General features: G+C 40.3%; 1 protein-coding gene, 1 long non-coding RNA gene and 1 pseudogene across 6 annotated transcripts; 1 reads left to right on the top strand and 2 right to left on the bottom strand.

Moving 5' to 3' along the window:
* Positions 1 to 55,298: 55,298 nt before the first annotated feature.
* Positions 55,299 to 81,105, bottom strand: LOC105726369 (uncharacterized). The gene is made up of 4 exons (XR_001109516.2): positions 80,996 to 81,105; positions 64,181 to 64,273; positions 62,723 to 62,829; positions 55,299 to 55,367 (listed from the first exon to the last, which is right to left on the bottom strand). It is a non-coding gene; the product is annotated as an uncharacterized LOC105726369 (long non-coding RNA).
* Positions 81,106 to 125,586: 44,481 nt separating this feature from the next.
* TSC22D1 (TSC22 domain family member 1) lies at positions 125,587 to 264,175 on the top strand. Of its 5 annotated transcripts, none has more exons than XR_001109522.3 (3): positions 125,587 to 128,981; positions 156,834 to 157,003; positions 157,880 to 159,670. XR_001109522.3 is itself a non-coding variant. In XM_012465807.2 (3 exons), the coding sequence occupies exons 1-3, from the start codon at positions 126,085 to 126,087 to the stop codon at positions 263,061 to 263,063; spliced, it is 3,207 nt and encodes a 1,068-aa protein (XP_012321230.1). In that variant the 5' UTR covers positions 125,587 to 126,084; the 3' UTR covers positions 263,064 to 264,175. The 5 variants fall into 5 exon arrangements, 4 of the variants coding, with proteins under 4 accessions (XP_012321230.1, XP_012321231.1, XP_012321233.1 ...); XM_012465807.2 differs by lacking the exons at positions 156,834 to 157,003; positions 157,880 to 159,670 and adding exons at positions 261,583 to 261,634; positions 262,806 to 264,175; XM_012465810.2 differs by lacking the exons at positions 125,587 to 128,981; positions 156,834 to 157,003; positions 157,880 to 159,670 and adding exons at positions 260,432 to 260,500; positions 261,583 to 261,634; positions 262,806 to 264,175.
* LOC135273863 (5S ribosomal RNA) lies at positions 250,957 to 251,078 on the bottom strand (annotated as a pseudogene).
* Positions 264,176 to 288,358: the final 24,183 nt, after the last annotated feature.

Raw genomic sequence — 288,358 nt, 5'->3', positions numbered from 1 at the left:
GAATGGTATAGGCCAAAGAATGAATTTTACTCTATGCAAATTAAAAAAAAAATCAACAGATTGTCAGAGGCCTAAGATGGAATGCAGACTGTGGCAAATGAATCCAGTGATATCACAGATGAATGACGGACCATGCTGAAGGAGTTGGGAAGAAAGGAGCCAACCTGAGGAACTTTGGAAAACAGAGTTTTGTTGTTGTTGTTTGTTTTGTTTTTTGAGACAGAGCCTCACTCTGTCACCCAAGCTGGAGTGCAGTGATGCAATCTTGGCTCACTGCAACCACTGCATCCCAGACTCAAGCGATTCTCTTGCCTCAGCCTCCCGAATAGCTAGGCTTACAGGTGCTTGCCACCATGCCTGGCTACTTCTTTGTATTTTTAGTAGAGACAGGGTTTCACCATGTTGGCCAGGCTAGTCTTGAACTCCTGGCCTCAGGTGATCTGCCTGCCTTGGCCTTCCAAAGTGCTGGGATTACAGGTGTAAGCCACCGTGACTGGCCTGAAAACAGTGTTTTGAGTGGATACCGTAAGCCTAAAGACAAAAAAGAACTAGACACAAACACTCTATTCTAGTAAGTACATTTGTCTCTCACAGAGTATGAAGTAGCAATTTTGAAACCATCTGTATAGTAGGGTTGAACAAATAAGGAACTATATTGTAGATATTGATGGCCAGGTTTATGACTATTGGAGAAAGAAGTTACAAAAAAGCAAAGGAAGAACACTAGAATAAACCACCCTGTTGTGCTGGGTTGGGTACAAGGTATCAGTACGAACTCATATGTGTTTTATGTGTTTTTAATAAATATAGAGATAGGTCAGGGCTTTTCAACTTTAGCACTCTGGACCTTTAGGCTGGATTATTCTTTGTTGGTGGGGCCTCTCCTGTGCACTGTAGGACGTTTAGCAGCATCCCTGGCCTCTATACATTAGATGCTAGTAGTATCTTCCCTTTGAGTTGTGATGCCCCAAAATGTCTCTGGAGATTGCCAGATATCCCCTGGGGGTGGGTAAAATTGCCCCAGGTTAAGAACTACCGAGGTAGAGATATATAGAAACTAAATACAGATGTGCATGTATGCCTGGGTTAGTATACATACAATATTTCCTAGCTCTGTTCCCTGAGAGGACCTAGATATGGTGACACTCCAGTACCAATGAGCCACCTCCCAGCCAGATCTTGGTTTCTAAATACCATTCTCCAATAAAAGGAAGTAGGGTTCCTTAAAGAAATGGTTGATGCCAGGACAGGAAAAACACAAAATAAGCCTGAAGCATCTTGCGGTACAATAAAAATAAGGAAGTGCTCAAAAAAACAGGATGAAGGCTTGTTGAAATTTAAAAGAACTTGGACTAACCAAAGCTAGAACAATTTGAGCAGCAATATCCATGAGTCTATAGTGATGTAAATGAATAAATAGACGAGAAGGACAGTTGTTCCTTCCAGAAAAATTCAAATTACTCAATGTAGAAGGAACAAAGGAAATCGTTAAAACTATTAGAATGCCATGGTAATCATTGCAACAGACAAGAACCACTTATGGATGCTAAACAGGTGATTGAGAGTTTAAGAAACAGGATATTAGAGAAACCTGACAGATATCACCTTAATCAAATAATCACTGTTAGCATTTCTGGTAATAGTCCTACTGTTATTACGTATTTCCAAATACTATCCCCTACGAAGGGCACCCCACCTGTGGTATTCTTCCCCTAAATCTATAGCCTCAAACTAACCAGGAGACTATATCAAACAAACCCAAATTGAGGGACATTCTCCAACATCTCTGATTTGTTGTCTTCAAAACTGTCATGGTCACCAAATACAAGGAAAGACCAAGAAACTGTAACAGACTGGAAGAGACTAAGGACCCACATCAGCTAATTGTAATGTGGGGTGCTGGAATAGAAAAAGGGTATTAGCAAAAAAAAATAGGGAAAACCCAATGAGAATCCATAGTTTAGTTAACAGTATTGAATCAATGTTAATTTCTTAATTTTGCTAATTCCATCACGGTTATGCAGGATGTTAACATCTGGGGAAACTGGGTGAAGACTATATGGGAACTCTCTGGACTATTTTTGCAATCTTTTTGTAAGTCTAAAATTATACAAAAGTAAATAGTTTTAAAATAGATAAGAAACATGGAAGTGTTCCTCTGTATAACAGCCTCAGTCCAATCACAACACAAAAGGTACATTCCAAATGCTAGACACTAACCCAAAAAATTAGTAAATTTTCTAGAAATTGCCACCAAAGGTGCATGGTGGTAATTAAGTAACACAAAGAATTTCTGTCCACTGTATATTCTTTAGTGTAAATAACTTTTTTTTTTCCTTTTTTTTTAAAAAAAAGATGGGGTTTCACCATATTGGTCAGGCTGGTCTTGAACTCCTGACCTCAGGTGATCCACCCGCCTCAGCCTCCCAAAGTGCTGGGATTACAGGTGTGAGCCACCTCGCCTGGCCCTTTTTTTTTTTTTTTTTGAGACGGAGTCTCGCTCTGTCACCCAGGCTGGAGTGCAATGGCACAATCCTTGCTCACTGCAACCTCTACCCCCTGGGTTCAAGCGATTCTCCTGCCTCAGCCTCCCAAGTAACTGGGATCACAGCCACCACACCGGACCAATTTTTATATTCTTATTAGAGACATAGTTTCACTCTGTTGGTCAGCCTGATCTCGAACTCCTGACCTCTAGTGATCCACCTGCCTCAGCCTCCCAGAGTGCTGAGATTTCAGGTGTGAGCCACCGCATCTGGTCTACTATCAATAACGTTTTAGGAATTGAATGATCAATTCTATTTTTTATAGATCTATGAAACACGTCATTTTTTCCCTAAATATTGAAGGTTTGATATAATCTTAAAAAGAGGATGTGGCTCCAAAGCGGTTGTTAGAATCATTTTAAATAAAAATAAAAAGAGATACACAACTTGACTTTTTTCCTCATAAAATCACTTCTCTTTCTCTTCTAATAATTTTCAAGTTGTCACAAAGTGGTCAACCTGAAGTGTGCAGCATTGCAAAAGGGCTAGTTGGAGAGGGAGCCTGGGACCACCAGGAGAACATGGCAGAGAGCCAGATCCTATATCAGAGACAGAGATAGTGCAGACATTTGAAAGAATGGCTCACTGGCCACTTCTCCTGCATGCTGTCTGCACACCAGCCACAGTGCAGATAGCCCTGTGCCAATTGTCACTCTCCACTCAGTCTTCACAACATCCCCGTGAGGTTCTGTTAATCTTGTCCCGGTTTGGTAGATGAGAAGACTGAAGCTGAGGGCAACCAAGTGACTTGCCCAAGGCCACACAGCTACAAGTAGCAGAGCCAGGTCTTGAACCAGGCATTTTAATGCAACAGCCAACGCCGTCGCCACTGTCCTCAAGGCCTCAAAGTGGTTGCTGAGGTTAAGCAGCCTAAGGCTGAGAAACCAGGAAGTCATTCCAGGGGCTGGGTGTCAGGCCACTCGTGGTCAGAAGTAAGACAGGGTATGAAAGTCAGTCCAAATGGGAAGGGTCAAGACAGGAAGAGGTCCCAGAGCTCAGAAGTCAGGAGAATGCTTCAGTGGCAAGGCGCACAAATTGCCCTTCTCTTAAGGCAGAGAATGTTTGTTTCATGGACTTATTTGTGTTTCCTGCTGGGACCATGATGGTGGATGTGAGCTATGCCAACCCGCAGTTGTGTGAAGGAGACAGTGAAGCTGAGTGGTCAGGAGCATAGGAAGGGAGTCATGCTGATGGGACTTCAGCCCAGGCTCTGGGACTCACCTGCTGTGTGGCTTTGGGCAACTTACTACTTCTGTGAGCCTTCGGCTCCCCATCTATGAATCAGGGATCCTAATTGTGAACCAGGTCATGTCACTCTACTCAAAACCCTCCAGCGGTGTCCGATCACACCTAGAACAAAATCCAAAAACCTACAAGGCCCCATGTGATCTGGCCCGGGATCCTAATTCGCCTCTCATTCCACTTCTTGCTCACATTGCTCCAGTCACCCTCCTGGCTTTTTCTCCTACACTTGCTCATGCTCCCCTCAGCAGACAATCAGGTAGTCTAGCCTCTGCCTGGAATGCTTTTGACTCCAGATTTGTGTGGTTCATTCCTTCGCTTGATTCAGGTCTCTGTTCAGAAGGCCTTCCCCCAACCACACTCCCCTTTCCGCTTCATCCTTCTCTATCCTCTTAGTCCCCTTCCTAGGCTTTTATTTCCCCAACCTAGTCCTTACCACCACCTGACATTATGTTACACAGCTATGCATTTATACATTACTGTCTTGAATATCAGCTCAGCTTCACAATAACAGTGACTTTGTCATTTTTAAATTTTTTATTATTTTATTTACTTATTTATTTTTTGAGAGGGAGTCTCATTCTGTCGCCAGGCTGGAGTGCAGTGGTGCCATCTCTGCTCACTGCAACCTCCGCCTCCCGGGTCCAAGCGATTCTCCTCCCTCAGCCTCCCGAGTAGCTAGGACTACAGGTGTGCCACCACACCGGCTAATTTTTGTATTTTTAGTAGAGACGGAGTTTCTCCATGTTGGTCAGGCTGGTCTCCAACTCTTGACCTCAGGTGATCTGCCCACCTCAGCCTTTCAGAGTGCTGGGATATACAGGCATGAGCCACCACGCCCAGCCTATTTTTTACTTTTTATTTATTTTATTGTTATTATTTCAGATGGAGTTTTGCTGTTGTTGCCCAGGTTGGAGTGCAATGGCGTGATCGCAGTTCACTGCAACCTCTGCCTCCTGGGTTCAAGCAATTCTCCTGCCTCAGCCTCCCAAGTAGCTGGGATTACAGGTGCCTGCCACCATGCTCGGCTAATTTTCTGTATTTTCAGTAGAGATGGGGTTTCACCATGTTGGCCAGGCCAGTCTTGAACTCCTGACCTCAGGTGATCCGCCAGCCATGGCCTCCCAAAGTGCTGGGATTACAGGAGTGAGCTATCCCACCTGGCCTGTCATTTCTTAAATCATTGCATCTCCAGTGCCTAGAACAGCACTTGCCTGTTAGTAGAATGCAAATATTTGATGACTGAATGAATGAATGGTGCCTTCCTTGTAACACTGTTGTGGTGATTAAAATCAGACAATGCATATAAAATGCTTGTTAGCACTCAATATTGAAGAGTAAGAGGACTGAGACTGCAGATATAGTTTGCTTCTGGCTGAATTTGGGATAAGACAAGAAATTATAGGGAGAGTCTTACCTATTGGCATGTAACTGTAAAAAATATGTAACAATTTCAAAGATCATTATTATGAAATTCTAGAAAAGCCACTACAGCACATAAAGAGGAATGGTGATACTGCAGAGATTAGGCATTTAACAATATGAAAACAGACCAAAAACGTCTTCTTTTCCCAGTTCACACACCTTCTATAAGCAGACACTCTCCAAATTATGCCATGTTTTCATTTCATTGGTGGCAGCGCCAGACATTCCTTATGTTTTCTGTGTTTGGAAGGTGCTGCACAAGACCAGTTTTGTTTTTAAGAGGTGAGGACTAAACTCTGATTTTTTTTCTTGCCCAAATTCCTATCTAAGGGGTCTGGGAAGTCATGCCCTACAAATCATAAATTCTCATCAGATGGGTTTTATTTAACTCATCCTGACTCTGGTATAACATTACAAGACAAGGAAGAAAATCAAAATATTTTACCCCAAAACATGTTTCTTTGCCATATTTTGAAATGGCACTGCAAATCTGTTCTTTGTGAGGGAAATTTGCATCTGTAAAGAATCTCTATTAACATAGCTAGATCTTTTTCTTCCAGGCCCTCCCAATTCTAAAGAGATTAACTCAGATCTGAATAGGAAATATTTGTCATCTATTGTCTCTAAGGGCAGCCACTATAAGACTTCAAAAGAACTTTGGTCTCCACAGTCTTCTGTCTTAACCTGAACATTCCCCTTCTATCAATCCCAGGTCTTTAGATAAACTCAACCAATTGTCAACTAGAAAATGCTTAAATTTACCTGTAGCCTGGAAGCTCCCCAACCACCTCCCTTTTGAGTTGTCTCATCTTTTTGGAGCAAACCAATGTATTCTTTTTTTTTTTTTTTTTTTTTTTTTTTGAGACAGAGTCTTGCTCTGTTGCCCAGGCTGGAGTGTAATGGCATGATCTCGGCTCACTGCAACCTCCACCTCCCGGGTTCAAGCAATTCTCCTGCCTCAGCCAACCAAGTAGCTGGGATTACAGGTGCTTGCCACTATGCCCAGCTAATTTTTGTATTTGTAGTAGAGACAGAGTTCCACCATGTTGGTAAGGCTGGTCTCGAACTCCTGACCTCAGGTGATCTGCCCGCCTTGGCCTCCCAAAGTGTTGGGATTACAGGCGTGAGCCACAGCGTCTGGCCAATGTATTTTTTAAATGTATTTGATTAATTACTTGATTGAGGTCTCATGCCTGTCTAAAATGTATGAAACTATGCTGCGCCCCAGTCAACTTGGGCACATGTTCTCAGGACCTCCTGAGGGCTGTGTCACTGGCCTCTGACTCTTTTTGTCAACAGAGAGTATTTAAAATACAATCCCAACATGAACAGACGTATCTGCTTCTCAGAGCACATCATTGCTACCCTATCCCCAGTCTTTTGATTTAAAAAATCTTCAATCTTTTGTGTTCCTTAATCCATGTTAGAGGCTGGGCTCAGTGGCTCACGTCTGTAATCCCAACACTTTGGGAGGCCGAGGCAGGTGGATCGCTTGAACTCAGGAGTTCAAAATCAGCCTAGGCAACATGGTGAAACCCCCTTCTCTACAAAAAACACAAAAATTAGCCAGGCACGCTGGCGAGCACCTGTAATAATCGCTTGAGCCTGGGAGGCAGAGGTTGTAGTGAGCTGAGATCGTGCCACTGCACTCCAGCCCAGGCAAAACAGCAAAACTCTGTCTCAATAATAATAATAATAATAATAATAATAATAATAATCCGTCTTAGATTATCTTCCCAAACCTGCAACAGAGCAGATTCCTAAACCTTCAGGGAACACCACTGCCTATCAAAGTGTCACAGAAACTCCTTGGACTTCCATTCCCGGCCACAATCTAGCTCCAAGTGTCTTTCCAATCTCAAACAAGGTCTCTCTGGTTTCTAGATATAGGGCATCGTTCACTCTCTAAACAGTTAACCATGTTCGGCCACTGTGTACTTATTTTTTAACCTGAAACTCCTCTCTCCACCACTCACATCACCAAGATTCTGCTCAAGGCTTGGTTCAAACACATATTCCTGTGACTTCCTTTTTCAACATAGCGTTGAAAAAACCCTGCTCTTGGCTGTTTCTTCCATTGCACACGATTCATCTTGCCATATTTTAGGTGGTGTTTTGTGTTTGTCTCTTCTCCTACACCCTAGGTTCTTGATTCCTTTTGGGAAATCTTCCAGACTTTGCACAAAGTAGGTGACTCATGGAGGTCTGATGGACGCATGTTCTCTTTGCAGCTCAGCTCAGCCTCTGTGGTTGAATATTCATGGAGAGTCCACTGTGAGGCAGACTCTGGACAGAGCTCAGCATCTTCTCTGCCACTCATGTCTTCACCAAGATGTGTAACCAGGCAAATCCTGTGGACTTGGTTTTTATTTCTTATCATCAAATCTTAATTTTTAAATGAAAATATAAGTCTGGGTATGGTGGTTTACACCTGTAATCCTATCACTTTGGGAGGCCAAGGCTGGAGGATTGCTTGAACCCAGGAGTTTGAGACCAGCCTGGGTAACACAGTGAAACCCTGTCTCCACCAAAAATACAGAAAAAAAAAATATTATTCAAGTACAGTGGTATGTTCCTTTAGTCTTAGCTACTCGGGAGGCTGAGGTGGGAGGATAATCTGACCCTGGGGAGGCCGAGGCTGCAGTAAGCCATGATTGTGCCACTGCATTCTAGCCTAGCCTGGATGACAGAGTGAAGACTTCATCGAATAAAAGAAGGAAAGAAAAGAAAGAGAGAAAGAGAAAAAGAGAGAGAGAGAAAGAGAAAGAGAGAGGAAGGAAGGGAGGAAGTAAGGAAGGAAAGAAGGAAGGGAGGGAGGGAGGGAGGGAGGGAGGAAGGAAGGAAGGAAGGAAGGAGGGAGGGAAATATAGGTAAAGTGTAGCAGCTAGGCTGGGAAAGAAAATAGACCAAAACATCAGGCAAACCCGAAGGTAACAAATGGTGGCAGTAAACCTTTAATATCTTCTGATTTTGTGACATTTTAAACCTCTTATTCATCCCCTCATTTGGTACAGCAGTTACTTAACTAGTATACACTTGAGTGTTATGTTCATAACAGGATTGAGACGTGGTGGCTCATTTATATAACTGAGCTTAAAGCAGGGCTTGGGGAGAATGTTAAGAAAGTTACCTAATGGTAATTAAGGTTATTTATAAAAATAAAGAAAACAACCTGAATGTTCATCAGTTGGGCAGTCATTAAATAAATTGGAGCATACCCATACCTATAACACATTGTACCATCATGGGAAAATAAGCATAATATGTAGTTTATTTGGTGAGAAAAGCAAGTAGTGAAACAATGCATTTGGTATGATAAAATTTGCATTGGAAAAAACTTTCTATATAAGTGCATATATATGTAAATTATAACTATAAATTGTGTATATATACATATATAGTATATATGTGTAAAAATATATACTCTATAAATATTTATACAAAAATACACTACGTATTTTATTCCAGAAGAATTTATATATTATAGTTACCCCCAAAGAAAGGAATTGGAGGGGAAGCACAAAGTGTGGGAAAAGGAGAAATAATGTTCGGTTTTTATTTATATTTCTGTGATATTTGAATTTGTTATAATAATTGCATATTATTTTTGCAATTAAAAACAACAATAACAGCAAAATCACTAAAGGAAAGAGGAAGTTCCCTGGGCAGAAGTCTGTCAGGATTGCAGGAAACACAGAGAGGAGCTGTCAGTGGACCACAGAGAGTTGGAGCCGCTGTCCTCTTTGGGGACCTGTCCCCTACTGATGGGAGTATGAGTTTGTCAGAATGGATTCCCATTCACAGAGCCTCAGGAAGGACCAGCCACCTGCCTGGTCATCATTACTCTTTGACAGGGGACAAATGGTTTTCTCTCCTGTTAGAAACATCTTCAGGGAAGGATTCAAGAGTTCAGCTGAGCGTGTGGTGGTAGTAAACCTTTAATATCTTTTGATTTTGTGACATTTTAAACCTCCTACTCATCCCCTTATTTGGTACAGCAGGTTTCCCTCCTGTTACAGACATCTTCAGGGACTGGGCATGGTGGCTCATGCCTGTAATCCCAGCACTTTGGGAGGCTGAGGTGGGCGGATCACCTGAGGTCAGGAGTTCGAGACCAGCCTGGCCAATGTAAAACCCTGTCTCTAATAAAAAAACAAAAATTAGCTGGGCATGGTGGCTCACACCTATAGTCCCAGCTACTCGGGAGGCTGAGGAAGGAGAATCACATGAACCCGGGAGGTGGAGGTTGCAGTGAGCAGAGATCACGCCACTGCACTCCAGCCCAAGTGACAGGATCGAAACTCTATCTCAAAAAAAAAAAAAAAAAGAAAAAAGAAAAAAGAAAACATCTTTAGGGAAGAATTTAGGAGTCCACCTGGTAGGATGGAATTGGAGGCCACCTATAATCCAGGCCTCTCTGGCTGTGCATGTGTCCTACTTGCATTTGAATCTCCATAAGGACCTAGTCAGGACTTTTTTTTTTTTTTTTTAAAGCCATCTTTTTTTTTTTTTTTTTTTTTAAAGAGAGAGAGAGAATAGGAAGGAGGAAAAAGGAAGAGAAAGAGAGAGAGAGAATGGGGAGGAGGGAGAAGGAAAAGAAAGAGGGAGAGAGAATGGGAGTATTGCTTTCTTGCCCAGGCTAGAATGCAATTTAGTAATGGGTATTGAAAACCTCTTTTATACTGATAATTATACTTAATGATGTAGTCAGGAAGGAATAAGGGAGGAAGATAACAAACAAACAAACAGCCAACCAATATTTAATTTAAACCTATGAAATGCTATGCGATTACTGAGGAGTGATTTACTTCCAATTATATAGTCACCTTTGGAATAGGTGTGAGGTGGTAATGTATGTTTTGTGTATTTGAAGTGGAGAGTTCTATAAATGTTTATTAAGTTTACTTGTTCAGGGTCTGAGTTCAAGTTCTGAATATCCTTGTTAATTTTCTATCTCGTTGATCTATAGAATCGTTAGCTCTTCTTGTTGCATTGATCCTTTTGCCATTATGTAATGTCATTCCTCGCCTCTTTTGCTCTTTGTTGCTTTAAAGTCTACTTTATCAGAGGCGAGAATTGCATCTCCTGCTTTTTGTTTATTAGTTTATTTTTACTCTCTGTTTGATTGGTAAATCTTCCTCCTTCTCTCTGAGTCTTTGTGTATTGTTGCATGTAAGATGGGCCCGGATGCAGCATACCGATGGGTTTTGGCTTTTTATCCAATTAAAATATATATAAGTTTAATACCGGCGTTTGATGCTAGCTGGCTGTTTTGCCCATTAGTTGATGTAAATTTTTTATTGTGTTAAAGTTCTTTGCTTTTTGATATATTTTTGGAAAAGCTAATGTTGGTTGTTCCTTTATATGTATAGTGCTTCTTTCAGAAGCTCTTGTAAAGCAGGCCTGGTGGTGGTGAACTCTCTAAGTACTTGTTTGTTCGCAAAAGATTTAATTTTTCCTTCGCTCATAAAGCTTAGTTTGGCTGGATAGGAAATTCTGGGTTGAAAGTTCTTTTCTTTAAGGATGTTAAATATTGGTCCCCACTCTTTTCTGGCTTGTAGGGTTTCTGCTGAGAGATCTGCTGTAAGTCTGATAGGTTTCCCTTTATGGGTAACCTGACCTTTCTCTCTGGCTGCCCTTAGTATTTTCTCCTTCATTTCAACCCTAATAAATCTGGCGATTATGTGCCTTGGGGTTGGTCTTCTTGAAGAATATCTTTGTGGTGTTCTCTGTATTACCTGGAGTTGAATATTACCCTGCCTTGCCAGGTTGGGAAAATTTTCCTGAATGATATCCTGAAGAGTATTTTCCAACCTGGATTCATTCTCTTCATCACATTCAGGTATACCTATCAAACGTAAATTAGGTCTTTTCACATAGTCCCATATTTCCTGGAGACTTTGCTCATTCCTTTTCATCCTTTTTTCTGCATTCTTGTCTTCTCGTTTCATTTCACTGAGCTGGTCCTCGACTTCTGATATCCTTCCTTCTGCTTGATCAATTCGACTGTTTAAACTTGTGCATGCTTCGCGAAGTTCTCGTGTTGTGTTTTTCAGCTCCATCAATTCACTTATATTCTTCTCTAAATTGTCCATTCTCGTTAACATTTCGTCAAACCTTTTTTCAAGGTTCTTAGTTTCTTTGCATTGGGTTAGAACAAGTTCTTTTAATTCACAGAAGTTTCTTATCACCCACGTTTTGAAACCTGCTTCTGTTATTGGAACACACGTGTAATCTATTAAGCCTTGTTCCGTTACTGATGAGGAATTGCAATCCCCTGTAGAGGGAGAGGCATTCTGATTTTGAGTATTCTCTACCTTTTTACGCTGGTTTCTTCCCTTCATTATATATTTGTCCATCTGTCGTCTTTATAATTACCGACTTTCTAACTGGGTCTCTGACGTCCAACTTGTTGATTCCCTGCGCCGAAATCTGAGCAATCCACTGAGCCGGCCAAAACAGCGGTGTTAAGATTGATGGTGCTTTTCTGCCCGGAATCTCCGGACTCTGCACCAAGAACTGGCGTGCTAAGGCACCAGCAAAACCGCCACGCCGGCCACAAGAGTCGCCCTGGCGACCCGTGGAGCTCCTCCACTGGGAATTTCCTGGTCCGTGAGCAACTAATATTCGTCTGAAAGTGTGGCGTCCTCTCGTTCTTTGCGCTTTCACTGGGAGGTACGTGCCCGAGCTGCTAATCATCAGCCATCTTGGATCTCTCTCAGGACTTTTTTCTAAATAAGCATTTAGGAAAAGTTTGGCAGGATACCCTTAAGTTGTTCTTTGACATTCTGTCTTTTAGGTGGAGTCATCTCAGTTCATCTTTCCTCCCAGTTCATCTGTATTTACTCTCAAGTCATTTCTGCTCAAAGCAAGTTTTCCTTGGTTGTTTTTTATGCAAGGTTGGTATAGGAGACAGAGCTGGTTTTGCCCTGAACCTTCTGTTTCCTTCTCTGTACTTCAGTGTCCTCATCTGTAAAACCAAAGGGTTGCACCCAGTGAAATCCAGAGTCTTTATACACACTTAACATTCGTATTCCTGTCCATGAACCTTTGAATGGATACAGGCTCTCTACCAAGACCTGTGTGGGGCGTCGTGAGGCCCCCAAATCTATGGTTTAAGTGATTATGAAACCCTTTCTCTTTTGATTGCTCCTTTGTCCTTTTTCCAAGGCAAAAAACTAAACTCTGTTTGTGTTATAACCTAATATAGAATCTGACCAAGGGGCAAGCACCAAAAACAGCAGAAACTACATTAAGGGTGCTGGTTCTGCCACGTTCAAAGACGGAGTCCCATTGGCAGGCACTGCATCCGACACTAAGAAGGTGCTCAATGTAAGTTCTTTCAACAGGTAAATAATTGAATAAACAATGCCACCAGCTGAGAAAAAGGCTAACTTGTTCAGAGAAAAGCTTGAGTTGCCTGAAATGGACCTTGAGGGCCAGTTTGAATGTTCTCGAAGGTCCATGGCAACTTCTGATGGCCATGAATTGCCTTCTCTTCTATGAGATCTCCTTGATGGCTAAGAGTTTCTCAAGGTGCAGTGAATGAGGAGAACAATATGACTCCCTGAGAATGGCCATCCCCACTCACAGAAAGTTCTTGAACAGAAGTGGTTTTAATCTGTCAACAAATAGACCCCCTTACTTTTCAACTAAGTTGGAAGGTAAACTAACCACTAGTGAAAAGATGCAAATAAAGATTTTTTCTGGGTCTGTTTTGGCAAATAGATGCTATCGATTTAAAGGAAGCATTAAAAAAAAAGCCTGAACAATGCTTGAAAGTTATTTTGTTGTCTTAAGTAGGTTAAACTAATTTGTCTATATTTTTGTTTATTTTATTTTATTTTTGAGACAGTCTCACTCTGTTGCCCAGGCTGGAGTGCAGTGGTACCATCTTAGCTCACTGCAACCTCCATCTCCTGGGTTCAAGTGATTCTCCTGCTTCAGCCTCCTGCTTAGCTGGGATTACAGGTGTGCACCACCACCACCTGCTAATTTTTGTATTTTTAGTAGATACGGAGTTTCACCATGTTGGCCAGGCTGGTCTCAAACTTCTGACTTCAGGAGATCCACCTGCCTCAGCCTCCCAAAGTGCTGAGATTAGAGGCATGAGCCACTGCACCCAGCCTTATTTATTCTTTAATGGTTTAACAAGTTCTTTCTTCAAAGATAATACAAAGAGAAACTTCAACCAACTTTAATTATTCACAGATGTCCAAATTTAATTATTCATATTAATTTATAATAGGAAAATTTTACATTAAAGTACACGTTAGACACTTCCAGGGGCTTCTGCCTACTAATTGTGGTGCCAGACTTCTTTGTCAACTTATTTTTGCTGTATCTTTCCGACTTCTATTAATAATTCTTTTATTTTTCTGCTGATCCTTTGTTCTGTTAGATTTTCTATTTTTAACCTCTCATGACATCATACAACCAAATGGCACCAAGCTGCACTGTTTCCAGTATCTTTAAAATGTTGTGTTTCCTTTGTGAGGCCGAGGCGGGCAGATCACCTGAGGTCGGGAGTTCCAAGCCCTACCAATATGCATGATGAAACCCCGTCTCTACTAAAAATACAAAAATTAGCTGAATGTGGTAGCATGTGCCTGTAATCCCAGCTACTCAGGAGGCTGAGGCAGGAGAATTGCTTGAACCTGGGAGGTAGAGGTTGCAGTGAGCCAAGATCGTGCCACTGCACTCCAGCCTGGGCAACAGAGGAAGACCCTGTCTAAAAAAAAAAAAAAAAAAAAAAAGTTGCATTTAAAGTGCTTAAAATATTGTGTATGCTATCAGCAAATCAACATACTTGAAGATCCAAATGTGGTATGGTCCCTTTTCAGTGTCTCTTTTCTTCCCCTCACCAAAGTAGTATGCAATTGGTCATTGTTAAAGTAAGAAAGAGGCAGGCAATGCAACAGTATGGCCTAGGATGGGAAAAGGCTTAACAATAGTCAGCAGACCAGATCCATTTGCCCTTCTGGGCCCCAGTTTCCCATTGGCAAAAAGAAGCCATCAAAGCAACTGAGCTCTGTGTTTCCAGTGCTGACTTTCCACTGTATTGTGAGAGGCAGCATTTGGGAGTAGTTGGTATGATTTCCAACCCATTTTAGATCAATAGAAAGGAATAATGTAGCTCTTGAGAAATACGACTATCAGGGCGCCCATGAGAAACAGGTAGTTACCTCTCTTCCTGGTGACATTAGGAAATTGTGGTTTAAAAACAAAAAGCCCTAAGTTGCAGTCCTTCACTCATTGATTAGGAAAAAAAAAGCTATATCCGTATTTTTCTTAAAAAAAAAAAAACCCAAACCAAACTATAAACAGCAGGTTTTGAGGTAAAAGGAAAGTAAATGAGAATAAAAAAGTTTATTAAATATTTTAAATTGTAAGCCACCCAATTGTTCCAGAACACAAAAGCCTTCCCTGTTTTTGTTACTCAGTGGCCCTGTGATTTAAAGCTGCTGACAACACCAGCCGCTCACAATGACACTGTCCCCCTTTTCTTCCGCGTGCAGTCCTAGCAGACGCTCATTTGTATGTATGGTTTCAGCCTGTCTGCCGTGTCTGGCCAAAGGGACAGATACTAATGGCATATGTTAATTACTATCCAACAACTTCCTTTCATTAGAGTGTTTATTAACATTCTTACTCCTGCCCATTGAACCAGCTGGCACGAGGGTCTGCTGGCAGCCCTGAGTTCACGTGCTGTTTTCACTCTGGGCTCACAAGATATAATAGATTTTTCCTTTTGAATAATGAAACTCTTTCTGTTTCTAGCTCAGCCGAGAGCTCTCTGAGATGTCCAAAAGATGACACCAAAATAGTAACTTGGAAACAAATGTTTGGCCATTGTGGCCATCATCAGAGTTGGTCTAGATATATTTTGCTACTATAACAGGATAGGCATGCATCTATCTGTTTAGACATCTCCTCTTTATCACTAGCTGGTAACAGATAACCCTTATTCTAACTGTACATACTCAGAAGTTGTGAGATAATATATGTATTAGTGAGAATACAAAACAATTTTAGAAGGAATATCAGCCTTCTCTAAATACATCTCCAGGCCAGGTGCAGTGGCTCACACCTGTAATCCCAGCACTTTGGTAGGCTGAGGCAGGCAGATTACTTAAAGTCAGGAGTTCAAGACCAGCGGACCAACATGGTGAAACCCCATCTCTACTAAAAATACAAAATTAGCTAGGCATGGTGTTGGGTGCCTGTAATCTCAGCTACTTAGGAGACTGAGGCAGGAGAATCACTTGAACCTGGGAGGCGGAGGTTTCAGTGAGTCGAGATCGGGCCACTGCACTCCAGCATGGGTGACAGAGGGAGACTCCATCTAAAATAAAAAACCAAACCATTTCTAGACTAGATTTCTCAATAGCATGACAAAATACAGTTTACTAAAATTTAAGAGGGTGGGGGTTGGGAAGCAGGGGGACAGTAAAGTATTGAGGGAAAGGTCTAAAAAGCCAAAACTGTGGACAGCATGATGAACTATGAACTGACATCCACAGCGTTCATATTTCACAATAACAGCACCATTAACCATAAAAGACTCTTTAGAGCTATTTCATTGACTGCACATGTGCCTTTAAAGTGCCGTGAGGAAGGTGATGGGCAAACCACCACCAGAATGACAAAGCAGGAATGACATGGTAAAACAAGTGTTCTTCAGTGACCTCCCCCAATGATGATGTCCCTCAGCCATGACTTGTGGCAGAATATCAAATGCAGGAGAGAGTTAGTGCAGAATGCTAAAGAGGCAGTTCTTAGACAGTCGCTTTGTTGGGGAATCATAGTAGATGCCACTTTAAAAGGCACCAGAAGTTTTGTTCTCATCTGATCAAGCTCCTTTGCCACAAATAGTAGATGAAAGGGCTTTTTTTTTTTCTTTCAAATTAGAACACAACAAAGAACAGTAATTTTGGCCAGGCACGGTGGCTCATGCCTGTAATCCCAGCACTTTGGGAAGCTGAGGTGGGTGGATCATGAGGTCAGGGTTAGAGACCAGCCTGACTGACATGGTGAAACCCCATCTCTACTAAAAATACAAAAATTAGCCGGGCATGGTGGGATGTGCCTGTAATCCCAGCTACTTGGGAGGCTGAGGCAGGAGAATCACTTGAACCCAGGAGGCAGAGGTTGCAGTGAGTTGAGATCTGGCTGCTACACTCCAGCTTAGGCGACGGTGAGACTTCATCTCAAAAAAAAAACAAAACAAACAACCAGTAATTTTGCCAAAGGAGTTCCATAGCTGCAAAAGACATGGGGCTTTAGTAGCTTCTTTTTAAATTAAATTGAAAGCAGTTCTGTGTATTATATTCTTAACCCTGTGAGGAGACCACACTTTTCTTTTTTCTTCTCTTCTCTTTTCTTTTCTTTCTTTTCTTTTCTTTTCTTTTGTTGGGGATGGAGTTTCACTCTTCTTGCCCAGTTTGGAGTGGAGTGGCACGATCTTGGCTCACTGCAGCCTCCATTTCCCGGGTTCAAGCGATTCTCCTGCCTCAGCCTCCCGAGTAGCGAGATTATAGGCATCTACCATCACGCCCGGCTAATTTTTTGTATTTCTAGTAGAGATGGGGTTTCACCATGTTAGCCAAGCTGATCTCAAATTCCTGACCTCGGGTGATTCACCCGCCACGGCCTCCCAAAGTGCTTGGATTACAGGCGTGAGCCACCCCTTCCCCCCGCCAGCCCACACTCCTTTTCTTCTCCATCCTCGGGTCCCAGCCACCAGAACCACCAGCTCCCCAGGATGTGTAATGTGAACCTAAGATCGTACTTAGTCACATTCTTTCATGGGTCCAGGAGCCCTGGGCAGGACAGTCTTTGGCATTTTGTGGGAAGGCAGATGGAGGAGTGCCACCAGCCATAAGAAGGATGCTTTAGTTGGGGGTGCTCACTGAATCAACAAATATGTTGTCTACAAACAGCTGATATTCAGCTGTTACACACCCAGTATGGCTGTATCTACTAATTTTTAAAATATCAAAATACGTCTGTACTGATTGGCAAAATATCACCACCTTGAAGCTTCCCAGTGTCTTCCTCTGCTTCAGACATAGCAACCTCTTCCCCAGGAACCCCTGAATTCCCTAAGACCAGCATTAGCACCTGGCTCTATGGGGGCCTCCAGGGCTCTGCACCAGTGCTAGGGCTGGCATTGTACAGAAACAGCTGTGCTGCTGACATAGATGTATGTATTTAGACTATCATCCTTGCCTATGGTTTCTTGGCATTAGGGTGGGTATTGGTGATACACAGAAGAATCAAACACTGACCAATGTCTTCCAGGAGCTCCCAATTTGGTGGATCATGAAAAACACTCTGTGCTAAGCCCCAGGAATTTTGAAATGGTGCCACTTTGGTGAAACTAATCCACAGGCTTGGAAACTGGACTGTATCAGCTTGCTAGAGTGGGTCAGTTTCTCAGGGACAGAGTCACATCACTCAAGCTCTCAGGAGACTGCTATCTAAACCAAAATGACAATTTATTAATTCGCAACAAGAAATAAGAACTTCTGGCTGGGCGTGGTGGCTCACGCCTGTAATCCAAGCACATTGGCGGCCAAGGCGGGTGGATCACCTGAGGTCGGGAGTTCAAGACCAGCCTGACCAACATGGCGAAACTCCCTTTAAAAAAGAAAAAAAAGAAGAACTTCTAAGCTGAGTGGACATTTGTGTCACATTGACTAACATGTTCTTTCCTAGTAGGAAACTAAAAAGAAGACAAATGGTAATGAGAATGCCGCTTGAGCACAGGCTGAGCGGGGGATATTAGAAGGATGGTTTAATGTCAAAGGGTTTCAGGTTTTTTTTTTAGAAGGAGTCTTGCTCTGGCACCCAGGCTGGAGCTGGAGTGCAATGGGGTGATCTCGGCTCACTGCAGCCTCCACCTCTCAGATTCATTCAATTCTCCTGCCTCAGCCTCCTGAGTAGCTGGGATTACAGGCATGCACCACCACGCCTGACTAATTTATTTTTAGTAGAAATGGGGTTCTTCATGCTGGTCAGGCTGGTCTTGAACTCCTGACCTCAAAAATGATCCACCTGCCTCAGTCTCCCAAAATGCTGGGATTATAGGCATGAGCCACTGCGCGAGTAGCTGGGATTACAGGCATGCACCACCACGCCTGACTAATTTATTTTTAGTAGAAATGGGGTTTCATCATGCTGGTCAGGCTGGTCTTGAACTCCTGACCTCAAAAATGATCCACCCGCCTCAGTCTCCCAAAATGCTGGGATTATAGGCATGAGCCACTGCGCCCAGCCAGGTGTCACGTTTTCTTTTATTTATTTATTAATTATTTTTTTTAAAGACGGGCTTTCACCATGTTGGCCAGGCTGGTCTCAAACTGCGGACCTCAGGTGATCCGCCTGCCTTGGCCTCCCAAAGTGCTGGGATTACAAGTGTAAGCCACCACACCCGGCCTTTCTTTTTTTTTTATTTATTTTTTATTTTTTATTTATTTTATTTTATTTTATTTTTATTTATTTATTTATTTATTTTTGTCACATTTTCCTGAGCTTGTGCCTTCATCTCTTCTTTGGGGACAGAACTGCCAAACTGACAGGACTGGATGTTCCTGTGAGGTCGCCCGTGCACTTTCACCTTGGCTAGACCTTCTTCTCTGACTCCCACTTTCCCTGTTCCATGCAGACATCCCACTTTGGTTGACATGTTCTATCTTTAGATTTGTTAATACAACCACCCAGTCTCCTGCCAAACTCTGTCGATTTCTTATTCCTCGCTTGGAAGATAGGTCCCCTTCCCCGACCTCCTCAATCCCCACACGCAGAGATCTTACTGTTTGAATTAGACTGTTATCATTTAACTCATTGGTTCCCGATTTGACTGAACTTTTGAAGTATCTGAGAAATTTTTTAAATTTTTTAAAGTATTGATGCCTGGTTCCCATTTCCAGAAATTCTGATTTAATTGATATGGGGTACAGTCTGAACAGTGGGCTTTTTGAAAGCCCCTCAAAATACGCAACCAGAATGTTGGGCTCCTAAAGAGTTAATATTCAAAGGAAAGAGTTTTGAATTTGAGCAAAGTTTAGGAATCACTGATTTAGCTCTCAGAGTTGGCAGATGCTTCCACCTGCACCAGCTCTTAACAAATGCCAGTATTCCAGCCTGAGACGCTGAATTATTTGGTCTGGGGTGGGAGCCAGGCATTAGGCATTTTTACAGAGTTCCCTAGATGATTCCAATGTGCAGCCAAGGTTGAAGTGCACTGGTCTAAACATCAGCTTGACTGACTCTTCTGTGTCAGTTCCTTCTTGGACATGCATCGCACAGAGCGGAACACAGGAGAGCCACTGGGAGTGAGGTCTGTAGAGGTGAGCAGCAGGGGCCTGCATGTGTGACCGCATGGCAAACACAGGAAGAGCATGTGGGCAGAATGTGGCAGAGGAGCTCAAAGCATGTTTGATTCCCTACTTCCATGCCGAATTTATATTTCCCTGGCATGGACATGGGCTGGGCTACAGAATCTTGGGGCCATTTTCTACCATAGCTTTGGGCAACTTTTTTTTTGTTTTTTTGAGATGGAGTCTCACTCTGTTGCTCAGGCTAGAGTGCAGTGGCACCATCTCAGCTCACTGCAACCTCTGTCTCCTGGTTTAAGTGATTCTCCCACCTCAGTCTCCCAAACAGCTGGGATTACAGGCACCTGCCATCATGCCCAGCTAATTTTTGTATTTTAGTAGAGATGGGGTTTCACCGTGTTGGCCAGGCTGGTCTTGAACTCCTGACCTCAGGCGATCCGCCTGCCTCAGCTTCCCAACGTGCTAGGATTATAGGTGTGAGCCATCGAGCAGCTTTGGGTAACTTTAATAGAACTCGATGAGTCTGGGTGTGCTTGAGAAAGTGTGCTCTGCTGCATGCTTTTCCACAAGGAATCTAACTTCCTTGACTTCTGTGGGTGCTCTTTGGCTGCTCCCTTGCCTTGCCACCAGGGACCCTGGCTTTCTGGAGGCCACCATCTTGAAAGAGGCTGTCATGCATTTCTGTGCATATTCTCTTTAGCAGTAGCTATGCTTGGCAGAGACGCGAGAGACTGGAGAATTCCAGTCTGTCATCTTCCTAAATCGCCTAAGGATTTTCCATTTTCCTCACAATCCCCTAATTTCCTGTTGCCACTTTGAACCTTTCCAAAGTGTATGAGAATTCATTTGTGCTTTCCCAGTGTGTGCGGTCTTGTCTGACAGCAAGGCATCTGGGAAAGCCATCAGCTCTGCTCTGTAAGCAACTTTTTAAAAAGAAAATGCATTCCTAGGAGAGGAAAAGGCAGTGGGCAGGACAGAAGACTGTTCCAGCACCTCCACCCTTCCTTTTCCTGGGACTGCCAGTCATGGGGCGCAGAACTAAATTTTGAGAGTAGGGACAAGGGGGACAGAGGAGGGCCACCATGTATGGTTGGGCAGGTGACACACAGCACAATTCTAGGGACATCGTTGACACAGCATTCTAAGGTCACAGAGCCCTACGGCCACCACCCCCACTGCCATATCCCGCAGTCCTGGCAGAAGCACTGTTTTTTTGAATTCCAGCTCTTCATTGGCCTCAGATTCTGGTTACATTGTGCTTCTGAGAAAGGCAGCACCTGAGAAATCGCTTGTTTGCTCTGGGATTCACTTTGTTCATCTAGAAATTAATGGATGCATAATTCTAAAAGTCACTTTCCATAGGCCTGCAGGAGCCTAGCTGTTGGCATGACTGAAACCATTTGTATATAATCTCTGATAAAATAAAAAGAACATTAATTTGAATCTGCTAGTAGACATCTTAGAGATCATTTGTCTGACACCTGCACCAAATTTCTCCACGAGGAAAGCAGAGGTGTAAAGTCATATAACAAGTTTGTAGCAGATAACACCCAGGTCCCTTTGATTATGTCATCCCTGAGCATCCCAACTCCTGGCCCTGCCATTACCAGAGTAATAACCAAATTTCACTAGCACGTGCCCACACCAGCTCAGCCAGGACCTCTTCAAGTCCTCTGCGACGTGTCTTCCCATGTTATTTCTACAAGTGTCTGTATACTCATGGACAAATTAACTCCTGCCAGGCACTTACCATTCCACTGATCATCAATGATCAACACTGTGCTCACCAGGCCTCTTTCTTCCACCAGATACCTGCTGGTGCTGCTGTCTTCTACCACAGCAGTGGAAAGTAGTAGGGCCCTCAGGATACTAAAGTTACCCTCTCTCCACCTCCCTCCTTGTTTATACTTTACAGTGTATAAACCCTAAAGTGAGCTGCATTTTCCAAGCTCTGACTTTCTCTTTGAAAGACTCAAAAGAGCTTATGATGGGGCAAGCTGTTCATGTGAGGCTCCTGCTTCCATTAGGGTGAGTTCTTTCCCAGAAGGCTTCACTGTTCTTCATGCAAATAATGTCTCATAGGCCAACCCCAGCAGTTTATGATTTATGCCCAGAGTGAAATCCCAGCTTGAATGCAAGGTGGGGGTCCCTTTATGCTCAACATTTCCTTCTTCTATGTCCATAGTGATAATTGGATATTGAAGGATTTAGTTGGCTTGAGGGGAGGGGGTATGATTTGACGTTTGTTATGAATGTGGTCTAAAATAAGACTAACTTTCTGTCTCTCAATTTTTTCATCTACAGAAGCCCCCATTCCATCCCCATCAGTTCTGTACATTCAACTACTGCAAACACTAGCAGAGTAGGACAGTGGCTAAGAATCAATTGTCGCCTGCCCACTGTGAAGTAGACAGGTGCAGATCCAGGCTTTGCAAGGCCTGAGGCTTGTATAATTTTTGGCACCATCTTATTTGTTTATTTATTTTACTTTATTTTATTTGAAATTAACAGTCTCTCTCTATCACCCGGGCTGGACCACAGTGGCATGATCTTGGCTCACTGCAACCTCCACCTCCTGGGTTTGAGCGAATCTCCTGCCTCAGCCTCCTGAGTAGCTGGGGCTGCAGGTGTGTGTCACCACACTCAGCTAACTTTTGTATTTTTAGTAGAGATGGGGTTTCACCACATTGGCCAGGGGGTCTCTAACTCCTGACCTCAAGTGATTTGCTCTCCTTGGCCTCCCAAAGTGCTGGGATTATAGGCGTGAGCCACTGTGCCAGACTTTTGGCACCATCTTAAACAAAAAAGAATACATGAAGAAGAAGAAAAAAAAGAATACAGAATGCCTAATACAAAGTCAAGTACAAAAGTGATTTCTTTAGAATGAGAAATCACAACAAATTAAAATTTTTTTAAACCTGATCAATAACAGAAATACTACAAAACCTAGAAAAATATTATCATAATTTTTATTGCTAAACTGCCAGGCACATCTTTCTAAATGCCTTTTTCATTATATTTTTAGAGGCTGCACACTTATTTATATTGCCATGATTTGTACTATCAACATCTATAGCCATCATAAATAATTCAGTCTTCCTTCTAGCATGGTTGATGGGAAATTGTCTTTTATTATTATTGGTAATTAGAAAAGTTTTCTTGGCTTCACAACATGTTATTGGTCATATCACACAAATTTCAGGATAGACAGAACCTCTATCAAATTTCTTTCATATATAAATCATAAGATTCCAGGGCATTCAAGTGTGTTTGCACAGTAACTAATCTTCATTGCTTTTTGGATTGGTGATACTCATTAGCTGAGGTCGTGGGAAGGATTCTAAAATTTAAGCTTCATTGACCTCCTGGAACTTCCAATGAAACCCAGGGGTCTGTGCAGCACGTTTGAAAACCACTCAATTGGCCGGGTTTGACTGCCTCCTTGACTCCCCACCCGTCTTCTCTGGAAAATGAGTAGGAAATGTCCAACGAATCTCTTTCTCGCCCCCCGCTGCTCCCTGCCAGTGTGCTGAGGTGGCTACAACCATTGCTATTGCTCAGATCGAGCTAAGAATGAACGTGTGCATAGATGAGAGCTGCAGCTGAGATACTGACACTAGAATCAGGGTCCCAAGCTGACTTCCTTCTGGTGCTTAAAACACTTCCACTTAGTAAGTGGATACATGTAAGTTGAATCAAGTAACTAAGAAAATGTTGGACATGAATTATTGTGCTTGTGTATTACACTCACTGTGTCTTCATTCTTTGATTGAGTGGTTCCTTTCTTTTCTTTTCTTTTTGAGACGGAATGTTGCTCTGTTGTCCAGGCTGGAGTGCAGTGGCGTCATCTCGGCTCATTGCAACCTCCACCTCCCGGGTTCCAGTGATTCTCCTGCCTCAGCCTCCCAAGTAGCTGGGACTACAGATGCCTGCCACCATGTGCAGCTTATTTTTGTATTTTTAGTAGAGACGGGGTTTCACTATGCTGGCCAGGCTGGTCTCGAACTCCTGACCTAGTGATCTGCCCACCTCAGCCTCCCAAAGTGCTGGGATTACCAGCATAAGCCCCTGCGCCTGGCTGATTGAGTGGTTTTCAAATGTGCTGCACAGACTCCTGGGTTTCCTTGGAGGTTCCTCAGGGACCACCTAGATAAGTATGGGGGAAGGTGGTGCCTTGATCAGGGGAGGGGGAGCACAGTTGCTGGGGCTCTTGGTCCGCTGTCAATCATACTTCATCAGATTCAACAGAATTAAATGAAAGTGTTTTGCTTGGAAATGTTTGAAAATTTTTCCAATCAGTTCATTTTGATCAGGAACAAGCATTATGCTCCCTAGATCTGTACTCTCTGCCATTTAGAAATCTTATCAATTTATTTGCCAACAATGAAGAATCAAAGTACTTGCATAAATGCAATTAAATGATTATCCCCCTTCTGTATTTTGCTACTGCACATTCATAGAATATGTATGTCAGTTTGTTTCAGGATTACATTATTTTTGCTTTGCTTTGTTTTCAGTCTTCTGTTCAAAATGCAGTTGTTTGAATAAAAAACATTTTGTTTCAGTTACTTAACACAGATGCCCTGGGAACACCAACATTTCTTGGTACAGCAGGGACACATTTACCGGTTGACATTTAATACGTTTTTTTTTTTTTTAAAAAAAAAGCTTTCCTTTTTAGCTCTCAGAGTTATTCCTGTATTCACTTGAGGTTTGCCCTAGTATTTCTTCTCTGGCTTTCTTTACCAAGCTCTACATTTTGCCAACTCTTCCATTTAGGTGTTTGCTTTTGTAAGATAATTTGCGAATGAGACATGATTAGCATTTTTTCAGATGTTGTTTGTTAGTTTTATGTTCTAGCTAATTCTCTCGCTCTCTTTTAAAGTTCATGGTACATGTATTACCTTTCTATCTTACTTTTTTCTTATCTTCAGGAGCTAGTCAGGAATTACATACCTTAGAAAACTACTAAGTCAACTTATGCTGGATAAGTAGATACTTGAATGACTTGGTACTTCTGATTCCAAGTTTTCCGTCTTGGTTTTTTTCCTCTTCTGTGGGCTCTTTAGGAGATGACTTTGGCTCCATCTCTGATTCCACGTCCTACCTGAGAACTCCTACCTACCACCATTGCTCCAGTATCACGGGTGCAACAACGACACACATTTGTCTCTGAAGCTGTATCTACTTTGCTGAGTTTCCACTTTTTTTTTTTTCTGAGTTGGCGTCTCGCTCTGTCGCCCAGGCTAGAGCGCTGTGGTACGATCTCAGTTCACTGCAACCTCCGCTTCTCGGATTCTCCTGCCTCAGCTTCCTGAGTAGCTAGGATTACAGGTGTGTGCCACCACGCCTGACTAATTTTTTTGTATTGTTAGTAGAGATGAAGTTTCACCATGTTGGCCACGATGGTCTCGAACTCCTGACCTCATGATCTGCCTGCCTTGGCCTCCCAAAGTGTTGGGATTACAGATGTGAGCCACCGCACCTGGCCCAGACCCACATTTTTTTTTTTAATATTTAAAAAAAATAAAATAAAGATGGGGCTTCACCATGTTGGTCAGGCTGGTCTTGAACTCCCGACCTCAGGTGATCTGCCCGCCTTGGCCTCCAAAGTGCTTGGATTACAGGCGTGAGCCACCACGCCCGGCCCCAGACCCACATTTTTAATGACAAACAAGCTATCACTAGGAAGTCCCCCAGTGCCTCAAACACAAAGTGTCCAATATTAAATTATATCTTACAATAAGGGATTAGTTTGCCTCATATCGTGTGATAAACCACTGTGTTTGCTCTCTAACATTATTTGCTTTTGAGAGAAGTATAATGTGAATCCAATAAATCCCTTTCCAGGATTGGCCATATTCAAAATGGAAAGAACAAGTTTAAAAGAAAATCGCTATTTTTAGAAGTAATCTGTTACATTTTTATGTGAGGTAGTCAAAACAAGCCATTGCTCACTGTGATAAAGGTTCACCAGCCTTCTGGGACTCTCACATTCGGTCATCTGGTGGGGGAGGGGCATGCCCAAGCTGGTTCATGACCCATAGCTATAAGACTATAAAATATGGAACCTTTTCCATTACAAATCTTCATTTTGAAAACTTTTAAAAACCTGTGAAAACATGCCTTTTTTGACTGAAATTTGAAACAAAATATGTTTTCCCAGGAGAGGTACTTGCAAGTATCTAAAAGTCTAAATCATGTCATCCTTTTACAGCCATCCCACCAAATATTTGCTAAGTGCTTTCTTGTACGAGGCAGAGTTCTAGATGCTGAGGGACCGTAGAGACAAGGCGGACAGTGCAGTTCACCTTCAGGAATCCAGTAAACAAGGAAACAAACACAAAACACATGAACAGCATGACTTGAAAGAGTGGTAAGTAAGGTGGGGAGAGGAAGTAGATGAAGGGAAGAAGCATGACAGGTGAATGGGGGTGCTGCTTTGGCCAAGTGGCGAGGAAAGGCACCCTTTGGACAGAAGCTTGAGCAAGATAAGAGTGAGCTACGCAGAGATCTAGAGGAAGAGCATTCCAAGTGAGGGAATAGCAAGTATAAAGGTCCAGAGGTGAAAATGAGCTTGGTGTGTTAAGCAGAGGTTCTTAACTTGGTGTCCACAGATAGAATCAGGGGATCCCCAAACTTGAAGGAGGCAGAAAATTACCTCTCTATTCTCACTAACTTCTAACTGAAGTTTAGCTTTTCCTTCAGTAAATTACTGCAGGCAAACATACTGCCATAATATTAGCAGCATCTGTGACTCTGACACCAATAAAAATCACGGATACTCTCCTATCACATTACAGTTGTTGCAGGTATCTGGAAGTTACCTTTCATGCTTACCACAACTTCCAAATTATGATAGTTATTAGAGCTGCTGCTAGATCCTATTGTTTCACACGTTGATTAAGAAGCACATTCCGGCCGGGCGTGGTGGCTCATGCCTGTAATCGAAGCACTTTGGAGGTCAAGGCAGGTGGATCACCTGAGGTCGGAAGTTCAAGACCAGCCTGACCAACATGGTGAAACCCTGTCTTAAAAATAATAATAAAAAAAATTAATAAAAAAATAAATAAATAAAGCAGCACATTCCATGGCCGGGCGTGGTGGCTCATGCCTGTAATCCCGGCACTTTGGGGGGCTGAGACAGGTGGATCACCTGAGGTCAGGAGTTCAAAACCAGCCTGACCAACATGGAGAAACCCCATTGCTACTAAAAATACAAAATTAGCCGGGCGTGGTGGTGCATGCCTGTAAACCTGGCTACTCGGGAGGCTGAGGCAGGAGAATCCCTTGAACCCGGGAGGTGGAGGTTGCAGTGAGCTGAGATGGAGCCATTGCACTCCAGTGTGGGCAACAAGAGCAAAACTCCGTCTCAAAAAAAAAAAAAAAAAGAAAAGAAGCACATTAATTACTGTAACACAAATGCGTTTTTAATATTCTGGCAACCATATTTCATTGTAACTAGATCCTTTGTCATCTTATGTATTTTATTTTATTTTATTTTATGCATTTAAAAAACCTTCTGATGGCAGGTGTAGTGGCTTACGTCTGTAATCCCAGAACTTTGAGAGGCCAAGGCGAATGGATCACTTGGGCCAGGAGTTCGAGACCAACCTGGCCAACATGGTGAAACCTCAGCTCTACTAAAAAGACAAAAATTAGCTGGGTGTGATGGTGCGCACCTGGAATCCAGCTACTCAGGAGGCTAAGGCAGGAGAATCCCTTGAGCCCAGGAGGCAGAGGCTGTAGTGAGCCAAGATGCCCAACATGGGCAACAGAGGGAGATTCCATCTCAAAAAACAAACAAATAAACACACCTTCTGAGAGGGACCTGGGCATGGTGGCTCACGCTTGTAATCCCAGCACTTTGGCCGAGGTAGGTGGATCTCTTGAGGTCAGGAGTTTGAGATCAGACTGGCCAACATGGCAAAACCCCTTTTCTGCTAAAAATGCAAAAATGAGCCGGGTGTGGTGGTGCCTGACTGTGCTGGGAGGCTGAGGCAGGAGAATGGCTTGAACTTAGGAGGCAGAGGTTGCAGTGAGCCAAGATCATGTCCTGCACTCCAGCTTGGGTGACTCCAGAGTGAGAATCTGGCTCAAAAAATAATAAAATAAAAAATAAAAAACTTTCTGAGAGGAGATCTGTAGGCTTTACCAGACTGCCGAAGGGGTTCATGGCACAGAAGAGGCTAAGAACCCCCAGAGGAGAGAAAAGCAAGAAGGCAAGTGTGCCTGGAGGGAAGTGAGCTACAGGCTAGGGGAAAGGGGGATCGCTAGGGCTGGAGACTCCATAATAGAGAGTTGAGGTTTTATGCTGAGGGCCATGGGAAGTTATTAAAGCCTTCTGAGTAGGAAAGTAACATGATCCAAGTATTTGGCCACTCTGGCTACGGTATGGGGGAATGATTGCTAAAGTCATGAGTGCTATCCTGGAGACCATAAAAAGGTCAGCCCAGCTGGAAGATGACAGAAACTTGGGCTAGGGTGGTAGAGGTGGAGGCGGTGAAAGAGGTCACGATTATGAATGTATTTTGAAGGTAGAACTGACAGAATTTCATGACAGACTGAATGTGGGTGTGTGAGGAGAAAGAACACTCAGGCAAGACTTTTAGGTTTGTAGCAAGTGGGTGAGTAGTGGTGCCACTTATCAAGAGGGAGAAGGTTGGGGAGGAGGTTTGGGAGTGGGGAATGAAGCAGCTATGGAACCAAGAGTTTTTTTTTGAACATGTTGACTTTGAAGTGCCTATGGGCCATGCACATGGAGCTCCTGAGTAGACAGTTGGGTGTAAGTCTGGAGTTTGGAAAGGAAACAAGGACTGGAGAGCTAAATTTGGGGACCCTGGATATACAGTGGCCATAGCTATGGTTTGGATGCTTGTCCACTCTGAACCTCATGTTGTAATTTGATCACCAAGGCTGGAGGTGGGGTCTACTGAGAGGTGTTTGACTTGTGGGGGCAGATCCCTCATGAATAGATTAATACCCTCTCCCAGAGGTGAGTGACTTTTCACTCTGTTAGTTCCCACAGGAGTTGTTAAAAAGAGCCTAGCACCACCCTCCTCTTTTTCCTCCTCTCTCGCCAAGTGATCGCTGCACACACCAGCTCCCCTTCACTTTCCTCCATGAGTAGACAAAGCCTGAGATTCTCACCAGATGCAGATGCCAATTCTTGAACTCTCCAACCACCAGAATCAGGGGCCAAATGAACCTTTTTTTATATACAAATTGCCCAGCCTTAGGTATTCCTTCCTAACAACACCTAACGGACCAAGAGAATTTATAAAGTCATGAGACAGGATGAGGTCACCTAGGGAGAGAATACAGCTAGTGCTCTGAATGGCCAACACTTAGAGGCTTGGAAGAGAAGGAGGAGTTGGCAAAGCTGACTGAAAGCGGCAGCCAGTGAGACAGGAATAGAGGATGGACTTTTAACCCATTTCCCTTTAGAAAAACAAAGTGTAGCTTGCTGCCAGGATAGTATTCTCAGGGCAAATGGGAAATGGGTTAAAGAAAGAAGGAAATAATTTGAATTATAAGACGTGCCTTAGCTCAGATGCTACAAAATACTTTAAAAACCAAATTTTGTAGCACAAAAAATAACAGTGGAACAGAGTATGTAACAACTTTTGATCCCACTGGAAACCATGGCTGAGTCACAGACAGGATCCCGGACGGAAGGACTTGCTGTTTGTGACTCCTGGACCATGATGGGCCTTTAAGCATTTTCTGCTCGTGGGCAAGTTGTTTTGCCACTTTGATCTTTTTTTCCCTTTTTTTTCTGTCTATAAATTAAGATCTATACAGCTAACCTATTTTGTAGGAAGATAGTGAACAATTTCACATATCCACAAGAGAAGATGGATCACAATTTGTGTTACAGTATCAAGGAGTTAAACATCCAGGAGAATTCTGTATCTAGCATGGCTCTTATTTGGACCCTGAGATCACCAGTCTGAGTCTCCATTATATGACTCTAATAGGGCCTGTACTAGACCAACATGTGGGAGGAAGGTTAGTCATTGGCTGCTCCATGTCTTATTCAGGCACTTCTAGCCTTACTTTGTCAGGCCTCAAATGGAGCTCCTGAGTCCGGCTTCTTCAGGGGTCTTCCATGCTGACAATCTTTCCCAGGTCTCAGCATGCAGCATGGCTTCCATCTCCCACTCCCTTGGGGCTGCACCTTAGGGATGCATGCTGCTGACTCCCTTCCCTACCTTCCTCAGCACTAGACGCAGAGCCTGCTGGAGGTGTGGGAACAAGGTCATCGGTAGGTGAAAGTGGGGATCTAAATTTGTTTCCCATTCTTCCCATTGTCTGCAAACTCAGCGTCTCCCTCCCGTGCCTGCTCTTTTCCTGTTGTATGGTTAACACCAGAACACAGTCTCTTCAGTGGCACTAAACTTTTTTTTTTTTTTTTTTTTTTTTGAAACTAGTTAGACCCAGCAAGATGTATTGATGGAAGTTTGGTGAGTTAGGTTACAGCCATTTGTTTAGGATAAGGGGTGGATTCTTTTTTTTTTTTTTTAATTTTTATTTATTTATTTATTTTTTCCTTAAAGAAAGAAAGAAAGAAAAAGAATAAAGAAGAGGAGGAAAAAGGAAGAGAAAGAGAGAGAGAGAATGGGAGTACTGCTTTCTTGCCCAGGCTAGAATGCATTTTAGTAATGGGTATTGAAAACCTCTTTTATACCAATAATTATACTTGATGTAAACAGGAAGGAATAAGGGAAGAAAATAACATACGAGCAGCCAACCAATATTTCATTTAAACCTATGAAATGCTATGCGATTACTGAGGAGTGATTTACTTCCAATTATGTAGTCACTTATGGAATAGGTGTGAGGTGGTAATGTATGTTTTATGTATTTGAAGTGGAGAGTTCTATAAATGTTTATTAAGTTTACTTGTTTCAGGTCTGAGTTCAAGTCCTGGATGTTCTTGTTAATTTTCTGTCTGGTTGATCTATAGAATCATTAGCTCTTCTTGTTACATTGTTCCTTTTGCCATTATGTAATGTCCTTCTTTGCCTCTTTTGCTCTTTGTTGCTTTAAAGTCTACTTTATCAGAGGCGAGAATTGCATCTCTCGCTTTTTATTTATTTGTTTATTTTTACTCTCTGATTGGTTGATAAATCTTCCTCCTTCTCTTTGTTTTGAGTCTTTGTGTATCATTGCATGTGAGATGGGTCTGGATGCAGCATACCAATGGATTTTGGCTTTTTATCTGATTAGAATATATATAACTTTAATACTGGCATTTGATGCTAGCTGGCTGTTTTGCCCATTAGTTAGTGTAAATTTTTCGTTGTGTTAATGTTCTTTTCTTTTTGATATATTTTTGGAAAGGCTGATATTGGTCGTTCCTTTATATGTATAGTGCTTCTTTCAGAAGCTCTTGTAAAGCAGGCCTGGTGGTGGTGAACTCTCTAAGTACTTGTTTGTTCGCAAAGGATTTAATTTTTCCTTTGATTATAAAGCTTAGTTTGGCTGGATAGGAAATTCTGGGTTGAAAGTTCTTTTCTTTAAGGATGTTAAATATTGGTCCCCACTCTTTTCTGGCTTGTAGAGTTTCTGCTGAGAGATCTGCTGTAAGTCTGATAGGTTTCCCTTTATGGGTAACCTGACCTTTCTCTCTGGCTGCCCTTAGTATTTTCTCCTTCATTTCAACCCTAATAAATCTGGCAATTATGTGCCTGGGGTTGGTCTTCTTGAAGAATATCTTTGTGGTGTTCTCTGTATTACCTGGAGTTGAATATTACCCTGCCTTGCCAGGTTGGGAAAGTTTTCCTGAATGATATCCTGAAGAGTATTTTCCAACTTGGATTCATTCTCTTCATCACATTCAGGTACACCTATCAAACGTAAATTAGGTCTTTTCACATAGTCCCATTTCCTGGAGACTTTGCTCATTCCTTTTCATCCTTTTTTCTCCAATCTTGTCTTCTTGTTTCATTTCACTGAGCTGGTTCTCGACTTCTGATATCCTTTCTTCTGCTTGATCAATTCGACTGTTTAAACTGGTGCATGCTTCGCGAAGTTCTCATGTTGTGTTTTTCAGCTCCATCAATTCACTTATATTCCTCTCTAAATTGTCCATTCTCGTTAACATTTCGTCAAACCTTTTTTCAAGGTTCTTAGTTTCTTTGCATTGGGTTAGAACAAGTTCTTTTAATTCACAGAAGTTTCTTATCACCCACATTTTGAAACCTGCTTCTGTTATTGGAACACACTCGTAATCTATTAAGCCTTGTTCCATTACTGATGAGGAATTGCAATCCCCTGTAGAGGGAGAGGCATTCTCTGGCTTTTTACGCTGATTTCTTCCCTTCATTATATATTTATCCGTCTGTTGTCTTTGTAATTACCGACTTTCCAACTAGGTCTCTGAGCAGACGTCCAACTTGTTGATTCCCAGCTCCGAAATCTGAGCAGTCCACTGCGCCGGCCAGAATAGCGGTGTTAAGATTGATGGTGCTTTTCTGCCCGGGAATCTCCGGACTCTGCACCAAAAACTGGCGCGCTAAAGCTCCAGCAAAACCGCCGTGCCAGCCACAAGAGTCGCCCTGGCGACACGTGGGGCTCCTCTGCTGGGAATCTCCTGGTCCGTGAGCAACAAATATTCGTCTGAAAGTGTGGCGTCCTCTCGTTCTCTGCGCTTTCACTGGGAACTACAAGCCTGAGCTGCTAGTGATCAGCCATCTTGGATCTCTCTCAACTTTTTCAAGTCATGAGATGGAAGCACTTTGGAAGAGGAGTAAAGGACCTGGACTCTGATTCCATGCCACGGCAAACTCGGGCAGGCACTTCAAAGCAGAGAGTCTCATTTTCCACTTTTGAAAAGCACATGGTCTGGATAAGTTCTAAGTCCTTTACACTCAATAATTTCACACTGTTTTTTATTAGTAGTACTATTTTCAGTTGAAAAATCATAATTGTATATTTATGGGGTATAATATGATGTTTTGATATATGTATACAATATGGAATGATTAAATCAAGATAATTAACATATCCATCATCTCACTTGCCTATTACTTAAAAAAAATTTGCCCATCAATTTTTATGGCCAGACGTTTGAAATTTACTCTTAGTTATTTTGAAAGATACATATATTATTATTGACTGTCGTCACCTTGCTAGGCAATTGATCTCAAAATCTATTTATCCTGTCTACAAAGAAACTCTGTATTCTTAATAACTCTTCATACACTCCCTCCCCATACACCATCCCCAGCCTCTGGTAACCACCTTTCTACTCTCCCTTTCTATGAGTTCAACCTTGTTAGATTCTGCGTACAAGTGAGATTATGTGGCATTTATCTTTCTGCATTTGCCTTATTTCACTTAGCATAATGTCCTCCAGATTCCTCCATGTTGTTCTAAATGACAGGATTTCCCCCACTTGAGGGGCTGAATAATATTCCATTGTGTTTATATACCACAATTTCTTTAACCATTCATCCACTGATAGACATTTAGGTTGAATCCATATTTTGACTAACAATGCCACAATCTTTTTTTTTCTGAGATGGAGTCTCGCTCTGTCACCCAGGCTGGAGTGCAATGGAGTCATCTCAATTCACTCCAACCTCTGCCTCCCGGGTTCAAGCAATTCTCCTGCCTCACCCTCCTGAGTAGCTGGGATTACAGGGACCTGTCACCACGCCCAGCTAATTTTTGTATTTTTAGTAGAGACAGGGTTTCACCATGTTGGCCAGGCTAGTTTCAAATGCTTGACCTTAACTGACCCACCCACCTTGGCCTCCCAAAGTGCTGGGATTACAGGCATGAGCCACCGCACCCAGCCACCACAATCTTACATAAGGGACTAAAATAATATGAAAGTCATCGCCAGATAGCAAAACAGCCTTCCTGGAGGGCAGGAAGAATTCTCAGCGTGCTGCTAAATTCAGAGGGACAGACTAGCTTTTCAGATTCAGCCTGCCTCAGTGTTGTGATGGTAAAGGGTGGAAACATTAAAAGCAAGGACTTGCAAATGCCACCGTTATCTTTCTTTCTGCATCTGCAAAATGATCCTAGTTCCACCAGGGGACACAGATTGACTTTTTTTTTTGAGAAGGAGTCTCGCTCTGTCACCAGACTGGAGTGCAGTGGCGCAATCTTGGCTCACTGCAACCTCCAACTCCCTGGTTCAACTCCCTGCCTCAGCCTCCCAAGTAGCTGGGATTGCAGGCACATGCCTCCATGTCCAGCTAATTTTTGTATTTTAAATAGAGACAGGTGTTCACCATGTTGGCCAGGATAATTTCGATCTCCTGACCTCCTGATCCTCCCTCCTTGGCCTCCCAAGGTACTGGGATTACAGGCGTGAGCCACCACACCCAGCCAGGATTGACCTTTTTAAGGCTAGAGTTTAGTTTCATTCCCAAATGTGCCAAGATCTAGAAGAAGCCACGTAAGAGAGAAAGGGCAGGAAAATACTACCCAATCCTCATTTCTCAAGGCCTGTAAAAGGCGTAGTAAATGGAATTGTAGAACACTGAGTAGTCTCCTTGGGGAGAAAAAAGACATCCACTATCTGGCTGGCTTTGGACTTCGTTGGGAAGAGTCCAAAATCAGACAAAGCGTGCCTGAGAAATAAGATAGAGCCCTTAAGTATTGAGTTTTCCGAAATGTCTGCAATTTAATTAAACAACAGGGTTGATCTACCTTTGAGGAGCTATTTTTAATTAAACTTTACATTTGCATATCTCCTCCCTGCTCTGTGGGGCATTCCAGGGAAGCAGAAGGAGCAGTCATCTGGGTACACAGGATAGTCTGGGAAAGTCCCACTGCTGAGTTGACAGAATTCTTATATGTGACTCCCATTGACTCTTCATTTTCACCAATATTCTCAGTAGTGTTAGTAAATTGTGTGTTATGTTATTTATTCTTTTGTGGCCTGTCTGCAAAATATCTCTTCTATATAGAAGAATATTGACTAAATTCCTGGTCAAGTTTCAGTTCTTCCATATATCAAATAGTGCCACAATCCTCACTCTTAATATAGAATTGTTTTTAGACTTTGGGTTAGGACCAAAATGCTCATGACAATATGTGTGGCCTGACATCTCAGGCATGGTAGTAAAATCTGTGAAAAGTCAAGATACCAGTCGCCCTATGTATTAGTCTGTTTTCATGCTGCTGATAAAGACATACCTGACAGTGGAGTGTGGGAAGGGTGGGGAGGGATAACATGGGGAGAAATGCCAGATATAGTATGCACCTATGCAACAACCCTGCATGACCTTCACATGTACCCCAGAACCTAAAGTTTAAAAAATAAAAATAAAAGACATACCTGAGACTGGGCAATTTATAAAAGGAAGATGGCTGGGGAGGCCTCACAGTCATGACTAAAGGCAAGGAGGAGCAAGTCACATCTTACATGGATGACAGCAGGCAAAGAGTGAGCTTGTGCAGAGAAACTCCCATTTTTGAAACCATCAGCTCTCATGAGACCCATTCACTATCATGAGAACAGCATGGGGAAGACCCACTCCCATGATTCAATCATCTCCCACAGGGTCTCTCCCACAACACGTGGGAATTATGGGAGCTACAAGATGAGATTTGGGTGGGGACACAGAGCCGAACCACATTACCCTGCAATGAAGGGAAGAAACTGCTACCAGGGATATTGCTTGAGTGTGACGTCTTTTTAATCCTTAGTGTGAAGAGAACCCCATCTAGGATAATGAGGACATCAAACTACTATGTAGACATTATTCTCACAAACTATTCATGTTCTAACTAAAAGAGACTTCTACACAAAGAAAAAACTAATGGGCAAACTGATTGACCAGGAAGGTCAAGGTGGATAAGGATAGATGGGTATAAATTAATGAAGTGGTAATTGTCTTTCTATAACACTGGCTGTAATGATTTGAAACTGTGTGGCCATTTTCTGTTTTGAAGAAACATACAGCACAAAAACCATGTTCCTGCTGAATCCTCTACACAGAATACACAATCCAAATGCTCCATGTAAACTCTTGGAAAAGGTGAGTCAGAACAGCATAACTTTAGATTGGGAACAAAATATGCCAAAGCAATTCAGTTTTTTCGAGACAGGGTTATATATTTTTTGTTTTCCTTTTTGTAACTTCAGTAGTACTAATGTGACTTCAATAATACTAATACCCATTCACCTAAGAATATTTTTTCAAGACGATATTAACATTTTGAAGACTTGTTTTCTAGTTCAATAAAATTTCACTTCATATATAAGCAAAACAGTAAGAAATCCATGAATGTCAAATTTTAGAAGTAGTTTAGTAAAACAGTCTCGTATTCTTGAAGATAAAGTTAACATCATGATGAAATTGAAATATGCATTATGTGAATAGAAAACCTAATCACTGCTTCAATAAGACACAGAAAAATGCTTCACTGTAGATTTACCGCTGTGCTTGCTGCTAATGAATTTTTGCAAGTCGGTACAGATAACGTCGGGCTCTGCTTACAGGAGGAACATGCACCGACTGCAGTGGAGCAGATTCTTTTGAATGTAAAACTTTGACCATGGGATTAGTGAATGAACTCTCTCAGCACTTTCCTCTTTTCAAACTCCTGCAAAATGTTTGCCTGTATAGCATTCTCTTTGGAAATACAAGTGTTGTGTGAATTTACTCAGAGTTCCATGTGATTCTAATAATATTAATTCTTTTTTAAGATATCACTGGAATTAAAATGTAATATTACCTACCCCTTGCAAAAAAAAAAGAAGACTCCAAGCCACTAAGAAAACATGCAGCATACAGCTTGAGAAATACCACCTTATAGAATGCTGCTCTATCAGGCCACCTCTCAAGGTTTGCTGGAGGGACTTGGTTGGGAAAGAGAGGCCATCTCCAAGTCCCAAGTACAGGCTTCTTTCCATTCTTTTTTTCCTCACCACTTGTCACCACACGTCCTCATCAGTGGATGGACCAAGCCATTGCCAAAAAGCTCCTGCCTGGCTGCAAAGGGGTCATCGTTCACCTTTACCAGATGGTGGTGATGAAGACAAGGCTAAGGAACTCTGAGCATTGTGTCTCTCACTTTCCTTTGCACACAATTCCCTGCAGCTGGTGCTCAAATGCACATTCTGACATAGGGCCCAAGATTCTGTTTTCTTTTTAACAAGCTCCCAGGTGATCTATCCAATGCCACTGACTCAGCGCTCACATTTCAAGAACCAAGAATCTAAGGCCTGCTGGGTTTCCTTCTAGAAATAGCCTTAGAGGCCAATTTTCCATCTTTTGCCCCAGGTTATTAGAAAATTGCCTTAATGTTGTGTTTTACTTGGGACTAAGGCATTTTAGCTTCTATAAAATAGAGCAGGGATTTATTAAGTAGATTAAACAGATTACAAGATTATTTCAACCTGAGAGAACGCAAAGTTTCACTAGACCCAGATATCACAGGAATTTTTCATACCACTAGTTGGCATAAAGTTACAATAAGAGTAACAGCCAAAGAATCAATATATCAAACTCTGAAACCCTAAATTAATTATAAATATACTTAGGAGAAAATCAATAAATCAAACAATTTAATGAAATGAAACGATTTTGTTTTCCTTTTGTGGCTGGATTTCAGTGACTGCCAAAAGCTTTAAGGTGCCATTATATCAGCCTATTTCTATACTGATATTAATGGCTAGGAAATATTTTGATTTTTAATTAAATGCTATATATTGTTGGCAGAAACTAATGACAAAGCTATTTCCTCATGTGAAATCTATGAAAATTTTGTATCATTGTAAATGGAAATCCAAGTCACCATGGTTTTAGCAGATGGTGGGCTATTTTCTTCATATAGCAAAATGTCTGGAGATAGGCAACCTAGAGCCAGCAGCTTGGTGATGTCCTGGTCACTCTTGGCAATTCTCCTGATTTTCTTCTCATCATCACACAATGGCTGCCTCTGTTTTAGATGTCAAGTTTGCATTTAAAGCAGGAAGAAGGGGGTTGAGGACTGCATCAGCCTCATCTATCCATTTAACCAGAAGACCCTGACATTTCCCAGAAGTCCCCAGCAGATCCCCGCTGGTATGTCACTGACCAAAACCATCAAAGGACCACCCTGCAACCTTCCATTAAGGAAGGCAAGGGAGAAGTTTAGAAATAGATAATGGATTAACCCTCCAATTATTTTTATGTCTCAGACTTCTGTTTAACTGAAAAACAGAATATTATTTATTCCTTTCTTTCTTCCTTTTTTTTTCTGAGACTGAGTCTCCCTCTATGCCCAAGCTGGAGCGCAGTGGTGCGATCTCGGCTCACCGCAAACTCTGCCTCCCAGGTTCAAGTGATTCTCGTACCTTAGCCTCTCAAGTAGCTGGGATTACAGGCGCCCGCTATCATGCCTTGCTAATTTTTGTATTTTTAGTAGAAACGGAGTTTCACCATGTTGGCTAGGCTGGTCTTGAACTCCTGACCTCAGGTGATCGGCCCACCTCAGCCTCCCAAAATGCTGGGATTACAGATGTGAGTCACTGCACCCGGCATTTATTTCTTTTTTACACTACCTTTTCTTGACAGAAACTGTGGTAGTTTTAAAAAGTATGGGATACTGGGTGCAGTGGCTCATGCCTGGAATCCCATCAATTTGGGAGGCTGAGGTGGGAGGATTGCTTGAGCCCAGGAGTTTGAGACCAGCCTGGGTGATATAGTGAGACCCCATCTCTATTAATTAAAAAAAAAAAAAAAAAGGAGGGGAGATACATGACAGTCTTGAAAGGAACCTCAGGGGTGTCTAGAAATTTCTGGTTAAGGAAAGTGAAAAATATTATCCAAAACTGTCTCCTAAGAACATGTGAAGTTGTCCTAAAGTAAAAAGATCATATGATCATCAGCAAAGGTCATCAAGGCATTCTTGATGGTTTCATCTCCCTAAATCCTCCACTGAGACTCCAGAATTTAGCAGGGAAGCTTATCGTTCTCTTATTCAGAGCCAATTCAGAGCTTTTACAAGGAGAGCTTCCAAAAATACAGTGTTATGCAATACCACAGAGTTCCCTCTCCTGGTCCTCCCCTGGTCTGATCTCAGCAGGCCATTGTTCCCAGTGGGCTCACATGCTGTGGGGACCTCACCTTTCTGCAAGCACCAGATAAGACCGTCTCATTAAGGAACTCAGAGAGAATATTGCAAATATTCCAGCACTTGTTCAGTCTTTGATTCTCGACTTCCTCCTTATTTTGATGCTCTGATGTTATACAGTAGTCCTCAGCATTAAACTTTATGTATTTGATATATTTTGAACTTGACATGGATTCTCAGCTTTAATTGCCTTAATTTTAATTCTCTTAATAAACATTAATATTCTTAGTGACTATTTCTAAAGAAGGATTCATTTGGCCAGGTGTGGTGGCTCATGCCTGTAATCCCAGCACTGTAGGATCATGAGGTCAGCAGTTTGAGACCAGCCTGACCAACATGGTGAAACCCCATCTCTACTAAAAACACAAAAATTAGCTGGGAGTGGTGGCATGCACTTATAATCCCAGTTACTCAGGAGGCTGAGGTAGGAGTATCGCTTGAACCCGGGAGGCGGAGGTTGCAGTGAGCTGAGATTGCCACTACATCCCAGCCTGGGTGACAGAGCAAGACTCTATCTCAAAAAAAAAAAGATTCATTTGACTCCTGCGTAATTGTCTGTGTGAAGAGTATATTCTGTTTTTGGCCGGGTATGGTGGCTCACGCCTGTAATCCCAGCACTTTGGGAAGCCAAGGTGGCGGATCATGAGGTCAGCAGTTCAAGACCAGCCTGACCAACATGGTGAAATCCCGTTTCTACTAAAAATAAAAAAATTAGCCAGATGTGGTGGTGGGGGCCTGTAGTCCCAGCTTCTTGGGAGGCTGAAGCAGGAGAATCGCTTGAACCCAGGAGGCAGAGGTTGCAGTAAGCTGAGATCGTGACACTACACACCAGTCTGGGCGAAAGAGCAAGACTCTATCTCAAGAAAAAAAAAAAAAGAGTATTGTGTTTTCTAGATTTACTAGGAGTTCTGCATTTCTTATCTTCTTACAGAACTGTGAAGTGGGATGTCTGCTTTTATGATGTTAGGCTAACCTATGAATATATTTCTTGGTGTACTTGATCTTTAGGCAGAGCTTGAAGGGATGCTGGAGTTCTAGGTTACAATTCATGCCTGCCCCTGCCACTCCCAGATATCAGCCTCAAACGTGATAGAAAATATTTTAATGTATGTCAAGCCCTCTTTTCACTGTGTCTAGGACTTGCCTCACAGAGGAAGTACTGGACTATAATCACACAAAATTGTAATTTCAATAGGAGAAAGTCTTCTAATACATATTTAAATACATAACAGCATCTCTTTTTTTTTTTTTTTTTTGAGACAGGGTCTTGCTCTGTCACCTTGGTGGCAGTGCAGTGGCACAACTCCAGCTCACTGCTGCCTTGACCTGGACTCAAGGGATCCTTCCACCTCAGCCTCCTGAGTAGCTGGGGCTGCAGGAGTGTGCCACCATACCTAGCTAAATTTTTTTAATTTATATTTTTGTAGAGATGGGGTCTCACTCTATTGCCCAGGCTGGTCTCGAACTTCTGTGCGTAGCTGGTCCTCCCACCTTGCTGGGATAACAGACGTGAACCACTGCACATGACCTATAACAGCATCTTTTGGAGACCTATTTTAATGAGTTATTCTTCCACAAGTATGTATATATTAAAGAAGATGGGAAAAGAGTTTAGAGATATAACTCTGAATGGAAAGAGTTCAGATCTTGGGATACCTGGATGAAAAAAATATTTTTAAGCAAGGAGTCCTGTCTGGGCCCTTGCAATCATGCTGTGTTGATAGGGTCAAGTCTGCCTACTTTATCAATCTTTGTAAGAATTGGGCCCATCCACACAGTATGATCAAAAAGATGTCAACCTGGGGGAAGCTACCCCAGAATGGCTTGAGGTCCAGTGAGTGTCTGGGGTAGGGACAGTGGTTGAATTGCAAGGAAACAGCATGGAAGAAGGAAGGGAGACGCTCTGAAGAGAAACTGAATCTCCTCCTTAGTTCTCCTTGGAGGAGCCCCCATGAATCCTTCTATTAAAGACTTAGAGAATGGAGAACTGTAATTTTTGTGGAAAGGAATTGTGAATGAAAAATTGGATTTCAGAGCCAGGCATCATGACTCACACCTATAATCCCAGCAGTTTGTGAGGCTGAGGTGGGAGGATCACTTGAGCCTAGGAGTTCAAGACCAGCCTGGGCAATATAGGGAGACCCCATCTCTACAAAAAATATAAAAATTCACTAAGCATGATGCATACGCCTATAGTCTCAGCTACTTGGATGGATGAAGCAGAAGGCTCACCTAAGCCCAAGAGGTGGAGGTTGCAGTGATCTGTGATCGCACCACTACACCCCAGCCTACGCGACAGAGTGAGACCCTGCCTCAAAAAAAAAGGTTTCATCTTAACTGTCTCATACAGTGAAGAAAAAAAGAGCAGTTTGGGGAGGGGGCTCAACTTTCCTGATTTACTTTGACAAAACAAAATGTTTCCATTTCATACATGCTTATGATGGTGAAAATCCAAGTCCTTCTTTCTAAACAAAAAGCATTCATTAGCAAAGAATATGAATTGCAAAGAATATGACCCACATATTTAAAGATGAAAAATCTTAGAAAGGGGAGTATCAAGACATTTGGAGCTGGGCACGGTGGCTCACGCCTGTAATCCCAGCACTTTGGGAGGTTGAGGTGGGCGCATCACTGGAGGCCAGGAGTTTGAGACCAGCCTGATCAATATGGCAAAAACCCCAGTCTCTACTAAAAATACAAAAATTAGCTGGGCTTGGTGGCACACGCCTGTAGTCCCACCTACTTGGGAGGCTGACGCAGGAGAATCACTTGAATCAGGGAGGCAGAGGTTGTAGTGAGCCTAGATCGCGCCACTGCACTCTAGCCTGGGTGACAGGGAGAGACTCCATCTCGAAAACAAAACAAAACAAACAAAATGATATTTGGACAGAGAGAGACTCTGTTTCAAAAATAAAACAAAACAAACAAAATGATATTTGGAAACGACAAAAATTAGATAACTACCTAAATACATACAGTGACAAAAATATACCCTTGCTGTTTGGAGCAACAAAGATGTGTCAGCCTACGGAACAGGAAATGATGGGTCTCTAAACATACTCCTTTGATGAGCTACAGCTGGTGGCTCTGTTCTGATTGTGGCATTTCAGTGTTTTTATGTGTGCTCTTCTGCTAACATGCCAAGAGTTGTATGTACACCAACTCCTGGGGCTTGGGTGGATTTTTTTCCCCCAAACCAACTGTGGCCCTCCAATCTCCTAGAAGTCATGAAATCACAGTCTTTGCACTGAAAAGGACTTGAAAAGTTCTCTAGTGAGATGGTTTCTAACCTTTTTGATCATGAAGGTCCGTTTTAACCTTAAAAGAACAAAGGCTTCAAGTCCTCCATAAGATAGTAGTTGCATTTTTAATATCTGTGCTTTGAGAAAATGCAAAATGGAAAAAGACTGTTATAAATTCAGTGATATCTATAATTAATTTGTACTTTATTAATCATAATAGCATTTACATAATTTGAAAAGGAACAGTATATACACTTGCCAGGCATATTTTTCATTCTCTCTAAAGCAACACTGCTTGTGCACACAAATTCACAAACCCCTTCTAATACCTCTACTGCTCACCACCCCATCCCTGGAGGTTTTTTTTTTGTTTGTTTGTTTGTTTGTTTTCATACGGAGTCCAGCTCTATTGCCCAGGCTGGAGTGCAATGGTGTGATCTCAGCTCACTGCAACCCCCACCTCCAGGGTTCAAGCAATTCTCATGCCTCAGCCTCCTGTGTAGCTGGGACTATAGTTGTGCACCATCACACCTGTCTAATTTTTTGTATTTTTTAGCAGAGATGAGGTTTCACCATGTTGGCCAGGATGGTCTAAATCTTCTGACCTCATGATCCACCCACCTCAGCCTTCCAAAATGCTGGGATGACAGGTGTGAGCCACTGCGTGCATCTAATCTTTTATTCACAAATTGGAAGAACCTGCCCCAGACAAATTACCCTTTTGATCTGCTACAACGATCCTGCCAAGCTGTTGTCTAGCTTGTACTTGAAATCCTTCAGTGACAGGGAACTCACTAATCAAAAAGGTATCTCATTTGTGAATCATTTTACTCATATGAAATTATTGAGTTCAATATTTGAACTCAAGCTTGAACTCAAGTTACTATTGTTTTCCTATTTCCTAGACCTTTTTCAAATCTATGGACAGCACTGATGCCCTCCTGGAGCCGGCTCTTATGCAAGCAAAACCTTCCAGTTTCCATGGAGCATTTCTGAGTTAGTGCTCTCTTCAAATTTTTAACTTCTAATATTTAAAGATCTTGTGATGATACTGCTTCTGAATCCAATCCTCCTCCCTTTTTTCACTGTCTTCTTTTATCCTTTTAATTTCACCCAATTGTAAAAGAACACTTGTTCCCTAGACTGTTGGGCACTACACCAGAAAGGGAACAATTCAAGTATTACCACATAAGGGTAGAAAATAGGTAAGATTTTGGCTGGATGTGGTGGCCCACACCTGTAATCCCAGCACTCTGGGAGGGTAAGGCGGGTAGATCACTTGAGGACAGGAGTTCAAGACCAGCCTGGCCAACATGGTGAAATCCCGTCTCTACTAAAAATACAAAAATTAGCTGGGTGTGGTGGCGGGCCCCTGTAATCCCAGCTACTCAGTAGGCTGAGGCAGAGAATCATTTGAACCCGGGAGACAGAAGTTTCAGTGAGCCGAGATCATGCCGCTGCACTTCAACCTGGGTGACAGATTGTGACCCTGTCTCAAAGAAAAGAAAAGAAAAGAAAATAGGTAAGATTTTTTTTTTTTTTTTGCCATGCGCGGTGGCTCACGCCTATAATCCCAGCACTTTGGGAGGCCGAGGCGGGTGGATCACGAGGTCAAGAGATCCAGACCATCCTGGTCAACATGGTGAAACCCCGTCTCTACTAAACATATAAAAAATTAGCCGAGCATGGTGGTGCATGCCTGTAGTCCCAGCTACTCGGGAGGCTGGGGCAGGAGAATTGCTTGAACCCAGGAGGCGGAGGTTGCGGTGAGCTGAGATCGCGCCATTGCACTCCAGCCTGGGTAACAGGAACGAAACTCCGTCTCAAAAAAAAAAAAAAAAAGATTTTTTTTTTTCTGTGACTCAGAACAAGAATTTAAAGGGAGAAGGTTTTTGTTTTTCACCTTATCACTTTCATTTCCAGTCTCATTTACTCAGTGCTGCGCTGCACTGTATAGAGGTGTGCTGCAGGAGCAGCAGAGCTGGGGCTGGAGGATGTGAGTTCAAGTCCAGATGCTGCCTCGGTGACCTTGAGAAATGCCCGTAACTGCTCTGAATCTGTCTTATCATCCTTAACATTGAAAGACTAATTCTGATGCGACTGATTTGCATAACACTTTAGTATTTACAACATATTTCCCCACACGTTATCTCTCTTATACATGGCCTACCTCCCTGCATTCCTCCTAAGTCATTGTGATACTGGAATTAATCTACCTGATCCCCTTTGACCCAGTGGCTGCGTTCCTACCTAGCTGGGTACTCAATGTCGTTTTCTTTTTTTTTAAGACAGAGTCTCACTCTGTCGCCCATGCTGGAGTGCAGTGGCACGATCTCAGCTCACTGCAACCTCCACCTTCTAGGTTCAAGCAATTCTCGTGCCTCAGCCTCCTGCGTAGCTGGGACTACAGGTGCGCACCACCATGTCCGGCTAATTTTTGTAATTTTTTTTATTAAAGATAGGGTTTCACCATGTTGGCCAGGCTGGTCTCGAACTCCTGACCTTGTGATCTGCCCACCTTGGCCTCCCAAAGTTCTGGGATTACTGGAGTGAGCCACTGCACTCGGCTGTGATGTGGTGTTTTCTTGCCACCCAATTTGTTTTTTCACTCCCTGATGCTCTGGTTTGCATTTTTAATTATTTTCTCCCCACCTACCCTACATAAATAATATAGCCTCCTTCCATTAAAAAAAAAAAAAAAAAAAGGAGGCTCTTTGGTCTGAACTTTTTCAACTTCTTTCCCCACGTTTGTCAAAATTAATGCTCTCTTTACCCATCAGGACCCCCTCTCTGTCTCAGAGGAAGCTTCACCCTTCATTCTTTCCAGAGTTAATGCCCCTACCTGGGGTCTTGATCCTAAATTTATGACTCTTCTCTTTCCTCTCTCTTCTCACTGGCTTGTCTCTGATTTATATACATGTTTAATGGTATGATTTGACTGTGTTCTCACCCAAATCTCATCTTGAATTGTAATTCACATAGTTCCCACATGTCATGGGAGGGACCTGGTGGGAGGTAATTGAATCATGGGGGCAGGCCTTTCCCATGCTGTTCTTGTGACAGTGATTAAGTCTCACAAAACCTGATGGTTTTATAAAGAGGCGTTTCTGTACACATGCTGTCTTGCCTGCTGCCATGTAAGATGTGACTTTGCTCCTCCTTTGCCTTCCCCCATGATTGTAAGGTCTCCCTAGCCAGGTGGAACTGTGAGTCTATTAAGCCTCTTTCCTTTATAAATTACCCAGTTTGGGGTATGCCTTTATTAATAGCACCAGAACAGACTAATACACTTCATTCCTATATTCCGTAAATAAAACACACCACCTTTTCATTGCCACACCCAACTCACTCCCCTACCTGTCACTGCTCTTGGTCAGACCTGGAGCCCCAAGTTTCTGGGACAGCTGCTGCCCTTGCCTCACCATCTCTCAATTTGTCAAAGTCCTGGAGGCTGGGCTTTGCTCCTTGGTTCTGACCAGTCCCCTTCCTCACGCCACAATCTCCCTCAGAACGCCAGCCCTTCCTTGCTCCTGGGCTGGTGGCTGGGAGCTCAGGAGCCTTGGGGTCTTGTTTGTCTCAGGCTTGACTTTGTCCCTAGAGCTGGTGGACCTGCTACCTGAGGACAGACATCTCCGACCCAAGGCAGAATGTTACGGAGGAAAGAATCAGGGCTTTGAGGTTCCACAAATGTGGCTTCAAATTCTGCCCTGTCACTCAGCTAGATTAGGGCAGTTCCTTGGCTCCTCAGCCTCATTTTCCTCATTTTAAAATTATACCTTGCAAAGTTGTTCTGAAGCTCAAACAAGATAATGAAGGTGAAGTCATTAAAAAAAAAAGCCCTTAAGAAATGGCAGGTCTTGTTAGATCTAAGTTCTCTGGACTACAGAAAACTGACTGCAACACTCCGCACCAGCCTAACCTCTACCCCACCTCTCCACCAGTCAACTGCTTCCAGAGCCAAAGCTGTACCGTGGGTGCGCATCTCCCCCAGGCAATACGGCTGGTGTGTGTGAACGTGTTTAAGTCAGCAACCTCTTCGCCTTGCATCTCTCCGTTTCACACAACTCAACTCAGTCAACTGGGTCTATTTGCACAGTTTCTATTTTGTCTAAGTAAGTGGACAGCCCCACCCTCAGCTTCATGACACATAATATCTCAAACCTTGGCCATAGATCATGACTTGTTCCTTAGAACTTAACTTGCTCTCTCAGAGTCAGAGTTCATTCTCCGAATTGCTCAGCCTGGTTCGTACCTCTCTGTATCACGTTATTCTGCAGACTGGCTTTTAAAATCTCTCCTCTTGTCATGACTGATTTCACTCGAACTCTCTTCTTGCTCTGCCTATCCTCATGCCCACTCCCTCTGTCTTTTTATACTTTCTTGCTTGAGCAATTTCATGCACTTCATCAAAAAACTCCAGTCAGGTCTATATGCTGGTAACTTCCAAATCACTGGTCTAGGCCCTTCCTAACTCCATGCTTATGTTTCTAGCTGCCTGTCACACGTGTCCAGAGGGCCTTCAAACCACACTTCCAACAGCATCTCATTCCTTCCTTCCTGAGTTCTCTAACTCACCCACCCACCCATCCATGCCCAAAGCAGAAACTTCATTTACCACTGACTTGTGCTTTACCTATTGCCCCAATCCCATTCCATCTGTCTCTATTTTTACTTTTTTCCCATCATTTCACGATGCTTAGTTCAAACTTTCACCCTGTTTTATCCGGCCAAACTGGTCCCCCTCCTGGCTGCCCTCACACTGGAGCCAGAGATATCCTTTTAAAATGGAGAACTCACATTTTCACCTTGCCTAAATGTCTCTGGCAATTGTTCTTTGCCAAAATCATCAGTGAGGCATTCCATACCCCTCTCAATTGGGCTCCAATTTGTCCTTTCATGCTCACCCCTTGCTGAAAGTCCCTTGGTCCCAGACAGAGTAGTATGTGGCCTCTGTTGAGTTTGCAATTTCAGTTCATTAACTGATCATTTTCATTCACAGGCTCTCTCCTCTGCCAAATAACCCAGTTCTGCTTGAAGTGTTTAGCATATGTAGGTGATTCAATCACAGAACATTTCTTCTCATGGATATTTTTAGTCATCAAATGACATAAACACTCCAAACAATAATCATAGAGTTTGGAAAAATCTTGGAGGAAACCTATAACCATCTGATGGCATCTCAGAAATATTTGAAAGAATCATGGCATAATGACATTAGCAGAGTGATTTTCAAAACTTTTTCCAATTAGCATTGAACTTTTATTTATCCAAGCTAAGGGAAGGAAATGGCATAGAAAACTCACAGCATTAAAGGCAGAAACAAACATATTTTCTTGTATAGTGCATTATATACCTTTTTCCATCTTGCAGAGTGACTTCTCTAATGAAGCTTCCATTAGGCTGATAAAAATTAATTTCTAATCCCAGACATCAGCAGTTAATGCCAAATTGGGGAGTGACCCAAAAGCATGGGCATTTTAGGCTTCAGGCTGCCTAGGAGACCACATTTGCTACAGATAATATGAATTTACAATTATAATTTGGACTGAGAGTATGTTTTTCTATCTTCACTTGGCTGTTGACTTGCTTATATTTTATGCAACCATGTCTTCTGTCTTAGCTAAAAAATATCATTAATGCTACAACATGCGGCCTGATAGACACGCTGTACTGCTAGGCATACAGAAAGCTGATTATTTTTAGTTTCTTCATCATTATGTATGGGTCAGATGTAAAGCAAATTCATACACCAGAGTCTACAAAATACAGTCATTGTGAAAATGAGAGGTCATTCTATTTTTACTCACTTTCACTTTAATTGCAAATTGTTAGTGCAGGAATTTCCACAAAAGAGTTATGCAAGCATGCCCAAATTGCTTGAAATATTTTCCACTTCTCTGACTTCCCATGGGAAAAGCCACTAGGTTGCATTTGTGGCATCTCAGTTGGTTCGAGCAGCCTAATTGGGATTTAGAAGCTTTAAACTGCTCGGGTTTACAGATGGACATCCATGGACATCCAGGAACTCTTGTCTTTGTTCCCTCAGAATCTGGAAATGTGTGAATTCCTCATGTTAAATACATCCTGGATGATGGCAGCTAACATCCAACTTTTATTTATTTGTTCAATATCCCATTTTTATATTTATTTGTTAAAATATTTTTTTAAAAAGGATTTGAACTGTTAGCCAGGAATTTCATCCAGAGGCAAGGTATACTGTGTTCTCTAAAAAAGAAGAAAAGAGGAGCTCTCATCTGTGATAAATATACTCTTGGGCACAGGTAACTATCCTGCCTCTTGGGCAGAAGCACCACATCACCCTGCCCCATCTGTGAGAGCCATCTAATTGCAAACACCAGCCCTTCACAATGCAGTGTACTAATGAAAAACAATTACTTAAAGCTCAGAGGAAAAGAGATGGTTCAGGTATATACTTGACTCAAGAAGTAAAACTCTTGCTGTGATCTTGCTTTAATTCTCTCTAGTGGTCTTTCTTACACATCCCCCTCTGTGCACCCACGCAAATTTCATTTGTCCTAGTTTTCCACTACCGCTGTCTAACTTTGAAAGTAATTTAAACCAGATGGGGAAAAAAGCCAGCACAGGCAATTCTTTGTCTGTCTCTCAAACTTTAGAGTGCATCTAAGTCACTGGAGGATCTTGTTGGAGTGCAGATTCTCATTCAGTGGATCTGCGACAGAGATTGGGAAGCTGCATTTCTATTGAGTTCCCAAGTACTCTGATGTTCCTGGTCTTGAGCCACAATTTGAGTAGCAAGGATCTAAACTATAGATGCATTCCCTGATGTGAATTTGGACTTCATTTTTTCAGGATCCTTATGTAGAAGTGTCACCGTCTTACTTGCTTGGTGACTGATATAATTGGCATTCTACAGATATATCTTGCCTGCTTCGTCTCTTCTCAAGCCCATTTTTCTTCTTGGCCTTGCTATTCCCTCTGGAATCCTTAAGAAAATGTATTAGTGTCTAGGACTTTGATCTATCACATAGGACTATGTTCAAGGCTGAGCACGATGGCTCATGCCTGTAATCCCAGAACTTTGGGAGGCTGGGACAGGAGAATCACTTGAGGCCAGGGGTTCACGACCAGCCTGGGCAACATAGCAAGACCTTGTCTTTACAAAAATATAAAAGTTAGCCAGGCATGGTGGCACACCTGCAGTCCCAGATACTAGATAGACTAAGGCAGGAGGATTACTACAACCCAGAAGTTGAAAGTTGCAGTGAGGTATGATTGCATCACTGCACTGCAGCCTGGGTGAGACCCTTTTTTTTTTTCAGAGATAGGGTCCAGCTCTGTCTCCCAAGCTGGAGTGCAGTGATGCAATCTTTGCTTACTGCAGCCTTAACCTCCCAGGCTCAAGTGATCTGCCCACCTCGGCCTCCCAAAGTGCTGGTATTGCAGGCATGAGCCACCCCAACTTGCCAATAAGTTCTTTTTTATTTTTCATTTTCTCTTTTTTTTTTTTTTTTGAGGCGGAGTCTCGATACATCACCCAGGCTGGAGTGCAGTGGCACTATCCCAGCTCACTGCTACCTCCACCTCCCAGGTTCAAGCAATTCCCATGCATCAGCCTCCCAAGTAGCTGCGATTACAAGCACGTGCCATCATGCCAGGCAAATTTTTTGTATTTTAGTAGAGACGGGGTTTCACCATGTTTCCCAAGCTTGTCTCAAACTCCTGAGCTCAGTCAATTCACCCACCTCAGCCCCCAAAGTGCTAGGATTACAGGCATGAGCCACCACACCCAGCAAATTTTTTTTTAAAGGCTCATGTTTGAGACATAGACCCTTCTGCCCTTCTGGCAATTTTTAAAACAAAATGACACATCTATTCTTTCCATTTTAATGAACTATTATGTGACAGGGCAGTGTTCGGAAAAATGTACTGGTCAGGGAGGAACTCATGGGTCTGAAGCTGATGTGCCTCAGTTTCCTTCTCAGTAAAAAATGACAAGGCAGGAGTTATTTAAGTGTGCATATGAATCCTTCGGTGACTTATATGCACACTAAAGTTTGAGAGGCAAAGAAAGAATTGCTCACTTTGGTAAGGCAGTATTTGGTTATTTCTAAAGCCCCTTCTGGCAGGGTGCAGCGGTTCACGCCTGTAATCCTGACACTTTGGGAGGCAGAGGCAGGAGGATTGCTTGGGCCCTGGAGTTCAAGACCAGCCTGGACAACACAGTGAGACCCTGTCTCAAAAAATAAAAAAATTTTAAGTAATCTTTTGAAATTCTGAGTTGGTCACTTAATCATCTGGATGGATTCCTTGGACTTGAGCCAATATATGCTCCTTTAGGAAGGTAGTTCTATTCACGTTGAGCCCTGCTGAACTCATCAGGTTCCACTCCCACCACTACGCTCCCAAAAGCAGATTGATTAGCTCATAAAAATGGTGAGATAACATGACATCGTCATTAGTTCAAACCCGTCTGTCTTACAGCTGGACTCTGAATGTCTGGACCTGGGCCGTTTGTGGAGAAGACGGCAGCCAGTAAGGCTTGTCTGGTTGCCAAGACTATAGGGCGTGGCTGGACTAGGCAAGACGTTACCTAAAGCACCAACCCAAGACAGGAAGTAGAAAATGAATCTAAGAAACGAAGCCAGAGATGAGAGCTGAAGGACTGAACTATCGAGGGAGTGAGGTGGACCATAGTCAAGAAAACAAGATGTGTGGGCCGGGTGCAGTGGCTCACACCTGTAATCCCAGCACTTTGGGAGGTCGAGCCAGGCAGATAATTTGAAGTCAGGAGTTCATAACCAGCCTGGCCAATATGGTGAAACCACATGTCTACTAAAAATATAAAAATTAGCTGGGCATGGTGGAGGGCACTTGTAATCCCAGCTACTCAGGAGGCTGAAGTAGGAGAATCGCTTGAACCCAGGAGGCAGACGCTGCAGTGAGCTGAGATTGCACCATTGCACTCCAGCCTGGGCAACAGACCAAGACTCCATCTGAAAAAAAAAAGAAAGAAAAAAAAAGAAGGAAAGAAAGAAAACAAGATATGAACAGAAACCATGTTCTTGGGAGCACCCACTTTTGTATATGATGTCAAGAAGCTCAGGAATCCCATAAGCCCCATGCAGACCCCTAAAGTTGATGGAAGTCAAGCCTGGAACTTCTGCTGGAGAAGAATGTAGGCTTTCTGCAGCTAAAAGACCCTCCACTCTATCCCCTCTGACACCCCTGCCCCCATCCCTGACACCTAACATTGTGGCACAGAGGATCAGTCCATCAATACCCATTTTGAGACAGAAAACAGAAAACACCCAGGAGGCAAGGCACAGTATGCTGTGTGTCTTTGTCAACAATGGTCTTTACCATGGGGTTATGGAAAACAAGAAAGGACTGGCTGATGTGACCACTCTTGAAGCCTGGAAAAATAGGCAGGTGCTTTAGAAATTGCCAGCTGATGAAAGAGCACACAGAATTACCTTCCACCCAGCCCCACTGGCCCCTGGGGGCCTTTAATGATCCTTGAAGGAGATGTTGACAGCAAGGGCTGATTTGAGCTTGAGAAGCCTTTTTTTCTTTCTTTCTTTAAAGATTCCTTTCTCATTCTTTCAGCTTCAAAATAGTATGTAGATCTGATATCTAAGCAAAGGCTAGTGGGAGTGAGGAATTAGGTTCTCAAGAATGAAAATAAACATTCACCTGTCAAATGTTGATTCTAGTTTAATTTCCTGACAGCTTCATCCCATAAATAAGGGCTTCCAAGTTTCAATATTCTTTCAATATTTCAATATCCTTTGCAATTTTTAAAAAAGAAATTTCTCTGATGCAAGTTGTAGCAGGACGGAAGAGAACGGGAAAATCTGGTGAGATCTCCCACTCCATTCACCCTTTAACACGCTTTTTCTTTACACTGCTTTCACTGGGCAATCTCTCTTCTTAAAGTGACAGATTCACAAGGATCCATCCAGCATTTGAAACAGGATCCGCAACCTCTTTGTAGGGTGGAAGTCACCTTTCCTGGGCTCCACCTGTTCAGAGCATAATTGACTTCTCAATATGTTGAGAGACAGAACGTTTGATAAGTAGCATGTTGATTCATAAAAAACATGATAATTGATTACCAACTATATAGAAAAATTGTGGTGTAGTAGACATTGATTTTGACTTATCACCAGAATACGTATAATTATGCGGCAGGAATGGCATGTTCATATTTCATCTGATTAACTCGTGAAAAAAAATTATTTTGCAGCATGCTTCACCTTCAGTTAGTCCAAAATGAGAGAAAAACAAGTTGAGAACAGAATACAGGTTATTAGTAAATGTACGTAGGTGAAGACCCTGCAATCAAGAGGAATCTGGATTTTAAATTAATCCAAGCATTATCTCATAACAGTTGCACAGAGAGTGTCAGTGCATACAAAGCAGTGGAGTTCTATAAGCCTATTCCTATAAATTTTGTTTAATAATTATTGCTTTTATTTGTAATCTCTTATACAAATAAGTTACATGATTCATACCATTCTTAAGCAAATAAATTTAATTTTGTACAAAAAAGGAGGGTAGTTTGCTTTAAGATATGACTTATCTCGGTTACCCGTGAATGAAGAAGAAACCACAAAAATCCAACATCTCAAACTTAAGTTCCAACATCTCAACTCCCACAGCAGTAAGCAAACATCACACACCAAACGCCATCAAATTAATGTCACCACACTAAGTGTTCTCTTTAGCAATAAAAGATAAGACACCATATAGATAGTAATTGAAGTGAATCTATTTGGAGGGTTTTTTTGACAAGGTTATTGCTACTTAACTGTGTGGGCTTAGACAAGCAATTTGCATGTCTAGGTCCTATTTCCTCATTTGTAAAATAAGAGGATTATATTTACAAGACTTAGCATTTATTGCACATTTTAATGATGTCAAGCACTTTGCCTGGCATTTTAATGTATTATCTTTAATCCTTAAAATGACTTTCCGAAGTAGATATTATTATCTCCACATTACAGAAGAGAAAGTTGAGGCCCAAAGAAGGGAATTAACTTGCCAGAAGAGACATAAGAAACCAATGATGCATCTGCAACTGGAATCCTACTCTTTGGGGATCCAAGATACAGTCCTTGCCCTTAAGGTGCGTGTATGCATTGGGGAGGACTGCTGTAATAAGGCCCCTCAAACTGAGTGGCTTTTACAACAGCAATTGATTGTCTCCCAGTCCTGGAAGCTAAGATCAAGGTGTTGGCAGGGTTGGTCCTTCTGGGGGCCATGAGGGAGAATCTGTTGAATGCTTCTCTCCTATCTTCTGGTGGTTTCCTAATAATCTTCGATGTTCCTTGGCTTGCGGCAGCATAACTCCAGTCTTCATATGGCATTCTTCCTATGTGCATGTCTGTGTCCAGATTCTCATTTTTATGATACTAGTCATATTGGATTAGGGACCTACCCCCTGCTCCAGTATGATGTCATTTTAACTAATTTCATCTGCAACAATGTTATTTCCAAATAAGGTCACACTCTGAAGTACTGAGCATCAAGAATTCAACATATGAAGGTTTTGGGGGAGGGGTGAATGAGGGGTACACAATTCACTCCATAATAATGCTTATAAACTTGTTAAGGCTTTGAGATCAAAGTGCACAAAGAGTAAACTAATAATCAGACTAAGCAATAGTTCCAGATGACACCGTATGTCAGAGTGCATGAATGTTTGCTTCAGGGGGTAATTAGCACTAATTCTTTAGAAGCCTGAGATAATACATTTGGCTGAGATGATCAGAGAACGCCTCACACTGTGCTGGGGTTTGAACCAACTATGAAAGAATAGCCTCGTTCAGGGATCATACAGAGGCAAAGAAGGGTGCTCTGCATGTGCAAGACAGCTGTTTGTTAGAAGTTGTGAGACATGTAAAGAAGTGGGGATGTTGTCCCTGCCATCAAGGAGCTCACAGTCTAGCTCAAGAGACAGAAATCAAACTTGAGAAAAGCAAACTATCAAGGCAAAGGCTTGAAACACGACCTTTCTTAAGCCACACGCATGTGGGCGACCATGCAGTAAGGCGAACCCCAGCGGCCACGTGAGTGACAGAAGCCAAGGTGAGCCCCAGTGCTTTGCGGGATGATCGAGGTGAATGGTGACGTGGCCTGAACTTTTTAAAAGAGTGGGCTTTGGATAGGAGAATAGCAGGGAGAGGGGTTTCCAGGGAAAGAAGGTGCTGTACACAAAGGAAGTAAAACTCCAGGTCTAACTGAAAGCCACCGGATGTGGTCATCGGGCGGAAGCACCAGGTCCTCGTAGGGAAATGCTCCAGGATTATGAGTAGAAAAGCTGCCTGGCTGCCTCCATCTTTCCAGAATTCTGTTCCTAAGCCACTGCCCTAGGAAAGCATTCACCAAAGTATGTGGTCAAAACTTGGGTTCTGTGGGACATTGTTAGGTGTTCTTCAATTAAAAAGAAAAAGGTTCCCAGCTTAATACATGCAGGAAATAATAGATTAATCAATGATACAACTTCATTCAGGTCCTGGTGGGACTCAGATGGCATAGTCAAAGTGAGTAATTTTAGGACAGTTTAGTAAATGACTGTGCAGGGTTTGAAGAAACCACAAAGGAGAGTAGGTGGCACTGGACTGGCACCAGCTGGGAGCTTTAACCAGTCAAATGGCTGAGAGGCGACGGAGAGAAAGATTACCGCAGAGAGATGCCCAGCAGGACCTGTATGCTTGACTTGAGCGGCACAGGCAGCCCACAATGACTGGACAGGGCAAGGCCAGAATATAATGTGCCCACCTCCCTCCCCTCTCCTCCCTTCCTCTGACCTCCTGTTGCCACTCATGGCCAAATGCCCCTGCCTTTGGGACACTCGAGGCCTAAAGGCAGGAGGACCCATTGATAGAGAGCATCATGGCAGCCTCCCAGGGCCCAGAACAGGGTGGGGACGATGCACAGTGGGTGTGGAGGGATGAACAGAAGGCTCAGCACAGTTAAAGTTCTCTCACGGGAGGACTTTTTTTTTTGAGATGGAGTTTCACTCTTGTCACCCAGGCTGGAGTGCAATGGCACCACCTCAGCTCACTGCAACGTCCACCTTCTGGGTTCAAGCAATTCTCCAGCCTCAGCCTCCCAACTAGCTGCGATTACAGCAGCCTGCCACCATTCCTGGCTGATTTTCATATTTTTAGTAGAGATGGGGTTTCACCATGTTGGCCAGGCTGGTCTCGAACTCCTAACCTCAGGTGATCGTCCATCTCGGCCTCCCAAAGTGCTGGCATTACAGGCGTGAGCCACTGCACCCAGCCACAGGAGGACTTCTTAGCACAAACTACCCAAAAAGGAGGTGATGGAAGACAGTATTTCTAAACCAGTTTTAGCACGAAACTCCTTTTCTGAAGAGGACCAGCGATCAAAGGAAACCACTTTGGGAAGCTTTGATCTGTGGGATGAAATCCAACCTCTCGTATCAGCAAGCTTCTTTCAGATGAAAGTGTCAGAAACCAATCTCAAACTAGCTGAAACAGAAAGCGAATGTGCTGCTTTATACATAACTGACAAGCCCAGGAGAGGGGCATTGATTCCGGCATGAGTGAAAGCGGGAGCTCCAGCGACGATCAGAACTATCTGTCCCTCCTGTGTTGCACACTGTCTGCCTCAGCAACATGTTGGCCTGCATGCTGGCTCTCACCACAAGCTGGGCAGGAACCCCAGTGAGGAAGGCACCTCCCTCTCCCATGTCCACACACACACATCTCATGACGATTCTGAGTGCTCCTGCTTGGGTGAAGGCTTCATGTCGGAACAGTAACTGCCAATAGTTATGCTCAACCCTCTGGAGGGAGGGTGACTGACCTGGTTTTCACAGACCCACCAGGACCATGTGAGATAAGAAAGGACTACTCCAAAGAAACAGAAAAAAAGGGTCATGAGAAAGCACACAGACTTTAGTGGAAACTAAAACTACAGCTGCCATGATCTACCATATTTCTTTGCAGGACATTCATGACTTCTCCCCGCACCCCCCACCACCACCAGTTTGGTCACAAACTGTACGTTCCAGTAAATGCTACTCTCCTGTAAGACCTCCCTGTTCCAGATGGGTTGATCCGCTTAGTGTTCCTTGAATACACCATAAATTTCCATACCTGTTCCTTTGGCCCTCTTTTGATTTGAATTCTGCCTCATCCAAATCAACTCTCAAGACTGCAACAGGCTAGGCACTGTGGCTCATGCCTGTAATCCCAGCACTTTGGGAGGCTGAGGCAGGAGGATCACTAGAGGCCGGGAGTTCAAGATTAGCCTGGGCAACATAGTGAGACTATGTCTCTACAAAAAATTTTTAAAATTAGCCAGACATGGTGGTATGTATCTGTAGTCCCAGCTATTTGGGAGGCTGAGGTGGGAAGACCACTTCAGCACAGGAGTTTGAAGTTACAATGACTGTGCCATGGCACTCCAGCCTAAGTGACAGATTGAGACTGTCTCTAAAAAATAAAATAAGACTGCAACAGAATCTGTCCACTGAGTGTACATTCCTTTACTCCAAACTGCAGCTGTTGTTTTCCCTCTTGTAACTCCTACTGCATAAAAACTTCTGCACCATCCATTTGGTATTTATTACCATCACCTTTTTTGTTACTGTATATGTGTGTGTGTGACCTATATCTCTACAGACATAATGAGATAGTAGCTTCCTTGAGCTCCACAATATCATCTTTATACTCTTTGTATCTTTCTTGCTTGGCACATTGTACATGCTAATCTAATGTGCTTGGTTGTATTTCAAAATTTCAAGGCTAGCCTCCCACCGTTTCCTGCTTGCCTGCATATTTGTCAATTCTTTATGTCCTCTGCTGACTGGTAGAGTGGCTTTGAAAAATGTTCTTACCTTAGTTGGGTCCCAGTTTCCCATCAAGTGGGTGAGCAATGCTGATATTGTGGAAAAGAATGGCCCATTCATTCATTGATTCATTCATTTACTCACACATTCAGCACCTACTGAGCACCTTCTATGAATAACAACACACTGTGTTAGTGCTGTGAAGCAAAAAGGGACAAATGAAAAACAGATTGTGTCCTAAAGATATTCAAAACCCTGGATGAAATATAAAATAAGAATAAAACTTTTAGAAGACAAGGTAGAATATTTTATATATATATATATGTCGAGACACTTTACCAACCTCTAATAGAATGGAATTTGGAAACATCTAACAAACCTACATACAAGTTGACCTCTTGACCCAGCACTGCCACTTCTAAGAATTTACCATGAAAATAGGCCTCCAAATATATGAAACAACATAGTACAAGATTTTATTGTGGTAATTTTGTAATAGAAAAATGAGGAAATAACCTAAATGTTTATCCTTAGAAGACCGGTAGAATAAATCATGGAAGAAGATTCATTATTAGGTCTAATTATAAATTCTTTTAAATGATTTTTAATTAATAATATAATTATATTAATAATAAATCATTATAATTTATTCCACATGGTGGAATACTATGCAGCCCTAAAAAATACAGAGGAAAATTGTTATGGGTTAAGTGGATTAATTTCCAATGTATATAGTTGAGAGAAAAAAGAAGCAATGTACAAAAGTGTATACGATGTGCTACCTAGGAAGTATTTGTGTTAAAAGTGTGAATCTAATCCTGAGTAAATGATCAGATGAATCAGGCTATGGTACATTCTACAAGACAACTGTTGTGCATTCAAAAAAATAAAATAAAAGAGACACAAATAAAAATAAAATGTCATTTAAAAATTAAAATTAAGGGTATATTCTAAATCAAAGAGACAGAAGAACTAAATCCAATGCATGAAACTTGATTAGCTCCTATGTAAAAGAAATAATAAAATTAAAAGGCAGATTGAAGACAAGAAAAATTAAATATGGAACACTATTAGATATCATTAAATTGATCTTAATTTTCTTGTGTAATAATATTGTTGAGGTTGTGTTATAGCAAAATGAAATATATTCAATGATAGGCAGAGATACAAATAGGTAGGTAAGTAGATAATGTTAGTGTGTCAAATTATCAATAATTGGTGAATTTAGGTGAGGAGTACACAGGTGTTCATTTTACCTTTCTTTCTCTCTTTCCTTGTTTCTTTCTTTCTTGTGACAAGATCTCACTCTGTCACTCAGGCTGGAGTATAGTAGTGTGGTCATAGCTCACTGCAGCCTCGACCTCCCAGGCTCAAGCAATCCTCCCACCTCAGCCTTCCAGGTAGCTGGGACTACAGGAATGTTCCACCACACCCAGCTAATTTTTATATCTTTAGTAGAGATAGTGTTTTGTCATATTGTCCAGGCTGCTTACTTTGGGGGGAGTTCGAAAGCATAAAAAACAAATGATTGTGGAAGAAAAACATACCAAAATTGTATTTGTTAGTCAGAACACTTTCAATTCCAAGTAGAAACCAAACTCAAATAGGCTTAAGCAAAAAAGAGAATTTATTAGGTGCTCAGATGATGTCATATTTCTCTGTCAGGTGGCTTTCTTCTAACTTAGGCTCATTGCTGCATGGTGTCAAGATAATAAGCAGCTTACATCCTACCAGTTAGAAATCTCCATAGAGAAAGGACTTCCTGTCCGATCATTCTGGCAAATGTCCCAGGCTGTCCCTTTTTGACAAACTTCAGGCTTGTTCTTAAAGAAATTCTGGGGCCAGGAAGATACTGAGTTCTGATTGGCTAGGACTAAATCTCTTGCCATTGTCAATCTCATAGCCACCCACAAGCATGTACCTCCATCCCTAAGGTGAGGGAGGGATGGCTCTACAAAAGAAAATCCAGATGCTATTGCCAAAAGAAAGGCAAATGGAGCTGGGCGCGGTGGCTCACATCTGTAATCGCTGCACTTTGGGAGGCTGAGGAGGGCAGATCACAAGGTCAGGAGTTCCAGACCAGCCTGGCCAACATGGTGAAACCCTGTCTCTACTAAAAATACAAAAATTAGCCAGGCTTGGTGGTGGGCACCTGTAATTCCAGCTACTCGGGAGGCTGAGGCAGGAGAATTGCTTAAAACCAGAAGGTGAAGGTTGCAGTGAGCAGTGAACAGAGATTGTGCCACTGCATTACAGCCTGATAAAAGAGCGAAACTACGTCAAAAAAAAGAAAGAAAAGAAAAGAAAGGCAAATGGGTGCATGCTAGACAGAAGGAAGGATTCTCCACTGCAAAGAACATTGAAAAATTGAATATAAACATTAAAGCAAATCAAGCACTTATAAGCATTCAATCATATTAACCCATAAGAGAAAACATTATTCATTCAAAAAACCCTGGTCATTTATTTCATGACTTTAGTATGGCAGAAGAAAATTGTCACTCTTCCTTTACGTCTCTTAAACTGCACTATGAGGCAAGCTGAAAAGGAAATAACTGGCTTGGACCTGACCTTATTTCTCTCAAATAGTACTTTGGAGAAGCTGTTCACTGTATCTGTACCTGAAGCCAAAAAGACCTCTTTTGATACAGACTTTGACAATGAATGGCATACAAATCTCGATCTGATTGCCACTTACGGGATTTGTACGATGGTCAGGGACCACTGAGGACAGCCTCAGTTCAACTGAAATATTTTGTTACTGGTTGGGTGGATTGTTCTTTAAATAGTATATTGTTGTTTTCAAATAACTTCTTAGTGGTTCTGTTTTTCCTTCTCAATGTTGAGAAATAGCCATTTTTAATTCTATCCATGTGCAAATCATTACTTTCATGCTTAGTGTTTTATCATATTGAATATTTATTGAGTCTACCATGAATCATGGAGCTTATAAATACTGTCACAAGAAAATAAATTCATAAACTAGCGTTACCATAAAGATTCCTGGAGCCTTGTGCTGTGTCAAGAACCTATCTCATTAGTCACTTAGGAATGTTATATATGAGATTTACAGTCCTTGCAAGTGGAGCTTTAGAGGTTTTCATATGTGATTGAAGTGCCCATCCATTATTACTGTTACCCATTACGTGCACAGATGGTGCTGTGAGTTGAGCAGCAAAGTGGGTGGGAACTCAAAGGCAGTCCCCTGGTGCTTACAGAGGCCAGGGTGTGGGCTTGCAACAGAGTAGAAGGTGATGCAACCAAATTCCATGTCTGACACCCTCAGTCAGCAAGTACTCCTGTTCGAGGGACAAGTCAGGCAACGCAGTTTCTACAAGGTTTCCAAATGGCCTGTGTCCCGAAGAGCACTGTGACCACAACCCCCACAATTGATCACACCCATTGGGTGAAGTGCTCTAAGGTCGGCTATAGCCAAGGCGAGGCATCTACACAGGGCCCTTCTATTAATAGATCTTCCCCCACCGGGCCTTGGGCTTCACATCTCCCTGAGAAATGTAGGCTTGAAGCTTACTTTTGCGCCTGGATCCTGGATAAGAAAATCCCAGCCTCTACTTCTTGTGCATGTCACCCTTCATAACCGATAGCTCTCTGAGACAAGCTGTGCATTCCTTTTACTTTCAGATTGCTATGAACGTTCAGTATGTCAATCTAATCTTTAAAGTGCATCTTATTTAAAGACTCTAGAGATGTTTTCTATTTAAAGAAAGCAAGTGGCAAATCTTAGAAAAGTGTGAGTTATTACTCCATATTGATTTATTCTATAAACTTGCGTCTTATTTCATTGAACTTTAAATTTGGAGGCTTGGGCGAGGTGGTTCATACTGTAATCCCAGTGCTGAGGTAGGAGGACTGCTTGAGCCCAGGAGTTCAATACAAGCCTGGGCAACATAGGGAGACTCTGTGTCTACAAAAAATAAAATAAATAAATAGCCTGGTGTGGTGGCACACACCTGTAGTCCTAGCTACTTGAGAGACTGAGGTGGGAGGATAGATTAAGCCTGGGAGGTCAAGGCTGCAGTGAGCTGTGGTCGTGCCACTGGACTCCAGTCTGTGTAATTGAGTGAGATCCTGTCTCAAAAAAAAAAAAAAAAAAAAACGGTGGTTAGCTTACTCTTTCCGAGGGGCCAAGTTGGTGATCGTACCATAGTCACTCTGGCCAGAGAGCTGAGCTTTCTCTTTGCTGCCATCTGTTGCCAGGGTATCTTCTCCTATAGGCGTGGGGCAACCATCCTCAGCTTCTTTATCTTTTCCCCGTTACTGTACAACGCAGTGACTGAGCAACCCCCAAGGGCACATTTGGGAGGAGTTGAGGGAGCTCACATGGGGCACTGTATTTGTGATTCGTTTCCATTAGCCTTACAGAGATGATGGATGGCACTGAATAGCACATCCAGCGTTTGAGGCTTGGTATTAGCTAGCAATACAGCCAGGCCCCTTTGGCTCTCAATGAAGGGAAACAAGCTATTAACTAAGATTAAATGACTCATTTTGAGGTCAAACAGTAAGTCAGAGATAGAAGGAGAATTGAAATCACAGCTCCAAAGAGTTGCAAACACAAAGACTTGAAGATGGGAAAAAAAGGATACAATTTAGAAAGATTAGTTACCCTTTCTCCTGCTTCAGTGACAGCCAACCCTGGCTATGGACTATTCTCAGAGATTAATAATTCATTTTGAACCTCAATAATGAATTAGAGTGTTTATGTACACAGCATCTTTGTGTGACAGTTCTGTGCTCTGCTCTTGAAGAAAAATGAAGTAGGTTTAAATGGTTTATGGATCTCTGACCACTCCAATGTCTACAACGTTGATGCAGTTCAACTTAATTCAGCAAGAATTTATTTAGCATACATTGTGTGCCAAGCATTGAGCTAATCCTCTAAAATAAATATTGGGGCTGAGTGCAGTGACTCATGCCTGTAATCCCAGCACTTTGGGAGGCCGAGGTAGGGGGATTACCTAAGGTCAGGAGTTGGAAACCAGCCTGGCCAACATGGCGAAACCCCAACTCTACTGAAAAAATGAACGAACATTAGCCGGACATGATGGTGGGTGCCTGTAATCCTAGCTACTTGGGATGCTGAAGCAGGAGAATTGTTTGAACCTGGGAGGCAGAGGTTGCAGTGAGCTAAGATAGTGCCATTGCATTCCAGCCTGGGCGACTGAGTGAGACTCTGTCTCAAAAATATTAATAAAACTAAATAATTTTTAAAATTAAATGAATACTAGAAATTTAAATAAGACCCAACCCCTGCCCACAATGAACTTGGAGTATAGTCTTCTATTCATTCATTACCTTAAATTTTCTTATTTGTACCATTTTCTTTTTGACTGGTATAATTACAAGAACACACAATTAGATTTTGACTTAATAGTATCAAGAACACACAGTGTTCTTGAAGACACGATGGTTATTTGTCATTTGGCCAGATGAACTGGCAAATGCCAACATGCACACATTAGCATCGGCTGCTGCCCTTCAGTTGTAGACTTGGAAAGCATATTCTAAATACCCCAGTGAAATGTTTTGGCAGGCATTTTCATCCAGATATTATTAACAGCCAAACTACAACACTCCACACATCAATTCCGACTCTCAGGGAGGTCCTGGATGGAATTGTTAGGGACGAGAGCTTCAAGTGCTTTTGTCCAACCAAATCACATTTCCCAATCAGTCATAATCTTTTAAGCAGCTTTTCTGTTTGGGGTAAATAAGGTAGCACAGGCATTTCCTTGTCCAGCCACTCTTTGCGTTTTTCATTACTGTCACATTTTTGGAGGTTATGACTGATTCAAGACTTAACTACATAAGAATTCTCTCAACAGTAAAAAGACCGCTGGGGAAAAGCATCACACAAGTATACAACCAATTGGAGAGCATGATCTGTGCAGTCCATTCATTCAACAATTACTTATCGAGCACTCTGCTAGACCTTGTACATCTTAGGCCAATGACTCAATTTTGAGCCTCAGCTTTCCTCATCTGTGAAATGGGAATAATGATACCTACCTCACAGGTTGGTGGTGGACATTAACTCAGCAGCCATGTGAAAGTTCTCATCCGAGGGCTCACACACCACAGCAGAGGTGTTCAGTTAACATGAGTTTCCTTCGCTGCTAGAGGAGGAGGGTCACACATATCAATGAAATGTTTTGTTTTGTTTCTTCCCTCACTTTCTTTGAATTGCCTTCCCCACTTTAGCCCTCTTCAGCTTTACAGATGCCCTCTTGGAAACACCTTCAGATTTCTGTCCTCTGACCTCTCAGTCTATCCCCATTCTTACCTACTGGGTCTCAGAATATCAGCCATCCTTCCTGCTGACCAGATCCATCCCTCCTGTGCTTGGGATCCCACCTTCCTGATTCCTAAGGACCCCCTGCCATCCAAACACATCATTATCTTCCTGTCTTCAGGTACCATATTACTTTCTGCCTATAAAGAAGCTTGGCTTTCCTCCCAGACTCTTGAGCCCCCATCTGATCACAACCCTCTCGCTCTGTTTTACTCCCAAGCCTGGCTCTGGAAGGCATGGAGACTGTCTACTCCCTCCCTACGAAAGCCACTGTCCTCTGGCTTCCAGCTTCCCCATGCCACTGAGGCAGACCTGGCTGAGGTCGTCATCATCTCCAGGCCTACTCGATGTTATTTCACCTTCTTCTTCTCAGTTCTTCATGACTTTGGAAACTGTTTTCTTTTTGAAACTTCTACTTCCTTGGCTCTGTGCTGCTGCTATTTGAGTCCTCCCCTTCCTGGCTACTCTGGAGCTCCTCATCTGTTCATCTGTTCCACCTGATGATAATGACAAACCTGCACTCCAACATCAATGTTTGCAGGGAGTTTTCTAAGCACTTGACATATATTAGGTCATTTAAATCTACACAATAAACCTTTTTTTTTTTTTTTTTTTTTTTTTTTAGTGGCAGGGTCTTGCTCTGTCACCCAGGCTGGCATGATCATACCTCACTATAACCTCAAACTCCTGGGCTAAAGCAATCCTCCTGCCTCAGCCTCCTAAATAGCTAGGACTACAGGTATGCACCACCATACCTGACTACATTTTTATTTTTTGTAGAGGTGGGGGTCTCCCTATGCTGCTCAGGCTGGTCTCAAACTCCCGGTCCCAAGCCATCCTCCCACCTTGGCCTCCCAAATTGCCGAGATTATAAGCATGAGCCACCATGCCCAGCCAAATCTTTAATGAGTACTATTATTTCCCCCTTTTCTCTAGAAAGAAAGCAAGGCTGGGAAAGGCTAAACAATCTGCTGAGAGTGACACAACTCAGAAGAGGGGGGACCTGCCTCAAACCCATGTGGTCTAACCCCAGAAAACCCTTATCACTAGCTACATGTGAGTTCTTCTCCTCAACCCTTTTTATTAATTTTAGCATTTCGATCTTTTTTTGTTTTCATTCTGTATGTTCTTTCAGGGATGTCCAATTTGCTCCCATTCTTTTAATTATTAGCTACCTGCATATCGACGACTTCTGTGTCAGTTCAGTCTCTCCAAGAAGCAGACGCCAAAAGGGAATGAGGTGTACCAGGAATTATTGGGCGAAATGCCTGCAAGGGATAAAGAAGAGAGGGAGCAAAGAAGGCAGGGCCAGCCCTCAGACCACGGTGCCAATCAGACATTTGTGGAAGGATAAGGGGCAGGAAGGAGGATTGGGCAGAAAGGAAGATCCCCAGATTGGAGTAAAGGAGAAGAAAGTCCACCAGCTACACTCCCACTAGCAGGTTCTCCCATCAGTATATCCCAGCAGCCTACCTTCATGCTCACCAGAAAGCCCAAATCTACATTGCCAGTCCTCACCTCTGTTTCAGCTCCAGTCTTATACCCAACTGCTTCCCATATGCATCCAAGTTCCACAGAACCTCAATGTCAGCATGCCCAGCAATGACTCATTATCTTCTCCCGGCCTCACTGCCTGAAGCTCCACATTCTCTATATTTCCTAGCTCCATATGGGGCACCACTTAAGCTCTTCCCTTCCTATCCCTCAGGTCTGCTCATACAATCAGTAGCTAAGGTCTGTGGAATTTATGTCTAAAATTTCTGTTGAATTGGTTGGTCATCTCCTCTCCAAGCATTCTACTGCTGTCATTCATTTGTACCCTGTCATTTTACTCTGGTTTTTTTTTTTGTTTGGTTGGTTTTTTTTGGCGGGGGAGACAGTCTCGCTCTGTCACACAGGCTAGAGTGCAATGGCATGCTCTCGGCTCACTGCAAACTTCACCTCCTAGTTTCAAGCAGTTCTCATGTCTCAGCCTCCCAAGTAGCTGGGATTACAGGTGTGCACCACCATGCCCGGCTAATTTTTGTATTTTTAAGTAGAGACAGGGTTTCACCATGTTGGTCAGGCTGGTCTCGAACCCCTGACCTCGTGATCCACCTGCCTCAGCCTCCCAAAGTGCTGGGATTACAGGCCTGAGCCACCGCACCTGGCTCATTTTACTCTGTTATAAGAACTTTATCTCTCTGCTCTTTGTTTCTGCTCTCTTCCCACTGTACTGCCAATGGTGATTCCCCTCCCCCCTCCCCCCTCCCCCCTCCTTCCATAATGACCCCATGAACAGAAAATCTCAATATAGTGAATGAAGGCTTACAGGCAAGCCGGAGTGCTACAAGCCTTCAGACAGGGGACCCTCAGCCCCTGACAGAAGTGCAAGAAAGGCTTCCTAGAGGAAGGCACCCAGAAAAAGCACAAAGCAGATGACCAGCCCTGTGTAAACAAATAATTATTCACTCAGCCATAGTTTTTCATGGTCAAGAAAGATTTGGTCATAAGAAAATTTCATGCTGCTATTAAAACAGTCAATTGCTAAAGGAGAATAGGAAGGTGCTCCAGTTTTCCATAACTTTGAAGACATTTAGTGGGGCTTCTCTTTCAACCACAGTCAACACGATGCTTATTTGTAGGATGGGTTTCAAGTTCAGCCACTGACTGCCATAGTGCTCCCTGACCTCACCTCACACTTCCCACCTCCTTTTAACTTGAGAGGCAAACTCATTCTCACCGCTCTGCAGGGAGGTATTGTTTATTGTCTCTCTGAAGAGAAACTTGAGAAGGCAAACTGTGTGGGCCTCTCCTGCAGATACAATGAATTCTTGATGGGTCTGAGAAACAACTGCTGATCAGAGTCTATTTCAGTTTACAAAAGGATATCAAAGATCTGTAGAAAATCACCCACATTTTCAGTGTTTTGAGTTTAATTTCAGAACATGTCCATAGAGTTATGACTGTAAGATATTCTGGAGGATACAGGATATTTTGCACAGTGAACTGACTTGTGGAAGTTTAATCAGCTCACTTACCCTCCCCTATCTCCACCCATCCAAGATACAGAAATGAACACTTCCCTTCTTCCAGAAGTAATTTATCCCACCTTCTCTACAAGACAGTGGTGGGTGGAAACTATAATAGATCACATAAACTGATATACGTGACGATGTTATGAACTATAAATGTTACCAAAAGTAAGTCTTATAATTACAGTACCTAAACATGATTTCCTTAGAGAATTTCATTTTAGTAACACATAATTTATACACTTGCTTTATATTCATGTTTCTTTTCTAAAGAAAATGATTGCATTATGTTTCTTTTGACTGTAGGGGGAGAGACAGCAAGGGAAACACTGAAGGGAAAGGTCATGGCTATCGATTCGATTGTTCTGCGGATGATTAACTGCCTCTGCAGAGGCAGCCCCGAGGGCCGGCCGTGAGAGCCATTGATCAATTTAAGACTTTCCAAGTATCCGTCTTTATTATCAAAATCTGATCTTTGTTTCTTAGGCATACATCAGTAGCTTGAAAACTTCATTGTGTTGACTGTAGTTTTTTCTCCATGCTCAAGATTAGCAAAGTAGGCACCAGCTCTGTGCAGAATGGAGCCTCTCCATGCTGGTGTTTGTCTTTGCATGCCGAGGTGCAAAGCAACCAGAGCTAAGAGAAGACGCCCTGAGAGGTCAGGCCTGGCATCTAGGAGAGGAAGCAGTGACTGCCACCCTTTGTGGCCATTCATTCTCTTTGGAATCAGATGGACCACAGTACAAAGGGGCACTTCCCTGGGGGACCAAAACACTGGTTTTCTATAGTCCAGGTAGATGCTGCACACATCTTGCTAATAACAAAGATGTAGAGTGTTTAGTAGTAGCTACCATTATTATTATTGATCACAAATGTGAGATCAGTGACGCGTGTGTGTGTGCGCGCGACAGAGTTTCACTCTTGTTACACAGGCTGGAGTGCAATGGCACCATCTCGGCTCACCACAACCTCTGCCTCATGGGTTCAAGCAATTCTCCTGCCTCAGCCTCCCGAGTAGCTGGGACTACAGGCATCACCACGCCCGGCTAATTTTGTATTTTTAGCAGAGACAAGGTTTCTCCATGTTAGTCAGGTTGGTCTCGACCTCCCGACCTCAGGTGAGCCACCTGCCTCAGCCTCCCAAAGTGCTGGGATTACAGGCGAGAGCCACTGTGCCTGGCCATAATGGCTCTAAAACAACATCTCTTTCCACCAGGTGCAGTGGCTCACACCTGTAATCCCAGCACTTTGGGAGGCCGAGGTGAGTGGATCCAGAGGTCAGGAGTTGGAGACCAGCCTGGCCAACATGGTGAAACCCCATCTCTACTAAAAATACAAAAATTAGCTGAGCCTGGTGGTGCGCATCTATAGTCCCAGCTACTCAGGAGGCTGAGGTGGGAGGATTGTTGAGCAGGGGAAGCAGAGGTTGCAGTGAGCAGAGATCACACTACTGCACTCTAGCCTATATGACACAGAAAGACCCTGTCTCCAAAAAAAGGGGGAAATAGAATCAATAACCCAGCTGTTCAGGACACTGTGCGTTTAGTGTGTCAGGACAATCAGCTGTGTTTTCTCTATTTCAAACAATAAGTATTGAAACCCCATCTCTGCTATTGAATGGCTGTGTGATCTTGGAAAAGTTTCCTAACCTCTCAAGAACTCAGTTTCTTCATCTGGAAAATGGGAGTACAATAAGGTTATTGTGGGGGTTAAGTGAGATAATATTGTTGGGAAAAATAGCTTTCCCTCTTCTAGTTTGGGTTCAGTGGCTAGGGGCCTACACATTTAACTGACTATAACAGATTAACAGAGAGAAGATGAAATGTATTTATGTGGATAGGAGCCTTTAGATCAAATAGTTCCTCAAGGCTGGGCACAGTGGCTCACGCCTGTAATCCCAAGCACTTGGGGAAGCTAAGGCAGGAGGATCATTTGAGCTTGAGCAACATAGCAAGACCACATCTCCACAAAAAAATAAAAATAAAAATTAGCTGGGTGTGGTGGTGCACACGTGTGGTCCTACCTACTTGGGAGGCTGAGGTGGGAGGATGGCTAGAGTCCAGGAGTTTGAGGCTGCAGAGAGCTATGATGGTGACATTCCAGCCTAGGTGACCGTGAGAACCTATATCTAAAAAAAAAGAAACAGAAAAAGAAATGGCTCCTCAAGCCCCTAGAGACAGGAGTTTATACCAACTACATAGAGAAAAGGGAGGCAGGAGAAAGGACTTCCACGGAAGAAAAAATGCAAGGTATGACAGTTTCAGATAATTTGTTAAAGCAGTTGCTCATCCTAGTACTAATGGTAGTCTCCTTTCTGGCTGTAAACTCCCTGGAGAGGGAATTTATGGCAGCTGTGATTTTTGGAAGATCCTGCTTAAGTCAGCAAAATGAAGGTTAGAAAAGATTTCCTTTTTCATGGCTGCAACTTCTTCAAATGCTTTTAGCTTTATATACATACATACTTTTTTTTTTAAGACAGAGTTTCACTTTGTCGCCAGGCTGGAGTGCAATGGTTAACTGCAAACTCTTCCTCCCGGGTTCAAGCAATTCTCATGCCTCAGCCTCCTGAATAACTGGGATTACAGGCGTGTGCCACTACGCCCAGCTAATTTTTGTATTTTTAGTAGAGACAGGGTTTCACCATGTTGGCCAGGGTGGTCTCCAACTCCCAACCTCAAGCAATCCACCTGCCTCGGCCTCCCAAAGTGCTGGGATTACAGGCATGAGCCACCACGCCCAGCCACTTGAAATAATTTTTATGCCACTGAGGTGCATTTCAAATCCCTTCATTTTAAAATACATAGTGCTATCTGTGTGTTATTGTTTTGTTACTGTATTGCTGTTGTCAGTATTGTTGTTGTGACAAGACAGGTAAATTTTTCACAGAGACATTACCAAAATGTAGCACCTTATCCCTAGGACCAATGGCTCCCTTTCGGGCACTGAAGAGTGTGGTGTTTCATAGAAGTTATGGCGGCAAAGGCAGCCACAAGGAGACATACTCTGCATGTCCCAAGAGGGGAAAAGAAATTTCAATTCCCCCTTCTTTTATCGTAAGCACAAATGAAGAGTTTCTGTAACAAAAGGCCTCTTCTTTGACCCCCAGCACAGAAAAAAATAGGGTTGAATAAAAATCGTTTTATTTATGAAGTGTTTACTCCAGGTGTCTGTAGAGAAACTCAGAAGGAGGTAAGATGCATGGCAGAGGGATTCTAGCATTGAAGAAGAATGAATCACCTAACAAGGACTAGATGAAAATTCACACTAAGGTTGTTTATTTTTAAATCCTGGGTCACAAAAAGACTTGCTTAAAGGGAATAGTTTTATGTAAAGGAGTTTTCTAGTTTCAAGATAGTTTAAACGCTTATTAGAAAAATCTTTAAAATAAGAGATAAATCTCGGTTTTGCTCATTAAAGAAAATAATGGCAGAATGATCCATATTGCATAGATTTTCATGTTTTAATTCGTTTTTCAGGAAATCACACTCATTCCATTTGTGGTACAGAGTGTGTAGTTTGGGGTGAGGTCACATTAGAAAAAAAGTCCTTCTATTATGTAATAATGTCTAACAGAGTTATACTACAACATACTCCCAGTGGAAAATTTACTTTAATTTTATCATTTATCATTTTAACAATTTATTAATTGCATGCAGTGTAAAGGGCATTGCTCCAAATCTGTTAATGTTTTCCTATACTTGTACAAATGATTTTAAAAATGGATAAATCCGAAATTTATTTATTTATTTATTTTATTTTTTCAAGACAGAGTCTCGGTCTGTTGCCCAGGTTGGAGTGCAGTGGCACGATCTCGGCTCACTGCAACTTCTGCCTCCCAGGTTCAAGCAATTCTCGTGCCTCAGCCTCCTGAGTAGCTGGGATTACAAGCACCTGTGAACACACCCAGCTAATTTTTGTATTTTTAGTAGAGATGGGGTTTCACTATGTTGGCCAGGCTGGTCTCGAACTCCTGCCCTCAGGTGATTCAACCGCCTGGGCCTCCCAAAGTGCTAGGATTACAGGCATGAGCCACCGCACCTGGCCAACCTGAAATTCAATAGGACAAGAAAGATTTTTTAACAAATATTTTCTTCAGGAAGGTGGATTCACCACCTTTTCCTGGCCAAATGGTAATTAAATAAGAAGAGAGGAGAATAAGCTACATTAGTGATTGGAAAATGAATTTACTTGCTTGTTTTAATATAACCACACTGCCCGACATTTTCTGGAGTAACCTAGTAATGCCCATGATATCTGTTGAGTTGCAGAGTTGTGCATGTTAACCACATGGAGTATGTATTAACAAATAGACATTTTTTGAATCATTTAAGAAGTGGCAGGCCGGGCGTGGTGGCTCACGCCTGTAATCCTAGCACTTTGGGAGGCCGAGGTGGGTGGATCACCTGAGGTCAGGAGTTCAAGACCAGCCTGGCCATCAGGGTAAAACCCCATCTTAATTTTTTAAAAAAAGTGGCATTTTTCTTACTCCAAGAGGTCCCCCACATTTCCCCACTTTTCCTTCTCTACAGGCACTTGCTTATGACAAGTAAATAACAGAACTGCTTAATTGATCATTTCGCATTAAAAAAAACTTATTCTCTGCATTATGCCACCATTTTTATCTGCATAATTAATTCTTTTGGATTATAAATCCTTCAAGCAGTAGCCTTCAGCTCTGCTGTCATGAGCTATTGGTATGTCATTATCTGTACAAGAGAAAGGAAAGGAGCCATAATTTGTGGGGTGGGATGTGGGTGGGATAGAGCATACCCCATGGCCTAGGCCCATAAAGCATTTTCAAAGCCCTGGGAGCTGGTGCGTCTCTACAGAACAGAGTTGAGACCCTGAGCCTGTATGGTTTGGTGTCATGTTGATCCTGATGATTCTGCCCAGCATGGAATACAGTGTCACTGCAAGTGGGCATCTCTTTTTTTTTTGAAAAGGAGGAAGAAAAAAGAGAAAGAGAGAGAGAGAATGGGGAGGTGAAAAAAGGAAGAGAAAGAGAGAGAGAGAATGGGGAGGAGGAAAAAGGAAAAGAAAGAGGGAGAGAGAATGGGAGTATTGCTTTCTTGCCCAGGCTAGAACGCAATTTAGTAATGGTTATTAAAAACCTCTTTTATACTGAAATTATACTTGATGATGTAATCAGGAAGGAATAAGGGAAGAAGATAACAAACAAATGAGATGCAAGTGGGCATCTCAAAAAGGCTGCCTGCTGGTGATGGTGGCAATCACGATGACAATGAAGGTGGTAGTGGTCATGATAACATACCTTTGCTCTCAAGCAGTTCTTAATTTCCTCTATTTCACCATCTCTTAGCCTAGACCTAGAAAAATTGGACAGTGGGTACTTAAAGCCAAAGACTCCTTCCTCAGAGGAAGGCCAATGAAAGAAAGACACGAGGTAAGTTGTGCCAACCCTTCTCCTCTGCTTGTCACACTTGCAGTCATGGATAAAGATCAGAGCTGCTTTCCCATGTCTGGGGCTCTTCCAGAGCCCCATCAGTATGAAGTCCAAGTTCAGCTCCACTAGAAAAGAATAACAGGTCTTGCTTTTCATAGCAGATGCTGTTCATTGCATACTCAACAGCCGGTCTCAGCCTACCCATTCTGGCATTCACTCTGCAGCCATGAGCTCAAGGAAGGCATTCATTGTCAAAGGCAATCACAGCAGTGTCCTTCTCTTTGCCAGTGACTGGCATAGGCTTTGGCACCGTGACCCAATCCTTAATTGAGGGTAAGATACTGGAGCTACTTCTGAGGAAGCTTTTCCTCATCAGTTAAAAACAAAAAGATGAGGCCAGCTGTGGTGGCTCATGCCTGTAATCCCAGCACTTTGGGAAGCTGAGGCAGGTGGATTGCTTGAGATTAGGAGTTCAAGACCAACCTGAACAACATACTGAAACCCCATCTCTACTAAAAAAAAATACAAAAATTAGCCTGGCATGGTGGCAGGCGCCTGTAATCCCAGCTACTTGGGAGGCTAAGGCAGGAGAATCACTTAAAGCCAGGAACCAGAGGTTGCAGTGAGCCGAGATCGTGCCACTGCACTCCAGTCTGGGCAACAGAGCAAGACTCTGTGTCAAAAACAAAACAGGAAGGTGCCGGGAGAGGTGGCTCACACCTGTGATCCCAACACTTTGGGAGGCTGAGGCAGGTGGATCACCTGAGGTCAGGAGTTTGAGAACAGCCTGGACAACATGGTGAAACCCTGTCTCTACTAAAAATACAAAAATTAGCCGGGGATGATGGCACACGCCTCAGGAGGCTAAGGCAAGAGAATCACTTGAGCCCAGGAGGCGGAGGTTGCAGTGAGCCAAGATTGTGCCACTGTACTCCAGCCTGGGTAACAGCGTGAGACTCCATCTCAATCAATCAATCAATACAAAAAGATGCACAGGAGAACATACTTCTCTCCTTTGCTGGAGGTCTTCATACCCGCATATGATGCCTGGAACTGCTGCAGCCCCTGGAGGCCATGAAGGGAGACATGGGCAACACACTGGGTATGTTGAGCTGCTGAACCATAAAGAAGGAAGCACCTGGGTCATTGACAGCATCAGGGTGCTGTGGTAGTAAGCAAACCCAGAACTATCCTCCTCCTGGACTTCCAGTTATGTGACATAAGAAGCCCGTTACAGATGAGAACAGTGGCTCACATGTGTAATCCCAGCACTTTTCAAGGTCAAGGAGGGTGAATTACTTGAAGCCAAGAGTTGGAGACTAGCCTGGTCAACATGTTGAAACTTCATCTCTACTAAAAATACAAAAATTAGCTGGGCGTTGTGGTGTGTGTCTGTGATCCCAGCTACTCAGGAGGCTGAGGCAGGAGAATCACTTGAACCTGGGAGGTGACCACACCACTGCACTCCAGCCTTGGTGACAGAGCAAGACCCTGTCTCAAAAAACAAGAAGAAGAAGAAAAAGAAGAAAGAAAGAAGATGAAGAAGAAGAAGGAGGAGGAGGAGGAGGAGGAGGAGGAGGAGGAGGAGGAAGAAGAAGAAGAAGAAGAAGAAGAAGAAGAAGAAGAAGAAGAAGAAGAAGAAGAAGAAGAAGAAGAAGAAGAAGAAATAGAAAGAAGAAGCCTATTACCAGGCTAGGCATGGTGGCTTACATCTGCAATCCCATCACCTTGGGAGGCTGAGGCAGGTGGATCACCTGAGCCCAGAAGGTCCAGGCTGCAGTAAGCCCTGATTGTACTACTGCACTTCAGCCTGGGCCACAATGAGGCCCTGTCTCCAAACACACACACACAAAGAAGCCTATTATGTTTAAAACACTTCAAGATTGGCAGATCTTCTGTGGCTCACAGGTAAAAGCTTTCCAACAGACACATCTTTTATAGTATCCCAGGCTTGTGATCAGACAATTAGGGACAAGAGCCCTGAAGGTGGTGAAGGAACCATAGACCCAGGCAAATACATTGTCCCAGCCACCTGGATTCAGTTGCTCATTTAAAAAAATCACTAAAAACTATAGTTCCTTAGTCCTCTACATCCATTCATTCAATCATTCAGTGAATATTCAGTGAGCTCTTCCTATGGTTTTGCTGTAAAGGACACCAAGAAACAGAGTATCTAGCAGTGACGTAGTACATTAAAATCTCCCAAGAACTTCGCATACACCTCATTTGATGCCCTGAAGAACCCAGTGAAACCAATATTATTATTATTCTCATCTTATCTATGAGAAATGTGAGGCTCAAAAAGATTGTCCAAATTTCCATAACCTGACTCTAAGTCCAGGGTTTTTCCCACCAAACCCAAATTGTACGTCACCCTCAGAAGCTTAAGGTATAAAAGTAGGGATCTAGGAAATGCATATATTTAAAATTAAATAACAAGCAAGATTCAGACAGCAATACAAATAGTTATTCAGGAAATTTTTCAGGGTAGTAAGTAGTTAAGGACTAAACAGGGAAGGGAGAGAATAAGCATTGTTCAAAAGGAATTTAGTACTATTGATGGAGAAGCAGATTTTATTACGTTCATTGCAAATGGAAAATAATATTTCCCATATAAGCACTAACAGCTCATGTTTGGAACCTGACATAATCATATAAAAACTATTGTTAACTTGAAACAAGTAAAAAAATGCATAGACTCATATTTCTTATCAGATATTGGTCACCTACTTTTGTCACCTATTCTATTTAGTCAATTCTATTTATAGAAAAGAATAGTTAAGGCTTGAAAGAATTTCATCAAATAACTTCATTTCAAAAGCATTAATATGTAAATGTTAAGAATACTGGAAAAAAGGATTTAAGGTAATCTTGATTTGCCCCAATAATAACTTAAATGAATGAAACAGATTAACATTCGATTCTTATTTTTACTAACTTTATGGAATTAGTAATACTCAAGCACTCTACAACAGTGTTGCCTGATTCATTAGCCAGTAGCCACTAGGTACATGTGGCTATATAAATTTTAATAAGGGCTGGGGACTGTGGCACAATACTATAATCTCAGTATTTTGGGAGCCCGAGGCAGGCGGATTGCTTGAGCTCAGGAGTTCGAGACCAGTCTGGACAACATGGTGAAACCCCATCTCTACTAAAAATAAATAAATAAATAAATAAAATTAGCCAGGCATGGTGGTGTTCACCTATAGTCCCAGCTACTTGAGAGGCTGAGGTGAGAGGATCATTTGAATTATTTGAGTCTGGTGGCAGAGGTTGCAGTAAATCAAGATCATACCATTGCACTCCAACTGGGATGAGGAAAGTGAAGCCCTATCTCAAATAAATAAATAAATAAAAATAAGTAAAGGGAAGCGAGGCAGTAGGATAACTTGAGGCCAAGAGTTCAAGACCAACCTGGGTAGTGCAGCAAGACTCCATCTCTACAAAAAATAAAATAAAATTTGCCACGTGTGTGGTGCATGCCTGTAGTCCCAGCTACTCAGAAGTCTGAGATGGGAGGATTGCTTAAGCCCAGGACATAGAGGATACCTGAGCTGTGATTGAGCCACTGCACTCCAGCCTGAGTGACAGAGTGACATCCTGTCTAAAGGAAAAAAAAAAGTAAAATTTAAAATTCCAGTTCTCAGTTGCACTAGTCACATTTCATGTGCTCAGTAGCCACATGTGGTTAGTGGCTACCATATTGGACCATGCAAATACAGAACATTATCACATTTGCAGAAGTTCTACTAGGCAATGCTGCTCTAGATCCTGGCAAATGAGAAGCTATCATGGGGAATAGAAAATGATTTTTTAAAAGAAAATGGGGAATATATGGAGTCCTCATTAGAACACTTTTCATTGCTTTGTATAATTATTGCATCAGAGCTGCCTTGTTCATTCATTATTTTTAAAATGTGCACTTCACTAGGCACTGTATTATATTAAAAGCTATGTAAATGTATTATTTCAGGCCGGGCATGGTGGCTCACACCTGCAATCTCAGCACTTTAGGAGGCCAAGGTGGGTGGATCATCAGGTCAGGAGATCAAGACCACCCTGGCCAACATGGTGAAACCTCATCTTTAAAAAAAAAGAAAAGTACTATTTCAGTTCTGCTAGGAATTGGCAGTTGTTTCTCCCAGAATCTAGCACCTAACACTGTTCAGGAAAATAGTTCTATTGAATAATTATTGATTGTCTGAATGGCTCTGAGGAACACTGTAGACCTTAAGACTTCTGCTATTGGGCAGGCCAGGAGTGAAACTAGAAGCTCCATTGCAGAGGAGAAAACAAACTCTTTTCTTTCTTTTTTTTTATTATTTTTTTAAAGATGGAGTCTTACTCTGTTGCCCAGGCTGGAGCATAGTGGTGTGATCTTGGCTCACTGCAACCTCTGCCTCTTGGGTTCAAGTGATTCACCTGCCTCAGCCTCCCAAGTAGCTGAGAGTACAGGTGCACACCACCACACCTGGCTAATTTTTTGTGTTTTTGTAGAGACGGGTTTTACAATGTTGGCCAGGCTGGTTTTGAACTCCTGACATCTGGTGACCTGACCGCTTCAGCCTCCCAGAATGCTGGGATTACAGGCATGAGCCACTGCCCCCAGAGGCAAATTCTTTGTCACCTATTCAATATCTCTTCCCTTCTTCCTCTTTACTGTTAGACTCCCAATTACCAACCTAAATAACAAATAGAGAGGGGCTTTCTAGAAGAAAATTGTATTTATGTAGGAATAGGGCATTGCAATAGAAATACACATAGCATAGTAAACTATGTGCATATTCAGGGAAGTCAGGACAAAGGATTTTAAAGGAAAATGAGGATTAAATAATTGTTTTGAGATAACTATCCTCGGCTACAAGGATCAATAAAGACCATGATGCCAGTCCCAGGTGGTACAGGCAGTTGCTGAACAGATGTCCTCAAAAAAAAAATGTTTATTTTTATAGAAATGTTTTTTGGTTGGCTAGGTGAAGTGACTCACATCTGTAATCCTAGCCCTTTGAGAGGCTGAGGCAGGAGGATCACTTGAGCCCAGGAGTTCGAGACCAGTCTGGGCAGCAAAGCAAGACCCCATTTCTACAAAAAAATTTAAAAAATTTAGTCAGGCATGGTGGCTCATGCTGGTAGTCCCAGCTATTCAGTAGACTGAGGTGGAAGAATCCCTTGAGTCCAGGAGTTCAAGACAGCAATGAGCTGTGACTGTGTCAATGCACTCTAGCCTGGACCACAGAGTGAGATCCTGTCTCAAATTAAAAAAGGAAAAAAGAAAAGAAAAGAAAATTTTTATGAGGCAACACTTCATTACTTCATTCTATAAAATAGAAGTCACAGAAGTATTCTTTGTGTAAGATTGCAATGGCCTTTGTGCAAGGTTGTGGTTTTTGTAGTCTTTTGTAATAGTTTTTTTATCAGGCATTTATGCATGAGAACCCTCTCTTCTTGACCTTCCTTGTCAGGTTTTTTTTTGTTTCATTTTGTTTTTTGCTTTTTGTTTTATTATTTTTTTGAGATGGATTCCCACTCTTGTCACCCAAGCTGGAGTGCAATGGAGTGATCTCAGCTCACTGCAACCTCCGCCTCTCAGGTTCAAGTGATTCTCCTGCCTTAGCCTCCTGCTAGCTGGGATTACAGGTGCATGCCACCACACCCAGCTAAATTTTGCACTTTTAGTAGAGACAGGGTTTCACCATGTTGGCCAGTCTGGTCTCAAACTTCTGACCTCAGGTGATCCGCCTGCCCCGGTCTCCCAAACTGCTGGGATTACAGGTATGAGCCGCCATTCCTTCCTGCTTTCAGTGTGGATATGACATTTAGAGATGCCACAGACATCATGCAACTACAAAGAAGCAAGTATAAGGGGAAAATCTTATCATGGTTGAGCTGCAGAATCAAGGCCCTCAACTGTTTATCACTAAACTTCTGTGGAAAAAAGGTGTGCCCGTTCATCCGAGCCACTTTTGACTAAATGTTCTATTACTTGTAGCTAAAAGCAATCCTAATTGATACAGAGCATCGTGGTATATAATGTATGCAGAGAGGCCATTTATATCTTCTCCATGAGGCAATTTCTTATCTGCTAAGATTCCGTATTTGAAATGGTCATTATAATACACTGCTCAGATCTCCTGCTTCAGGGAGCACAACTGACTGATGGCCCCAGCTGCTGCCGCCAGTGGGGAGCCAGCCCTGAGTTCATGCCAAGGCCATCCATCTCAGGGGATGCTCTGAGTCTGTGACTGAGCATGGCAGGGAGACTAATGCAGACCCATTCCTGCAAGATGAAGGACTCCTTTAATGGGCAACTTTGGCTCAAGGACTCCCTATCAACCTTGCTGAAACTTTAAAAACTTATCGTGCATGTGAGACTCCTCTTCAATTCTCCTTCCTTGCCCCTCTTCTTCACAAGCATCAGATTTGCCTATGGTCTGAAAGCTCTCCTTGCCTTCTCTTTTTTCCTCCTCTTAATCCTTCACAGGCATTTCTCCTGATGAACTTCTTGTATGCCTAATCCTTTCATGGAGTCTACTTCTTGAAGAACCCAATCGAGCACAGTACTCTTGGCTAAATTAATTAGGAACATAATCTAATGTAGGAAACCAGAAGCGACTCAGCCTGATGGAAGCACGGAGTTAAAGAGGGCTTGTCTTAGTCCATTTTGAGTTTCTAAAAGGAATACCTGAGACTGAGTAGTTTATTTTAAAAAGGTTTATTTGGCTTATGGTTCTGCAAGCTGTACAAGAGGCACGGCCCCAGTGTCTGCTTAGCTGTTGGTGAGGGCTTTTGTGCTGCATCGAAACATGGTAGAGGAGGTCAAAGGGAAAGTGGGCACATGAAAAGAGAGACCAAACCCGAGGGACATCCTGGCTTTATAACAACTTGCTCTCTTAGGAACTTATCCATTGCCCCAGGCTTGTAGGAAGGAGAACTCACCAGTAAGCCATTCATGAGCGACCCACCCACCATGACCCAAACACCTCCCACTAAGCCTCACCTCCCAACACTGCTACCTTGGGGATTAGATTCCAACAGGAGATTTGGTGGGAACAAACACACCATATCACCACATCCAAACCACAGTAGGGTTGGAGAAGTAAGAAGACTCGGAAGCAACATTCAAGTCACTGATTTACCAGCCTCTCTCAGCTTTCCTACGTTTAAAATTCTTGCCACTAAAAAAAAAATTTCTTTAAATTTCAATAGCTTTTATAAATGTACAAGTGATTCTGGGTTGTACATGGATGAATTGTACAGTGGTGATGTCTGGGCTTTCAGTGTACCTGTTACCCGAATAGTGCACATTGTATACAATCTTGCCATTTTTTAGAGTCTAGACTCCTCATTCCCTCTGGATCAATCCCAAAAATCCATCCACTCCTACCTTTCTGGATAATTCCTATCAGCACCAGTTTGGTTGCTTGTTTCAAGATGACCACAGTCAATTCTTTTTCTTCATGTGTTCTCATAGTATTTTTTATATTGAGAAAGAGATCAATCTGTTCCTATCCTCCTCCTGAATCTGGAAAGGTCTTGGTGACTTACTGGACATGTGGCAGAAGTAACACCGTGAATTGTAAGATAGTCATAAGAGGCCTTGCAGTTTCTCCTTATACCCATGGGCATGCTGTCTGTTGGGATTCTCCTGCACTCTGGGGGAAACCAGCTACCATGTAAGAACTGTGGCCACCATGAGACCACCTTTGTAGATAGAGAGAAAGAGAGCGAGGCTGGCCAGCTCTCAGTCATTCCAGCCGTCCCAGCCCAGGTACTATACCTGAGTTAACGGGACAACTTAGACTTCTTAGGCTCATTAGATGTCCCAAAAAGAAGAAAGGAGGCTTCAGACATATGGCCCTAGTAAAGGTATCTCAGCCATCTCCACCGTTCATGCCACTCTAGTGGAGGACCCAGATATCATAAAGGAGAGATAAGCCAGCCCTTTCTGCTGCCCCACCCAATTTCCTGACTCCCCAGTTCATGAGTGCAATAAAATGTTATTTTATGCCACTAGATTTCAGGATGGTTTGTTATGCAGCAAAAGATAACTGGTATATCCCTGGGAGTCTCTCACATCCATATGACTAAGGCATTTAAAACACTGACTTCTCAGAACTTCATTTAGCTCTCTGAACTTCATCATCATATTGAGCCAATTCTTCACAGTCTCTCACATTCCTGACAGACTTTTTGTCTTCCTCACTGGATCCAGTACCGTCTTGTGCACTTGTAGATGTCATGCACTGCACAAAGGTATCAGGCCAATCAGTTGAGTGGTGGCTGGTGGGGGTGTTTTTTGTTTTGTTTTGTTTTTTTGAGAGTCTCACTCTGTTGCCCAGGCTGTAGTGCAGTGGCGAAATCTTGGCTCACTGCAACTTCCACCTCCCAGGTTCAAGGGGTCCTCCTGCCTCAGCCTCCCAAGTAGCTGAGATTACAGGTGTGCCACCATGATCAGCTAATTTGTTAGTTTGTTTGTTTATTTTTGAGACAGAGTCTCGCTCAGTTACCAGGCTAGAGTACAAAGGCACAATCTTGGCTCACTGCAACCTCTGCTTCCCTGGTTCAAGTGATTCTCCTGCCTCAGCCTCCCGAGTAGCTGGGACTACAGGCGTGTGCCACCACACCCAGCTAATTTTTGTACTTTTAGTAGAGACAGGGTTTTACCATGTTGGTTAGACTGATCTCAGTCTCTTGACCTCGTGATCTGCCCACCTTGGCCTCCCAAAGTGCTGGGATTACAGGCTTGAGCCACCTTGCTCAGCCATTTTTTTTTTTTTTGTATTTTTAGTAGAGATGGCATTTCACCATGTTGGCCAGGCTGGTCTTGAACTCCTGACCTCAGGCAATCTGCCCACCTCAGCCTCTCAAATTGCTGGGATTACAGGCATGAGCCACTGTGCCTGGCAAGGGGTGTCTTTTTTTTAGTTCACATAAATGTGTTAGGCTGGGCACAGTGGCTCAAGCCTGTAATCTCAGCACTGTGGGAGGCTGAGGTGGGTAGATCACTTGAGGTCAGGAGTTCGAAACCAGCCTGGCCAACATGGTGAAACCCCGTCTCTACTAAAACTACAAAAATCAGCTGGGCATGGTGATGCATGCCTGTAGTCCTAGCTACTCAGGCGGCAGAAGCAGGAGAATTGCTTGAACCTGGAAAGCGGAGGTTGCAGTGAACTGAGATTGTGGCACTGCACTCCAGCCTGGGCAACAGAGTTGTGACTCCATCTCAAAAACGACAACAACAACAAAAATGTTACACAACTTAGTGGCTCCCATGACTGGGACAGTCAGATTCCCAGATTTTTCAGTCCATCAGTTTCTATTGCTAATATCTCATTGCCTGTGCAGTATAATCCAATCCACCTTTGCCTCTATTTTCATTTTCTTGAATCCTTGATTGAAGTGCTTATTGTGCCTATCCTCAGTCTTGGATCTCTTTTTTTCCCTCTTTCTTTATTCATAAACTTTCCTCTCTCTCAGTGAAAATAGCTTATTTTCCTAATTATGTGTATTTTCATATTTTAAAAATTTAAACAATTCATAAATTTGTAAAGAAGAAAGTAAAAACTCACCTGAAATCCCATCCCTGATGCAACTGTAATGTAACTGTCATTAACATTTTGGTGACATTTTTCGTGTGTTTGTATATACATGGGAGTTTTTGGATCAATCTCACTGTCTGTTTTCTTCAGTCCTTTTCCTAGAAATAAATGAAGAACCATCTAATTAGAGCCTACCACATATTTAGTTGTCAGACTTTGCCTGAATACTTACACTGCTCAGCAATATTTAAAAATCTGTCTCAGGCCGGGCACAGTGGCTCACGCCTGTAATCCCAGCACTTTGGGAGGCCGAGGCGGGTGGATCACAAGGTCAAGAGGTCGAGACCATCCTGGTCAACATGGTGAAACCCCGTCTCTACTAAAAGTACAAAAAATTAGCTGGGCATGGTGGCACGTGCCCGTAATCCCAGCTACTCAGGAGGCTGAGGCAGGAGAATTGCCTGAACCCAGGAGGCGGAGGTTGCGGTGAGCGGAGATCGCGCCATTGCACTCCAGCCTGGGTAACAAGAGCGAAATTCCGTCTCAAAAAAAAAAAAAAATCTGTCTCATTTCATGTGGTAGGAATGCAGTTCCTATCACATTCAGTTAGTTGATGTCTTCCAATTTCTTCTCAATAGCTACACATCTGGCTGAAAACAGTGAGTCTCTCCTCAACTCCCCTTCACCTCAGTAGATTTCTGTCATGGCCCATGCATCAAAAAAACAAAACAAAATAAAGCAAAACACACTAGGAAGAACAAAGACAAGGGAGGCAAGTCAGGGACACTTCGGAGTGGGTAGCTGACAAAGAAGACAGAAGTTGGGAAGGTGAAGTATGTCAGGCCAGGATGGCATGTTCTCTGGAGCAAGGCCAAGTCTATTCTAGATGCAAAGGTCAAAAGCCAAAATGAGATTGTAATGGAAGCAAAAAAAAAAAAAAAAAAAGATCTTATAGAAATTCTGCTAGTGTCAGTCTGTTTTGTGTTGCTATAACAGAATATCACAGACTGGGTAGTTTATAAAGAAAAAGAATTTATTTCTTACATTTCTGGAGGATGAGAAGTCTGAAGTCAAGTGGGCTTCAAGCTATGTCATCCTTTGCTGGAGTGTGTATGGGCAAGAGAGGAAGAGAGGACGAGAGGGGACCAAACATGCTTTTATCAGGAACCCACTTGTGGCTGGGCGCCGTGGCTCACGCCTGTAATCCCAGCACTTTGGGAAGCCGAGGCTGCCGGATCACCTGAGGTTGGGAGCTCAAGGCCAGCCTGATCAATATGCAGAAACCCTGTCTCTACTAAAAATTCAAAATTAGCCAGGCATGGTGGTGCATGCCTGTAATCCCAGCTACTCAGGAGGCTGAGGCAGGAGAATGACTTGAACCCAGGAGGCGGAGGTTGCAGTGAGCCGAGATTGCACAATTGCACTCCAGCCTGGGCAAAATTCTGTCTCAAAAAAAAAAAAAAACCACAAAAGTAGCCACATAGCTCCTTCAATGCTTTAATTAGAAATTTCTTCCACCACGTATCTTAGTTTATCACTCTTAAATTCCACCTTCCATAAAGGCTTAGGGCATATATAAAATTCAGCCAAGTTCCTTACCAATTTATAACAAGGACGGTCTTTACTCTATTTTCCAATACTTGTTCCTCAGTTTCAGCCTTTACTATCCATATTTCTGCCAACATTCTGATCTTGACAACTTATCTCTAAAAAATTTCCAGACCTTTCCTACATTTCTTGTCTTCTTCTGAGCTTTCACCAGAATTGCTTTAAATGCTCTGTTCAAGACAAAGGCTTTTTCTAGCCTTTTCCTCTAAATTCTTCCAGTCTCTATCCATTACCAATTCAAACTGCTTCCACATTTTCAGGTATTTGTTATAGCAACAGCCCCCATTTCTCCATAACAATTTTCTATCTTACCCATTTTGTGTTACTGTAACAGAATACCACAGACTAGATAATTTATAAACAATAGAAATATATTTAGCTCATGGCTCTGGAGGTTGGTACATCCAAGAACATGAGGCTGGCATATTATACTGGCCCTCTTGCTGTGTCATCTCACAGGGAAAGGTGGAAGGATAACAGAGCACAAGAGAGCAAGAAAGGGGAAGAAGGGAATAAACTCACTTTAACCAGGAACCCATTCCCATGATAACAACATTAGTGTGTTCCTAAAGGTGGAGCCCCTCATGACCTAATCACCTTTTAAGAGTCCCACCTCTTCATGCTGTCACAGTAGCAATTAAATTTCAACATGAGGCCCAGCAAGGTGTCTCATGCCTTAATGCCAGCACTTTGGGAGGCCGAGGTGAGAGGATGACGAGGTCAGGAGTTCGAGACAAGCCCGGCCAACATGGTGAAACCGCGTCTCTACTGAAAATACAAAAATTAGCCGGGTGTGGGGGCATGTGCCTGTAATCCCAACTACTCAGGAGGCTGAGGCAGGAGAATTGCTTGAACCCAGGAGGGGGAGGTTGCAGTGAGCCGAGATCATGCCACTGCACTCCAGCCTGAGTTAAAAAGAGCAAGACTCTGTCTCAAAAAAATAAAAATAAAAAATACACTTTCTTTTAAAAAAAATTCCCATACCTGTAGAATAAAACCCAAACTCCTGGCAGTCTAAGAGCTCAGCTTATAGGATCAGAGTACAAGCTCTATTAGGTTGGTCAAGTTATCTAAGTTTTCCAAATTCTGTAAAAAGAGAAGAATAATAGTTCTCATGGTTAACGGTGCATACTAACTGATTAGCAGCCCTGGCTGCGAAGAATGAATTAAAAAACCCATGGGGAGTCGAAGTATCATACCTGACACATACTTAGTGTTGTGTAAACTTTCACTAGTTTTGCTATTATCAAGTTGACATTCAAGGCTCTTTGCAATCTCTCTCCAATCTGCTTTTTCAACCTCATGTCTTATTACTCTCCTAGAGAAACTCCAATCTTGGGACAGGCAGTTCTTATCCTTTCTGAAATATATCATGTTTTTTCAAACTCCCTCCCCATTATTTCTTGTACAATTGTTTGTTTTCCTATTCACCAACCTATTTGGTTGAAATAACAATAGAAATGAAATGTGTTACACACCCGGTAAATAACTGGACAGTATTTGCATTCATAGGATCAAAATCCAAGATGTAAATATTTCCTCCAAGGGCTAAAAGCTGAAAGGAGGAGTTCCATTTTTGTTCAAGATGTGTTAATCTTATCATTGCTCAGGTTGCTATGGTTCCTGTTTGAAATATTTTCTTGGTGTTTCTAGGACTTAAGCATATGCCACTACATCTGAGCAAGTGGCAATAACCCCATTCTATTGAGACAAGGATATGGAGTGGGGTGAGGGTAGGATTTTTGTGAGACAGGTCAGTGCTAGAACCAGAAATAATAAGCCAGGATTTTCCATGGCTCTGTTAAAACTAATCCTTGCTACTGCTGACACTGCATATTTCCATTTTCATTTTTTCCTGGTGATCAGGGAGCAATTTATTTTGTAAACCAGGGAGATACTCTTCTCCCTTTCCTTCCTGTGGCATAATTTAATAAATGGGAAAAACATAGTAACAATTTCCTTGTAGTTTTTTAAAAAATAAAGGCTTTGATTTTATAAGTAAATTCTTAGTCAATTATTTTATTAGAGAGATAATTCACTAGAATATAAAAATGAGTAAATTTTTTTTTTTTTTTTGAGACGGAGTTTCGCTCTTGTTACCCAGGCTGGAGTGCAATGGCGCGATCTCGGCTCACTGCAACCTCTGCCTCCTGGGTTCAGGCAATTCTCCTGCCTCAGCCTCCTGAGTAGCTGGGATTACGGGCACGTGCCACCATGCCCAGCTAATTTTTGTATTTTTAGTAGAGACGGGGTTTCACCATGTTGACCAGGATGGTCTCGACCTCTTGACCTTGTGATCCACCCGCCTCGGCCTCCCAAAGTGCTGGGATTACAGGTGTGAGCCACCGCGCCCGGCCCTAAAAATGAGTAAATTTTAGCCTTAAAAAAAGATTCAACCAATGAAAAGTAAGTAAATTAACTTTGATAAATCATAATCATCGGTCAACTTTACAATCATTTTTAATTTCACAATCATAGATAGAAGAGTTCCTTGAGCAGAAATGGAAATTGTGTTTTTATGAAGCTTGCTAATCTAGCTCTGATGACATTTATGCCTCATGGGACGTCCTTGCTTCTTTTCTAACCTCTTAGAGACTCATGGTCTCTCGTGTATACAGGAAGTAAATAGTAATATGAGAATAGTGTTAATTGTCTTTGATTGCTTAAAATGATCATAGCATTTCATAATTTTATGAATTTCATAAATCATTTTATAAGATTTTCTTTTGCAGATTTAAAGAGGAGGGATAATATTATTTTCTTCCATTCTAAGTGGAATTCAGATAGACTATCCAGGATCTTACACGAATTCACCAGCATTTCATTATTTATTATCTTTGCCATCAATATTTTGTTGACATTTGCTGACACTTTTTAAGTGTCCTTAAGGCATATGCTAACAGATCAGTTGTTATAAGGTGTGCATTTGTATGTACTAGAAAGATTCTCTTTCCTCATAGGGTAAATAAAAATTTGTGAAGGGCTGTTTCATGTGAGTTGTATTCATTTCTTAAGATATGAACAATAAAGTGAGATACATTTTAATGCAAAATAGAAAAACAGAAAACCCTCAAGTTAAGTTTTCAGAACCTTTTTCCCTTGGCTTTAAGGAAGGATAAAGTAGAAGCCATTTAGGTGAGTAAAAGGCTTCTAAAACTTAACACTTTAATTTCAATTGCTCAGTCCTATTCCTGTCTTCTCCCTTCCAAGCCAAATACTATTGCATAGGATATTTCAGGAACAATTAGAGCACAGCTTAGTCTCTATTTGAAACAAATTCTTATAACCTAAATATCAATCCATGACTGCCCTTTATTTCTAATTACTTTTATTTCTTGTTTTTTGATATCTCTGTTAATTTAAACGTACTGTACCTGCTTAAATTTCATGATACTAAAGTCCTGAATAGTAGACAAGGACATGTTGCCAATGAAAAGTTGCCAACTACGGGTTGAGAATGTTCTTAAAATAAGGGCAGGGCACAGTGGCTCATGCCTATAATCCTAGCACTTTGGGAGGCTGAAGCAGAAGGATTGTTTGAGTTCAGGAGTTTGAGACCAGCCCAGACAACATAGCAAGATCCTGTCTCTATAAGAAAAAAAAAAAAAAAAGAAAGAGTCTTCTTAAAATAAGAAAGTCATACCCAAAAAAGGACCCATAAACCAAGAAACCAAGTTCCCAAGACCCTCTAGTATACTCTGGATACCAGTAATTTTATTTTATTTTATTATTTTACTTTATTTTATTTTTGAGATGGAGTCTCGCTCTGTCTCCCAGGTTGGAGTGCAGTGGCGTGATCTTGGCTCACTGCAACCTCTACCTCCCGGGTTTAAGTAATTCTCCTGCCTCAGCCTCCTGAGTAGCTGGGATTACAGGTGCCTACCACCATGCCCAGTTAATTTTTGTACTTTTTTAAAGAAACCGGGTTTCACTGTGTTGTTCAGGCTGGTCTCGAACTCCTGACCTCATGATCTGCCTGCCTCGGCCTTCCAAAGTGCTGGTATTACAAGCATGAGCCACCACACCTGGATGATATCAGTGATTAAATATGAAACTAATACTGACTATCAACCTCTATGGTTCAAAAATTTCATCCAATAACATGTTTCATGGGTTCAGTACTACAATGACTTCAAGAGCAATGGCTGCCAACTCATCAATTAACAGATTGTTTGATGAATTTATTGAAAAATTGGCAGTTCTCAAGTGGTAATCCCACTAATGGATATTATGCTTGATAAATTAATTCCAAGGCTTACAATCTATAAAATGTGGAAAACAATTAGAAAACCAAAAAGAAAACAAAAATAAAAACACAAGAGCACTAGATAACACATTTCAAAGAAATGGCCTGTAGCCTCTTGTATAGAAGAGGACAAGGAGAAATAGACATTCCTGAAAACACGGCACATGATACAAGACAACGACCTTATTGGCTTGCCTCAAGAGGCTGAGTGGCATGGAACGCTGCCTTGAACTGAAGCGTGCACATAATGTGAGTGCAGAAGCTGTTTGTTTATGATGATTTTTAGTGCTGTCTATGTAGAATTCACTCAATTATATGTGATGACCACAGATTTTTTTTCCAAAGCAGCATCTATAGGACATTCCAGAACAACAGTCTAAAGGCCAACTGGACCTCACATTTCTTCGCACCAAGTGGTGCCCACGGAATCCTCTTCCTGATGGTCATTGATAACTGACTTGGGTTTCATATTTTCCTGATTTATTTAATTTTTTGACTTTTTCTTCTCTTTCAACTACTGGTGATATGCAGATTGGGGTAAAACACTTCACAAATTATTTCTGGCTTAACATTCCTCATTTTCAAATGTGCTTTTCAGACTTTAATTAAACCTGGTCTCCCTGAGTGCCAACAAAGAAGCACTGTTTTCCTACTTTCCAGAAGGGGAGAATGAAAATGGAACAATGGATACAGCCAGTAAAAATGGGAAGGGACAATAAAAAAGAAGCTCTCCTGACTTAATCAGAGTTTAGAAGCTTTTCTGCCTTTCTTTAGACCTAAATTCACACTATCAAGCATTTTGGAAAAATTTCCTTGAGGGAATTAAAAGGCATTACGTTCTATTTCAAACTATGAGAAAAAAAATTTATTAACAAATTCCTTTTAGATGTAACGTTATATATAAATTAAAATACAAAATATAAGAAAAAATTTTACACTTTTAGCTGATTTGATTAGATAAAAATATTTTTATTATTTACCATTAAACATTATTTAAGCATTTACTATTAAATAATAAACATTATTTATCATATTTAGATAAAATTCACTTGGAATAAAATGATTATAATTTGACCAGTTAATCTGCAAGTCACTTTTTCTTTTTACTTGAGATAGAATCTCACTCCGTCACCCAGGCTGGAGTGCAGTGGCGCAATCTTGGCACACTGCAACCTCCACCTTCCAGGTTCAAGCGATTCTCCTGCCTCAGCCTCCCTAATAGCTGGGATTCAGGCACATAGCCACCATGCCTGGCTAATTTTTGTATTTTTAGTAGAGATAGGGTTTCACTATGTTGGCCAGGCTGGTCTTTAACTCCTGACCTCAAGTGATCCGCCCGCCTCAACCTCCCAAAGTGCTGGGAGTTCAAGTGTGAGCCACTGCACCTGGACTAAGTCACATAATTTGATAGTTTTATAGAATTATAATTTTTTTAAGAAAATTGTAAACATATCTACTTTGTCTTTAAAACTGTAATAGTTTAACAGACTCCATCTTAGATGTAAGCCTGACAAACGCCATCTTAGCCTCTACCTCCCCGCCATTTCATGCTGTACCCAGTACCTTGTAACTGTTGTAACTACATCCTGCTTGGCGAGTCTACCTGCTATTGTGAATAACCTACTCCCCTTGGTGATTGATTGTACAGAAAGTCCTCCCTGCTATCCCCCTTGGTAACCAACAATCCTAGGAACCTCCTGCCTCCTGGTTACCAACTTCCTTATCTAACTTGCTTGTTCTGCTTCTGTAAAATTCTTCTTTGCCAACCCCCTATCTTAAGCAATGTATAAAAAAGGAATCAAGCCCCTTCCTCGGGGCCGAGAGACTTTTGAGCGTGAGCTAACTCTCGGTCGCCGGCAATAAAGGACTCCTGATTCAATCTCAGAGTGTGGCGCTTTTCCTTACAACTCGCTTGGTTACAGCAAAAACCCCCACAGGCTGGGCAATCCAGCAAAATCCCATCTCTACTAAAAAAAAATTTTTTTAAATATCCACACATACTGGACATAAAAGAGTTAAAGTATAAAACCTCAGTGAAGCAGCCACTGGACAGCTGTAACCAGATTTACTGAGGCCAAAGAGTACATTTGCTAGTGGTATACACAAAATAACCATAGAAAACATTTTTGAGGGGTAATGAAGTCCTTGAGGTAGCACTTACACTTTCTTCCGAATTCCACAGCAGGGCAAAGAAAATCTTTTTTTTTGAAGGCTTGTTTTTGCACAGAAGGCATTAAAACAGAGTTTCCCTGCTATGAGGTCTGGTGCTGCACAATTTTTTTCTTTTGAGATGGAATCTCACTGTGTCACCCAGGCTGGAGTGCAGTGGTGCAGTCTTGGCTCGCTGCAACCTCTGCCTCCTGGGTTTAAGCAATTCTCCTGCCTCAGCCTCCCAAGTAGCTGGGATTACAAGCACCTGCCACTGTGCCCAGCTAAATTTTATAGTTTTTTGTAGAGACAGAGTTTCACCATCTTGGCCAGGCTGGTCTTGAACTCCTGACCTCATGATCCACCTGCCTCAGCCTCCCAAAGTGCTGGGATTACAGGTGTGAGCCACTGCACCCAGCCCACAAATCTTTTAAACAGCTAATAGAAACAAAAGCAACAATGTACAGAATTTAAGCTGATAAAGACACTCTTATCTGAAATTTATATTTTCAATAATTGCAGATAGAGAATGAAAGAACAAGAATGTGCTACAGATATTACATTAAAAAGAAAACACTCTGGCTAGGTGCAGTGGCTCATGCCTGTAATCCTAGCACTTTGGGAGACCAAGGCCGGCAGATCACCTAAGGTCAAGAGTTCCAGTCCAGCCTGGCCAACATGGTGAAACCCATCTCTACTAAAAATACAAAAATTATCTAGGCATGGTGGTGCGCACCTGTAGTCCCAGCTACTCAGGAGGCTGAGGCACAAGAATAGCTTGCACCTGGGAAGTGGAGGTTCCAGTGAGCTGAGATGGTGTCACTGCACTCCAGCCTGGGCGACAGAGGGAGACTCAGTCTCAAAAAAAAAAAAAAAAAAAATGAAGTAAACTCTCTAGCATGGGCTGCTTTGGAATGAAGGGAGGAACGTGAGTAACTCAGAATCCAAGAGCAAAGGAAGCAGAGGACATGGGCAAGACCAGGTAAGAAACAATTGCCTCTACAGCAGTTCCTTGGAGCTGAATAATGTTCATTATGGTTGACTCCTCACTATCCATTCCACTTACCAGGTAATTGGTACAGGTCAACTGTGATAATCCCATTTGTCTTGCCAGTGATTGGGTTAGGAATGGGAATGTGACTTAATGAGAAAGTCTGCTGGGGGCATTTAGAAAAGATTTCCTCACTACCATGAAAGGGACAGAGGAAGAAATGAAATGTCTTCCTCCTTCGGGAACTAAATCTATATTCAGAAGTTGGCAGAGTGGAAAGAATTTCAGTATTTGATAACATTTTAAATTACTAAATCAACCAATCTTGAATTCTTCCATAACTCTGGACTTCTATTTGTGTAAAATAGTGTTTCCCAATGCTTATGCCAGTTGAAATCAAGGTTTTCTATTAACTATTAACCAGGAGTATTCTAATTGTTGTAATTAACAGGAAAGATTAGCTATTTTATCAAAATTCTTTCATGGTTATTTTTAAAATATGGTTTTCATAATATATATTTACACTTAAGCAATTTGGACCTACTTTATTCCACAATTTGGGTTCTCTTCTGACTTCTGAAGTCTAAATTCTCTTTCTTAAATCCTAACTCAGAAACGCATAATAGCCAGGCATGGTGGTGCATGCCTATAATCCCAGTACTCGGGAGGCTGAGGCAGGAGAATCACCCGAGCCTGGAGACGGAGGTTGCAGTGAGCTGAGATTGCCCCACAGCACTGCAGCCTGGTGGCAGAGTGAGACTCTGTCAAACACAAGACAGACAGACAGAAAGAAAGAAAGAAAGAAAGAAAGAAAGAAAGAAAGAAAGAAAGAAAGAAAGAAAGAAAGGGAAAGGGAAGGAAGGAAGGAAGGATCACTTTAGGCAGGTGCAGTGATTCCAGCCTGGGTGATTGAGTGAGAATTTTCTCTCAAAAAAACAAAAAAAAAAAACAAAAAAGAATTTATACAGAATATATTATTTCCCTCACCTTTCCACCATCTGATGATTATCTTATTTATGACTTAATATGTTCTCCATTCTTGTTTTTTTTGAGACAGGATATCACTCTGTCCTCCAGGCTGGAGTGCAGTGGCACAATCATGGCTCACTATAGCCTCAACTCCTGGGTTCAAAGTTATCCTCCCACCTCAGCCTCCTGAGTAACTGAGACCACAGGCATGCACTAGCACACCCAGCTAATTTCCTTTTTTAAAATCTTTTTTTGGGCCACTGGCTCACGCCTGTAATCCAAGCACTTTGGGAGGCGAGGTGGGCAGATCACTTGAGGTCAGGAGTTCAAGACCAGCCTGACCAACATGGTGAAACCCTGTCTTTAAAAATAAATAAATAATCTTTTTTGTAGAGACAGGGTCTCACTATGTTGTCCAGGCTGGGCTTGAACTCTTGGGTTCAAGTGATCTTCCCACCTCGCCTCCCAAAGTGCTTGGATTACAGGTGTGAACCACTGTGCTTGGCCATATGTTCACCATTCTATGCTGGCAATTGAGAGCTAAGCATTCACTATGGATATCCATGTTCACATTGCTGGGATGAGAAATAATGTGTATTAAAGAAGAATCCTGGCCAGGCATGATGGCTCACACCTATAATCCCAGCACTTTGAGAGGCCGAGGCAGGCGGATCAAGAGGTCAGGAGTTTGAGACCAGCCTGGTCAACATGGTGAAACCCTGTCTCTACTAAAAGTACAGAAATTAGCCAGGTGTGGTGGCACACGCCTGTAATCCCGGCTACTTGGGAGGCTGAGGCAGGAGAATTGCTTGAACCCAGGATGCGGAGGTTGCGGTGAGCCAAGATCTTGCCATTGCCCTCGAGCCTGGGCAACAAAGCAATACTCTGCCTCGGGGGGAAAAAAAGAGAGAGAGAAAAAAAATAATACCATTATTTCAGAAATCTGTAAACTAACATTTCTAAAACTGAAAAATTACAGTTCTTTCAGAAAGAAAATGATCACTTTAAATTTTGACCTTTTAGGGCCGGGCACTGTGGCTCACGCCTGTAATCCTAACACTTTGGGAGGCCAAGGTGGGTGGATCACCTGAGGTCAGGACTTCAAGACCAGCCTGGCCATCATGGTGAAACCCCATCTTTAAAAAAAAAAAAAATTGACATTTTAGAATAGCATGGTAAGAGTACCACTACAATGAGCATAGCCTGTGGCAGGTTTGCATAGTAAAGTGAAGTGGGATGGCGTCTAGCCTAGGGTATCTTACATCCCATAGGGCCCCTTTGAATGAGTTTTAGGAGTCAGTCATCTGTCCTTTTGCCAGGACTCTTTGTTCCTAGTTTGATCCTAATAACAGAATACACATATAAGATAACAAAAGGAGAAATATGATAGAAGAGACATTAATTCTTACACCTAGTATTCTTAGCAATACATCCCTTCCCCTTATATTTATATATTTATATTAATAGTCTTTCTATAGTGCTTTAGTGTATCTAAGTGCACCTTATAGTACATCTAAGTTATCTCAACCTCTTGCCTCTATTACTCCCCGCTTCAAATAAATCTCATCTGTCTAATTGTCTTTCTTGCCTATAGTTCTGATTTATTATCCTCATGACAGCCACAGTGATTCCTTCGAAATATTTTAATGGCATAACATTTTGCATCATCTCATTCTCAACCTTTCTGTATCCTTATATTTAGGATATGCTTCTTGTAAGCAACATATAACTGGGTTTTGTTTTCTTATGCAGTTTGACGATTTTTATATTTTAATTAGAACATTTAGTCCACTTACATTTAATATATTGATATATTTCATTTTATATCTACTATAATAATGTTTGCTTTCTGTTTGTTCTTGTTTCATGTTCTATTATCTCCTATTTCCTGTCAACTTCTGAATTTATTTTGTTATTATTAATATTCCAGTTTTTTCTGGGCATAGTGACACATACCTGTAGCCACAACTACTAGGGAGAATGAGGGGGGAGGATTGCTTGAACTCAAGTATTTGAGGCCAGACTGAGAGACACAGACAGAACTTGTCTCTGAAAGAAAAAAATTGTTAATGCCAGTTTTCCCATTCTATTAGTTTAGAAGTTATGCAATTTTATTTTTATCTTACTGCAGAGATTTTATTAATTTATCAAAGTCTCAGACTGAACGCAGTGGTGTACACCTGTAATCTCAGCACTTTGGAAGGCCAAGGCAGGCAAACTGCTTAAGCTCAGGAGTTCAAGATCAGCCTGGGCAACATGGCAAAACCCCATCTCTACAAAAAATACAAAAATTAGCCAGGCATGGTGGCCCCTGCCTGTAGTCCCAGCTACTTGAGGGGCTGAAGCAGGAGGATTGCTTGAGCCTGGGAGGTTGAGGCTGCAGTGAGCTGTGTTTGTACCACTGCCCTCTAGTCTGGGCAACAAGCAATATCCTGTCTCAAAAAAAAAAAAAAAAAAAAAAATCAAAGTCTATATATATCGTTTTTAAGAGACAGGGTCTCAGTCTGTCACCCAGGCTGGAGTGCAGTGGCACAATTATAAATCACTGCAGCCTCAAACTCACGAGGTCAGGAGATCAAGACCATCTGGGCCAATATGGTGAAACCTCGTCTTTACTAAAAATACAAAAAAATTATCTGGGCGTGGCAGCGCATGCCTGTAGTCCCAGCTACTCAGGAGGCTGAGGCAGGAGAATTGCTTGAATCCAAGAGGTGGAGATTGCAGTGAGCCGAGATCACGCCACTGCACTACAGCCTGGGTGACAGTGCCAGACTCTGTCTCAAAAAAAAAAAAAAAAACCTCTCTTCCCAGAATTGTCATCGTTTGTGCTAGATGGGGCTGTTGAGATGTGCATGCTTTGGAGACTCACGTGAGCTGTCAGGCCTGTCTTCTCGATCCTTTGATGTTCTCCCAATTTGCCCAATAAATTCCCTTATTACTTAAATTAACCAGCAGCAACTACCATTGCTGGCAATCAAAGAACTCTGATACAGCCAAGTAAGAAGAAAACAAGTAGAAATAAATCCTGAAATCAAGGCCTGGAATGAGACCCACTGAAAACATATTTTCACTTCCTAAAATAGTAGCTGTTGGAGACAAACAATTCTAGTTTAAACCTGAATCAAAATACAAATTAGTGTTAAGTCATCTTAGTACATCTCTAGGAGCAAATGTAATCACACCATAAGGTAGCAAAGAGCTTTCAAAAGATGCAAATACAACGAGCTAAAAGCAGAACTACCATTCAAACCAGCCATCGAATTACTAGGTATATACCCAGAGGAATATAAACCACTCTACCATAAAGACACAGGAACGTAAATGTTCATTGCAGCACTATTCACAATAGCAAAGACAGGGAATCAACCTAAATGCCCATCGATGATAGACTGGATAAAGAAAATGTGGTACATATATACCACGGAACACTATACAGCCATGAAAAAGAATGAGATCACATCTTTTGCAGGAACCTGGATGGAGCTGGAGGCCATCATCCTTAGTAAACTAACACAGGAACAGAAAACCAACTACCACATGTTCTCACAAGTGGGAGCTAAAGGATAAGAACTTAGGAACACAAAGAAGGAAACACTGGGGTCTATTTGAAGGGAGGGTAAGAGGAAGGAAAGGAGCAGAAAAGATAACTATTGGGAACTGAGCTTAATACTTGGCTGATGAAATAATACGTACAACATATTATTGACACATGTTTACCCATGTAACAAACATTCACATGTAACCCCAAACCTAAAACAAAAGTTAAAAAAAAAAAGATGAGAGCAATATTCTTTTCCAAGGTTAACCTGCTATAGGATTGATGTAATATTTTTTAGTATTGAAAAGAGAATGCAAGGCAGAGGTTTGCCTCTGTTTTTACAATTTAAAATCTTTGTTTCTTTGATAATTTCACATCTTTGGCATGACTAAAGAATTTTCGATTCAAATTAAACTCCTTCAACTTGGCTAGTCCCTCCTCTCCTCCCCACTGACTTACCCCTGTAGGATTCTTTCTTTTCACTGCCATGGATTAAATTATCTGTGAAAGCCTTAAAAGCAATAAGCATCTGTACTGGAAATGAGATACAAAACTATCTAGAAAGAAAGAAGCAACCTCAAAGCTTATGTGAGAAAATGATAGAATGCTTATGAATATTGAGAAAAAGTCTGGTTTCAAACCGAGTTTTTTTTTGTCATAAAAAGAATTATACTTGCCGGGCACGGTGGCTCACGCCTGTAATCCCAGCACTTTGGGAGGCCGAGGCGGGTGGATCACGAGGTCAAGAGATCGAGACCATCCTGGTCAACATGGTGAAACCCCGTCTCTACTAAAAATACAAAAAATTAGTTGGGCATAGTGGCGTGTGCCTGTAATCCCAGCTACTCAGGAGGCTGAGGCAGGAGAATTGCCTGAACCCAGGAGGCAGAGGTTGCGGTGAGCCGAGATCGCGCCATTGCACTCCAGCCTGGGTAACAAGAGCGTAACTCCGTCTCAAAAAAAAAAAAAAAAAAAAAAATAGAATTATACTTGATGTTAAACAGAAACTTTATTTATTGAGACAGAATCTTGCTTTATTGCCAAGCCTGGAATGCAGTGCTGTGATCATGGCTCACTGCAGCCTCAACTTTTCAGGCTCACATGATCCTCCTACCTCAGCCTCCCAAATAGCTGGGACTACAGCCATTGGCCATCATGCCTGATTATCTTTTTCTATTTTTTTTAGAGATCGAGTCTCCCTATGTTGCCCAGGCTAGTCTCAAACTCCTGGTCTCAAACAATACTCCTGCCTCAGCCTCTCAAAATGTTGGCATGAGCCACCACTGCACTCAGCTCGTTATTATTCTCCTTTGCCAAAGATGCAAAGTTTTGTATGTTTTAAATACATTTCCACAGAAAATGGCTTGCTGCCAATATCTAGTATGTCCAGGAATGCAAACTGATCTTGTACCTAAAGCACATCATCATATAACAGATTCTTCAAATATTGGTAATAAACATGATTTAACCAAATGTCTATTTTTTTTCGCCTTTTTATATGGGAGCTAATGTCTAAATATTTTTAAAAAGGCAAACCAGCCGGGCGCAGTGGTTCACGCCTGTAGTCCCAGCACTTTGGGAGGCCTAGGCAGGCTGATCACAAGGTCAGGAGATCGAAACTATCCTAGCCAACACGGTGAAACCCTGTCTCTACTAAAAATACAAAAATTACCTGGGCATGGTGGTGCCACCTGTAGTCCCAGCTACTTGGGAGGCTGAGACAGGAGAATCACTTGAACCTGGGAGGTGGAGGTTGCAGTGAGCTGAGATTGCACCACTGCACTCCAGCCTAATGACATAATGAGACTCCGTCTCAAAAAAATTAATAAATAAAATAAAAAGGCAAACTACTTGTGATTTAACTAAGTTACAGTGTGGTAATGGAGTGATTCTTTGTCTTTACATGGGCTAAGAGCAGGAGAGCAAGCTTTAGACAGAATGATCATTCTCCACGTGTGAAGCTAGTTGCAAGCATGCCAGCCCTTCAGAACAGCCCAGTTACACCAGTTATGTGTTGGTGGTTGAGTGATTCAAGGTAGAATGCTGAATTAGAATTCAATCCTAATCCTGCTGCAAGTGCTGATTTTATAGGGTCATATCTTGGTAGTCAGAAGATGACCCCACAGCCCCACAGTTGTACAGAATCAATACCCCCTCCTCAAGTCACACACATGAAAAGCATCATGTCACTAATGATGTCCAAACATCAAATGTGATGAGTACAGATAAAAAGAACTCACAGTATGTAGTGCAGTTCTTCACTATTGTTCTTTTAGCAGTCCTTAATCTCTCCACCCTCATATATGAAATATCTTACAACAATTTTACATACTGACAATGGGTGGGTGGAGTCATAAGTTGTACCGAACTAAATTGATTTAGATATGATGATAAGGAGGATCACAGAAGAGTGATATATTATCAGAACTGTACCATCTCAACTGTAGTTAGCTGTTCAGTCTATTAATCCAAAAACTGTGAGGAGCCTGAGACGGGATTTAGGGAAATGTGATTCAATGAACAAGAACTGAGTTCTAAATATTAGCTCTTATAAAATAGCCCCTTGAAAATGTCTTTTCCTTATGCATATCTGCATGGGAAATGACATCAGTTTTGTTCTGTATGGGAAAACTTAGATCAAGGTAAAATCAATCACTTAGGTTATTGTGTCAGGTCTCCCAAAAGGTCAGATGACCCTTCAATAAAGAAACCCAAGAGTCCTCTGCTCTGTTTACACTGCTCAAGCTTCAAGCCTATTGAAAAGTGACTGGAAAGGTCATTCTATGAAATGACTCTAATATTTGATGAACGATTCTCACTTCTGGGCCTAAATGGTTACATCAGTCATCAACTAAGACTGCATATGTTCACATGGGATGGTCATTAGAACTTTCAAGATGACAGGAGTTCATTCTTCTGTCTCATTTCCCAAGAAGAAAAATAAGGCATAAAGTCTTCAGAGTTAAAAGGAAAAGAAAAAGTGTGTGCACAGACACACACCCATATACAGACACACACGTGTATACACAGGCACATACACATATGTGTACATGAGTCTTTCTAACCTAGAGATGCCACATAATTTAGTGGCAAAGAGCCATATTCCAAGAGGCAAAGTGAACAGGAGACACTTTTTTTTTTTTTTTTTGAGCCACAGTCTCTCTCTCTCTCACCCAGGCTGGAGTGCAGTTGTGTAATCTCTGTTCACTGCAACCTCCACCACCCAAGTTCAAGTGATTCTTGTGTCTCAGCCTCCCAAGTAGCTGGGATTACAGGTGTGTACCACCATGCCCAGCTAATTTTTGTATCTTTGGTAGAGACAGGGTTTCACCGTGTTAGCCAGGCTGGTCTTGAACTCCTGACCTCAGGTGATCCACCCATCTCAGCCTTCCAAATGCTGGGATTGCAGGCAAAAGCCACCGTGCCCGGCCAGGAGACACTTATTCCTAAATCTTCATGACACTGTAATGAGATAGAGAATATTATTATTAGGTCCTTAATGATTTGGAAAATTGAGGCAAAGGGATACAAATATATATATAGAATATTACACTATTAATCTGAATTGAAAGACTAGAACTTGTTCAAATATGCTAGTTCAGGGAACTGAAGCTCAGGCTGGTGAGTGAAATGGAGAACAGAGGTACTGGGTGTTCAGTTTTTATTTCTAGTCTACCTAGAATGAGTTAGCACTGTTCTTAACCATAGACTTAGTAAAATGTGGTCTCTTCCGGGACATCAGATGGTCAGACCTGTCCCTTGGATTTCTCCTCCCCTGTACACATTCCCATGTCCCAGCCCCTCCACACTTACTTACCAGCTGCCCATAATGACCTATAGCCTCAGAACAGGGCTGTCTGGAGAAGGTTTCCTATGGAAAGATAGCACTTGTTACCAGCAGGAGCTTTCCAGCAAAATTGTCCCTTTGGCCTCTTATCTGGCTTTTGGTTCTGACCCAAGTCTGGCAAAAGATAATAAATACCTGTTGGAGAAAACATAAAAAAGGGACAGAGGCCGGCCAGGCGCGGTGGCCCACGCCTGTAATCCTAGAACTTTGGGAGGCCGAGGCGGGCAGATCACAAGGTCAGGAGATCTAGATCATCTTGGCCAACATGGTGAAACCCCATCTCTACTAAAAATACAAAAATTCGCTGGGCATGGTGGCAAGCACCTGTAATCTCAGCAACTCAGGAGGCTGAGGCAAGAGAATTGCTTAAATCCAGGAACGGAGGTTGCAGTGAGCCGAGATCACGCCACTGTACTCCAGCCTACTGACAGAATGAGACTCCGTCTCAAAAAACAAAACAAAACAAAACTGTTCCCAGGACCAGTTCATTGGATTTTGAGACATCTTAATGCTTTGGGATACCAATGACCTCGTTTCTCAGAGTTACTCATAAAGTACATTATGATTCTTGGGTGCTAGGGGTTTGGAGTGTTCTTGAAAATAACAAAAAAAAAAGCATAGAAATATATATTTTTAATTACTCATAATCTCAAAACAGAATGATGGCTGTCAATATTTTGGTATTGTAAAAAAAATTTTTATCTAAATAAAACATGTAAATGTGCATTTAGTTGGGTTCATGCTGTATATGCAATTTTGAATCCTGCTTTAAGGCCTTTTTAAAATTTAACTTTGACTGGCAGCAGTGGCTCTCGCCTATAATCCCAGCACTTTGGGAGCCCCTGGCAGGTGGTAATCCGTCCTCAAGTAATCTTGATGTCAGGAGTTTGAGACCAGCCTGGCCAAGATGGTGAAACCCTGACTCTACTGAAAATACAAAAACTAGCTGGGTGCAGTGGTGCTTGCTTGTAATCCCAGCTACTTGGGAGGCTGAGGCAGGAGAATCGCTTGAACCCAGTAGACAGAGGTTGTAGTGAGCCGAGATCCCGCCACTGCACTCCAGCCTGGGCAACAGAGCAAGACTCCATCTTAAAATATAATAACATTTGGCTGGGCGTGGTGGCTCATGCCTGTAATCTCAGCACTTTGAGAGGCTGAGATGGGCAGATCATCTGATGTCAGGAGTTCGAGACCAGTCTGACCAACATGGTGAAACCCCTGTCTCTACTGAAAATACAAAATTAGCCAGGCATGGTGGTGCATGCCTGTAATCCTAGCTACTTGGGAGGTTGAAGCAGGAGAATCGCTTGAACCTGGGAGGTAGAGGTTGCAGTGAGCTGAGATGGCACCATTGTACTCCAGCCCGGGCAACAAAAAGAGCAAAACTCGATCTCAAAACAACAACAACTTTAAAAAAAAAAAAAAAAAAAAAAGATGCTGGCCGGGCACAGTGGCTCACACCTGTAATCCCAGCACTTTGGAAGGCCAAGGCAGGCAGATCACCTGAGGTCAGGCGTTCAAGACCAACCAGCCTGACCAACGGGGTGAAACCCTGTCTCTACTAAAAATACAAAAAGTAGCCAGGCATAGTAACAGGCGCCTATAATCCCAGCTACTCGGGAGGCAGAGGCAGGAGAATCTCTTGAACTCGGGAGGTGGAGTTTGCAGTGAACTGAGATTGCGCCATTGCACTACAACCTGGGCGACAGAGTGAAACTCTGTCTCAAAAAAAAGAAAAAGAAAAAGTATATATGCCTAGAGAAAATTTGCACGAAGCAGTTGATACTCATACTGTAATTAAGTATAATATTCTTGTTTTTTTTTTTTAAATAGAGATGGGGTCTCCCTTTGTTGTCCAGGCTGTTCTCGAACTCCTGGGCTCAAGTGATCCTCTTGCCTTGGTCTCCCATAATGCTGGATTACAAGTATGAACGACTGCATATGGCCACTAAGTATAATCTTCTGAATATGACATTGCAGTTTCTGACATTAGATTCTTTTTGCTAATAGCTTTACTGAAGACTTAGAAAAAGAGGTAAGCAGCATCATGATGGCAATTCTGTCCATTGCTCAGACAATCCTTCTGTTCTCCACTAAAACAAAAAACATCGAGACCAGCCTAGCAAACATGGGAAACCCATCTCTACTGAAAAAAAAAAAAGCAACAAAATTAGCTGGGCTTGGTGCTGGGCACCTGTAATCCCAGCTAGTTGGTAGGCTGAGGCAGGAGAATTGCTTGAAACCAGAAGGCAGAGAGGTTGCAGTGAGCCGAGATCACGCCACCGCACTCCAGCCTGGGCGACAGAGGGAGATACCATCTCAAAAAAACAAAAACAGACAAACAAACAAAAAACAAAACAAAAAATACACAAAGTCTTCTCAAGGACAAGAAAAAAGAATGAGGTTTAACCTCTAGCAAAGTATTTTGTTAGGCTACTGATTCTGATAGCACTAACCTCTTCCTTTGCTTCAGAGCTGCCTCCCATTTCCCAATTACAGCCAGAGGGGAGGGCTAGACTTGGGCTAGAGCTAAGAAGAAAGAGCTAAAGTAAGGGCCCTAAGAGAAGACTGTGGCTGGTTGCAAAGATGATTATGGGCTGTGATTAGCTGCATTCCAACCCAAGGGTTATTCCTTCTGTGTCACCTGGGTAAGTAACCTGCCCTGTCTGGGGTTCCCTTTCCCCATTTATACAGCAGGGACAATAAAACCTACTTTTCATAGTAGTAGATGTTTCCTGAAAGTGTGACTATTGTCATTTATAATTCATTTATATTAGTTCGTGTATTTCTGCTTGCCCCTTAAGTTTTTGACTACAGAATTGCAGCTCATTTAAACAGTGGTTCTTGTTGCTTGCCTTTGTTGATTTCATCCTTATCGTTAATCTACCGGACTAGTGGTATGACAATCCAGACAGATTCCTTCTAGCCCAGGACTTGTCATTTGACGTTTAACAAAACTCTTAGGTGGCAGTGATATTGTTCTTCAAACATTCATTAAACAAAAATTCTCTCAGTGATTTTTTTTTATTGAGAGCCTATGTGCTAAGCACTATATACTAAAGACTAGGCCAAATGATATATCTAGAAATCTAGAAATCCTGGCTGGAGAAAACTGTCTGCATACACTTGGGAAAAGGCTTAGGCAAATATTTTTAAAATGTGTAACAGATAGGGCTAAGAAAAGGTGGAATTCTAGATGTGTCATGAGTTAAAGACAATTTTGATTTAATTGCAAGAAGCTTTCTGATAGGGAAAGAACATGAATCAAGAAATTGGAAAGTCAGAGTGGAATAGTAATTAGGAGACTTAATCTTCCGGCCATGAATTTGCTATAAAATTTTGAGCAAGATATTTAATTTTTCTGGACTTTAGTTACTTTATCTGTCAAACAGAATTTCAGGGTAATAAACTGAAAAAATACTCTCCTAAAAAACTCATGGGTTCAAGAGAACATCAAAATGGAAATGATGAACTACTTTTATATGTACAACAAATCAAAACTTGTGGGCAAGTAGAAAGATAATGGGAATTAGTGTCAATTAGATTGAAATGCATAAATAGAAATGAATTTATTTAAAATATAAGACATTGAGAATAATTGAACTACATGTACAATTCAAAAGCTGGTATGAAACAAAGTAGAAGAAAATAATAAAATTAGCAATGAAAATTAAGGAAATAGAAAAAAATAATAAAAATGTAAATATAACCAACAAAAACAAAAGTTATTTTTGGGAAATTATCCAGACAAGGCAATTTATGGAAAGAAAATTATAGGCCAATTTCACTTATGAATATAGATGCAAAATGTCTAATTTACTAACAAATTATATTCAATAATGTATTAAAAATACATTGCAAGGACTGGGAGCAGTGGCTTACGGCCTGTAATCCCAGCATTTTGGAAGTGTGAGGTGGGAGGATCCCTGGAGCCTAGAAGTTCCAGGCCAGCCTGGCAACATGGTGAAACCCCATCTCTACAAAAATACACAAATTAGCCAGCCATGGTGGCATATGCTTGTACTCCCAGCTACCCTAGAGTCTGAGGCAGCAGGATCACCTGAGCCCAGGGAGGTTGAAGCTGCAGTGAGCCATGATTGCACCATTGCATTCCAGCCTGGGTGACAGAGTGAGACCCTGTCTCAAAAAACAACAACAACACGCCGGGCGCGGTGGCTCACGCCTGTAATCCCAGCACTTTGGGAGGCTGAGGCGGGTGGATCACGATGTCAAGAGATTGAGACCATCCTGGTCAACACGGTGAAACCCCGTCTCTACTAAAAATACAAAAAATTAGCTGGGCATGGTGGCGTGTGCCTGTAATCCCAGCTACTCAGGAGGCTGAGGCAGGAGAATTGCTTGAATCTGGGAGGCGGAGGTTGCGGTGAGCCGAGATCGCGCCATTGCACTCCAGCCTGGGTAACAAGAGCGAAACTCTGTCTCAAAAAAAAACAAAAACAAAAACAGAAACAAAAAAACAACAGCATTGTAATCAAATAAGATTTATCCCCATATCTGTCAGCCCAAGCTGGCGTGATAATAGCTCACTGCAGCCTAGAACTCCTGAGCTCAAGAAATCCTCTTGCTTCAGCCTCTCGAATAGCTGAGACTACAGGTGCACGCCAGCATGCCAGGCTAATTTTATAATGATTATTTTTTAAAGCAGGGCATAAACATTTATATATAATATACCAATCATGTAAAAATTAAAATGCATACATAATTATGTTTAAAAAAAGGATTGGGTGCATCCTCAGGTTAAGCACTGAGAAAATAAGACAGAACATATCTAGCATTCCTGTCTGCAGCCTCTTCCTCAAAAAAAGTTTAACCTGAATCTAATTATAAAAAACAAACAAGGTAGGGCGTGGAGGCTCATGCCTGTAATCTCAGCACTTTGGGAGGCTGAGGTGAGCAGATCACAAGGTTAGGAGTTTGAGACCAGCCTGGCCAACATGGTGAAACCCCGTCTCTACTTAAAATACAAAAATTAGCTGGGTGTGGTGGCTGGCCTGTAGTCCCAGCTATTCAGGAGGCTGAGACAGGAGAATCACTTGAACTTGGGAGGCAGAGGTTGCAGTGAGGCGAGATTGTGCCACTGCACTCCAGCCTGAGTGACAGAGACTCTGTCTCAAAAAAACAAACAAAAACAAAACAAAAACAAATCTAGCTTGTGGGACATATTAAAAACAATTGGTCTGCAATCTTTAAAATTGTTAGTGTCAGGAAAGAACTACAGAGACTAGGGATTGTTCCAGATTAAAGAAGGGTAAAGGGACATGTAAGCAAAATGCAATGGATTTTCTTCCATTGACTCTAGGTTTTTTTTTTTTTTTTTTTTTTTTTTTGAGAGAGAGTCTTGCTCTGTCACCCAGGCTGGAGTGCAGTAGCGCCATCTTGGCTCACTGTAACCTCCACTTCCCAGGTTCAAGCAATTCTCCTGCCTCAGCTTCCTCAGCTGGAATTACAAGTGTGAGCCACCATGCCCAGCTAATTTTTGTGTTTTTAGTAGAGACAGGATTTCACCATGTTGGTCAGGCTTGTCTCGAACTCTTCCCACATGATCTGCCCGCCTCGGCCTCCCAAAGTACTGGGATTACAGGCATGAGCCACTGCACCCAGCCTTTTTTTTTTTTTTTAAATTTAAGTTATAAAAGACATAACTAGAACAGAATTGGAGCCCAGGTGCGGTGGCTCGCACCTGTATTTCCCAGTTTTGGGAAAATCTTCCCCAGGTGGAACGATCTCTTGGAGCCAGGAGTTCAAGACAGCCTGGGCAACATAACAAGACCCCATTTCTACAAAAAAAATTAAATTAAAAAAATTAGCTGGGCATGGTGGCTCATGCCTGTAATCCTAGCACTTTGAGAGGCTGAGGCAGGTGGATTGCCTGAGCTCAGGAGTTTGAGACCAGCCTGAGGGACATGGTGAAACCCCATCTTTACTAAAATACAAAAAATTAGCCAGGCATGGTGGCACACACCTGTAATCCCAGCTGCTCGGGAGGTTGAGACAGGAGAATCGTTTGAACCCGGGAGGCAGACATTGCAGTGAGCTGAGATTGTGCCATTGCACTCTGGCCTGGACAACAAGAGTGAAACTGTCTCCATTTAAAACAAAAATTAAAGAAAAGAAAAGGTTTTTTTAAAAAGAGAATAATTGGGAAAATTTGAATGTGGACTTTATACTAGATAATAGGATTGTATCAATGTTAAATTTCTCTAGTGTGATCAGAGTATTGTAATTTTTTTTTTTTTTTTTTTTTTGAGACGGGGTTTCGCTCTTGTTACCCAGGTTGGAGTGCAATGGCTCGATCTCGGCTCACCGCAACCTCCGCCTCCTGGGTTCAAGCAATTCTCCTGCCTCAGCCTCCTGAGTAGCTGGGACCACAGGCGTGTGCCACCATGCCCAGCTAATTTTTGTATTTTTTAGTAGAGACGGGGTTTCACCTTGTTGATCAGGATGGTCTCGATCTCTTGACCTCGTGATCCACCCGCCTCGGCCTCCCAAAGTGCTGGGATTATAGGCATGAGCCACTGCGCCCGGCCCCCAGAGTATTGGAATTATAACAAAGAATGCTATCATTCTTAGGAAATACACATTAAAAGCTTTAGGAATAAAGTGTCATGAGACCAACTCTCAAGAATATGTGTGTGTGTGTGTGTGTGTGTGTGTGTGTGTGTGTTGGACAGAGAGAAGAGAGGGCTATGCAGATAAAAAGTAAATGTGGTAATATATTAATAATTGGTGAATCTAGGTGAAGAGTATTAGCTGTTCATCCTGCTATTCCAACTTTTCCAGTGATTTGAAAGTAGAGAAAATAATCTTTTAACAGTAAATGCAAGATTAGAAGGAATTGAGGTATTAAATATAGCTTTATTTTATTGTAAAATTAAGATACAATTTTTTTTTTTTTTTTTTTTTTTGAGACAGAGTTTCACTCTTGTTGCCCAGGCTGGAGTGTAATGGGGCTATCTGGGCTCACCACAACCTCCGCCTCTCCGGTTCAAGCAATTCTCCTGCCTCAACCTCCCGAGTAGCTGAGATTACAGGTATATGCCACCACACCTGGCTAATTGTCCTATTTTTAATAGAGATGGAGTTTCTCCATGTTGGTTAGACTGGTCTCAAGCTCCCAACCTCTGGCGATCTGCCACCTTGGCTTCTCAAAGTGCTGGGATTACAGGTGTGAGCCACCTTGCCCAACCAAGATACAATTTTACACTTTTTGGCCAGATGGAATGGCTCACACCTGTAATCACTTTGGGAGGCTGAGGTGGCTGGATCACTGAGGTCGGGAGTTTGAGACCAACCTGGCCAACATGGTGAAACCCTGTCTCAACCAAAAAAATAGAAAGATCAGCTGGATGTGGCGGCCCATGCCTGCAGTCCCAGCTGCTTGGGAGGCCGAGGCAGGATAATTGCTTTAACTACACTTTTCTGTAGCTCTGTACTTTCAGTATTTTAACCCGCTGAGCCTGTTATTTTTATTATTGGCAAATAATTAAAGATAGAAAAAAGGCCAGGCTCAGTGGCTCACACCTGTAATCCTAGCACTCTGGGAGATCAAGGCAGGTGGATCACCTGAGATCAGGAATTCGAGACCAGCCTGGCCAACATGACAAAACTCTGTCTCTACTAAATACTCAGAAATTAGCCAGGCATGGTGGTGGGCACCTATTATCCCAGCTACTTGGGAGGCTGAGGCAGGAGGATGGCTTGAACCTTGGGGGCAGAGGTTGCATCGAGCTGTGATGGTGCCATTATACTCCAGCCTGGGAGAAAGAGCGAAACTCCATCTCAAAAAAAAAAAAGCTAGAATAAAGGACAAGATAGATTCTTCTTTGTGAGGAACATCCATTTTAGTTTTGTGTACCTGATTCTATATATTCTTTAAATGGTTTTATTTAACTTTGTACTTGGCAGAAATTTTGTCTTGAAAGTGAAATGAGATGATTAGGAGATACCATTCAGAACCACCATATATGTATGCTGGTTTTAAAAGACATGAGTTAACACCATGGATGATCCTTTAAAGCATTATGCTTATTATATTAAATGTCCAAGAAAGGCAAATATATAAAGACAGAAAGTTTAGTGGTGCTTAGGGTTGGCAATGGGGATAACTATAAATGGACTTTCTTTTTAGGGATTACCCTAAATGTCCTAAAATTAGATTGAGATTATGATATACAACTCTGTAAACATAGTAAAATTCATTTAATTGTATACTTAAAATTTAGATAGAGACAGGTGGCAGGGAAATTCTGGGCAGAAGAGGGTGGGTCCCTGGCAATGTCCCCACCCTCAAGCCAAAAAGCCTAATACCATCGCCCAAAGTCAGAACTTACATACCTGTTTTCCTGTTCAAATGCTGCCTTTTCCAAAATCACCCATGGCCCACCCTGTCCCCCCATCCTGTACCTATAAAAACCCCAGAACTCAGCCAGCAGAAAACAGAAAAGCAGCTGGACATCAGAGACTGCAGTTGGATGTTGGAAATAAGCACCCTGACTTCAGAGGGAGAGTTTGATAGCATAGCTTCAGAGAGGAGTCAGGCCAAGGATGGCCAGACTCCAGGGGAAGATCACCTTCCTGCTCTGTCCCCTTTTCAGCTCCCCTTCCAACTGAGAGCCACTTTCACGGGCAATAAAATTCCCCGCATTTACCATCTCCAATTCGTTTGTGTGACCTCATTCATCCTGGTGCCATGAGTGCGGGTGCAAAAGGCTATCACACTTACCTTCCACTGAGCTGTTAACACTTAAGCTGTCCACAGACAGCAAAGCTAAAACGGCACTGTAACACTTCCTCTGAAGCTTCAGGGATCATAGGCACCTCACTAGATGCTGCCATGGGGCCCACACAGAGTTTTGCTCCTGCTGGCACCCAAAGGCACCTGCCCCAGCTCTTGCACCTGCTCACCTGCACTCCCCCTCCTAAGGGGTAATGCAGTGGTACCGTATGAGTAGAGTCCACCTCTGCCAGCACTGAAACAGCCAGCTACTTCTAGCATCCGTGCATTCCAGTTCCCGCCAGTGAAAGGATCAGGAAAATATCCTGTTTCAGAATGGGTGCATTTTATAGTATATAAATATCTCAGATGTTAAAAGAAAGTATAAGATTAAAAGACTTTAGCCAGATAAAACATACAATCTCAATTTGAAGGGACTTAAAGGTATAAGAAGCCTATTGTAACTACTTGTGAAATATTCAATAGAATCTTATTGTTCTATCCTTAGATTTTCCCTATTTTTACCAAAAGAAGCAACATAAATTCAAACTGCCTGGAGGCATCTAGATGTAGAGGAACAATTGATTTATAGAATGATTCTCTAAAAATACTTTAATAAATTTAAAGTATGCACAATGACTAGAATCAAGCTAGCAAAGGATCAGAGAAGACCCATTCCTTAATTATTAAGTTGCTCTGTAACTAAAATTTAAAATTTTAATTCCTTCAGGAAATGATTATTGAATGTTTATTATGGCCAGTTTTGTGTGTGTGTTTTTAAAGATGGGGTCTCACTATTTTGCCCAGGCTGGTCTCCCACTCTTGGGCTCAAGCAGTCCTCCCAAACTCAGCCTCCTAAGTAATTGGGATTATCAGCTACTGCAGCCATCTCATATTATGATCAGTTTTAGAGATAACTGCTAAGATAAAATTGTATATAGCTGATGATAGACGTAAATATTTTAGAATGCTCTTTGGAGCCAGGTTTTACGTGCTTAATCTCTGAATTTTTTTTTTTTTTTTTTTTTTGAGATGGAGTTTTGCTCATGTTGCCCAGGCTGGAGTGCAATGGCACCATCTTGGCTTACTGTAACCTCCACCTCCCAGGTTCAAGCAATTCTCCTGCCTCAGCCTCTGGAGTAGCTGGGATTACAGGCATGTGCCACCACACCCAGCTAATTTTTGTTTTTTTAATAGAGATGGGATTTCTCTATGTTGGCCAGGCTAGTCTCGAACTCCTGACCTGTGATCTGCCAGCCTCAGATCATAGTGAAGAAGTTTGAAGAAGGCGTGCCTGCCCCAAGAAATAAATAATTAGAAAGCACAGGACAGGCACGGAGGCTCACACCTGTAATCCCAGAACTTTGGGAGGCCAAGGTGGGTGGATCACCTGATGTCAGGAGTTTGAGACCAGCCTGACCAACATGGAGAAACCCTGTCCCTACTAAAAATACAAAATTAGCTGGCGTGGTGGCACATGCCTGTAATCCCAGTTACTCAGGAGGCTGAGGCAGGAGAATGGCTTGAACCTGGAAGGCAGAGGTTGTGGTGAGCCGAGATTGCACCATTGCACTCCAGCCTGGGCAACAAAAGCAAAATTCCATCTCAAAAAATAGTAATAATAATAATAATAATAATAAATAAAATAAATAAATAAAAAAGCAGGGAACCAAGGTAGGCTTCTTATGCTTACAGAGACCTCTCCCAGCTGACCTCCAACCAACTGGAGAGTTCTGTGTTAACGTTAAACAGTATCCCCAATGCAGCCTTTGAAGAATTCTGGATATTACTACAGTTTCTTTAATGAAGTCCTTGCTCCATGATTAACCCCTTGCCCTGCCTTTAATGTTTATTCTTCAATGACCCAATTATTCTAGATTTCTGCTGGTTGTCTAAGTGTAATACAGTTTACTGAAATGTATTGTTAGAATCATTCTAGAATGACCTGTTATGAGATATGCAGGCACAAACTGAGTTTTCTGTTCCACATTAAAAATGAGCTACAATTTAGGTGAGTTCTTAGTAAATGTGCATGTGCAGAGAGGTCTCATTGAAATAGCAATCAATTCTTCATTAACTTTGCTATTAGAAGCAAGCAATAATGGAGTTCTTCCAAAATAGTGGATAAACCATAATATACTTTGAATTAAAGTTAATAGATTTCTTTCCACTCAATGGATTTGACTGCCTAAAATCTTTCTTTTGGTCTAAATTTTAAATGATTTCACATCCCTTGTGCACATATTGTGGTGTGGCCGTGAGAGACCTGACTGGTGTTGGGTGAGAGGTTCAAGGTAGTCTGGGAATGGAAATTGCCCATGGGAAATTCACATGCAGATAATGAAGTGGTGCTTGTACCTGAAATATCGATCAAAATGCAACTCGATCTGTGTAGTAGACTTCGGTCTCTGCTTTTCTGGGGCCTTTCCTGCATAGGACAAGCAAGTTAAGGCTTTTAAAATGATCCCCATGTTCCTTTTTGAGAATGGAATTTAAATTTACACTTAAAATCTTTGGTTCTGTGCTTTAAAGGTAAAGCTGATAATTTATTATGATTATTTAAAAAAATAAAAGCCACTTTCTAGTCCATCTCTTTATGGAATATTCCATCACTATATAGACAATGGCTTGCCATGGAATAAAACTGGTGAATGCTAAATATATGAGACAGAAAGAATTTTATTCTACTATGCATGCTCATTTGTTATCATCACATTTTTCAGGGAACAAGTAGCCTCAAATAGTCCTTTAGTGTGTTGTTATTGTCCCTGCTTTCTGTTAGGTTTTGTGTATTTTCCTGGTCTTACTAGTAATATAATTAGATTTAGTTATATTGCAAACACAATCTTCCTTTTGGTAGGCTTTGCTCCTCCTAAATGTCTGCCATGAAAAACCAACCAGCCAACCAACCAGCCAACCAACCAGCCAACCAACCAGCCAACCAACCAACCAGCCAACCAACCAGCAAAAGCTCAATTATTAAAAAAAAAAGTAAGACAACCTGGAAAACTCAAACGTTTACTCAGAATCAATCATCTTACTAAGAACCTGTAATTGCAGTTTTTACATATGTACCAGGCACTAACCATATGCTCAGTCCCCAGCAGATGTGTGCATCAATGAGGCCTTGCCATCATGGTTCCTAAACTATATTGCTGCTATTATTTCACATTAAAATCATTCTTATCTAATTTCCAAAGATCCATATTGTACCTATATGTAATGGTGGATTAATAGGTATTTACAATGTTGTAGGACTTCTCAGTTCAGCTAAAAGCCAGGTTCTTGTCACATGGCCATGAGAGATTAGGCTCACAGATACTTTAAAAGGTGAGAAAAGGCCAGGTGTGGTGGCTCACGCCTGTAATCCCAGCACTCTGGGAGGCTGAGGTGGGTGCATCACCTAAGGTCAGGAGTTCGAGACCAGCTGACCAACATGGAGAAACACTGTCCCTACTAAAAATACAAAATTAACCGGGTTGGTGGCGCATGCCTGTAATCCCAGCTACTCGGGAGGCTGAGGCAGGTGAATCCCTTGAACCTGGGAGGCAGTGGTTGTGGTGAGCCGAGATCACACCATTGCACTCCAGCCTGGGCAACAATAAAAAAGGGAAATGGGGGCTCTTGCTTGCTAGCTGGTTTCCTGCCTTACAGACTGAATCCCAGGTTGCACCCCAGAACAGGAGAGACCAGGCTCGAATCCAAATCCCAGACCTGCCCCCACGCAAAGGGTGAGAACTTCCATGGCTCATCCCATTCTCCCAGTGTGCAGGCCAGTTGGAATTTCTCCTGGGACCCCTTTATACTTGGCTGTCTCACAATGATTTGGAAGTCTCTGACTTTAACCTGAAGGAAATCTATTTTTGGTGAAACATGAACCAAATTGTTCTCCTACTTCCCATTTGTCCTTTGTTTAAGGTTATGTAAATACACCTTTGAGCTGGGGCTGAGGTTTAGGGAAGTTGCCTCAGTTTGTGCCCTCATTGATAAGTAAAAATACCACTGCGTGGCAGTTTTGTCTCCTAAAGAACAGGCAGTAGATATTTAATTAATGACACCAAAGTCAGACCAAACTTACCTGTTTGTAGTTTTTCTTTTCATTTATTATACACATAAATAGAAATACACACACATATATATACATATATATTTAAAATTAATAGTGTAGGCCAGGTGCAGTGGCTCACACCCGTAATCTCAGCACTTTGGAAGGCCAAGATGCATCACTTGAAGCCAGAAGTTCGAGACCAGCCTGGCCAAAATAGCAAAACCTCCTCTCTACAAAAAATACAAAAATTCACCGGGCATGGTGGCACAGGCCTGTAATCCCAGCTACTTGAGAGGCTGAGGCACAAGAATCACTTGAACTCAGGAGCGGAGGCTGCAGTGAGCCAAGATTGCACCACTGCACTCCAGCATGGGCAGCAGAGAAAGGAAAAAATGAAAGAAAAAAATTAATAGTGTAAACCAAAATAAAATTTTAAGGACCCCAAGCATCTGAATGGACCCCACCTCTCAGTCAAGGACATGCCAGAGTCACCTGAAAATCTAGTTTAGGCCATGAAGGAAGAAGGGATTGGACATGCTTCATTATACCTCTCTAGAATTAACATCAACACAGACCTTTACATAGTAGTCTATTCTCTCCAAAGCCTGTTAGTTGGAGGCTTCATCTGCATGATGAAACCTTCCTCTACATGCAGAAACCTAGCTCTCTGCAACCCTTATCTGCAACCCCTTATCATAACCCAGACATTCCTTTCTACTATAATAACTCTTTCAGTCAATTGCCAATCAGAAAATGTTTAAATCTACCTATGAGCCGGGCATGGTGGCTCACGCCTATAGTCCTAGCACTTTGGGAGGCTGAGGTGGGTGGATCACCTGAGGTCAGGAGTTCAAGACCAGCCTGGCTGTCATGGTGAAACTCCATCTTTAAATAAATAAATAAATAAATAAATAAACAAACAAATAAATAAATAAATCTACCTATGACCTAGAAGACCCATACCCTTCCTCCAACCATTGAGTTGTCCTGCCCTTCCAGATCAAACCAATGTAAACCTTACATGTATTGACTGATGTATTAGGACTTCTTAAAATGTATAAAAGCAAGCTGCACCCCAAAAACCATGTCATCAGCACCTCCTGAGGCTGTGTCACAGGTGCATCCCTAACCTTGGCCAAATAACCTTTCTAAATTGACTGAGATCTGTCTCAGATATTTTGGTTTCACAATAGTGATAGGGTCTCACTAAGTTGCCTAGGCTTGTCATGAACTCCTGGCCTCAAGCCTTCTTCCCCTCTCTGCCCCACAAAATGCTTGGTTTACAGGTGTGAGCCACTGCACCTGGTCCCTGTTCCTTGTTTTTCTAAGGAGAACAAAATCCCATACTTCCCAACTTCTAGCCCTTACCAATGTAGCAGCCCACAAATTATCATATACTTTTTTTCCTTTTTTCCTGAGACAGTTTCACTCTGTTGCCCAGGCTGGAGTGCATTGGCTTAATCTCGGTTTACTGCAACCTCTGCCTCCCAAGTTGAAGCAATTCTCTTGCCTCAGCCTCCCAAGTAGCTGGGAATTACATGCGCGCACCACCATGCCCAGCTAAATTTTGTATTTTTAGTAGAGATGTGGTTTCACCATGTTGGCCAGGCTGGTCTCCAACTCCTGATCCCAGGTGATCCACCAACCTCGGCCTCCCAAAGTGCAGGGATTACAGGCGTTAGCCATTGTACTTGGCCCCCTTTACTTATTTTTATCCCGTTTCTGTAGCAGTACTATTCACGAAATACATTCATTGTTTACTTAGCATAAGCAGAATGGTGAATGGTGTTATTAGTTGACTGCTACTGCACAATTATCACAAAGAAGAAAATAAAATATTACTATTTGGGGGTTTCATCAATGTGAAGATGGCTGTAATTTCAATTTCTGAGGTATGGTAAGGAAAATGGGAGTGGAGGGAAGAGTAGGGTGGGGTAATGAATGGGAAGGGAAGGGAAGAAAGGTTGGTGACTGATGTCCAGTATACAACGTATTTGTCAAAAGACTTGACTTGTATATCAAAGCCATTTTGAATATCTGTTAACAACTGAGTCTTAAATGAGTGACTCATCTGGCACAACTAGTAATAAGATGAATGCTAAACTAATGTCTTATTAGAACAGAATTATTCAAAACAGTGCCAAAGGCTATTCTCTTTGAACATTTTAATAATATAGAGCTGGCTGGGCCCAGTGGCTCACATCTGCAATCCCAGCATTTTGGGAGGCTGAGGTGGGCAGATCATGAGGTCAAGAGTTCAAGACCAGCCTGGCCAACATAGTGAAAACCTGTCTCTACTAAAATTACAAAAATTAGCCAGGAGTGGTGGCACATGCCTGTAGTTCCAGCTACTCAGGAGGCTGAGGCAGAAGAATCAGTAGAACCTGGGAGGCAGAGGTTGCAGTGAGCCGAGATTGGGGCACTCCAGCCTGGGTGACAGTAAGAGACTCTGTCTCAATAATGATAATAATAATGTAGAGCTGGGTGGAAATGATTTGCCTCCTCTGAAGATTCTGCAGCTCTCAGAGGCTCTAGGGCCAAAATCTCCCTGTTCTTCCAAAGAAAGGGGTAGCATAAAGAGGTCCTGCTTTCAGTCAATTAATATGTATTCATTGGAAATATTTTTCAGCTACAGAATAATTATCATAAAAAATAATTTGTGAAACATTTATATACTGTACTAAATATTATGTACTGGATTTTAAAAACATATCCATCATAATCAGCAAGGTGGCTTATTCTAACCTTAGTTATATAATAAAATGTGATTTTGCTGGGCATGGTGGCTCACGCCTGTAATCCCAGCACTTTGGGAGGCCGAGGCGGGTGGATCACGAGGTCAAGAGATCGAGACCATCCTGGTCAACATGGTGAAACCCCGTCTCTACTAAAAATACAAAAAATTAGCTGGGCATGGTGGCGCGTGCCTGTAATTCCAGCTACTCAGGAGGCTGAGGCAGGAGAATTGCCTGAACCCAGGAGGCGGAGGTTGCAGTGAGCCGAGATCGCGCCATTGCACCCCAGCCTGGGTAACAGGAGAGAAACTCCATCTGCAAAATAAAATAAAATAAAAAATAAAATGTGATTTTTATTGTACTGACAATCCTAAATGAAAGAAAAAATGTTTCATGTGGGGAGAAATGCAAAATAATAGCAGAATCTTTATTTGCTACTAATACTTCAAAATGAAATCCTTTTATATTTTTTAATTTCTTTAGAGACGGGTCTTTCTCTGTCCTTTAGGCTGCAATGCAGTAGTGCGATCACAGCTCACTATAACCTGAACTCCTGGGCTCAAGCAATCTTCCTGCCTCAGCCTCCTAGGACTACAGTTGCATGCCACCACGACTAGCTAATTTTTAAATTGTTTGTAGAGAGGTGATTTTGCTATGTTGCCCACACTGGTCTCTAACTTCTGGTCTCAAACAATCCTCCTGCCTTGGCCTCACAAAAGTACTGGAATTACAAGCATCAGCCACCATGATTTGCCTAAAATGGAAGTTTTGACTCATAAACACCTAGCAAATGTTTTAGACACATTGACTAAGTCAAAATTTTAAAAATGGATCATTGCATCTGAAATTATTATAGGTTTTGTATGATTTCTGTGACTTGTCATGCCAAAGATCACCAACTAAGTTTCTTAGACAATAGTTCTGGAGCTCATTTGACTAGAATATGCTCATGAATCTCCCCTATTTTTAGGCCAGGATGTAAGTAATACATTTCCAGAATAATACACAAAAGGTAAGGATTACAGTTATAATCAGTGCTTGACGCACTGTCCCTAAACAAATGCAAAGCTATCAGAAAAGGAAATACAGATTCAACTCATATCCTCTTACCATTTTCATCGAACTTTGCTTCTTACAAATGAAAAAAAAGGCTTTGGACATGATGTTTAATGAAAAAGAGTAGTCAGCAAGCTGTTATTTGCTTAGATTAGGCAAGGAGAATTTTACAGAGATCAAGTAAAAGAACAGAGAAGGAAATTTAATACCATTGGATGCCCTTGACCAAAATTTTAATAATGAGCTTGTTTTTTAATGCATAAGTTCTGAACTTTATGTTCCTCAGAAACACCTTGTGAAAAGTTCAGTAGTAAAGTTCATGTGATCAATTACAGACAATGTTATTACATACTATAGGATTCAGGAAATTTTTTATAAGAACTTTTAAGTTTCTGCTATATACTTGACAGAACAAAGAAAACTTAGCACCTTGGCCAGGTGTGGTGGCTCATGCCTGTAATCCCAGCACTTTGGGAGGCTGAGGCAGGTGGATCACCTGAGGTCAGGAGTTCAATATCAGCCTGGACAACATGGTGAAACCCCGTCTCTACTAAAAATAAAAAAATTAGCTGGGCATGGTGGCCAGCACCTGTAATCCCAGCTACTTGGGAGGCTGAGGCAGGAGAATCACTTGAACCTGGGAAGCAGAGGTTGCAGGGAGCTGAGATCATGCCATTGCACTCCAGCCTGGGTGACAAGAGCACTCTGCCTCAAAAAAAAAAAAAATAATAATAAAAAAAATAAAAATTAGCAACTTTCTCCAGATGTGTTTAATTGGAAATATTTCTTTCAAAGCTCTTGTTTTTATTATCAAATAATTTGGGATCAACACTGGGGTAAAATAGAGTATTAGTCCCATTTTACTCAAAATATACCTTGAGTTATAATACAGTTGTACATTTACCAACCATTTTGTATGTGTTGTGTATGTCTCTTGAATAAAGAAATTCTTTTGAAACACTGAAGTTAAACCGCTAAGTTGGCATTATCATGTGGTCTCATTCCTGTCTATAAATAATTATGGCAAGAAAGTACCTGGACATTTCCAGTTTTTGATGGAAAACTTTGTTGGTATCTTTGCAATTAATTTTATGTTTAACTCAGTGAAAGGGATGAGTCAGTCATATTTTTTATTTTCTTGAGTATGATAAGTATGCATATATTGCATATAAAACAAATCAGGGGCCGGGTGCGGTGGCTCACGCCTGTAATCCCAGCACTTTGGGAGGCCGAGCCGGGTGGATCACGAGGTCAAGAGGTCGAGACCATCCTGGTCAACATGGTGAAACCCCGTCTCTACTAAAAATACAAAAAATTAGCTGGGCATGGTGGCGCGTGCCTGTAATCCCAGCTACTCAGGAGGCTGAGGCAGGAGAATTGCCTGAACCCAGGAGCAGAGGTTGCGGTGAGCCGAGATCGCACCATTGCACTCCAGCCTGGGTAACAAGAGTGAAACTCCGTCTCAAAAACAAAACAAAACAAAACAAAACAAAAACATTTTGCTGGGCTTTTTCTTCCAAATCCCATCTTACAATTTTGTCTAAAAACTCTACCATTTCTTCTTCAATCATTCTAATTTATCATTCATATAGAAAGGTTTTGTGCACATCTTCCCTATGTAAATGGTACCGTTGCATTTAAATTTTTTTTTTTTCTTTTTTGAGACGGAGTTTCGCTCTTGTTACCCAGGCTGGAGTGCAATGGCACGATCTCGGCTCACCGCAACCTCCGTCTCCTGGGTTCAAGCAATTCTCCTGCCTCAGCCTCCCGAGTAGCTGGGACTACAGGCGCACGCCACCATGCCCAGCTAATTTTTGTATTTTTAGTAGAGACGGGGTTTCACCATGTTGACCAGGATGGTCTCGACCTCTTGACCTCGTGATCCACCCGTCTTGGCCTCCCAAAGTGCTGGGATTATAGGCGTGAGCCACTGCGCCCAGCCGCATTTAAATTTTTATGGCCATAATATTTTGGGGATTTTATTTTGTGCCTCTGACTTCAATTTAGAGTGCATACATTTAGGATTTTCTTTTCTTCTTTTATTAATGGCATTAAAATCAGAAAAAAATGTTGGGCTTTTCTTTCTTTCTTTTCTTTATTTTATTTTTTTAAAGATGGGGTTTCACCATGATGGCCAGGCTGGTCTTGAACTCCTGACCTCAAGTGATCCACCCACCTTGGCCTCTCAGAGTGCTAGGATTACAGGCATGAGCCACTGCACCCGACTCCTTTTCTTTTCTTTTTTTTTAAGAGACAGGGTTTCTCCATGTTGGTCAGGCTTGTCTCGAACTCCCGATCTCAGGTGATCCTCCCGCCTTGGCCTCCCAAAGTGCTGGGATTACAGGCGTGAGCCACCCTGGCCAGCCTTTTTTTTTTAGTATAGTCTCACTCTGTCACCCAGGCTGGAGTGCAATGGTGCAATCTCGGCTCACTGCAACCTCCTCCTCCCGGGTTCAATCTATTCTCCTGCCTCAGCCTCCCAAGTAGCTGGGACTACAGGCACCGGCCACCACACCCAGCTAATTTTTGTATTTTTAGTAGAGACAAGGTTTCACCATGTTGGTCAGGCTGGTCTCCAACTCCTGACCTCAGGTGATTCACCTACCTTGGCCTCCCAAAATGGTAGGACTACAGGCATAAGCCACCACACCTGGTCAATGTTGAGATCTTTAAGACTACTGATTTCCTGTTTCCTACAATAAAAATCACTGGAAACATCAATTTGAATATGTTACTAAAAACTACTTTATCAATTTTCTTCTTCTTTTTTTTTTTCCAGATAGTTTCACTCTTGTCACCCAGGCTGGAGTGCAATGGTGCGATCTTGGCTCAGCCTCCCAAAGTAGCTGGGATTACAGGCACCTGCCATCATGCACAGCTAATTTTTTTGTATTTTTTTAGTTGAGACAGTGTTTCACCATGTTGGGTAGGCTGGTCTTGAACTCCTGACCTCAGGTGATCCACCTGTCTCAGTCTCCCAAAGTGCTAGGATTATAGGTGTGAGCCACCTTGTGCCTTTTATCAATTTTCTTATCTTAAAAGATAAGTTAGAGCACAGGAAGAAAACAAATGATCAAAGGAAATTTCCAGACTAAGGAATGACCCCAGTAGCCATTCTTTTTTCTTTGAGCTTGAAGACTTGAGATACACAAATGTTTGTGAATGTAATCTTTAAATACAAAAGAATATTGGTTGCTTCCATTTTAAAATTTCATTTAATTTCTTCTGAGGCAGGGTATTTCTCTGTTGCATAGGCAGGAGTGCAGAGGCATGACCACCACTTACTGGGCTCACTGAAGTCTTGACCTCCAGGGCTCAACCAATCTTCCCACCTCAGCCTCCCAAGTAGCTGGGACTACAGGCACACACCACTACACCCAGCTAATTTTTGTATTTTTTGTAGAGATGGGGTCTTCCCATGTTGCCCAGGCTGGTCTTGAACTCCTGGGCTCAAGCGATCATGTCTGCCTCAGACTCCCAAAGTGCTGGGATTACAGTTGTGAGCCAGCGCACCTGGCCGCTTTTGTTTGTACAACTTGACCTTATTTTTGTTGACAGTGGATGTACAGAGGTCTTATTAGAATCATGATATAAAGAAATGTGACAAATGTGTTTATTTTTATAATTTAAGTATTCAAAAAATATATAAATACTAATGGGTCCTTAGAACATGTTGAAAAGACTAGGTTATTACTCTCTTATTACTCTCTGTATTCTACAGGCTCTCATGTTCAATAAAGACTAATTGCTAAAATAGGAAAACATTTATCTTGTCCTGTGTAGATAGCATTTCTCACTTATGTGTGATTGATGCTTTTTTTCAAGCATTTGGTATTCAAGCATTCGATCAATGAAGAATCTTCCCATTTAAATCATTGTTCTGTTCCTTTTTGTCTAATAGTTTCTAAAATGTACATTCTTAGAATGTCTCTGCATAGGAGAAGATGGTGCCCATAGATTCTTTGGAGATGTCTAATTAGAAAAATTAAAACATGAGTATTTTGTAGAAACTTAACTTGGGTGCATGAGTTGGCAGTAGCCTGAATTAACAATATGCCTTGGAGGCAGCTGTGAAGGGATGGTTAGACTCCCAGGATTTTCATTTTAGCCCTATCACTCTAAGACTGAAACCTCCCGGCACCTCACTTTCCTCAATTGTAACATGGGTCAATTTCAGCTCCTTTTTTGTGTAACTGTGAGGGATAAAACACCTAAAGCATTGAAAACAATGCACAGCATACAGAAGGCATTAAATAAAATTAGCTAACATCGGAGAGATTTGGAGGGCTATTTGATTATAGCCTTTAAAAATGTAAATTAATAAATTCTTTTTTCAATGTCACTTCACAGTACTGTAGCAGACATTAGAGATGTTTTAGGTTGTGAGAAAATTCTCCAAATTAACACATTTATAAATCAGAAAAGACTGTAGAAGAATCTATAACATTTACATTGGTTCAAACAGGGAAAAAGTCTTTTATTCTCTTCATATAGAAGAAATGTTGTTTCAAATTAATGCGTCTATGGCATATCTTCTTTGGCACTCAAAAGCACCGAAAGAACATTTATTAATTTCAAGAGATTTTTGAAAAATACTTGTCTCTAATGCTCAGACTTTTTCAGAAAAACCCTTAAATACAGAGGCATAAAATCTGATTTAAGAGGACATGAGTATCCAGATTTAGGCATAAACGTTGGAAAAGTTTTTAACTTCCCTGTGATTACTCATTTCTAAAATGAGAATGATAATGCCTTCTCCCTCAAAGGGTAGAATTAAATGAGCAAATGTGTATCAGTGTGCCTTCTGAACCATACATTCAAATAGCTATACTTTTCTGTTTTATAAGCATTATCTCCTTTGAGAATATAAAATTGTTTTAGCTGAACTGAAATATACTATTGAAAAACTTAACAAATGCTGCTGAAATTAATCAGTTATAAGCTAAACTGACTCACTAAAATTGGCATTAAAGTTTTGAAGTAAGCATTTTGTGATACCAATAGTGGTGGCACACTCCTGGTCTCTAAAAATTATTCAGAGAGCAAATTGATTAATAAACATACTGCAATATCCTCTTGCATTAGAGTCTTCATATGTAAAAATCTGTGATTTTTTGAGTTTATAAGTCATATTTAAACATTTGACTTTTTATTCCCCCAGATGACATCTAAAAGCTGTAAGTAAATATTAGTAACATTACATGACGGAAGCACTGGTTAGCCAGAATAATTACTGGAGTGGAACAGTGGCATATTTTCTGTATACATTTCTCTTTAACGGTATCTATTGTTGAAGCTCAGCCATTTGGAGTGTAGGTATTCCCTTCCTGCTCTTCAGGGGCATTGCTTTTGGAGAATTACTTGATTTTAATTGACCCGTTTTGCAGTACTCACAAATAGATAAATTGTGTTATAACGTTCAGCAAATTTTCTTTCTTTCTTTTTCTTTGAGATAGAGTCTCTTCATGCCTGTAATTCAAGCACTTTGGAGGCCAAGGCAGGCGGATCACCTGAGGTTGGGAGTTCAAGACCAGCCTGACCAATATGGTGAAATCCCTTCTTAAAAAAAAAAAAAGAGAGAGAGAGATGGAGTCTCACTCTGTCACCCAGGCTGGAGTACAATGGCGAGATCTGAGCTCATTGCAACCTCTACTTTCCAGGTTAAGCAATTTACCTGCCTCAACCTCCCAAATAGCTGGGTTTACAGGTGCACACCACAGCACCAGATAATTTTTGTATTTTTGGTGGAGAGGGCATTTCACCATGTTGGCCAGGCTGGTCTCAAACTCCTGACCTCAGGTGATTCGCCAACCTCAGCCTCCCAAAGGGCTGATATTACAGGCATGAGCCACCTCCCTCAGCCCAAATTTGTAATTTTTACAGTACAGTAAATACTAAACATGGTGAAATATATATAAGCCTGGTTTGTAATGTTGCAACTGGATTTAAGTAAGCACTGCAATATAGGCTAATCTTTGAGTCAGTAGAAATTTTTTTTTTTTTTTTGAGACGGAGTTTCACTCTTGTTACCCAGGCTGGAGTGCAATGGCGCGATCTCAGCTCACTGCAACCTCCGCCTCCTGGGTTCAAGCAATTCTCCTCCCTCAGCCTCCCGAGTAGCTGGGACTACGGGGCGTGCCACCATGCCCAGCTAATTTTTGTATTTTTTTTTTAGTAGAGACGGGGTTTCACCATGTTGACCAGGATGGTCTCGATCTCTTGACCTTGGGATCCACCCGACTCAGCCTCCCAAACTGCTGGGATTATAGGTGTGAGCCACCGCGCCCGGCTTGAGTCAGTAGAAAATTAATTCAGAGGCTGGGCGCGGTGGCTCATGCCTGTAATCCCAGCTACTCAGGAGACTGAGGCAGGAGAATCGCTTGAACCCAGGAGGCAGAGATTGCAGTGAGCTGAGATTTTGCCATTGCACTCCAGCCTGGGTGACAGGGCAAGACTGTTTCAAGAAAAAATAAAAAAAGAAAGGGGCCGGGCACGGTGGCTCACGCCTATAATCCCAGCACTTTGGGAGGCCGCACGAGGTCAAGAGATTGAGACCATCCTGGTCAACAAGGTGAAACCCCGTCTCTACTAAAAATACAAAAATTAGCTGGGCATGGTGGCGTGCGCCTGTAGTCCCAGCTACTCGGGAGGCTGAGGAAGGAGAATTGCTTGAACCCAGGAGGCGGAGGTTGCGGTGAGCCGAGATCGTGCCATTGCGCTCTAGCCTGGGTGACAAGAGTGAAACTCTGTCTAAAAAAAAAAGGTAATTCAGAGGTACACCTTCAGAATGAAAACAGCTAAAATTCGGTCTTTTGAAAGGCAAAGGATAGCTCTAAGTACTTGGTTAAAAGGATGTAATGACTTTATTACACACAGCAGTAGGCATTTAGTGTTTAATACAAATTCAGACCTTTTTAATTAAAAGATGATAGCAGAACAAAATCTGGCTGTCCAGGTGCCTTCTCCTTGTTTTAATGAATTCGTGTTTGTATATTGCTGGTCATAAGTATTTTGGATGGGAAAAGAGAGATACAGATTTTTGAAACTTGGATTTCCCTATTGTAGAGTTGCTCTTTATATCTTAGTGGGACTTGATGCAGCCTAAGCAGGAGTTTGAAAGTGATATGGCAGGCAAAAATTAATACACTTCAAAATATCTTATTTTCTCATGACTTAATTCTGGAATCTTTTTTTAAAACCTTTCTTTTAAAAGGAATAACACCCCAACCCTTCCTCCCCCATCAAAACAGCTCAAACAGTACCCTTTGCTACTTGTCATTAGAACAAGTATCTGCTTCCATAGGGTCATCTCAACAGCTCTTTTATTCTATCAGCTTTGGATAAGACTTTATATATATGTGTTTATATATATGTTTTATACTTTATATATATGTTTTATACTTTATGTTTATATATATATATGTTTATTAAGCATCAAACCATATCAGTACAATCATAGTGAGTATTTAGGTGGCCCAAGGGGTGTAGAGCTGCTGTTTGGGGGTAATTTAAAACTTTGACTTAAACAAAACAAAACAAAAAACCCCTTTGACTTAAGGCTACAGTTTGAGAAATCAGGAGCATTTTCTTTCCTACTGCAGTCCAAAGAAAGGACATTCCACCCATCTACATTCCATTGCAGTTTCAATCGATTAGGGTAGTTTCTATTTTCCATTCAAAAACTATTGAAAAAGAATGTCAGATTTGCATTTCAACAATGGATGGCAGCGATTAACCAGGCATATCACTTGCAACAAAAGCTGTTGAAGAATTAAAAAAGAAATATTTTAATGAAAACACAAATAGCCATAGTTCTACAAAACCACAACCATTCACATAAATTAATATCATAAAAGAAGAAGTACAATCTTCTTAAACATATTTGAATTTTATTACTGTATCACTTTGAATATTTTTGAGAGCCTATTTACTTCTAACAGAGCTTTACATTAGCAATTTAAAGTAAAAAAAATGAAGTCCTGGTTTTTCTTTTCAGTGAGGGAGACCCCAGATAAAGCAACAATGTATCATAGCTTTGATACCTGATAGACCGGATGTTGAGGGTGCACTTCTATTCAATAACATGCAAATAGTGAAATACATTCACTTTTTGAAGACTTGCCCTTAAAGCAAATGGAAGAGTTCAGAAAACCTAAAGGTAAAAAGTTGAATTGACAACTAGAGGTGTATCAAAACTGCAAATGACAGTCGTTTTTGCTTTAACAATATCCTGAAATAGGAATGTAAATTGGTGAGATTTCCTGAATCAGAGGTCTAATCATAAGCGTTGATTCCCCCAACAACCCAAATTTAGTAAAATGAAAATTTCTCCATACAGTTTTTCGGGTTGCTTATCATTTTTGAATTCCTGGGAGAGACGTACATTTTCGATTGGTGAGAAATGCTTAGAACTAGGTCTTGACATCAAATACCAAGAAAGTAACTGCCAGTAAATTGCCCCCAATCAAACCTAACATTGCTTCTGTAGAACTACACTGAGACCCATGGAATGTAATCTGTTTGCGTTTTTTTTTTTTTTTTTCTTGAGACGGGGAGTTTCACTCTTGTTACTCAAGCTGGAGTGCAATGGCGCGATCTGGGCTCACTGCAACCTCCGCCTCCTGGGTTCAAGCAATTCTCCTTCCTCAGCCTCCCGAGTAGCTGGGACTACAGGCGCGCGCCACCATGCCCAGCTAATTTTTGTATTTTTTTTTTAGTAGAGACGGGATTTCACCATGTTGACCAGGGATGGTCTCGATCTCTTGACCTCGTGATCCACCCGCCTCGGCCTCACAAAGTGCTGGGATTATAGGCGTGAGCCACCGCGCCCGGCCCGTGGTTCTGTTTTAAAACTGGAATTTTAGATGGCTTTTTCTTTTCTAGCCCTAAAAGGCATTCTTCATTTATCATTTGTGTTGCCCACATGTCCGGGCCATCTTGCCTCTTGAGTCAAACCAATGGGGGACATAACCAGGACAATGAACGATAAAGGCGTCGCTGCTTGGAGACACCTGTTGAGGTCAATGGTTTACTGGGCTGGCCCTACTTCTGTCCTGCAGGTAAGGATGGATTGCAACTACTCCTCGTTAGATTAGAGCTTACCCCAGAGGAGCTCAGTTAACTGGAAACAGCTGAAACATCTGCCCGGCCGCCTCGCCCCTGCCCGTGGAAGGGCGAGGGGACCGCATGGCAGCACTGCACAAAAGACAACACCTATCACCGGGAGCCACCGGCCTTCCGTGGACCCCGCAGCTCGCGGCGCTAGGGCATCCCCCGAAGAGGCGAGGGCCGGGGGCGAGCCCAGGTGCGGCAAGGGGGCGGAGGTTTCCGCCGCGCGCCAGGGAAGAAAGCCTGACTCATGTCGTGGCAGCGGCGGGCTCCTGGGAACTGAAACTCGTGATGCTGTTGCTGCGGAGAAAAGCCTCATTACCCATTCCGCAGGCCGGGGACACCACCCAGGGCGCGCACACCGAGCGACGGCGCTCCCGCCGCCTCCGCCGGCCCTTCCGCGCCGCGCCCCCTCCTCTCCCGCGTGCCCGCGCGCGCCGGCCACCAGTGTGAAAAGAGCGGACACACCTAACCTGTGCGCGCGCGCCTGTCCACCCCCACCGGGCCGAATCACGCAGTCCGACCCGGATTCGCTCCTTCGGCCGAAATTCCCCACCCCACCAACCCCTCCGGCTCCACGACTCCCGGCTTCGGCACCTCCGCCAGCCTTCGGCAATTTCCGTCAAGAGACCCAGCGCTCGCCTAGGCCCGAAGACCCGCCGCCTCCTGCCCAGCCAGACCCGGCTTTATGTCTGCGGCGCCTAGGCGCATGCGCAGACGCCATCTTCCCTCCTCCTTCTCCGCCTGCCCCCTACGCCCGCCGCCACCGCCGCCTCCTCTAGCCGGCGGTCGCCCCTCCTCCTCCTGCGCTCGGCGCTTGTCCCTCCCCTCCTGAAGCCGCGAGAGACTAGGGGATACGGTGAAGCTCAGGGAGCCGGAGAAGAGCACTAGTAACAACCACCACAGCCCCCTCCCCGCTCGACACCCTCCCTCGGCACCCACCCACTCCCCCGCCCCGTTTGCCGACACCGACCAACCCCACCTCTCGTTCCTTTGAACGGCGTCGGCTGCAGTCGCTGCACCAGCCCGTCTGGCCACCAACGCCGCCGAGAAAGGAGCCGCCGCCGCCTGCGGCCCCCTCGCGCCCGGCCGTAGGAGCAGCGGGGTGAGGACGAGCCGGCTGCGGAGGAAGAGGACAAGAGAGGGTCGCACCCTCCGCCCTAGCGCACGTCCCGCCGCCCTCCGGGGAGGCTCGGGCGCCGGCCCCTTCCTCCCCGAGGACGTGTGCCGAGCCGAGGCGCCTGCCCTGAGGGAGGAAAATGCTCGGGCTCCATGGCTGCCAGTGATGGAGCGGTCCCTGGGCTCCCGCTGCCACCGCCGCCGCCGCGCCCCGGCCGTGCTCCGCGAGGACCCGGCGTCTCTGCGCGCCCGCCCGCGCCTCGTTGTTGGGCTCACCGTACCGGGCGCCCCGCCGCCGCCCCGCTAGCAGCCGCGCCGCCCCGGCCCCAGCCGCCGCCAGCGTTTCCTCACCGAGCAGCCGCTGCGAGCCCAGGGGGTTTGAAAGGGTCTGCGGGGCGCGGGGGGAGGGCCGAGCGGGGCCGGGAGGGGAGGTTTGAGCAACACTGAGCTCGGGGCTCGCTGGCGGCTGCGGCCCCGGGGGTGGCGAGGAGAGGGCGACTCTCGCTTCGCGCTGCCTCGGTGCAGAGCGGCCGAGAGGGCTTTGCAGCGGCTGCCGCCACCGCGGCAGGAGGAGGGGGTTGAGGCGGCTTCGGAGTTGGCCGGAGAAGGTGGGCATTTCTCTCTTTTCCTCCCCCTCCTGCGCTCTCCCCCTCCCTCCTGCCCCACACCCCACGTGAAGCGGAATATAAAGGGGGGTGTGAGGCTAGAGGGGAAAGTGAATGGCGAAGGACTGAAGGGGTCCCCCCTTCGGGTCCTCGGCCGCCCTGTTCACCCTCGTTCATCCTCCTTTCCGAAGCTCGCCCTCGAAGGCAGGAGCGGCCGGCACCTTCGGCTGAGGAGGAGAGAAGGAGGAATCGCGACAGGCGGAGCGTCAGGTCCCGTTTTTCTCTCCGGCGTCTTGAATACAAAGATTACGGTGCAGAAGGAAATTGCATTCGCCTCCTCCGCCCTCCCCCCGCGGTACCCAACACAATGCACCAGCCGCCTGAGTCCACCGCCGCGGCCGCCGCCGCTGCAGACATTAGCGCTAGGAAGATGGCGCACCCGGCAATGTTCCCTCGAAGGGGCAGCGGTAGTGGCAGCGCCTCTGCTCTCAATGCAGCAGGTACCGGCGTCGGTAGTAATGCCACATCTTCCGAGGATTTTCCGCCTCCGTCGCTGCTTCAGCCGCCGCCCCCTGCAGCAGCATCTTCTACGTCGGGACCACAGCCTCCGCCTCCACAAAGCCTGAACCTCCTTTCGCAGGCTCAGCTGCAGGCACAGCCTCTTGCGCCAGGCGGAACTCAAATGAAAAAGAAAAGTGGCTTCCAGATAACTAGCGTTACTCCGGCTCAGATCTCCGCTAGTATCAGCTCTAACAACAGTATAGCGGAGGACACTGAGAGCTATGACGATCTGGATGAATCTCACACGGAAGATCTCTCTTCTTCGGAGATCCTTGATGTGTCACTTTCCAGGGCTACTGACTTAGGGGAGCCCGAACGCAGCTCCTCAGAAGAGACCCTAAATAACTTCCAGGAAGCCGAGACACCTGGGGCAGTCTCGCCCAACCAGCCCCATCTTCCTCAGCCTCATTTGCCTCACCTTCCACAACAGAGTGTTGTGATAAATGGGAATGCTCATCCACACCACCTCCATCACCACCATCACATTCATCATGGGCACCACCTCCAACATGGGCACCATCCATCTCATGCTGCTGTGGCCACTGCATCCATTCCTGGTGGGCCACCCTCAAGCCCAGTATCTAGAAAACTTTCTACAACTGGAAGCTCTGACAGTATCACACCAGTTGCACCAACTTCTGCTGTATCATCCAGTGGTTCACCTGCATCTATGATGACTAATATGCGTACTCCAAGTACTACAGGCGGAATAGGTATAAATTCTGTTACTGGCACTAATACAGTGAATAATGTTAACATTACTGCTGTGGGTAGTTTTAGTCCTAATGTGACAAGCAGCATGCCTGGTAATGCTAATGTAAGTGCAAGCAATATTTCTAGTGCTGCTAGTGTGAGTGTTGGGCCTGGTGTTACCAGTGGTGTTAATGTGAATATCTTGAGTGGCATGGACAATGGTACTATTTCTTCCTCCACTGCTGTTAACAGTGTCCCTAATGCAGCTGCAGGGATGACTGGGGGATTGGTTTCAAGTCAGCAGCAACCAACAGTTAATACTTCGAGGTTCAGAGTTGTGAAGTTAGATTCTAGTTCTGAGCCTTTTAAAAAAGGTAGATGGACTTGCACTGAGTTCTATGAAAAAGAAAATGCTGTACCTGCTACAGAAGGTGTGCTGATAAATAAAGTGGTGGAGACTGTAAAGCAAAATCCGATAGAAGTGACTTCTGAAAGGGAGAGCACTAGTGGGAGTTCAGTGAGCAGTAGTGTCAGCACACTGAGTCACTATACAGAGAGTGTGGGAAGTGGAGAGATGGGAGCCCCTACTGTGGTGGTGCAGCAGCAGCAACAACAACAGCAACAACCAACTCTCCAAGGTGTGACCCTCCAACAGATGGATTTTGGTAGCACTGGTCCACAGAGTATTACAGCAGTTAGTATACCACAGAGTATTTCTCAGTCACAGATCTCACAAGTACAATTACAGTCTCAAGAACTGAGCTATCAGCAAAAGCAAGGTCTTCAGCCAGTACCTCTGCAAGCCACTATGAGTGCTGCAACTGGTATCCAGCCATCGCCTGTAAATGTGGTTGGTGTAACTTCAGCTTTAGGTCAGCAGCCTTCCATTTCCAGTTTGGCTCAACCCCAACTACCATATTCTCAGGTGGCTCCTCCAGTGCAAACTCCCCTTCCAGGGGCACCACCTCCCCAACAGTTACAGTATGGACAACAGCAACAAATGGTTTCTACACAGATGGCCCCAGGCCATGTCAAATCAGTGACTCAAAATCCTGCTTCAGAGTATGTACAACAGCAGCCAATTCTTCAAACAGCAGTGTCCTCCACACAGCCCAGTTCTGCAGGAGTGGGAGTAGGAACAACGGTGATTCCTGTGGCTCAGCCACAAAGTATCCAGTTGCCAGTACAGCCCACAGCAGTCCCAGCACAACCTGCAGGGGCATCTGTCCAGCCTGTTGGCCAGGCTCAGACAGCAGTGTCTGCTGTACCTACTGGCAGTCAGATTGCAAATATTGGTCAGCAAGCAAACATACCTACTGCAGTGCAGCAGTCCTCTACCCAAGTTCCACCTTCAGTTATTCAGCAAGGTGCTCCTCCATCTTCGCAAGTGGTTACACCTGCTCAAACTGGGATTATTCATCAGGGAGTTCAAACTAGCGCTCCAAGCCTTCCTCAACAATTGGTTATTGCACCCCAAAGTAACTTGTTAACTATGCCTCCCCAGCCACAAGGAGTAGAACCAGTAGCTCAAGGAGTTGTTTCACAGCAGTTGTCTGCAGTTAGTCCTTTGCCCTCTGCTAGTAGTATTTCTGTTACAAGTCAGGTTAGTTCAACTGGTCCTTCTGGAATGCCTTCTGCCCCAACAAACTTGGTTCCACCACAGAATATAGCACAAACCCCTGCCACCCAAAATGGTAATCTGGTTCAAAGTGTTAGTCAACCTCCCTTGATAGCAACTAATATAAATTTGCCTTTGGCACAACAGATACCACTAAGTTCTACCCAGTTCTCTGCACAATCATTAGCTCAGGCAATTGGAAGCCAAATTGAAGATGCCAGGCGCCCAGCGGAGCCATCCTTAGTTGGCTTACCTCAGACTATCAGTGGTGACAGTGGGGGAATGTCAGCAGTTTCAGATGGGAGTAGCAGCAGCCTAGCAGCCTCTGCTTCTCTTTTCCCGTTGAAGGTGCTACCGCTGACGACACCTCTGGTGGATGGCGAGGATGAGAGGTAAGATCATGTCATATTTCTGGAGACATTCAACAGATTTGAAGTTAATCTAGTTGGTAGCTATATGTATGCACAAAATTAGTCTAAAGCATTGTATATTGTTTTAATTTTTGTATGTGAAAAATGCATTTTTTTGGGAAGTTTTATAGAACAAGAGTTACGGAATGGTTTCACAGTGGGTAGGAAATAATAGTAATATGTAAACAATATTTTCAGAATAGTCCTTGAACGTATGTTCACATTAAAAATAGGTTTGGGGCATCAAGTAGTTTTATTATCTATAAAATGCTTTTTAGAAATATTATGAAAAGCTTAATTTTTGCTAACACACATAATTGTTAATCTATTCTTTTGAGCTACAAAATCTCTTACGGGGTTGTGGTTCCCACATTTGTTCTCCTTTACTAGACATCCTTTTTTCCTTTCTACTGTGTTTGATCTTGGTCTGTGAAAGATATTATATGGTAGGAAAGATGACCTATTCTGGGTTACATAGGTTGCCCTCCTACTGCAACTGACCAACTTTTGGGTACGTATTTAATGGTCATTTTATTTAAACAGTAAAGGAATGGGAATCTTAAAGTATTTTGTGGGAAAGGAGGGCATAAACTGTCAAAATAACCAGATTTATCTTTGATAGTATGCTGCATATTTTTTCTTTTGCATGGTAGATCAGGGTGGTAGCCATTTTAAAAAGTAGAGAAAGTAAGTCTTGGAGGATTGAATTTATAGAGGGATGAAAATAAGACCTTGGTCTCGGCTAATCTACTCCACCTGTTCCTTTCTTCCTTTACCAAAAAGATACAGAAAGCCTAAAATACATTATTAAACCAAGCGTTTTCTCAATTAGATTGGAAATAACGTGCCAACAACGCTTGTTGAATCAAATTGCATCTTTGAAGTTGACTGGCTAGAAAGTTGTGAAATCTTCATGTTTCTATATTGTTTTAAATCCTAGTTGATTTTTAAAGTAATGTTCTTTTCACAAACTTGCCAGTCTGTTACTAACCTTGATTAAAATGCTATTATAGGAGTTATGAAAAGACATCATTTTTACTGTGGAATTTGGAGTAAGCTTGCCAGATATTTAATTATTTTAGTATTAGTTGGAGGGTTTTGTGATTGAACTTTCATCAAACCAATTTAAGCATTTATATTCTATATATATATTTGTGGATTTTGTTTTGGAAAAATGAGCATATTGCAAATAATTGTAATTTTAGAAAAAGCAAAGCTCAAATGTTTCAGTGAGGTTTTTGTTATTTAGTTGTTTAAAAGATAAGGTAATGACATGGTTAATTGATAAATTAAAATCTTTCAAGATTTTTTATTATTTTTCTAATAGTCATGTAATTAAAATCTTGTTATCTAACCAAATGTATTCTGTATTGTTTGTACAGAACTGTACTTTAAAAGATAAACTTCTAGGAGGTAGTTTTCTTAATTGTTCCATTGTTGTTGTTAAACCTTTAATTTTATCATGCTAATACTCACCTGTAATTTTAAAAGAATTATTTACTGCACATATTAATTTTTTTTTACGTCAAAAGGTTATGATCTGAGTGAAGCCTCTAGAAAAACATATATATTATGTGGATGCTAAGTTTAGAGAAATAAAAGGCAGGGGTAAAATACACAAATGAAAACACATTTTGAATTTAAACCTACCATGATTTTGTAGTTACCATTTGTGGTCTCCTGGCTTGACTTTCACCTCTTTTTCCTCCTATTGGTAGGACATTATAGGACTTTCCACAGCTTGCTGTTCCAGACAATTAAAGTCAGATGATACTACTTTCAACTAGAATTTTAAATATAGGAATAGGGTCCCAGTTTAAGATATTAATACAAAATAAATTTTTCCAGATAATTGAGGAAAGGATTAATAAGGAGCAAGTTGTGGAAATTAATGGAATTCTAGAAAGGGACAAAAAGACATACTGAAAAATATGGAAATATTGATCTAATGTAACAGGTTGTCTTCAGACACTGTACCATTCAATTACAATTATCTTTACCAGTGTCTCCCACAAGACCAGGAGTTCCTCAATAGCAGGGACGGTTTTGAATTTACTACCTATTTGGGCCTTGGTTAGCTAACATTAAAGTTTTGTGATTAAAAACCAGAAATTTTTTGTTCTAGAGGTATCTTAAATTTTGTGAAATCAGAATGTAGCCCTAAAACACCTTGTAAGGTCAGAAAAGATACATATTATATTCTTTATTGTGTTTTACTACAGATTATTTCTTTTATCACTACAGTTCTGAAAAAGAAATTAATTTTATTTAAATTTGGCCTTGGAAGATAATTTAAGAATAACGACAAGAGAATACAGTGATATGATTGAAAAACGTTTAAAACCTTTCTTCCCATGTTAGCTTCTGTGTCACTTGCATCTTCTGGGCTTGGTAACCATTAGTCTCATGAGAGAGGGTGTACATGTATAATTTCAATATTATGAATCAGGAAATGTGTCAACAATATAACTTTTGGGTAGTAGGAAAAATGAGGGTGGTTATCTTTTAATCATCTTTTGAATAATACTCTTAACACTTTAGATTATAAAATATTTAGACATGTGGAAAGTGCTTTCAGTTGATCCCTGGGAGAGACTATAAAGATAAACATGGATCAAGGCTGATTATGTATTTTGTTTAAAAAAAAAAAATCATTCTTCTTAAAAAGGTCTTAATGTCAGTCCGTGTGTGGTGGCTCACACCTGTAATCCCAACACTTTGGGAGGCTGAGGTGGGCGGATTGCTTGAGCCCAAAAAATTGAGACCAGCCTGGGCAACATGTCAAAACCCTGTCTTTACAAAAAAATACAAAATTTAGCCAGACATGGTGGTGCATGCCTATAGTTTCAGCCACCTGGAAGCCTGAGGATGTAGGATCACCTGAGCCCTGGAAGTGCAGTGATCTGGGATCATGCCACTGCACTCCAGCCTGGGTGGCAGAGCAGGACCCTGTCTGAAAAAAATAAGAAAGCCTTATGTTTTAGCCTATAACTTGAACCATGAATTCTCCTATACAAGAATGGGAAATACAGGTATTTCATACATCTTATGTTTTGTGATTGTTATTAGCACGGCCTCTTAATGTGAAATGGGTCAAACTTCTATTTATCCTTCAAGACTCTGCTCAGATGTTCTCTTTAAAGCATTCTTTTCACTCAGAGGACATTGTTTCCTTAGCACATTTTAATGTTCCTCTATTTAAGCACCGTGCACATTGAATTATTATGTTTACCAATCTTTCCCCCAAGACTAGCAGTTCCTCAAGGACAGGGATGAAGTATTTTTTTTTAATTAATGAGCAGACATTTCTCTGATTTTTTTTTTTTGTCCTGATTCAAAGTTTATGTTGTCCCTCATCTTAAGCACAAGTGTGAGAGGTGCATATAACTTATGCAACAAATGGAAAAGAAATGAATAAAAAGACTTGCATTTTTGTACCTCTCTTCAACATTCTTTGAGGTGAACTGATGTCTGTCTTCTAAGTACAGCGCCTGTTTTATAGGAGGTCCTCAAATATTTAAAGAGGCATGAATGTTATCTATAAAATAGGAGTAATACTCATTCTCCCTACTTCTGAGGATGGCAGTAGTATCAATTAAAATACTTGGTTAACTGTAAAATACCAAATTATAATTTTAAAAGTTTTTTTCAAGATGTGCATGCACAGTTTAAAGATAGTTTAAATGATTTTCCAAGAAATAAAGAGCTTCTTGCCCCCTTACTTTCCAGTTTTCGTTTCCTAGAAGCAGTCATTTTCACCTCTTTTAGATGATGATTGTGGTATTTACCTCCTAGTCTCTAAATAATGTGCTTGTCTTACGACTAGATATGTAACATAGCCTGCTGGTTAGGAGCATGGACTATGGAGTTAGATTGCCTAGATTTCATTTTTCTTGTCATTTACTAGTTTTGTGTAAAATTTGGGCTACTTATCCTCTTTATGCCTCAATTGTCTCATTAAAAGAAAAAATGATGACAATAGTATCTACCTCATGGGGTTGATACAAGAGTTAAATCAATTTGGAAATCCCCTAGAACTTTCTCTAACTCACGTGCCCTATGTAAGTATTTGTTAAATAAAATATACCTTTCATTTGTTTTTGTCTGTATTAACTTAGTGTATTGAAAATGAAGATTTAATTTTGTTACCATCTACCTACCTGGTCTCCTTTCTTCCCAGTACCCTTACTCCCAGTACTTACCACTATTGGTTATTCAGTATTCTTGTCAAATATTACTTTTCCTATCCGGTGCAGTGTTTTGTGGCTGCTTCCTTGCTCCATCCCTACCTGTCTGTTATAGAAATGGGTTTTCCTCCCCTCCCAAGTTTTCATCTGTCAGCATTGTCTGTTTTCTCCAAGTTGCCCCTCCTTTCCCCACTCCCCTTCCATTTTTGTATGTTTTGGGCTCTACCTTTCCTGTGTAACCTTTCCTTAGATGTCTGATAAGTCTTGATAGTCTGTTTGTAAATAAGTGTTAAAGGACTAAAGAACTGATTAGAAATTTGCAGTGTGGCTCATGCCTATAATCCCAGCACTTTGGGAGACCAAGGTGAGAGGATTGCTTGAGGCTAGGAGTTTGAGATTAGTTTGGGTAATATAGCAGGATCCTGTCTCTACTATATATAGATATAGATATAAAATTATTTTTAAAGATTCTTTTTCCATGTGGCTTGTTGACTATTAAATTTACCACAGGGTGATCTGTCTTGAGTTCATTGTCTTTTTTTTTATTTTATTTTTTTACCTCTTTGCCTAGTTTTCTCTGTATTTATCACTAATTCCACTTCTCATCCGATGCCTCTTAAGATGTTCCAATATCAGATATTGTTAACAATTTTTATCTTTCTCAGAAAATCTCATATCCCCTTGACCTCCATTCTTGACTGGTTGCCTTCTTGGCATGGTACGCAACTATTATCCTGGGATTCCTTTCACTTTCTCTGTATTGGATATCCATTTTCCAGAGACTAGTGTCTTCATTCTTAGTTTACTTGTTTTAAAATGCCTTTAGTTTACTTTGACACTTTGTTATGTAAAGAATACCAGGTAGGGAAGTTATGTTCTCTTATGTTTTGTGGCATTGCTTTCTAACATCCATACTGCTTTTGAGAAATCTGAAGCCATTCTGATTTCTTATGTATTGTATGTGACCTGTGTATTTTGTTTTTCCTTCCATTTTCCCTCTCCTTCTTTTTCCTCCCCTCATTTTTAAAGCCTCTGAAAGCTTTATAAGACTTTATGTTTCCAGTGTTCTGAAGTTTTGCCGTGATGGATCTTTGTGTAGGTCTGTTTTCATCCATTGTGCTGAGTGGTGATGTCTTTTCGTTTTGGGAGTTTTTCTTGAGTCAAGATTGTTGATTATGTCTTTTCATTTTCTCTCTTTCTCAAACTCCTCTTACTTGGATAATGGACCTTCTCTTACTTGGATAATGGACCTTCTTGACAGGTCTTCTAATTTTCTTGTGTTTTCTCAACTATTTTTCCATTTGTTTTTCTTTTGGCTCTATTGAGTTTCCTTTTGCTTTTTTTTTTTTTTTTTTTTTTACTCCTTTCTAATAGTATACTATTTTAATAATGATAGTTTTTTTTTTTTTTAAGCTATCTTAATATATAAAATATTAGCTTTTTTTAAGGTTTTTTTTTTTTTTTCTTTCTGTGTGGTCTGTTTCCTCCAGATTTTATTTTCTTACTTTTTGTTTGCTTTGGTCTATTTTTCATCTGAGGTGTAAGAGTAAGGAATTAAAATGCTAATTAGAAATTCTGAGCTTGGCTTGTTAATTGTTAGCTTTTCTATATGGTAACCTGGCTGGGCTGTTTGGTAGGAGGACTTCTGGTGTCAGTTTCTTGTATATGCTCCTAGCTGGTTAGAGCTCTGTAAGAAGGCTCTTCTGATTTCTTGCTTGAAATTGAAGGCCTTTCTACAAGCATTCTGTGGGGTGGTTGGTGAGGAGGATGTGGAATGAAAGGTTTTGGGGTATCCTCAGATAACGTTTCTTCACTCAACCCTGTTTTCAGTATGTTCTGCATTTTGCTGTGCCTGATTTACTTAGTCCTGTGATCTTTTGTTTTACCTTCTTCAGACAATATACTTTTTTATCTTGGGATTGGGGAGGGATAGTTGGGATCTGTGGGACTGGTTGCTCCTTAAACTGCCTTCTAAACAATCTTTTTAATTTTAGCACCCTCTCCCCCCACATCCTACTTATATAGATGTGGTCTTGCCAACTCCTGAGTCTTTTGGGGATTTCACAGTTTAAATTGGGTTTGTTCTTGGCATTCTCCATTGTTTGCTAAAGATTTGATTTTCTAGTGTTTGCTAAGTCATTTGTCACTCAATTGTCTGCTTTCCAGCTTTCAAATTTTTGTTGCTATTGTCTTTTCATCTTCCTCAGTTTTTGTGGGCTTATTGTGTCTTAACAAATTGCGTTTCTGTCATTTCAGTGGGGTTTTACGGAAGGAGTGAAAATAAATAGATGTGTGTGTTTAGTATCATTATACATCTATTTCAGTGGTAGAATACTGTACTATTAAATGTAAAGAATGATGCTAATTTTAATAAAGTCATTGCTCCAAGTTCTCTAATGAGTACATAAATTTTAAGAGTGGAATTATGTTATATTCATCAGAAATAAGAATAGTATGTAATTCAGAATATCAGTTCATAGAAGTGATGAAAAATGTTGTTAGTATTAGATTTGGTTAATATCTACCATGTTTAACCACTCAACAATGTTGTGACTTAAGTTTTTTTCTATTTTATTGGTGAATAAACTGAAACTTGCTGAGTGTTTAGAAACGGTAAGTGAGTTGTCTAAGGTTACATACATAGCAGTAAAGCAGAGCTAGGATTTAAGGCTGTTTTTTTCAATTCAAAATCTAGTGCTGTTTTTACTTCTTATAAAGCTAATAAGAGGTAAGCCTGATGCCCATAAGTAATTTTTAAGAGTGTTTGGAAACCTGAAAAAAAAAAAAAGCGGGCTTCATTGCTTTGTGTATTAGTGTAGCTAATGGAATTGCCATAGAATATAACATTTCCCTGCCAGTTCTTGGTGAGAAAAAAGTGGGTAAAATCATCACAGTGGTGTACCTAGAATGCATTAGACATTCAAATGTTAAATGTTAATGTGGACATGTTTTTTTTTCTTTTGAAACTTACGTGGAAATTTTCTTTTTAGGAAAACTATTTGAATTTTTAAAATAATTTAGATTCAGCCTTTGCGACATAGGCTTCAGAATTACTAACATAGTTTTTTTTTTTTTAGAAAATTTAATTTCATGCCTGTAATTCCAGCACTTTGGGAGGCCAAGATAGGAGCATCACTTGAGCTTAGGAGTTCGAGACCAACCTAGGCAATGTAGTCCCCATCTCAATTTAAAAAATTAGAAAAAAGAGAAAGTTTAATTTAAAAATGTGAAGCTGTTAAGCATGACCTGTTCTGGTGCTGCAGAATTAGAACTTTGGTTGTTGGCCTTTGCCTTGTTACTGTTTTTAAGGTTAAATATATCATGGTAAGAATATGGTTTACTGGCTCATTAAATAACTACATGAGGTTGAAAAAATTTAAAGTATCTTTATACTGATTTTTAAAAAATTATAATAACTTTTTAGATTCTAGATTAACTTGTTTCCTAGTCTCACGTATATTCAAAAGCTGCTCTCCACCACTCCATTTCTTATTTACCAGTCAATTTGACCAGAAAATCTTGACCTTTAAGCACTATTAGGCCTAGTTAACCTTTGTTTGCCCTCCGTGAAACACTCTATTTTGCTTTTTGTGATAATCTTCCATTTTCTTCCTACTTTTCTGGCCACTCATTTTTACTCTCTTTTTCAGTTTTCTCTGTTCTGTCAGACTCTGTTTCCTTGGTTTTCTGAGTCTTCTTTATACTTATTACCTTTTCCCTAGTTAATCATCCATGACTGTAAAGACAGTTCGTATACTATCGGCTCCTGAATGCCTGTTACTAGTCCAGACTTCTCTTCCTAGCCTTAGACTGGTAAAGTCATCTGCCTTCATAACATCTCTGCTTGCATTCTCATAGGCTTGTCAGTCTCAACAGGGTCATAAACGTAACTTCTTGATTACCTAACCTCTTAAATTTGCTTACTTGCCTTTATTTTGATAAATGTCATTTCTTAATGCAGTTCTTCACTTTAGAAACCTGAGAGTCATTCCTGATAGCTTCTTTTCCTCACTCTCTACGTTCTGATCATTTCTTTAAAATGTCTTCATCTTTATTTTTTTTCCATCCTTATTACAATTACTCTAGTTTAAGATAACATCAGAGGCTGGGCGTGGTGGCTCACACCTGTAATCCCAGCACTTTGGGAGGCTGAGATGGGTGGATCACAAGGTCAGGAGTTCCAGACAAGGCTTGTCTGGCCAATGTGGTGAAACCTTGTCTCTAAAAAAAAAAAAAAAAAAAAAATCAGCTCTCACTTAATGCACTGCATGTAGTAGCTTCCTCACAGAGCCTCCTGCATATGTCTTGCCTTTCTCTAATATTATATCTTACAGTCAGAATCATATTCTTTAAATAGAAATCTATTCAGGTAACTAATTTGCCCAGAACCCTTTTAAGCCTTTAGATTTATTTTAAGGTAATTTCTTTCTGTCTTTGCTTACTGCTGGCTTCATCATGCTACTTTCTCCCCACTTTCTGCATTCCAGTTGTTCTTGACCTTTCAGAAAGTTTTTCACATTTCATCCATTCATTTTCTAGGCCTTTGCACATGCTGTTATTTTAGCCTGAATATCTCCTATGCCATCTCACTTTCATTCCTCCTTTAAGCTAAACTCACTTTTTGAGAGGCTGCCTCTGACATACCAATCTAAACTTAGGTTCTTTGTTAATAACTGTTTAATAGCACCTTGTTATTTTCTTTTATAATGCTTATTACAGTTTGTCATTCGATTTTGTTTTGGTGATTATCTGATGATTTGAAGCTTCAGTAGGAATGGGGATGTTTGATGTGCTACATATATTCAAAGCCTGTTTCAGTGCCTATTAGTAGATAGTAAAAATCTGCTTAATCAAGAAAATATACTGTTAATATTGGCATAAGAAAAACCAAGGAAAACTTAGATTTTTAAAAACAGAAAGATAAAATTCTTTATGGTTGTTCATCGGATAACACTATTTTCTCCTGTAAGAGAGAGTTAACTGATTTACTTTTTCCTGTGTTTTTGAGCCAAAAAAAACCCAATGCTTATGTATAATCAAATATGGTTCTTGTCCTCAAGGAGTATAATAGTATAATAAGTTAAGTATGCATGTGGCAGTTATTTGACAATGTAAGGGCTAAGTAATAGTTTTAAGCAACATGAAATATTAAAGAATCAGAAACTTAAGAGTTGGAAATCTTGATCTCATTCAACCCATGAAGGAACAAGTTTTGGTTAGGTGAATTCACTGAGACAGTTCCACAGATTTTTTCTTAGACTGTACCTGGAAGTTGGGTTTTCAAAATGACATAAGCAAAGTACACAGATGGTATAGATTTGACCTTTGGTAGGTCAGAAAAGCGGTGTTATTTGAAGTGACTTTTCACAAGTTTTAGGGTGAAGGGAAATGTTTCAGGTGGGAGAATATTAATAAAAATAGGGGGAAGTAAAAAATGGGGGTATAAGAAACTGCTGCCTTACTTACCCGGGCAGTAGTAAGGCAACTGTTGGATTTACTAGAGTTAAGTTTCTTGTCACTATCCAAGAAGGGATAGGAAATGACTGAAGGTTGAATTGGGGAATGATTGGCCCTCAATACTTGTTTACTAAATGGTGTTCAGGGAAGATTAGCGTAAAAGGAATCTGTAGTTTGGATTGAAGTAGGAAGCAGGAAGAACCATGTTGGACATTACGCATATCTATAATTTGTTAATGAAGGAAGGGAATAAATGTGCGGGACAGTGATTTTCATTTGAAATTATTCAGTACAGGGTTTCTTTGCTTAGCGGATTCCACTAACAAAACACTATTCACTTTCCTGTCTGCACTCTCAAAGCAATATGTTACTCTTTTCATTTTGAAAAAAGAAAAAAAACAACCCCCGATTTCCCAAAAAATTGATTGCCCCGCCTCAATTTTAAAGGTTTGAAGGATAAGTAGTTATACCTTAAGGTAGAATTTTTGGCAATTTAATTTTTTTGTTTGTTTGAGATGGCGTTTCGCTCCTGTTGCCCAGGCTGGAGTGCAATGGGGCAATCTTGGCTCACTGCAACCTCTGCCTCCTGGATTAAAGCGATTTTCCTGCCTCAGCCTCCCAAGTAGCTGGGGTTACAGAAATGCGCCACCATGCCCAGCTAATTTTTTGTATTTAATAGAGTCGGGGTTTTACCATGTTAGTCAGGCAGGTCTCGAACTCCAGATCTCAGGTGATCCACCTGCCTTGGTCTTCCACGGTGCTGGGATTACAGGCATGAGCCACCACGCCTGGCCCAGTTTAATGTTTTTATAGAGTTTATCCATATCTGTAATGCAAAGCAGATGTGTCCCAAATATATTTAGTCGTGAAAAGAAATCCAGGTAAATGTGAACTGATGTGAATATTTTAGGATTGGTTCCTTGTAATAGTGATTGTAGAGACCTTTGCCAGCTTCCTTTTCGTACTAAACAGATTTCCATTGTCAGTCTCTTCCAGGTAGTAGAAAGAGAAGGAATTATTTTTTTTCCTGTCTACTGGGGACTCCTAGGTCTCTACCAAAAAGGAAGTGGTGTACATCTTAAATTATTTAAAATGTGAAAAGCATTAATGCTACTGTTGATACTAAATGTGAGCATTTTGATTATTTTGCTGATATTTAAAGAGCCACAATACTAATGTTTATTCTGTTCTTTGTTGATACCCTTTTTCACTTTGCTATTTTCAAAGTATAAGGATATGTATGTGTATATAGATACACATATAAAGGAATATAATTTTTTTGGGCTGGGCTTGGTGGCTCATGCCTGTAATCCTAGCACTTTGGGGGCTGAGGCAGGAGGATTGCTGGAGTCCAGGAGTTTGAGACCAGCCTGGGCAACATGGTAAAACTCCATCTCTACAGAAAAATACATAAATTAGCAGGGTGTGGTGGTGTGCACGCCTGTTGTCCCAGCTACCTGGGAGGTTGAGGTGGGAGTATCAGTTGAACCTGGGAGGTGGAGGTTGCAGTGAACTGAGATCGTGCCACCGCACTCCATCCTGAGTGACAGAGTGAGACCCTGTCTCAAAAAAAATACATATGATTTTTTAAAGGACATTTTGAAATTGTCCTTAGATTATAAAATCTCTTAGGTATCTGAAAGAATGTAATTTATTTAATAAATATATGCACAGCTCTGTCTCAAACCTTAAGGAGAGCCAGCAGTTGAATTCAAGAGTAAATGTGTGTGTATTTGAGAAAAAGACAAAAGGTTCCTTCTGTCACTCTAACAGTTTTTGGTCCTTCAACTTTTTTTTCACCTATTTTAAGTTTATTTTATCTCAAAACATTTATCTTTGTAAGATGCTTTAAATATTTTAAGAAATGGCTTGGGATGGAAATCTAATCACATTTGGGAGAAGTATGACAAGGAAGAAAATGATACTTAGGAGAGGTTCTGATAAAGTAGTATTGGGAGTTAGAGAAGGTGAGATCACATGCTTGAGGAGGAGTTTGATAGCTACTGGGCTTAGTAAGTCACTTTGATAGAGAAAACATTAAGCAAAGAGGTTCAAAGTACACAGATGTTTATAGAAAAGAATATAAGACATAGTCCAAGTTGATAGCAGGTGGGCTTTGTATACATAAGGCTAACTTTGAAAATCCTTAAATGTAAGATTGAGAAGTCTGGACTTAATTGGACATGGAATGGAAAGCTCTTTTTAGTTTTTGTACCATGCAGTGGCCTGATCAGTACTGTGTTTTAGAAGGGTGCTGGCTTTACTTGGGATGTCTAGTTGCTTCCTTCGTTAATTGAGTATGAGAAACTCAATAATTCCTTTTCCTCAGTGGTGGAAATGGAGGCATATTCTCTGTCATTGTGATCTGAGATGATGGTTTGAATCAGTCACTTTGGCCTCGTTAAGTAAGGAGGTTAGGACGCAGTCCACATATGGTAACACTCCACTTATCCAGAGGTTAAACCAGCTCTGGAATGTAAGGAGCCTCAAAGATTGCTTGAAATTGCTGTCAAATTAAGTCACGTCCCCTCCTCTCCATGGCCCCCCCTCCCCCTGGGGGGCATTTTTGCATAGCATTTCTGATCCTTTTTTGGACTATTAAAAAGTCTTATGTTTGCTAGCTTTATTATCTTAAAGCAGGTGAGAATAGGGAGGGAAAAGAAATGGGATTCTGAGGCATGTAAGTTGACATCAGGAAAGTTAGCAATTTATAGCCTGACATAAAGGTAGGAGTTAGAAATTTTAAGAAAACTAGGCTGGGCGTGGTTGCACTTTGGGAGACCAAGGTGGGCGGATCACTAGGTCAAGAGATCGAGAGCATCCTGGCTAGCATGATGAAACCCTGTCTCTACTAAAATATAAAAAATTAGCTGGGCTTGATGGTGTGCACCTGTAATCCCAGCTACTCTGGAGGCTGAGGCAGAGGACTCGCTTGAACCCAGGAGGCGGAGATTGCAGTGAGCTGGAATCACGCCACTGTACTCCAACCTGGGCAACAGAGTGAGACTGTCTCAAAAAAATAAAGAATAAATTTTTGGGCTGGGCGCGGTGGCTCACACCAGTAATTCCAGCACTTAGGGAGGCTGGACAATCGCTTGAGCCAGGAGTTTGAGGCTGCAGTGAGTTGTGGTGGCACCACTGTACTCCAGACTGGGTGACCAAGCGAAGCCCTGTCTCAAGAAAAAAAAGTTAATTTTTTTTTCTTGGTTGTGTCTTCTAAACAAATTTGTTGTGGTACTTTTGTTGTGGCACTTTTGACATTGACAAGTATATCTTCCTGTTGAGGAAATAACACCTCCCATGTTTTGTTTTGCAATATGAATATAACTGGAAAATGCATCTTTGAATTTCTGTCTTTTTTTTTTTTTTTTTTTGAGATGGAGTCTCGCTCTGTCGCCCAGGCTGGAGTGCAGTGGTTCAATCTTGGCTCACTGCAACCTCGGCCTCCTAGGTTCAAGCCATTCTTCTGCCTCAGCTTCCTGAGTAGCTGGGATTATAGGTGCGCGCCACCACGCCCAGCTAATTTTTGTATGTTTAGTAGAGATGGGGTTTCACAATGTTGGTCAGGCTGGTCTTGAACTCTTGACCTTGTGACTCACCCACTTCGGCCTCCCAAAGTGCTGGATGAGCCACTGAACCTGACCTTACACTCCCATGTTTTAAAAATTACTTTTTAAAACATATGGTATTTAGTGAAATTTGTCATAGTGAATCTAATCTAGAAATAAATAGTGGTTTATAAGTTAAGTTTTTTGCTTGATTTTTGTTTCTTAAGGTTGTTCTTTTGGGTACAAGGTGGTGTGAGATGTATGAATTGAGAAAATCCCTGATTTGGGCTCTAGTGCTGTCCACTGCTTAGGTGCTCAAATATCTGAGTCTTTACTTTTCTTCCGCTTTTAAAAGGATTTTATTGATGTAGTTCACCTAAACTTCTCTTTGAGAGTCAAACATGGAGCCATGTCTGTTCTTTGGTTGATGATCTATTTTACTGTAGAATTTTGGAATAAGAGTTTTAAACTGTTCTTCATTTTCAATGTGTTACTTTCCTCTATGGGGATCCACCAAACATTTATCAGTTATTCTCTGAAATGTTGGCTAGCAGGATTTATACATTTGTACAATTGGCTTTATTTTTTTATTAGGAATTTTACCTATTTTGAGGTTCCAGGCAGGAAGGGTGAATACAGAAAGAGAAGATGGAAATGAGAATTTTACCCTAGATACCTTAGTGGTTTCCTGCCTCCATCTCTGAATCTCATCATATCATGATACCACACCGTAATTGTTTTAGGAACAAATATATTTAATGCTTATTGAAGGTACATAATATTTATTTTTTGAGATGGAGTCTTGCTCTGTTGTCTGGGCTGGAGTGCAGTGGCACAATCTCAGCTCACTGCAACCTCTGCCTCTTGCATTCAGTCAATTCTTCTGCCTCAGCCTCCTGATTAGCTGGGATTACAGGTGTACACCACCATGCCAGCTAATATTTGTATTTTAGTGGAGACGGGGTTTCACCATGTTGGCCAAGCTGGTCTGAACTCAGGCTATCTGCTCACTTCGGCCTCCTAAAGCGCTGGGATTACAGGCATGAGCCACCGTGCCCAGCCTGAAGTTACATAACATTTAAATTGGCAACCTGTTTAGCTCCTCTTTTGTAAGCTTGTATAAGAGTGATAATAAATTCATAGGGACCTGAGGATTATATGACAGGGAAATGATTCTAAAATGTTTTTTACTGTATTATTGACTGATATGTTACTACAGATAAAATATTGTGAAGTTAAGGACTTTGGTCTCATAACTACTAAGTGATAGAGTTAGTCAGTATTCCGTTAGGTGATTTCATTCCAAAACTTGCACTCCACGGCATTCTGGAGGTTTCTTATGTCCATTGAGAAGCAACAAAGGTGACAGCTGACAACTATAAAAAGTAGTCTTTAGCCTATTGACCATGGAGGCATCTGGCACTATAGACTTCACTGGTTCTTTTGGTCACTGTTTTATGGAGTTGTACAGTAATTAGTGTTCCTAATAATTCCTTCAGTCTTAATTATTATTTTCTCTTAGTACATTTAAAAAATATAATTTCTATTCTGGTGGTGTTAAATCCTTCAAATTTGTCACTAAAGAGTAAACTTTAAATTTGGAAAATTTGCTTAAGTAGATTGCAATTTCAGAAGAATAGGTGAATATGGAGACACTCAGTTTCATGACATACATATTTCAATAAATTAGGTTACTAGCCTTCTAGTGGTCTCAGTGAGATTCTATAAGCAGTTGATACTTAGGATGTTTTTTATAAACTTAATGCAGTCAAATTAAAATTTGATTAAATAACTTTTAAAGTAGAAACCTCATTTTAATTAGTTGAGTAATAGCACATTTTTTATTCAGATTTTTAATTTTGAGTGGTTCCAGCTTATCTTCACATCACATTTATTATTAGAACGAGAAAGTGATAATTTTCCTGTGAACTCACTTGGGGAAGTTTAAAAAAAAGTGATAATTTATATGAATGCTTTAATATTCATTTGGAAAATAGGTTTTGCCTTGTCCTTTCGCTTAGCCTGGAAGGCAGAATTAACTTTTTTATCTCAGACATTTGCATTAGGTCTTCAAAGGTTTTTTTTGCCCCATGTAACAAATTTTTTTTGTTTGTTTTTTTTGAGATGGAGTCTTGCTCTGTTGCCTAGGCTGGAATGCAGTGGCATGATCTCGCCTTACTGCAGCCTCCACCTCCCGGGTTCAAGCGATTCTCCTGCCTCAGCCTCCTGAGTAGCTGGAATTACAGGCATGAGCCACCACGCCCAGCTAATTTTTGTATTTTTAGTAGGGATGGGGGTTTTGCCATGTTGGCTAGGCTGGCCTTGAACTCCTGATCCCAAGTGAGGCTAAGGCAAGCTTGGCCTCCCAAAATGATGGGGTTACAGGCATGAGCCACAGTGCCTGGCCACAGAAATTTTTAAAAGTATTCAGAGTTTTTTTTTTTTTTTTTTTTAAATTTTCATTATTTGCTGATTCACTTACAAATGTTGGAGCTGTTGAAAGAAGCAATTGGAATTTTTTTTTGAATTGTAGTTAACAATAGTAAAGATCTATCTTAAAAGATACAGTAGCTTGATTTATCATTTAATAATAATGTAATATAAGCCTTACTTGCATGTTCCCTAATTTTTACTTTCTGCTAGTATGAAATATCCAAAAGTAACTGAAAGCCAGTAATTTTCACATCCTGAACAAGTCGATTGCATTTCTAGATATTTTACTTTTTTGGTATGCTCTTATCAGCCTTAAATTGCCATTCTTCCCAGTCTGTGTAGGGATTCATGGGTAAAAGAGAATTTTTTTTTCATTTTGTTAGATATTATTTTAATACCATATCAGAACACCTTGACTAATGAAGAAAGCTTTTCTCCCAAGCTTTGAATATTTTGGAAGGCATTTTATCCATTTTTTTGCAGGGGGGAGTATTTTAATATATAAGTACAGAAACCTATCTTGCCTGGGCTGATGCTACATGTAAACATCAGTGGCTAAAATGTTCTCCAAGTGCCAGAAGACAAGGATGGCTGTACGTATTTCTTTTTCTTTTTCTTTTTTTTTTTTTGAGACACAGTCTTCTGCTGTTGCCTAAGCTGGAGTGCAGTGGTACAATCTTACTGGAACCTATCTATGCCTTTCAGGTTCAAGTGATTCTTCTGCCTCAGCCTCCTGAGTAGCTGGGATTACAGGCGCATGCCACCAAGCCTGGCTAATTTTTAGTAGAGACGGAGTTTCACTGTTGGCCAGGCTGGTCTCAAACTCCTGAGCTTAGGTGATCTGCCCTCCTCGGCCTGCTAGGATTACAGGCATGAACCACCATGCCTGGCCTACGTATTTCTTAGTCTTTTTTTTTGTTGTTGTTGTTTGCTTAAGTTTTCTGGCGAAAAATTTTTACAAGGGCCTAAGAATAACATTCAAGCATTCTTGTAAGACACTTGTGATTGTTGAATCCTCTTAAGAGAGAATGTTTTAAAATTGGGTTACCTTTTATACAATGGACAGGCTAAGATCAACTTTGGATTTTTTTTCTTTTTTTTTTTTTTATTTAGAGATTTAGTTATCTTTCCAGTTATACTCAGATTCTTAGCCCTTAAGGATCTGCAACTAGCTTATTAGGAAGTTGATCCAATATGTAGAAACAAAACCTTTTAAAAGGTGAACTCATTGGCTTAACAAAAACAAGTTATACTATGTTGGAGTTTATGAATGTTTGACCTAAGTGCCATTAGTACTATTCATTCAGTAATCTGAATTAGGCTCAACACCTGAGAAGGGGAGAGGAGACTGGAGAAATAGGAAGTTGAAGACCATTAGGAATGGAAGAGAAAGAGGGGATTTGGTGATAATTGATAATTCGGTAAGCATTTGGTGCAGTTTGCAATCGGGGGCACTGTGTCCTCATTGTCTATATCATTGAATTTATCTATATAAAAAATTATTTTAGAAAGGTTACCTAACCTAGTTTAAGCAATTGTCTTTTAACCTAGAAGGTTTTTAACAGTACCACTTCTTTTTCCTGGTATTGGGATGACTTATTTACTTCAGAAATACCCATTTGATATTTTTTGAATGCTTGTTATGTACCTAGCACTCAGCAAAGATAATAAGGGTATGAAGAAAAAAAGACATGGTTTTGGTCTTCAGTAGTTTCATCTAGTACACTGAAGAAGCCTTAAGATCTTGATTTATCTTCTGAATTACCCAAATTTATATTGTGCTCAGTTGTTACTCTGTGTAAGGTATACATGACAGTTCTTCTATTCAAATGAATTGCTGCATCTGGACTATTGATGAATGAGCATAATAAGGTAGAGTTTAATGAGCATTAGTTTTGGCATCAACCCTGGTATCTAATCTTGTTTCTGCTACCTCTTCATTGTATGACCTTTGTAAATGAGTTAACTTTTCTAAGTCCGATTTCCTTACCTGTTATGTCCAGGTAATATCTACCCATGCTGTTGTTGGGAGAATAAAAGGAGATAAGCATATAATGCACCTGGCTCAGTTCTTGGTAGTTCCATAAAATTGGTGGCTGTTCTTATTACTGTGCCAAGTTAGAGTGATTCCTTTCTTAAGCACTGTAAGTTAAAATGGAAAGCTTGTTTATGTGTTCAGAGACTTAAATTTTCTAAAGCAGCAGTTCTGTACCTTTGTGACATTTTTGATGCAGCCTTTCTCACCTGGGGTCCATAAGACAATCCCTACAGGAAAAAAGAGTGCCTACTTTCTCAGTTCTAAGAATGGCATATATCTAGCACCACCATTCTAAATACATAAGAGAATAGTGAATTCATTACATAAAGTGGAGGCATCAGGGCTTAATTCTTCTGCTGAAATCTCACGCTGCTAGGACAGTACTATATGTGATTATTGAGAAGTGCTTTGAAATTCCTAAATTCACAAAAACGTAAGTTGTTGTCAAGCACCCTTTCCTTTTTTTTAAAAATGGGGGTGGGGAATACTTAGAAGGAATATAGTATCATGTAGCAGTTCATTAATACTCTAAAATAGAACCATTACCCTAATTAAGTGATTCTTAAACTTTTTCATTCTGAAAGATGATTTTAGATGGGCATTATGCCCTGAAGACCATCTGTTCCATGCTCAGTCCCATATGGGCCTGAAAACTATCTCCTTAGAATGAATGGGATTAATCTGTTTGTTTTGAGTAAGACTATAAGTCAATGTCTGGTTTTTTAAGTTTTAAACATTCATTGAACTGGATTTTGAAATCTAGTATAAAGTTTCAAGACTAGTTTTTTTGTAATACTGATTCTAAAAGTGAAAAAAAATAGTATTAGAGCACAGGAATTTGGGGGAATGCTTTTTGTTATATGTATTTTGGAAATTAACATTGCATTTTAGTTTATTGAAGACCGATAAATTTTGAAGAAAAAAGACAATTTAATTTTATTGAAATCCAACTCTTTTCATGATGTAATACCTGCTACTGACCTGGAGAACCAGTGTTCCTTGAAACACAGATTGGGAAATGTTAGTTTGCTTCATTTTATATATGAGAAATGTTGTTGGTCATGTATAGTCAAGTGATGGCAGACCTCAACTGAAGCCTGTCTCTGCATTTATTATCCTGCTGTAACAGTTCCCTTTCTGTTTACTACCATATTTTCTATTAGTATTAGATTCATATTAGAAATAAAAGTATAATTGTTGTCATGTGAGAGTGTACCAAGTAGACATCTGGCAGACGTTAAAGAACACATTTTGAGAAGTATAGCGCTGACATATTTGCAGGCTCTTTTAATTGGCCCTGTCTTTGTAAATGGTTTGTAGACCTTAGCAGGGGAATAGACTTTGTATGTGGTAGTATATTCCTGATAGAAATCTTGTACATAAGTTAGAACTAGTTAACTTCATAAATGTAGGGAAACTATCAGTTTGTTACATGCTTCAGTTGCCATCAGTATGGGATATTTTACTAGCTTTATGTTCTCTGTTCCTCGTGTTGGAGAGTTAAACCTTGATAGTGTTAACCAAGTAAAGGAGCCGGTTAAACATTCTTGTCTGTTATTTATCCATTTCCTAGGTTATACTTATATGAAAAATGAAATATGAAAGTACAAAAAGGGATGTCAAAAAATGAGAAACATTGAAGTCTTTTTGGGACTAAGATTTGCTAAAAGATTTGGGACTAAAAGTTGGTTATTGGGAAACATTTCTGTAAATTAGGGAATGAATTCATGGCCCTTCTGGGAATGCCTTTAAGATGGCCAGCATAAACTTCATATGGGGGTAACAGCTACCCTTGTAAAAGGAGAAAGGTGTATATGCACCTAGTAAAGTTTTTGGTCGTTCTGTAAATGGTGTCTGCTCTTACTACTGTGCCAAATAAGAGTGATCGAAAGTGTTGGTCTTTTTATTATTATTATTATTTAATTTTTAGATAGGGTCTTGCTCTGTTGCCCAGGCTAGAGTGCAGTGGCACAGTCATAGCTCACTGCAGCCTTAAACACCTGACCTCAAGTAACCCTCCCGACTCAGCCTCCCAAAGTGCTGGGATTACAGGCGTGAGCCACCCCACCCGGCCATATTTATATTTTTTATTAAACTCAAATTGAGATAAGGCAGTGACCTTTTGATCTTATTATATATGGAGGAACTTGAATAGATACATTGTAAGTTATCATAAGTAATATTTAAAATATATTAAAATTCACGTCAGCTACAGCATTCATACAGATTATCACTTCTGTAATAAAGACTGTTCTCTGGGTCTTTAGTTGAGCAGACTCAAGCTCTGAATCCAATTTGTTATTGTCAGATTATTTTAATCATGCTTATAACAGAAATGGCGATTTAAACTGTTGCTATAATGTTTATGTTAAGATAATAAAACTCACTAAATTATGAAATTCTCATACATTTGAAAGACTATCCTATATATTTGTTAATGCATATCAATTTCTGACAGTTTGCTGACATGGGGCTCTAAGGTTGAGGATGCCTTCTGAGATTGGTGGATGCTACTGATACTACAGGATGTTTATCTGATAAATGTCAGGTAAACTAGAAATTCTAGGTACAAAAATCCTTTCTGTCTTGGTTTTTTCACATACTTAAAAGGTGAAAGGAATTTCTGATTACTGTTTTTACATATTTAGATACAGCCTTTTCAGTTTCAATAGAAACATCTTTTCCTTGCTGATATTAAGTTGTTAAACTTTGCTACACTTCATTTCCAAGTTTTGCTGTCTTGTCAAACTTTCATAGGTCAGTAGAAATGGCAAAACAAGTTAACTTGATTAACTTAAGCTTAGTTGCTTAACTGTCAATTGGTGTATGTTTAAATGAATTTGAATTTGTTTCAGAATTCTACTTAGTTCAGTATGTTTATTCTAGCTTTTATCATATACTATTTATTTTTTTATTTGAAACAGAGTCTCACTCTGTCACCTAGGCTGGAGTGCAGTGGTGCAATCTTGAGTACTGCAACCTCCACCTCCTGGGTTCAAGCAATTCTCCTGCCTCACCCTCCTGAGTAGTTGGAACTACAGGCTTGTGCCACCATGCCCGACTAATTCATACTGTACTTGGTTGTCATATCTCCTTAATCTCCTTCAATCTAGGCCTGCTCTCATGCTTTCTTTGTGTTTTATGAGTTTTTTTTTTTTGAGATGGAGTCTTGCACTGAAAAATTCTAGGTAGTTTCATTGGCCCTCAATCTGTGATAGATGTTTTCTAATGATGAGGTGGAGATTATGCATTTTTGGCAAGGACACAACAGAAGTGATGGTATGTTCTTACCAGTAGATAAGGAGGTACACGATTATGATCCATCTCATTACTGGTGATGTCATCTTGATCATTTGGTTAAGAAGGTGCCTACTGGGTTTCTAAACTATCAAGTTACTATTTTTCACTTTCTAATTAACAAATGTCTTGGAGGGGATATTTTGAGACTATGTAAATAATCCTGTTTCTCATCATACTTCCATTAATTTTAGCATCCATTGATGATTCTTGCTTGATCAGAATCCTTTACATTTAATTCTTTTTTTTTTTTGAGACAGAGTCTCATTCTGTTGCCAGGCGCCATGCTGGAATGCAGTGGCACAATCTCGGCTCACTGCAACCTCCGCCTCCTGGGTTCAAGCAATTCTCCTGCCTCAGCCTCCCGAATAGCTGGGACTACAGGTGCGCGCCACCACGCCCAGCTAGTTTTTGTATTTTTAGTAGAGACGGGGTTTCACCATGTTGACCAGGATGGTCTTGATCTCTTGACCTCGTTATCCGCCCTCCTCGGCCTCCCAAAGTGCTGGGATTACAGGCTTGAGCCACTGTGCCCGGCTACATTTAATTCTTTAACATCTTTTTTTGTTTCATTGTTGACTGATACATCATTTTCCTTGCCACAAATGGATAAAAACCTGAAAGAAATTAATGTAAAGGCAGCCTAATTCATAAAACATAAGTGTTTTTGTTGCTATGGTCTTTCTTTTTCTTTTTAATTTTTTTAGACAGGGTTTCACTCTGTCACCCAGGCTAGAGTGCAGTGGCTCCATCTTGGCTCACTGCAGCCTTTGCCTCCTGGGTTCAAGTGATTCTTGTGCTTCAGCCTCCTAAGTAGCTGGGATTACAGACACGCACCATCAGACCCAGCTAATTTTTGTTGTTTTTTTTTTTTGTTTGTTTTTGAGAGGGAGTTTCACTCTTGTTGCCGAGGCCGGAGTGCAGTGCTGCGATCTTGGCTTACCACAACCACTGCCTCCTGGGTTCAAGCAGTTCTTCTACCTCAGCCTCCGAGTAGCTGGGATCCATACCTGGCTAATTTTGTATTTTTAGTAGAGTTGGGGTTTCTCCATGTTGATCAGGCTGGTTTTGAACTCCCGACCTCATGAGATTCGCCCACCTTGGCCTCCCAAAGTGCTGGGATTAAAGGCGTGAGCCACCATGCCTGGCCTGGTCTTTCATGTTTATCTTTTTCTGAGTGCACTCATATGAATGTAACACAACCCAAGATCCTAGAATGAAAAAACATAGTAGGAAGATTATCCCTTTTTTCAATACCTTATAGGTACTTCAAAATATGCTGCTGGCCATTATAATAATAAAGTTAAGTATTTCATGCTAGCAGGATGAAGAAGACACGAGAGAGGTAAATGTAATGGATAAGTTAATTATGAAAAAAGTATTTGTTAGAGTAATTTAGAGATCTTTCTTAAAATTACTTTTACTAAGGTTTATTATTTTATGACATATACTAGCCTTTTTCATTTAAAGGAGTCAGTGGCAAATTTAAGCTTTATTTATTTATTTTGAGACGGAATCTCGCTTGTTGCCCAGGCTGGAGTGCAGTGGTGTGATCTCGGCTCATTGCAACCTCTGTCACCTGGGTTTAAGTGATTCTCCAGCCTCAGCCTCCCAAGTAGCTGGGACTACAGGTGTGTGCCACCACATCCAGCTAATTTTTGTATTTTTTATAAGAGATGGGGTTTCACCATTTTGGCCAGGCCAGTCTTGAACTTCTGACATCAGGTGATCGTCCTGTCTTGGCCTCCCAAAGTCCTAGGATTTCAGGCATGAGCCACTGTGCCTGTCCACATTTAACCATTTTTGCATTTAGTTTTCTTGACCCTTAGGTTGCCTTATCCTTTTTTATAGTCAATATAATTTCTGCAGCTATGTTTCTGTGATTGCCTTTTACCTTTTATTCTGTAGTGGATTCACTGCTCTAAAATATATATATTGTAGATCGTTTCTTTTTCATCTGTTTTACTTCATCTTCTACCTTAGTGGAGCACGAACACGTTTGGGTTATCTGTTGCTTGTCTTTTAGCAAATACTTGACATTTATATCTAGTGGAATAACTTGAATACCAGTAACATTTTTGGATGGTATATTTTCCAAAAGGATGAAGAGAAGATATACTGATAGTGGAATTTGGTTAGATGTTGAGCTCTAAAAATGCTTTAATAGTTAAGTTTTTCTGTTTTCATTACAGCTTTCTTCTCTTTTAGGAAATTACTGTCCATAATTAAGCACATATCCTCATAATGGTATTCAGCCCCTTAAGTTCAGACTTTATTCCCTTTTTTTTTAATTAAAATTTTTTTAACATGCAACTTTGCTCAGAGTCTTTCCTATTTTTTTAAAAAAATATATATTCATTTGATCATACACACAAGATTTATGGTTTAGAAATAATCTTTACCTTAGAGTCAATACAATACCTTGGTTAACTGATTCTAAAGAACTTGGGTTTTTTTTTTTTTTTTTTGCCTTTTTGTTTTGTTTTGAGATAAGAGCTCTCCCTTTTTGAAATTGGATATTCTGGCAGTATCTGGTTTGTTTTCTTACTACTTTTAAAAATCTCCAAAAAAGAATATTAGAAATCTGTAATCGTTACGATTCGGCTAACATTTGTATCATCTCAGGATAATATCTTTGAAATTTCTGCTAACTATACTAAAAACTTAATCCTTAGAAGTTGATGACCCCAAAAAGATGGATCCATGAAAGTTACACTTTTTTTTTTTCCTTTGAGACGGCAGAGTCTTGCTCTGTCGCCCAGGCTGGAGTGTAGCAGCTCAATCTCAGCTCACTGCAACCTTCACCTCATAGGCTCAAGTGATTCTCCTGCTTCAGCCTCCTGAGTAGCTGGGAGTACAGGCGAGCGTCACCATGTCCAGCTAATTTTTTGTATTTTTAGTGGAGACAGGGTTTCACCATGTTGACCAGGCTGGTCTTGAACTCCTGACCTTAGGTGATCGGCCCACCTCAGCCTCACAAAGTGCTGGGATTATGGGCATGAGCCACGGTGCCCAGCCAAAAGTTAACTTTTGATAATTTTTTTGTTTTCTTTAGGATTAGAAAGTTGAACTTTTTAGTGTCTACTTTAGATACCAGCCACTTGACAAAATTCTCCTTTGTTTCTTTATCAATGGACTTCATTTATTTGTAAAGTGTTTACTGAGTTACCTATTCAGTGTGCCAAGCACACTTTTTTCTAGGGGTTGGAGATAAAAGACACACTACTTCTGCTAAGGATGTTCTTTCCTTTTCTTCTTATTGCCAGCTGGGACTGTTCCGGACACTTAGAGGAATTTGTGAAAATTTTGTTTTCTTTATAGAAGTGCCTTAGAACCAGTATGAATGAGTGATAATAGGTAAAGAATAAAAAGATGCTTCCAGCGCATGTAGAATGTTCAGGTTAATGAATAACTGATAAATTTATAATCCATTAAGTTCAACTTTAGATCAGTCAGTTGTAGCACATGTGAGTAGAAATCAGTCTTTGTAGAAACGTAGTACCTTCTATTTCATAGTTTAAATAGGTGTAGCCTTCCCTTATGCTTAGATACTAGAAATGCTTAAAACTAATAAGTTGTATATGCTCATTTAATAATTTAATATTGAGAACAAATATTGCAAATAGCGAATTTGATATACTTCTCATAAAATTTTTGCAGTGGTATTTGTGTATAAAGTACTGTTTCTGATTTGAATATACATGGATTTTCAGTAAGAATCTTTAAAAATTTTATTATCTACAGAAAATGTTAAAATGATTTCATTGACGTGCTGGTAGGTTAATAGACATATTACAGCCATTTGCTGTAGCAGTGCAGCATTGCTGATTTTGTTAGCTTTGGTTTGAAATCTTTTCTCTAGTGGTTGAAATGTAAGTCTAGCAGTGGAATAAATATTTCCTTATCTTAAAATATCACATAGAAGAATGTTGTCCATTAAAATAAATTTAGGTAAGGGCTTCCTGTATCATTTGTAGGAGGTTCCATCAATAATATTCTCAGAAAGGCTGCTCTTTCTTGTTAACATAATGACCTCATTTTGAAAGCATCTTTACTTTTTTTTATATAAATGATACATTATCAAATTCATTGTCTTCATAAATTATTAACTCTTAAAGCAGGAAAGATACTAGCTCTCCACAGTGATTTCAAAATAATTTCTACTTAGAGAAATCTGTATATTCTTTCTGAGTATGACTGTTGAATTAGAATGTTTTGGTACTTCAGGCAAAACAAAGAAGTTACATTCTGAAAGTGTTCTGACTTGGGGAGGTTGGTAAAGATGCATTTTCTCCAGCCAACGCTCATATTTAACTTGCTATGTAACGTAACCTAAGGACATTTGGTTTTTTTAATCTAAGTTTGTTGTTCTTTTAATCTATATTATACGGTGGTGTGTGTTAAAGATTTGGATGCATTTAATGTAAAGTTCCTGCTGAAGGAGAAATTACCTTGATCAATATTTAATCTGAGCAAGAGCTGATTTCTTGGGAGTTGTTTTTCATTTTCAAAGTGAAGTAGGCCGTAAACTTAAAAATGAAAATTATCAGGTGTATTTCCTATTTCAAAATATACCTCTTTCTTTTTGCCTGTATTTTCTCTCAGCTATATGTTATTACTGATTAGGATTCAAGAACTGAAGGAAAATTCCTGGAAAGTTAACTGTTGGAAACTACTGGAAAGGAAACTGTAGGAAATTTGGAAAATCATATCTTACTTATAATTTCTGAATAGGTTTTTAACTACTTTAAAGTAGTTTACTTAGATTTCATTAATTTAGAAATCTTAGATAATTTTCATGGTTGATATTGAGCTATTACTATATATAAAAAAGAATAATTTGTCAAGGAAATTGATTTTAGAAAAGACTAGAGGATGATTGTTTAATAAATTTTAAAGCACTTTTGTAGCACCTGTTTGCGTCATATAGGTACAGTGAAAATGTATGTAGATAGCGCCAATGTACTGATTTTAAGCCTTTTTCATCTGTTAAAGAGCCACCCCTTAACAACTCCACCTGTGGAATGCTTTGTTTAATCTACTTGGGTTTTTTTAGACTCTTGAAACTACTTAATTAGATTACATTTATTGAGATATTCGGTATTCAGATCCTTTTTCTAATTTGTGCTCCTTCTTACCATCCCTCATATACCTCCTTGTTGTTATTATACTGTAAAATACTTTTTAAAGTCTACTGATCTAAAAATACAGTCTTTTAAACACTTAACAGGCTTTAGGACTTAAAACCTATTGGAAACTTGAAAAAATAGCTGCCACTTAGGTGCGTGCATAAAGTTATTTATTTGATACCTCTTGTTAGATGGGAGTTTCACCTTCTTTCCAATTTCTTTTTTCTTTTCTTTCATTTAATATTTGGAAATTGCAGATTTGTTGGTTAAATTTGTAGGTTTTCTTTACTTAGGCCAAACTGTCTTCATTTCTCATTTGTACAGAATTGGATATGTCCCTGTGCAGAAGGGTTAGCTCATTCTTTTCATCTTTAAGCTTTTAAAAATATTTAGTCTAAATGTTGGTAGGTAATGGAATAACCATTCCTTTTCAGCTTTTGGTACATTTCCAAACTGGCTGGCAAAGCCAGAAGGAAGTGAAGGCATTAAAAACACTAACTTTGGTTGGTTGCTACCTTCTTAGTGCTGAGACTATAACCTTTGTTGGTTGATTGATAGAGAACAAGACAACACAACCCTCGTTCCACTAACAGGTAAGGAACCCTTGTGATAACCAGTTGGTATGAGAGGGAGATTACTTGGTAGCATTTTATAAAAACTTTATCCCAAAATATAACGTATCCCAGAAATAGGATACTGTGACTGTACTGTATTCCATAGAACAAGGATACACAGCACCTTTATATTTAGAATAAGATCTGAAATTTAATAGGGATGTATTACTCTGTACCACAAAGCATAATTGATCTGTTTTCCAAAGGCAACACTGTTAAAATTTATCCTGCAGTCCCTGTAACTTTAAATATGTATCTGCCTATCTTCTCTTTTCAGCTTTTCCTTGATCAGATGCTATGTGCTTTGAACTTCCTTCTCTTATTTACCTTACTCCTATAATTAAGCTAACTATTTTCTAGTATCTTTGTCATCATCTATAATTTGGGTATATCTTACTGCTTTAAATAGCCATTAATGATTATTCCTGGTCCTTCTTGACCTAAAAGAAAATGATTATGCATTTTAAAAGCGATTTTGAGTCTGTATTACCTATATCCACTATTCTGCCTTCCCAGTTTTAAAGCTGAGTGCTTGAAGAATAAATCTTTTCAGCGATAGTAGTCATAAGCTATGATAAAATATAGGCTTAGCTTTGTATTGCTATAATATGGGCCTGTAGTGTGATTATTTAAGTTAATGAAGACTTGAACACAGAGAAGAAATTCAGCTTCTTAGACTTTCCCAAAGTTTAGAAGTATTCCTGATAATATGCTTAATTTTTTTTTTTTCTGTTTCTACTTTTCAGTCCATCCTCTTTTCTTTGACAGAAGAATTAACTGGGACTCCTCCTTTGATATATCTGAGGTTGAATGCCTTTTTCCTGTCCCTTAAAGGCAACTATGATCTTGTTTCCAGTCATAATTTATCATTTTTGATTTGGTCTTCCACTCAAAAGTTAAGCAGTTTATCACAGAGTGTGTTATGGCTTAGACCAGTACAGGTCCCTTCTTAATAGTTACTGAGGAATTAATCATTTGTGGTGACAGACTTCTAAAATTCAAATTAAGAAGGCACTAAAGAAAGTATGCCCAAAGGTAGCTCCTTTTTATCCTGAGGATAAGCCATTACAAACTCAAATGACCAGAGAATGTAATTTCTTAATAAGAATTTTTTCTTAAATCTATATTCAGCTCTCTATTTCAGTGCTTCTCTCCTACCAGAGGTGAAAGGAGTGATCCTAGAACCACAGATACAGCCAAGACCACGGAGAGCTTTTGACGTCAGGGGTCCACTTTCTCCACTGAACCCTTGGAGACAGAATATCCAGCTTCTGGAGAGAGTGGGAAAGGATAATAAACAAGTGGGTGCTTTCCATTATTTACTTGGGTTAATTTATAGATTGGAGTGTCCTTCCATTGCCCATTTAATTCTATGGTAAACTCCTTGGGTTCATATAAGAACCAGGTGGGACTGCAATCTCTTTGTTTTTCTAAGAATGCCAACTACTGCTCATTCAAAAATGAGACCCAAAATTTAATTTTCTCTCCAGATAATTAAAGCAGTGGATGATTTGGGGCACATGATTTGATGAATGCCTATGTAGTCCACAAGAATTAAAAAAAGGAATATCTACCCATTTTGGCCTTTATGGTATTAGTGGACTTCTAAGTGCTCTTTTATATTCCAGTAATTTAAAAGGTTCTGTTTGTCGTCTTTGGGCAAACTGGACATTTGAAATCTGATTTATACAGTCAGATGTCTAGTTATTATCCTACCCTGTTAGTGAGAACTTTTTGGTCTTTTTCCTACCTCAAATGTTAGGACTTCATATTAGATCTTTTAAAAGATGCTTTGATAGTACTATTATGGTTTTACTGTCAAATCTAGGCTTCATTCTTGAATAAAAGATAAATATGAATGGATGTAAGTTTCAGGATACAACATCCCTGAAAGCTATGTTTAATATACTCAAAAGTAGTTTTCTAGCCCCTAGGAATAAATATTTGTGGTAAAAGAGCCCTTTCCTAGATTTCCCCCATGGCATTAAGATGGTTTTCTCTTAGTTTCTTTGATGCCAAGGGTAGGATTTGATTCCAGAAAGTTCTTATCACCTGGAATGGGTAGAATGTGAACTTGTTACCTTTGACAAGTTTTCATTTTTCCTTGGTGGATTCCTTCTGTGACTCCAGGTATCTTGATAATGGGAGACTGGTTTATTTGTTCTTTAATTGCCCAGATTTCTTTCAACTGGTAAAACATCATACTTCTTCAGCAAAAGGAATTCTTCTAGCAGAGCCTTCATGGATGATATCTGTCACACATGCCGGCACCTGCAGTTTGGAAGGCAGTGGTGAATGGATCCATCAATATGTCTAGAAGACACAAGGATGAGCCAGCCACCTGATCTTGTCATTTATAAACTTTTAAGAATTACTCTGGTTTACTTTTGATCTGAAAATGGAAAGGCTCACATAATGAAATAATCTTTTCAGATTGGAATTTTACATGGCCATGAAAATATTTCTTTCTATTCAGAAGACTGAAATAGAGGAAGCTTGAGAGACTCCTTTCTTTTAAAAGCAGCTCTCTGTATCTGTTTCATTTAAAAGATTTGTGGGATTGAAAATCACCTTAATGAAGTAGGCAAACATTTTTTTAAGTAGTAGAGGAATTCCAAAAAACGTAATGAAATGATTTTTTTGTTGCCTGACATTGCAAGTAACTAGTAAATAAAGGGTGAACTTCTTAATTATTCAAAAACTACTTTTAATATTAGGATATACTCTTTTAGCTCATCTTTGTGGGTCTTGAGCCTTATTGTAATTGTTGAATCAAAAAAGTTTCTAGTAGAGAAGTAGAAGAGACATCTTTTGGAATGGAAGTAGCTTGATCTGTCCTCTAAAGTCGTAATAATACATACCTGTTAAACTTGAGGTATTTTTCCACACTGAAGGCATACTAAAGTTTGAATGATACTGTCACAAAACAGTAGTTTACAGAGCAGAGGCACTTAGAATAAGCCTGTATGTGTGAATGAGTAAGTGTTAAAAAACAGTTATTTATCCAAGCTATCAACTAATTGGTTGAAATAGTTAGCAGAATGTTTCTGTTTCTCTCTCTCTTTGGTATCTATCTATTAACTGGTCAGTCAAAAGCTGTTAAAGAAAATTTTTAAAGTCACCTAATGCTGCCAGTTTGTTAAATTTGGCACACATTTTAAGAATAGAAAATTTAGAGTTATTAATATGGAAGCAACTGAAATGTTTTAGGAAATCTCAAAAGCTTCAGAAGCCACATTTGCTAAAGTATAACCTGCACTTTAGTCTTTCTTGGCTATCCGTATTTTTTTTCTCATTAATTATAAATAAGTTTTTGTTAGTATAGTACTTAAAAGTAAGTTTAAAAAATCAATTTGAATTGAAATTTCCCCAGAGAGCTTTGAATTCCCATAAATGATCACAGCTTTTTACTCCTGATTTGTTTTTAGTAAACATTAATAAGACAGTTGGTTTATAAACACATATAAATTCAAAAAACAACTGTCTATCATTTTAGGAAGAACTGAAGGAACTAAAAATGAAATTTGCTTGGGAATTAAGTTAGTTGAATTCTTTGAACCACAGTACAAACCACTTTGTGGCCTGTGAGATTATAAGCTTTTTGTTTCAGCTTTGAAGGTGAAAAGTGATTTAATCTCATGCTTTGATTGAATTTTAGCTTTGTTCCTTAAAGTATGCAAAAAGAAATGTAAGTGCATTTCTAGTCACCTCATGCCACTACAAGCTATTTATTTAAAAGTGAAATTTTTTGTATATTACTGTGAACTTTGTTTATTTAAACTTTTATTTTGGTGAATTTACCTTTGAGTTTTTTAATATTTCGTGTCACAAAATGAAGTCCTATATTTTTCAGTGTTTATTTTATGAATATTAATATAAGCTATTTTTTTTCTAGAATGACTGTGTAATATCTGTATTATGTGATCATTTGAAAACTAATAAATATTTTCTCCATGAAAAAAAATGCACTTACTGCTAATGGCTTATTTCTGTTTCAGGAGTAGAAAGTGAAAACTGCAACTGTATTTTTAAGTGTATTTTTATTTTATGTGTCTTTAAGTATTTCTGAATATATATCCTACCTTTATGTATGTTGTTACAGTTTATTTATTTTTTTTTTTTCAGAAAAATTTTTTTGAACTGTTAAATTAAAATGATTCTTCATGGGGGTTACCAGTGAATGTATAGAATAGGTGATCTGTTTTGTATTTTTTTGCATTTTCCTGATTAACATCATCTTACCTTTGTTTCCAGAATTGGATTTTTTTAGATGCAATTTTTGTACATCAATTTTGCAAACTATTAAAATTCTCTTGAGTTGATGCTGTAAATATCAAGAGTAATTTGGTCAAATCTTTTCATACTAGAGTGATCAAAATATAACCACTTATAGAATAGCATCCAAAAACAGTTCCTTTACCCAGAAGAACATAATTTGAAAATAATGGATGTTTAGAGAACTATGCAATTCATAAGAACTGTTGAAAAATGTTTTGTATTTTAGTGTTTTACTATCATAACTTGCAGAAATAGCTGTAGGAGAAATCTTGACCTCATAGTCTCTTATTTTTAAATCTTATCAAGATAGCATGGAAAAGGGTAATATTTAGTTTTAATGACTCTTGTTTTAATGATTCTTGTTTTTATAGCTATATAATTTTACTTAATTGAAGCCACAACAATTTAACTTTTTTATGCAGGATATGCTTTGAAGCAAGAGGATTTCCTTTCGAATTTGAAGAAAAGTTATTAAAGAAGTGGACCCCAGAATTAAAAATAACATTAAGATGGGGTCCTAGGCAAGAAATAAAAATTGAATTAGTGACAGTTGATGGATTAAAATGTAATAATTTGGCTCCCCAAGGAAATTGTACTCTGGAAAAAATCAAATTTCTAAAAGGCAGTTATGATTTAGAATAGCTACTGTATTAGGGGTAGGGAAAAGGAAATTAACATTCTTGGCTTTATTAACCTGGTAAGTTTGGAAACAAAGATTCTGTGGACAAAATTTTATTTTTAGAATTAAAGCTATTAAAAGGTTTACTGACATAGTATATTTTAATGAAAGGCTGTATTTTATTTGAATATAAAAAAAATCTATAAGCTTTCCTGTATGTGTAGAAAAGGTAGGGTGGGCATGGGAGTTAAAATACATCCTGCATTGGAAACCTGAAAAATATTGCAAAGATGATGATGACGTGATGTTTTAAAAATTAAAACATAGACTCTTCTCTACATCATCAGTAACCTTCAAAATAAAAATATTACAGAATGTTGAATTTGGCTTACCATTGCATTTTTGAGTTACAAGAACATAGGATTATGGTTTAGCCATCACTGACTAGATTAACTATAGGATAAAAATCTGTTTGGATTGTTCCTTAGTAAGGAAACAAAGATGGGTTTTTGTTTGTTTGTTTGTTTGTTTTCTTCTTGGTAGCTTCTGTTTTAAAAAAAACTAAACATGACAAGCAATGTACTGCAAAGTACTGACTTCATAGCTTATTGTAAATTTGTATACAGATCTTTTTTTCTTTTTCTTATTTTCTTGGCCATATTGAACTAGTTGGATAAATGTCAGTGCTTAGGATATCTAAGCAATTTTTAATTTTTATCCAGATATTTTTTAAAGGGAAACTTTAAAAAGATTTCATAGTAATTTAGTCCTAAAATGTGAAAGATTTGTTTCAAAATTAAGCACTTAGGTACTCTGGAGTGTTTGTTCCACTAATATTTACATCTAAGGTAATTAGAGTACTGCAGTAAAAATGTTAGTGAACTTTGAAGTATTCATCGGAGTTTTCGGGAATTATGATCAAAGGGATCTCTGCTCAAGAGGTAAGGTATGGCATAGGTAGAAAAATATTCAAAATGTGTTTAATGTTTGAATGATGATGTAAACTATAATAGGTATCCTTGGATTTTCAGACAGATGTAGAATTAGGAAAATTTTCTTAAAACTCTCAGAGAAGAGAAATTGTTTATCCACGAATTTGTTTTTGTGTGGCTTTGGAGTGTATTCAGAAACATGTCCACAGACATTGTATATATAGCCTCCAATATTCCAAGGCATCTTCTACCCCTGCTCTCTCAGTATTTATGATTCATATTCAATTTCTCAAGCCTAAGCACTATAAAAATATTGTACTTTGAATGGTAAGTTGAGTACATATTTCATGAGATTATTGCCTGGAATATTTTTGGCAAAATTTTTGCAGTTTTTGGCAAAGCAAAAGGAAAGTACAATGTCCTTTTGCCTGCTTTTATTAAGTAATATCTAGAACTTAGAAAACAGTTGCTTGACTTAGTAATTTTTATTTTGGTTTGAGAAATTATTAGGAATTCTGTAAACATTTACTTAACACTGTAACTCAGGGGAGTCTTATACTAAGGATCAAGAAACAATATTGTTGCCTGGTATGTAAAGTAATTGATAAGAGAAAGTGATATACTACGATTCTGTAAGGAATATTAAGTAGGTTCAAAGAATTAAGTGTTAATACAATAATCATATATCTAGAAACAGGAAAATGTAATATTGAATATGGACAAGATAGGAAAATAGATTAGGACTTTTCCCCTTTGAATTGTTAGTGTGATATACTCAATAGAGGGTAATATTGAAAAACACAGTAATTCTTCATCATGTTTTTGAGTTCTTTTTATAAGAACTACTAGGAGACATTTTCAGCTTTTTTTTTTTTTTTTTTTTTTAAAGAGACAAGGTCTCTCAGTATCACCTAGGCTGGAGTGCAGTAGCGCCATTGTAGTTCACTGCAGCCTGGAACTCTTAGCCTCAAGTGATCCTCTCACCTCAGCCTTCTCTGCTACAGGTGTGCACTGCCACATCTGCCTGATTTTTTTTTTTTTTCCCTTGAGACAGGGTCTCACTCTGTCACCCAGGGTAGAGTGCAGTGGCTTGATCATGGCTCACTGCAGCCTCGACCTCCCCGGGTTCAGGTGATCCTCCTACCTCAGCCTCTCAAGCAGCTGGGACTATAGGTATGCACCCCCATTCCCAGCTAATTTTTATATGTTTTTGCAGAGATCAAGTTTTACCATGTTGTCTAGGCTGAGGAGTGATCCTCCCTCCTCAGTCTCCTAAAATGTTGAGATTACAGGCATGAGCTGCTGAGCCTGGTCTGGCTTTCCTTAAAGTAATTTGCTATTTATTCAACCTTACCTTTTGATGTAGAAAAAGTGATAATGTTGATGTGAATCAACATGCCATCATTATCTTTGCTAAGTTTTTTTGTGATAGAACTTAGTATTTCATAGCTGATTCCAAGTACATTCAGGATACTCTTAATGTTAAGAAGTTGATTCAGAATTTGCTCCCATGCCTTAAAAAAACTTTTTTTTTTAAATTTGAGATAGAGTCTCACTCTCACCTAAGCTGGAGTGCAGTGATACAATCTTGGCTCACTGCAACCTCTGCCTCCTGGATTCAAGTGATTCTCCTGTCACGGCCTCCTGAGTTAGCTGGGATTACAGGCGTGGACCACCACACCTGGCTACTTTTTGTATTTTTAATAGAGATAAGGGTTTCACCATGTTGGCCAGGCTGGTCTTGAACTTCTGACCTCAAGTGATCCACTCACCTCAGCCATCCAAAGTACTGGGATTACAGGTGTGAACCACCATGCTTGGCCTGCTCCCATGCCATTTTTGCTTGAAAATTACTTTAGAAATTATTTAGCTTAGCACCCTTAGTTTACATACAAAATAATTGGTATCCAGAAATTCCACATACATTTCTAATTCTACACTATTTTTAAACAAATTGTAGTACTCAGGCCTCTTCACTACTAGATATACCACTTCTTGCTTCTGCTTGTTAATCCTAGTTTGGGACAACAGAGCAAGTCTGATCCCTTTCAAATTTGACAGTCTTCAAAATAGCTATTAATTTCCCAGCAATTCCAAGCCCAAGTTTTCTACATATTAAGTATCCCCATATTCTTACCTCTTATTCATGTACCATGCTTTTGAGATCCTTAATTTTGTAGATCTTCTCCGAACATACTTCAGCTTCTGTTAGTGTGTGATATCAAACCAGCACATTACAGATGTACTCTGCCTGGGCTATTATAACACATGACCTTAGGTTATATTTGGCCTGGAATACTCATACCACTTTGTCCTTAAATATTTACCCAGTAAAGTACTTGATTATATGCACGTTGAGATTCTCCTAGGCAAATAAATTATAGTGACATGAAAAAGTATTTTGTTTCTAAAAATTAGGCTAGTAGTCTGTATATGTATGTGTATTTTGCATAGCTTATAAAAGAAATTGACTTAATGTTATAGCCACAAACTTGGGAAATCATAGATACAAAAGTACAATCTCCTTTTAAGTTATTTTCGGTTTGCTTTCTTAATTCTGACTTAACTATAAATTCTATTTTAAATTACTTGTGTAAATATAAAATGTTAGTTTTCAGGTTGTACTTACTAATATAAGGGTAACAAAGCTTGTTGGAGACACTTGTCATGTGACTGGCATTGAGAAGAAAATAAACTTGTGTTTAGTAACATAATTAAAATTAGTGGGAAAGTGTGGGAAATATACCAAATGGCAGAAGATGGTGAAGAAGTAGTCTTGGAAGTTTGAGAATATGGCCTAAGTTCTATTTCAGGCACAGTCTTGTGTTGCACATTGAAATACAGTGCAAGCATTCTGTTACAGCAACATTATTTTAGTATAACAATGCTTTTAATTACCATTTAAAATACTTATCTTTCCTCCCCCAAATCTTGAACTCCTGGAAGACATGAGGTGTTTTGTTTATTTAATGGCTGCATGTACATCTAAGGGTGTAGGTACCCCTATTTGAGAAAAACTGGTTGAGTTAGGATATATTTTGTCTTACCCGAGTTAGAATTTGGGAGAAAATAAGAAAAGAACAAACATTTACATACCTACTCAGTGTACCTTTGCTAGGTGCTTTACATATATTTACCTAATTTAGTTGTGAGTAAGGTGATAATTTTTTTCATTTTACATATAAAAATGTTGAAATTTAGAGGTTTTAAGAACTGGCCAAGGACATAAAATCAGTAAGGAATGAAGATGGCATTCAAAGGCAGATGTGTTGATCTGTTACACCATTGATCATGCATTTGCATATTCTCAGGAGAATTTTATGTAGAATCTACCTCAGTGTCTGAATAAGGGTTATTAGTATTTTAAAAGACTTTTTAAAAAGAGCAGTTTGATATTTATGGAATAATTGACCAGTAAGTGTAGAGAGTTCCCATTTGCCACCTACTCCCTCCCATGGTTTCCTGTTACAATCTTGTGTTAGTGTGTTACATTTGTTACAATTGATGAACCAGTATTGATAAATTATTAAAATCCATAGTTTACATAGGGGTTCATGCTTTGTGGCATGAAGTTCTATGGGTTCTGTCAAATACATGTTATATATTCACTATTAGCATCATACAGAATAACTGACCTAGAAATGTCCTTTGCTCCCTTATTTGTGTGACTGCTGGTAAGTCTCTGCTTAGCTTTGCAATACAGAGACTGCCAAACTGTCTTCCTAAGTGGCTTTACCATTTTGCATTACCATCAGCAATGAATGTGATTTCTGTTGCTCCACATTCTCACCAGCATTTGATGTCATTTGACTATAGCCACTTTAATAGGTGTGTAGTGGTGTCTCATTGTTATAATTTGCAATTCCCTAATGATATATGATGTTGAACATCTTCTCACACACTTAACTTTCCACTCAATTTACTGAGTGTCCGCTTGAATCATTGCTCATTTTAAAAATCAGTTTTTCTTTTTTCATCATTGAGTTTTAAGAGTTCTTGGTATATTTTGGATACCATCCCTTTAACGGGTGGTTGGTAAATTGTTTTCTCCCAATCTGTGGCTTGTCTTTTCATTCTCTTAATATTATCTTTTGCAGAGTAAAAATTTTAATGAAGTCTGCCTTTACTGGGTGTATCTAAAAATTTAAGGCCGCCTAGACTTTCCCATGTTTTACATTCTACAGAGTTTTTTGTTTTTTTTTTTTAAGTTTGTGGTTTACTTTTAGATCTATGACCTGTTCTGAGTTAGTGTTTGTGAAAGGGGTGAGATTTGTGTTTACATTGATTTTTAGGGGGATGAGGGGACATGTGATGTCCAGTCGTTCGAGCACCATTCGTTGAAGAAAAGGTCAGTTGACTGTATGTATTCTGTATCTGGGCTCTTTATTCCATTTCACTGGTCTTGTCTTCTGTCAGTATCATACTGTGTTGAATACTGAAGCTTTTTAGTAAGTCTTGAAGTCGAGAGTATGAATCCTCTGACTTGGTTCTTTGGTATTGTGTTGGCCATTCTGGACCTTTTGCTTTTCCCTATACCCATGAAGCCAGGATTTTGACTGGGATTGCACTGAATCTAAAGATCAAGTTGGGAAGAATTGCCATCTTAGCATTATTGAGTATTCCTATCTATAAACATTGAATATCTCCATTTTTTTCAGATGTTTGATTTTTGATTAGCATTTTTTAGCTTTTCCTTATATAGACCTTATATGAGATCCTATTTTGTCAGATTTATACCAAAGTGTTTACTTTCTTGGTGTTAATGTAAATGGTGTTGTGTTTTAAATTTCAAATTCCAGTTGTTTATTGCTGGTGTATGGGAAAGCAACTGACTTGTATATTAACCTTACATCCTTCAACCTTGCTATAGTTGTTAGTTGCAGGATTTTTTTCCTTGATTCCTAGGGATTTTCAGCATACACAATCATGTCATCTGCAAACAAATTTTCTTTGTTCCTTTTCAATCTGCGTAACTTTCATTCTCTTTGCTTATTGCACTAGCTAGGACTTCCCAGTATAATGTTGGATTGGGGTCGTGAGAGGAGACAGCCTTGTCTTGTTTCCAATATTAGGAGAAGCATCCTTTTTCACCAACAAGACATTTCTCAACAGTAAGTGAGATGTCCACTGTAGGTTTTTTGATACTCTGTCAGGTTGAGGGAGTTTCCCTCTCTTCCTAGTTTGCTCAGAGTTTTTGTGAATGGTTGTTGGATTTTTGTCAAATGCTTTTTCTGTATTTATTGATATGATCATATGATTTTTCTTTAGCCTATTTATGTAGTGGATTATATAAACTGACTTTTGAATGTCAAACCAGCCTTGTATACATGGGAAAATCCCACTTGGTCATGATGTAGAATTCTTTTTACACATTGTTGAATTTGATTTGTGCTTATTTTGTCAAGGATTTTTGCATCAATGTTAATGAGAGATTGGACTGTAATTTTCCTTTCTACTACTGTCTTTGTCTAGTTTTGTTACAGAGGTAATGCTGACCTCAGAGAATGACCTAGAAATTTTTTTTTTTTTTTTGAGATGGAGTTTCACTCTGTTACCAGGCTGGAGTGCAGTGGCTCGATCTTGACTCACTACAACCTCTGCCTTCTGGGTTCAAGCAGTTCTCCTGCCTCAGCCTCTCGAGTAGCTGGGACTACAGGCATGTGCTACCATGCCTGGCTAATTTTTGTAGAGATGGGGTTTCACCATGTTGGCTAGGAAGGTCTTGATCTCCTGCCTCGGCCTCCCAAAGTTCTGGGATTACAGGCGTGAGCCACCGCACCTAGCCCTGTTTCTGCTTTTTCAAGAGATTAGAGAGAATTGGTATCATATCAGGAGACACCTGGTAGAACTCTACATATGAAGGCTATTAATGATTGATTGAATTTCTTTAATAGATATGGGCCTATTCAGTTCATCTCTTTCTTCCCATGTGAGTTTTGGCAGTTTGCATTATGCAAGGAATTTACCCATTTGATCTAACTTAACAAATTTATGGAGACAGAACTGCTCATAACACTTTTTATTCTTTCAAATGCCCTTTGAATCAGTAGTCATGACCCCTCTTTGATTTGTGGTGTTATTTTTTGGTGTCTTTTATTGGCTAACCTGGCCCTAAGTTTGTCAGTTTTATTGATCAAATAAGTAGATTTTGGTTTTGTTGATTTTTCTGTATTACCATGTTTTCAGTTTCATTGATTTCTAATCTAATTTTTTTCCTTCTGTTTGCTTTAGATTTATATTGCTCTTATGTCTCAGTTTTCCTAGATTATTGTTTTTCAGTCTTCTTTTATGTGCATTCAGTGTTACAAATTTCCCTCTAGCACTGTTTCTGCTGCATTCCAAAAATTTTTATAAATTTTTTATTTTCGTTTAGTTTGAAACAAAACAATTTTTTGAGGCTGCTTTTTTGACCCATGTTATATTTCGAAGTGTGTTTTTATAAGTATTTTTTGGGTTTACAACTATCCATAAATATTTGGTATGTGTTACTGATTTTTAGTTTAATACTATTGTGGTCTGAAAGCTGGTTTGTATTCTTTTACATTTGTTATTCTATGTTTTTATTGCCCAGAATGTGGTCTGTTTTGGTGAACATTTATGTGAGCTTGAGAAGAATTGTGTATTTTGTTTGTTGTTGGATGAAGTAGTCTATAGATGTCAAATAGATCCTGTTGACTGATGGTGCTGTTTAGTTCAATTATGCCCTTACCGATTTTCTACCTGCTGGATATGTCAATTCCTGATTGAGGGATGTTTAAGTCTTTAAACGTGATAGTGGATTTGACTAGTCCTCCTTAACATTTTTATCAGTTTTTGCCTTATATTTTGATGCTCTATTGCTAGGCACATGCATATTAAGAATGGTTATGTCTTCTTGGAGAATTGGCCCCTTTATCATGATTAAATGCCCCCTCTTTATCTTTGACAATTTTCCTTGTTCTGAGGTCTGCTTTGAGATTAATGCGGCTATTCCCATTTTATTTTGATTAGTGTAGCATAGCGTATCTGTCCCTATCCTTTTAACCTTTATTTTTATATTTAAAGTGGGTTTGTTGTAGACAACATAGAGTGTATGTTGGGTCTTGTTTTATTAAATCCACTTTGAAAGTCTGTCTTTTAATTGGTATATTTAAACTTCACATTTAATATGATTATTAATTATAGTTGGATTGGAAAATTTGCAACTTTCCTTGACTTCATTGCTCTTGTTCTTTTAAAAAAAAATTTTATTGCTGGCCGCGGTGGCTCACGCCTGTAATCCCAGCACTTTGGGAGGCCGAGGCGGGTGGATCACGAGGTCAAGAGATCGAGACCATCCTGGTCAACATGGTGAAACCCCGTCTCTACTAAAAATACAAAAAATTAGCTGGGCATAGTGGCGTGTGCCTGTAATCCCAGCTACTCAGGAGGCTGAGGCAGGAGAATTGCCTGAACCCAGGAGGCAGAGGTTGCGGTGAGCCGAGATTGCGCCATTGCACTCCAGCCTGGGTAACAAAAGCGAAACTCCATCTCAAAAAAAAAAAAAAAAAAAAAAAATTATTTTGCCTTCCTCTCTTTTTCTGCCTTCTCTATTATTAATTGAACATTTTATATAATTCCATTTTCTGTCTGCTCTTAGCATATCAATTATACTTTAAACAATTTTGTTTTAGTTGTTGCCCTAGAGTTGGCAGTGTACATTTATGACTAATCCACCTTCAATTAACACTAATAGTGTTTTATGGGTAGTGCTGGTACCTTATAGTATTCCCAATTACTTTCTCCCATTTCTAATAACACTGCTGTTTTTTTATTTTGCTTTTCCATAAACTATCATTGTCCAATATATTGTTGCTGTCATTATTTTGAACAAACGTGTTAGATCAGTTAAGAATTTTTTAAATAAATGTATCTTTTTTTCTTCTCTAATGCTTTTCCTTTCTTTGTCTAGATCTGTAACCTGTATTTTCCTTCTTTCAGAAGAACTTTTAACATTTTTTTCCAAGAGAGGTCTAGTAGTGACATTCTCTTATTTTTATCTGAGAAAGTCTTTTTTCTCATACTTTTTAAGAATTTTGCTGCATGCAGAATTGTAGGTTGATTGCTTTTTCTTTAAACACTAAATATTTCACTTCAGTCTTCTTGCTTGCATGGTTTCTCAAAAATGTCTGATGTAATTCTCATCCTTGTTCCTCAGTAAGTAAAGTTCCTTTTACCTGTTGAGATTGACATACCTAAGTGTAGATTTTTGGTATTTATCTTCATTTTCTCTGAAATTTTTGCATCTGTGATTTGGTGTCTGTCACAAATGTTGGAAAATTTTCAGCCATTATTTCTTTGATTATGATTTTAATGATTTTTCAACTTTGTGATGGTACAAAAGCAATATGCATTCAGTAGAAACCATACTTCTCTTTCTATCCTGGGCAGCAGCAAGCCTCAGCTTCCAGTCAGCTATACCTTTTTGAATGACAGTATTTTCACTTATGACGGGCTTATGGGGACTTAAGTGGAGGAGCATCTGTATTCTGTTTTCTTCTCTCTTTTCTGTCTTGGATTCCTATTATGCATACATTTTACCTTTTTACACTGTCCTACAGTCTTAGGATATTCTGTTCCTTTTTTTTTTTTCTTTGCTTTTCAGTTTCGAAAGTTTTTATTGACATATCTTTGAGCTCACTGATTCTTAGGCTATGTGCAGATGATCTGGTAATGTGCATTCTTTTTGTCTGTTGCTGTATTTTTTATTTATAGCATTTCCTTTAGATTCTCAGAATTTTAATCTCTCTGCTTGTTTTACCTATCAGTTCTTAGATGTTGTCTACTTTTTCCACTAGCGCCCTTAGCATGTTAGTAGTTATTTGCAATTGTTGGCCTAATAATTGTGAAAAATCTGCCATATCTGAATCTGATTCTGATACTTGCTTTGGATCCTCAGACTGTGATTTTTTCTTTTCTAACCTTTTAGCATGTGTAATGGTGTTTTTTGTTTTTGTTTGTTTGTTTTTGAGACAGAGTCTCACTCTATTATCCCGGCTGGAGTGCAGTGGTGCAATCTTGGCTAACTGCAACCTTTGCTTCCTGGTCTCAAGTGATTCTCAAGCCTCAGCCTCCTGAGGAGCTGGGACTGCAAGTGTGAGCCACCAACACCTAGCTAATTTTTGTATTTTTGTAGAGATGGGTTTTTGTCATGTTGTCCAGAGTGGTCTTGAACTCCTGAGATCAAGGTGGTTCGCCCACCTTAGCTACTCAGAATGCTGGGATTATAGGTATGAGCCACCGTGCCTGGCCATGCTTTGTTTTCTTTTTCGTTAAAAGCTAGATATGATGTATTGGGTAAAAGGAACTAAGATCAATAGGCCTTGAGTATGAGGTTTTATGTTGATCTGGCTAGGGTTAATCTGTGTTTATTGTTTGCTCTTGATGTCAAAGGCTAAAATTTCCTATAGTGTCCTTGATTTTTTTCTACTCTGTGGTATTTGAATTTCCCTAGACTCTTCTTTATTTTTACTTTTTGAGAGACAGGGTCTCACTATGTTACCCAGGCTGGAGTGCAGTGGCATGATCGTGGCTTACTGCAACCTCCCACTTCTGGGCTCAAGGGATTCTCCTGCCTCAGGCTTTTGGGAAGATGGAACTACAGGCATGTGCCTCCAGGCTTGGCTAATTTTAATTTTTGTAGAGATGGGGTCTCACTATGTTGTCAGGCTGGTCTTGAATTCCTGGGCTCAACTGATCCTCCCACCTCAGTCTCCCAAAGTGCCGTGATTACAGGCATGAGACTCCTTTTTAAATAAAGCCTGAGCCTTACCATTCTTCCAGTTGTGATTTCCTATTTTGCTGGAGCTCTGTTGATTGTAGTAAGATGTGTGTTGTGGGGTGTGGAGAGTATTCTGTAGTCCTGTGATTAGGTTAGGTTTTTTTGTGGAACGGTGTCCCTGGGCTTTCACCTTCACAAATCCTTCTCACCTTTTTTACCCATCTTATGTGGAACAAGAAAGCTAGAGAAAGAATCCTTGTTGGGTATTTTCCTATTTGGTCAGGCTTTGGTACACCCCCTGTTGGTTAGCCTCTGGTAAAATAATTTTCCTTAAGACAAGTCCTTTTTTAAGGACAACAGAATGTTCTGGGGATATTTGAATATGGTTACTTTTTCATTCCTCTTTCCAGAAGCACAGGGATTTTTTTTTCTCTTTTCTTTACCCTGACAACCTGATGAGGCTTTTGGAGTTAAAAATCATAGAAGTAAGCCGGGCGCAGTGGCTCACGCCTGTAATCCCAGCACTTTGGGAGGCCGAGGCGGGTGGATCACGAGGTCAAGAGATCGAGACCATCCTGGTCAACATGGTGAAACCCCGTCTCTACTAAAAATACAAAAAATTAGCTGGGCATGGTGGTGTGTGCCTGTAATCCCAGCTACTCAGGGAGCTGAGGCAGGAGAATTGCCTGAACCCAGGAGCAGAGGTTGCGGTGAGCCGAGATCGTGCCATTGCACTCCAGCCTGGGTAACAAGAGCAAAACTCCGTCTCCAAAAAAAAAAAAAAAAATCATAGAAGTAGCCAGGCATGGTGGCTCATGCCTATAATCCGAACACTTTGGGAGGCCTAGGCAGGTGAATCACCTGAGGTCAGGGGTTCGAGACCAGCCTAGCCAACATGGTGAAACCTCGTCTCTACTTTAAAAATACAAAAATTAGCTGGACGTCATGGCGGGTGCCTATAATCTTGGGTACTCGGGAGGCTGAAGCAGAATTGCTTGAACTCAGGAGGCAGAGGTTGCAGTGAGCCAAGATTGTGCCATTGCACTCCAGCCTGGGTGAGAAGAGAGAAACTCCATCTCAAAAAATAATAATCATGAAAATGTGGGGAATCCCTTAAGGCTGGTTTGCCAGGAGTTTTTATTTGTCAAACTAGTCCATATTCAGACTCTTCTTAATTAACTAAGTTTTTCTACCAGTTGTTGGCTCCTGCAATAGTGGCTGCTTCTGGTAAGCTGTGATTTTCTGCATTTGCCTGTTTCTCTAGTTTTGGAGGAGGCAGCAGATTGTCTTGTGATCTCAGTTCTCTGGTGGATCTAAGAGAGACTGTTGAGTTCTAGTTCAGCTTTTTTTTTTTTCTATTGTGTAGACAGGAGTGACAACTTCACAGTTGAACTGGAAACTGGAAGTAGTATTAATTTTTTAGTGTCTGAATTTGCCTTCAGTTTAGTTTGAGTCCCAACACTTAGAAGTATGCTGTTCTACTAGGAGCTTCTTAAACCAATATAGTATTTAACTTGATTCATTTAATCTTTATTGAGCATCTACTAAGTTTCATGCATCTTTTATATTTTATGTACTGGAATATTAAGATGCTTTTACCCCCATACTGCTTTTCAAAGGCATTTTCTCATTGTTCTCTAGAGCATGGGTCCATCTCTTTATTTTGTTAAAGATTTGTTGCCTTTAGTATTTTCTCTTTCCTTCATTAGCAAATCTTTTTCTCTATTAGCTCATTCTCATGAGTATCTAATTATGCTTTCATACATCACCTTAAGAAAAGGAAACCACCTTGAGCCTTTCCACACTCTCTTCTGCAGTCTCTGTTTACTTTCATTACTAACAGTTGTCTCCTTAATACTGTTACAATTTCTCAAATTTTACTTACTTTTCAATCTATTCATTCTGGCTGTTGCTTCTGATACCACTATGAATGCTGTTATCAAGGTCCTCCCTGTTGCCAAATCCTTCTACTCTATATGCCCCATACTCTTACCTCCCCACCCCAGGCTCTGGCAGCCACAGATCTTGCTCTAGTTTTGCCTTTCCTGGAATGTCACAGTGTTGGAGTCATGTGGTGTGTATCCTTTTTAGACTGGCTTCTTTCACTTAGCAATATAAAAGTTTTTTCCCTTTCTTTTCGTGACTTGGGAGCTCATTTCTTATTACTCTGTATATCTACCACAGTTTGTTTACCCATCACCCAAAGAAGGACAGTTTTGTTGCTTGCAGTTTTTGGCAGTTCTGAATAAAACTGCTGCAAACATTCCTATACAGGTTTTTGTGTGGACTTAAGTTTTCATCTCATTTGGGAAAATACCTACGTGTGCAAATGTTGCGTCATGTGGTAAGCCTGTGCTTAGCTCTGTAAGAGACTGAGCTCTGCAAGAGACTGCAAACTGTCTCTCAACATGGTTGTACTGTTTTGCATTCCCACCAGCAATGAATGTGAATTCGTTTGCTTCACATTCTTAGGAACATTTGGTGTTTTCAATGATTGTAGCCTAATGGGGTATGGTAGTATCCATTGTTTTAATTAGCATTTCTCTAGTGATACAGGATGTTGAGCTCCTTTTCATGCTTTTTTTTTTTTTCCATCTCTATTTATCTTTGGTGATATGTCTGCTCTGATGTTTTGCCGGTTTTCAAATGCTATTGTTTTTTATTATGTATTAAGAGTTCTTGGTTTATTTTAGATACCAGTCCTTTATCAGATAATGTGTTTGTCAAATATTTTCTCCTAGTCTGTGGCTTCTCTTTTCATTTTTTTTTTTAACAGCGTTTTACAGAGAAGAACAATTTTCAATTTTAATGAAATCTACCTTATCAATTTTTTCTTTATGGGTCCTGATTTAGGTGCTGTGTTTACAAATTGATTGCCAAACAGGATTTTCTTCCACATTATCTACATGTTTTACAGTTTTGAATTGTACGTGTAGGTCTGTGATACATTTTGAGTTAACTTTTGTACAAGACACAAGGTCAGTGTTGGATAGATTCTCTTTCCTTTTGCATATGGATGTCCAGCACCATTTGTTGAGAAGACTGTTCCTTCTCCACTGAATTGTCTTTGCACTTTTGCCAAAGATCAGATTTACCTCTTAAATCTCTGTCAAACTTGTCCACTTCTCACCATCTCCATTATCAGTCTCTTCAAATCACCATCTTCTGTTGCCTAACTATTGCAATAGTTCTTACTGGTCTTGCTTTATCTCTTGATCTCTGTTTTATTCACAGAATATCATTTGTTGTGATTTTAAGGCGTCAATAAAATGCCTTTTCTGCTTAAATGTTGAATTGCTTTCCTTTATGCAAACAATAAAATTTAAATTCTTTATCATAGCCTGTGACAAATGATCTGGCCCTACCTTTTCCTCCAACTTTATCCTCACTCTTGCTTTCCAGCCACCTTTGGCTATTTAGTTTCTGAATTTGTTGTTTTCTCCTACTTTAGGATTTCCTAATGACTGGAATGCCTCTTTTAAGTCTCAGCTTAAATGTTTCCTCTTCAGGGACGCCTTCTCTAGTCATTAAATCTAAGCATTCAGTTCTATTCCTTGACTTTTATTCTCGATGATATAGATTCTTTTTTACTGTTTTGCCCAATTTAAAAGCATATATTGTTGGTCTAGTATCTGACTTCCTGAGACCAGGGACCATGTCTGTCTTGTTTGCTATTGTTTTTTAGCAGCAGCTAGACAGCAGGCACAAAACAAATATTTTAATGAAGAAGTAATAGGGAGCCTTTGAGATGCCCAAATTTAGTGAGGAAGATCTGTACATAAGTAGGTAAATTATAGTGCCATTTTAGTGCTGTTAGAAAGTTGTAGTTTTGGAAAACAAGTAGTGAAATGTTAAGAAAGAAAAGTCTTTTGGATTCTTCCTTAAGTGTGTGAACTTTATAGCTGTCAATTTATAAAGTCTTATTGCCTAGGTTTCTTAGCTAAAAGTAAGTTTGCATTTTTTATTATTTGATAATGTGGGGTTAGCGGTCTAGCAGTCCCAGCCTTAGGTTCTCAATTGTACTAAGAAACCATCAATCTGTATTGACAATATGGGTGCTCTAGGGGCAGTCTTAAGCCCAATAAGAGGACTTTTAGCACACTGAGCTTTTGCTCTCTAGGGTCAATGTTTGGATTTGAATATTCAGCATTGCCACTCACCTTAGGCAAGTCATTTAAACTGTGTGTCTCAGTTTCGTCGTCTGTGAAGGGACTAATAAACATATGTCCCGGGGTGGTTTTGAGGAGTAAATTGGCTAATATATTTAAAGCATTTGCTATGTGCCAGATACTGCAATAAACATGAAAGTAGTCTTACTGTGGCCTTCTCATTTAACCAAAATTTGATTACATTCTAGTACACTTATATTGAGTAATATGCAACTTTCTCAATGGATACCTTATTTCAACCCTACAGAGAAATGAGAAACCATCAGATGGAACATCCCTCATTCTGAAACCAAACATAAATCTGACATGTTCACACCCATTCCTTCAGCTTCATCTATGCTCTGTGTCTCACCACTTCTGTTCTATAGCTTATCAACCCTGCTGAGATCCTAAGATTTTTTAAAAATTACTTTTTTCATATTTAACTTTTTCATTTCAACTAGATCCTTCTCATATGCATAGAAGCATGTTAAAGTTTCTCTAAAACTTTCATTGATTTATATCTAACTCTAGCTACTTCCCTACCCTTCCTCTGTGTACCCAAACTTAGGAACTCTATTATCTCTCCATTCCTCCCCTACTCAGCCCACTTGAATCTTGCTTCCACCTCTGTCCACCTCACTGAAATAATACTATTGAGGTTATTAGTAACTTTATCACTAAATCAAGTGGACAGTTTTATATCTAGTCATATGTGTACCCTCAGCAGCATTTGAAAAAACAGTCTACATTCTCTTTCCACCCTTTGGGTGCTATTAATCTTTACTACTCTGATTTCTCCTTCTGTCTTGCTTGTTTTTAGTCTGATTCAGACTCATTCTCACTCTACCTGGACTTTATATATGGGAGTTTCCTAGGCAGGGTCCTTGGTCATTATGTGTCAATTCTTTGGGCATTTCTACCAATACCAGAGATTGAATACCTTCACACAGATGACTCACGTTTATAACACTGATCAACTTCATAGATCTACCTACTCGATATCTCTTTTTGGGTGTCCCAAAAACACTTCAAACATCCTTTATGAATTTATGATCTTCATCCTCAAATCTGGGTTTCTTTTGGGATTCCTCATCTTAGTGACTGTCACCCTCATGTGTTCGGTTATTCATGCTGGAAACCTGGGTGCCATATTTTGGTATCTTTGTAGTCCTTAAACCGTAATCCATCATCCTGTCCTGTTGATTTTTTTAGGGGTTAGAGGCTGAAATATCTCAGCCATAGATCTTCTTGTCATTACCTTGGCTCAATCCATGATTTCCCAACACAAGAGTTCTAACTGGTCTCCTTGTGTATAGACCCTTGTGCTAATCAAATTCATTCTCCATAGTTTGGCTGGAGTGATGTTATTCCTTTAATTAAAACATTCTTAGGTAGAGACAAAAATTCTTACTATAATTTGTGAAAACCTCAGAGTCCCTATTTACCTTGCCAATCTCACCTTGGACCACTTTTTGGCTATGTCTTGCTCATTTACTTACTTCAGGGACATCTCCTGTGATGTTCTTGAATAGGCGAGACACCATTGTGTTTGCTGTCATTGTGCCATGTATCATTTCATATACTCCTGGTTTTACATTTTTTTGTGCCATTTCTCCCTCTAGCTAAAATCCTGTGAGACACCAGGATCTTCTTTACTTTTGCTTACCCTTTGCCATTACTTATTAGCACAGTTAATTGGCTTATACCCTTCATTCTTTGAATGTTAAGATGTCACCCTTATTTTTCTTTTACTATGAAAAAAAGAAACCTAATGTGAGAAATGTAAAATGTGTTGTTTTGAATCAATAAAAGATAAGATCACTGTGATATTGGTGAAATAATATTCTGTAAAAGCTGAACTAACTTGAACTATAACGTCCTCTCCCAGCCCCTTGCTTTTCTATAATGGTAAAATAAATGCTATTGAAGAAAAAACATTCAGACTGATTCTAAATTCTAACACCTTAAGAAAATAACTGGCACTTAATAGTTCCACTATTTCAGGCTTTTCAAAACTGAAAAAGTAGATTTCTTTCTAACATTAAAAATAAAATTTCAAAATAGTTTAAATTATTTTGGATATAAGTATAGAAGGTTGGACCACTTTCAGAACTCTCAAGTGATTTTGACTTGTGATCATCTCTGGGAAGGAATATTTAGTGATAGCTTGAGTTTTAAGAAACCTCAACTTGAACACTATGGGAGTTGATGGGAGACCATCTGACTAAGAGATGGACAAAGTAAGTGTACCGATGTCAGTTGCATATTAAATACCTTCAAAGCTCAAAGTCTGTTAAGATAAAATACCAGAAATTTGGATAATATTTTCATTCTGCATCAAGTTGATTGTTTTTCACACCTGTATTGGAAGTTACTGGTTTAGGGTATGGTTTCAAATTTTTTTCTCTCATAGTCCTTTAAAATTAAAATAGTTGGCATGTTAATTAAAATAAATTCCAGCCTTAATAGGTTTTTGCCTTAATTACCCCTTTTTTTTATTTCCAACATCTTTAAACTTTTTCTGAATAAAATGTACAATCTTAGATAAATATTAAAGCAAAATTTGATGAAAGTAATAATACTACATTCATGATACTTTTCTAGCTAGATGCTATCACTAGAACGGAATAAAATAACCTGTTTTTAAGTTTTCCCTTTTTTGAGTGATGACATAGTTTGACTAATTAGAAATACCTTTTGTGAATGTTGTTTACCTCTTCCGTGCAACAGCATAGCACTTCTGAGATTTTTAACTTCTATTTTCGTCAAAACTATTTTTAATGTGCTGACATAAATCTTTGAGATTTAATTCCTATACATTTAAAGATAAGGGCCTGGGGTCAGTGGCTCACTCCTGTAATCTCAACGCTTTGGGAGGCCGATTGTGGAGGATTGTTTGAGTCCAGGAGTTTGAGACCAGCCTGGACAACATAGAGACCTGTCTCCACAAAAAATAAAAAGTCAGCTGGGCATGGTGCATGTCTATAGCCGTATCTACTCTAGAGACTACGGTGAGAGGATTGCTTGAGCCTGGGATGTCCGTGTCTGCAGTGAGCTGTGATCCTGCCAGTGCACTCAGCCTGGGCTCAGTGAAACCCTGTCCAAAAAAAAAAAAAAAAAAAAACCACATTAAGCTGGAAAATACTTAAACAATTTTTTTAATTTTTTGATAGAAACAGGGTTTCACCATGTTGGCTAGGCTGGTCTCGACCTCCTGACCTCAAGTTATCCACCTGCCTCACTCCCCCAAAGTTCTAGGATTATAGGCACAAGCCGCTGTACTCGGCCTGGAAAATAATTTAAAATGCTCAGGTTTTGACTGACAATGGGTAGTAATCTTGCACATTTTCAGTTTGAAAATTTAGCAATTATATTCTGTTGTTATTGATATGTCTTGCCAATTGTAGGGGATAATTTCTTGTGAGAAATTTTCTAATTTATGCTTACTGTTTATTTTTTCTAATCTTTACTGAACGTTTGTGAGGAGGGAGTACGTGTGTGTGTGTTAGATGTAATGGTCATAGACGAGCACATTGTGTACAAAAATTAATATTAGTTTGTAAAGTAGGTTGTAGTACAGGATGAATAGAGAGGTTTGAAAAATAGATCTGTTTCAGTTATTTCCTTTGATTAAAATGCATATGTACACATACAGTGTATACCAAATTATTTTTTTCTTTCTCCCAGTTTATGAGTGGATATAGATCAAATGTTTATGTGCAAGTATACATGTGTGTGTACGCACACACACACGCACCTATATATCTCTGTGTAAACCTTTCACTGATCTCAGACCAGAAGGGGAACATCATGGATCAGACAGCTGTAATTCCAGGTTGCTTTTTTAGAATTGTTGCCATGGTGTAGAGCTGAGATCAGCAGGTGGCAGGAAGAAGATGGTGACTAACTGGGCAGGACTTAGGAAGAGGCTGCTATCCCTTTCTTCCTCCATCTTAGAGGTAATTGATCTGCTTTTGCTGAAATGTTTTCTGCTTTGATAAGCTTCTGTTGTTGGTAATATTGCTGTTTCCAGAAATAGGAAAAATGAAGGGAATTATAGACGGAAAATTTAACTTTAAAAAATCCTACCTTTGAGGGGAGAAAACTGTAAGTGCCTCAGCCTCCTTTTTACTACTTAATGGATTTTTGATGGAGTGCTTTAAAAAATGTCTCTCTTAACAGTTTGCTATTTTAACAAAGGTAAATCAAGTGGATATTCACTTGTGATATTAGTTTGCTCCCCCCCCATAAAAAGAATATTTCTTTACTGGTATAATGCAATCACTGGTGTGCTTTGAAAATGGCCTGGGTGTCTGATGCATTGGGGTGTCCTGGGTTTCTTTTCTGTCTGATGGCTACCATGTGGCTAGTTTCCATAAGCCTTTATACTCAGGTCCCCATTAGGAACCTAACTTCAAGCCTTCAGGAACTCTTATTAAGAAATTAAAAAAAATTGATTTGCAGAAAAAAAAAGAAATTAAAAAAAGACTTAAGATAATTTGTTTTAAAAAAGCGTGGTTATCAGAATTAGAGGGAGGTAACCTGTGGTAGAAGGGAGCTCGAAAGGGGAGGTGCTTTCTCACCATTCAATGTCAATTTCTAGTGTCCCCAAAGATTCTCAAGTAAACTAATGATGTTCAACAAGAGAACTTTCTTTTAGTAGCATAGATGCTCAAGTTCTGCAGATCAAGTAATGTATTATTCCAGGGATATTGCATATCACTAATAGCTAAAACACTTGAAACCACTTTTTGGGGATTGGTATGTTTTTATTAAAATCAGCCCCAGTTTCTATTTCAGCTGTTCATTTCAAAAAGTATTAGAAAACAAGAAAAGTTTACCTGCTCTTAGAAATAGTATACTAGAAGTGTGAATTTCGTTCATATTAATATCCTTATTTGAAATGGGGTGGTTTGTTTCTTTTGAAAAATTTTAATAGGTTTAAAATGGTACATATTGCAAAGTTCTGCTCTTACCTGTTTTAAATTCACTGAATACTTCCCACCTTCCTAGCCCTAGGCAGCCACTGTCAAGTGTTTTATATGTTCTTTCAGATATATACATATTCATGCAATTAAGAATTTTTTCATTTAGGCCAGGTGTGGTGGCTCACACCTGTAATCCCAGCACTTTGGGAGGCTGAGGTGGGTGGATCACTTGAGGCCAGGAGTTCGAGACCAGCCTGGCGAACATGGCAAAACCCCATCTCTACTAAAAATACAAAAATTAGCCGGGTGCGTTGGCACATGTCTGTAATTCCAGCTTCCTGGGAGTCTGAGGCAGGAGAAACACTTGAACCCGGAAGGCGGAGACTGCAGTGAGCTGAGATTGCACCACTGCACTCCAGCCTCTGTGACAGAAAGAACTCTGTCTCAAAAAAAAAAAAATAACTTTTTCACTTAAAATTTTACACAAAAGCTTGCATACTATACACACTGTTTTACCCTTTGCTTTTTTTCACTTAATATTTCTTGGCCATCTTTCCATATGGTAAATAGAGGATTACCTTATTCTTTAAAAAAAAATAGTTGTAGAGGATTACATCTCATGGATATACCACATTTTACTTAACCAGTCTTTAATCAGTGCTTATTTTAGATAGTTTCTTATTTTTTGCTACTAAAAATGATACTGTAGTGAGTAACCTTGTACAGATGTCATTCCTGTCTATCTGCATATATATATTCATAAGTTAAATTCTCAGAAGTAGAATTGCTGGGACAAAGGCTATGATTTTATAATTTTGATGACTGTTGTCAAATTGCCCTCTATGGGAGTTGTACCAGATTACCTTCCCAGTTGCCATGGATGGTAATGCCTCTTTTCCTACTACCTTGTCATTAGAGTATGCTATTAAATGTCTGGATTTTTGCTCATCTATTAGGTGAATACTGTATCTCACAGTAATTTTAATTTGCATGTTTTTAGTGAGTGACTTTAAAATTCTTTTTTTTTCTTTGAGTCAGGGTCTTGCTCTGTCTCCCAGGCTGGAGGGCAGTGGCATGATCTCGGCTTACTTGCAACCTCTGCCTCCTGGGTTCAAGTGATTTTCCCGCCTCAGCCTCCTGAGTAGCTGGAATTACAGGTGCATACCACCACACCCAGCTAATTTTTACATTTTTTGTAGAGGTGGGGTTTTGCCATGTTTGCCAGGCTGGTCTCGAACTCTTGACCTCCAGTGATCTGCCCCTCCTCAGCCTCCCAAAGTGTTGGGATTACAGGTGTGAGTCATGGTGCCTAGCTTAAACTTTTTACAAATATTTGTGTTTCTGTATACTGCCAGTTTGTATCGCGCAGGCGTGTGTGTGTGTGTGTGTGTGTGTGTGTGTATTTTGGATTAGTCCTTTGTCTCCTTTGTCAGTGATATGAGTAGTAAATGTTTTTCCCAGTTTGACGTTTATCTTTTGCTTTTGTTCATGGTGGGTTTTTTCTTTTCTTTTCTTTTTTTGTGGTGGGGGGTGCTATGCATAGGTGTTTTTTTTTTTTTTAAATGTAGTCAGATTCATCCAAGTTTCCTTTTATGACTAGAATTTTGAGTAGGGAAGACATTGTTTACTTCAAGGCTATAAAGGAATTATTTTACATTTACTTTATTGATTTATTTTTTTTCTACATAAATCTTCAACTCCTTTGAAATTGATTTTGGTGCACTGAGTGGATTCAATTGTATTTTTTTGCAGATGGCTTCTAGTTGTTCTAATAACACTTAATGAATAATTTATATTTTCTCCAGATTTTCAGATCATATTCAGAATGAGTTAATTAGAATGTCCTTCAAATTTGCATATAAGGGTAATAGAATAAATGAGTAATAAGAAAAGGTAACATTTTCTATTCTCAGTTTCCTTGTTAGTTGAGTTGCCAAAACTTTAGTTGTCTACACCTACAAGCTGAAAGGAACTTTTTGCAACTTTTCTACTACATTGTTAGAATTTGGTGTGGGTTGTTCTCAAGGTTTGTCTATCAAAACTATTTTTAATTGGTGTCTTAGGTTATTTGTACTTACCGAAGTAACTTGTTATCTGAATTTTCTTTTCCCAAAGGCCTTAATTAGCTGAGAACAAAGTTAGGAGGAGAAGGTAGAAGAGATTCTCTACTATGGTTCAGCATTGCCCTGGCTGATACTCCTCATGGTGACTGTAGTTGGATATGTCTCTTGTTAGTTGTTAGGTTTTCCAGTGGTTTACACAAACTGAATCGGAGTGAAGAAACATAGCCAGGGTTTGTAAGTGGATCTCTGTCTTAGTCAACTCACTTTATTTCTGGTGTGTTTAAATATTTCACTCTATTTTGTTAGGCCATTTTCTTCCCAATCTAGTTATATCCATGTTTTCAAGTATGAAGTCCTATTTCTGTTATCAAAAAAAGTCAGAGATTGTGCGTTGTATATTGTAACTTTCAAAAATATGTGACAAAAATGTATCATTTCTAGCAGTGAGATTTAAACTGATATAGTATTGGTCACCAAAAACATTTATATATGTTTGAAAAGTATGTTCATGCTTAGATACAAAGCATGAGGCAATTATTAGTCACATGTTAGATTCTATATAAGTGATTTTAACCAACTCCTAGGTGCAGTAAAGCAAAATGGTATTGGAGAGACAATCCCTTCTCTCATGCAGGAGCTGACTTAATAGGATAGACAACCATTACAAAGACTTTTTTTTTTTTGAGACAGAGTCTCACTCTGTCACCAAGGCTGGAGTGCAGTGGTGCAATCTTAGTTCACTGCAAACTCTGCCTCCCAGGTTCAAGTGATTCTCCTGCCTCAGTCTCCTGAGTAGCTAGGAGCTACCTGTAGGCGGGTGCTACCTGTAAAGGCACCCGCCACCACACCTGGCTAATTTTTGTATTTTTAGTAGACATGGGGTTTCACCAGTTTGGCCAGACTACTCTCAAACTCCTAACCACAGGTGATTCACCCACCTCAGCCTCCCAAAGTGCTGGGACTACAGGCGTCAGCCACTGCGCCTAGCTAAGGACATTTTTAAGTGTTAGGGGAAGTAGAGGAGTACTATGTGATCAGTCTCAGTTAAATCTAACCTGGCCTGGAGAACGGGCAAGACCTGGCTGAGGAAGTGACATTTAAGCTGATTTCTGAAGAGAACTGGTTAAAGTTAGGACTGGAAGTGAGAAAGTCAACTAGGAAGCAATTTCAGGATTTAGGAAGGAGCTATCCTGATTCTGAATTAGAACACAGACTTTAGAGATAAAAATGAAGAGGCCAGGTGCGGTGGCTCAAGCTTGTAATCCCAGCACTTTGGGATGCTGATGCTCGAGGATCATGAGGTTAAGAGATTGAGGCCATCCTGGCCAACATGGTGAAACCCCCATCTCTACTAAAAATAGAAAAATTTGCTGGGTGTGGTGGCGCAGGCCTGTAGTCCCAGCTGCTGGGGAGGCTGAGGCAGGAGAATTGCTTAAATCCGGGAGGCGGAGGTTGCAGTGAGCCAAGATTGTGCCACTGCACTCCAGCCTGGTGACAGTAAGACTTTGTCTCAAAAAAAAAAAAAAAAGAGATTGCTTTTACAAAGGAATTCCAAAGTCTGGTTATGGATATAGGTGTAGGGAAAAGGACAAATTAAAGGTAATCTGATTTTCTAGGTGAAAGTGGTTCTGATTCACAGTAATAGGTAATATAGGAGAAACAGGTTTACAGAAGGAACACTAAATAAATTTAAAGCATGTTGAGTTTGAAATAAATATCCAAGTAGAGATGACCAGTGAGCATTCAAATTTGAGCTTGAAGATTGGGATACAATTCTGAAATGAAGATGTCGATGGTGGGAGCCGTCATCTTAAGTGATAATTAAAGCTGTGAGAATAGATGGGATTGCCCTGGAAGTGTGTGTAGAATGAGAAGAGTAGAAGGCTGAAGGTACAGCTTTTGGGAGCATCAGCATTTGAGGGAGATGCAAGAACCTAATTCTGCCCTTCGCTTGGGTAGTTCCTCTTTATTTAAATTGCTCTCCAAGCTCTTCACCTAACCAAATCTGATCAGGCCCTCTTTCACTGTCTGAATTAAAACTTATCTTCATGAATCAATTTCTACTTTCTCTAAAGATTTTTTTAAAAAGCATTCATTGTTGGCAGCATTTTAAAAAAATCATAAATACTACTTTAGAGATTCCGGGTTTTTTGCTTGATTGTCTGATTCCTGATTGTTTAACAACAACAAAAAAATGTGTGTGTATGTGTATGTATTTCTTTTTATTCAGAAAGCTGACATTTAGATGGATAGGTATTTTCAGATTGTCATATTGAACAATTATTATATGTCAATTAGTTATATGCTAGATGTTAGAGATAAATAAAACTTAGCTCCTGATCTTTGAGTATCAACAACTTAATTGGGACGATAGATAGCTGGGTGATTGTTTTATGACATTCATAGCTTTCTCTTCCCAAATGTAAGTTATAATTATTGTTAAATTAACCTTTTTCCTCTCCCACTATTACTGTGACATGAGCTCAGCTTCAGAAAAGCAGAAAAATTACAGGCAAAGGTTTTTATGTTGTTGGAAGATTTTGTTTTGTTTTTGTGAAACAGGTTCTTTCTCTGTTGCCCAGTCTGAAGTGTAGTGGTGCAATCATGGCTCACTGCAGCTGCAACCTCCCGGGCTCAAGCAGTCCTCCAGCCTGTCAGCCTCCTGAGTAGCAGGGATTACAAGTGTGTTCCACCACACCTGGCTAATCTTTTGTATTTTTTTATAGAGATAGCATTTTGCCATGTTTCCCAGCTGATCTCCAACTCTTAGGCTCAAGCGATCCTCCCACCTCTGCCTCCCAAAGCACTGGGATTACAGGTGTAAACCACCACATTGGCCTGAAAATGTTTGAAACTATACTTGGGATATACAGTTTTTCATGATTTTTTTCACAAATTACCACAAGTTCTTCAGAAACATTTTCAGTTGCCTATAACAACATATGGCTGGGCTGGGCACAGTGGCTCATGTCTGTAATTCCAGCACTTGGGAGGCCAAGGAGGGCAGATCATTTGAGATCAGGAGTTTGAGACTGGCCAACATGGGGAAACCCTGTCTTTACCAAAAAAATACAAAAATTAGCTGGGTGTGGTGGCGCAGTCCTGTAGTCCCAGCTACTTGGGAGGCTGAGGCAGGAGAATCCCTTGAACCTGGGAAGCAGAGGTTACAATGAGCCGAGATTATGCTACTTCACTCCAGCCTGGGCAAGAGAGAGACCTTGTCTCAAAAACAAACAAACAAAACACAGGCTGTACCAGCGCTTTATTCTTACTGCCTGATGTTCATTTCATTTTCTACTATATTTGAACATATATGAACATTCATATATGTGCAATAATCTTTTTAGATGCTTAGGACTATTTTCTTAGAGTGAATTCACATCAGTGAAATTGTACGGCCGAAGAGTATAAACTTTTTTTTTTTTAGACGAAGTTTTGCTCTTGTTGCTCAGGCTGGAGTGCAAAAGCATGATCTCGGCTCACTGCAACCTCCACTTCCCAGGTTCAGGCGATTCTCCTGCCTCAGCCTCCCAGGTAGCTGGGATTACAGGCATGTGCCATTACACCTGGCTAATTTTGTATTTTTCGTAGAGACAGGGTTTCTCCATGTTGGTCAGGCTGGTCTCGAACTCCTGACCTAGGGTGATTCACCTGCCTTGGCCTTCCAAAGTGCTGGGATTACAGATGTTGAGCCACACGGCTGAGTATAAATTTTTTTTTTTTTTTTTTTGAGATGGAGTTTCGCTCTTATTGCCCAGGTTGGAGTGCAGTGGTGCAATCTTGGCTCACTGCAACCTCCGCTTCCTGGCTTCAAGCGATTCTCCTGTCTCAGCCTCCTGAGTAGCTGGGATTACAGGCATCTGCCACCACGCCCGGCTAATTTTATATGTTTTTACTAGAGAGGGGGTTTCTCCATGTTGGCCAGGCTGGTCTCGAACTCCCAACCTCAGGTGATCCACCTGCCTCAGCCTCCCAAAGTGCTGGGATTACAGGCATGAGCCACCATGCCTGGCCGAGTATAAACATTTTTAAGACTCATATATATGGTTACAGATGCCTTTTCCAAAGGGCCTTGACTATAGCTTCACTAGCCAAGGGCAAGAGAACTCATTTTCCTTTCCCAGGTTATTTTTTTTTAAACTTTTTTTTTTTTTTTTTTTGCTTATTGTCCAGTTTGACGGGTGAAAATGGTATCTTGTTTTAATAATGTGAGTTTATTAGTAAAGCTAAACATGTTAAAAATATATTTCAACTGTCTCTTTTTTTTAATGAGCAATTACATATTCTTACTGTGTCTTTAATGATTTAGTAGATTTAGAAAATATTTTTCTTAGCTTTTATGTTTTTCATCATCAGCAGATCCAGGTTTTTTGTCTTATGGATGTGTTGAAGCTTTCCTACTCCTTGAAAAAAAACCTGGTAAAATACGCATAACATAAAATTCACCATCTTAACAATTTTTAAGTATATACACCATTTATATACTTCTTTTTTTTTTTCTTTTGAGAGGGAGTCTGTTGCCCAGGCTGAAGTGCAGTGGCACATTCTTGGCTCACTGCATCTCTGCTTCCCGGGTTCAAGTGATTCTTTTACCTCAGCCTCCTGAGTAGCTGGAACTACAGGTGTACGCCACCATGCCCGGCTAATTTTTGTATTTTTAGTAGAGATGAGGTTTTACCATGTTGGCCAGGCTGTTCTCAAACTCCTGACTTCAAGTGATCGCCTGCTTTGGCCTCCCAAAGTGCTGGGACTACGGCCGTGAGCCACCGTGCCTGGCCTTATACACTTCTTAAATGTACAGTTAGTGACATTAAGTATATTCACATTGTTGTGCAACCATCTACCCTCTTCATCATTTTCATTATTTCTCCAGCATAATATCGGCTTCAGAATTCACTGGTGTTGCCTGTAGCATTGTTAATTTTAGTGCGCCATTTTGGGGGGGTACTATTTTGTTTCTAATAATATTGTTGTTTTGTCTGAGTATGGAAGCACACTAGGTAAAGCTGAGATTTTCACTTTATATTGGGTCTTGGGTTGTTTGATAATTTAGAGTTCTTCATTCAGTAAGTGTGGCTTATTAACATTAATTTTAATTTCCCCTAAACTTGTTATTTTGTCCTGCCAAGATTGATGCTTATCTACCACTTCCTGTTTATCACATGGGACCTTATGTGCTTTTTGTATGGTTTGTTGTTTTTGTTTGGACACTTCCCTCCTCAATTCTTACCCAGGAGCTTAGGGGATGTGTCTGACTGTGTATTGGCTGAGGGTACAAGAAGCACAAAGGCTCTGCTGTGGGAAGGAACCTGATTTGCTTGAGGAACAGCAGGGAGGCTTGGGTGGCTGGAGCATGGGGAGCAAGTGGACAGTGGTGTGAGACGAAGCTTCAGAGGTAAGCAGGGGCCACATGCTGTAGGCCCTGTAAGAGTTAGGTTCCTAGTGTACTGTGAATAGAGCTGTATTGAAAGATTTTTACCTGGTACTGGGAGGTGGGCAACACAGTGTAATGTGCCTTTACAAAAATCATCCTGGTTGTTGGATGGAGAAACAGATTATAGAGTAATAAGAGTGGAAGTTGGGAGGTGTGTTGGAACATGATTTTTGTTATCCAGGTGGCAGTGTTAAACTGATTCATTTCCTTTTAAAAAAAAAAAACAACAAAATTCATTTTGTGACCATCTGCAGCACAACTGAAGATAACTGGCCTAGTTTACTCCATGGAAAAGTTAAGCTTATAGAACGTATAAACATCGGAACCATGGGTTCATTAATATCATACTTTAACCAAGCTAACCAACCTCAGGCTAATTAGCGTTTGTATGTATGTGAATCTCAAAAACTTACTGTCAGCTCTCTTTGAACATCCCTGTGAAGTTGACTGAACTTTAATTACAAATGATTTAGTGAGTTCAGAAGATACTAATATTGCTATTTTACATATGAAGAATAGGAATCTGGTCATTTATAGTGCTGAAATAAAAAGCAAAACACTTGTCAATTTCTCCTAGCTGCAAGCACCATTTTATCAACAAAATGCTTTTAGTTTAATTCCCTCCAAATCTATTATAACTTCAGTGTATAAATGAGGCTTGAGACTTCTGGGATATATTATTCTTAGGCTACCAGTTAAATTATTCCTATACTTCTGTCCCAAGTTAGAATTTGTATAATTCCTCTAGGAAGCTGCCTGTGATTCCCCAGGGCTCAGGAAGTGTCTGTCTTTGTGGTATCATAGTGCCTTATACCTTCCCCTATGCTAGGTATTTATCATGCTGAATTATATGGCACTCTGAGGACAGCCCAAGACTGGGGAGAATAAATGCAAACATGGGGAGTTGGGAAAGCAAAATTGAAGAGACTTGAGGCAAGAGTGAAAATTCTTTCAAGTCTTGTGAATCTTCTACTTCCTTTCTTAATGCAGTTTTGTTTTCATATGAAATACTTTAATGAATAAAATTGACATTACAGTGAGCTGTAAATTTTGTTTATATTGCAGCTTTATCTATTTCCAGCATTCATCTCTTTTCAGAATCTTCTTCAGTCTGAGGGGTTACAGTTCTATAGTATTTTGTGTACTTTTTTTGTCTTTGTACATTAAAAAGTAATTTAACGTAAGATATTTGCTTTGCAAGACTTTGAAAATTATTCAGCTCCCTTAGTCCTTCAGTACAGTGTATTACTCTGATGCCTTTTCAGATCTCCCTAAGCTTGGCCTTTTGCCTTTTTTTGAGCCTTCCTCAGTTTGACCCTCCACTACTGTAGCTTTCTTCTTACCTCTGCTACTTTTATCTCCTTTCTTGGCTGTTAACCCTTCCTCCCATGAGGTACCTGTAGGTATAAAAAGTTATCTCCTTAGTTCTGTTCCTTTCTGCCTAGTTACTCCTGAAGCATTTGCTGTAGTTCTTAAACTCTCGACTTTGCAGTTGATTCTAAATCTTTATCTTCAACCCGGGCCTCTTTTCCATTGCCCTGTCCTGAGTAGCTGAATTGCTGCCTCATATTTTCATGCACTCCCTCTCCTCAGCTTGTAGCTTCTATTGATGATTGCCCCAGTTTTCCAGTTCTCCAGGCTAAAAGCCTAGAACCTTTGATTCCATTTTCTCATGCCTCTGACATGCTTGTTTCTGAGTCCCCAGATTGTGGTATGCAGCAGGCACTGTGTACACATTCATCCCGTTCTGAAATCTCAGTTTCTGTGATGTCTTGCCTTTTTGTTCTTCTCTCTATCTCCATTATCACCACCATAGTCCAGGCTGTCTGACTTCTTTAAATTATCTGTGGAGACTGGTTTTGGTGGCTCATGCCTGTGATCCCAGCACTTTGGGAGGCCGAGGCGGGAGGATCACCTGAGGTGAGGAGTTGGAGACCAGCCTGGCCAACATGGCGAAACCCCATCTCTACTAAAAATACAAAAATTACCTGGAGTGGTGGTGGGCACCTGTAATTCCAGCTACTTGGGAGACTGAGGCAGGAGAATTGCTTGAACCCAGGAGGTGGGGATTGTGGTGAGCTGAGATTGCGCCATTGCACTCCAGCCTGGGCGACAGAGTGAGACTCTGTCTCAAAAAAAAAAAAAAAAAATCTGTGGAGACACCTTACTGGTCACCTAGTGTCCAGGCTCACTTCTATTCTTTCCATACTCTCTCAATGCCCAGCTGAGAAATCTTTAGTGACTCCCTGTTCCCTTCTAGCTGTCATCTTACACATACTTTTTTTTTCCCATCCACTTTTAAGTTTCAGGGTACATGTGCAGGATGTGTAGGTTTGTTACATAGGTAAACGTGTGCCATGGTGATTTGCTGCACAGATCAACCCTAGGTATTAAGCCCAGTATCCATTAGCTGTTCTTCCTGATGCTCTCCCTTCCCCCGTACCCCTCCATAGTTCCTAGTGTGTGTTATAACCCCCCAAGTGTCCATGTGATCTCATCATTCAGCTCCCACTTAGAAGCGAGAGTTCTGTGCGGTATTTGGTTTTCTGTTGCTTCGTTAGTTTGCTGAGGATAATGGCTTCTAGCTCCATCCATGATCCTGCAGAGGTAGACTGCTTTCACACAGCGTCTTGCTTTTTCTTATGCATCTCCCTTTCCCAGAATTCCTACTCCACTCTTCCCATGAAACTCACCTACCCTTCTGGGACCATATTTAAATTTCTACTTGATAGAATGTAATCTAATTTTGGAAACTCCATACATTTTTTTTTTGTAGCTTTAAGAAACTTCTGTCATCATTACTTCATTAAACCTTCATCGGCACTTGCAAGTCAGTGAGGCAGAGTGGTTAGAAGCGTGGACTCTGGAGCCACACTGCCTGCATTAACATCCCAGTCCACCTCTTATTATTCCCGACCTTGTGCTGGTTACTTCTCTGAGTCTCATTTTCCTTCCTATTTCGCAGGGCTGTTATGAGGAATAAAATGAGTTAATATATGGTGAAAATGCTGAAAACACTACCCAGTACTAGAGAGATGTTTGCTATTATCATTACATATTAAAAAAGATCTCTTCCATAAGCCCCTTTAGGGTAAGGAATGTCTTCTTTGGATGCCCTCACATAATCTAGCATTGTGTCTTATACATAGTAAGCATTCAATAAGTAAGTACTTATTGAATGAAATGGAAATTTATTGAAAAGTCTAGTAGTTCAATAACAATGATTTTTGGTTTTGATCCTAAAGTGAAACCACAAAGATTTTCTGGGATAATTTAATAATAGCAGAATATGTTGTTTCCTTGTTTGAGTGCATGATTTGGATTTTTAAAAAACTGTATAGTTTATATATTTTTTTAATTTAAAAAATATGTAATTTGATTAATATGTAATTTATTTATGTTATTTTTGAGACAGAGTCTCACTCTGCCCCAGGCTGGAGTGCAGTGGTGCAATCTTGGCTTACTACAGCTTGGACCTCCAGGGCTCAAGTGATCCTCTCACCTCAGCCTCCTGAGTAGTTGGGATCATATGCATGCACCACCACGCCTGGCTCATTTTTTGTATTTTTGTAGAGACAGAGTCTTGCCATATTGCTCAGGCCATTTTCGAACTCCTGAGCTCAAGTGATCTGCCTGCCTCAGCTTCCCAATGTTACAAGCAGGAGCCACCACGCTCACTCTTATTTTAATTTTTTTTTTGGAGATGAAGTCTTGCTTTGTTGCTCAGGCTGGTCTCAAGCCCCTGGCTTCAAGCAATCCTCCTTTCTGGGCCTCTCAAAGTTCTGGGATTGCAGGCATGAGCCACTGTGCTTGGCCCTAAAAAATATATTTTGAACAAATCATGCAAAGATGATGAAATGGCAAACCTGTGAGTACTAAAACACAAGACACAGGCTTTGGCATTAAAGGGAAGGAAAAGAACACTGATTCACATTGGGCAAAAATTTGCCTGCAATGGAGACAACCTTCTAAGTGAAAGCATTCCAGAGTAGAACTATCCAGTCATGATGTATAATTTTCTTTCAAGAACACTACTTTTAGGCACCATTCTGGGATTTTTTTAACTTATGTATGCATTTGGCATTTCTAAAATGTATGTAATAGAGCTTTTTAGTACCACTTAGAATTGAATAAGAGATGTCCAGGATTAAAATTTGTTGTTGATCTTGATATGTTAAGCTTTGCATTTCAGACTGTGGTAATGATGTTTCAAGTTTAAATATTTGACATTGTTTGGGGTATTAGTTTTATGATTTTAAAGAAATGGTAAACATTATCATTGGGGCAGACATTTCATTCAAATAACTTCTATCAATTTGGTTGAGACTTTTGTTTTGTTTTGTTTTGAGACAGGGTCTCCCTCTGTCATCCAGGCTGGAGTGCAGTGGATCACTGCTCACTGCAACCTCCATCTCCCAGGCTCAGGTGATCCTCCCACCTCAGCCTCTCAAGTACCTGGGAACACAGGTGGGAACCAGCCACCATGTCCAGCTACTGGGAACACAGGTGCGAGCCAGCCACCATGTCCAGCTAATTTTTGTAGCGACAGGGTTTTGTCATGTTTCCCAGGCTGGTCTTGAACATCTTGACTTGGCCTCCCAAAGTGCTGGGATTACAGGCATGAGCTACTGGACCCACCCTGCTTGAGACTTTTAAGAGAGACTTAAGAATGCTCTAAAACTAGACTATAGGTGAAATGTAAAGTGACACTTGGTTTCCAGAGGGAAAAAAGGAAGAAATACTCATTAAATACAGGCTTAATTTTTCTGGCTCCAAGAGGATAAAAATTGGATTTTCACCAGTAAGCAAAAATGTAACTAAATAATCTAAGATATTTTATATCATTTGATGATGTCAAGTAGTTTTTTTTTTGTTTGTAGATTTTACAGGGGCTTTGAAGGGTCTGACAACCACTTGCAACTTTTTGAGGTTTCTGTTATGACAATTAACACATAGCTCAAATTCCCATTAAATAATCATGACATAAAATAGAGACCAAATATATTGTCTTGCATATTTCGGAGTTAAGAATGTACTTTTTTCTTGTAATGTTAATATTCTCCAAGGTTTATTTAATGTATTATTTTGTCATGAATTTATTTCAAATATTTTAAATATTTAAGTATTTTAAGTATTTCTAGTTGAAATAAAAATGTAGATATATTCAAGAGTCTATAAAATTAGTGTTTGTAATGGATCCGTGTTCAAGTAAAGGGAGGAAAGCTATCAAGTAGTCACGATGAAATATTCATCAAATGTAAAATGACCTACTCATCAGCTTGCCAGGTCTAACCTCTATTTCTGTTTCATTTGTCTTTACAACCTTGTAAGAAGTTTATATTGTACACTTTTGTTTTCTCTGCTTTAGAGTTGGAAATACTGAAAGACTTTTATATTCTAGATTATATCTTTCCCCCACAGCCCCAACCCAAATTGAAGAAAACTATTGGGACAACTGGATGATTTACAAATCTATTAGCAATGGCAACAATATGAAAATTTGAAGGTATTTATGTATGGCATCCTGTAGTTTAGGTGGAAATCATTTTTTTTCCTTTCACTTCTGCCATGTCAACTTTAGTCTGAATGTGTAGTTTCCAAAGTAGAATCCCAACAGATTTCTGGAGACTTCCATCTTTAACTGTGTTGTCTCTCTCTTCTCTGTTTTTTTTTTCCTTCTGTGTACTTTAGGATATCTGTGTGGGAACATAAGAAACTATCAGAAGGAACTAGGAAGTCAAATTGCTACAACAGCAACCTTCATATTAGTATTATATGTTAACTTGAAAATTGTTGGTGATAGGTTTATGTTAGGGAAATCTTGCCTATATTTTATCTTCAAATTTCAGAATGTTTAATTTGCACATATTAGCATGTCTCCAACAACTGATAACTATAGTTTGGCTAGAGAGGCTTATATCATGTAAGCTAGTCACACCTATTTGAATTCACTTTTGTTTCTTGATTTCTTATGGCTATTATTAGTTGCAGTGATCAATTAAACAAATTTTGAATGCATTTTGTGAGTCTAGCACTGTGGAAATACGAGGGAAGTTTATTGTGGTCCTTACTTTAAATAGTTTGCAGTTTTATTGTGTATACAAATGTATGCATGTGGAATATACAGATTTTAAAAGAGCAGATCATTAAAGATTAGGTCATAAGGTGTAGTCTGTACATGGAGGAAGAGCTAAATTGATTCAGAATAATATGGCTAGATTTTGAAGCTAGCCTGGATTTGAATCTTGGATCCACCACTAACTAGCTATGTAAGCTTAGTCAAGCAACTCAGCCTCTGCCACAGTTTCCTCATCTGTCAAATGGAGATGATAATATAACCTACCTACTGTATTGTTGTGACTTGTGGCCTTTCTTTACTGGTATTTCTTGAGAAAATTGAGCCCTAATGAGCTAAGCATTTGTTGTATGATGAATAGAATACATTTTTGTGGTTCTGGAATGGCATTGGTCATGGACCATCCTTCGGAGATTTGAGAAAACAGCCACTCAGATCATTTTCTATGTGCAGTGGTTCCAATGAAGGAATGTTAGTTAAGGATTAAATGAGTTAACATATAACAAATAACAGAAAACAAGTCCTGGAAGTGTTAAAACTAGTATTGTTGTCGAACTTTGAAAAATGAAGACAATTTAATTAATCAGAGGTGAGAATTTTCAGGCTGAGAGAAGTAAAGTTTATCCGAAAATGTTTTTCATCTTAAGCAAGTATCCAATTACTTTGTGTCTCTGGGACCAAATGGGACCGGGAAAATCAACAACCTACTCATCAATCAGAAAGGCATCCAACATTTGAAAGGAGGCTCACACATAGAAAAAAGATTCTTAATAAGCGTATTACCTGTATCAGAATTATCAAATTTTACAAATATATTGAAATGATAGGAGAGAGAGTGCACATAAGAGCAAGCCATAAAAACTTCTAATAAGAAAGAGATGGCAAATTGAAATTAACCATGTAGGACAAGATGTGTAAACTGACATACCTTTTGTTGCTATACATAAAGACAAATTATTTCACTTAGTCTTCAGTGCCATATGAGTACAATTTTAGGTAGGTTAAGTGCGAAGAACTGGCTGTTGAGTATAAAGACCATTTGGCGACTTTGGGAGAGAGCCATTTTAATGGACTGTCAGCCCACAGCACATGTGTTAGTGCTCATGTTTTCTCTCTCACATATACACATTAGTTGCAATATGATATTAGTAAATTTATGAGGCTTTGTTACAGGTAATATACTTATTAAGAAGTTTAGTTTTTCATGTGTTTAATACAGTAGAGTCTTAGCTTGTTGTCTTACTTTTAGGGTTCCTCTTCCCTGCAATTTATTCTGCATGCCACTGCCACCATCATTTTCTTTCATCTGCTCCACTTGATTCTCACTAGTATGCTACCCCCTCCCCCAGCCTAGCCTCTAGCCTCTGGGACCAAGTCTGACCTTAGGAAGGATTTGGAGTTCCACTTCAATGCCAGGGGATTCAGCAATAAGGGTAGTTGTTACTAGTTTGATACTTTATTCAGTATTTATAATTGGTATGCTACTTGATTCCAGTGATTGGTTCTCCACCTTGCACTCCAATTCAGGTACTGGGGCTACTTAAATTTCTCTTTAAAGAGTCCTTGGTTTGATAACCCTAAGCCTTTGGAGAGGGGTCTCTCTGATGTGTGACATTTGCAATTTCCTATCGTTGGGATATCTGTTAATGCATGCTGAACTTCCCTCATACAAACCACTTGCCTGATTATTAACTGTTGCCTGTCAGGGTTTTATCTGTTCTCTATCATACCTTCTAAATTTTCCCTCACTGCCTGCTGTTGGTTCATCACCTCGAAGTTTCTAGTCCCAAATCATTATTCTTTTCAGTCTATAGCAGGAATCTCTGGTACTACCTGGAAAATGACAACAGCAGAGAATGTAGTGTTCTTTATAAAACTTGTCTGACACACAAAGAAGCCAGCAGAATCAATGCCGTTAAATAAACCATTTGGACTACACATGGTGGCTCATGCCTATAATCCCAGCACTTTGGGAGGCTGAAGCAGGAGGATTGCTTGAGGTCAGAAGTTTGAAACTAGCCTGGGCAATAAAGTGAGACCCTCATACACACACACACACACACACACACACACACACACACGCAATTAGCCAGGTGAGACCCTCATCTACACACACACAACTATGGTCGTGTGCATCTGTAGTCCCAGCTACTCAGGAGGCTGAGACAGAAGGATTGCTTGAGCCCAGGAGTTTGAGGCTGCGGTGAGCTATGATTGCACCACTGCACTCCAGCCTGGGTGACAGAGTGAGACCCTGTCTCTAAACAAAAATGAAGCATGTCCATAGAAAAAAACTGAAAAATTTTAGCATTAAGAACCCAGATGGAGGCCTTTTGTTTTGGTTGAGATTATAATTTAGAAATTTTAAGATGGGATGTGGTGAGGGAGCTTAACTGATTGGTTCTATCTTCTCTGGAATTTAGGCAGAGACATTATTGAGAGAGAGATAAATTGTAATGGTTTATATGGAGGAATGGATATATAGTGAACTAAGAATGAACACAAAGATTGTTGAACAGCTGTGAAATAATTTTGTTTGGCTCCTGTAACATTTGGAAGCCCAGAAGAAGGCTGGCTAATAATTAGCCAAGTGTGTCTATGAGGTTATTTTTTTTTAAAGGATTTTTTTTCCAGAAGGGATTAAAGGCAGTTTACAAAAATATGTCTAGCATGACAAAATTAAATATACATAATGGCAAAGGAGACAAAAAATTTAATAAGATGGAACTCAGAATGAGAATGATAACCAGATTGTATATGAGGAAGTTTAGAAGTAGACCATAAATTAGCTATGAGCTTTTTTTTTCTTTTTTGAGACAAAGTTTCACTCTTGTCACCTAGGCTGGAGTGCAGTGGGCGCCATCTTGGCTCACTGCAACCTCCTCTGCCTCCTGGGTTCAAGCAATTCTTTTGTTTCAGCCTCCCAAGTAGCTGGGAGTACAGGTGCCTGCCACCATGCCTGGTTAATTTTTTTTTTTTTTTTTTTTTTTTTGCATTTTTAGTAGAGACAGGGTTTCACCATGTTGGCCAGGCTGGTCTTGAACTCCTGACCTCAGGTGATTCTCCTACCTCAACCTCCCAAAGTGCTGGAATTACAGGTGTGAGCCACTGTACCAGGCCAGCTGTGAGTTTTTTTAGTAGCAAATTGTAAAGATGGAAATAATAATCAACTGATCCCAAGCCTGTAAGATATAAACAAATGAATTACTTAGGCAAAGCACAGGAATTGCTGGCATTGAGAAAATGTTTGCCTGAGGTCTTTTCTGGGAATTTATAAAATAATAACTTGGGGGAAATGCTTTGGGTGCAGCAGAAAGAGCCCTAGGAAAAATTAGCCTTGATGATAAGAAAGTTAATAGTTGTGCTTTATTCTTTCCAGTGTTTGAAATCTATAGATGTTGCAAAGTGGGCAGAATTAGATTGGATTCGAACAATTAGAGTAAAACTAACCTCAATAACAAAACACATAACTATAATGTGTCATACAAATGTAATTTTATAGGAAATATTTATACATTTTAGATATTTTAAAATATCAGTTTATCTCTAGTCATCAAGGAAATCTAGAGATATATTTTGGCTTTTCTTGGATTCACCTGGGTACATTCAGATTGTCAAAATATTCTCAGATATCAAGTGTATACAGCACAAACAGATGAGTAGAGAATACTTTCTTTGAAAAATATTCTGAAAGAATCTAGTTTCCAGCGTATTACTTAATGCCAACCGAATGATTTGGCAAGCCTGAAAACTTGGCAATTTGCCAAGATTGGTAGCTAGTGGTACAGGAGTGAGTATAACTATGTCAAACTCTAAAGACTGAAATTGAATTGTATTTCCAGTGAGGGAGAGAACACTTAGTTAAATTTTTGTATTTAGGTGTTTTTTTTTTATTTTGAAGCTAATTAAAGGATTTTACCTTGACTGCAGTCTCAATGAAAATTTGCATTTTTTTAAACATTTCCTTAGATTGACTTAGACTAGTTTTCAGTTTTTTAATAAGAAGGATTAAAAAGTTTTCTTTCCTTTATTAAATGTGTTAATCATGTCAAAAGCTCTTGTTTTAATTAGTTTGAGGAGGGACTACTAAACAGAAACATTGCACAAACAAGTTGCTAATTATTCTCAGATACTGGCCAGCCATGAAGAATGAGGGCAAGGGTAAGTGAATGATGATGAATAGTGATCCTTCACTACTACTATGGATTGTTAGTGAAGGATGAGCAGATGCCTGAATTATTTTATGCTTGACTGAATGACTGAATCAATGAACATTTGCAGAGCTAGGTTCTTGAGATATAAGTATGATAAAGTCATGTCCCCTGCTCTGAGAGTCTACTTAGGGGATTATCTAGTTTATTAGAAAATAAGCCAGTTATACTACAGTGTGTAAGTGCTTTGATAAGTGGTTGGTATGCTGTGAAAATAGAGAGTTGGAAACTGAGACATTTATTTGAATTTTTAGGGAAGTTGCTCATTTGCTCACTTAATTAAACAGCATAATTTTTGTGTTTTAAGTTTTTTGTTTGTTTGTTTGTTTTGAGACAGAATCTCACTTTGTTGCCCAGGCTGGAGTGCAGTGGCACCATCACAGCTCACTGTAGCCTCAACCTCTCAGGCTCAGGTGATCTTCCCACCTCAGCCTCCAGAGTAGCTGATACCATAGGTGCATGCCACCTTGCCCAGCTAATTTTGTATTTTTTCATAGAGACATTTTTGTAGAGACTTTTATTTATTTATTTTTTTTGTATTTTTTTGGGTTTCATTATGTTGCCCAGGCTGAGCATAGATCTTGGAAGTAGGAAGACTATACCACTCTGTATAGTGGGGGAAAGGGAAGAGTGACAGGAAGTGAGCCTAGAGGGGTAGGAAGGGCTAGAATAGGAAGAATAGGAATGGCCGTCTGTGCTAGGATAAGGAGCTTCATGTTATCCTGAAAGCTATCAGGGAACAAGGAAAGATTTTTGAGTAGGAAACTTATATAATTAGATTTGCATTTTTAGAAAGGTGAATCTGGCAGCAACTTCAGAAGGGATTAAACGTGGGAACAGTGCTGTTGACATCTAGACAATTTATGAAACTGTAGGTGAGATGTGATATTTCTGAATGAAGGCTGGGACGTTGCAAAGGAAAAGGGGGAGAATCACCTTCTAAAGTGGAAGTACAATCTGCCTTAGTTCAGTGACAGGTGGGATGTAAGGGATGCTGGAAAAAAGAAATTGAAGATAATTTGTGGCTTTCTGATTCAGACCACAGTTGTTTTGTTGTTGTCCTTGTTTCCTTTTTAAATTGAAGTTACATTTAATTTATAAACAACATAAGATTAATCATTTAAACTATAAAATTCAGTGGTATTTGGTACACTCACAGTGTACTATAACTGTCATCTTTATCAAGTCCCAAAACATTTTCACACCCAAAAACAATAGCAATTCCTGATTGATCTGTACCCTCAGCCCTTGCCACCCACCAATATACTCTGTCTCTATGAATTTACTTATTCTGAATATTTCATATGAATGAAATATACTATGTGACCTCTTGTATCTGGCTTCTTTCACTTAGCATGATTTTGAGGGTTATCCATATTATAGTATGAATCAGTACTTTATATGGCGGAATAGTATTTCACATAATGTATTTACCACATTTTGTTTGTTCATCTGCTGATGGACATTTGAGATATTTTCACCTTTTGCTATTGTGAATAGTGAAAGCTGCTGTGAACATTAGAACGGGTAGTACCTGACTGCCCATTTTCAATTATTTTGGTAATTTCTAAGAGTGGAAGAGTGAATTATAATACCATGTTTAATATTTTGAGGAACAACTAAACTGTTTTCCACAGTGGCTATACTACTTTATACTCCCACCATTGTATGAAGGATCCAGTCTCTTCTCATCCTCACCAATACTTGTTATTTTCCATATTTTTGATTGTAGCCATCAGTGGGTATGAAGTGTGGTATCTTGTGACTTTGTTTTCTGAGACAGAGTCTTTGTTGTCCAGGTTGGAGTGCAGTGGTAGCCTCAAACTCCTGGGCTCAATGGATCCTCCCACCTCTGCCTCCTGAATAGCGTAGAATGCAGGTGTGTACCACTATGCCCCACTAATTATTATTATTATTTTTTGAGATGGAGTCTCGCTCTTGTAGCCCAGGCTGGAGTGCAGTGGTGTGATCTTGGCTCACTACAACCTCCACCTCCTAGATTCCAGTGATTCTCCTGTCTCAGCCTCCTGAGTAGCTGGGACTACAGGCGTCCACCACCATGCCTGGCTAATTTTTTTGTATTTTTAGTAGAGATGAGGTTTTGCAGTGTTGGCCAGGCTGGTCTTGAACTCCTGACCTCAGGCGATCTGCTCACCTTGGCCTCCCAAAGTGCTGTGATTACGGGCATAAGCCACTGCACCTGTCCACCCCACTATTAAAAAAAATTATTTTTTTTGTAGAAACAGGGTCTCCCTATGTTGTCCAGACTAGTCTGAAACTCCTGGCCTAAGCAATCCTCCTGCCTTAGCCTCCCAAAGTGCTGGGATTATGGGTGTGAGCCACTATACTGGCCTCTTCTGGCTTTGATTTGCATTTCCCTAATAGCTAATGATGAGCATCTTTCATGTGCTTGTCAGCCATTTGTATATCTTCTTCATTCCACTCCCAGGTGTATATCCAAAGGTCTTTTCAAATTCTTTGCACATTTTTTAATTTAGTTGTGTTTTTGTTGAGTTGTAAGAGTTCTTTATGTATTCTAGGTACAAGTCACTTATAAGATACGATTCACAAATATTTTCTTCCATTCTGTAGGTTATCTTTCAGTTTGATGCACAAAAGGTTTAATTTTGATGAAGTTCAGTTTATTCTTTTCTTGCTTATATGTTTGGTATTATATCTAAGAGTATTATCAAGTCCAAGGTTATGAATATGCACCCTATATTTTGCTCTAAGAATTTTATAGTTTTAACTGTTACATTTAGATCATTGCTCTATTTTGAATTGTATGTAATAAGGTGTCCAACTTAATTTTTTTGCATGTGGACATCCAGTTGTGCCAGCACCATTTATTTTTTATTTTTATTATTTATTATTTTTTTTTGCACTCAGAAAATGATTCGGTTCCAAATGCAGCACCATTTATTAAAAGAGATTATTGGGCCGGGTGCGGTGGCTCACGCCTGTAATCCCAGCACTTTGGGAGGCCGAGGCTGGTGGATCACGAGGTCAAGAGATCAAGACCATCCTGGTCAACATGGTGAAACCCCGTCTCTACTAAAAATACAAAAAATTAGCTGGGCATGGTGGCACGTGCCTGTAATCCCAGCTACTAGGAGGCTGAGGCAGGAGAATTGCCTGAACCTAGGAGGCGGAGGTTGCAGTGAGCTGAGATCACGTCATTGCACTCCAGCCTGGGTAACGAGAGAAACTCCGTCTCAAAAAAAAAAAAAAAAGAGATTATTCTTTCCCTGTTGGATGGTCTTGGCACCCTTTTCTGAAATCGATTGGATGTAGATGTAGGTGTTTATTTCTAGATTCTCAATTTATTCCACTGGCCTATTGTTTTCATGTTGTTATACAAATTGCTGCTTTTACGTGGTGTGCCTATCAACAGATTTATGATTATTGTTTTATGTAGATGTCTTTTAGTACATAAGGGTAAAAAAAGTTGCAAATTAAAAAGTAAAATATTACTGACTTTTATATTTATCTGTATAGTTACCTTTACCAGTATTCTTTATTTCTTTGTATGGCTTTGTGTTATTATCTAGCATCTTTTTGTTTCTACCTGAAGGCTTTCTTTAACATTACTTGTAGGGCAGGTCTGCTAGGGAGAATGTCTTAATTTCTCTCTCATTTTTAAAAGATGGTTTTGCCAGATATAGAATTCTTGTTAGACTGTATTTTTTTTTCTTCTTACCATTTTAAATATGTCACTCTGCTGCTTTCTGGCTTACATAGTTTCTGCTGAGAAATTGGCTGTTAATCTCGTGAATACATGATAAGTTGCTTCTTTTGATGCTTTTAAGATTTTCCATTTGGCTTTGGCTTTGATAAGATGATTATAATATATCTGGGTATGGATCTCTTTGTGTTCATCCTTCTTGGTGTTTGTTAAGCTTCTAGATTCATGTCTTATCAAATTTGGGAAGTACTGGCCATTATTTCTTCAAATAATTCTTTCCCTTTCTGTGCCTTCTTTCCTTCTTGAACTTTGATTATGTGTTGAGAGTGCTTGATGTTATCTTGTAAGTTTTTTGGCTTCCATTCATTTTTCTTCATTCTTTCTGCTCCTTTCGTTTGATAATTTCAATTGGCCTATTTTCAGCCTCACTGTTTCTTTCTTCTGCCTACTCAAATCTGCTCTTAAAGCTCTCTAGTGCAATTTTCATTTCAGTTATTGTATTTTTCAATTCTAGAATTTCTCCTTGGTTCCTTTTTATACTTTCTACCATGTTACTGATATTCTGTATTTGTTGAGACATCATTCTCCTGGTTTTCTTTACTTCCTTGTTTCCTTTAAGCTCATTAAGCCATACTTAAGAAATCTGATTTAAAGTCTTTGTCTAGTAAGTCCAATGTCAGGAACTGTTTCTGTTAACTTCTTCCATGATGGGTCATATTTTCTTGTTTCTTTGCATGCTTTGTAAGCTTTTGAAAACTGGGCATTTTATTATAATGTGTGATAATGCTGGAATTCAGATTCTTCCCCTTACTCAGATCCTCACAGTTTGTTTCTGTTGCTTGTGTAGGTCATAGTTGTTTGGTGATTTTCTTTTTTTAAATTTTTTTGAGATGGGGTCTCACTATGTTGCCTGGGCTGAAATACAGTGGCACAATTAGAGCTCACTGCACCCTTGACCTCTCAAGCTCAAGCACTGCTCCTGCTTTAGCCTCTTAAGTAGCTGGGACCATAGGTATGTGCCGCCATGCTTGGCTAATTTTTTTTTTTTTTTTTTTTTTTGAGACAGAGTCTTGGTCTGTCACCCTGGCTAGAGTACAGTGGTATGATCTTGGCTCACTACAACCTCTGCCTCTTGGGTTCAAACAGTTCTTCTGCCTCAGTCTCCTGACTACCTGGGATTATATGTGCACACCACCATGCCTGAGCTAGTTTTTGTATTTTTAGTAGAGACACGGTTTCAACACATTGGCCAGGCTTGTCTTGAACTCCTGACCTCAAGTGATCCGCCTGCCTTGGCCTCCCAAAGTGCTGGGATTAGAGGTGTGAGCCACTGTGCCCAACCATGCTTGGCTAATTTTTAAATTGTAGAGATCATGTCTTGCTGTGTTGCCCAGGCTGGTCCTGAACTCATGGATGCAAGCAATCTTCCCTCCTCACCCTCTCAAAGTGCTGGGATTACAGGCGTGAGCCACTGCACCTGGCCAACTTTCTTAAGCTATTTTTGTAAAGACTGTACCTTTGTCATGTGTGATCTCTGAAGTGTCGGTTCCTTTAGTTTGTGGTTAGCAATTTTTTTGACAGATGGCCTTGAATACCTGGAGCCTCACTACCCCACCTCACCACGACTCCCAAAATAAAATGAAAAACAACAAAACTGATTTCTTCTAATCTTTGCCGATTGGCTCTGCATTGGGGCACTTTTTCGAAGCTTAGACCGGCTATTTCCAGTGCTCTTGTAGCCTGCTAGAATTGAGCCTAAAGATCAGCAAGATGTGAAAGTTTAGGGTCTTCTTAGGTCTTTTCTGAACATGCATCTTACTGTGGGCATGCATGTGGCTTTCTAAATTCTCTAGTAAGACATGGTAGCTTTTCAATGCACTAAGTCCAATCTTTCTTCTCAGGCTGCAGCATATCTTCTGTGTGCCTTAACAATAATACTTTGCTTCAGGTGACAGTGGGTTGTTCATTTGCCTTTCAGTGTCTTCAAAGAATACCTTCTACATAGCCACTTTTCTGCCTTGAGAGAGTTTTGAGTTGGTGAAAGTAAGGCAAGTGTCTTTTGTCAAGCCTGAAGGTTGTCCCCACATAGGTCAAAACAGACAAACACAGTTCTTTGAAAATAAGATCTGCTTTGCCTTCTGTAGAACTGGAGTCCCACACTGGAAATGTGGGCTGCCATTGTCAAGATTGTCACTGAATCAGGGAGGGCATTGGGGCAAGGGCAAGTAAAAGTGCCACAAAGATTTTATGTTTCCTCTTCCTTGAGTCAGTATTCACTTGTTGCTGTAAACCTCTGACTATTTTCCAGAGTTCAGATGAAGTTAATTCTGATAGTTTCTGCTTATTTTTTGTTTATGTGTTTTTTTCTGGAGGGAAGGGCCCTCGGTGCTCTGCCGTCTTTGCTGACATCACTCGCATGGGTGATTTTTTTGAAGAATAAATTTGATGGGAAGGTGAAGAGTTTTTGAACTAGAGAGAGAGGGATTTGAGAGTTACTAGATGCCAAGAGCTACAAGGGAGCTGTATCTCTTCAACAGTTTTCAAGGGAAATATTAGAATTCATTTTTTTTAAAGAATTTTTTTGGCATTTGTTATGAGATTCATGTAAAAGAAATGCATAACTTTAAAGTAAATTAGTAGGAAAAAAACTGTGAATCTAATACCAAACTTAAAGCTAAAACATCATAGTAACTTTGAAACTATATTGTATTCCTCCCAGCCCCATCCTCCATCATTCCTGCAGAGATAAGTACTACAGTGATTTTTTTGGTGGGAGGGAGAGCTTATATTTCTCTTTTTTTAAAGAAAAAAGACTCCAAAGCAGCTTACCTAGATATGTACATATCCCTAAACAATGTGTTGCTTAGTTTTGCCTTATGCTCTATTTGAAATCTTCTATAGATTCTTGTCTGTTTTACATTTTTCACTCCATATTAATCTAAGAGTATCCATGTCGAGTATAGCTGTACAGATGGTGTCTGACTTACCATGGTTCAACTCAAGGTTTTCCAACTTTACAATGGTGCAAAAGCGATACACATTCAGTAGAAACTACTTCGAGTAGAGCCATTCTGTTTTTTCAATAAATGAGATATTCAACACTTTGTTATAGGTTTTGTGTTAGATGATTTTGCCCAATTGTAGGCTAATGTAAATGTTCTGAGCACATTTAAAGTAGGCTAGGATAAGCTATGATGTTCAGTAAGTTAGGTATTTAAATGCATTTTTGACTGACAATATTTTATATATATGATGACATTATATGAATGTAACCCCATTGTAGGTTAAGGAGCATCTGTATGTTGTTCACTGTCATGAATCAATGTAACTTAGATGGGAATATAACACAGTTTATCTATTCTCTACTTGATGGGCATTTAGGGTTGTTTCCAGTTTTTATTTTTTGTGAAGATGAACAATGCTAGTATGAACATTTTTATGTGTGCACTTAAGAAGATATGTATAGTGTTTCCACTGAAATGAAATGACTGAATCATGGAAGATACACTGTTTTCTACAGTGATTATTCCACTTTGCCTTCCTACCAGCAACATTTAAAAACCCCACTGACTGTTGTTTTTGCCAACATTTGGTACTGTCAGGCTGCTTCAGTTTTGCTGAGGTAATGCTTGTAAATATTACTTCATTGTGGTTTTAATTTCAAGCTAAGCATATTATATCTATGTTTAACCATTCATATTTCCTTTTCTGTAAAATTCATTTTCTCTATTTTTTATTGGATTTTTTGGATTGTACTTATAATTGGAAGCTCTTTATGTATTCTGTTGATATTATTGCCTCATTTGCGTTATGCCTATTCATTTTCTTTATGATATCCTTTGTTTGTTTTGTTTTTTGAGACAGAGTCTTGCTCTGTCGCCCAGGCTGGAGTACAGTGGTACAATCTCAGCTCACTGCAACCTCCGCCTCCTGGGTTCCTGTAACAGGTGATTCTCCTGCCTCAGCCTCCCAAGTAGCTAGGACCATAGGCATGCACCACCAGGCCTGGCTAATTGTGATATCCTTTGAACAGAAGTTCTTAACTTTAATGTGAAATTTGTGAATATATTCCTTATAGTTAGTGATTCTTGGGTTTAAGACATTTTTTATTAATTACCTCAGTGTCATCAAGAGGGCTTCCTATAATTTCTTCTAAAATATTAATTTTTTGTTGAACATTTATATCTTTATCCAGAATTATTTTTAAAAATTGAAGTATAGCATACAGAGAGAAAAGTGCACAAATCATATCACTTGATGAATTATCACAAAATAATGGGTATATAACCTCTATCCACATGAAAAAGAAAACAACAACTTGCTAAGTTGTTGTTAAAAAAACAACCTGCTAAGTACTATCCTCATTCTTCTCCCCAGTGATACATCCTCTGCAGACCTCTAATACTATCAGTTAGTTTTGGCCATTTTGAAATTTATATAAATGAAATTATATACTTTATATTCTTTTGTTTCTTATTTTTCTTGCTCAATACTATGTGAGATTCATGTTAAGCTTAATAGAAGTTTGTTCATTTTCATAGATATATACTATTTGTTTGTATAAGTATGCCATATTTTATTTCTCCATTCTGTTGATAGGTATTTGGGTTGTTTCTATTTGGAGGCTAGTATGAGTAATGCAGCTATCACCACTCTTAAATGTCTTTTGGTGCACATGTTTGCATCTCTGTTGGGGGTATTCGTAGGAATGGAATTGCTGGGAGGTTTGTGTTATGTTCGTCTTGAGTAGATATTGCCACATTTCCAAAGTGGTTGTACCTGTTTTCACTCCTACTAGCTGTGTATGTGAATGTTCCAGCCGATCCACATTCCATCCATCTCTTAGGTTTAACCTACTTGTCAGTCTTTCAAATTGTGGCCATCTTGGTTGGTGTGTAGTTGATCTCATTGTGGTTTTAAATTGCATTTCCCTTATTGCTATTGAGATTGAGCATAGATCGATAGGCAGACAGGCTATTTAGATATATTATTTGATAAAATGCCTGTTAAAGTCTCTTGCCTATTTTTCTATTTTATTTATGTAATTTATTTTTATTTTTAAAAATTTTTTATAGAGATAAGGTCTTGTTGTGTTGCCCAGGCTGGTCTGGAATTTCTGGCCTGAAACAATTCTCCCACCCTGGCCTCCCAAAGTGCTGGAATTACAGCCATGAGCCAGTGTGCTCAACCTTGCCTATTTTTCTAGTGTTTTTTTTTTGTCTTTTTATTATTATTATTATTGATTTTAGGACTTGTTTTAATATTTATGAAATGAGCTCTTTGGTGTTTAACAAATATCTCTTCTGTCCATGTAACTTAAATTCTTATTCTCTTATTGATGTCTTTTAATAATCATAAATTCCTAATTTTGATGTAGTTTAGTTTGTTCAGCTTTTCCTTTCTAGTTAATGCTTTTGTAGTCTGTTTAAAATCTTTGCCTATTCCCAAAATGCTCTCCTATTTATCTTCTAGAAATAGTTTTACCTTTCACAGTTAGAGCTATAATTCTTATGATTTTTTTTTTTTTTTTTTTTGCTTGCATGAAATGAGGTAAGACTCAAAAGTAGTTTTTCCCCCATATGGATACCTAATTGATTCAGCATCAATATTTGAAAAGATTTTCTCTTTTTTTGCAGTGCTGCTTTTGTCATAAATCTATATATATAGGGTTCATTTCATTTCTGCATTCTATTCTTCTAATGGAATATTGCTTTGCTGGAAAGTTTTGGTATCTGGGAAGGTATCTTCACTTTCTTCTTAAAGATGCCATGGCTATTGTGAGATCTTCCATATAAATTTTATGGTTCTTCCCAAAACCATTTTGGGATCTTGATGAATATCACTGGATTTAAGAAACTGCTGAATCTACAGATGAATTTGGGGATTTTTGATACTGAATATCTCCATTTATTTCAGTCTCTTTAATATAGTTCAATAAAATTCTGTGTATTCTTTGTTAAATTCTAGGTGTTTTATATTTTTGTTTCCTTTGTAAATGGTATCTTTTTGAAATTACATTTTCTAAGTGTTGATATATGAGTATGCAGTTAGCCATTTTGCTAGATCTTCTTGATTAACAGATTCTTTGTATATTATTTTGTTTTTCTGTGTAGATAACTGTAGCATCTGAGAATAATGATAGCTTTGTTTCTTCTTTTCCAATATTGGTTCTTTCTGTTCTTTTTTTCTTGTTTTACTGAACTGATTAGGATAGCACTATCCAATAGAAATATAATGTTACCTATGTGTAAGTTAAAAATGGCGAATACTCACAGTAAAAAAAAAAAAAAAAAGTGAAGTTAATTTTAATAATTTCCTTTATTTTATTTAACTCAACATTGTCATTTCAATATGTAATCGATATAAAATTAATGAAATATTTTGCTTGGGAGGGGTACTAAATCTTAAAAAGCTGGTGTGTATTTTGCACTTACATCACATCTGAGTTTGGACTAGCTGTATTTCCAGGACTTATAGCTATGTGTGTGTAGCTAGTGGCTGTTGTCTTAGATAATGCAGGACTTCAATTTCCAGTAGAGTGCTGATATTGCTCATACTTGTTACTAACTTTGAAACAAATATTACTGACATTTGACCATTTAAAGGATGTGTTCTGTAGATTTTGGTAGATATCTTTTATGTTATTCTAGAAGTTTCTTTTTTTCTTCTGAGACAGAGTCTTGCCCTATCCCCCATGCTGGAGTGCAATGGCATGATCTTAACTCCACCTCCCAGGCTCAAACAATTCTCATGCCTTAGCCTCCCAAATAACTGGGATTACAGGCATGCACCACCACGCCTAGCTAATTTTTGTATTTTTAGTAGAGAGGGAGTTTTGCCATGTTGGCCAGGCTGGTCTTGAACTCCTGGTCTGAAGTGATCCGCTTGCATTGGCCTCCCAAAGTGCTGGGATTACAGGTGTGAGCTACTGCACCTGGCCAAGAAGTGTCTTTATACTTTTAGTTTACTATGTTTTTTTCTTAACAAGAAATTTATTTTGAATTTTATCAATTGTTTTTATCCTCTTGAAGTGATATTTCTTGATTTTCTAATGGTAAGCTACTCTTATATTGCTGGGATCAACTCAACTTGGTCCTGACATCTCTTTATTTACTACTAAATTTGTTTTAATTTTGTTTTTAAGGATTTTTGCATTGTTCATAAAAGTAATGGCCAGTAATTTTTCCCTTCCCTCCCTCCCTTCCTTCCTTCCTCCCTCCCTCCCTCCCTCCCTTCCTTCCTCTCTCTCCCTTTTCCCCTTCCCCTTCCCCTTCCCCTTTCCCTTTCCTCTTTCCTCTTTCCTTCCTTCTTTCCTTGTTTTCTTGCTCTTGCTCTTGCTCTGTTGCCCACGCTAGAGTGCAGTGGCACAATCTTGGCTCAGTGCAGTCTCTGCTTCCAGGTTCAAGAGATTATTTTGCCTCAGCTTCCCTAGTAGCTGGGATTACAGGTATGTACCACCATGCCCGGCTAATTTTTGTATTTTTAGTAGAGACGGGGTTTCACCATGTTGGGCAGTCTATTCTTGAACTACTGACCTCAGGTAATTCACCCGCCTCGGCCTCCCAAAGTGCTGGGATTACAGGCATGAGCCACCGCACCCTAAGTTCTTTTTTTAACTATGCTTTTCTAATTTTGGTTTAAAGGTTTTACTAGCCTCTTAAAATAAGCTGGGGAGTAAATAATTTTATATATATGTAAACTCTCTAGAAAAGTTTTTATGAAAGAGTGTCATCTTCTGTTACTTGGCAGTTGGTAGATGGTAGAACTTCACATTTAAAACCTTATGGTTTTTTTTCTTTTTATATTTCCTAAGTTTATAATACTCTACCTTATTGTAAGCATTTATAATAATGTAAGCATTTAAGGCTATGCAATTCCTTCTGACTACAGTCATAGCATGTCTTAGAAATATGCCTTTCCTTTTCATTCTAAGTGTCTTAAATTTCTATTAAGATTTTTTTTAAATCTACATATTATTTAGAAGTGTTTTGAAATTATCCAGTGCAGGATAAGGCTTTGTCATTTTGTTAGTGAATTACACATGAATTAATTGCATAGGGTTCTGCAAATGTGGTTATATGAACTGATTCTTTTCTATTTGTTTGGCCTTGCTGTGTGGTTTAGCACATGAACAGTTTATATAGATTATCCATGTATGCCTATAATTCTTTAATTTTGAGGCTCAGGATTCTCTGTGTGTCTGTTCAGTCAAGTTTTAAAATTGCTTTAATTAGATCTTTAGTATCTTAACTGATTTTGTCTGCTAGACCTAACAATAATATAGAGATTATTTGATACTTCCTTAGAGTTCTATCAAATTTTGCTTTATCTATTTATATGTCTTCAGTGCATATAAGGTTAGAATTCTCATATCTCCTTGGTGCATTGAAGTTGTTATGTCATGATTCTCTTTAACTTAACCCTAATGATTCGTTTTGCTTAGGTTTATTTTGTCTTATTTAACAAGGTTATTCCACCTTTCTTTAGTTAATATTGCCAATGATTTTTTTTTCTACTTCCACTTTCTATCTTTTAGTATTTGCATGCCCTCATATTTTAGTGTATTTCTTGTAAATACCATATAGTGCATTGTTTTACTGTGGGGGTGACATTTAAAGTCTTTGGTGAGTCTTATCTTTATATTTGTTGTAATTATGGATCTGAATTTCTTTATTTCATCCCTGTGCTTCCTGTTTGTCCTGCTTTTTCTATGCTTTGCCGCATCCTCCATTTTTGCCTTAGTTTTTTAGATTTAGATTTTTGTTTTGGATTATTTACATTTTCTTTTTCACCTTTTCTGATTGGGGAGTTATGTATTTTATTAATGTTCCTTTAGTTTATACCTTTGTCTAAAACATCTAACAAAAAATTAATCCATATCTTAAAACCCATCACCCTTGAAAAAATACAGAAGCCTTACAACACTTCAACACTAATTACCCTAACTTTACCTACTACCTACAATTTATATGATGTTCTTATCCATAGTTTTAACTTTATTTTTAATAATTCTACAAATTTGACATTATTATTTTATATGGTTAATGTTTGTTTAGATTGGCCCACAGGTTTACGAGTTTCTTTGCATACTATTCTTTCCTGTGACTCAGACCTTTCTTTTTTTTTTTGAGACAGAGTCTCGCTCTGTCGCCCAGGTTGGAGTGCAGTGGCACAATCTCAGCTCACTGCAATCTGCACTTCCTGGTTCAAACAATTCTCCTGCCTCAGCCTCCTGAGTAGCTGGGATTACAGGTGCTTGCCACCATGCCTGGCTAATTTTTGTATTTTTAGTAGAGCTGGGGCTTCACCTTGTTTGCCAGGCTGGTCTTGAACACCTGACCTCCTGATCTGCCCACCCCAGCCTCCCAAAGTGCTGGGATTACATCTGTGAGCCACTGTGCTCACCTTAGACTTAAACCTTTCTAATGGAGTATTTTTCTTCTTAAAGAGTATTTTTTGGGAGTTTCTTTAGTGAACGTCAAATGGTGGTAAACTTTTATGTTTATCTGAAAAACGCCTTTATTTTACTCTATTTCTGCAAATATCTGGGTACCCATTTCCAGGTTATTCTAATCATCTGTTCTCTCTGAAATAGTAGGACATTTTTTGAAATGTCTTTCTAATGAGAAAGGTAATCTAGAGGTCTAATATTTATTATGTGTAGGATTAATTTAAAAATCTTAGTGAAAAGGCTTTTAATAACATTGTACAAAGTTTGTGTTATACTGAAAGAATTGCTATACATTTAAAGACTGAAATTGACTAAAAGAACTTTCCATCTACATATGGTGGTGATTGCTTTTAGGTTTGTAGTTGGAGTCACTATTTATAGGGCCTATTATTTATGGTTTTAAGCTTCATTTACTTATACTAAGCACTCAATTTTCAGAACACTTGTATTTTATTAGTTTTTGGTGATGGAGGGCAGTATGCATTCTGTTGTTTAAAAATCTTATTTTCTAACTATTGCCTTGATTGGAGTCAGCTTAAGTGGATATATACTATTATTGCTGCCTGCTCCTTATTGCTTCTATAATACGGTAAAAGAAAGAGGAGGGACTCCAATATTCATTGACTCCATGTATCACTCATTTTACATACTCTGCATATCTATTCTTTTTTAGCTCTCACTACAGATAATCCTAACTTACTTTCATTTTGTAAATGAGGAAATCGAGTTTGAAAGTTAAGTCACAAGTGTTGTATACCATACCTGTATGGTATACAAATTATAGTATACAAGGGTTAGAACTAGGAGTCAAAACACAGATGCTCATGTATTTTCTACAATTCCAGTGTTATGAGTTAAAATATCTTCTGGTAATCAGTCCTGTATATACAGCCCAGTAAGCAGATGGGATACCCACCTGTGTGGCTTGAGATTCGATGTGGGAAAGAGCCCGTCAACTAATGATACTGCTGTATTATTATTCTGTGGTGCTGCACATGCAACTGTTATTCTGTGGTGTGGTCTGTCATTAGATTTACTTCTAGAGTTTGAGATGGGCCATAAATTGTTAAATATGTTTATCATTAATATTAGTTGTACTTTTAACAATTTCCATCATTTCCTGCTTTCTCCAACCCCGTCTCCTATTCTAGACTAACATGATAATAATACAGAGCTATGCATTTTTCCTCTTCCAGACTAATTAAAGTAATATATGTTTCTATGCTCACATTCAGAGACCTCTGAACTGGGAAGCACTATTATTTATAAAGTATATAGGATGGGCTAGTATGGGAAGGGAGGAAGGACTGTGTTCCCTTGCTTGTCAACAAGAAATTAGTATATTCCACATAGCCTTAAAGTGTTTTTCAGTAAGAAATGGAAATCTTGTTACTGTAGAGACTAGAGATTTTAGAGGAATTTTTTAGCATTTCCATAGTTGAACCACAGACATAATTTCAAACTCTTAAGCTACTCAAACCTCAAAAACATTCAGGTACTATTTATTTTGAGGATTTTTAAACCTGTTCCTACTCTTTTCAATTTCAGACTTTATGATGGTATGTCTGTTGTATTTGTTAGAATAAAAAGCTACAAAATTTGCTATGTTTAATGCTTTTTTATACAAGTGCCAAGATTCGTGTATAAGATACCTGTGTTCAGCTTAAGAACAATTAGGTTAGAAATTAGTTATATGGAATATTATATGAATAAAATTGTACTTAATTTAAGAGCCCAGGTTGCATTCGTTAAAATTCTAGAGGGATAAACGGACCATTTTTTAATAAAAATGATACATTGTGTTAGCGCCATCTACTGTTAGGTCAGAATAATGACTTCCTGGTGTACATTTGGTTTTTTCCCAGGGGCATATTCCAAGTCTGGCATCTTTCTGCAGGTCCTCTAACTTAGTTGACCACTCTGTAGAATGTGGGTGTTTTGGGCAATTCACATGATGTCCTGTCTATGTTCAGAGCAGCCAGTTTTTGTAGATCTTGTTTCATAATTCTTGTTAAAGTAGCAATGACAAATTTTCTACAATTTTCTCGATAGTTCAGAATTTTAAAATCTAACTGATTGTGCTTTCTACAAAGCATCCTTGTTTTAAGATTTGCTAATTTATCATTGTTAGAAAGACTGGTGGATTAAAATTGAAATTAAAATTGAACGTTCAATTTGTAGCTGAAAGACCGTCTAGGGAAAGCTATATCTCAATATGTTGCTTGTTAATTCGTTGAATTTCTAAATCTGCACAGTACATTATTGAGTGTATTGGTTTTAGAGGAAAATCTGTATCTAAATAATGTAGTTACTTTTTTTGAATTTCTTAATGGAAAGAATATTACAAAAATAGTTTTATAAAATGTACTGATGAGGAACATAAGCTTTAAAGTTAGGCTCCCAGAGTTTAAATACTGGCTTTACCACTTGTTGCATTTGTGATCTTGGGATTATTGTAAAGCATAAATAAAATTATCTTTCTAAAGCACTTGGAATGATATTGGGCATATTAGTAAGCACTCGATAAACGTTAGTTGCTATCATTAATATTTTAATGTTTGCATATCCAAAGTAAACATAATGTTTCAATAATTATATTTTTATCTTAGTAACTAATAACTTTTTTGGTAATTAAACCTATAATTGATGTAAAATATGTGGCTTAAGAATATAAATGTTCAAAATGTTTACTGATTATTTCTGCATATCATTTAGAGTAAAGGGTAGCAGAAACAGAGTTGGTCTTCAGTCTTAGCTCTGTCAGTTACTAACAGCGCAACTTGAGGTTAATTATTTAACCTCTCTACTGAGTCTTTTTTTTTTCTTTTTCTTTTTCTTTTTTGAGATGGAGCTTTGCTCTGTTGCCCAGGCTGGAGTACAGTGATGTGATCTCAGCTCACTTCAACCTCTGCCTCCCAGATTCAAGTGATCCTCTGGCCTCAGCCTCCTGAGGAGCTGGGATTACAAGCATGTGCCACCATGCCTGGCTATTTTTTTTTTTTTTCTTTTTTTTGTAGTTTTAGTAGAGATGGGGTTTTCCCATGTTGGCCAGGCTGGTCTTAAACTCCTGACCTTAGGTGATCCACTTGCCTTAGCCTCCCAAAGTGCTGAGATTACAGGCATGAACCACCGCTCCTGGCTAACCTCTCTAAAGCTCAGTCTCTTCACCTAAAAATGAGTTGTTTTGAGGATTAAATTATATAATGTATGTATAAAGTCATTCTTGGCACTTAGTAGACTAACAGCATAAATGTCAATTCTTGTATAACATACTACAAATTTATTAACATGAGTATGTTTCTATAATTTTGCTTTATATTATTTATACTAAAATAAAAAGATATTAAGCACCCTTTATATTTGAAAGGCTGATGGAGTTTGAGAAGGAACAAATAACTTGTGATGTCCTTAAGATGTATGATTGAGGATGGGATATAAATATGTCAAGATTTTTTTAAACTGGGAATAATGGCTGTCAGTAATTTGTATGTGATTGCTAAATATACAGAATTTTTTTAATTCAAAGGAGGAATGCTTTCTACACTGGACCCAGATTCTGTGTCCCCCACCGACCTTGTTATTATTCCTAAAATTTTTTCTTTGGTCGTGTGGCCCATTGCACATTCTAAAAGGACATAAAGAGGATAAAATCCACTTGTGGATTATTAGAAATATTTGTTGATTTCATGTTATCTACCAGCATCATGGACCACGACTGTAGATATATCCAGTCTTCAAGGTGGGTGGAGTTAGGTGGGCTGTGTTGGTAAATGATCAGCACAAAGTATTGTTCCTGAGCATAGTAGATGATTTTAAATAGTTGAATGAACAAATGAAACTATCTGCATCACGGCTATTACGCTGACTGAGGCTAGTGTTCTCATCACACGCTAACTCAAATTTCTATGTCAAATGGTAAATAGCTAATTCCTTCCTGTGTTCTCTGGGACTTTGCTTCATCGGGATATATCATCTTTTGTTTAATCTTTTCCACTTTATTGACAACCTAAGTGAACCAGAACCACCTACCCCTTGCCAGTTATCTGTCTTCCTCATTACCCATTCATCTATACTGCTGTGGTGTGGCTGTTCCTTTTTCCTTACTACCCCACAGTCCAAGCTTTTTCTGCAGATGTCCCAGTGACTTCCTAACTGCAAAGTCTCGAGTCCTGAGGAGCCCATTTCCATCCTTCTTGTCTCATTTGGTCCCTCTGTGTCTTTGGCATTGCTGCCTGTTTCTTCCTGAAGTTCTCCTCTATTGGTTCTGGTGCACCAGTCTCTCCTGGTTCTCCTTGTATCTCTTGGCCTTCTCCTTTTCAGGCTCATTTACTATTTGTTTGGTTTCTCTCCCCAGCTCTCTTAAATGTTATTGTTGCTCTGGGTTCTGTTGCTTGGCCTCCCTTCTTTTTACTGTAGGTTTGCTTTGTACTCCAGCAACCCTACCCTTATCCTGATAATCGGGTGCCTCCACTTGAGATTTATCTGTGGAACCCAATTCAGCCACTGATAACACAAGGGGAAGAGGGTATACACTGTAGCCCTCCATAATCTCTATCACCTGTTACACATGAAAGCTTCACTGAGTAAGCATACAATCTATGTAAAACAAATAACCAAAAAACAAACATTTACATAAAAGGAATGTGGTTAGTATGGAAACTTGACCTCAAGAGGTGTCTCCTAGCTGCTGTCCTTGGACTCCTTTTTCTAGAGCTGCCCAGAGTGTCTTCAATTTCCCTGTGAACATACCTACTTAGATGTCTCCTCCAAACCGCCTCTTACTATCCCCATTTCCATATAATCCACCCCTCCTGTATTCTCTCACAGTTACTAGTACCAACATGTACTCTAGCCCAAACCCTGCATCATCCTAAATTCTGCTTTATTCTCAACAGCTGGTCCTGGGATTGCCACTGCCTTAATCTCTCATCTGTGAGAGAATTTACTATATTACAATTATTTGATTCATGTCTATGTTTCTTTCATTAGAATCTTTATGTCCCAGGCATGCACAATTTTTATAGTATTAAGTGTTCAACTAATACTTTTATATGTAAAAATGAATTTATCAGCAATCACTAATTCCCAAGGAATTAATAGCATTATCCTGTTGTCTAAAAAAAAATGCGAAAACCATAAAACAATTGATTTTTTAATCTTAATTTTTTAATGTTAATGAATGTTAAATTAATGCTCTATTAAAGTGAAATACTTTAAGATCTTTGTCTTTTACAGTTACTCAATTTAAAAGAAAGTTTTTTTTAGGTGCTGTTGATACATTTTGGAATTTGTACACATCTTATACATTCAATTAAAAAAAATAAGATCCAAACTTCCTTATCAGTCTTGTTATTAGCCCCATTTTTAAAATTTAATATTTCTCAATATTTATTGAATGCTCTCAAATGGTGGCTTGATAGTTTCATGTTTGTTAAATGCAGAACTGTGTCTTCCATTTGCTATTTTTGAAATAAATTTTTCACTTTATACAGCAGTCCTTGATAGGGCCAGCCTAGGATTGTAGACTTTTTTCATTTTAGTCGTAAATAAATAATAGGAAGGCATGCTGTAGATTCTGAACAGTAACAACCTATTTACCTGATTTTTCACTGGTTTAAGTATTTGATACAGAGAAATTAAAGCTTAAACTTTCAAATATCTGATCTTGTCTTAACTTTATAAGAAGACTATGCATCCTTAATGACTCAGATTTAGCATACGGGTGATAAGTTGTCTCATTTGGTGACTGCTACTTATTTTTTGTCTTATTAGGTTGAAAGCTATGTCATCTTGAGATGCTCGTGTATGTGGCTGGTAACAGCTTGCCATTTTTGTTTAGTTGCTTTTACTCTCCTGAAATCCAGGAAGCCAGATAATTTTTAAGGATTATACGATAAACAAGTCAATAATGCTCTAACAAGATCTTAAAAGCAGAGTAGCCTGCTTTGGTACAGCGGCTTTATGAGAGCTTTTTGAACTGTTTAGAGCAGGGGTGTCCAATCTTTTGGTTTCCCTAGGCCACGTTGGAAGATTTGTCTTGGGCCACACATAATATACACTAACACTAATGATAACTAATGAGCTTAAAAAGAAAAATCTCATAATGGTTTAAGAAAGTTCACGAATTTGTGTTGGGCTGCATTCAAGGCTGTCCTGGGTCACACCTGTGGGTTGGGCAAGCTTGGTTTAGAGGTTGGTTTTCATTTTTCGAGTTTCTTTACTGTGTATTAAAGGTTAGGGTTCCTGATTGTAGATACACAGATGCATTTCCCATTCATAGTTAATCTAGTTCTCTTGTTTTTTAGAATCAGTCACACTTCTGTGCAGTTTATTTCATTGGATATGCTTATAGAGCCATCTGGGACCAATTAAGAGGGCCTAATATTTTTTCATTCAGTAATATTCAGAGACCTATAATCTTTGGTGATAGAGGATAGAGAGCCTGACTGAAAAGCTACACACACACACACACACACACACACACACACACACAGAGTACCTGTGTGTTTGTTTATATACAGACAGCAAAAATTCATTAATCTCGTTTCTGTTGATTCACTGCCAGAAATCCCTGCCTAGTGCTGTTTATAAAGATGATTACTGTCCATGTGAGCATACTGGGCTCTCTTGCTGGGTGGTGTCCTTAGTAGGCAAACTAGATACCATATTTTCTCACACTAACCATGAGTTTTCTGTAAATAGTTTGATATTGGCTTATGTTTTGAAATGTGCTGTAAATTTACTATTAATTGCTCATTTTAATTATGTAAAGAATTGCTTTGCATGAAAAATGTAAAAAAAAATCAAATACCCCATTATTTCGCTTTTTTATTTTTCAAATTTTGAGCTTCTTATTTATGTGTTGTAGAGATGATAAAGCTTATGTGCTCTGATATCAGGCTGCCAGGTTCCAAGCCTGACAAAAAATTATTCATGTATGCCTTTGACCTTGGGCATGCTGTGTAGTCTTTCATGTCTCAGTTTTCCTGCCTGTAAAATGGTACAACAGAGTTAGAGTGCTTGTGAGGATTACATGAGGTAATACACATATAAAGTACTTAGTGTGTGGAGTTCAATATGGATAATATTCTACATGTATTTTTTCTGTGTAAAACATACAGAGATGTAAGTAATTTTAAAATGTGAGTAAATTTTAATATTTCTTCTAATTTAAGGCTTGCAGAATTTTCTGGCATCTCTAAGAGAATGTTGTGGTTTAACTGTTTAAGCAATTTAAAAATAGTTCTGGTTTTAAGTTTTCTTCTAGTTTTCCCAAGGAGTCAGTAGAAATTATTTTATTTATTATTTATTATTATACTCATTATTTTATTATTTACTTTTTATATAAGGACTTTAGAATAATGTTCATACTTCTGTATTCTTCATGGTCTCTTCTTTTGTTTCCTAAGGAGTGGTATTTAAATCTATGAGCAGGCTGGATGTGGTGGCTCTCAGCATTTTGGGAGGCCAAGGCAGGCAGATCACCTGAGGTCAGGAGTTCTAGACCAGCCTGGCCAACATGGTGAAACCCCATTTCTAAAAATACAAAAATTAGCCGGGTGTGGTGGCACACGCCTGTAATCCCAGGTGTTCAAGAGGCTGAGGCAGGAAAATTGCTTGAATCTGGGAGGCTGAGGTTGCAGTGAGCCAAGATGGCGCCATTGCACTCCAGCCTGAGCCATAGGGTGAGACTTTGTCTCCAAAAAAAAAAAAAAAAAAAAAATTTATGAGCACATTTGATAGGGAGACATCACCTGGTCTAAGGGTTCATGCAAGGCTCACTTTAGGAAGAAACTTCCTGAGATCCAAAGAGTGATTGTAGTTATTAACTAGAAAAGGTGTGACATGGAAGGACATGCCTGTCAGGCAATTAGACGTTTAAATGCCCAGAGATGGAACGGAGCTACTATTGTATGTAAATAATATATATTGTTTCAAGAAAAATAATGGATTCTTATTTTTGTAGTGATTATATTTTATTGTTAAATATATGTTCCATCTGGGAAGGTCCATGCAATAATCTTTAAATTTTTAAAATCCTCTAGGAATGTAGTGGTAAAAAAATTTTTTTAAATCAATCAGTGACTAGGATATTCTAATATAGTCATAGTAAAATCTTTGTGTTTAAGAAAATACAGGCCAAGTTGGCCAAGTGCGGTGGCTTACGCCTGTAATACCAGCACTTTGGGAGGTCAAGGCGGGTGGATCGCTTGAGGCCAGGGGTTTGAGACCAGACTGGCCAACATAGCAAAACCCCATCTCTACTAAAAATACAAAAATTAGCCAGCTTACTCGTAGGGCTGAGCCATAAGAATCGCTTGAACTCCAGCCTGAGTGACAGAGCAAGCCCCTGTCTCTAAAAGAAAAAAGAAAATATAAAAAAAATTTGATTTTTAATGTAGGTTGTAATTACTAACTATAGAAAACAGCTGTCATAAAATTTCACGTTGACTCATAATTGACTGATTTTTAAATTAAAGATTACCTTCAAGTAGAAGATTTATTTTTCATAATTCAAGGCTCAGTCATGCAGTTTATGAATACTCTTGATAACCTTTTTTTAAAATAGAGCACATCATCCCTGTTTTTCTATATTGATACTTTTTATTAGATGATAACAAAAAGAAGAATCACCTTCATTAGTTATTCTGTTTATTTCAAATTACAAATAATTTATATAATTGTTGACTGATATAGCATTGATGATTCTGTTTTATAATAAACATAATGTATTTTTAATATTTAAATCCCTGGAAACAACCCAAGTTTCCTTACAGTTTGTATATGGCTTATATAAGTATTAAAGTAGGAAGTTGGATAAACTGGGAGTAACACGTAATTTATGTATTATGTCAATAATCACATCTCAAGTAATATTTGAAAATTATGTCCCTTTAGATTTAAACAGTTTTCATTAGAATATGAGTTTTTATTAATTATAAGCCACGTAGCTCCCAGCTGCTAATGTGGGATACCAGTGCCTCTTCCAAATATTTTTTGGAGTCTCCAGAGTCTATCATATGGGTTCATGTAGATGTCTGAGTATCAACTACATAGCATTAATTTTTTTTCTTTTGTTTTGGCCATGCGCTAAGGTTTTGTCATGTCCACTGGATACTGCCACTTTTGTTGGGCTTTGTTGTTGCTCTTTGGCCATTGCAGGAACTGGCTGAGCTGCGTCACTCAGTGCTTTGTAGGACTTGTTAGTGAAGCTGTCTGGTCTGGGAGTTTTATTTGAGGAGAGATTTTTTCACTATTATATTGATTTAATTTTCTATGATGGCAATATAGAACTATTCAGATTTTATATCTGTTTCAGTAAGTTATATTTTTTTCTATTTGACCATTTAATCTCTATCTCTTATGGTTATATATATTTTTCATTCCTGATATTGCTTATTTCTGCCTTCTCTTTTTTCTTGATTAAATTAATTATACTGGAGGTTTGCCAGTTTAGTTTATGGTCTTTTTCATACAGCCGATTTTTGGCTTTGCTGATCTAATATATGCCTGTTTTCTGTTTCAGTAGTTTTTGCTGTTGTCTTTATCTTCTTTCTTGTATTTTTTTTCTTTTATTTTGTTTCATCTCCCTCCCCCGACCTGCCTGCCCTGCCAGTTTTCTTGAAATCATTATTCCAGTTTCTTTTTATTTCCCACCCCTTCCCCACCTCTGCTCCAATAAGGTAGTTTATTTCTAGGGCTATAGTAGAGTATCTAAGATATAAATTGCAGGAAGTACAATGACGCCTTATGGGAATGGAGAAGTTGTCAGACATCTCGTTTCTATATTTCTGAGACTTCCTGATACCTGCTTGCCTGGATTTTGCTTTTCTTCTCTGCTTAGTTTTTCTTCCCTTTCCGCTCCTTCCCTCCTGTCACCCTCTTCCCTTCCTCCTTCCCCTACCTCTCTTCATTTCCCCTCCCTCCTTCCTCTTCCTTCCCTCCATTCCTATTTTTATCCCCTCCTTCATCCTTTCTCTTCCTCCTCTCCTTTCTTCCATTCTTGCCTCTTTATTGTTTTTTCACCCTGACATAGGTGTTTCAAAAGTTGGGAAAACCCTCATTAGATCTTCCTGATTTTTGGATCAAGACAAAATGATCTGTAGAAGCCATATGTTATGAACTTGTTGCACTCTTAGAAACCTAAAGAAAATCACCCATGCCTTTTAAAATGCTTGAAACATAACAAATCACTATATTCATAATATTTTTGTTCTCTTCGAAGTAATGAGTCATCAAAAACAAATTGGACCACTGCCCCTTTAAGTAGAAACTGCCTTAGGGGACTGATGGAACTCTGAGACTACTTCCTGAAGCACTTGTTGGTCCACCAGGAGTGTCAGTTGGGCCTGGGTGGGAAGATAGATCCAAGAAAGCCACCACTGTCTGTAACGTGAAGCTTTTCCTATAGTCAGTAATAATCCTGCTGTGAGTACTTTACTGTAATTCAAATCATTGTGGAAGGAATTGTCTCTCAGTTTTCCTAAGTGCTGCTTAGTCCCTTGAAAGGCAGTTGGTTTCTAAATACCCTCTTGGAGAGTGAAACTAGGTTCAGTTCAGCCATTTTTGTTTTTTGCTTTGTTTTACCTACCTGAAAAAAAATTTTAAATCACTTGGAGGATTATTTGGAGATCATGGTAGGAGAAATATTTTCCTTTACTGATTAACTGAGATGAATTGTATAGTCTTTTTTAGCTTAAGATCTTTAAAAATTTAGTTGCATAACAGCTTTTTAATTTGTTCGATTCCTCAGTTGAAGCCATTGTGAATTGGCTTAAAATTGTAAAAGACTAAGTATTATATTGAGTCTTTCTATCAGAAAACATTAGCTTAACTAGTCCATAATTAAAGATGATGTTAGCTGTACTTTAGTTTGTCTTAGGAATAGAGTTCTGTAAATTTATCTGTAAAGCATCAGTTGCATGTTTCTTTTGAAATGTTCAAAATTTTTGTGAATGCTTAATACAGCTGGTCTGACTGTAGCTTAATGATTTAAAAATATATACATCTGTGCTAAATACACACACACACACACACACATACACATACACACACATACATATATTCTGCTTCTACTGATTCTGTAACTTAAACTGATTTGAATGCTGACAAAAGTACTCATTCAGTTGTATAGTTTTATTTTTAGAGTTAGGGTCTTACTCTGTCACCCAGGCTAGAGTGCAGTGGCATGATCTTGGCTAACTGCAACCTCAGCCTCTTGGGCTCAAGTGATCCTCCTGCCTCAGCCTCCCAAGAAGCCGGGTGCGGTGGCTCACGCCTGTAATCTCAGCACTTGGGAGGCTGAGGCGGGTGGATCATGAGGTCAGGAGTTTGAGACCAGCCTGACCAACAAGGTGAAACCTTGTCTCTACTAAAAATACAAAAATTAGCTGGGTGTGGTGGCACTCGCCTGTAATCCCATCTACTCAGGAGGCTGAGGCAGGAGAATTGCCTGAACCTGGGCGGCGGAGGTTGCAGTGAGCCAACATCGTGCCACTGCACTCCAGCCTGGGCGACAGAGTGAGACTTCATCTCAAAAAAGAAAAAAAGAAAAAAAAAAGAAATTTATTTAATGAAAACTTTGGAAGATATGAGAAATTAAAAGGGAAATGTCTAACAAATCTGTGTACCAAAGGCACTGGATGAAGGATAACGATATTATCTCATATATGTCAGATATATGTGATTGTAATATATATAGATGAAGTTTTGTATCTATTTATATTTAAAACATGTATATAATATATATGGACATGTATATATATAAACATTATGTAAATGTGTGTTTTTAACTAAAATTATACCTTATTGAATATTTTAAATCTGGTAGCATACCCTATCTGAGAGAAGCTTTTCTAGAGGAATTTATGTCTAATAGCAGGGACATTTAGGGAGAAACGTAAGAAAAGCCATTTATTTTACTAAGAAAATTGAAAGGGAGAATGGAGTCACTTTAGAAGGAACTGTGATGGAGCTTTCAAACATGATGCTTAATTAAAACAATGAAACTTAAAGCAAATCCACTTGCAAATCTTGTTTCTTAAACTTTATTTTTAAATTCCTTTTAAACCACACTCTGAAAGCATTTTGAATTTTCTCTTATCTTTTTCTGCATTTACTTTAGGATTTATACATAATACTGATATCCTTGTATCTCCTGTAGCCATTTAGTGGATTATTTGGAAATTCTAACTTATGGATAGGAACGATAAAAGATTATTTAAAAAATCATTTGCATGATCATTATCCCTGATAAATCTTTTCGTTTTATGCTTTTTTCTATTAATGCCAATCTTGAGTTTTTGTAGCAAGACTTATGCTATAAAAATAAATACTTAGCAAAATTGTTGATATGGTTGGCTGTGTCCCCACTCAAATCTCATCTTGAAGTCTCACTTGTTGTGGGAGGGACCCGGTGGGAGGTAATTGAATCATGGGGTCAGGTCTTTTCCCCTGCTGTTCTCATGATAGTGAGTAAGTCTCATGAGATCTGATAGTTTTAAAAAGAGGAATTCCCTTCACAAGCTCTCTCTTGTTGCCTGCTGCCATTTATGTAAGATGTGACTTGCTCTTCCTTGCCTTCCATCGTGATTGTGAGGCCTCCCCAGCCACATGGAACTGTGAGTCCAATTAATCCTCTTTCTTTTGTAAATTGTCCAGTCTCGGGTATTTATCAGCAGCATGAAAATGGACTAATACAGTTTTACAGTTAGATGTGGAGTTTATTTTGAGAACAATTTGAGAGGTAGAAGGAATGTTCAAACATACATATCTCAAAACAAAGAAAATTGCCTTTCCTTTAAGATTAGGTCATGACTCACTGCAGCCTCAACCTCCCAGGCTCAGGCAACTCTCCCACCTCAGCCTCCAGGGTAGCTGGGTCTGCAGGTGCATGCCGCTATTACCAGCTAATTTTTTGTAGAACTAGGCTTTCACCATGTTGTCCAGGGTGGTCTCAAATTCCTGGACTCAAGTGATCCACCCACCTCAACCTCTCAAAATACTGGGGTTACAGGTGAGGACTGTGCTTTTTCATGTTTCTGTTCTAAGGACCTGGTACGCATAGCAGGTCCTCGTATGTTTGTTGAGTGAATGGGTGAGAGGGGAGACAGAAATCAGATATGCCAATGGTTATGAGTGTCTGAAGGATTGACACCAGTGTGCAAGGTAAAACATGCTGGCTCATATGAAAAAAAGAAGGAACAGTTCTCAAGTTGTGAGGTAAAAGAGATGACCAGTGTTATGTTAAGTTGAAGAATTAATTCAAATGATACTGTGTAATGGAAAAATGTCACAGTTTCTCTTTGTATTTGTGGCCCCTCTTTATTCCAGGGGCCACATTCTAAGACTCTCTATGATGTCTGAAACTGAGAATAGGATCAAAACAAATATTCACTATGTTTTTTCCCTATACATACATACCTGTGATAAAGCTTAATTTATAAATTAGGCACAGTAAGACATTAACAACAGTAATAAAATAGAACAATTATAACAATATGCCAGCATTACCACTCTTGCATTTGGAGGCTACAAAGTAAAATAAGGGCTACTTGAACCCTCCAAGCGCTTTGATACGCTGACAGTGGATGTGGTAACAGACAGTTACTGGGTGACTAATGGGCAGGCCGTGTATACAATGTGGATCTGCTGGACAAAGGGAAGATTTCAGCACAGAATTTAACATTTATGATTATTTGTTTCTGGAATTTTCCCCTTAATATTTTTGGAGTATGGGTAAATGAAATCACAGATAAGGGAGGACTCCTGTAATTGGTAGTTTATATTTTCACAGGATAAGCTTTCAGTATTGTATTTGTAAAAAGGAGACTTAATTATCATTTAACAATTTTCTAAAAGTAATTATTGTAGATGATGCTCTGAAAATGCCAGTGGTTCTGTATTTTAATTTACTATTTTAGAACTGTTCTCTTATATGTCAATATGATGTTAAAAAACTTGTTTATTTAAGTTCATTGAAGAGTCTGAGCAATATAAAAATTATCTTTGGGAGGCCAAGGCGGGTGGATCACAAGGTCAAGAGATTGAGACCATCCTGGCCAACATGGTGAAACCCCGTCTCTACTAAAAAAAAAAGAAAAATTAGCTGGGCACGGTGGCATGCACCTCTAGTCCCAGCTACTTGGGAGGCTGAGTCAGGAGAATTGCTTGAACCCAGGAGGCAGAGGTTGCAGTGAGCTGAGATCGCGCCACTGCATTCCAGCCTGGCGCCTGGTGACAGAGCGAGAGACTCTGTCTCAAAAAAAAAATTATATATTTAGTAAAGATACAGAAGTTTACCATTTTAATCTCTACTTATAGTTAAAACATGACCAAGTAATGCTATCTAGTAAAAGTTTTGCAGTTCTATTTATTTAACATTCTGGTTATTTAACTATCAGAAAGGAAAGTGTGATGGTAAGAGTTTGTCAAGAGATCAAGTGCTACACAATTGCATTTCTACATCTTGTGTTGGAAGAGAGAATTTAGTTTTGACCTGAGAGATAATTTCATTTCAAACCAAACTGATAATTTAACAAACTTCAGTGCATTTTAGCTAATATCAGCATGAGTATTTAATATTTTAAAATAACTTTATCTTGATTAGCATTTTTTCAAATAAGCACATTTTTTAAAATCAGAAAATTTATTATAAAGTATGAAGTACTTTTGAATAGGTACCACAAGGTGGCAGGATTGTATTTTGTGGATTCTTTTTGCTTTGATGAACAGCAAACCCTTGGTTGTCTAAAATCCTGTTTTTCAGGTGGTTAACTATTATGCATTTTATATGCCAGAACTTTTAAATTTTAACTTTTTTTGATGGAAATTTAAACTATTTTTCATGCTTTCCTAATTTCTTAAGCAATAGAATGTAACTTAACTGTTGTCACTGAGCTATTTGAATGTATTATTGGATGTGATTAGGATGGGGTGATGAATAACACTAGCGTGGAGGGAATAAAGAGTGGTCCCAGCAGAGACTCTGGACCTTGACTCTTAAAAGCTGGGTCTGACATCAACTTGCTTTTTGCTTTATCTGCATTTTTTCCTATTGGAGGTGAAGTGAATCATGCCCAGTGCTAGGCTCTGGTGTGGAACAATATGGCTGCTTTCTGCAAAATTAAATAGCAAATGAAAGCACACACTGCCTTCTCCCAGGGCCTTTTGTGTCACAGGGTATTTGGGGAAGGAAAAGTAAACTATGAGACCTTCAAATTTCTTCTTCAAACATCAGTATGGTAAAGGCAGCACCAGACCATGAGGAATGAGTTCTGCAGTTATGAGGAATATTAGGCACAAATCTAACTGCTCCTGGAGCAACTTTAAGGAATTTTCCCTATAAAAACATTTTAGACTCTGAGTTGTACATCATTTGTAGGAATATAATATTAATTATAAAGGATGTGGCCAGACGTGAATCTGTTTTCCTTTCCAATGCAATTACCTGCTCTGGTAATTGGAGAGCTGTTTCAAGGCAGTTTGTGCCTTTATTGGTGATACAACCTGCAGTGGGTAAAATCTTCATCCTTTGGATTCTTGGTTTGCTAATTTGTGGATACTGCTTTTTCTAGAACCTTTCTTTCCCTTTCCACAGGCTTCCAGGTCTTGAGTTGTTCTGTGAATCTGTTATTAAAGATCGGACTATGGGGAAGTTTTATTTCACATTTGTTCCCTTCGTTAATTATTTGCATATTCTTCTAATCTTTTAAAAAATGAATCAGTTTAACCTCACATAAGCACAAAGAAAGCAATAGTTGAGCCCTGCTGATTAAAGGGAGAGGAAAGGGCATGGTTTCCGGCAGCAAACCTTTCTCTAGCTCTCTAAAATGTTTATCTACCTGTCTGCCACTTTCTTACTCATATGGATTTTGCATGATGGCTACATAAATCATCAAATTACAGAGGGCTTTTTCCCCCCTTATCTTACATTCAATCCTCATGGGGTAATGGAGAACTCTTCTAAGAGCTCCAGAGAAGCCACAGGAATTAACTGATAAATTAGCTCCACCTGAAATGGATATTAGGGCCTAGTCATTTGACTCTTCTCAGTTCTGCTTGGTAGTAAAACTTTTTTTTTTTTTTAACTTCATAGTAGATGAGTAAGTAGAACTTTCATGACCTAAATATATAGATAAATTTCACTCACTTGTACTTCTAGGATTGGGTACATTTTCCTCTTGGCATGATACTATGTGTTTTCAAGTAAAAATAATACTATTCAAGACTGACAAACTAGCTCAGTGAATTATACAAGATTCATGCTTAAAAACACAGTCTAAACCCTCCCTGTTGCTCTGGGGCAGAGTTTTTGTGTAATTGGACATCTAAAACTAAATTAACTTTGAACTTCAAGATTACCAGAAAGATCAGATGCAAGAGCTTAATTTGTGTTAAGAACATCCTCCTACATATTCTGCCAAAAGTTTAAGAGCCATTAGTAAAAGCAGCTCATTTGAAGTAGTATGAGATTTGAAAATTTAACTCCAAGATGGCTAGAATTTTACTAAAAAGGATTTAAAGAATTAGCTCATAATTTAATTATTTTTCTCATTTTAAATGTGGCTTAAGATATCTTTACTTCTTGATTTTATGAAGAAATTTTGGATTAAAAATGCATTGTAGTTGAATTTATAAAAAGGAAGTCAGAGATGGATAGTCAGTGGGTAGTTATAGATCTTGAATGCCTGGCTCTAAAGATTGGGGGCTTATCCTGTAGGTACCCTGTAATCATTAACAGATTTGTAATTGCATGGGTGACAGGAGGAAATATTTTAAGAAAATTAGCCTAAAAGGACAGGGTGGATTTGCTTGGATCCAGCTGGAGAGAGACTGGAGCCAGATTAACCAGTTGGGATGATATGACAATCAATAATCTGGAAGTCTTATGATAGAAATCTGGATTAGTGTGATGTCAGTAGGAATAGAGAAAGAATTTAAAAGCATTTAAGATATTATTAGGGCAGAATTGATAGAATATAGCAACCTGCTAAGTGAGGTTAAGAAAAAACTACGTTATGTAAAATTTCTATTTTTGTTAGATACAGCAAACTTAGACATAAGCCCATCTTCTACAGGAAAACTATTTCTGTGCATTTACTGTATTGTAAATTTTTCATAATAAAGGCGATAATACTGCTTGATATAAAGCCCAGTAATGGGAGGTACTGTCGATTTTGTGTCTGATTTCAAAGAGTAAAATGGCTAAAAAAAGTTCCCATAGTGTAGCAGTTCCCAAATACTGGATAAATACCAGTTGCCTCAGAAATTACTTGGTTTGTTGCAGGTGGAAGGTATCTTAAATAATGCAGAATGTCATGGTTAGGAGCACAGGCTGTTTTGAAACCTGGATTCGTCTACCATGGGCAAGTTACTTCTCTGTGTCCCAGGTGACTGTTCGGGCTGTTACAGGAACTAAAGCAGATGATACATACAAGGTACTTAGAAAATTGCCTGACATACTGTAATTGCAGAATAACTGCTAGCAGGTTTTTGTTTTGTTTTGTTTTTTAATTTCAATAGCTTTAGGGGTACAAGTGGTTTTGGTAACATAGATGAATTGTACAGTGGTGAAATCTGGGCTTTTAGTGTACCCGTTACCCAAATAGTGTGCATTGTACCCAATAGGTGATTTTTTATCCCTCACCCCTTTTCTCCCCACTCTGCCTCTGAGTCTCCAATGTCCCTTATACAGCTCTGTATGCCTTTGCATACCCATGGCTTAGCTCATGTTTATAGGTGAGAACATTTGGTATTTGGTTCTCCATTCCTGAGTTTACTTCACTTTGAATATGGCCTTCAGTTCTGTCCAAGTTGCTGCAAAAGACATTATTTTGTTCTTATATGGCTTTTTTTTAATTCCATGGTGTGTGTGTGTTTGTGTGTGTGTGTGTGTGTATGTGTATCACATTTTCTTTACTCATCAGTTGATGGGCATTTAGGTTGATCCCATATCTTTGTAATTGTGAATTATGCTGTGATAACATATGAGTGCTAGTGTCTTTTTTATATAATAACATATCAGTACGAGTGTCTTTTCCTTTTAGTAAATGCCCAGTAGTGAGATTGCTGGATTGAATGGTAGATCTTCTTTCAGTTCTTTGAGAAATCTCCATACTCTTTTCTACAGAGGTTGTACTAATTTCCCACCAACAGTGTATAAGTGTTTCCTTTTCACTGTATCTGCAACAACACCCATTATTTTTTGACTTTTAGAAAAAATGGCCATTCTGCCTGGGGTAAGGTGGTATCTGGTGATTTGTGATATGGAGTGTTTTTTCATATGTTTCTTGGCTATTTGTATATCTTTTGAGAAATATCTATTCATATCCTTTTTCCACTTTTAATGGAATTATTTGTTTTTCTTTTCCTTGCTAATTTGTTTGAGTTCCTTGTAGATTAGCCTTTTGTCAGGTATACAGTTTGCAAATATTTTCTCCCATTCTGTAGGTTGTCTGTTTACTCTGTTATTTCTTTTGCCGTGTAGAAGCTTTTAGTTTAAGTCTCATTCATTTATTTTTGTTTTTCTTACACGTGCTTTTGGGATCTTAGTAATAAATTATATGCCCAGGCCAATGTCTGGAAGAGTGTGTCCTGGGTTTTCTTCTAGAATTTTTATGGTTTCAGTTCAGGCATCGATGTCCTTAATCTATCTCGTTAATTTTTGTATATGGTGAGATACAGAGAGGGATCCAGTTTCATTCTTCTTAGCAGCTATTGGTTTTTTTTGTTTGTTTGTTTATTTTGAGATGAAGTCTCGCTCTGTCACCCAGGCTGGAGTGCAGTGATGCAATCTCAGCTGACTGCATCCTCCACCTCCAGGGTTCAAGCAATTCTTCTGCCTCAGCCTCCTGAGTAGCTGGGACTACAGGCCTGCACCACCACGCCTGGCTAATTTTTGTATTTTTAGTAGAGATGGGGTTTCGCCTTGTTGGCCAGGCTGGTCTCAAACTCCTGACCTCAAGTGATCTGCCCATCTTGGCCTCCCAAAGTACTGGGATTACAGGTGTGAGCCACCATGCCCAGTCATAGCTGTTATTGTTGATAATTTGTTATTTTATATCTCTGGAAATTTGAATTCATACAGTTTGACATTGGGCTCAGGAATCTGTATTTTTTTTTTCTATTGAGACAGGGTCTCATTCTGTTACCCAGGCTGGAGTGCAGTGTGTGCTCAGCTCATTACAGCCTTGACTTCCTAGGCTCAGGTGATCCTCCCACCTCAGCCTCCCAAGTAGCTGGGGCTACAGGTGCATGCCACCACACCAGGCTAATTTTTTGTATTTTTAGTAGAGACAGGGTTTCACTATGTTGTCCAGGCTGGTCTCGAATTCCTGAGCTCAAGTGATCTGCCTGCCATGGGCTCCCAAAGTGCTGGGATTACAGGCATAAGCCACTGTGCTTGGCCAAGGAATCTGTATTTTTAGAATATCCCCTCCTATGATTCTGACTACCAAGTTTGAAAACTTTTGTTGCCACCCATTTATCTACCTCCATATAACAGGACGGTATTTAAACCACTCTACACATTTTTATCCTTTATTTTGACATTCCAAAGATGGCCATGTTTTAAAATGGTACCTGCTATTTGAATGTGCTAAGTCACCCTAAATAGCTTACCTAAATCCCTCTGGTACTAGCTCTAAGCTTCTACCCTCTCCCTGTGCCTCTTCCCTAGCTTCTTGAGAATCATACATCCTAGCCCTTGGGTGCCAGCCCTATATGCTGCCTTCTTGAGAATCCTAGATGAGTACTCCTGGGGGCTTGGCCCTCACACTCCAGCTCTGCTTATTTCCAGCCCTACTTGTGTCCTAGGAATATCCTTGTAAATTTTGTCGGGAAAAATAAATATACAAACTTACTTGCTAATTAAAAATTGCAAAGTTTTTTTTTTGTTTTTTTTTTTGAGTTTCACTCTTGTTGCCCAGGCTGGAGTGCAATGGCATGGCATGATCTCAGCTCACTGCAGCCTCTGCCTCCTGGGTTCAAGTGATTCTCCTGCCTCAGCCTCCCAAGTAGCTGGGGTTATAGGCGCCTGCCACCACGCCCAGCCCCTTTTTTGTATTTTTAGTATAGATGAGGTTTCAGCATGTTGGCCAGGCTGGTCTTGAACTCTTGGCCTCAGGTGATCCACCTGCCTTGACCTCCCAAAGTGCTAGGATTCCAGGTGTGAGCCACCATGCCTGGCCAAAATTGCAAAGTTTTTAATACAGAAGTAGTATCAGTCGTGGGCTTTGTTGTTTAGAACATTTCTTCCTAAGAGCTATTCTCCAGTGCTCTGATTGCTGCCAGTGCCCCACTTTGGTCTAGTGGTTTGTGGCCCTGGCTTCACATTGAAATCACCTGGGGGAACTGACTCACACAAAATGAGTACAGTCTGAATCTATGAGGTATGAGCCTGAACATTTGTATTTTTTAAAAACTTCCTACATGATTCTGAAGTCCATCCAAGGTTGAGAACCACTGGATTAGTTTCATCACTGTCATGCTCCTCTCCCCGCATAGAGTCCTATTAGAAAAAGGAATGCTTTGGCCATCTGAAGTGAAATGTTGTCTGGCAAAGTCTTTGGGGGTAGATAAAGACAGAGTGTAAGCCTGCATTTTTTTCCCAGGAGACTTTCCTTGTATTCCTGTCTCTGTGCTTTAAACCTTCGCACATGCTATTTCCATATTAGGTCAAGGTCCTGTGTTATATACTGTCCTAGTGCTGTGAAAGTTTTCTTCAGACATTTCTGTGCCATGATATATATGTTCCTAAATACCTCATTCTGCAGCATCATGTGCTCAAAATGAGACAGCTTACAGAGAAAACAAGGTGGGGGCCAACCACTCAAAACTTGTCTTGAGAAAACAAAAATTTGGCACCAGTTTAGCAAAACAGCAAGCTCTAATGGTAGGTATGAAAAATACACAAAGAAGAAGAGTGAAATGCTGGCAACATTTTAATTAGAGCAGAGGTGGCAGGTGCTGATATAACACAGAAGGAGTGGAGCTCCAAACCAGGGGGCTGCAGTGAGGTTGGGTACAAGAGGCAGGGTAACCTGGCATAAACTGAAAGCAGCATAAAGCTGGTAGGGGCTCCTGGTGGAAGCACTTGCCTTTAGGTCTTGTTAAATACAAATGAAAAACTTCTTCCTGCTGCTATACCAGCAGAGCCTAGAGCTCTTTGCATTCTTGATAAAGGCTGTAATTCACTGGCTGTGCTGAGTGTTCTTGTCAAGGATAAAACCCTATGAACCAATATGACTTTTGTGTTATGCTGACATTTTCCCATTTACTAACCACTTAATTGATTTGCCTTCTAGAAGGAATTAATTTGCTTTCCAGAAACATATGTTATAGCAAAAAATGTAAAAAGACTATATCACTATATTACTATCTGTAATTCTAGACAAATTTGAGGCATTACTTGATTAAAGTCTCTCTGTAAACTCTATAAGGTCAGGGATGGTGACTGTTCTGACTTGTCATCCTAGTAGGCATTTGTTCAATGAGTGAATGACTTAGGTAAAACTTCTCTAAAGAAAATGGTGGGCGTAATATGAACATTAAATATGCTTTTTAAAAATGGAACAATGAATGCGACATAACCTTAAAGTTTAGGAAGTAGAAAAAGAAATTACTCCAAGTCTTCTATTACAGTCACACTGAAATACTATTACTATTTTTGCATGTCCTTTTATTAGATCTCTGTTGCTGCATTACAAGTTACCCTAAAATTTAGTGGCTTAAACAGTGAGGATCATCTTAGTTTCTGAGGGTCTGGAATTTGGAAGTGGTTTAGCTAGGTGGTTCTTGCTCAGGGTTTCATGAGGTTACAGTCAAGATGTCAGCTAGGGGCTTCCATCATCCCAAGACTTGACAGTGGGGCTGGAAGATTCCCCCCGAGACAGCTCACTAGTGCAGCTGGCAAGCTGATGCCGGCTGTTGGCAGTAAGCATCTCAGTTCCTAGCACTGTAGAACTCTCCATGGGCCTGCATGAGGATTTCATGCTTGAATATGAAATTTTAAGCTAGGTGCATACAAGTAAAATAACTCAACAACAGGTACAGTAAACAGTATGGGAAATGACTGATTTTTCTTTCATGATTTAATCTTCTGGAATTCTTTGACAATTACCATGATTTAATTATAGGTAAGGATTCTTTAAAACCCTTTCTTCTTTATTATATCTTAAGAGCAAATGGCTATTAATTTGAAAGTACAATTTTTTTCATGAAATCTAATCAAATGCCACCCATTTAAGGAGTCAGATGTTTGTTTAAAAAGATCATTTTCAAAGAGAGAACTATTCTCTTTATGCAAACCGCCTAATGAAATTCAATCGTAAATCTGATTTTATTTGCATTGATCCACCTTTGAGTTTGTTGAGTGTTTTTTTTTCTTTTTCTTTTTCTTTTTTTTTTTTTAGTGTTTAACATATAAGCTGTTTAGCCACCTTAGCTTCTAATCCAAAGTCAAGAGTGCAACCAGTAACTAAACTGCAGTTTAGTTAGAACTGCTATTTCTGTAATTCTGGATAGATTGAAGAGAAATACAGATGTGAGAAGCTTGTGGATTTGTCAAATAAGTTGAATTTGATGTATAGATGTTAGGTCATTACGATACTTAAAAGAAATTTCCATGGACTGTTTGCTGAAAATCCATAATTTTAGGAAATTCCATGTAGCTTTTATATCTATTTATTACTTTTTTCCTCTATGCTTACACAGATATGGTGACATCTGTTTTTGTTGTATTGTCAAGTAAAACCGACCCCTTTGATCAAACACATGAGAAACCTAAAGGCAATATTTTCTTGTATGATCAGCTTTAGTTTTTACTTTAGAACTAAGATTTTTGTGTAATGAGAAAGAATTTTTTAAAAAAGTAAGATTAGTGGGGAAAGAAAGAAAATATTAAGTGATCTCTTTCACTGATGACTGGCAGGATTTAAACTTTTTTAAGTTTCTCAAGCTCTTTGTAAGTGCAATATGCATCTAAAATCTTTATAATTGTAATTTATAGTTTGTAATTATAATTAGCTTGTAACTCTTTACTTTTCACAAATAAGTAAACAGAGTTTTAAAAAATTCCCAAACACATTAATCATCCTAATGGATCTGAGACATACCATGCTTGACTCTTTTTGTTCCTTATTCTCTTGTCGCCTGGTTTTATAACTTATTTTGTGTTCTTTTGAGTGTCTTTCTGAATTTTTTATATTCTCTTATTGAGTTGGAAATAGAGACTATATCAAGTACTTAAAGCACCCAGACAAATACTCTAAGTAGGGGAGCCTCTAGTATCTTGTATCTCATAATGTGGACTTTTAAATTCTATTTTTTTATCTTGATATTGTGTAAGATTTGTTTTTATTTAGATTTTTGTGCTATAATTGTGCACATTGCCATTTGCAGGCTTGTAAATGATTTACTGGAGTAGTGATCCACATAACTGAAAGTAGTGTGGACCAGAATATGTAGCTTGAACATTTGCTATAATAAAATGATCACAAAGTAGGACTCAGAGGCTTATTAGAAATAGATCACTACTTATTCTTTTGTTGAACAAACATGTTTTCTTTTTCCATAAAAGAAATTAAATGAAGCCATTGTGACGTTGAGTTTATAGAACCATATTTTCTATGGCCCAGCACATTTCTGAAAATGTTTGTAAAATAGATGTTTGATGTTATGTAACTTAAAGAAAACAAGGTGCTTAGTTAAATGATAGTAAGTTTTCTTGTTACTTTGCTGAAATAACATTCATATATATTTGTGGGGGTAATCTCGGAGTCACCAGTCTGAATTATTCTTATTGTATAATGGTTTCTATATAATACATAGTCTTATTGGTTATTGTAATAGACTCATTTGAAATGATGATTACATTTTCATTACCTGGCCTCTCTTAAAATCATTTCTGTCTCCTCCCTCCAATAGAGACCCTTTAACAGAATTTACTCCTGGTCTCTGCTTTTGTTTTCCTTCTGTTCATACTTCATATTATATCTTCATGCTATATATTTAAAAATTGCCTTCCTAAAATATAGAGCTGGTCAGGCTACTCTTCTGCAGTAAACCTGCCACTGGTTGCTCCCAATTCCTAGAGGCAGGGTTGATATTTTGCTGGTTTGCACCAGTTAGGTTGAACTGGCTGTTTATAATCGTATCTGTTCTGATTGGCTGGGGCTCATGTGATGCGGGGTGAATTTCAGATTCCTTAGCAGTGTTTTGGGGGGATTAGAAGATCTCTGAATGAATATTTGTCTGCCTTAATTTCCCACCATTCTGTAACTATTTCAGATGACCCTACTATTTGGGCACCTTCCATAATGATGCTTTGACTTTCTGCTTCTGTTTTGGACATTTTCTGCTTTTTCCTTAATATGTTTATCCTCTGGTCTAATTAATGATTTTGAAATTATTCCTGAAGATTTAATTTAGGAGAAAATTCCTTGTTGAAACCTTTCCTAACTACTCACCACCGAGTACTTTACTCGGTTACCTCCTCTTATGTTTTCCTGATACCTGCCATACTTAAAATACCACATGTGTTACTTTGCCCCATAATTATTGCTTACAAATCTACCACCCCTTCTGGACTATGGGCCAATCACAATGCTTACCACAGGTAGGCACTAAAGAAATATTTAAGTGTATGGAAAGAAGTTAGATTTTTGAGTCAGGAAAACCTGAGTTCATATTCCAGGTCAGCTATTATACTTACTAGCAGTATGAGAGTAAACAAATTACTCTTGCCTAGTCTGAGTTAACTACTAATTTGTATATGCTATGATAATAGATGTGAGCTGAATATTAAGCAAGATAATATGTACCACGTTTATTATATTACCTAGGATTTAACTGTCCAATAAACATTCCATTCTCCTAGTTAAATTTGGTTTAAAAGTATTTTGCATTTGCTTTTTTCTTTATAACAAGAAAGCAGCTTTTATCTGAAAACATCTCTATTCTAGTGGTCTGTGATAAAACTAGATGATAAATTCTATCATTCCTGCCACTAAGAGAAACCATTGTTTACACATTTCTACTAGCATTTTCTGGTGTGAGAGCTTTTTAGAAGGAGGGCTTCTTCACTCTTCAAAAGAAGCCCAGTAACTAGTACAACGCCAGGCACAAAATATTTGTGAATTAAGTATTTGTGGAAAGGAGCTGTGGTGGGAAAGAAAGACCATTTTCCCTTCCTTGTTCTGGGGAGAAGGTTGCTTCATTTCCTGCTGGAGCAACAGATACGCCAAAATTAAGGGAAGAGAGGACTAAAGCGGATGGGGCCTCCCTCTGTAATTTTCCTCGAGGACAGTCTAAGAGGGCCCCCTCTGTGAAGGGGGCAGCAAGGACTCTAACACAGTGTAGGACATCAAATAAATGGGTGAGGAAGTGAAAGATGTTTCTCTTTAAAGACATAAAGTAGAAATATTAGGAATCACCCTCTGAACTAATTCATAATGTCATAGGGATTAAGGCAAAATGAGTTGTCTTTTTACCAAAAACAATGAAGTCACTTATAAATTGCTTCTCTAGATAATTATTTTGTGTCAGGGAAAAGGGCATCAAGTTGTATAAAGGTGGTTTTCATATTTGGAAAAAACTTCTTTTGGAAGTAATCTATAACACTTTTTATATTAGGCCATTCTCAAGCAACTTTCTACTTTAAGAAGTAATTTAAGAAATGTGAGGATCTCTTTTGATTAACCCCAATTATGGCTAAAACCAAGTAGTTCAGAACACAAGGTCTTCACCTTAATGCTCACCTTAATTACTGTGGAAAGCACTAGGTTCTTTTCTTGTGTTATCTCTTTTAAATGTCATAACAGTATTATTGTCACAGGGTCCTTGGGGTGTGGTTTTTCCAGCCAGAAACCTCTGTGGCCGGTGGTGCCTTTGCTGGAGTTTTGCTCAGGCCCTCTGGGCTCATTCCACCCACTTGGCCTGGCAGGCTGCTCTCGGCTTGCACTACAGTCCTGGATCCTATGCCTGCCAAGGGTGAGCTAGGCAGGGGTGAGTGGCAAGAGGCGTGTGAAGTGAGCGGGGACTGGGACGGGAGGGGGGCGAGTCTCACCACTGTGGCTGGCTGCGGCAGGGTAGGCAGCTCCAGGTGCCAGCTCTGTGTAAGGCTGCAGCTGGACCAGGCATCTTGTAAGTGGCTTCCACTTTGGGCATCGGGGAATGCAGTGGCACCTGGAAGCTTGGAGATTCCAGGAACCACAGAGCCCCAAAGAGGGTGTCACAACCCTGGCTTGGGGAGCCTCTAGGTCTGGGCTCCCTGAAGGGCTGCAGCTCTTCTCTCTTTCTCGTCGCCTGCAATGTGGTAAGCCCTGCTTCTGTTACAGCTCTTTCAGTCCTGCCATTCAGCAGGTCCTGAGTTCTTGTGTCCAGGAAGAATGAGGTATGTGGACAACTGGAGGGTGAGCAAGATTGAGAGGAGTGTCACTGAGTGACAGAACAACTCTCAGGAGACCCGAAGTGGGTGGCTCCTTTCTGCAGGCAAGTCTCCCAATGAGTGTCCAGCTGTCGGCAGAGAGCATATCCGCAGTAGGTAGCTCCTTTCCACAGGCAGGTTGTCCTGTCAAGTGTCCAGCTCTCAGAGGAGGAAACCCACAGTGGGTAGCTCCTTTCCACAGGCAGGTCGTCCTGTCAAGTGTCCAGCTCTCAGCGGAGGAAACCCACAGTGGGTAGCTCCTTTCCACAGGTAGGTCATTCCCCACAAGTTGAGCAGACCCTTGGTGGGTAGCTGCTTCCTGCAGCTGGTAGTCCCCACATCTGTGTGAGTCTGGCTGAGTCCTGGGGTTTTTTTTGTGGGTTTAGAAGGGAGGAAGTATGTGCTGTTTGGTCCATGGACAGCCATGGGTGGGCCTAGAAAAAGCACTATAAGTTCTCACTCCCATCCCACGGACTCCACCCAGAACTGGCAGCCCAGCCCCCAGGCTTTAGGCCATTCACCACTCAAAGGTGGGGTTTTACCAGGAATCCTCTGCTTTCTGTCCAAGAACCTGTCTGCCTCCCGCCATCAACACGCCATCCACAGCGCCCAGGCTGTTTTTGCAGAGGGGTGCCTGCAGGGTTGCACGGAGCTGCCCTCAGCCCTACCCCAGCCTCCTTCCTGCGCTTGTTGGTGCCCAAAGTCCAGAGGGGGCTGAGGCAGAGTAGGGGAGGCTGGCATGTCACCTGCTGCCCCGAGCACACACACACCTGGCCAGACGGCACCCAGGCTTGGCCATGACTTTGCTATGAAATCAGAGTGGGCACTGGGAATGGGGAGAGACCAGAGAGTGGGAGCAGGCCCTTCCAAGCCTGCTGGGGAAGGGGGGCTTCCTGGGCCCCCGAGAGCACAGGGATGCCCAGGTCCTGAGCTGCAGCTGGGCAGCTGCAGCTGTACCTGGGAGTGCAGGCTTCTGCCCTGCCAGCTTGGTGGGGGGCAGGGTTCCCACCTGTTCCTGGCCTTTGCTGGCTCTGTGGAGCCTGCAACCCCAGCTACACCTCCCTTACTGCAGCCGGTGTCTTCGCAGTGCCTGCTCTAGATGGGCTGCTCCCGCCATCATTTTGAAATATGTATTATCACTCCCATTTTACTATGAAGAAATGATTTTTGGAAATTTGAATGAGGATCTGACTCCAGTGTTCAAAATCTGACTCTTTAAAAAGCTACACTAAAAAGTCAGTACTGATCAAGATGTTTTATAATTGCATTTATGGATTTAAATGGCTAAAATAACATCATAGATGCTTTCAAAGGTTGTTTGGAAATGATACTTTCATTGGAATTAAAAAAGAAAAGGATCATACTATTAAGAGAACATTGAGAATTTTTGCTGATAGAATCATAATGAGAAATTAGGAGGATCAGATTTGATAGAATATAGTGACTTCAAAGACTTTACAGATGTGTTTCAAAAGTGAAAGTAGATCCTAGAACTTGTTCTACTTGGTGTGAGTGGACTTTGAAACCCTTGGAAACTTGGTTTTCTAAGTCTGTCCAAGAATATGAAGCAGTGTCAGTTAACAGATCTGATGTATATGTAATAGATAACTTTTCATCAGAATTGAAAATTTGATCTGATATATAGCCACATTCTTCAATTAACTTCTATATCACTGCTGGAAATTCTTTTTGCAGTTTTCATAGCTGGGCTCTCTGCTTCACCCTACAACTGAAGGCTTTGGAAATTATAGAGATTTTTGAAGCTACTAAACCAGCTACTACTAGCACAAAAGGAGCAAATTTTGTAGGATTTAGCGATTTCCATTTAAGATATTTCTATATAAATAGTGCTTTCTCTTTGATTCTGAGAAAGATTATTCCTTTTTTTTTTTTTTTGGCTATTTGCTTTTCAGTACATATATTCGACAGCTTTCTTTTTCTTCTGTTTCTTTAGGGGTTGCTCTTTCTGACTTTGCAGCACTTGAAATAGCTCTAGCAATAGGAGTTTCTCTTATTTCCATACGTTGTGAAGGCCCACAACGTGAATTTTATTTCTGTTGCTTGGGAGATGTCATATGTTCTCATCACATATTCTCATTTCTTTCAAAATGCCTTATTTCTGGCTTCTCCTCAATATTTAAAAGCTTTTCTTTTATGCATGCTGCTTGATGTTTTTGAACCAGTGTGATTAGACATATTTGAGATGTTGAATGAGTGTTTTTATATAGAAAAGTTATCCTTTGCAAAAGAATAGCAAAACATAATTTTGCAGAACAACAAATGTGCTGAACTGAGGTAGGTGTTACATGTTTGAGATATGTGCGTGTTTGCATTTTGCTAGGTGCAGTTTTGGTTCAGCTGGGTGCAGTTTCTTGCGTTCACCTGATGTTTCTCACAGAAAAAAACACATGTAAGCACATGTGAAATGTACATTATGTTCAAATTGTTCTCTTATATATAAGTTGTATTGGAACAAACTGGTGTTTTCCAAACAAGGTTTATAACAGAACAGATTGTACTTGATGGGCTCTGTTAATTTAAAAAATCCTGATCTGTAGAAGTTTTCTATTATTTCCTGCATTAATCTTTTGGTATTTTGTTCTAGTTTCTGAGATATTTCTTCAACTTTACTTCTATTTATTCTAGCACATTTTCTCTTATGCTCTCATATCAATTTTTCAGTTCCTAAGAGCTCTTTATGGTGTTCTTTCAGAATGTTGTTGTCCTCCTCCTCTTATTTTGTCCATGTAATCTTTTAGGATTTTACAAGTTTCTTTAATTCCCTACACTGTCTCTGTTTCCTCCAGGTTCCTTTTAACTAGGTGTTGATTATACTAGAGAATCGTTAGCCACTGCTCAGTTATTTTGTTGAGTAAGATTGAGTCTGTCTGATACAGACTCTTATGTTTGCACCTTGCACTTTTTGAGGATTGAGTCCTTCACTACATATCAGTGGTCTCTGGACTTTATTTATGGCTTGCTTAGGTTTCAACTTGATGAATTACCATCTTTTTTCCAGCTTTGAAAAATGATTGAAATGGACATCTCTCTTATATTTACTCTGTCCTTATGTGTTTAAAGCTGGATTCTCATCTCTTTAGTGGTGTGTAGGTAGAAATACAGATAAACGAGTGTGTTTAGTCCACGATATTTAGTCAGAGAAGTAGCTTTAAATAGCTCTGTAATAAATTCCCTATGAGATTAATTCTCATGGCTTCTTGAAACTATCCAAAGCAAGACTCAGAAGAGAGCTATCGTTGCAGTTTTGTAAGCAAATGATTCTACAGAAGGACCTGACTCATTTGTACTTCCAGACAGGAAAAGTTTTTATTGAAAGGTGAAAAACATCCCAAAATAATCCTTGAAGAAACTAGTTTAGAATGTAAAGTGACATGTAATACATATTGCTATTAAGTGCAGAGTAGTGTTTCTTGAATGCGCTGTGTACCATGATGATGGTCTCAGTAAGCATGTTTCTTTAAAGAAAAGAGGAGTCTTTCAGAATACCAAGATAGAAAAAGTGAGAAAGATCTCTTGTATCATATATTGGTTGCTGTACAGTCCTATGATGCATCATGCTGTCTTGACTTTGTTGGGACTCTTGAATACAGCGTTTCCTCTTGCTGTTCTCTCTGCTGGAAAAATTCTTCCATGACTAATCCCATTATCTCTTTCAGGCCTTACTCAAAACTCAGTTTCTCAGGGAGTCATTCCTTGACGGCTAGCTAAAATTTTATCCTCTCTGATCTTTTATATCGCTGCTTCTGTTGTTTAATTTGTCTCCTGGGTACTTGTACTTATCTCACATACTATATATGTACTTATTTGTCTTGTTTACTTTTTCAACCCCACTTGAATGTAAGTTTCAGGAAGACAGAGACTGTTGTCCATTTTTTTTCATTCTGAATCCCCAGTGCCTAGAACAGTGCCTGACACAAAATGGATGTTCAATATATATTTGCTGAATTTTCATTATTTTTAAGAAACAATTTACAGTGATAACCAGTCCTACAAGGGACTGAAAATTACTAAAACATGATGGCATCTGTTATGTTAGAAGTGCAGAAATATTTTTTGCTTTTCATAGTGGTGATGAATATGACCTTATCAAGTCACATAACTCCTTCATGCCTTGGTTTCCTCCTCTATATAATTGGGAATAATAATGGTACCTAGATGAGGTGTTTATTGAAAGGGTTAAATGAGCTAATATACATAACATGTAGAATAGGGATTGACATAAGTCTAATCAAGTATTTTCTATTATTCTCATTACAATAATTATTGTTGGATACTTTCTACATGGGACACATTGGTAGATAAACTGGAAAAACAAAACAAAACTTCTGCCTTTTTCTAGTGTGTTTTAGCGGAGGAAGGAAGCCAATGAGCATATTAACAAAGTGAATGGGAATGATTACAGGCTAGAGAAGAATTGCCCCTAGTGTGTGGGTAGAGGATGAGGAGGAGCATAAAGGTTTCAGTGGTGTTGATAAGGTTCTTAGTTTAGTGGTGGGTTTGTGGGTGTTTGTTCTATTATGCTTCCTAACTTACATATATGGTGTTACATTTGTTTACATAATTTAAATACTTCATTTAAAAAAATACTTTCTGTTCCAAGTATACTTCAGTGTTTAAACAGGTTAATCACTAATTTAATTTAGTTATCCTGATTAGGTAAGAAACTTGGCTTTAAAGAAAATCTCTTCATATAACGTAACTGGTCTTCCCCTGCTGTCCCCTCCCCCAGTCTAATTTATTAAAGACAAAGTTTTTTTTTATAATTAACTCTGTTTTTACTCACAATATATATTTGAAGTATTCAGCTTTATGTATTTGTGCAGAATTATCCTAACTTGGGTTAAGTAATAGGTGATGGAACTTATGCTTTGTCGCTAACTCCATTTTAATGGCCTTTGCAAAACATCTTGTTTTATTCAACATAATGCAACTGAATTTTTAAATATATGTAGTATTTAATTTGGGTAATGGAAAAAGGAGTCCATTCCCTCTCCACCGCTCTAAATTAAGCATTTACATTTTAATTTTACCTTCAAACCAATGCAAAATCATTAAGTAGAAGCGAAGCATCTTCAATTAAGAGCATTTTTTATTAGAAACACAAATGTGTTAAATCTGTATATTTTATACAGATACAGATTTTATAAATCTGCATATTTTAAATATAAATTGTCTGAAGGTGTCTAGCCATGATGACTAGAAATAACATTTACTATTTTAAGGATAGGTGTCCGTTTTGAATTGCATATTTCTGGAGTGTGTAGAAATAGCCCACTCTTTGGTTCTGCTAGATTATTGAGTCATGCCCTGTACCAAAGCCAACTGATTTGAGTTTGGATCTTGGCTCTGCCATTTATTAAACATTACGTCCCCTTGGGTAAGTTGTCTGACCACTCTGAGATTTATATGTTAATGCAAATAAGCTTTATTGCATCAAGTAATAGATACATACAAAGATTTAAACAGTTTTAGTCATTTTCTTCTAGTTTTGATCAACTTACAGTAAACGCAGAACTGAAATCTGATAGTCTTAATTTGAAAATTTTGGGGGTTCCTTGTTAGGTTTGGTAGGTTGTACTGCTGTATTTATAACTCGTACATTAAAAAAAATTGACTTCAGTACACTAATAGTGAGGCATATGTTTATGCAAAAACGTTATATTAAGCAGAATCTATACTGCTGGGCAAATGAGGATTGGCTACTAAGTAAAGTGAGCTGTCAGTATGCATTAAAACAAAATCCTTAAGGTTGTATTAACTTAACAAAGAACAATTTGGGTCACATAAACATATTCAAAAGAGAAAGTTAAAGGGAGACACTGGTGTCTTGGAGGCAAACTACAGTTTGCTAAGATAATTTTACCTGCCTCTTTTAAATCAATGCTTAAAGAAAACCTGAATAGTTACTAACTACTGAAAATGTACATTCTAATTAACTGCAAAATCTTTTTTTCAATATGTGAGACTGTAGGTTCAGAGCCTGGTGAAACATGAGAGGAAAAACCAACTTGTTAGCATTTTGAAAACAAGAGTTTCATTGGAACAGGGGAAGTGAACTGTAACTTCTCATCTTGTAAAAAGATGGGAAACCTTTAAAGCCAAAAGCACCAAGGATATGGCATTCTGTTTGGTTTCAGCCAAGCACTTAATCTTACCAACTTTCTAGAGTGAATAATGCCTCGATTTCGTCTCTTCATTGTGTTCATACTCCACATAGGCAGGTTTGATCTCTCCCCAACTCTCACTGGGGCCCCTGGCTGTTCCCAGCTCCGGTATGGCCTATGGGTGGTGGCCCCTGGTCACTCAGCAGCCGTTGGTACTGTGGGGGCATCACCAGGCTGTTGGAAAGGAAGCAGATGCTCCTAGAGTGCAGTCAGGTCACTTTGTAAGACACACTCACCCCTCCCCATGAGTGAGTAGCCCAACCAGGCCATGAGGACGGTGGTGGTGTGGGGCCCTGTGAAGTACAGAGGCCCCGGCCTCCCTGTGCTCAGACTCTGGGGGAACCGGCAAATATGACTGCCCTCATCCTAGTTGGTGTCACCTCATCATTGTAGGGTGTCACCCCACACATCAGGGAGAGGGCAGGCACAGAGGAGGCTGCAAACTTCAAGTAGACTTTTTAACTTTAAAATGAAGAAAAGAATGCTACCTACTGCCTCAGAGTAGTAAGGATTAAATGGGTATGAGTGTACAGCAGTTTTGTTTTTCGAGTAGTTGCTACCAACTCTGCCCTCCTTTTTGCTATACAGTGGGATTGCTTTACAACGTCTCACTTTAGTTCCACGACTTGTTACTTCTGGATACTTAACCTTATTTGGGTTCTTAAGACTTAGTTCTATTATTTGGTAGCTTTATATCATGTTTTGTTCAACGCTCTCCTCTTCTGTCAAGTCAGACTAAGCTTGTGTCTCTAGCTGTTTGGAATTGACATGGGAGGACCTGGTCTGTTTCCATCTATATCTGTCCCCTGCCTGCTTTCCTGACTCAACAAGTCCTTGATGTGGAGCTGGGAGCCTCTGCACGAGTGGGAAAGGACAGAGGTGTCCTTGATAGGTGGATGTCATATTTGTGATTGGTGTGATAGACATGGGCATGTGGTGGCCCCACAGGTAAGGGCCTGTGCCCCCTGTAGCTCACTGGGGTCTCCTCAGCCTCTTCCACAATACAGCCTAATCTCACAGTTGACCCTTAGCTGGTGGCTTCATGCTACATTCTTCTGGATCCCCTCCAGAGCCATTTGCTTCAAGTCTCAGTTCGCTGGGGAGAATATGCATGTTTTTATTTCTCCTAATAACTGCTATTAATTGTGCTCAGTTGACTCACCCTTTCACTCTGGTAGCAGGCTTCCTTACTAGCATGTCAACCCATTTCCATCACTTTCCAGTTAATTTTGGTCATTTAAACATTTGCTTACCATTTTTTAAACACTCAGTTCTCTGCATTTTGAAAATTGACTCTCACGTCAGAATCAAAGCTCTCTTCTCTGCCCACTCTTTCCCTGAAAAGGAAAAAAAAAAGAACCCAGTCTGGTTATGGCACCTTGGAGTGGAGGCTGTTTTTGGCTCTCACATGCATCCCTCCCTCTTGGCACTAGCAGTATGCTATAGCATGGAGGTGGGAAGGAGGAACCAAGGGGCAGAGTCTCTGTGTCGACTGCTGCAGTGTCCTGCTTCTGTCACAGTTGCAGCTGTCGTGTGTCTACCTGTCTAATGGACTGTCCGTTGGCTCATTCTGTGAGACTGCCATCCCACATGGGCTTTCTCGAAGGACACATTTGCTGGCTCTTTGGAGAACCTGTAGGGTGCTTGGCATTGGAGAGCCGATCTGATCTCTTCATTTCCCTGCTCCCTCCACAGTTAAATCACCTTCATTGTCTTGGTCTCCTTATCTAGTAAAGGCTACTCTCCCATTCAAGGTTCTTGCAAATGCCTCAAGCCTAGCCACCTTCTGCAGTGTCCACTGGACTCACAGAAAACTCAGGTGTCTTTGCCATGCCAAATGGCTGCCCCAATGCCTGTGACTGTCCAGCTCCACTATCTCTTTCCTATATGGATTCCTGAGGTAATCTCATCCACTCCCAAGTAGATTTACTGCTGCCTGACAACTTCCCAGTATTTTCTTATGCCCGATCTCTCCTGAGTTCCAAAACCATATTTCCCACTGCTATCAATGTCATATCCCAGAACCAGTTTACTCCCCTTAGTTTACAGTGTTATTCTGGTTAATGGCATCATCTTCCACCATTCACATAATCTAGAAACCAGTGAGTCATCCTGCCTCCCTTACCTCACACAAGCCAATTCTGTCAGTTCTATGTCCTAAATGTCTTTAAATCCATCCCACTTTTCTCTCTGTCTCCCCTTTGCTCCTGGGTTTCGGCTTTCATTATTTCCTTCCTTTTACCCCCAGTTATACCTCCTGTAGTCTTGTACATTGTGGTCAGAGTGACCTTGTTAAAACACAAATCCCATTGCATCATTTGCCTGCTTTAAACTCATGTATGTGGACCCCCGTTGCCCTCAGACTAAAGTCCATTCTCCATCATATGGCCCTTGAGGCTCCAGCCTGTCTTAACCTTTTTTCCTTTTACTGCCTCCCTCTATACCGCCCACTACTAAACCCCAACTTCCTATTCCCTAGCCACACTCAACTACTGAGAGGTGTCCAAACTCAGCATGCCGCTTCATGACCCCGGCTTTTGCCTGGTCCTTACTTTTTCATGGAGTGTTCTCATTCTCTTTGTGCCCTGTAGTCTAACTGGATAACTCCTATTTGTTTTTCAACATCCAGGGGATAAGTCTTCTGCTCTCAGAAACACCCCCAGGCTGCTATCTGCTAGCCATCATTTTTTATACACTCAAATTATACCAAATATTATATGTCTTTCTTTCCTTGCCCCTTGCAACTGCCCCCAAGTTACTAAAAGCAAGGATTGTGTCTTACTCATCTTGATAACTATGGTGACAAGCCTAAAGTTCCTGGCCTTTCATGTGTGCTCATTGTTAAATAAATGCTAGTAAATCAATAAAGAAATGTCTCAAAGGCTAACGTATAGAAAATTTGTAAAATTCTAGTTTGTATCTTTCTAGCTAAGATGTATTATATTGACCATTTCTTTTGCAGTAGTTGGCAGCAGATTTAAATGCTAAAAAGTGACCCTCATTATCACTGTAAATTTTTATTTCTTACCTCATTGTCCCCACTCAGCACTTTATTATTTTCATTATATTGGCTTCTTACCCTTACTCATGGATAAAGGAGAATGTGCAATGTCAGAATCACACTAAGGAGATGATATGGAAGGAGATCCAAGGTCATGACCACTAGGAGTAAAAATCCTTGGGGTATATTGAGACACCACAGAAGTTCTTAAAGTGATGTGCTGCTAAAGCCATTTATCCTATTCCTGGCCACAAGCCTTAGGAACACAGCCTGCCTGCCTTCTTTACAAGTGATCATCATTTTGTTGGATCCACTTGGACTTTCTGTAACTCTTCTCGCAGCTCTTAAGGGCTTTGCAAGGAACTGCCAGGGCTAATGAAAACACAATTTGAAAATCTTCCTTAGGCACATTCACTAAGTAATGTGTCTGTCAGCAGGTGTGGCTCTGTGTCTGTGGTGAGCCCCCTTCTCTGCTGGGACCTTGTCCCAGTGCCTAGAGAGCACCTTCTCAAACTGTAGACCTCACTGGCACTGGGACTGATCTGAGTGCCCCTGTTAGCCTGACCAGCCTCAGAAAGGAAACTGTGGAGAGCTGGTTCTCACCAAGAGCTCACCATGTCCACTCTAGACTAGACCCAGAAACCCTGCATCCAGGCTGCTGACTCATATGCAGCATGGGTCTCTGGCTTTGGTTTCCACAGTCTCCCAGCTGGTTTCTTAATCTGTAAAATGGGTGGCTTTTGATGAAGACTGTGGCTCCATTGAGATCAGCAGAAGGGCATTTCACTTTATGGTCCCTTTACTCTTCCAGCTGTAACATCTCATACACAAGTGCGAGTGCACACACACACACACACACACGGATCTAGAATTTCTGGTCTGCACTTCTAGGGCACACTATATTGAATGAGCATTTGGTTCTATGCTCCATCCAACAGTTGATTAGGTAAACCCTGGACAAAGCACCTAATGCCTTTGAGCCTCCATTTCTAAACCTACAGAATAAGGAAATTAAATGGTTTTCAAGGTCCATTTTGCTTTAAAATTCTGAATAGATCAGAGGGTTAAATAAATCCTCAGACCCCATTTATGTCACAGAACTGCTGTCCATGGAGGCCATAATATAGAAATGTGTCCCTTGACGGAAGCAGAGGTATTTATTATAAACATACTGTGTTACCAGCACACAGAGTCAATTTTACCAATATGTTAGTGCTCACCTAAGCCTGTACTACATTAGATGTTCTGTATCTTGGTAATATCCTTACATTTATCTTTACCTTTGTAAATACAACTGTGTAATTGAGCTTCATCTGAGTGTTTTAGGGTCACCAAGAGACTGCCTCTAATGGCCCTAAGTGACTCTGGGTGCATGACAAAATGGCTAGTCCGTTAGTCTCGTTCCTCCTGGCTCTTCTTTCAGGACCACTTATTGTTGTTTTTCTGGAATTTAACAGGAAAATTAGCTTAAAGTAACTAGTTATTTTTAAAAAGAGCTCAAAGCATCTATTTTTCATAGCTGTGCAAAAGCAAAAAAGAAATAATATTCATTTTTCACTTCATGCAAGAACCTCACTTGCATGAGGTTCTCAAAATAGAAAATCATAATCAGGACAACTTTTCACTTCTTCAGATGTTTTATATAGAATATCATTTGGCTTCTAAATCTGTGATTCCTTTTTTGTCTGTGGCTCCAGATTTTCATAATATACCACTATTAAGCAGAAGTGGTAATTTATGAAGAAATTTGGGTTTGAAAAGCTTATTATTTTCATGAAGATAAAAAGTAAAATAAGAATGTTAACCATTTGAGCCCTGTTGCTTAAGGGCACTGAGGGGAGTTGAGCCCCATCTCTCTCCCATTGCAGTAGCTACTCTTAAATAAAGTCTCCCTTACCATCTAAAAAAAAAAAAAGGCATTGGGTCTTCTTAGCATTATGGATATTCTTTTGGAATTAGTAGTTATGTTAAATAAGGTGAAGACAGCTATGGGAAAACTAGAAATTGTTTCTAGAATTGTAACAATTTAAAGTAATTATGTTTAGAGAGAGAAATACAGAAAAAATTTACAGAGGGTAAATGCATATGCTATATATAGGTGTATATAAATAAATGACTATTTGAATCTATTAACATTTTGATAGGACTTTAAAAATTCTCACACTTAAAGCAAGTATTTAATTTTTACAAATCTTTTAACGCTAATATGGGATTTAGGAATGATTAATTACCAACAAACAACAGTTCTAAGAACAAAGCAAAATTATAGTTTAAAAATTTAAGCCTAGTAATGCATTTTTTGTAATGATAGAACAATTAGTTATAAAATAGGCATTTTTAGGTCTCTTCAATGAATATATTTAAGTCCTTGTATTATATCTTTTAAAATAGTTTTTATTCCCTTGTTTCTTTTAGTTTAAAATGCTTTAAGTCAAAATACTACATGTAGACTTGAGCGTGGTGGCTCATGCCTATAATCTCAACACTTTGGAAGACCAAGATGGGAGGACTGCCTGAGCCCAGGAGTTCGAGATCAGCCTGGGCAACATGGCAAGACCCTGTCTCTATTTAAAAAAAATAAAAAAAGAATAGGTATCTAAAGTAGCCAAATTCATAAAAACAGAAATTACAGTGGCAGTTACCAAGGGTAGGAGAAGGGAGAAATGGCAAGTTATTTAATGGATAGCATCAGATCTGCAGATGAAAAAGTTCTGAGGATCTGTTTTACAGTAATAACAATATGCTTAACACTACTAAACTGTACATTTAAAAATGATTAGTATAGTAAATTTTGTTATGTGTTTTTTACTACAATAAAAAATGGTACATGAAAATATAAAGATCAGATAGAATTAACTTTAAAATTTAGCAGTTTCTTCTTTTTTTTTTTCATTCTTCCCAGTACGCTACTTAAGGGCAGTCATTTTTCAATTTTTAAGATGTAATTTACATATGATAAAGTTTCCCTTTTTAGTATACAGTAATACTGTTTTTTTTTTTAATTCAGGGGGTACATGCACAGGTTTGTTACATGGGCATGTTACGTGATGCTGAGTTTTGGGGTTCTAATGATCCTGCTGCCCAAGTGGTGAACATGGTACCTGATAGGTAGCCTTTCAGACCTGGCTCCCCTCCTTCCCTGCTTTTGGAGTCTCCAGTGTTTATTGTTTCCATCTTTGAGTTCTACATGTTTTGAAAAGCAGTGGGCATACCACCATTACAATTTAGATACGTGATAGTTCCATCACCCACAACAATCTCCGCTTCCCTACTCCAAGGTTCTGGGAACTTCTGATCTGGTTTTTTGTCTCTATAGTTTTACCTTCTCTAGAATGTCTCATAAATAGAATCATATGGTTTGCAGTCTTTGAGTGTGGCTTCTTTCTCTTACCATAATATACCTGAGATTCATTCAGCTTGTTATGTGTATCAGTGGTTTGCTTCTTTATATTGCTGAGTATTATTCCATTGTCTAGATGTGCCATGGTTTGTTTATCCATTCTCCAGTTGAGTGACATTTGGTTTGTTTCCAGTTTGGGATGATTAAAAATAAAGTCACTCTAAGCATTCATGTCTAGATTTTTGTGATAACATGTTTTCATTTCTCTTGGATAAATAACTTGAATTGGGATTACTGGTTTTTATGGAAACTCTCTGTGTCTAACTTTATAAATAACTAAAAAACTATTCTGCAAAGTGGTTGTACCATTTTGCATTCCCACCATCAATATATGTGTTCCAGTTTTTCTGACTTCTTTTCAGCACTTTGTATTTCCAAGTTTAAAATTTAAATTATATTTTAGCTATTCTGATAGGTGTGTAGTGGTATATCATTATGGTTTTAATTTGCATTTCTCTAACAATTATTGGTGTTCAGCATTTTTTCCAGATGCTTATTTGCCATTCATATATCTTTGATAATGTGATAGTTCATGTCTTTTGCCCATTTCTTTTATTAGGTTGTTCGTTTTCTTGTTACTGAGTTTTGAGTTCTTTATATATTCTGGATATAAGTCCTTTATCAGATATGTGACTTACAGTATTTAATTCTGGTCTATAGTTTGTTTTTTCATTCTAGCCTACAGCAAGCACCGGTATTCCCAGACGGTCTCCCATCCAAATACTAACCAGGCCCGACCCTGCTTAGCTTCTGAGATCAGACGAGATCGGGCACGTTCAGGGTGGTATTGCTGTAGACTCTTGTAACATTATCTTTCAAAAAACAAGTTTTTCATTATGGTAAAAGTCCAGTTTATCCATTTTTTGCTTCTGTGGATTGCACTTTTGGTGTCTTATCTAAGAAAGCTTTACTGGCTCAAGGTTTAAAAGATTTATGTTTTCTTGTAGAAGTTTTATAGGTTGGGATTTTACATTTAGGTCTATGATCCATTTTAAGTTAATATTTATTTTGGTATAAAGAATGGATCAAGTTGTACTTTTTTTTTTTTTTTGCAGTTCTAATGCCATTTGCTGAAGACTCTTTTCTGAATTAAATTGATTTACATATTTGTGAAAAATAAATTTGCTGTGTGTGTGTGTATGTGTGTGTGTGTGACCTCTCTGTTTTGTTATGTTACTCTGTGTCTGTCCTTTTACCTCTACCACATTCTGGTGATGCAAGTAGCTTTACAGAAAATCTTGAGATCAGTTAGTGGGAGTTCTTCAGCTTTGTTCTTTTCTAAAAATTGTTTCAATTATTCTAGTTTCTTAGCTTTTATATATAAATTTTAGAATCGCTTTGTCATTTTCAATAAAATGTCTTAGAATTTTGATAGGGATTACACTGACTATATGGTAGCTGGGAAGTGTGGAATTGATCACTTAATGATATTATCTTCTAATCCATACACATGGGGTATGTCACCATTTGTCAGGTTCTCTTTGATCGCTTTCAGCAGTGTTTTACAGTTTTTAGTGTAGAGATCTTCTACATATTTTGTTAGATTTATACTTATTTCATGTATTTTTTGTTTTAAAATTTGACTTTTTTTCATTGCTGGTATATAGAAATATATTTGATATTTGTACATTGAACTTCTAGCTTGTGACCTCAAGAAACTTGTATCTTGTTAGTTCCAATAATTTATTTGTAAATTTTTTGGGAAGCACATAGATTAGTCATGTTATCTGTGAATAGAGATTTTTTCTTTCTTTCTTTCCAGTCTGGATGACTTTTATTTCTTTTTCTTGCCTTATTGCCTGGCTGTTACCTTCAGTATGATGTTGAATAGGAATGCTGAGAGTGGACTCTAGGGGGAAAGCATTTATTCTTTTACTGTTGAGTATGATGTTTGCTTAATGTTTTTTATAGATGTCCCTTATTAGGTTGAGGAAGTTCCCTTCAATTCCTATTTTGCTTAAAGTTTTTTTTCTTTTTTTAAATCATGAATGGATGGTGATTTTGTCAAATGCTTTTGCTGCATATAATGAGATTATCTTTATGTATTTTCTTTGTCCTCTGTTGATAGGATGAATTACATTGATTTTTGAATGTTTACTTTGTATTCCCAGGATAAATGCCACTCATTCATATTAGTCTTTTTATATATAGTTGGATCTGATTTGCTAAAATTTTATTAAGAACTTGTGCATCTATGTTCATTAGAGCTGTTAGTAGGTAGTTGTTCTTTTTTTATAATGTCTTTATCTGGCTTTAGTGTTAAGGGAATGCTGGCCTCATAGAATGAGTTATAAAGTGTTTTTTTTTTTTTTTCTCTCTCTCTCTCTCTCTCTCTTTAGTTTTCTGGAAGTGTTTGTATAGAATTGATATTATTTCTTTCTTTAAATATTTAGTCAAATTTACCAGTGAAACCATTTGAGCCTGAGGTTTTCTTTAAAGGAAGAGTTTAAACTATAAATTCAATTTTGCAAATAGATACAGGACTATTCACGTTATCTATTTCTTCTCATGTGAGTTTTGGTAGTTTGTGTCTTTATAAGAATTTGTCCATTTTTGTTTAAATTGTTAAATTTAAATTTATTGAAATAAATTTTGATATGCCTTGTTTTTATTTTCATTCAGTTCAAAATACTTCCTGATTTTCCTTTTGATTACTTATTTGACCCATGGGTTACTTAGATGTGTGTATTTTTTCCCCAAGTATTTGGAAATCTCATGTTATTGATTTGTAATTTAATTACATTGTCGTCAGAGAACATAATGATAAAATTGACCTTTCATCATTATGTAATGACCTTTATTCTTAATAATATTCTTTACACTGCAGTCTACTTTGAGTAATATAGCCACCTCAGCTTTCTTTTATTATTAACATGGCATATCTTCTTCCATATTCTTCTTGTGCTTATTTGTATTTTTATATTTAAAGTATATTTCTTATAGGTAGCATATAGTTGTATCTTGCTTTTACATCCAATCTGGCAATATCTGCTTTTTAATTGAGGTGCTTAATTGAGACCATTTATATTTAATGTGATTATTGTTTTTCTCTTTTCTTTCTTTCTTCCTTTTTTTTTTTTTTTTTTTTTTGAGACAGAGTCTTGCTTTGTTGCCCAGGCTGGAGTGCAGTGGCGTGATCTCAGCTCACTGCAACCTCTGCCTCCCAGGTTCAAGCGATTCTCCTGCCTCAGCCCCCCAAATAGCTGGGATTATAGGCAAGTGTCGCCATGCTCCACTAATATTTGTAGTTTTAGTAGAGACAGGGTTTCACCATATTGTCCAGGTGGGTCTTGAACTCCTGACCTCAAGTGACCTTGACCTTGAGGCCTTGGCCTCCCAAAGTGCTGAGATTATAGGCATGAGCCACCACGCCCAGCCTAATGTGATTATTGTTGATATAATTGGTATAAATCGATTATCTTGCTATTCTTTTTTTATTCTATTCTTTATTCCCCTTTTCCTCTTATTCTACTTTCTTTTAGATTACACATTTTCTTATGATTCCATTTTATCCTATGTTGGCTTATTAAATTTAGAGTTTATAGCATACGTCTTTAACTTATCACAGTGTACTCAGCAGTATACTTTAGAGTTTATAGCATACATATTTAACTTATTTACTCAGCAGTATACTTCCCTCACCCCTTCCTAGTCCTTGTTCTATTTTTGTCACACATTTTACATCTACATATTGTAGTACATTCCCATATATTGTTATTTTTGCTTTCAACAGTCAATGACTATTATAGAAAGCGCCTCACCATGTTGCCTAGGCTGGCCTTAAACTCCTAGGCTCAAGTGGTTCCCCGCCCTCAGCCTCTTGAGGAGCTGGGACTACATGTCTGTGGCACTGCACCTAGCAATAGTCATTATCTTGAGAGATTTAAATAGCAAAGGGGTGAAAGTTTTTGTATTTAACCATGTAATTATCATTTCTGGTGCTCTTCATTCTTTTGCGTAGATCTAGGTTTTTCATCTGGTATCATTTTCCTTCTGTCTGAAGGAGATACAGTGATGAATCCTTCCAGCTTTTGTATGTCTGAAAAAGTCTTAATTTCACCTTAAATTTCTGAAAGATATTTTCACTGGGCATAGAATTATAGATTGACAGGGTTTTTTTCTTTCCATTAAAGATGTTGCTGCACTGCCTTCTGGCTAGTATTGTCTCCAACCAGAAGTCTGCTCTCATTCTTATCTTTGTGGCTCTGTACATAATCTAGTTTCCTCTGGCTGCTTCTAAGATTTTATCACTGATAGTAAACAATTTGATTATGATATGCCTTGTAGATTTATTCACAATTCCCTTGCTTGGGGGTTGGTTAGCTTCTTGGATCTGTAGGTTATTGTTTTAATAAAATTTGAGGAAAATTGCCATTATATCTTAAACTGTTTTCTCTCCTTTTTTTTTTTTTTCAGGGATTTCACTACAGATATATTTGGTTGCTTGAAACTGTCTCACAGCTTATTGATGCTTTGTTCTTTTTTTTTTTTTGAAACAGTCTCGCTCTGTCACCGAGGCTGGAGTGCAGTGGCACAGTCTTGGCTCACTGCAGCCTCCACCTCCTGGGTTCAAGCAATTCTCCTGCCTCCACCTCCTGAGTAGCTGGGATTACAGGTGTCTGCCACCATACCTGGTTATTTTATATTTTTAGTAGAGATTGGGTTTCACCACATCAGCCAGGCTGGTCTTGAACTCCTGACCTCAAGAGATGCACCCACCCCAGCCTCCCAAAGTGCTGGGATTACAGGCATGAGCCACCACACCTGGGCGATTTGTTCTTTTGATTCAATGTTTCTTCTGTGTTTCATTTTGGATAGTTTCTGTTGCTCATATATCACTAATACTTCTGCCCTATCTAATCTACTGTTAATCTCATCTAGTATTTTTTTCCTCAAGTATTGTATTTTTCATCTTGATAATTTAATTTAGGTTTCCTTATACTTCTCACGCCTGTCCTTAATGTGCTAATGTTTTCCTCTACCTTCTTGAACATGTAAAATATAACTGTTTTTAATGTTCCTGTCTATAAATCATCTTTGTCATATCTGGGTCATTTTGATTAATTTTTCTCCTCATGAGTCATATTTTCCTTCTTGTTTATATGCCTGATACTTTTTATTGGGTGCCAGACATTGTGAATTATTAGATGCTAGAGACTTTATTAAATATCCTTGAGCTTTGTTTTGGGAGAAAATTAAGTTGCTTGGAAACAGTTTGACCTTTTAAGGCTTCCTTTTAAACTGCTTTATGTAGGACCAAAACACTCTTCAGTCTAGGACTAATTTTTCCCTTATAAATTAGTCCTTGACTGAAGGGAATTAGAATTCTTCTAAGCATTCGGAAAGATACTTAGGCAGTAACTTTCTGAATATCTGAGATCCCTGCTTACAGTTTTTTCATTTAGGCTGGTGGGTGGTAATATCAACTGGTGCCTACCCTCTGTGATTTCTGAAAATTGTTCTGCCTGCTTCTTTTGGGTGGTTCTTTCCTCAGCCTCGGGTAGTTCCCTCACATGCAGGTATGGTGAGGACTCTGCTGAAGCCTGGAAGCAGGAGGAACTGCTGCAGATCTCTGTCTAAACCCCTCTTTTATTTTGAAGTGTATTTTTTAAAGTATCAAAGTAATACATATGCATCCCTAAAGAGCAAATAGAATGAATAGGAAAAAAATAGCGTTTCCCTTTTTTTACTCACGCAATCTGTGCCTCAGACATAGCCACTTTTAAGTTTTAGTTGTTTTTTCTCATCTTTACCTTCACATTTCTATGTAATATATTTATACTTATGCTATTTCTTGCCTTTTCCATTTTAGATATTAGGTAAGCAGGTCGTAGTAGATTAGGATTTAGCACTTTAAAACCATTCCTACCATGCAATTGTTCTTCCTGTTACCTTCTCAATAAAGTTAACTTTTTAAAGGTAAATTCATTTAAAAAATGAATATGGTCATGTAAATTTTGTTTGAGTATTCCATGTTTTCATCCTTGCTCCGTTTTCAGTAAAACTGCCTTTGAGCTTATCTAATTGTTCCATTAGATCTGTCATGTGACTATCAGTAGCTCCCCTGCGCCCTGCAGATGCTCAGATGTGTTAGATAATCTGTGTGTTCATTAGCATGGAAGCTCTCCCTCCTGGAGTTCTCCGTCTTCCCTTACCATGGTAGACCAGGTACAGACCAGCTGCAGCTTGGGCCTGCCTACTGCAGTCCCCCTGAGATCCCCTGCACTCCCGCCTGTTGATTTCCTTCCTTTCCTCCTGGTTCCTATTTCCCATGCCTGCCTTTTTTCTTGATTTGCTCCTCCATTTTGGTGTCTAAAGTATCTAAAATGTTTTAATCCTAATTTTACACTCAAATGATGATTTGGCCAAGTAAAGAATTCTGGATAAAAAAACTCTTTTCTTTCAGAATTTTAAAGACGTTTTCTTCACTGTTTTCTGGCCACCAGCAAAGTGGTTCTGTTGCTGGTCCCTGTATTTGTAACTTGTTTCTTCCATTTGGAAGCTTTTAGGATTTTCTCTCTATGCCTAGTGATTAAGGTTTCATGATGGTGTTCTTTGATGAAGGGCTTTTTCATTTCTTGAGGTTGGGCATTTGGTCATCTCATTTAACTGGAGACTTGTGCCCTTCAGTTCTGGAACAATTCTTAAATTATTTGATAATTCTCTTCCTTCTTTTCTCTCTCCAAAATAGAAACTCTCCTATTTTGATGTTGGACCTCCTAGATTTATCCTTTAAGTTTCTTTATCTCCCAATTGAGATTTTGTTCTTTTTTTCCTCTCTCTCTCTCTTTTTTTTTTTCTTTTTTTGAGACAGAGTCTCGCCCTGTTGCCCAGGCTGGAGTGCAATGATGAGATCTCTCACTGTGACCTCCGCCTCCCGGGTTCAAGCAACTCTGTCAGCCTCAGCAGTAGCTGGGATTATAGGCATGCACCACCATGCCTGGCTAATTTTTTTTTTGTTTTTTGTTTTTTAGTAGAGACAGGGTTTTACCTTGTTGGCAAGGCTGGTCTCCAACTCCCAACCTCAAGTGATCTGCCTGCCTCAGCCTCTCAAAGTGCTGGGATTACAGGAATGAGCCATTGCGCTTGTGCCTGGCCACTGTTCTACTTTTTGGAAGTTTTTTTCAACCAACCTTTCTGTGGAGATCAAGGAAATGTAAAATGTGGTTGAATTTAATAGCCTTTTCTTCTTTTGATTTCCTTGGCATTTCTTCTTGTTTTGACAGTGTGTGGGACCCAACACTAAAACATTATTTGTTGTTTATCTGCCATTCACATTTAACTGAGAGTCCTGTAGTTTCATTTGTTAAACCTGCCTAGTGAGAGTAAACTAGAAACATGGAGGTGATGTGGGAGTCCTTAGGCAGCAGTGATTTGGTCAGGACAGGGTAATGTGCCTTCGCTGCTTTCCTGGCAGTTGTTTGAGATTTGCAAGGAGTTTGGACAGGGGGAGAAAGAGGTTACTCTATTTGAGTGCTGAATCTTTGGCCATACCTATGTTGGCCAAGTCAGATCACATTTTTAAGAAAAGCACATGTTATAGGAATGAGAAACATTCAGGCCTGTTCCTCTTCTCCTATCTTGTCATGGTTGCTACCAGTATGAAGTCACGGTTGAATTGGAATCCATGTAAAAAGGCTCTTAGTCAGACTACAACAGAAAATACCTCAGTCTCAATTGTCCAGGCTGTTTAATGTGTGTGAATTCCCACTGGGGTGATACCTCCTGATCTTTGCTCCGTGCCTGAAATTGACTTATGGTCCAGGCCTTCAAGGATCTCTCCTGGAAGCCTTGTAGTGTTTTCTCTGTCCTGTCAGCAATTCTCAGTGCGCTCTGACTAGGCATCAGACATATAGATTGGTTGTCTTGCAATTAGAAGAGCCTTTGAATGTAATTCTAGCCATTTGTGCTACAGTCATTTTTGATCCAAGGATTTTCCCTCCATGGAGCTTTCCATTTCCTTTTTCAAATTAAGCCTTTTCAGTTTCCATACAAAAGACTAGTTTTAAAGCAATCTAGCACATTTATGTGAAATATATGAAAATATTAGATTTCTATAGTTGTGTGTCTTTTGGCCCAACAAATTCTCCAGAAGTGTGCGCACACACATACATATGTTTAAGGATGTATGTAGAAGGATGTTTCTTGCAATTTTATTTAAAATAGCCAAATATTAACAATAAACCATAATGTCTTTCAATGGGTTAAATAGACAATGGTTGCTTATATTTGCTTCTCTTGCTTGATACAATGGATGATCAGTTAAAATGATTGAAATAGAAATAGCTTTCTGTTTATGTTGAAGAACAGCATGAATACATTTAGTTAATTTAGTAATTTTTTAAAACTCCAGCTGGGGATTTAAAATTTATTTTTATATGACCTTAGAGTTTTATTTTTTAAAGCTTTAAAAAGAGCTTAAAATAAAATAGCTTTAAAATAAATAGCTTTAAAAATAGCTTAAATGGTGCTTTAATACCTTTTTTGTGAAGCTAGCATTCAGTTAAAATATGTAAATAAAATTTAGCACACAAGTAGTTTTAGGTATAACTTTAACTTTCAAAATATAGAAACTATTCTGTAGTAAATAATATTCTGATTAGCATTCTTAGACATAGGGACCACATGCCTGCTTCCCAAATAATTATGATTTTTAAGTTTCTACTTAGTCTCCTTTTATTGAAAATGGGTATCTTTTTTTTTAAGTATCATATGAGTTAATATATTTAATTTTTTAAATCATAAATATAACAAATATAATTATTCAAAAGCCAAGCCTTAAAATTTGGAGACTAATACGAACCTTTCAGTAAAAAAGGCATCTCATCACTTTATAGTCACATTTTGGTTTTTAACCCAAAAGAGAATTGTGGTCTTTATCATCTACTGTGCTCACCAGATCTGGTATGGTTCTTCCTAATTTCTTTGACAGTTTCTGAAAACCAAATCTACCCACCCCTACTACCAGCATTGAGTCAACTTAACTGTCGAAATGGCTCTGATGGCAATTTTAGGAAAGAGTGCTGCTTGAAGAAACATCCTTATTTGGGAGAGAAGACTGTGTGTGTGCTTGTGCATGTGTGTGTATTACATATATATGTTCTACGGTCAGATTTTATGTTGGAATTATTCGTGATGACATAATTTATCTATGGATTACAGAGGTCTCCCCAAGTACTTTGTAGATTTTTTGTTTTTTATAGTATGCCATTAGAGGGCAGTATTGTAGAGGTTAAATTTTCTTTCTCGCATGTATTGACTTGCAAGCTGTTTATGTTGTATAATAATTAAAAAAACTTCAGGGCTTAGATTTCTAGTATATTAAATTGTAGCCTTAATTGAAGCATCCCTGCAAGTAATTTAAATTAATATAGGAAATTTTGAAAGGGTTAAGCTATTTTACACCCACATCTCTTGATTTCGGTTTGGGGAAGGGAATTATTTGGTCAGTGTGGCCAAGAGGGTGAAACAGAGGTGAGCCTACAGCATCTATTGGCTGCTTAACTATTTTTAACCACTATTATATCCTGCTTTTTCTGGTTCTGAACACTGCAAATGGGGCAAAGAGACTAACTATAGGGATTTGTGTGCTTTGAATACAAACTTTACAATATTTCAATTCCTCTGATGTAAGAAGGCTCATAGGATTGAGGGATTGAGTCTTAAAGGAATTGTCCCTCAGCTTCCAAAAACGTGCCTTAGGGACTTACTAAAAATAGATGTATGTGGGATTCAACCTGTTGATTGGCTTTTCTAGGTCTAAACAGAAGAAGGCATATTTAATTACTGGTGAGAAGGTGCTGATAGGGAGATGTGGTTTTAAGGTTTGTCGCCCTAGGGGCTTTTCGGGAAGATCCTGGATTTTATCTGGTGGAGTCTTTCCCTCAATTTTTATATGCCTAGCAAAAAATATATCATGTTTTTTGTTTTGTCTCTATAAAACAAAAGATATCTCTCAAAGAGAAAATGTGATTTTTTTCCCTCTAAAATTAAAAAAAAAGTATGATTTCAGGATAATTATTTTTAAAAATAAAACCGTCTATAAAATCCTCCCAGTACCGCTGCCAGTAAGAACTAGATAATTGAAATCAAGACACTCGAGCTCTTGCAAGTCTTACAGTGGTGGGACTGGGCATGCCCAGTAGCTCAGACGGTTCTGGTTTCGCCGTTCAACAGCCTCAGGACGCAGCTCCGGGGACCAGGGTCTGACTCCCTTAAACGTAAGCACGTGCGGGGCCCACATAGTATTTTTCAAGGACCCTTCACATTTTCTGCTGAAGCAGTGGTCCAGTGTTCTGAGGCTGCCGTGGAAACCTCCGGGCCCAGCACCCCAGTGCCTCTGAGTGCGGCCTGCACCAGGCCAGCCCACTCCACGAGCGGGATCTGGAGAATGGGGGCGGAGGTAGGGGGTGGGGGAAGGCGGGGAAGTAGGGAAGCGGGAGGACCGGGAAGGGAGAAGGGGGCGGTCCCAGTGGCATGCCGGCCAATCGGCTCAGCTCTTCCCTGCATATATTTTGCACTAAGACTGGGAGTCCTGGTCTAGAGCTGAGTGGAGCCCGGCTGCGGATCTGGGAAGCGTCTCTGCACGGCACTGGGATCCGCATCTTCCCGGGGTCACCAAGCCCCCAGAAGCCGGGTTTCTTTAAATTAGGATTGCCGTTTTCTGTTTCTTCCTGGGCTGTGGAAAGCCAGAAGATTTTATCTAGCTCATACAAGGCTGCTGGTGTTCCCTCTTTTTTTTCACGAGGGTGTTTTTGGCTGCAATTGCATGAAATCCCAATGGTGTAGACCAGTGGCGATGGATCTAGGAGTTTACCAACTGAGACATTTTTCAATTTCTTTCTTGTCATCCTTGCTGGGGACTGAAAACGCTTCTGTGAGACTTGATAATAGGTAAATGTCGGCTAGGATGGTTTCTTTGAATTTATTCGTGAGATACTTATAATAATGCAGGTGAAAGATAGCCAGGCGAATTCCTTTGTCCATTGCTGAGAGATATGGTGACATGGATGTTGCTTTTGGAAATGTTTGGAATAACCTTATTTTTGTAAGTCTGGCCAGAGAACAGGCTTTCCCCACATTATATAATTTAGTTCTTTGTGGCTTCCTAAAATAGGGAGATGCCTAGATATTCGTTACTAAAAGAAGGGCTGGTATTTTCTGGAGGGTGCTACATTACATAGTATTAAAGAATCTTCAAAATATGATGCTAGCAACATCACAAAATTGGGAGATCCTTTTTATCTTGGACGTTTAAGATAAATTCCATTTATCAATGACCTTTTTTCCCCCTCTTTTTCAGCTCCTCTGGTGCAAGTGTGGTAGCTATTGACAACAAAATCGAGCAAGCTATGGTATGTACTGATGAAAAATCATTTATACTAAATGTGGGCACATCACAAAAATGAGATGTTTTGTGGAACCAGTGTACTCCTAAGTTCAGATGATGTTGATTGCTCTTGATGCGCGTAGAAATGCCGGCACTGTCTCCTTTCGGCCAGCGTGGAGCCACCTACCACGGCAGCCGTGAAGGGAGAAAGGGGCCCTGCGGGTATTAAATGGTCTCCTTTCCGAGACTGGTTTCACACGAGGGGATTTTCTCTCGGTGACCATTTTTTTTGCTGGGGATTTGTTAGGGAAGTGCTGACCCATCGTCTCCTTCGGTTGGTTGTGAGCACAGCTTTAGCGATGTAGCTTTACTAGGAATCCTAACATTTTACTAGGGAGCCGGGAGCCGGGAGGTGGCGGGGGGGTGCTCAGAAGTCGGGATCCTTGGTAAAGGCCTTCTAGACAGTGCACAAACGGGTCCCTGGTGGCGCGGGCTCCTGCACAATGAAGAAGAATCAGAGAAAAGTTTTGTTTTCTTAGCCTGCGCCTGGATTTCTCCTATTTTTTATTTCCGCCTTGGCCGTTCTTTGTTATTGGAGCAGCGCCTGTGGCTCTTCTCACGGGATTCTCTGCCCACTGTTGCTAGGCAAACTCTGAACCTTTAATTCGGAGCTATAAATAACTCGGGCTCCCATTGGCTGCGACGTCTGCCCAGGTTTCTGTGATGTCAGCTTAATCATGAAAAGGTGGGGGCGGGTGGAGGGAAGAAAATGCGGCAACACGCTCGGTAGGAACTGGCTGCAGCCGGTGCTGAAGGAGGCGGCTCCGGGCGGGCGCGGGGCGGGGCCTAGGGGTGGGGAAGCGGCCGGCGCGCTGCGGCTTGGACATCCCAGCTACTGGTCTCAATCTGGGACTGGCGCGCGCCCTGTTCCGGCCCAGTCTCAGATAGGAAGCCGGACTTGGGCGTTTCTGGCCAACGTCTGCAGAGAAGCACAGACTTTTACAAAGCTTGATCATTTACACGTTAAACTCAAGTACTGTACGGTCATGGTTGTATTCCGATTTCCCCAAGTGTCATTGTACGAACTTTAAGGCAGAATATGTAAATAAGGAGAGCCATACAGAATAATGTCTTAGAAACTCAAGAATCCAGAAAATAGCAAATAGTGAGTTTAACCTTTTCTCTTTTCTTTCCAGGATCTGGTGAAAAGCCATTTGATGTATGCGGTCAGAGAGGAAGTGGAGGTCCTCAAAGAGCAAATCAAAGAACTAATAGAGAAAAATTCCCAGCTGGAGCAGGAGAACAATCTGCTGAAGACACTGGCCAGTCCTGAGCAGCTTGCCCAGTTTCAGGCCCAGCTGCAGACTGGCTCCCCCCCTGCCACCACCCAGCCACAGGGCACTACACAGCCCCCCGCCCAGCCAGCATCGCAGGGCTCAGGACCAACCGCATAGCTGCCTATGCCCCCGCAGAACTGGCTGCTGCGTGTGAACTGAACAGACGGAGAAGATGTGCTAGGGAGAATCCGCCTCTACAGTCACCCATTTCATTGCTCGCTGCGAAAGAGACGTGAGACTGACATACGCCATTATCTCTTTTTTCCAGTATTAAACACTCATATACTTATGGCTTGAAGAAATTACTTAGTTGGGTGAATGAAAGGTTAATCCGAGAATTAGCATGGATATACTGGACCTCATGCAGCTTGGCAGATATCTGAGAAATGGTTTAATTCATGCTCAGGAGCTGTGTGCCTTTCCATCCCTTCCGGCTCCCTACCCCTCACTTCCAAGGGTTCTCTCTCCTGCTTACGCTTAGTGTACTAGATGGGGTTGGGAAGCGATGGAGCTCCTTACTGGACTGCCTCTCTCCTCCCCCCAGGGGGAACTTAAAAGGGGATTAAAAAGACTAAAATGAGGGGGAACAGAGTTCACTGTACAAATTGACGATTGTCACCAAAATCCATAAAAAACAATAGTACTGTGCCTCTTTCTTCTTAAACAGTGGATGACACAAAACTATGAGAGTGACAAAATGGTGACAGGTAGCTGGGACCTAGGCTATCTTACCATGAAGGTTGTTTTGCTTATTGTATATTTGTGTATGTAGTGTAACTATTTTGTACAATAGAGGACTGTAACTACTATTTAGGTTGTACAGATTGAAACTTAGATGTTTCATTGGCTGTCTGAGGAGGCGTGGACTTTTATATATAGATCTACATAAAAACTGCTACATGACAAAAACCACACCTAAAGAAATTTTAAGAATTTGGCACAGTTACTCACTTTGTGTAATCTGAAATCTAGCTGCTGAATACCCTGCAGTAAATCCCTGTTCACTGAAGTCTTTCAATTGAGCTGGTTGAATACTTTGAAAAATGCTCAGTTCTAGCTAATGAAACGGATTTCCCAGTAGGGGTTTCTGCATATCACCTGTATAGTAGTTATATGCATATGTTTCTGTGCATGTTCTCTACACAGTTGTAAGGTGTCACTGTATTTAACTGTTGCACTTGTCAACTCAATAAAGCATAAAATGTTGATAAACAAGTCTTTTCATATTACTCTGTTAATATAATGGCAGTCATTTCCACACTGTTTCCAGGTACAGTTAACAATTTGACTAGTAAAATCCTGAAGGGGAGTGGAATGGTTGGACAAACTAGGGGTAAGATTTGACTACATGAAAAAAAGGAAATTGACACATTACCTTGTTTGACTGGTAAGGGAAGAGGCAGAGGAGGGGTCCAGCTCAATTCTGACTACTGTGTGACTTGGACAGGTTGCTTCACTCCTGGACTGATGTGGGGGTTTGAAAGAGATAATCTCTTATGTTCCCCTGTGGCTTTAAAATTCTAGGAGTCCATGAAAATCTCAATATTCCATTTTTTTGCTGAACTGAGAGGAAGAAGGAGGTTTATTCTGCATATAATTGCAATAAGCAGATCTAGGATCAAAAGACGGAAGTTGGAAAAGCTGATTTCCACTTTAAGAACCCCGTCACCTTGGGTTGGGATGTTTCTCCTAGTGTGGGATGAGTTTCTAGCTCCTGGGATAATAATTTGCTTTGTCTAAGCAAAAGATGATTTGAGGTGGGACCAGATGAGCAAGAATGTCCTTCCAGTTGATTCCACATGATTGTAAAATAGGGCAACGGCCAAAATTGAAACCACAAAGGAATCCTGAAGCAGATTGGCACCTGGCACCTGAGGAGTGAGCCTGAGGGATCCCACTTTACAGTAGGAGTCATGTGGGCAACCAAGTGAACAGGGTGGGTTTACCGGCTCTGTAATCTATCAACCTAGCACCTCAGCAATGGCCCCTGCCTAGTGGGAATAGGGCCATTCCCAAACTCTAAGACTTGAGTCCTTGCAGGACAAGGACAACTTTCTGAATCTTTCATTTCTCTAATCTAGAGCTGGTGGGAGATTGAGAGGTGAATGGGACATCCAAGCTCCCTAAAAAGAATTGTCCCATAGTATGCATGTGTTACAAAGTGGTGACACGGGCCTCCTGTTGAAATGATGAATGGCTGACTGCCATAGGCTGATAGCAGTTGCCATAAAGATATTTTGGGGAAATCTGAAGAAGGGTTGAAAAAAAATCTCTGTCATATTGGCTCGTAGGTTATATAACTTCAACTTTAATAAAGGAATACTTATGTAGTAATTACATTTCCTTGAAAAAGAAAACTATAGTGTAGAAATCCCTAGCCATTTCATTTTTCATGATATAATGAAAATCCTTAAAATACCATATACCAGTAATCGTGGAAAATTTGAAAAATCTCCTGTCAGTGTATTAAGATGATGGAGAAATTTTTTCTCCATTATTTAATGGAACTTTGGGTCTTTTTATTAAAAATGTGAGACTCATGAAATTTTGGTAGCTGAATATTGTTTGTGAAATAAGAATGAATTATTTCCATATATGTTCCATACTCAGTAATTACTAAATATACTTGAAATGATTGACTTATATTTAAACATATTTAAGGTAATTTAAACAGGCATTCTGCTACTTGCTTGGAGGTCTGAGTGTAGGTCTTATTGGCCTGTGGGTTATTAAATAACTGATTATGTTGCACTTAGTTCTGTGGAGAAGGGAAGATTTTATGGGGAATGGCATGCTATACCAGCACTGAATGTTCATGATATCAGTTGTGGCAGGAGAAACCCCCGTTCAGTGAAGGAGAAATAGAAGAAATTTTACATGGATTTTAATGAATGTCTACTTTCTGTTTCAAATGAACAGTGCTCATATTTCAGTAATTCTGTGCATCGTTTACATACTATAAGAGAAAATTTATTTTTCATTATGTGATAAATATGCAATGCCAGAACAGTTTTAAATTTACACAAGAAATATGTAAAAGTTAATTATAACTAAAATAAGGAATGAAAAATTAATTTCTATAGAGATGCTACTCTGCTCTTGCTTTGTGTAAAATAAGTAGTTGAAACTGCCAGGGCCTGACAACATGACTGCTTTTAGACACCAACTTCAAATCCATTCAGGCAGCAATCGTGGCACTAGGCTTAGAAACAGGAAGAGAAAATAAGGTTCTTTCTCTCTTAGGTAAAATTGCCTGAAAGTGGAGATCTGTGCCCACCAATAGAACTTGGAAGCAGATGGTTCAATAGGTTCCTGCACTGGTGTGTGGGAGGACCCCGAGCTGAGAGGCGGGCTTCTGGCTGCCAGGCCTGGCCCTGCAGTCATCAGCTTGTTTGACCTTTGGACCAGGAACGGAATCCCTCAGACCTGAGTTCTCATCTGAAATAAGGATTGGATCAGATCACGAAGATCCTGTCCAGCCACAGATGCTACAATCCTCTGCTTTTGATGATGACTTTATTCTTCTAACTTTTGGTGGGAGGGTGTGTGTGTGTGTGTGTGTGTGTGCTGTTTTTGTTTGTTCATTTAACTTAATGACTAAAATTAGTTTGGTTTTCATCCTAGCTCCTCTGCCAGTTACTAGCTAAGTGACCTCAGGCAAGTTCCTCATTGGTCTCTGTTTCCTCATGCTTAAAATGGGGACATGCTGTCTCCATAGGGGTTTTATGAGGCTAACGCTGGGAAGCTGTCAGCACAGAGATGGGTTCAGAGTAAAGTGGGTTCAAGGAGTGTTAACCATTACTATTATTTCTGAGTCATTCATCTTGTTTATGTTTGTTTATATATTTAATTTTGAATTTATCATAGGGATAAAGATGTGGCAGCTTTATTTTCTAATAAATTTTGATTAAATATTTGGTAATAGTAGTGGCTGTTTAAACCTTACTGTGGAAACACACATAGGGAAAATGTCCTTTAGAATACACACAGAAACACACCATTTTTTTCTGTATCAAAGAAATGATAGCAAAAGGCTGCCGTTTCATTTATGTGAATTAGAGAAGGCATTCATTGGGAATTGTCCATGTTTCAGTGTCCAGTATTTTCAATGTTACAAAAATAATATTGGTGGAAGTAAATGATTACAGGTGGGGTATATATATCTTAAATTATTAATTTCGTTATAGAAAATGGTTCTGTGTAAACCAGTGCTATGGAATGCCAGGCAGGCCTGAAGTCCCTGGGCTTGGAGATCATTTTTTGGCAACAGCTACTGGAAGGTTCAGTAGCTATTTAAAAATGTGCAGTATTACAACATAGGTCTGTGCTTTAGACCAGGTGTTCGAGACCCCATTGTCTTCAGTGGCAAAGCTTCCTGAGTGAGTGGGGTAAGCAGGAGGACCCGGGTAGCGACGGTAGCAGCTGGGGAGTGTGCTCCACTAACAGCAACAGTGCTATGTGGCTCCATCCAGTTGTCACAGGGGAATTCAAGCACCGGCTTGCTCCATCTTCCAGTTTCTTCCAAGATCCTCAAATCCAGGGTTCTGTCTGGAAATGTCTGCCTTTTGGACACTGCACAGACCAAACAAGAGCATACCTACTAAGCTGATGTGTCCCCTCTGCCTTCTGTCTTCTGACTGTATCAAGAGCTAAAGTCCTGCCCTAATTGGCAGCTCACCCTAAAGCTCAAAATAAATCAGTAACATCTCTTCTTTTTGATGAGAGAAAGGGGTCGCAGGCTGTTTAACTATGGTACACAGTAAACTGGTAAACTTTGTGTTGAAAACCATGTGTTAACTTAGAGAACACTTACTGAGTACCTGCTACGAGCCAGAGATAGTATATTGAATGAGCCACAGTCCCTGTCCCCAAGGACCGCTCATAAGCTGCCTTTAAGATAAATGAGGTAGTTTGTTTTCTGGCAAAATTTGCCTTACGTGATATAATATCTGAATTATTCATTTGTTGTTCCTTCTCAGATGAACCCTTTGGCTGCAATATTTCTGGGAATCTTTTTAGGAACTCTTGTTAAATGAGTAGTATTTTTTCATGGTGGTATATCCCCTACCACTACATTTTATAGCTGACTCATTTAGGAACAAAGACCATGTTTGTAGATGTATATCAACAAGCTTATATAACACATAACCCAAATTTCCAGGGACAACATGTATTTCAATTAAAATAGTTTGCCCTATTGTCTCATAAGTACATCCAATTCATGTCCTGTTAAGTGGTTTGTAGTCATTGTAGGCTCGGAGACCAAGAAAACAGAAAACAGCGTCTCTTAAAGAATGAGAATGCAATGGAGACTTTTAGGCTGACAAACTACTGGTTTTTTCAGGACTGAGGGTGTTCTGGGTAGTGGGACTTTCAATGCCAGATCCATGAAGGTCCCAGGCAAACTGCCACAAACTGGTTGCCTAAGATCCCATTTTCTATTCCACTTGGGCACGCACCTGAATTACATCTCCCCAGCCCCCTTGGAGTTAGGAGTGAACGTGGGACTCAGGTCTAGTCAATGGTGATGAAGTGTCTGAAGCCCCCAGACTTGGCCCATGAGAAAACCATTCTCAGTGATCTGCCAGGCTCCTTCCCCTTCCACTGATGGGATGGAGAAGACCTGGCAACCTTGGGAGTGACAGAGCCTTTGTCAGCTGAATCCCTGAATGACTGAAGTATAATGCCCTCCCCCACGAACCTGGAACCAGGCAGCACAGTTGGATGAGCAAGAGTGTTTCCGCCATTAGGCATTTTAAAATCTGCTTCAGTGGCTGACGTTTGCTAATGTGGAAATCAGTACCTGAAGTGGAGTGATGTTGTCGAAAAACCTTAAATGTGGGGCATTGACTATGGTTGGCTGATGGTTGGTGATGAAACTAGTGGAGGCTAGAGAGATCAAGACCCATATTGTGAAGTGACAAAATGTTTTGTAAAACTGGCCAGCAATAGCTTAGAAGGCTGGCTATGTGCCTGGTGAGGGCATAGCTGAGGTACTAGTATGTCAGGACCTGTCACTCTTCACTGTTATGCCTCCTGTGTGTTTTGAGGAAAAGGTGAGCTCACAAAAGAATTAGTTTGTAAGTACAAAGGAAAGAGAAAAAGAGATGCAGAAATTTGGGGCTGTCTGATATTGGAAAAGCCTATTGCTTCTACACCCCAAGGAACTGGAAATCAGTAGGGCCCATTAAGCCTTTGCATTTGAGGTGCTTTATCCCTTTAGCAAAGATCAGACAAAGGGTATGGATTCCCCATATAGGCCTTTTGTTTCAGATGACTTCTGGGTGGTCACTGTCCAGTGGTTAGAGGTGGGGGAGCAGAAGTACAGGCATGTGCAGAAAAATATTTTAGGTCTTGCTACTGACACATTAAAATGACTGGAAATAGAGAATGGAGAAGCCTACCAAGTTTTTAAGGAATGTTTACTGCCAAGGAAAACACAAGCCAACCCAGACTTAATAACAGCAAGAAAACTTGGTTGAAACCTTCAAACAACCCTGAGGCCCCTACACTTGCAGGAGATGGAAGTGGGTGAAGTGAGAGCCTAAAGCTGTCTAGCTCCCAGGAAGAGCATTCTCTCCCAAATCTATTTCATACATGGTCCTGGGGGATACTGGATAAGAAAAGCCTCCTAGAGGTAAGAGGCCTGCAGTTTCAGAGAACAATGGACCAAGGATTTCTTCCCAGAGAGTAGAATCAGGGTCTAATCGGAGAGCTTCCCCTATTGCCAGGGCAAAGGGATCTTCTCAATGCCTGCCCTGCAGGATTTCCCAATAACGGAGGGGTATGGCCTACTGTGTGTTTCCCATGCTTCCAATGGGAGTTATTGCAGCTATTGTGCTGCACTCCACCATCGTGCATTGTCAGTGGAGGGGAAGATAATTTGTCTTAGATTATAGGTCACCAGACCTTAGGGAGCCTCATCTAGAGATCTTGGAGTTTTGAGCTGGATATAGTAGCTCGATGGGACTTTGGGTTATTGCCCCTGGAGAGGGTGAGTGTGTTCTGTGAGGGCAAGAAGATGAAATGTACATTAGGATCCTTTGGCAAAGACAGGTAGGTGTTTTCCAAAAAGCCTCCTCTCTTCCTGGTTACGCAGATGGCATTTCCCAGGTTATCTTGCAGCTAAGTGAACCCATGTGATTAAGTTCTAGTGAAACAAATGTGGGCATAAATGTTGTTTTGTCATTTCCAGGTCTGATTCACAAAAACTTCCCATGGGCAATCCTCTATGCTCTTTCCCCTCCAGCCAACTGATTGGCGACTACTACAACCACTTTGAAAACCACGTGTTGGAAGACGGCAGAGCCTTATCAGCCTAGGCCCCTGAGTGACTGAGTGAAGCAGAGTTCTCGGCCACCTCCCAATCTAGAACTGATCAGGGCTGTTATAAGAAAGAAAGAAACAAATTCTTATTATGTTTTAGACATAATTTTTGAGTTTATACACACACATGCATAAAACCTGAAACAATATTACAAGGAAATACAACTGCAGATTAACATAATGCAAGTCGAGCATGTCAGAGTCAAGGGGCAGCAAATAGAGTTAGATGAGCAGAATATGTCAAAAAGGTAATCTTGAGATTGACTTTGAAGGAGCTGTAAAATAACACATGGGAAGAGTAATTTTTGGCATCATTATAAAAAGCAATTACCTTCCCATGTGGTAGGAATGAAAGAGTTAAGAAAAATTCTTCTTTGCAGTAAGCATTGGCCTACTGAACTTGTGAAGTGTAACTCACTTTGAGAAACACCATTGGCAAGGAGTCAGCTGAGATTGGAGGTCACAATCTGGGGTCCTCAGACTGCATAAGGCCCACTGACCAGAGCTGCCACTCATACGATTTTTGTGCAGGTTTAAAAAAATAATGTGAATTAGTGATACCTCTTTTGAAACTGGGATATTGTTCCAAGTTCTAGCAGCTTTGAGTCTCTATTCCTCTGTGACAGTCATCAGCTGTGCTGAGTCACAGCTGCTGCTCACTTTAGAACTGGCTTGGTTCTCTGGCTGCCATGGCCCCCCCACACCTGTGATGGCCCCGTGCTGTCAGTGGCTGACATGCCACACTCATCTGGCTATGTACCTGGCTCAGGTAGGCATTTGAGGTTGTGTTTCAAAGCCAGACTACAATATCTGATTTTTAATATATTGTGGCTTAATTCATTTTAATCCTGCTCTTGAAATTCATATGATTTCTTAAAGAAGACGACAATTAGATCTTGCTCTAGTATCTGCTGGGTTTTATTTTGCTTATAGATCCAAGTCCTTGGAAATGAGCAGTTATGCATTATCCTTCATGGATGCATGAAGACCTGCGATCCTCTTCTGGAGAAAGGAAAATGGAATCCATTTACTATCATCACTTGTTGTCAGCACTTACTGTATGTTACGAACTTTGAAGACAGTGTCTCATTTATTTTTCACACTAACGCTGTGAAGAAATTATTAACCCATAATACAGAAAAGAGATTAAGTAACTTGCCAAGTCAAGTTGAAAGAACTGGTAAGTGTGATGTAAACCAGGTTTGCCCAACATCAAGGTGCATCTTCTTAGCCACTATTTTAGCTGCTTCCCAAAGACAGGCAGCTCCTTCCTGACATGTGGAGCCTGTCTGGCATCTGCGGCTTCCCCAGAGCAAGCACTCAGCCCATCCCCTTAGTGTGTGCCCCAAAGACGGATGTGAATCCCATCTCCTTCAGAAAACAGCAACAGACCAGAATCTGCCAAATCCTTCCAGCCTATCAAGTTGCTTGGCTGGTGGGATCCGGTGGAATTCTGTGTCCTTCCAGAAACCACCAAGGGCAGATTGAGTCAGAAGGTCCCCAGGGGAATACACACACACACACACACACACACACACACACACACACACACACACAAAGGCAAATCGTGCCACCCTCTCCCTGCCCAGCACAGCTGCAGACAGAGCCACAGCACAGATGAGACAACTACGTTTCCCACGCTGATATCACAGCCACTTGACCCAGAAAAGCCAGTGCTGGAGGACTAAATGTCTCTATAGACAATGTTACTATTTATTCATCCATAAACCCTCCACAGTTATTAAGCACCCACGATGTGCCAAGCTCAGGGAGTCCCCAGGTGCCGTGGGTACACAAATGAAAACACTTTACTTCTGCTTTTGAGGTACTACCCGAGTCTAGTGGCCAAGACAGATATATTAAGAATTATTGTAAGGCTATATGACACTCCCTCAATATAATACCCTGAAGTGTCCTGAGAACAAAGAGGGGAAAATTAAATTGTCTGGGAAGGGGATAACCGAGGGAAGAAAAGACAGAGCTGCAGAGAGGAAGTTTTAGTCTCGTTACTAACACTTGTTTTGGGAAGAGTATTATCATACCATCTGCTGTTGGCTGCCCAGCATGCATTCTCCTTCCTTCCTTTGGGAAACCCCATGTGGCTACAGAAATGGCCCTGATTGGCATATGCCACTCACCTGGCCACAGCCCTGTCAGAGTGAACTAGTCCAGTCAGAGTGAACTTTATGGGTGTTACTCAGAATCTCATCCCAGTCTCTTGTCCCCAGTTTCTCTCTCTCTCTCTCTCTCTCTCTCTCTCTCTCTCTCTCTCTCTCTCTCTCTCTCTCTCTCTGTCTGTCTCTCTGTCTCTTGGGATTGGTAATTTGAAAATGAAACACTTGAAAGTGCTGAGCGCGGTGTCTCAAGCCTGTAATCCCAGTACTTTGGGAGGCCGAGGCGGCAGATCATTTCAGCCCAGGAGTTCAAGACCAGCCTGGGCAACATGACAAAACATCATGTCTACAAAAAGTAGAAAAACTAGCTGAGTGTGGTGGCACATGCCTGTAGTCCAGCTACTTGGGAGGCTGAGGCAGGAGGATCGCTTGAGCCCAGGAGGTTGAGGCTGCAGTGAGCTGCCATCATGCCACTTCACTCCAGCCTGGGCAACAGAGTGAGACCCTATCAGAAAGAAAAAGGAAAGAAGGGTGAAAGGAAGGAGGGAGGGAAGGAGAAGAAAGGAAAGGAAGGCTGCAATTTTGAACAGAAAGCTTGAGAGCCCTGCAGGAGCCATTATATGGATCCAGAAGACAGGCAGCTGAAGGAAAGCTGGGCTGAGCTGTGCATCTGCGGGCACATGGCTATTTTCTCTGAACTGGTTTAAGTTAGGTTTGCTGTGGCTTGCAAACTACAGGATCCCTAATGAATACAAGTCTTTTTTCTGTTTACTTGTCAACAAATTGGGATTCTGTTTATTTTTTACACAGAAATAATTATGGCTGCATGCTTTGGATTTTAGAAGGAATAATTATTGTTGCATACTACTTTGAATTCCCATAGTTTTATGGGAATTATAAGCATAATTATCTAGTTACGAGATGAAGAAAGAACTAGAGCTGCCCTTCCAGAGTTTCCAGTTGAATTCATTATCATCCACCTGAAACCATAGATGAAGGACACGTTTTCTGACATAGTTAACTGGTCCTCATGGTTGAGACCATCCTGTGAATGACTCACAGGAACCTACATGGAGGTAGTGCGCAACTCTTTCAGGGGAAGTCTAGAAATCCCTCAGCAAGTGATAATGAGTGGCTCCTTCTACGATAAAATGCAGACAGCTAACAGGAAGAGGAGAGGAGTGTCGGAGACATCTATCTTCTTGTGAATGTGCAGAAAGGAGTGGAAAATACAGCTGGTTTCCTGTGATTGGGACCCATAGGCTGGAAAGACAGGGCCAGTGAGGTAGGAGTGGGGAGAGGGAGGGCTCAGGGCCCTGCAGTCATGCTACTGAGTTGTAGGGGACGAGTACTCTGTTTTAGGAAGAATTAAAGACGGTGAGACTGTATGCAGAGCCACCTATTGAGCTACTGAAATAGATCAGAGGCCAGCTAACTGAGGGCCTGAATCCAGCGGTAGGGTGAGGGCAAGGAAGGGGTGAGCTGGAGACTCACTAGGACAGAGAGCCTTGTCAGGGTGGGGTTGGGGGAGGAGCGCGGGGCCCTTCTCCAGTTTCTGGCTCAGGTAATTGGGTGGGTAATAGTGCCACTGCCAGGACAGGAAGATAAAGGGGCAATAAGTCTGACTATATAGACTGAGGAGCCTGTAAGACATGTAAGTGGAGGTCTCTCCTAAGGCTCTGGGGCTAGGAGAGGGATCTGGGTTAGGTCAGCAGAGGCTGTGACACTGACCAGCATCCCTTTGCCTTTCTCTTCTTCTAGAGCACAGCTACACTACAATCTCCAACCTCCCTGGCAGCTATGTACAGCCACGTTGCCCGCGGGATGTGAGCGGAACAGATCTGTGCTACTGCAGGCGTGGCGCTGGGAAACTTCCCACATTCTCTCCTGCATCCACCAGCTGCCTGGGAGGACTCGGAGGATGTGCGGGAGGACAGTGCCACAGGACTGAAGAAGCCGGCTCTCTCAGTGACTGTGGAGGGGGCCGCCTGCTTCCCTTACTCCCTCCAACTCATGATGAACACTGAAGTGAGTGAAAAACGAAGTTGAAATGTGCTGAGCCACAGAAACTCAGGGCTGGTTACCGCGGTCCGCTGGGCTTGACTGACACAGCTGCAGAGGGTTACGGACAGCCATGTCCACACAGGCGCGGAGGAGCTGCTCAGGACAACGGTACCCCAGCAGCAGAGGGCCCAGGATGGAAGCCCAGGAAGGGCTGGCTGAAAGCTGAGCCAGCAGAGGAGACTGGGAAGACTAGCCAGAGGCGAGGGAGGGGGCCTCGAAGGCCTGGGAGGTCCAGGAGGAAGGGGAGGGGTGAGCCATCACGCGCTGGAGATACCTGGTCGGGAAGACTTGAAACACGAAAGTGTCCATGCAGGTTAGTGAGGGGCAGGATGTGAGGAGCTTCCATGGGCTGGAACGGAGCCTAATTTTAGAGGCCTGAGCAATGAGTAGGAGGTGAGGGGGAGCCAGTGGAAATCGACATTTTAAGGAACTCAGCTACAAGACAGAGAAAAGAAATTGAGAAACAACTAGATGCAGGATCAAGGAGAAACATAGGAAGAGAGGAGACACTGGCACAAGCCTATCAATCACAGAGCTACAGGCTGACAGTCCCCGAGGAGGCGAGAGGAAATTGGAACCACACGTGGGAGGGGAATCAGGTCTTCTCAGAGAAAGGGCAAGAGAGCGAAGGTCAGTGCAAAGATAAATCAGTCTGCAGGTGTTGGAAACTTAACGTCCCTCCTCCCAACCAAATTTGTCCTCTGTGAACAAGGAAGTGGGGATCTGCCCAGAAAGTTCAGATGGCAAAGGCTGCAAGGGAGTCTGAGGAAAGCAATCAAGCTAGAATCACATCCAAGATTTTGGGAAAGAAGTGTTGAAGTCAAGGAATTTTCATTCCAACGGGAAATTCAGACCTTGAAGAATCTTTGCAGTATCTGCAGAAGCCTTTGCCCCCAAATAAGGTGACCCAGAGACCAGGCTCTGGGGGTGGCAGTCTGGGCTGTGAAGAAAGCAGGATGGACTTGGACGAGACAAGAGATCACTGAGTTGCTGACCAAGGTAGTTTGCAGAGAGAGAATGGGGGCCTGAAGTCCAGCCATGGTCTAAGGGCAGGCAGGGTGGGACTGAAAGACATGAAAGCTAGACTAAGTGGCCAGCTAGATATGAGGGTTAGGACCTTGGTCTTGGGTGGGTACCTGGGGCAGAGAGTGCGGCCTTGGGAGACTCTTCCATCCCAGCAGATGCTGACACCCACACCATTACACAACAGAATCCCATTACCCAGGAGCAAAAGAGCAGTCTCTAAACCACCTCAACTTCTACCGACTCCCTTCTGTTACAGAAACACTGAAACCCAGGGGCATAAAGTCCCTTATCCATATCACAGAGTTAATGGCCAAGCCAGCAATGGAACCACAAGTGATTGTAAAAGAAAGAGAAAAGAGTCCATGAGAGGAAGAAGAAGAGAGGAGGGGCATTCATTAATGCATGCATGCGTTCCTCCCCTCACTTCTTCATTCAGCAAGTAAGTATAACCTTTTAGCCACTGGAGCCACAAACATGAATATAAATATGAATGGTATCTGCCTTAAAGGAACTTCTAGCCAGGGAGGGGTCATCAAATGTGTAGCACGCCGTGGGATGTGAAGGAGGAAATGGTCATTTCTGCCTGAGGTGCTGGAAGATGAGTACCAGGAAAAGCTTCCAAAGAGAAGCCACTTGGGCCAGTGTGGTGGCTCATGCCTGCAATCCCAGCACTTTGGGAAGCTGAGGCAGGCAGATCACTTGAGGTCAGGAGTTTGAGTCCAGACTGGCAAACATGGTGAATCCCTGTCTCTACTAAAAATGCAAAAATTAGCCAAGTGTGGTGGTACATGCCTGTAGTCCCAGCTACTGGGGAGGCTGAGGTGGGAGGATCTCTTGAACCTGGGAGACGGAGTTTGCTGTGAGCTGAGAATGTGCCACTGCACTCCAGCCTGGGGGACAAAGCGAGACCCTGTCTCAAAAACAAAAACAAAAGCAAGCCAGCTGAACTGAGCATGGAAAGATGCAGGGGGCTGAGTGGAAGAGGCCATCTCAGCAGAGAGAGTGGGGATGCCAGGCCTGGCAGATGGGCTTAGGGGGATTGTGTCAGAGCAGTTTGAGAAGGAAAATGGCCCTCCATTGAGCGTGTGAGCAGGTGAGTGCTTCTTGGACATCACGTTTGGATTGGTTGGGGAATGTAGGCGAAAACGCCCAGAGAGCTCCGGGTGCAGCAGGTGGCACAGTTTTCCCATTGGTGTACCTAGCAGATGCCTATTGGTCAGTGGAGAGGGGAGTCGGCTCCCCAAGTTACTCAGCCTGGAAGTGGGGGAGGCAGAACTTGGAACAGGCCTGCTGGGCTCCAGGACTGGGGCGGCCACCACACAACAGCACGGAGGGCTCTGGATCCCAGGCGAGTCAGACTCATAAATAACACAAATGAGAAGTGACAGTGCTAACATCTAGGAGGGAGCGTGCTGAGGGAGGAATGATTCACTCCAGCTGGGAAGGGGCATCCGAGGTGGGATCTTGAGGGCCGCGGAGGACTTTGACAGACAGGACTGGGAGTCACAGAGTGGCAAAAGCTCTCTACTGGGGACACTGTGAATTATTCTGATGGAATTTCTTCCTTAGGGAGGGAGCATCCATGGATTTCAAAGCAACGAGCAGCTGAAGTCTGTGTTTCCTCCAGCTGTGGCTCTGCTGGTGGGCCCAGCCCTCATTATCTAACCTGCCAGAGTCAGTGATTCTCTCAGGAGGGCGTCTGCGTATTGTTTTTACTCTTTGTCTGGCATTTTAAAAGAATTTTTTTGTTTGTTTGTTTGAGACAGGGTCTCACTCTGTCACCCAGGCTGGAGTGCAGTGGTGCAATCTTGGCTTACTGCAGCCTCAACCTTCTGGGCTCAATCGATGCTGGGTAGCTGGGCATACAGGCATGCACCACCACACCTGGGTGATTTTTTGATTTTTTTTTTTTTTTTTTTTTTTTTGTAGAGACAAGGGTCTCCCTATATTGCGCAGGCTGGTCTCAAACTCCTGAGCTCAAGTGATACTCCTGCCTTGGCCTCCTGAAAGTATTGAAATTACAGACATAAGCCACTTTGCTCAGCCCTAGCACTTTGTTGATGCTAAATACGTGTTTATTGAATGAATGAATGAATGGAAAAGGGATATGCAAAAATATCTCTATCCTTCCATTATTAGGTAAATCTTTTGTAACTGTCTGAGAAAACAGAATGTTTGGTTTACCACAGGGCCCAACATTTAGCTTCTTTCTCTGAGGTTCTTAGTTTTGTTTGTGTAACAAACATCTTTGGTGTCTGGTGAAACCTGTAGTATCCCTTAGAATAAAGTTTTAAACATTAAAATATTAATATATGGGATCACAAAGAAAACATTTATATTAAAATACAGTTATCTGAATATTTTAGGAAATACATAGATATACTTGTTCATTAGCACATTATAACAAGATCTACTCTCAGGTCTCATTAATTACTGCAAATTGAAAGCCATGATGAGCGTAATGACATTTAAAAATCTCTGCAACAACTGTAATAGGGCTAAAAATATCTATGATTTTCTTCTGTTGACAAAGTCACGAAACTGCTAACACTAATATAGTCTGTTGCCTGCTGCATTTATTGTCTAAGTGACAATTAAAGATTAGTGAAACAAAGATACCTTTTTTCCCCATCCAAATTTATCCAGCCACTGAATTCCATCGCTGGTTATGAACTTCCTCAGCATCCTCTCCTGCTGTTATTGCAAAGGCCATGGTCGCTGAGGAAGCGCCATACCTGAGACCAGGCCCTTCTGAGCCTGCGACTGAAATCATTGCAGGAAGGTCGGGTGGGGAAGCCAAGTTGCTGGGGTTTAGAATAATTTTGATTCCTTGGTTGCAGAAGGAAATGGTAGAGACAAGTCATTTGCTTTGCCTAAGACCATGCAGGATTTGTCTCCAGAAAAACGACTGGGCTCAGACACTCTAATGGGTTGAGTAGGCTCCTGACTTAGTGGCTTTTAAGCAGGCCTCAACTCTGAATTTTCTCCTCTTACCTCAGCTGACAAGAACTCAATGAAAGCCTTGTATAAATACCTTGTGTTACCAGCAGTCAGCTGAAGCACTTTTTTTTTTTTTTTTTTTTGCTCATTTGTCTTCTGGGCTGAGCATCAAATTAGAGATGAGGAGAAAAGAGCAATGAAACCTCGAGCTGATGGAGTGTGTGGAAACACACAGCGTTTCTGCATTTGGCTTAACATTTCTGCAGGACGGCTTGGCAACATGTACCCCAAACCTGAAATCTGTGCATATATACTTTGGTCTAGTCATCCTGCTGCTAAAATTTTTCCTTAAGAAAATTACTTTTCATAAAGATATGTATACAAAATGTTTATTGGTGTTTTAAATAATAATAAAAAAATAGAATAAATAAAACACAAACCAAACAAAAGAAGAAAAAAAGAAGAAACCATTTGCAACATATTACAAAAAGTGCAAAACCAAATGCTACCAAGATTCAAGAAAATTACAGCACGATAGCAATTTGGAAAGCTAAAAAAGCTAGAAGCACTTATATGAAATGTTAGCAGTGGTCATCTTTGCCTGTGGGATTCCTGATAAGTATTGTTTTTCTCCATGTGCTCTTCTAGGTTTTCTAAAGTTCTTACAGGGTGCATGTGTTAGGTAGCTCAGCTAGAGGTATTTATTTTTGAGAACATGAATGCTAAATTTGTGTCTGAAAGAAGGACCAGTGCATTTGCTCCGAAAAGTCATTTCTTCACAAAATTAGAGCTCAATTCAAGTCTATCTTCTATCTCCTAACAGTGTGACTTCAATAAGACAAGCTGGTTTTTGTTTTTTTTTGTTGTTGTCTGTTTGTTTTTGAGACAGATTCTCCCTCTGTTGCCTGGGCTGGAGTAGCACCATCCTTGATCCTCGATAAGATCACTTGGAAAGGTTTGGATGGGAGCTGGCCCGGTGGCTCCCCTCTCAAGGCTCCTCCTCCCACTAAATAAGGACAGCAAGCTTGGTGCTGAAGCAGGTCTCCCACTTCCTGCTCTCCCAGCTCCCACTTACTGCTATTATAAGCAAGCAAGCCTTTTGGGCTTCCATCTGCACTGGGACATGGAGATGAGAGTGGTGCGTGTCTCCTGGGGCTTAGGGACCACTGGGTTTATTGGGCCCCTCCAAACTCCAGAGCTCTCACTTCCTCCTTCTCACCTGAAGGAGGCAGGGGTGGCAGCAGGAGGACCCAGGTGACTCCAGCAGGGAACACAGGCTCATCTCACTAAAATTGTAGCCTTCTGGAATTTGCTGACTTTACGTGTCTGAAATTCCTGATGCTGCTTCAGCCTTACAAACCTTTCCTTTGAAAACCTTTCCTTTGAGAAAATGACTACATCTCAGTTGTAAATAATATTTAGAGTACCTTTGTGCCTTCACTACCCCAATCTCCAGTGATTGTCTTCATCAGACTGAGCAAACCATTTGTGGTTCCCTCCAGGACTGTTGGGTCCCTCCACCCCACCATCAACAGGCAGATTCCAATCACTCTTCCTAGTGTGGCTGAGGGAGGTCCTTCAGGTGAGGATGAGGGGAGGGACTGATGTCTTGGGCTCCATGGAGGCCCCCCTCGGGTGATGCTGGAGGCAGAAGGGAGCTGGGCTCTGATGAGGGAGGAGTTGGTCAGGAGTAGTTGTCACAGGCACAGCAACGAGAAGCCCATGTGGCGGGGGGCTGAGAGCCCTGCAAAAATTAGTCAGCTGGGTATGTGCAGAGCTGATGGGTTGGGTTTTATGCCTGTGCTAGTCAGGGTTCTCCAGAGAAACAGAACCAATGGGATAAAGATATAGATACAGATGTGGTTACGTAAAAGGGGAATATAAGAGGGGATGTATTGTGGAAGTTGGCTCATGTGATTACAGGGCTGAGAAGTCCCACGATGTGCTGTCTGCAAGCTGGAAGACCACAGAAGCTGGTGGTACAATTCAGTATGAGTCTGAAGGCCTGAAAACCTGGTGCTCTGACATCCAAAATCAGGAGAAGATGGTTAAATCAGCTCAAGCAGAGAGAGCAAACTCTTCCTTCCTCTGTCTTTGTTCTACTCAGGCCCTCGGTGGATTGGGTGAGGTCCACTGACACTGGGCAGGGCCACCTGCTTTATTTGGCTCGCCAATTCAAATGCTGTGGTTTCCAGAAACCCTCATACACACTCCCGGAAATCATGCTTTGCCATCCATCTGGCCATCCCTTAGCCCAGTCAAGTTGATCCATCAAGTGAAGCATCACAATGCCTCTGTCATTCTTCCCTTCACTCCACCCATGCACCTGTGTGTGATGAGATCTCTATGGAACTACTCTATATACTATATAGCTCTGAACGTCATAACATAGTTCCTACTGCCTGGGAACAGAGAAAGGCAAGTCAACAATTGTCATCTAGAAAAAGTGCTGGGTGAGTGTGAGTTTAAGGGGCAGCCCACTGGAGCTAAGGAGGAAGTGACCAGTTCTGCTGCAGATGTGGGGAGGGAGGGGATACCAAGTGGAAGGAAGGGAGGTGTAAGAACTGGGTCTTGCAGCCAAAGCCGAGGCTGCTCACCGTAGAAGAGGCTGGCAACACAGCAGGTGGCAGGCCCCGGGGCTACCAAGAGAGCTGAGGCGGGCAGGCGGGCCTGTGCCCAGACTCCCCTTTAGGAATCCTGTGTGGACATTCATCGGGCAGTGTGGGTTGGGGGCCAGGGGCGGGGAAGGGGCCATAGGTGACACTGCAGTGCAGAGGCCACTTGGGCAGCTGTAGCCACCTGCACTGGCAGGAGGGAGCAGGTCTGAGAACTTTTAGGAATAAATGGATGGATGGAATGTGATGGGTTAGGAAAGGAAGGGATGGCCAGCAACTGGTGCTGTGCGGGCAATCGGCGTGCTCCAGGTCACGAAGCCGAGTTCGGTTTTGAGTTGATTATGGGGCAGCCCTGTGGAGAAACCAGCGGGCAGTCGGTCGTTGGGATTTGGAGCTGGGGTGGGGAGGGGCCTAGGCTGCTGTTGAGCTTTACAGATAACATGGTCCTGGCGAGGGGGCTCTGCCGCAGAGCCAGGCAGCTGGGGGCATCCTAGTGCTCCGCCTACAACTGTGGGCCATTCCTTTCTCCTCTCTGTGCCCGGCTTCCTCCTCTGTGGTGTGGAGCACATTAGGTTGGTGAGGACTGAATGAGATGTGCTCCGTGAGTGTTAGTTATTAATATGACTGTTTGGGACTCTGCAGGTTGTAAGTGGTGGCTGAAACCTTGGGTGGATGCAACCGCCCACGGAGAGAGTTGTGAGTGAGTGGGGAGGGGCCCCAGGGCCCCAGGACAGTGGCGAGCCTGGTGGGGAGGAATGTTTTCTCACTTGGCTTCTGAGTATCTGAGGCAAAATCATGTAGAGAGGCTGTGGTTTAAAATCCCTTTAAAATCAATTCTCACCAGACCTATTTCTAAGTATATAAAAAACTGAGTTTTACGAGCAATCTGAATTAAACATTTAATTGTTATATTTCTGAATGTACAGATCAACACAGTACACACCATACAGGACACTTAGAGGCACCTGGGGACCCTGCTGAGTCCACACCTTGCTGATAAGGAGCTGTGTGACCCTGGGAAGTCGCTACACTCTCCAAGGCTGAGTTTATTCACTGCAAAATGAGTCAGTTGGTTTAAAATTGTTGCTTGGGTTCCTTTCAGCTCTGGGTCTAGCTCCCTTCCCCTTCCCCTTCCCCTTCCCCTTCCCCTTGCCCTTCCCCTTCCCCTTGCCCTTCCCCTTCCTTCTCCTCCTTCTCTTCTTCTTCTTTGATGGAATCTTGCTCTGTTGCCCAGGCTGGAATGCAATGGCACGATCTCAGCTCACTGCAACCTCTGCCTCCTGGACTCAAGTACCTCTCCTGTCTCAGCCTCCAGAGCAGCTGGGATTACAGGCATGCGCCACCACACCCAGCTAATTTTTGTACTTTTAGTAGAGACAGGATTTCACTATGTTGGCCAGGCTGATCTCAAACTCCTGACCTTAGGTGATTCACCTGCCTCAGTTTCTCAAAGTGCTGGGATTATAGGCGTGAGCCACCGCACCCAGCCGGATCTAGCTTTAAGGGCAACCAAATGTGAGCCTGGTTTTAGATACTAGATATACTTGAAAATTAAATGCCAGGTCATCTTTAAAAGCATGGATATAGAGGGCAGGCAGGAGGGGACAGTGGAGTGGATGGCACTGAAGTCTAGGAGTCGGGCAGCCCAGGCTCTGACACTAACACTGACCCTGGCTGGTTCCCAGTGTTACCAGAAGGGAGGGTCGGTGGGTCACTCGGACAGTCGGGATCCCGGCCTGGGAGCCTCTGTGCTGGAGGTGCGCACGCTCCCAGGACCACGGCAGACACAGTTGCTGCCCTTGCTGTGTTTCCAGTCAGTGGAGGAAGTGAGATACTGAACAAGTCCCAGAAATGAATGAAAAAATTCTAAGGCCATGGGCAAGTCATTGAAGTTCTCTGGGCTTCAATTTCCTTCCCTGGAAGACGGGATATAAATGTTTAACTCAGGTTAACTCGGCTGTTATGAGAGTAAATGTGTGAATGTGTTTTATTATTAGTATTTGATGGGGTTTGTGGAGATGCATTCAGGACCGCAAGAGTTAATAAATGAGGACCCAGTGGTCAGGTTATAAGAAGATGAAGGCAGGGTGAATGAATCTTCAAACTTCACAGTGATGGCCCCCAAGAGTTGCAAGCAGTCGGCTGCAAACTCAGTTCCTACTTCCAAGCTATCAAAGAAAGAAGGAAAGATCATCTGTCTGATGCCGTCACTTCTGGCTTAAAATTTTTCAATGGCTTCCTGTGGCTCTTAGATAAAATCCCAGCCCCTTCCTGGGTCTCACACCCTCCTCCCCTCTTGCCAGCTCTTCAGTTCCACAGCACAGAGAAACCAAATTTCTCCCTTTCTGGGGCCAGCTGTGTGCATGTTGTTTCATTCTTCAGTCCTAGCCCGGCTCACCAACCTCTTCCTCCAGGACTCTTCTCTGCCCTGGGTCAGTCGTCGGCTCTGCTCCGGAGGCTGCCTAGTGGGCTCCCTTTCCCTGTTTGTAAATGTGGACCTGTCTCCTCTCTAGTCTCCACTCCGTCCCTCCCAGGGTGCTTGACACAGAGTAGGTGCTTGGGAAATGTCAGTAGAATGAGAGGATCTGCTGAGAGTACACAGCTTTCCCATCCTAAGATCTATCTTCAGAAAGAATGAGCCACGTGACATGGTGGACACAGCTTGGCCCAGGGCCTGTCCACTGGGATTGCAAAAATGGCAATCTAAGAGGAACAAAGGAGGCTGGTGGAGAAACAACTTGAGATGATAAGACTTGAAGTGGGAGTTTACTGAAAGCAGGGAGGGAAAGGAGAAGAGGGAAACAGTGCGTTTTAAGATAGTTTACACAAAACTTGCAAGGAAGCATTAGGAAGCCTGTCTTCTTTGACCACCCCCTTAAGGTACATCTGTAAAAGTTAATGAGGTTTTTGGAAGTAAACAAAAGGTCAGCCCCGGAAAAGAAAAAGCCAAGGACAGTACAAAGCCATAGAGTTAGGGGACAGGTTTTAAGGCAAAGATCACAAAGGTGAAGGGCCAGTGACTAATCACAAATTATCCACAGTGTAGATGGGTAATAGGCAATCAGAAGTTCACATGGTAAAAACTTTTCAAACATGTTGAGCTGGGAAGATGGTATATATGGTAAACCTCAAGGTAAAATAACACCAGAACCTTGAAAAGTCATAGCAACTACTCTACACAGCATTCCACAACTAGACAGTCCAGAGATCTTTATCCTCCTCCCCACCCCCACCGCCCTCTCCCTCTTTCTCTCCTCTCACTCACTGTTACTCTGCTACATTGGAGAGAGCTGCTTCAAAACAGTAGAGCATGCCCTTTTCGGGCATCTTCCACAGTAACGATTCCAGAATCTTCCCACCATACTCCCTTGCTGAATTAAATGGGATTCGAAGGATTGGAGATGTGTAGTTTTCAGATGTAGGGAAGACATGCTAAGTTAAATGACATAGGTCAGCATTTCAGGTAGTTAAAGAGAATTATTGGCCGGGCACAGTGGTTCACACCTGTAATCCCAGGACTTTGGGAAACCGAGGAGGTTGGATCACTTGAGGCCAGGAATTTGAGACCAGCCTGGTCAACATAGTGAAACCCTGCCTCTACTAAAAATACAAAAAATTAGCTGGGCGTGGTGGCACACACCTGTAATCTCAGCTACTCTGAAGGCTGAGGCAGGAGAATTGCTTGAACCCTGGAGGCGGAGGTTGCAGTGATCTGTGATCACGCCACTAAACTCTAGCCTGGGTGACAGAGTGAGACTCTGTCTCCAAAACAAAACAAAACAAAACAAAACCAAAAAAAAAACCCCACAAAAAAAATTAGCCACTTGTAAAAATGTTTACTTGCCAATTAAAAAATGATCCAGAGCCTACATGAAAAAACCTTACAAATTTAAGACAAAATACTGTTTTCCATGTGATCCATCACCGTGAAATAACTTCCAGGAAAATTCTCAGGCCCCGTGGGCTGTGTTCATAAAAGTGTGTGATGGTGCCTTCCATTGGTCAAACTACATCTGAGTATTGTTCTGTTCTGTGCCCTGTATCTTCCATAGGACATGGATAAACTCACAATGCTTTCAGGGAAGGTGATCAGAAAGGAGAAGACCCTCAAGGTTATGAGATGTGGGAAAAAAAGGAAGCAAGATTCCATTCATGCCACCATCCACCTTTCCACCCAAACCAGAACCTTCTTACTGATTTTAGATTCTTGTACTTTACTCAGCCCCTCTGGGATCCAGGCACCGTTCTCCATTCCCCAGCATTCCCCGCTGAGTTCTAACACCTGCTGCGTCTCCTGAGGCTTCCTCTGGGCCAACTCACCCCTACCCATCTCCCACACAGCTCTCAGGGGGAGCGTTCCAAGATGCACCTCTGTTTGTGGCCCTCCCTATTAAAATCCTTAATGAACACTCATGCATTCCCCGTGTGACCCAAGCCTTTCATGATCTAACCCACTGTGACAGCCTCCTCCTAGGTCCCCATTCCCAGGCACCCTGGGTTCTGGCCAGGCCACAAGCCCAGCAGGTTCCCCACCAGGCCAAATGCCTTCTCGTCTCCATGCTTTTGCACCTGCAGGGTGCACTAGGACAGAAATTCAACTTCGAGACCTCAAGGACAGAAACTCAAACTCAAACAAAAAGAGAAATGACCGACATGAATATAGTAGTATATGCCCAAATAGAAGGTAGCCCTTGGTGAAAAACATGTCCAGGTAAAATTTCTGCCCCACCTCAATTTTTTCCTAAGTTGAATATGTATGCTTATTGGGATAGGGAGGAGATGGCAGAATAGTCCTAACTGTACAGCCTCTCAGTCTCCTGAATTCAGAGGCAAGACACAGTTTTTGCCACTAGTGGAAGATCCCCAGGGAAGACTCTGAGGGGCTGTGGCCAGGGAATAGGAGCATACTCTGATTTGCTACCCTGCACCAGAGAAGGATGGCACTGCTCTGAGATCCTATTAGGACCACATGGAGGGAGGGAAGCAGGGAAGGTGGCTCTTCAAAAGAAAGGATTCTTGGAGACAGACCACTATGACTTCTTTCTTGCATGCCTTCCCTAACCTCCCCTGGCCTTCCCCAAGAGTCAAGCTCATCCTCCTGGGTACTTCTGGAAGTCCTCATGAATGCCTGTCTTCCAGCATGAGTGATGGCACCACTGTGTTTTTTTTTTTTTTTTTTTTTTGATGATGAGCCTTCTCATCCATCCAATACAAGTTCTCAGCAGGCAACAATTTTGTCCGTAGGGGTCATCTTCTGTCTGCCATCCATATCCACCCTCCACCCTCTCCCCACTGCTCTCCCATATGGATGGCACCCTGATGTCCTGTGCCCTCTGGGTTCTGGGAGCATTTGGCCAATGTGGCTCATTATCAGCAGGAGATGAAAGCAGAGTTCTTGGTCTCTCTGGCTGCTTCCCTACAGGGTTCCTGTGAGCTCATGGCCTCCTGACTGAAAGCTGCAGCCCCTCTGTCAGGAAGTCCTCCCCACATAGCTTTGGGTTCTGGAAGCAGCTCCCCTCCCTCAGCCCTGCCCACCTTGTTCTGCTCTTCATGGCCCTGAGAGCCTGCTCTATCTCCTTAGGGTTCCCTATACTCTGCCCACACTGAATAGATAGCGCCTTTATTAAACTATCCTCCTACTACCAATTGGGGTGTGCCCCCCAACGCCCTGATCCCTGTCTGGACTTTGACTCACAGTGTCCTGTTCATGTTTGTTGCCCCAGGATCCAGCTCAGTCCCTTCCACACCATAGACACTGAATAAGCTCACAGATTATGGAATGATTAAACATCAGCTGGATATAGGAGTATTGAGACCTGTATGGAAAATGGATCAGAGGAGTAGCCTTCGAAATTTTTTTACCAGGTCTCATGGTAAGAAACATTTCATATTGCAATGCAGTAAACACATCATATTTATATATAACTGAACAAGAAGTTTCATGAAGTAATGCTTCTATGTGCAGTGCTCTGTGATCTTTTCTATTTAATTCTGCTCTATTTCAATTTTCAAATGAAATTCTCATTATGGTCCGCTGCATTGATTTCATGGCACGAGAAATGACTGTAACTCACAGGTTAGGAAGCACGAGCCTAGTGACCTTTAGCTTTCCCTCCAGGTTGGAGAGTCTGTGATTCTGGAAGTAGAATCTGAAGGCACAATGAATGAGGATGCAGTAATGTTGCAGTGACGATGCATTTAGTGGGAGTTGACTTTATTGCCTTGAAAAAGCAAAGAAGGCCAGGTGAGGTGGCTCATAGCTGTAGTCCCAGCACTTTGGGAAGCTGAGACAGGCAGATCACTTGAGGTCAGGAGTTCAAGACCCGCCTGGCCAACATGGCAAACCCCATCTCTACCAAAAAGACAAAAAATTAGCCAAGTGTGGTGGCACGCTCTTGTAGTCCCAGCTACTTGGGAGGCTGAAGCAGGAGAATTGCTTGAACTTGGGAGGCGGAGGCTGCAGTGAACCAAAATTGCGCCACTGCAGTCCAGCCTGGGTAACAGAGCGAGACTCTGTCTTAAAAAAAAGAAAAAAAAATAGCAAAGGAAATTGCCATTCTATCTTCAGTTTTTCATAGAACTCTTACTCAGAGTTGGCTTTGTTATAGGTTTAATCTAATTTGGGAGCGGGAGATGGGGAGATTGGAGGGTTTTTGTTTTTATTGTTTTGGGGGACAGGGTCTCGCTCTGTTGCCTAGGCTGGAGTACAGTGGTAAGATCTCTGCTCACTGCAACCTCCACCTCCCAGGTTCAAGGGATTCTCCTGCCTCAGCCTCCAGAGTAGCTGAGATTATAGGTGCCCGCCACCATACCTGGCTAATTTTTGTATTTTTAGTAGAGACGGGGTTTCACCATGTTGGCTAGGCTGGTCTCGAACTCCTGACCTGAGGTGATCCACCTGCCTCGGCCTCCCAAATTGCTGGGAATATAGGTGTGAGCCACTGTGCCTGGCCCTGGAGTTCCTGATGTCCATGAGCAATTTTAAGCATTGGGTTCATAAGCATTAGTATCCAGGAACCACAGGCCCTGAGAGCCAGCCATGCCCATGAGGGTTCAGGGTGAGCCTGACACGGAGGCTAATCTGGTGAGCTTGCCTCAGGCTTCCTGGAGCTCTTCCCTGTGTCCTTGCTGGCACCAGCAGCTTCTCTATAGCAAATACATTTCTCAGTGTCCTGGTTATGTGCAGGGCTAGACCGAATGCACAACACAGGCCCGTCTGCATCGCCAGGGCTCTGCGACCAACTTGCAGTTGGGTATTCTCTCAATGCTTCAAACTCAGCCTAAGTCTGTGATCTTGTCCACCTCAAAAACTGTAAGATTCTATTTT

Source organism: Aotus nancymaae, unplaced genomic scaffold (assembly GCF_030222135.1).
Source record: "Aotus nancymaae isolate 86718 unplaced genomic scaffold, 86718_ANA_hifiasm-v0.15.2.pri h1tg000009l, whole genome shotgun sequence".
Taxonomy (NCBI): domain Eukaryota; kingdom Metazoa; phylum Chordata; class Mammalia; order Primates; family Aotidae; genus Aotus; species Aotus nancymaae.
Note: the sequence above shows the minus strand (reverse complement) of the source record. Positions and strands in the feature narration are given on the sequence as shown.

Bases quoted from the DNA above. Each gene is read 5' to 3' on its own strand.
- TSC22D1 (XM_012465807.2), top strand. From the start codon at position 126,085: ATGCACCAGCCGCCTGAGTCCACCGCCGCGGCCGCCGCCGCTGCAGAC. The intron at 128,982-261,582 runs GTAAGATCATGT...CCTCTTTTTCAG, and splicing joins GTGGATGGCGAGGATGAGAG to CTCCTCTGGTGCAAGTGTGG. The intron at 261,635-262,805 runs GTATGTACTGAT...TTTTCTTTCCAG, and splicing joins ACAAAATCGAGCAAGCTATG to GATCTGGTGAAAAGCCATTT.